At 43.1% G+C, this 281,318-nt stretch overlaps 22 protein-coding genes, 1 long non-coding RNA gene and 2 other non-coding genes across 36 annotated transcripts in view; 7 read left to right on the top strand and 18 right to left on the bottom strand.

Annotated features, from left to right (window-relative positions):
• Positions 1–7,297: 7,297 nt before the first annotated feature.
• On the top strand, positions 7,298–12,964 carry cibar1 (CBY1 interacting BAR domain containing 1). Its single transcript, XM_062410601.1, has 9 exons — positions 7,298–7,435; positions 8,126–8,360; positions 8,464–8,532; positions 9,425–9,526; positions 9,759–9,782; positions 10,366–10,494; positions 10,612–10,725; positions 12,008–12,127; positions 12,547–12,964. Exons 1-9 carry the CDS (start codon positions 7,407–7,409, stop codon positions 12,655–12,657), a joined length of 933 nt encoding a protein of 310 aa, XP_062266585.1. The 5' UTR covers positions 7,298–7,406; the 3' UTR covers positions 12,658–12,964.
• Positions 12,965–41,681: 28,717 nt separating this feature from the next.
• On the top strand, positions 41,682–49,157 carry trib1 (tribbles pseudokinase 1). Its single transcript, XM_062409931.1, has 3 exons — positions 41,682–42,353; positions 43,162–43,454; positions 46,666–49,157. Exons 1-3 carry the CDS (start codon positions 42,027–42,029, stop codon positions 47,138–47,140), a joined length of 1,095 nt encoding a protein of 364 aa, XP_062265915.1. The 5' UTR covers positions 41,682–42,026; the 3' UTR covers positions 47,141–49,157.
• A 24,723-nt stretch (positions 49,158–73,880) lies between these two features.
• Positions 73,881–76,685, bottom strand: lratd2a (LRAT domain containing 2a). Its single transcript, XM_062410657.1, has one exon. The coding sequence runs from the start codon at positions 76,041–76,043 to the stop codon at positions 75,228–75,230; it is 816 nt and encodes a 271-aa protein (XP_062266641.1). The 5' UTR covers positions 76,044–76,685; the 3' UTR covers positions 73,881–75,227.
• A 2,726-nt stretch (positions 76,686–79,411) lies between these two features.
• On the bottom strand, positions 79,412–102,775 carry fam91a1 (family with sequence similarity 91 member A1). Its single transcript, XM_062410062.1, has 24 exons — positions 102,490–102,775; positions 100,697–100,781; positions 99,822–99,973; positions 98,195–98,252; positions 95,257–95,324; positions 94,792–94,905; positions 94,198–94,288; positions 92,574–92,636; positions 92,266–92,372; positions 92,117–92,155; positions 90,224–90,336; positions 89,489–89,598; positions 88,877–88,989; positions 88,523–88,609; positions 88,220–88,349; positions 86,299–86,447; positions 85,540–85,674; positions 84,264–84,377; positions 83,997–84,069; positions 83,573–83,719; positions 83,018–83,119; positions 82,756–82,879; positions 82,566–82,635; positions 79,412–81,825 (listed from the first exon to the last, which is right to left on the bottom strand). The coding sequence occupies exons 1-24, from the start codon at positions 102,559–102,561 to the stop codon at positions 81,640–81,642; spliced, it is 2,502 nt and encodes an 833-aa protein (XP_062266046.1). The 5' UTR covers positions 102,562–102,775; the 3' UTR covers positions 79,412–81,639.
• Positions 102,776–104,627: 1,852 nt separating this feature from the next.
• klhl38a (kelch-like family member 38a) lies at positions 104,628–112,753 on the top strand. 2 transcript variants are annotated; one of them, XM_062409222.1, is made up of 4 exons: positions 104,628–104,724; positions 108,473–109,829; positions 110,294–110,399; positions 110,862–112,753. In XM_062409222.1, the coding sequence occupies exons 2-4, from the start codon at positions 108,474–108,476 to the stop codon at positions 111,149–111,151; spliced, it is 1,752 nt and encodes a 583-aa protein (XP_062265206.1). In that variant the 5' UTR covers positions 104,628–104,724; position 108,473; the 3' UTR covers positions 111,152–112,753. The 2 variants fall into 2 exon arrangements, with proteins under 2 accessions (XP_062265206.1, XP_062265207.1); XM_062409223.1 differs by lacking the exon at positions 104,628–104,724 and adding an exon at positions 104,890–105,024.
• A 1,358-nt stretch (positions 112,754–114,111) lies between these two features.
• On the bottom strand, positions 114,112–143,652 carry spire1a (spire-type actin nucleation factor 1a). 6 transcript variants are annotated; one of them, XM_062410289.1, is made up of 19 exons: positions 143,142–143,652; positions 138,915–138,946; positions 130,454–130,732; positions 127,930–128,055; positions 124,627–124,701; positions 124,333–124,506; positions 124,065–124,151; positions 123,654–123,783; positions 121,263–121,310; positions 120,694–120,851; positions 120,286–120,367; positions 120,024–120,166; positions 118,756–118,779; positions 118,298–118,327; positions 117,330–117,467; positions 117,181–117,251; positions 116,972–116,999; positions 116,663–116,823; positions 114,112–116,457 (listed from the first exon to the last, which is right to left on the bottom strand). In XM_062410289.1, the coding sequence occupies exons 1-19, from the start codon at positions 143,626–143,628 to the stop codon at positions 116,181–116,183; spliced, it is 2,550 nt and encodes an 849-aa protein (XP_062266273.1). In that variant the 5' UTR covers positions 143,629–143,652; the 3' UTR covers positions 114,112–116,180. The 6 variants fall into 6 exon arrangements, with proteins under 6 accessions (XP_062266273.1, XP_062266274.1, XP_062266275.1 ...); XM_062410290.1 differs by having other exon boundaries at positions 124,333–124,497; XM_062410291.1 differs by lacking the exon at positions 118,756–118,779.
• A 1,051-nt stretch (positions 143,653–144,703) lies between these two features.
• Positions 144,704–147,708, bottom strand: si:ch211-215i13.3 (brain and acute leukemia cytoplasmic protein). Its single transcript, XM_062410159.1, has 3 exons — positions 147,317–147,708; positions 146,927–147,051; positions 144,704–146,079 (listed from the first exon to the last, which is right to left on the bottom strand). Exons 1-3 carry the CDS (start codon positions 147,453–147,455, stop codon positions 145,954–145,956), a joined length of 390 nt encoding a protein of 129 aa, XP_062266143.1. The 5' UTR covers positions 147,456–147,708; the 3' UTR covers positions 144,704–145,953.
• A 902-nt stretch (positions 147,709–148,610) lies between these two features.
• atp6v1c1b (ATPase H+ transporting V1 subunit C1b) lies at positions 148,611–155,327 on the bottom strand. The gene is made up of 13 exons (XM_062410334.1): positions 155,166–155,327; positions 153,651–153,814; positions 153,487–153,554; positions 153,246–153,331; positions 152,904–152,998; positions 152,687–152,778; positions 152,269–152,367; positions 151,952–152,020; positions 150,877–150,969; positions 150,402–150,495; positions 150,108–150,205; positions 149,879–150,002; positions 148,611–149,492 (listed from the first exon to the last, which is right to left on the bottom strand). The coding sequence occupies exons 2-13, from the start codon at positions 153,780–153,782 to the stop codon at positions 149,394–149,396; spliced, it is 1,149 nt and encodes a 382-aa protein (XP_062266318.1). The 5' UTR covers positions 153,783–153,814; positions 155,166–155,327; the 3' UTR covers positions 148,611–149,393.
• A 3,410-nt stretch (positions 155,328–158,737) lies between these two features.
• Positions 158,738–165,764, top strand: azin1b (antizyme inhibitor 1b). Of its 2 annotated transcripts, none has more exons than XM_062409491.1 (11): positions 158,738–158,914; positions 160,221–160,364; positions 160,786–160,984; positions 161,167–161,340; positions 161,571–161,743; positions 161,846–162,059; positions 162,180–162,254; positions 162,653–162,818; positions 163,053–163,162; positions 163,922–164,133; positions 164,227–165,764. In XM_062409491.1, the coding sequence occupies exons 3-11, from the start codon at positions 160,883–160,885 to the stop codon at positions 164,300–164,302; spliced, it is 1,302 nt and encodes a 433-aa protein (XP_062265475.1). In that variant the 5' UTR covers positions 158,738–158,914; positions 160,221–160,364; positions 160,786–160,882; the 3' UTR covers positions 164,303–165,764. The 2 variants fall into 2 exon arrangements, with proteins under 2 accessions (XP_062265475.1, XP_062265476.1); XM_062409492.1 differs by having other exon boundaries at positions 160,221–160,459.
• A 2,724-nt stretch (positions 165,765–168,488) lies between these two features.
• adnp2b (ADNP homeobox 2b) lies at positions 168,489–174,414 on the top strand. Its single transcript, XM_062409843.1, has 4 exons — positions 168,489–168,577; positions 169,412–169,533; positions 170,447–170,551; positions 170,702–174,414. The coding sequence occupies exons 2-4, from the start codon at positions 169,426–169,428 to the stop codon at positions 173,402–173,404; spliced, it is 2,916 nt and encodes a 971-aa protein (XP_062265827.1). The 5' UTR covers positions 168,489–168,577; positions 169,412–169,425; the 3' UTR covers positions 173,405–174,414.
• Positions 174,415–175,011: 597 nt separating this feature from the next.
• On the bottom strand, positions 175,012–178,178 carry ggcta (gamma-glutamylcyclotransferase a). Its single transcript, XM_062409844.1, has 4 exons — positions 177,970–178,178; positions 176,555–176,700; positions 176,301–176,433; positions 175,012–175,626 (listed from the first exon to the last, which is right to left on the bottom strand). Exons 1-4 carry the CDS (start codon positions 178,078–178,080, stop codon positions 175,492–175,494), a joined length of 525 nt encoding a protein of 174 aa, XP_062265828.1. The 5' UTR covers positions 178,081–178,178; the 3' UTR covers positions 175,012–175,491.
• Positions 178,179–178,976: 798 nt separating this feature from the next.
• On the bottom strand, positions 178,977–181,877 carry snrpd1 (small nuclear ribonucleoprotein D1 polypeptide). The gene is made up of 4 exons (XM_062410522.1): positions 181,730–181,877; positions 181,062–181,138; positions 179,425–179,616; positions 178,977–179,193 (listed from the first exon to the last, which is right to left on the bottom strand). The coding sequence occupies exons 1-4, from the start codon at positions 181,741–181,743 to the stop codon at positions 179,117–179,119; spliced, it is 360 nt and encodes a 119-aa protein (XP_062266506.1). The 5' UTR covers positions 181,744–181,877; the 3' UTR covers positions 178,977–179,116.
• Positions 181,878–182,700: 823 nt separating this feature from the next.
• On the bottom strand, positions 182,701–203,281 carry LOC133972455 (ankyrin repeat and IBR domain-containing protein 1-like). 2 transcript variants are annotated; one of them, XM_062409924.1, is made up of 21 exons: positions 202,595–203,281; positions 197,950–198,294; positions 194,654–194,825; positions 194,405–194,536; positions 193,736–193,927; positions 192,821–192,938; positions 192,498–192,718; positions 191,543–191,631; positions 191,292–191,436; positions 190,967–191,127; positions 190,439–190,527; positions 190,029–190,159; positions 189,735–189,869; positions 188,973–189,059; positions 188,772–188,838; positions 188,478–188,623; positions 187,987–188,165; positions 187,793–187,844; positions 187,571–187,624; positions 187,331–187,454; positions 182,701–186,984 (listed from the first exon to the last, which is right to left on the bottom strand). In XM_062409924.1, exons 2-21 carry the CDS (start codon positions 198,135–198,137, stop codon positions 185,534–185,536), a joined length of 3,933 nt encoding a protein of 1,310 aa, XP_062265908.1. In that variant the 5' UTR covers positions 198,138–198,294; positions 202,595–203,281; the 3' UTR covers positions 182,701–185,533. The 2 variants fall into 2 exon arrangements, with proteins under 2 accessions (XP_062265908.1, XP_062265909.1); XM_062409925.1 differs by having other exon boundaries at positions 203,032–203,281.
• Positions 203,282–204,204: 923 nt separating this feature from the next.
• LOC133972806 (receptor-transporting protein 4-like) lies at positions 204,205–206,302 on the bottom strand. The gene is made up of 3 exons (XM_062410382.1): positions 206,170–206,302; positions 205,383–205,554; positions 204,205–205,069 (listed from the first exon to the last, which is right to left on the bottom strand). Exons 1-3 carry the CDS (start codon positions 206,183–206,185, stop codon positions 204,706–204,708), a joined length of 552 nt encoding a protein of 183 aa, XP_062266366.1. The 5' UTR covers positions 206,186–206,302; the 3' UTR covers positions 204,205–204,705.
• A 4,648-nt stretch (positions 206,303–210,950) lies between these two features.
• LOC133972690 (uncharacterized) lies at positions 210,951–212,879 on the bottom strand. Its single transcript, XR_009924474.1, has 3 exons — positions 212,505–212,879; positions 212,302–212,410; positions 210,951–211,244 (listed from the first exon to the last, which is right to left on the bottom strand). It is a non-coding gene; the product is annotated as an uncharacterized LOC133972690 (long non-coding RNA).
• Positions 212,880–213,070: 191 nt separating this feature from the next.
• Positions 213,071–224,861, top strand: fam83hb (family with sequence similarity 83 member Hb). Its single transcript, XM_062410253.1, has 8 exons — positions 213,071–213,210; positions 217,880–218,065; positions 218,186–218,515; positions 219,707–219,871; positions 220,007–220,131; positions 220,223–220,771; positions 220,876–223,186; positions 223,863–224,861. The coding sequence occupies exons 2-8, from the start codon at positions 217,943–217,945 to the stop codon at positions 223,881–223,883; spliced, it is 3,624 nt and encodes a 1,207-aa protein (XP_062266237.1). The 5' UTR covers positions 213,071–213,210; positions 217,880–217,942; the 3' UTR covers positions 223,884–224,861.
• Positions 224,862–225,427: 566 nt separating this feature from the next.
• On the bottom strand, positions 225,428–230,436 carry si:ch211-199g17.9 (uncharacterized protein LOC108180085 homolog). Its single transcript, XM_062410254.1, has 7 exons — positions 230,367–230,436; positions 227,627–227,701; positions 227,418–227,465; positions 227,192–227,246; positions 226,533–226,622; positions 226,373–226,436; positions 225,428–226,267 (listed from the first exon to the last, which is right to left on the bottom strand). Exons 1-7 carry the CDS (start codon positions 230,392–230,394, stop codon positions 226,160–226,162), a joined length of 468 nt encoding a protein of 155 aa, XP_062266238.1. The 5' UTR covers positions 230,395–230,436; the 3' UTR covers positions 225,428–226,159.
• LOC133973022 (U8 small nucleolar RNA) lies at positions 227,938–228,070 on the bottom strand. The gene has a single exon (XR_009924511.1). It is a non-coding gene; the product is annotated as a U8 small nucleolar RNA (small nucleolar RNA).
• LOC133973009 (U8 small nucleolar RNA) lies at positions 228,644–228,776 on the bottom strand. Its single transcript, XR_009924500.1, has one exon. It is a non-coding gene; the product is annotated as a U8 small nucleolar RNA (small nucleolar RNA).
• Positions 230,437–232,214: 1,778 nt separating the features above from the next.
• Positions 232,215–242,053, bottom strand: grinaa (glutamate receptor, ionotropic, N-methyl D-aspartate-associated protein 1a (glutamate binding)). The gene is made up of 7 exons (XM_062410149.1): positions 241,951–242,053; positions 237,204–237,527; positions 236,599–236,714; positions 236,254–236,454; positions 235,459–235,587; positions 234,981–235,124; positions 232,215–234,362 (listed from the first exon to the last, which is right to left on the bottom strand). The coding sequence occupies exons 2-7, from the start codon at positions 237,505–237,507 to the stop codon at positions 234,213–234,215; spliced, it is 1,044 nt and encodes a 347-aa protein (XP_062266133.1). The 5' UTR covers positions 237,508–237,527; positions 241,951–242,053; the 3' UTR covers positions 232,215–234,212.
• Positions 242,054–242,911: 858 nt separating this feature from the next.
• mapk15 (mitogen-activated protein kinase 15) lies at positions 242,912–251,528 on the bottom strand. 3 transcript variants are annotated; one of them, XM_062410201.1, is made up of 14 exons: positions 250,780–251,527; positions 249,335–249,433; positions 249,076–249,105; positions 248,037–248,127; positions 247,528–247,658; positions 246,859–247,022; positions 246,605–246,744; positions 246,469–246,526; positions 245,801–245,938; positions 245,500–245,605; positions 245,025–245,346; positions 244,453–244,577; positions 244,138–244,290; positions 242,912–243,989 (listed from the first exon to the last, which is right to left on the bottom strand). In XM_062410201.1, exons 1-14 carry the CDS (start codon positions 250,867–250,869, stop codon positions 243,795–243,797), a joined length of 1,842 nt encoding a protein of 613 aa, XP_062266185.1. In that variant the 5' UTR covers positions 250,870–251,527; the 3' UTR covers positions 242,912–243,794. The 3 variants fall into 3 exon arrangements, with proteins under 3 accessions (XP_062266185.1, XP_062266183.1, XP_062266184.1); XM_062410199.1 differs by having other exon boundaries at positions 245,500–245,938; positions 250,780–251,528; XM_062410200.1 differs by lacking the exon at positions 250,780–251,527 and adding an exon at positions 250,223–250,370 and having other exon boundaries at positions 245,500–245,938.
• An 876-nt stretch (positions 251,529–252,404) lies between these two features.
• vps28 (VPS28 subunit of ESCRT-I) lies at positions 252,405–256,990 on the bottom strand. 2 transcript variants are annotated; one of them, XM_062410179.1, is made up of 10 exons: positions 256,943–256,990; positions 255,715–255,776; positions 255,574–255,602; positions 255,388–255,425; positions 255,193–255,282; positions 254,983–255,088; positions 254,774–254,875; positions 254,360–254,413; positions 254,182–254,273; positions 252,405–253,523 (listed from the first exon to the last, which is right to left on the bottom strand). In XM_062410179.1, exons 2-10 carry the CDS (start codon positions 255,752–255,754, stop codon positions 253,403–253,405), a joined length of 672 nt encoding a protein of 223 aa, XP_062266163.1. In that variant the 5' UTR covers positions 255,755–255,776; positions 256,943–256,990; the 3' UTR covers positions 252,405–253,402. The 2 variants fall into 2 exon arrangements, with proteins under 2 accessions (XP_062266163.1, XP_062266162.1); XM_062410178.1 differs by lacking the exon at positions 256,943–256,990 and adding an exon at positions 256,713–256,881.
• A 216-nt stretch (positions 256,991–257,206) lies between these two features.
• Positions 257,207–259,693, top strand: LOC133972910 (aurora kinase A- and ninein-interacting protein). Its single transcript, XM_062410525.1, has 4 exons — positions 257,207–257,332; positions 257,656–257,769; positions 258,038–258,197; positions 258,336–259,693. The coding sequence occupies exons 2-4, from the start codon at positions 257,677–257,679 to the stop codon at positions 259,346–259,348; spliced, it is 1,266 nt and encodes a 421-aa protein (XP_062266509.1). The 5' UTR covers positions 257,207–257,332; positions 257,656–257,676; the 3' UTR covers positions 259,349–259,693.
• A 186-nt stretch (positions 259,694–259,879) lies between these two features.
• Positions 259,880–277,483, bottom strand: cap2 (cyclase associated actin cytoskeleton regulatory protein 2). The gene is made up of 13 exons (XM_062410524.1): positions 277,242–277,483; positions 273,255–273,383; positions 273,043–273,143; positions 271,544–271,621; positions 266,499–266,642; positions 265,780–265,865; positions 265,259–265,364; positions 262,516–262,711; positions 261,833–261,996; positions 261,611–261,734; positions 261,431–261,513; positions 260,755–260,898; positions 259,880–260,666 (listed from the first exon to the last, which is right to left on the bottom strand). Exons 2-13 carry the CDS (start codon positions 273,370–273,372, stop codon positions 260,583–260,585), a joined length of 1,428 nt encoding a protein of 475 aa, XP_062266508.1. The 5' UTR covers positions 273,373–273,383; positions 277,242–277,483; the 3' UTR covers positions 259,880–260,582.
• Positions 277,484–280,244: 2,761 nt separating this feature from the next.
• rbm24a (RNA binding motif protein 24a) overlaps positions 280,245–281,318 on the bottom strand; it is a 9,589-nt gene continuing 8,515 nt past the window's right edge. Inside the window, exon 4 of the mRNA XM_062410594.1 lies at positions 280,245–281,318. This exon is cut by the window's right edge and continues 773 nt beyond it. The gene's annotated coding sequence lies outside the window, so the exon portion shown is untranslated.

The raw sequence follows: 281,318 nt of genomic DNA, 5'->3' as shown, positions 1-281,318 counted from the left end.
ACTGCAAATTCGTCTCCTCTCGTTTAGGAGAATGTTTAAGGATTAGTCTAATATCCGCCCGGAGCGGGATGTTCAATCAGGTACATTCGGTGGGAACGACCAGTCAAGCTGCAGTTAGCATGCACGTCTCTACAGACTCATGTATGGAGTAAAAACTTTGATGGAATTTAATAAAAAGATTTTAAGGAATTAAAGGCATTAAGTCCATTTGTTTCTTTAATTAGTGTATCAATTCGTGACTTATGGCCACACACGTTAGAATCCCAAAACCCAATCCTACAAAAGGTTAATGCTCAGATTTGAAGAAAATGTCTTTCTCACTCACACATTCAGGAGACGTTTCGTGTTCTGGGGAATGAGACCGACGGACGAACAGATGCACGGATGGGAAACCCAGAAAAGATAATGCCTCCGGCCACAACTGTCGCAGACGCGGAGGAATAAAAATGGACCACAGAAACAATCCTTTCCCCACCTCTTCACATTATTCAATACACTCTGTATTGTGCACTCAACCAAGCCTCTCTCTCTCATATCAATAGTCTGAAGTCATTTTCAATTAAGGCCCTTTTTGCGGTCAGTATATGAGGAGTCCTGGAAGTGCTCCAGTTTCTCCCCCCCCCCCCAATGGACTCTGATAGACACAGTATGTTGAAGAGGAATATCGGCGAGGGCTTTTACTGCCACCAAGGTTAACATGCATTCAAGTCATCTGTTTGCAAAGATGGAGGTCTGGCAAACGCTCCCCTCTCTTTCCACCAAAATGCATTAAGGTAAATAATGCCAGACTCAGAGAGAAATCACTATGTCTGCCGCGTCTCAGTGAAGTGAAGAAGGCTATGAATATGAAATGTGCTATGAATAAGTGATGCACTGGTGGTGACACTGCAAAAAGGACTGGGTGTGAGATCAAGGCTTTTTCCCGAATGCAAAGTTGTTGCCATCCCCAGTCAATCAGATCATGAAAGTGTTGTATGAATTATACATGTTTAAAGAAGCAGCTTTGACATTTGGGAATAAAAACATTCTTATTTGCTTTCTTGGATGAGAGGATCATCCTGTAGATCAACAGCTTTTTTAAATTAGCTTTGTATAAAGACTGGAAGCAGGAGGACAAAGATGTGCCAGGGTTAAAAAATACTACACCGATGTGCACATCTAAAGCTCCTTAGATAAATATCATACTTTCTATGTACATGTTCAAAAGACCCCATAAAGATATCCTTAGTTAATTTGTGTTCATTTACTTCAACCTAAGATAACCACGTCCGGGCTCCCACTTCATATTCAGCTTTGAAACTTTTGACAGGAAAGTGTATAAGCTAAACTTGTTTACTTATCAAATGGTGAAAAACACTGAAGATTAACTTTAAATGCACAATATATGTAATGTTCTGCCATAGTAGCTGGGATAAGATCATGGAAATTACCTGTCACCACCACCGACATCAATGCCGTCAGCCTCTTGCAGTTTGGATTCATTTAGAATTCATCATCCAGGACATTTGTTCCCAAACAAATGGACCTGGGGATCAAATCTGAGTTAAGAAATACTGAGTGAAGCGGTTTCAGGACGTCTTAGAGTCCCATCATCGCAGGAACATTTGGGACAATATAGGAGCCTCACTCCAGAAAATATATACAATACATTTAATGTTGGAAAGTTGCTCAAACCTACTCCAAGAATAAACACTTTACCAGTGGAGTCAGAGAGAGTATCATACCTGGGGAAGACAAAGTTTGGACACAAATAAACTTCTCCGAACTTCCATGAGTGACGCTATCACTCGGTGGAACAGACAGACAGGGGCAGACAGGCAGTGTTGGAGGCTCCCACTAATTTGATCTGGTGACATTTTCTTCGCCAGCTCCTGAGGGGAAAAGAGCAGCAGACAGGGAGAGAGGGAGGGAGAAAAAGAGGCGTCTGAGAGAGAGTCAGAGAGGGAGAGAGAGAGATATGTGGGGAGAAGGAGAGGAGATTGGCGAAGGAGACACTAATGAACGCAGACAACAAAGACCCTAACCTGAGCTGCGAGCCCCTGGAGACACAGAGAGGTTTTTCATTGGGTCAATAAAAGCACTGGACCGTGACTGCGTCGCGCGTGCCCTTCAAGCAACCGCTTAACTGCCGAGAGACGACTTCTGCTCAAGGTTGCTGGAGTTAAAAGGGGATAGCACTGAATTTCAGATCTGGAACGTGAGATGAAAAGATCTGGAGCATCCTATTTCGGTGGGATCTCAAAATAATGTCCATCTCAATTGCATAAAAAAAAAAAAAAAACTCAGCCCAAGGCCCATTAGTCTCCTTCACACACCGCAGTTAAATTCACTAGATCTGGATTCTTATTTTAATCGGCAGCAAATTGCACACAATAAATCAGATCAGTTTTTAAAATGTGCTTTATTTATTTAATCAAGATGCAAACAGGCAAGTGTAACATTACAGTTTTTTCATCATTTTGTTTCAATACTGTGTGTGGGTAATATTCCATATTACTCACTGCAACTTTCTCCTGTTGCTCATTTCATTCTCATTTCTATTTCTGTTCTGCATTACTCTGTACACACTTAATATTTTTCTTTTAAATTACAATACATTTTAATATTTTATTTTCACCAATTTTTTTAGACTCAATAGCCTATTGTTTTATTCACTGTCTTCTATAATATTATGCATTGCTAATAACTGTAATCTTGGAGCAACCTGGCACAATCATTTCCTTCGGGATTAATTAAGTATTCTCTTATCTCAAAAACAAACGCAGACGAAAACATGACCTTCTTGGCGGAGGTAAAAACATCAGAAGAGGAGGTAGATGCTGCTCTGGCAGTGGCGTGAACCGCATATCAGGGAATTTAATTTGAAGCTGACTCTTCAGCTATAACCCGGTTTATTCGCATGCAGAAGCTGATCAGGACTGTTGTCTTGATTGACTGTCGCTGCAGATTTCAGGATTCTGTTCTCTGTTGAGAAACTCTCCAGAGAGACATTTAATTGCTTCTGAGAACAAATACATTTGTAATTTAAAGACTAGTTTAAAATCGCTGGAAACTGAGTTTGAAGTTCAGAGGAGAGGATGGATTTATTTCCCTCTGGATGTTCCAGGGTTCATTTCTGCAGGAGAGCAGCGCGGGGTCGTTCTGCCAAATCAGAGGCATGTCGCCGTTAAAAGGAAGGAGAGCGAAGGTAGCCAAAATCAGCATGAAGGGATATTGACTCTTGGCTTGTAATTTCATTTTATGCACCAAGTGGCAAACAAGATATCACACTGTTCATAATCCTCAGTGTCCCTGAGCACACACACACACCCACACACACCTCCCACAGACTCCTTCTTGTTATTAACAGGGAATCTAAAGCCCTATGTGCCTCTCTATGTGGGAGGACAGCTTCAGGTCTAGCGTGTTAACGCCAGGACTTGCACCTGAAGGGGTAGAATCAACACACACACACACACACACACACACACACACACACACACACACACACACACACACACACACACACACACACACACACACACACACACACACACACACACACACACACACACACACACACACACACACACACACACACGTACGCACGCACGCAGGGGAACACATACTTGGTTGCCCCACTAAGTCCCCCCACGTCTGACATATGTCACTCCCAATCTGTTCAGCAGGCCACACATCTCTCCAGTGTGCTGCTGCCGCTGTGGCACAGGGAGCTGCAGAGGGGGAGAGAGAGTCGGGCAGAGCGAGCCGGAGACGGAGTGAGAGGGCACAGAGGGATACAGACAGCAATAGAGAGCGAGAGAGAGAGAGAGAGAGACAGGAGAGCATGAAGGAGGCAGGGAGCTGCTGCTGCTAAATGCTACTTCGAAAACAACACCATCTGTTCTTTGAGAAAGTCAGATGCGCGGTCTAAAACGATGCCACCAATCATGAATACATTTACAGGCAGCCAATGGAAACTCGTCAACATGCCCCGGGCTTCATTTAACACAAAGATCCAGTAGGACGTCAGGTACACAGGCGTCTGTCACATGGTGAGGGACCTTGAATCTATAGTCTCTGGTAGCAGCCAGAGGAGGGCTGATGAGTAATGGGGACATGTGATGATGAAGAAGGTAAAGAGAGACGTCAGTCAGTCATATATGTCTGTGCATGAAAGGGGTATTTCAAACAGCCCAGAATCCACCTGTAGTCAGGCAAACTCAAACACACGTCTTGGGCAAACAGACAAATGGAAGTGGATTGCCATCATGTGGTTGAGTGATGCAATCACACGATAAAACTTCTCACTTCCATGTTTCATTCACAAAAACAGACGCGATGTGTCACGTCTTCAGAAACATAAACATCAATACGCTGCAGGAAACTGTGCAGAGCTGCTAGATTCTCTTTCATAGTCCTGTCCCTCCTTCAGTCAACACGATCAGACTTAAAGAACACTTAAAGGTTCAGTGTGTAACATTTAGTGACATCTAGTGGTGAAGAGTCCTGTTGCAGCTGAATACCCCTCACCTCATCCGCCCCTTCCAAACATGTCAGCCTTCAGTTGTCATAAAACTCAAAATGTGTTAAATTTTAACAATATATATTTCAATATAAAGGGAACCTTGATGGAAATTACAATTCATACAATTTAGATGATTATACAATAGTGGAAATATCACTATGATTATTCTAAACTCTAATAAACTATTCTAAATTTATGCCAATAGATCCTATATATTTACTAAGCAACAGTTCTCTCTGAAGCTACACATGGTAATTCAACTTGGCTCTTTCTCTGGGTGACATATAGAGAGAAAACAAAGCCTTTCAATCTCTCGACCCGAGCTCTGACTGTAGTTCAACTCCTTGAACTGAAACACAACTGCATGGTGTGTATTCCTCATAATCCCCCGAAGAGCTACTGCTCCTCGCTGAATATGGGCGGTAAACGCTGCTTTTTAATGATTTCTAAGTCTTTAGAAGTCTTTTACCTGATCTACAGTTCATGAACTTTCTGGACCTGATTTAAGCAATTTGAAATACAACTACCGGTCAGATACACACTGCTCACTGGGGATCGTACCCTCTCATCAAAGTGACATAGAGCAAGAACAGGCATTCAGGATGAGGGTAGGGAATGGAAGTGACATCTCTGATTTCCAAGTCAGTGAACCATCAAACTAATTTTGAAACTTCTATTTTAAGGTTAAAAAAAGGCTACACAAGGGAACACGGTGAGCACCATTATGTCTCCAGATGTGCTGATTTCAAATTAGTTTTTTTTTTTTCTATAAATGATTATAAAAAAGGAGAGAAATGAGGTGTGATAAGCAACCAGCCGCAGCAGAGGAAAGTTGCATCAGAAGCTCTTAACAAATAAATGAATCTATGCAGGCATCAGCTGTAGCAGGAAGTAGAAACCAGATCCTCTTGGGATTCCAGGCACACAGCTCGATGCTATGACCATGTTTTACATCGCCAATCTGCTACAGTGGGATCTCCCCTGCTTCAATCCCATGGATGATTAAGCGTGATAATTAAGGTTTTTGGACATTTTCCATAGAGGAGCAGACGTGGCAGCTGGTGACATTCATGCATTCCCAAACACAGAGGAGGGAATTACAATGAGGCCTCCATTCATTGCAGTGATCACAAAGTCTGCTCCTGGCACCAGTTCCAAAACAGTCAAGCTGTTGTTGAAAAGGACTATTTGCAATCCTCTTTGTTGCAATGTAGGCAATGTACCTTGATCTATTTGGGGAATTAGAGAAGCCATAGCCAAATATTTGGATTCATCCAGCAGGGGCACTCACTTCCTCGTTTTACTAACTTGGCACGGCACAACGTTAAAGACTGAACAACTGCTTTTATAGCCTGTGTTTAGTTATTGTGATGCGAGTTGAGTTAAGTCAAATAAATGAACTGTGAAATTAAAGAGTCGAAATCAGAGACAGTAACTTTTATGAGACATTAAACTAAATACCTTTGAGGTATGGGCCATACCATAAATTTAATCAAGCCACACCAAATTGCATAAAATTATAGTAGTTCCCTCAAAATGCCAGATTTAAAAAAAATCAAGTTCTATGGAAATCAGTGACGGAATGCCCTATTTTTAAAATAGCTAGATAATGATGTATAAAAATTACATAAAATCCTGTGTAGTCCCATTTATCAAGATCACACCGAAATATAATAGGTTCTCTTTGGGCTCATGTCCCATCCGTCCACCAAGATTCCTGGAAAAACCCTCTGAGGATTTTGTGTAATCCTGCTGACAAACAAAAACTGTCAGGGGCAAGAACATCACCTCCTTGGAAGAAGAGGTCATGGTTTCAGTTACATTTGAAAAACTAAGATTTCCACACATAGAAACATTCCCACAAGAGGAGGAACTTGTCTCAGTTTTTGTAATGCCTGTGTTCAGTACTTCCCTGACTACCTACATCAGGAATATTAACGATTTTAATGAATATATTTGAAGATTTTTCAAAGTAAAATCCAACATTTTCACTGTTTACAATTTTTCAAAGTAGAATAGATCATTTCAGAATACTTCAAAGTACTGTCAAAACACTTTGCTCATTAAGTTCAGAGAGATACTGATATGCCTGTGTTATATTTGGAGATTTTCATCTTTTGTGCGACATCCTCTGGCCTTAACTCTCATCAAGAGACAGGAAAACTATCAAAATATATATATATTAACGTGGACATTTTTTTTTTAAACCTCAGAGAGAGAGTCTCTGTGGAATAAAAGTGTAAAACTGCATAAAATGGAAAACAAACATCAAGCAAACTATGGCACAGCAGCGCAGCAAATTTACTCAGGATTGTCAATCTTGTAAATCAAGTTTCTTTTACTGCTTTATGAGTGAAAAATAATCACTGAGGTGAGCAACATACAGCATTCCAGCTAAACTCAAAATGTTATTCAGGAGGGCCCACATCTCTGACAAGACCAAACAATCCTACACATGATCAACAATAGTAGAAACAAATGAATCCTGCATCAGGCCTTTCATCAACATCCAAACTGAAATATAATGGATTCCTCCGCAACCCTCCATCAAGTTTGCCGAGACTTATTTTTGTAGTTTCTTGTCTAATACTTTAACAAACAAACAAACAAACAGACGGATCCGTGTAAAAACACGAGCTGCTGTCTGAGATGACAAACTTCACCGTCTTACCTGCAGCCCAGAGGCGAAAGTGAAGCGACTTCATTTCCCAGAATGCATTCCCGAAGCGGAAAAAGCGGGGGGGGGGGAGGAGGAGGAGGAGGAGGAGGAGGCGGGCTCCATGGAAACGGCAGACTGGCGTGCTAGCCTCGGGAGGAGCTGGTTAGCTGGAGGACATTCTACATGTGGATAAACATACGTGCTCGCTGACTCCGTTTGTTTCACCGCTGTCCTGCGAAGATGAGTCGGACTCCGGATGCGAGAGCGAGGTAAGAGCCGGTTCCGACCGCCCCCCCCCCCTCCATTACCCGGGAACCAGTGTGTGTTCTGTTAACGTTAGCAAAGAGAAACAGCTAGCAGGTTAGCTAGCTGCGGATCACCTTACGCTTATTTACTCTCAATAGCGATATGAGTGTGGACGAGTGGTTGTTCAGGAACTGTCCCCTTCTCTAAAGGGGATTCACGATGGCTGTGGATGAAAACAAATAGGTTTTACTGCCCTGAGCTAGATTGATGTTCATCAACACTGATAAAATCAAAACAAACGGTGCCTCACATCTGTGGTGTGGGCAGTGGAACAATATCAATAGGATCCTAGTGTTTATATCGGTATCAATACAACAAAATTCTTTATATAAGTTAATATATTTCTTGTGCATTGTGCAAGAAGTTTGGAGGATCTACCTCAGGTTTGCTAAATGTATTGATTTTTATCGAGTGTTTGTCTTTCTCTCTCCATAATAAAACATTTAAAACTACATCATTCACTCAGGAGCAAAGATGAGGATATTTGACTGATTTATTTTTATTTTATATTTTGGCCATATGTTCCAGCACTATCACACCAACACAGGTTATTTGTTTAAGATCTTATTACCCAGCACAAGCACTTCCTTGTCCTCTCACATCGGAACCGCTGTTTGATTCCTGATGTTGACGTTGTCCTCCACCCTCTACAGGGACAACCAGACCAGACAGATCCAGGAGAACATCACCAATGTGGAGAAACATTTCGGAGAGATGTGCCAGCTGTTTGCCGGTTACGTGCGTAAAACAGCCAGGCTACGGGACAAGGCCGACCTCCTGGTTCGGGAAATCAGCCTGTACGCAGACACTGAAACGCCAAATCTGAAGAGGGGCATGAAGCAGTACGCCGACCACCTGGCCAAGATCCAGGACTACCGCCAAGCGGAGGTTAGATTACATCAGCTGGCGTCCTTAATAATATCCTGCTTACAGCCACAGTCTGATTGTGTTGAGTAAGACATACACTAACATGAACTATTCTGCCTTGCAGGTGGAGAGACTTGAAGCCAAAGTCATAGAGCCACTGAAGAGTTATGGAGCTGTTGTGAAACGTAAAAGGGTAAATGTTACCGTCAGCCACGTTGACGTCTACACTGATTCCAAATGAGCCAACGCACAATAACAGAGCTGCAACCACGATCCACTTGCAACTACTGTAAAACTATATCGACTGTTGCTAACTGAGAAACTTAACTGCAACTTTATCAACTTCTGGTTTATTTCCAGAGCTTGACATTACTTTTCTGATTAGAGTTGTTGTAAAAAAACACACACTCACATTTTTAAATGATCCAAAGATGTTGAAATTGTCCACCTTCTCATGCAGTTTCCCCCATTTGTGTTACAGTTTGTTTCACTCTATTGCACGATTACACGTGTCCTGGCCTCTCAGGGTGTAGTGATAACATCAACGTATAAAGAGGATATAACGGAGGACATAGTTGGGATCACGCTGTCTTTGTCAGTACCACTGTGTGGCCACAAGAGTGCAGTGTTGTTTTAATCGTAATATCCCAATACTTCACAAACCATTCTGTATGCCACAGCCGGCATCAACCCTACTCAATGCCATGTTTCGATAGTGGTATTAAGAATATCAAGTTTCTTCGTGATATTTTGGAGTCTTTGTTACACATCGCGGCATATGCACTTGTCATATATGGATTTGTCAGACTTCATATCACATGCCCAAAATCCATATAATGCTTCTTAGCTTTTTCCTTGAAGTGCTAAATTAACTTTCCATTAAAGCCAATACTCTTTACTTTATCTTTCAATCCATTTGCTTAACATTACAATGCTTCAGATGTTTGCACAACAGGGTGCAGTTGAGGACATGATTTAGAAACTCAGAGGTCTAACCAAATACTTTTAATTAAGTCCTTGGAAATCTAAATCAGCATCGCTGTTCATTTTCATAATGACTACTGTGTCCTTGTGAATTCATGCAGGAGGATCTGAAGACGACTCAAAGTGCCAGAGAGAGAGAAGCCAAACAGATGGCTCAGCTCGAGAGGACCCGACAGAGGAACCCCTCAGACAGACAGATCATTGTATCCTTTCATCGTTCCTCTTCTCTCAAAGCCAAAAGATCAAAACGTTGATTAGATATTGATATTAGTTCATGTTTAAAAAGGGAAATAAACTTGAATATGTTTAGAATGTTTATCTTAACAAGTTTGAAAAGGCTTACATAACATTTCTTTACTTAACAATTACATGATTCAATAACAATGTGCAATTCAACAGGGAATTATTTGAATTTTTCCTTGACCTAGCCTTCAGTCTCAGGTGTGTCCCATGATATCTGTGCTTCTCATCGCTGGTGATGAATAACTACAAAGATGACACATGTTTCAGAGTTAAAGTTCAAATGGAAGAACAACAACTTCAACAGAAACTTTTGAAGAATAGTCTGCTGCAAAAATGTAGTGACGGCCACAGATCTTTTTCATTAGTCTTTATTATTAAAGTGCATCGTAGGAGTGACTTGTAACTGACTCACAGACTTGTTTTCCACAAGTGGAAGGTCTTAAGTCATTGTCCGACCAGTTCTACACGCCAACCTGCATAACCTGTAGGAAGTGAGAGTAATAACAGCAGCTCTTTTTTTTTTAAGGTCATGCTCTCTGTGTGTAGAAAATGTTGTATAATTGCAGGTGTTGGACTGGAACTGCAAGTCTAAATCTGATGGTACTAGAGTTTTACTACTGGATGATACTGGCCTGGTGTCAGTTGCTTCACACTGCACAAATCACCTTACACACCATGCACTAATTCCCTAATGAAACAAATCAATAGGTTCAAAGGGATGTTGTTGGATTCTAAAGTTTTTACATTAATTGTGACACGCTAATACTTTTGACCTTTGATGCCTTGTCGTGTTTTGAAGTTCCTTCTTTCGTTTCGCCACCAGGCTGAAAGTGAGCTCCAGAGAGCCACCATGGACGCCACGCGGACAACCAGGCAGCTGGAGGAGACCATAGATGAGTTTGAGAAGCAGAAGATCCGGGACATCAAGGTGACAGTGAAATTAAATCAGATAATGGTGATTTAAGACGTCTTAATCCTCCGTCAGTTGTTACCTCATGTCTCATTTAATACTCTAAGATTTGAATTTTCTTTCCCTTTCATATAGAAAGTCTTTGGCGAGTTTATGACAGTGGAGATGTCATTCCATGCCAAGGCCTTGGAGGTCTACACCTTGGCCTACCAGAGCATTCAGAGTGTGGATGAGGAGGCGGACCTGGAGGTAGGTTTTCCTCTGGTTTTCCCTTATGACAAAGTTTGTGTTCAGGAAAATCTGAGATAGAATTATTCCGAAAAGGGTTGTGTGTTTAGTGTGTCGCTGAACTGAAAAGGTTTTTTATACACCCTCTGCTTTGTACCCGATTAACCTCGTGGTTATATTTAACAAGATAAAGCTATCAAAGTCTCACACTCCCTTTACTCATCAACTTGTGCAGTCCACACCCTTCATCTGATGTGGTAACTTTTAAAGTAACCTGCGGCGACTGCTGCACGATTCAGACTCATGCCAGCTCCTGCACTGCTCTGTGTTTACAGCCTGGTCTGAGAGGTTTACCAAACTATTTTAAGAGATAAAGCCTGTAAAGGGGAAGCAAACCATCGATGAAATTCAGCGATATATCCTCCAGCAGATGCCCTTGTGCTATTTTCCTCCACCCCTTGCCATCTCATCTGTGTGTTTTTGCACTGAATCATCTCCCTTCCATTCATATCGAAGCGAAACTCCTCACCCAGCCAAGGCTGTTTGTCAGTGAGTCATAGCACAAAGCACGGCAGATTGAATCATCTGAAAAAGCCACAATGACAGGCATGAAGATAATCCTGATCAAGAGCCGGTGCGGATTGTATTGTCTATGTAGCGGAAACCAGTGGTGTGGTTTAAACTGCAGTTTGGCTGCGTGGTCGGAGGTGCACCCAAAGAGCTGCTTTGTTGACATGTGACAAAAGCTGATTGTCAGCCAGGTTATTGATTTCCTGGATATTCCAGACTGCAGAGTATTTCCTTTGTGTGTGTTTTCCCCTGAAACTCTCAGTTGTTTATATCTGAAACTTAAATTGCACAAATATTATCCCTGAACTGTGTCTTAATATCTGCAGGACCAACTACAAAAACAACCACTTTGTGATATTGTTTAATAGATGTTATGATTATGATTTAAAATCTTAATGGAAATAGTCTTTTTTACACTTTCCTTACATATGCAGCATATGAATTGATTTCATTATTATCTTTGATTAATTGATCATTTATGATTTATATATCACCTTTATCTAAGGCTGCTTTACTGGGGTGTTGATCCCACTATGTATATGTGCTGTTTGCTATGCTTCTGTACACCACGGCCACTTTAAAGTCCTTCCTTAAATTTAAATTCAGGGTTAACTATCTTGCATTAGAATCAGTGCCCATGTTACAATTACCCATCGGTGTGTGTGTGTAGGCATTGTTGCCATTCCTCTGTGTCTCTGTGGAAAAGTCTCGAGCCTCCTACTGTGTTTGGCAGGTGTTCAGGAGCTCACTGCACCCCCCTGAGTACCAGTCACGCTTAGACATAGTGCGAGCAAATTCCAAAACGTCCCTCGATCGGAGCGGCTCCTTCCTGAGCACATCAGGAACCTTACAGGTAAGATGATGCTGAACAGTTGACTCTAAAACTAGAGTTCCCCCAAAAGATTGAATTAGGTTTCTGTCGGGATTTGGGGTTTCTTTTGACTCTGATAGTTCCAAGTCTCATCTTAATGATAGAATATAAAAAAAAGTCTCTTCCTCTTTTGGAAACCAGTAGTTTCCTCATACCACAAGAGACTGGTTCTCGATAACAGCGAGTCTTATCAGTGCTGCCAGGGTTTGTGCTTGGCATCACCACCGCCATCTTTCACTTTGAAATTCCCTCATGTCACAGCATGCCACAATCGTCACGCATTTCCTCATGCATTCAGTGTTACCACCGCATCTTCACATCACATTCCACAGTATCAACCGTCGTGATTGGTGACTTTCTGCTGAGTGTTCCTCAGTGACGGTTTATTTTTTGTGTCACAGCAACAAAGAGCTTCCATTCAGCAGACCGGAGGTGAGGAAGAGGAAGAGGACAACGACGAGGATGAAGACGAGTCTGACGAGGACGAAGAGGACTCAGAGGACGATGATTGAACGCTCGTTAAATTGCCTTTTTTTTCTTTTAGTCATTTTTCTGTATTGGGAGAAAAAAAGGGATATCAAAAAGTGTACCTACAGTAAAAGCTGTGTCATTGCCAAAATCCCCTGCCACAGGTGGTGTGAGCAGTATTGTATTGGTGTTGTGTTGTAGCTGTGTGATGCTCTGTGAGGGAGCACGTTGTTCTTTCCACCCAGTGTTTGCTGTTTCGCTATATTTTTTTATATCTCACACATTTAGAAAACCCTGCATTGTATAGTCACGAGCCTTTTATAAATAAAAGAAAATCAGTTTGTTATGTTCCGCGATGTTCCAGTGACTTTCTGTTCTATAATAAGGACATGGTGTACGCTCAGTCACTTTGCATGAAAAAGCCAGCAGAGTGGCTGATTGTTATTTCAGAAGCTGTTCCGAGTGTGAATCAGTGGAAGTGATGGTACTTTGTCTGCAGCTGAAAGTGACTCATCTCGAGCACAGACATGTAAAAGTCAGAGACATTTAGCAGCGCGCTGTCTGTGTTTATCAGTACATGTAGTGTATATATGTGGATGTGGGTACTTTTATCTTTGGGCCTAGATCTTGCGGGCTGAGGACATATTGTTAGCTTTTGGGTTACATTTAGGTTAGGGTAAGGGCTGGGGTTAGGCATTCAGTTGTGTAAGGTTAGAGTAAGGGGCTTTAGGAATGCATATGCCAATGAGTGTCCTCACTAAAATAGAAGTAGAAGAATGTGTCTGTGTGCTCCCTCGTTTTTTTGTTACTTCTCTAAGACCCTTTCCTGCATGAACACTGACCTTATCAGGACCAGTAGACTTCATGGGGACCAGCACATCATTTCTGAGGTCCTGGTTGAGGTTACAGCTAAAGATTTGGTCGGCCTTTCCACAATGACTGGACGTCAATGCAAAGTCCTAATAAGGGTAGCTGTGCGTGTGTGAGACTGGACACACTTCTGTATTTGCTTGTGGCTCTGTATAAAACAGTTGTGTGGATGTGTGTTACAGAATGTGTTGTCTGCCACAGTGCAGGCTGCTGTCAGCTGATGGCTACTATGTCTGTCTTGCATGAGTCACGCTGCACATTTATCATTCCTCAGTTGCCCATGTCATGATGGATACATTTCTGCCCCTGGACCCACACACACACACACAGAGATACAAGCAGCACACATCACATTTCAGCTTCACACCGTTATCTGACAAACAAACGATACAAGCACATTCACACCTGCATTTAAAAAAAGAGTCATTTTGCAACCAACAAGTCTTTTTCATTATCAGATACGAGGGCTACTTCCCCCTCAGCGACTATCTTAGTGACTGTGAGATAAAAGCTGCGTAGGTGGTGTGTCATCAACTCTCTGCTCAACACCACCTCAATGCATGTAAAGGTTAATGGGTACGCAGACACACACTAACGCACGCTGGCGTACCAGTTGACGCTGTGGATCCGAATGGCCTGTGTTCCAATGAGTCATCACCTATAAAGTGTGTGTGTGTGTGTTTGTGCCAGCGAAGTGAGTCAGAGAGCGTTTCCACATGCAGATAAACCTAAAGGCTCCCCTCCCTGATCCCAGTGCAGAAGAATAGAGGAGCAAGCGTGAAAGAATCCAAAAGAAATGAACATAAAAGCAAAAGGGGTTTAAAAAAAGAAAGGGAAAAGGCCAACCCATTATGTTGGCCGAGAGCTGGAAGTATAAAGGGGAGACGGGACGTGGTGACTCATTGACTGTTAAAAACAAAAGCTGAAAAACAAACAGGGATACCCATGCGAGGAACCAGATGTGGAGGGAAACGAGGAGGAGGAGGAGGAGGAGTGTGGAGGGACAGTTGAGCGAGGTCAGTCTTAACCTCAGGTCCTTATCATTGAGTCTGACTCATTGCCCCTGAGCGTCACATGGCTCAAATCAAATGCAGCTCCCGCAGCACGAGCCAGCCTCATGCAGCCGCTTTTATATGCAGAACCTTTCCCCATGAGCACCGAGGCACCGAGCTTTGCCAGGAGCGAGCACGAAAAAAAACTTGGTGTCACAGGTTTTCAGTCTTTGAGCATCAACATAAATGTGGAAGGTTTCTTAAACTTTCACCATTCAATGGAACCCGACAGTCCCTACAGTGAATATGAATTAAAATCATGTATTTCCAAGGTTTTGCGGGCATTTTAGAAAATTTGAAAGGTCGTGGCACGGTTCATTTCCCGCAAGCCACCACCAGAGGGGGACGTTTAAGTTTTTTTTTTTTTTACCTGTACTGCATAATTTGGGAAACTGAGCTGAGGAGACATTCTGTTCTTTTCCAACCTGTGTGTGCGTGCGTGTGTGTGCACGTTGACTCTTATCATTTACCTCTCAAAAGAAGCCGTCTGCATTCCCCAAAGCCACATAACTGAGATTAGAACTGTGAGACAAAAACATCCGGATGTGTCGCTGATTTTATGCCATTTAAAACTGTCCACCTTCATAGCAGACCATATATCTGCAAAAACAACACCAAACAGGGGCCGACTGAGCCGTGCTGGGTTGGCACAGTGGTTCAGTCCTTTTAATCAATACTTGACATCCACCATACCAGTGCCTGGAAGAGCCAGTGCTCTGTGCGTCTGCTTTGCCAGTTTAACACTGTGAAACAGGTGGGGATGTTTGATACTCCACCTCAGAGGCAGACGCAGATTCAGGGCCGTGTCCTGACTTGATAATTTATGTACATACCTGTCCAGTCTTTCTTACTCCTAAAGCTCCAGAAACATTCTCCTGTGAGAACGCACAGGGAGGGTGACTCATGGGTCAAATCTAATGGAGTCAGTATCTATGGCGCTGGACCTTATGATTGGTTGGTCCATTGATCTGGCACTAAGAGGGAAGGATTCCCTCCTCTCCCCCTCTGACTCATCTGCAGTCGGTCCCAGTGACGGCCGGGCCTCTGTTTGTCTGAGTGAAGGAGAGGAGGCATGAAAGTGAGCGTGCCATTCGTATGTGTGTCAGTGTAACTCGGATTTGTGCAGGCACATTTAGCCAGAAGGGAGATATTGTGTTTGTAAACGTGTGTGCAAATGTCTATGGGAGCACATTATATACTTATGTGTATATACAGCGTGTGCATGCGTGGCACAGACTCCTACAGTACCATTGTTTGGAATATTAAATACAGTGCCGTGCTGGCGGCTGTTATAAAATCGAGAGGCAGCATAGCCGGAGTGTGACTCACCCACTGACTCACTGACAGCGCTGCCATTGCATGTGTATGTTTGTCTGTGTGTGTCTCACACTCACACTCACACTCAGAGTGATTCCTCTGGTGGACCCGCTGTGTGTTTCTGGTGTTCTAAGAACTCTGAACCCTGCCACATTCCCTGGATTTCACACCAGCAAACAAGGTTACAAGTGTATGTGTGTGTGTGTGTGTGTGTGTGTCTTGTTTGTTGCAAAAGATCCACGCAGCACCGAGAGATCCGAGCAAATGTAGTTTAACAGAGCGACGTTTTCGATCTTCACATGAAGTCTCCGAAATGAATGATCACAGAAACTACAGGTAGAGGAATAGTGATATGGAAAACAAGAAGAAAATTAAAAAGAACAAGTGGGCAAAAATGTGTAATACAAAGGGAGACACATCTCCCTAAGGATGTTAACCTTAAAGAGCCAATAAATACATTTTTCATAAAATCTGTACTTGTTTGTTTGTATAAACATTTACAACATCAACGTGTGTGTTTCCGCAAGGTTGCATGTTTTCATTTGAAACGCCACACAAGCCCTGTGTGCGCTTCCAATCACCTGTTTGCCATTACCGAGAGAGGAGACCTCGAGCTGCTGCTGAATGTCTTGCCAACATTTGTACAGTAACCGCTCGTGCTCCCATTCCTCTGATTTATGCACCGGCATGAAAGCCAGTGTATCTGCTGTCAAGGTCAGTAACAGTCGAAGTGCAGCATCTGTCCGGGACTCCGAGATCACAGGTACGAATCCTAAATCAAGGGACGGCCGTGCTTTGAACACATATACAGCATTTTAAATATACGTATAGTGGCACGTGTCAACGCTGTGCTGCTGGGCTCTGAGACAGTAAATCAGAGTGATTTCTTATTAACTTTCCAACGGCTGAAAGTGGCGTCACTTGGATATCCCCGCTCGGCATAAATCAGGTTTTGCAAAGAATAAGAGATAAGTGAGAATCCTGGTGTGTGGGTGTGTGTGTGTGTGTGTGTATTCTCCACAGACTGATTTTGATATATGGTTCTGTATCGTAAAAAACATAACACACCTGCAAGAGGTCTAGCGTACGTGCAAGAGTTTTTTTATCTAGTTATTTTGCCTTACAGTGTGTGTGTCTGCGTCATGTCCTGGACCTGATATCCAGGTTTGTCCTCATACTCTGCCTGCTAATCTATCCCGCCCTGTGGCTGTTGTTAATGATTTCGAAATCTTCTGCTTTCAAAGGAATGGGAAGGAGCGAGACAAAGGGTATGTGCTGTGTGTGTGTGTGTGTGTGTGTGTGTGTGCGTGCGAGTTGCATCTATGCATTGCGCAAGACGCTTATCAGACAGAGCTGTGCTGTGATCAGTGAGGAAGGCCTTGGCTCGGGCCTGTACGGGAGCCCCTCGTTGCCTCAGCCTTGTGTAGCTGTGTGTGTCTGTGTCCGTTCACTGACATCTGTGTGTGTGTGTGTGTGTGTGTGTGTATCCTTTTTTTCTGTCCCGTACCTCCCATCAGCCAAGAGGCCCGGGTATCACCGGGTCATTATTAGCCTGTTTGTGTATTGGATACAACTTCTCTGCCAGGTGAGCAGAGTGTGTGTTTACAGTTGACCAATCACTTCCTAGTATAACCCTGCACTGCTATCAGCCATTACCTGCAACCCATCAGTCTTATCAGTACTACGGTTCATTACAGTTTCCAGCTACCTTTTATTAACCCGGACGGCAAAAACAAACTCTCAACCTTGGCCAGACAATAATTTACCCACTGACTGAACTGAGCAGAGGATGAAAGATGTTTTAGAAAACCTCCGAGCTACCGATAGTCAGTATGGCTGCCACTTGCCACGTCTGCCACTTGCTCCATCCTTCACAGAAATGTGAATGTACCGAGAGCAGACAGGGCTGCAGACACCTGGTGCTTGTTTCCCAGTAACAGATCCTCATGTGAGTCAGGAGTGGAGGATGTCAGGCAGAATGACAAACTGCCAGGACACATGGTGTCTCCTCGGCTTTATTGTTCATTTATTGCTCGTTTTATGTTCACATTCACCAAGACTGAGGCAACAAAAGCAATAAAATAACTACAGTTTTGTGGCGTCGTGCTGTGGCTCGGGAGATAGAGCGAGTTGTCCACTGGCCGGAAGGTTAAGGGGGGTTCGATCCCCAGCTCATGAAACCCAAATTGCTCCTGACGATTGTGCCGACAGTGCAGAATGGCCTGTGCTAGAAAAAGTGTAGCAAATAGTACAACTGTGCGAGGGAGGGAATGTGGCTTGTACGTGCTTAAAAGTGGTTGATAGGACTGGAAGAGTGCAACTAAATACACTTAATTTGCCATTTATGTGAATTAATGTGCGATAGTTATATGATATGGATATGATGTGGATCATATGGATGAAGCCTCAGCCCTCATGGCACACATTACAGCATGAGTGATAGTTCTTTCTCTACAAACAGGAGGCAGAGGCTGCCATAGCCTTCATGTCTCCAGTAATTCACAGGAACGTGCTGAATGTGGGTAGATGCGTATCCCGGGTCACGAGGAGCAGAGCGGTGGGGAGTGGGGGGGGGGGGGGGGGGGTACAAATATCCGTCGTCTGCTCTTGCACAACAAAGACATCATTCTCCTTCCAGATAAAAAAAAAAAAAAAAAAACTGAACGGAGCATTTCCCCTCTGAATGGCGCGCAACACCGGAACCCCCCCCACCCCCCCCCTTATTTCATCGTGCTCTCCTCCAGTTGAGAAGAAATAAAGTGAAACCAAAGACAGAATGTGACATGAGAAGCTGTCAGGCCCAGCTCGGGTCAACAGCGGGGGGTCAAAGCTATGTCTGGAACACAGAGTCACGGAATGATGTGTTAAGTGTCTCTCAGGGACACTTTAGTACATGACAGCATGGTGACGAGTGTGTGTGTGTGTGTGTGTGTGTGTGTGTGTGTGTGTGTGTGTTTGTTATTTCTGCGAGGTTGAGACAAGTCCATCAGGAAAGCGATTCTCTTGAGTACATCTCATCCTCTTATAGACTTTACCGACACCCCCCCCTGTGCTCCCGTCACACGGCATGTCAAAACACAGGCAGGAGGCCGGCTACAGGAGTGGAACCTGCTCTCTGGAAGATCCACACAAACAGAGCATGTGACAGCAGCGTGGCAAAGTGATTCACGGAGACGACACGCAGACTTTCACAAACAGCCACAAGAGGACATGGACAGAAACTTTCGGGAACAAATACTTTCAATGACACACAACCACACGCAGACACACACACACACACACACACACACTGTGGCAGTGGCTATGAGACAGCCTGGGAACAACTAGTCCACTAATGAGGTCTATCCCATGAGGATTTAGTACTGCACAGAGGAATGTAGGCTCCCTGCTCTCATGACTGACCTGCCTTCACACACAAACATGCACACATGCACCCGCACACACACACAGCGATGGAGATACTATGCTGTCCGAGAGTTGCCCTCTTGCACATGAGCGAGAACCGAGGGCGTCCAGGAAGAGGGCGCTTGTAAATTGGAAGGTGCTGCATTAGAGACACAACCAGCCCTCTGGGGAATTTGACACTAATTTGAGACGAGAGCGAGTCGAGGCAGGAGGAACGGCGGGAAACGGGGCTGAGAAAACAGAATGAGAGGAAAAGGAATAAACAAACAAGGCCACAGGGGGGTCAGAGAGAGAAAGCGACGCGGGGAGAGTGAGACGAGGGTCTGAAGACGAGTTTTATTTGCTCTTAGCCTTTGCTCTCGAGATTGGCCGGCGTCCTGCATGTGAGAGCCAACTCGTGTGAGTTTACTAGAACAGATCTGGTGTCTGGAGCAGACAGACCCCCAGCGCCTGTGGTCTGTTGCAAGCGCCGGCTGCTCGCTGGTAGACGGACAGCATGGGTGTCCGTCTCTGTCACGACTCTCTCGGAGAGAGTTGAAAGTTTGGGATGAATAACTTTCCACGAGTGTTTTGAAACATTCTGAGATGCGAGTGCACCGGCAGTTGTGTGGCCAAACCGAACAACTTGGAGCATGAATATAGCAAAAGTCCATCCATTCATCATCTACAATGCTTAGGTGAGAGGCAGAGAAACACTGTGGACAGGTCCCCATCGTATCACAGTGACAAACAATCACTCACACTCACATCCACATGTACGCACAATAGGAACTATGGGAGGAGGCCGGAGTACCTGGAGAAACCCTCACAAAACAAGCAGAACATGCAAACTCCACACAGAACCACGTTTGAGGAATTTACTTCAATTGTATTGGATTTGGCTGCACCACTGTTCACCCCTGTGGCTGTGGCTGAGGGATAGAGTGGTCGCGATCCCCAGTCTGACCCATCTGCATGCCGAAGTGTCCTGGGGCAAGATGCTGAACCCCAAATAGCCCCCCCCCCCATAGAATGACAAAGTGCTGCGAATAGATGCACTGTATGAATGTGTGTGTGAACGGGTGAATGTAAAACTGTCCTGTAAATCGCTTTGAGTGGTCATCAAGACTTGAAAAGAGCTATATAAATACAAAACCATAACCATTTAACCCTAAAAACTCCACAAATTGTTTTGTGGACTCAAACACTTCCACCCACTCCTCCATCGGCACAGTGGGGAGTAAGATATTGAGTGGATTTTCATTTTTGGGTGAACTATCCCTTTAAGCTTCTCTGTTCCGTACAGTGGTCTGGTTATCGTTAATTACAACAGGTTTCATTAATGGTATATGGTCTGTGTGCTGCCGACGGCCCTAACAATGACAGTATGGGCACCCATTCGCTGGAGGTAAACACCGGGCCGCTGCTCATCGTCCCCGTGTCAGCCATGCGTAACACCATGTCACATTTCACCGTGCGTGCCGACCGCCTCACTGTGTTTTGGAAAATGTGGCAGGGTTGCCATGGCGCTTGTGTTTGATCTATTGTAATTAACTGAGCCCATTGATTGCACAACGCTTCCCCTTGGCTCGTCTCCACCGGCGGGTTACCCTGAGCGTCTCATCAAACAGCGCGTAGACCTACGCTCTATGCAGTCGCCTCCCTACAGTGATTTGTCCTTACATGGCCCAACAGGAATGAAAGGAGCACGGGCAGCAGACAGGAGGCAGAGCAGTCAGGATCATTGGAGGATTGAACAAAGCTGGATTTTGATTCTGAGCTGTGTCCCCCCCCCCCCCCCCAGACAATATCAGGACATTCTAGTGTGGAATTTCAAAGTAAAAGCCCCTTGGAAATATCGTATTTTCACTGCTTTGGTTGTGGTGACAGAGCACTTGACAAAGGTGACGTCACTGAAAATATGGCAGAGGGCAGTGAGTTCCTGCGCCTACTTGTTTTATAGTCTGGTAACAGTTACATCAACAAATAGGGTTTGCCTACAAGATTAAAGGTCTGGTGCTTTCTGTGAAAAGGGAAAGGAGGACTGGAAAGAGGTCAAATTCCCGGCCTGAATTATTGGCCCATTCCACCCCTGTGTGTCTGTGATTGTGTGAGTGTGTGTGTGAGTTTAGTTTTTTTATTTTACATTGCAGATAAATATAAAATCCTTTATGAATAAATTCTACTTGACTTGAGTGTCTTCAAACAACCCTTATTCGTGCGTATAAAACCATGGAATCTAATATTTGCAGTCAAAAAATGAAGGAACATCCAGCAGCCGATTAGCTAAGCTAAGCATACACTTGAAGCAGGGGGGAACAGCTAGCCTGGCTCTGCAAAGCTAATAGCCTGGCCCATAAGCCCTCGTAAAACTTGTTTTTACACTTGTGTTTTATTATGGATTAAACAAATTAGACACAGGCTCTATTTTAAAGCGCGTGGTGCAAGAGCAAGTAACATGCAATAAAACAATCAAGAGGGCCATCTCCCACTGCTTTTGAAAGTCAGACTCACTTGCACCATGACAAACTGCTGTTCCAAACGGCAGCTAAGTAAGAAAATACACTGGCCGCGAGTGAAGTAAAAGCGCGTGAACAGACCATCTGTGTTTGTCACAAGCGCAGAGTTGATAATGTCGCTTTGATTTCAGGCCAGGATTTTGTTGATCAGAAGCACAATCACTTTTCTGCTGCCTCAAGATACTAACGTGCATGATCCCCCATTTTAAGAGCTACACACTGATGAATGCACAGACAGGCGGTAGCGCAGCTGCTATAAAAGGTATAGGCCGTTATTTGAACCTTTAGCAATGCTAGGCAGATTTCCCCCTGTTTCCACTCTCATGCTGTCCTAACCTCCCCTTAATGTAGATTTGTTTGTCTAAATCCTCAGCACATCTCAATAACCTTGAAGTTAAAGAGCAAGTTATGGAAAAGTCAGTGCACGTTGATGGGCTCTGGTGGCATATATTTGATGAGAGGGCTGATGGGATGGGGCTGGATGTATCCGTTGCTTCGGTAGCCTGCCCTTGCCATCGATTCCAGGATCAACCTTTACCTAGCTTTATCAGACAAATGTTGAAACCCATTTCTTCGTTTCATATTAATGGGAATTCCTGGAGATTATATATTTATCTTCTTGCAGCCACAATGTTCAATCCTAACCTTTAATTCCTCGGAAATCCTGTTCATAATGAAGAAGTTGTACTAAATGACCACGCTCCTCTGTAATTGTCTGCTGTTCCTCAGTAGTGCAGTCACTGCGTCACTAAATGTGTCATGCAGCATGGTTTAAAGTCAATTAGTCCTGCCTCCTAACCCCAGGGGTGACAATCTGGGGCTCACATGTCCCGTCGGGGTTGACCTTCACATGAGGGACTGAGCCAACACTCACATATGGCCAAGCCCTGGGGTGGGAAACTGACTGCTCTGGCCAAGGACAGGACTGTGCATGATGGCTGGGGGGGGGGGGGGGGGGGGGGGGTGGATATGAGGGTGAGTATGCAATCTCCAGAGAACACACAAATGTGCCAACTTTTCCATAGATGTTTTAAATGAGACGTACATTTTGTATTTTCTAAGGATTTCTGTTTTTGTCGGACAATCAAAAAGAATCAGTGAAACTAGAATGGCACAGGCATACCAACAGTCCCCCTCAAATTCAACCAAGTTTCACAGACTCATAAATATTAGTTCCCTTAATGTGCTTGATTATTTTTATAGATCAAGATCCAACATTCAGAAAAAACACCCTATCTCGCAATGTATAACAGAAAGTGAAAGAATTCCGTGATCCGCCCCTTGATCCGGATCCACCCCAAAGTTGAACAAGTCCTCTCCTGAACCGGTCTGCATCATGCCACAAAGTTCTCTGGAAATCCGCTCGGTTTGTTTTATGCAATCTTCCTTATAATCAAACATATTACCAGCGAACAGACAAACAACCATAAATCGTTACCAGGAATTTAATCAGATAACTATCTCCCAGGGGATTTTCAGAAAAACAATTCTTCGGGCTTGTTTTTTTAACCTGCTCATAAAAACAATACAATAGATACATAACTACGATTGAAGCCAATGAAGGTCATACAGTGTGTGTCGACATAGTAGACCTCGTGACTTAAGTCAGGACTTTCCCACAGCCACTGTGAACGCTACTTCACTTTTCTTCATTTCTTGCTCAGTAATCCAAGGTGGATCAGGAGGGGTATCTCCCCTGAAGCAGTAACTAACATAAGCTGATACATATAAGAAAGTCCAACCAATGGAGTCAGGCTGAACCAGATGCATATTTCCCGGTAAATAACAAGAGCTAAAAGCAGCTTATCCACCAGAGGGGATTCCTGTGATGTAAGATACAAAACAAAGTTAAGATACACAACACGTCTGGAGCCATAATACAATTTCACAAGCCTTGGAGGTCAGTAAGCAGGGGGATACTTGTGAAACCAAGGTTCTCCTTGTATTACAGTTCACTAAAAGCATGGGAACGAGTATGTGAGGTGGCTCCCTGCAGTAAAACAAGGTGTTTCTAATTTAAGGCTCTTTTAAATGGGAAAGAATGGAAAAACAATGGTGTAATGTAGCGAACTGCCTCTGCAAGCTTTTCCACACAGTGCCTACCAGAGAGAGAGAGAGAGAGAAAGAAAGAGAGAGAGAGAAATAGAGCTTGCGTTTGTGTGTGTGTGTGTGTGTGTGTGTGTGTGTGTGTGTGAAGATCTGCTGTGCTAGTGGCTGTACAGTTGTGCAACTTGCCCAAAGCAAATAGCAACATTCTAAGAAAGAAAAGAAAAGGGGGGGGAAGTTTAAGGAGGTTTTATCACACATATTTTATTTTCCGCCGATGTCATTGAGTTTAATCTGTGGGTCTTGCACAATTTTTCGGTTTCATTTGATGCCGAGCAACACGGTGATAAAGGTCACAAACAGCCGCGGCAGGCCTTTCAATAACACCTCCCTGAAACACCGAATCGGGGGCAGAACCTTTTTAATAATGGTTAAGTCCACAATGACAGGCCGCTGGCGGATTTTGAGATATTTGAAAAGGTCATCTGGTTTGCGTGAAATGTGTTGGCACATAGGTGCTAGCTCTTCTTGTAAGAACCTGTATGTCAGCTTGCATTCCTGCATAACTATAACCTCTGGGAGCCACAGGTTGCCAGGTGCCGAAAGCTTCAGTCTTCTCACACTTTTGAAAAGATGGACAATATGGAACCAAAAAAATACACTGGGCACAAATATATTTATACAATATATAATTCCTGTAATATTAATGTATCAAAATCATCGAAAATCTGTTGTTGAATTGCTCAAATTTTAAAGCATTAATATGTAAGATAAAGAAACTTTGAATTAACCTGCACTAACCCCTGACTCAACAACAGCGAACAGGAAAGCGGAACATCTGTGTCAAAAGACAAATACGAAGAGTGATGAAACAGATGCTTTGGTAGCAAGGTAACCCTGTCAGCACAGAAGTCAACAATCAACTGTGTGTGTGTGTCTGTGTGTGCGCTCATGAAGTAACATCCTCCCAGCCTTCCTGGTAAACCTGTGTATACTGACAGGACCAGGAACAGACAAAGGGTCTTTACCAGAAGGTGAATGAGCAGAGGTGTATGTGTGGGTGGGGGCGCTTTTCTCTTTTTCCATTTATTACGGTGGCCCTGAGAGCTCAATGCAGTGTGAGCAAACGTGCAAAAAATAAAAAAAACAAGTGCGAAAAATAGACAACACGTTGCAAATACTCACAAGACAACCTCGAACACAACCAAATAAAACACAATGGAAGTGTATTCAGCAATAAGGGAATTGAGAAACGTCATGTTCATCATGTCAACAGGTTTTGTTTTTGTTGATCTCAAATCGATGGAGCTAGCATGTGAAAATAACCAGCTGAAAAGACGTTAGCCTATTTATCAGTTAATTGAGGGCATTTGATCTGATTTACTTGAGTTAGCTTAATAGTGAGCACACGGCTAGCACTGAGTGAACAGGCCAAAATAAAAAAACCTTCCGAACAACACTGAGGGAGAGACAACGTCAACTAATAACTTCACGATCTTCACAAACCTTGGCAGTAAGCACGTCTCTGCCATTTTCATCACTTTTGAGTGTTCCCTGGAATCCCTCCTGTTGTGTTGTGTGATTTTAATTCATCTTGTAAAAATCTGAAGGTAAGTGTCAGATCTGTGACATTTTCCTCTGGAGCCATCGTAACTGTTAATACCTCTGCTCATGGGAAGCCTGTGTTTGCTGACCACACAAACACCAGCCAGCGCCTGGTACCAAGATTGTTTACAGTCACTAAGCACACACACACTGTAGGTCGGCCTGTGAGTCAGGGCACTTTCCCATGTGGTGACATACGGATGTCCGCCCCTCCCGTAATCAGGATGTGCGTCGGTCATCTGCTCAGTGCTTCTATTCTTCCCGCTCCGATGCTGCTGGACACTCGTCTCGTTTAATCGTCACATGTCCGTAATCACTGTCCTGTGGCTTCTTGAGAGAATCACTAGGGAAATTAGCTTTCTGTGGTTTTGCAACACGATTATAAAATCGGGCTTCGAAACCAGAACAAAGCTTCCTTATGCTTTTTACTCCGCTGGTCTTGCAACACAATAAACTGAGGAAAACACAATAATCTGGTTTTCTCTACACTTTTGTCATTTTTGTAATCCGAGGAATGAATTCCTTCTTTTTTTTGAAAATCAATCAGTCATTTAAATTGTTGAGGGGAAAAAAGCTAATCGACCAACTCAACAATTTGAACGCATAATTATTACCTCGGTTAAGGAGGTTTGTTTTTCAGCATTTGTTGCCCAATAAGGACTCCTTTCAATCGGTGTCCAAATAAACTGCCAGATCCAGGATTTCTTTTTTTAACAATTTCTTTCCAGCGTTTCCAACCGAATGAATTACCACAGCCCAAGTACTCAAATGATTTTCCTTGACATTTTGTGAAGGGGTGGGGTATGACTCAACGAAGAACCAATTAACTTTTGGTGCAGATTGGGATCAGGGGGTTATATATCCAAGAAGTCTTTTTTTCTTCAACATTGCATTTTAGCTGCTTTCTTAGAGAATCATTTATGGAACTCCTCCAACCTGTCCAGGATGTATACTACTTCTCGCCCAATGTTGGCTAGGATTGAATCATTGAATGAGTGTGTGAGTGTGATCCAAATAGAAAAGTGAATCTGGTGAATTAAAGCTTGGAGTCATATTATATTATTGTGCCTGAGGCATGGTGGTATGTGTTGTATGAGGTATGCGCTCCACTGAGTGCCATCCTTGCTCAATCATATGTTTTGTAACATTGCAGAGAAGAGGTGGGTGGTGTTGTATGTACGCATGTGTGTGTGTGTGTGTGTGTGTTTGCGATTGTTTACATCATGCCCTTTTCTTGAACTTTCCTTAGCTACCTTTATTTTCATGGTATGATCATTGTTTTGCAAGTAGCTCATATCCACCCAGGGTTGAACTCAGGGTTCTCAATTATTCCACATATGATGCAAAACTTGTCTAATGTGCACCCAGCCCTGCAACCCAAGGTCACATTTTAATTGGCTGTAGTGTAGCTCTGAAACTCATACGACTTTCCAGGCAGAGCGAATTCCTAACCACCCGTTTGTCACCGGAGTCATCTGGCGCTGTGTAATCCTTTGTCTCTCAGCCCTACACATGGCATATGCCACAGACAGTGGGGGCTTTTGAAACACAGTAAATTTGAAATGTAAAAATGTCCCTGTTTTTGTTTGATTAAAGACCACACGCTGTGTGTGGGGGGGTGAAGGAATTTGCCTCTGTAATAAGCGTGTTTCAGGTTGAAACAGGCTGTTTTCCCTTTCATTCATATTCATGTTGCAGTGTCTGTGGAAACAGGCATCATCTGAATCATCAGAGCACATCACAAGACATCTGTGTGTGTGGATTGTTACCTCAAAGTGAATGACTTTTACTTCCCGACATCAAAATCACCAAAAATTGTATTTATTATCTGACTGGAGGGAGCACTCGGTTGACTGAGCCTCATTTACGCTGCCAAGTAAAATTATTCTTATTATCCTTTGGCTTTTAAAGTTCAAACAAATCTCAAAACTCACACAATTTTCTGCATGAGCACATTCCCATAAATACATGTCTTTCAACAATAAAACCGTCTGCCGTGCAGCACACTGATAAGACTTTTCTTTTTCATTTTCATTTTCTTTTCCTTCTCCTGCTCAAACACAAACACTTTTTCTTGGACAATAAATGACCAGACAAATATTAACACTGGAAAGAGCTGGTCCCTTGAATCACCCAATATCTTTTCTTGATAAATGTGTCATTTCGAACATTTTTCCTGACGACTGGAGTCTATATTAGGCATGGAATGCTGTCCTGTATACAACCGCAGAGATAGACACAGACGTGCCACATTAAACAATAGATCGTTTCAGCTGAGTTACTGCAGCAGGAGCCACAGGACTCACACAATGGCACTGGAGAGGTTTCCATTACAATAATATTTGTCTGACTCTTCCTGACTGTAATCCCTGCCTCATATTGTATGAACTGCATTTGTCTCTTTATTAATAACAGGTTTGCTCTTGTCACAGCCTTTATTTGTGTAGCTTGTAGTCGACTGGAGGAAAACAAGTTTTACAAAACAAATATTACCTGGACACAGTCAGGACACACACTCAGCACACACACCAACTAACCCTAACCCTAACCCAAGGCATTAGCTTTGTCCTACAGGTAATATTTACTAAGAGATACATTAATACATTACTACCTCATGTAATTACTCTGTATGCACCTTTTAATTGAACTATTAATGCAAATCAAGTTAAAAAAAAGAATTATATTCATAAAATCGATATTGATATTTTCAGCATACATGTTAAACATGTGAAAAACCTAATGATAAAACATCTAAATTATAAGGTATGAATAAATATTGGTTGACACACCAGTGCCAATAAATAAGATGCTTGCTCTCATTCTCTCGTTCCCTCAGATTTCTCTGTCACTTGTGACTCTCAAACCCAAAGTAGAGCCTCTACTCTACAGCCAGTTCCAGACCGAGGGGTTAGATACTTGTGAATATTTTACAGGCAATGTCCTCACACACACCTCCACAAACTTACGGTATTTTATCTTGATTAAGTTCAGCCATTACTTCATTCCAGCTCTCTACTTAATAATGGAACAGTATCCTATGCCCCTGACTCTGAGGGGAGTTTGATCCATAGCTTCTTGGAACAGGTTCAGTCGACTCAAGGTTAGATTGTTTCATTACATCCCATCAATCATTCAGTGATGTAAACATCCCCTGAGCTCAACGTTTTGCCAAATGCCCTTTACGGAGGGAGCTTACGGAAGGAAGAGAGACAGGAGGAAGGAGAAGAAATGCACAAAGGAGAGAGCAGGCAGATGATAACCAGAGAGCGAGAGATGGAGGGAGGAAGAGAGAGACACAGAGGAATATCCTGACGGAGAAGTATACAGAGATTTGCAGCGTATCCGGCTGGACAGGATACAGGGGGTACATCTGGACAAATTAATCCTAAATACATTATACAATATCTCTTCCTCAGTTGTGTGGGTTGAGGGGTTTGTCCTCCAGGGACTGACACTTTCCACCACGGCCTCCATGAGTGTACATGAATACTATCTGTATATATTGTTACTGGAATTCAAGCTAGAATTTCAGCAATTTATGCATAACTTACATTTGATTATTTTCCTTCTCATCATCAATGATAACACGTGGTCACAGGGTTCATTTCAGAGAAGTGGGATTGCACTAACTTCCCAAACAGCAAGTCTGACCAGGCAAAAAACACGAGCAGACGTTCATACATATTTTAACATCAATAACATTATTACCCAAACCGCCTGTTGTAAACATGCCTCATGGTTTACATCACTTTCCTGTGCTTGTGCACTGAGTTGTCCTCTTCAATGAGGAACTATAACAAACTTATCAGACAGACGTTTTTACAGATACTCAAAAACAAGTTGGTGTTCTTGCTGTATGTGAAAGTCTGGCAAATTTCCCAGCCACAGGAAAACAGCAGTCAATCTCGACAACATGAGCACACTGACTTACTCATCAGAGATTCAATTGAAAAGCTATATTTTTCATCTCCAGTCAGACCTGGACTACGTATCAGAACGACAAACTGAGAAAATATGATTTAGAATCCGATGTTTATTGACCTGCATAAAACCTGCAAACCTAACACACAACCACATGAGCCAAAAACACACAACAAAGACTCTTATCTTAAACCGGGTGCTCCTGGTTACGACGTGGGAAGTGGTGTGTGCTTCAAGTGGTAAAGTTGTGAAAGCACCACCTTAACAGCCCAACTATTGACCTCGTGCTGACATCATTGCAATTAGGGTGTTTACATGAGTTGCTTGGGAGAATATTCAATTCATAGTCCCATTAACACGTTGCAGAGCAAAGTCGGATTATGACTCATGTCATCATTAACCCAGGTCGTGCACCGAGCAGCTGGTACCTGCCGCTCATGTTGATGCAGAAATTGCTGTGGAAACTTAGATTAAAGATTAAAATGCAAACATGCCTACATAAGGCGACTAAAGTCAGAATACTCCATATGATTCACTCCAATTATTGCTCATTCTGAGTATCCATGTGAGGGTAATGCTACCATAACCCTAAAACCCCCCATTTAATACTGCAGTAGACCTCTTTCAGGATGTGAAAGAATACTCGACACAAGAACTAGCCGCCATAATACTGTTGAAAGGACTATAAAGAAAGATTTAGTGTAAGGTTGAGTTGAGTCACACAGGACAGGACGAGTGGAAATGCTTGTAAAACTTTGGAAAATAAGCTTGCGGAGGTAAGATGAGCGATCGCAGCTCTTCTCGAGTTTTACCATCTGTCTCGTTCTGCTATCATGTGTGTTTTATAGGTGAGAAAGTCGTTCTTATCTGCTCTTGCATTCTTATGTGCAAAGCACCTGAGGAGAAGGACGTTTCCCCAAAGCGGCTGTTTCCAGTTACCTTTCAACCCGTGAAAAATATTTACTCCCCGAAAATTAAAGAGGTGAAATGTCGATCTCCGACGCTGTTCCAGGTGCCAGCTGGCTTGTGTTAGAGGAGCTTCAGTGTGTGTGTGTGTGTGTGTGTGTGTGTGGTGGAGAGCGATAATCATAAGAAGAAGTGTATTGTTTCACTGTCTGTGTTCTCCAACAGGGGAAGTCCGCTGCAGAGAATCACCCACACAGACACACAAATACACAAGCCACATAACTACCCCAACAATAGACCTTCCTATTGTATGTGTGTGTTTCACATGTAACGATTCTTGTTTTACATCATCCTCTCATGTGACTGCACACACACACACACACACACACACACATGCAGGGAGATCCCAGATGGAAAGCTTCTCATTAATAGATTCATGGCTCACCCGAGAGGTCAAACGTAATACGTGTACAGTCTCGCTCTGACTCGCTGTGGGGAATCTTCCCTGATCCTCTCCCTGTCTGCGCACACAGCCTCTTGCACACTAAACCCAGCTAACCTTTGGACCATGAACCTGCTCGGCGTATAAACCACACGGCTGAATAAGTCATGTGAATGACAGCTTTCAAATAAACACACTGTCCGGTGCTGTTAATGATCAGGGCATCTTCTCCAAGGAATCACACCATGCGTTTATCTGTCCTGTGGCCCAGGTGCGATCTGTCCGTCTGTGTGAACAGTTCATTGTTCAAGTCAAAACTGAAAAAGATAAAGATTTTGAACTAGACATGGCCTTGCTCCATGGAGATTAGAAAGACTGTGAATATCCAAAGAGGTTTTTAAGGCTATTTAAAGATTTTAGTTAAATCTTGGAGCTTAGCCACCTTCCAAGTTCTCTGATATATGAATTAAGTTGGTAGATCAGTTGGTAGATTAAAACAATACCTGTGTCCTTATTCAGGGGGCTACCTACCACACAGGATGGGGTCCATGCTGCCCCAAACCACAAACCACTATGGGGGGGGTCCGATCTATCATTTTTCACTATAGCACAATGTATCCTGGGATAGGTCGGCCTGACAGGGATCCACCTGTTGGAGTCTTTGCTGCTCAGGGATGGAAGGACACATTTGGAGGAGGAGCCTTTCAAATGGAGCACCCTAGTCACACTGCTGCTAAGTTTGAATATGGAAGTGCATGAATTGCGACACAGTGTAAATCCGCCATTTGCAAACAATGTGGTAATGTTTTACTGCATGTTGTGTGATGCTAAAAGATAAGGTCACACCACCGCCTTTAGTAGCTGGATTAATATGGCTTTAAAAGTAGATACCATTTATTTTACTATTAATTTGTTAACTCTTGATAATGTTTGCTGAATTTCTGTGTAGTGCGTCTTAATGTGTCTCTTCAGGGTTTGAGGTTTAATTCCTGGATAATTCGTAGCTGTAGGGCTTCTCTCCTGACACTGATTCCTTCTCTTGGCTGCCTGATATTTGAAGTGGCTCCAAATGCCAACCTGTTCTGTTGGCATCAGTGCAGACACCATCTAAACTCTGGCCTTTTCAATGGGGTAACTACAGAGTTTCCTCTTTTCACGTGGCGATGACATAACAGCTGGAAATTTTGTTTGGCGATCTGGTCGGAGGAACCATTATTGACTTTTTCAAAAATGTATTGGAATTTCCCAGTAAGATACAGTAAGAAACGATAAGATCGATCTCCAGAACCTCATCAGCCTCTCGAGAGGTGGGCAAACGTGCCCGATGAGAGCAGTTCCCTCCTCCCTCCCTCCGTCCCTCCGCACGGTGAATACTTCAGCCATCTTCTCCAGGCAAAGCCTCCACGCAGGCTTTAGCAGCTCTCTCAGATGCACAGCCAGGCGCGGTGAAGAATAATAACACGTCAAAGACGCTCACAGCAGCACAGGCCACAGAAAATGGAACATGCCTCCGGGTGGAAAAACACTTCAGGATTTCTCGCAGTGCTCTTGAATTTATTGAGTGCAATGACCCCTGGCTACTGCTCAGGATCCGGGGACAAGGAGTGAACAAAAAGAAAGACAAACACGGGGGCACGAGTTTCCTGATCTATCTCACCTTGCTACAACTTAACTGGACTATAGAGTTTTATTCAAGTACTCTACTTTAGACTTTATCCCAGCATTAGTGCATCGCTCTTGTACAAAACATAGGTCGAAAGCTAACACAACAACTCTATTTATAGTGTGTGATTGACTTTGCTACTGCCAAACCACAGCAGATCTTGATTTTGCAATGATGTAGTAAACGGGGAAAGAGCAAAGCAGAGACTAACATGTTTTATGCTTCAGAATTAATTTGAAGTGAGTGAAACAAGTTCGGCGTTCTTGAAAAGCACCTTTGCTTTTATTTGAAAGCAATTAAAAGACTGATTTGTGCCTCCGGGGGTTTTGGGCCTGCTTTATGATCTGTGAAAACAACTTTCCCTAAGCCCTCACAAGGCTCTTGTATCAGTGCTCATTATACCGCAGCTCAACCTGGATTTAAAACGACCGGATCAACCTCCCCCCAACCCCCCACCCCCTTAGAATTTAACCGGAGGGAAGATAGCACAACACATAACACTGAGGGGAAAATCAACAGCAAACACTGAGTCACAGCCTGGTTACTTGCCTCACACCTAAGCCTTATCTCAACACTGTAGCATAAAAAAAAAGAAGAGAAAAGAAGCTTGGCTCCTCTTCAGCCCAACGAGTTATGAATTTCTATCCTCATTTGTGCGATGAACCCTGTCACGACTACACTCACCGAGGGTCCTCTGCAGCGCGCTTTTGTTGTGGCTTGAATGGCCAAAAAAATAACCTCATGAAACAAAAGCAAGATAATATTAGAAACAGGACGCACACTGTTCAAAGCACTCGCGCTAAAGTAGGTCACACGGGGACATGTATTTGTTTTTTCCCACTCGGGGAAACAGATAGATGCACAGGGTATCGCAGTCACAGACGAGTGCATGGAAAGAAACACATTTACTCAACATTATGTATTCTGTTGTGAGTTTTTTTTTCCCGTTTTGTTTGTTGTTTGCACAACTTGCACAGAATCCCACCAGAATCTCTCACACACACACTCACAGACGCACACACCCCGGGCTGTTACAGCAGCCAGGCATGACAGATCACGCTGCCGCTCCATTATTACGTCGTGTTGCCATTAATAATGCATGTTCCGTGACACCTTAATTACCCCCGCCCACACCCTACATACACACACACACACATACACACACACACACACATTAGCACCGGCTCTATAACATCAACACTCTTCACCCCGTGGAGGGAACACATCAACAGCATCAACAAAACTGGACACGGTGCACGAAGTGAGTGCAGCTGTCCGTCCCTGCACGTCCACCGCAGGACATGCTGTTCACTTGGCTGTCACGCACCCGCACCGATCCCCTTACACTGACTCAGCCCAAACGCAAACGTGAGGCTTTGAAGACAAAACCTATTTCCTGCAGGTCCGGCTCACTGGGTTATATCTGGCGCAATAAATCAGCATTCAACAAAATTATGCACGACTATTCATTTTGAGTCCTGACCAGCAGGCTGGGGTCTGCAGACGAGGAGCGGGAGCGGAGGAGGCGTATGATGAAGACAGTTTCCCACCTGACACCTTTCACTTCAGGTCTAGAAGTCCGGGAACCACCGGGGGGGGGGGGGGGGGGGGGGGGGGGCACGTACTCACGTTGCTAAAGAGTTCTCATGCACCTCGTCCACCTTATCTGACGGCCGTCAAGCAAAAACAGGAAGCACACATTGATAGGAGCTGCTGCTAACTTTTTCTCAGGGGTCAAATCTCATTTTTCCCACTGAACTTTGATCCCTCCTGAAAATGGATATGTATATAACTGTGTGAGTGGCAATATAATAATGTTGAGGGAAAGTGGTTAAAAGGCACTGAGGGGGTTTCGTGACCACCATGCCTCAGTCGTCATTTCCTGTGTGCCCTATCTAATAATGGCAATTGAAGAAACATAAATAAACTCATTAAAACATGCAGAACCCCCTTCTGCATGTTTTTGAACAGTGGGAGGAAGTCGGAATATCAAGAGAAAACCCACAGAGACAAGGGGAGAACATGCAAACACCGGGAAAGACCTCAGTCCTGGGCTGGAGATTCGAACCGGGAAACTTCTTGCTCTGAGGGGACTGTGGTGACCACTGCATCAGTTGGCCATCCCTGGAATACGCAATATAGATCATTTAATTGTTTGCTCTTATATGGCACAGTCCACCAATCCAAAAGACGATGCCATTTTGAGAGTCATGCAAGACAAATTTGAGCAATTTCTAAATCTGACACAAGAGGTGATTATGGCACAAGAGTCTGTTTACTGTTCTGTTTTGTGAACAACTAACTCTCTGCGAACGGAACAACAGTCTACGGCATTAGAGGCAAATGGGAACATTTTATTAGCCTGGTCCTTTCAATCAAATACATGATACACTGCGAGTTTTCCAACCTGAAATAATCTTGTAAAACATCTTTAAATATTTGAATTAGTTCTGCATCAACACTTTCAAGCATTTCAACAGTTCTGGATGTTTTTTTTTTTTTTTTTAAGTAATTCACCACACTCTGTTCTAGTATCGCCACTTAATTAGGAGGTCGCATCATCCGGAACAAACGTCTCTGAATAAATTCCTTTGAAAGATGGCGGTGCCTGTCTCAATAACATCATGTGTACTCCTTTATGATGACACTCTGCTGTTGAAACTCAAACATAAACTACATGAATTTTAACCCACATTTTTTTCAGCATCCTTCAGAACTGATGAAACGCCAAGAAACGCCGGGGCCTAATTTTCAGAAACCACGGCGTCTGCAGTTAATGGAGCGACGCGCCGCTTTCATCTCTCTCCTGTGAGTTGTAGTGCAATCATATCATTAAAAGCTCGGAGTTAGGTAATTTGTAGAGAGTGACAGGTTGTTGTTGCCGGCTGAATAGTAAGTGCGCCTGTGTACGCACAAACACTTTCTTGTCTGTTCCTCCCGCTCCTCGCTTCCTTTTCTCTCCCGCTGCCCTAGCCCTGGCTCAGGCAGTGTGTTCCAATGCATGGGAAATAATTGGCCGTCCCTTTCATCACAGGATTATGAGAATAAATCTTCTTTTGGAGTGAAGCAGCACTAACAGTCATTGAAATCCTGTTACACGGGGTATTATCCGGCAATTAATTGCTTTTTCCAAACGCTAAGCTCTTCTCTCCCTCTCGTGTTCACACACTTTGATAGATTTGGCGCTGGGTGAGTCACTTTGGAACGAGGTTGGGGGTTATGGGACTTGTAGATGGGATTTGAAACAAATAACAGTCCTTACTCCGCGAATCAGTCTCTCTTAATGATGATGCGACCTTGTTTTTGTCTGGAAGAGGCGCTTTGTGCGCGTGGTTATTGAAATGCGGTGGGACTGAGGTGTCGGCTCGTGTCAGAATATAATCTAGTGCGCAGGTATGTTAAAAAGCAGACGCCTTGTTTGGATGAGCAGCTGTAGCTCATCTGTCATCGAGCAGCGCAGAGGAGATTAATGTTGGATGACAGCTTCATGTGCCATCCTCTGAGGCACGGTTTGTAAAAATCATTTCTACAGCACCGACAAAAATAAATCACAGCGAGTCACACCTGGGAGGAACCGTGCGAAAGAGGATGTGAAAAAGGAGAAGCTCTAAATACCTGCAGAACTCATGACGTCCCTGTCCTCAGCTGTACTTTGTACAAGGGAATGTTGGCATGCTGTGAAAGTGCTAATCATTTTTGATCTGATACACGTCAGCATCAGCCACAGGAACCACCTAAAGGCCTTTTCACTCCGCCTCCCCACTTTCACACTGTCTGGCAAAGGTGAACAAGGAAACCACACTGTAACTTATTTTCTCGGCAGGACAATGAATGACAGAGTCGCTTCTCGTTTCTCAATCAGTGTTTTCTCATTCCAACCAGGGTGACATCATGGACGGGGGCCCGGCAGAGCGGAGACAGCTTGCGTAACCTCAGTGATGGGTCGGTGACAATATGGCGGTGACGTGTGTGTTGTGGCCAGCTTGCACACACACACACATACAGTAACAGACACAAACACACACACACACACAATTGCCATCCACTTCCCATTAGCAACAGGAAACCCCTTGAGTCATCCCGGAGCTGAGCGTTGAGTGTAAGGCCGACTATTTCAGTGAAATCATGTGGTGAAGGTCCAAATAAAGATGGAGTTATGAAATTTCGCTCTTTACATGTAAAGGGAAGTGAGCTGAACTTTTTAAAGTGAAATTCTGCTGATGAAGTTTTCTGGGGGATACCTGGTAAATGGACGACATTTCCAGTTCAATGGGACTATTGCACAACGCGTTGCTTAGTGCATCTTCTTTCACTTTAGGTTTCAACGGCAGAGCTGCATTTTCTTATTCTGCTGCAGGACACAGCAGACGCTCCACAAGAGGAGAGAGAGAGAGTACAGACGGCTCACAGTCTATACTGGCCAGAATGGTACTGACAATAAAATGTGGACAGCACTCTTCAGCTGCCGAGCAGGATTCAGGAGAAACTCATACATACTCTTTTCACTGTGCACTGTGGGGCGTCGTGTTACAGGTGACCATCCCTCTGGTAAAAAATAAAGAAAACAGCTACTGATTGTAATGTAATCTAATGTTTATCAATCGGATCGGGACGGATACAATCCAATACAAAGCACCACGGTATTTCTAAGTAATAAGCTTATGTGAGGAAGTGACAAGATGTCTCTCAGCTCAAAGGACAAACCTGTATAAACGGGAGGAAAAAACGACAAAGGCAGATGCTCGCGTGCACAGCGCTGTGGGGTTTGATGAGTATGAAAGTGATGTGAATCATATGCTTCACAGTCACCAGCTCTCAACCAAGCTGAATACCTATGGGAGATTATGTTACAGATCAGTGTGCGAGCGCACTTCCTCTCTGCAATAAAAGCACTAAACCAGGGGATTATCTTTTAGGAGAATGGTGTTTAATCCCTCCAGAAGAGTTTCTAAGAGTCGTCGTGTCCACGGAGCTGCTCTCAAGGTTCATGAACGCACTTCAATAAGCCCCGACCCCGAGTGATACAAGACTCTTCAATGGTGATACAAATAATGAAACAGAAGTGTGACACAACGTGAGATAAATCAAGTGTTGGTGATTTATTGCAATCCCATTGATACTTGTATTGATTGAAATGTTGATAGGAAGTTACTGCTGTTGTAATGATAAAGAGAAAATATAGAGAACTTCTCCACCCACAATAAATGTTATCAGTGTGTTGCCACACTGATTACAAAACGTTTCGCTCTTTTAGATTAAAATGAAGATTACAGCTGGTTTTGCGAAACAGACGGGGTTTTGCAAGACGGACACTTCACTTTAACACATCTTAGAAATTATATTTTCAGCCAAAGCTTTAAAACTTCTCAGAAGACCTTTGGGGAAGTCTTTGTGCTGAGTGTGTGCAAACATTTCAACACCCCTTTGTGAGAACTCGTGTTTTTCAATTAATGGGGAAGACTGTGTAGTTGGGGGTGTCAAACAATTAGTCGCCACATGTTGCCAAATCTGAGAAACGATTGAAAGAATGTACGAGAATTAAACTGGGAGTTGCACCGATATCCGTGTTGCCAAGAATCCCGTCTCTCTCTTAACCATTCCAACTGAGGCGAGCAGATCAAAGAAGCCGTGATGGACAGATTGGGATTACTAGCAAAAGGAAGGCAGCACTTTCTGGCCAGACTACAGCCTGGAGTCCGTCCACATGAAACAATCCTCCAGCTCGGCTCCTGGTTTGATTGATTGTCCTCCAGGTCGGCCGAGGTTGTGAAAATATGGATCATATTCGGTGGAGATGGTTATGATGACTAATTTTGGATGAGACCTCAACATTTGGGTTCACACAGTTCACAGAGTCTGGAAGCTTGTGTCAAAATATACGGAGGACCAGAGGCCTGTGGAATGTAGTCTTCTTTTTTTTATACTCGACGGCAGAATTTACACACTGAATAGAAATTCAGTCATTTTAATTGCAGGGATATAGTTGAATACCCACTGGCCAACTTCTATCTCCCACACTCTGACTCTACATCACAGCAAACTGTCCAGAGACACAACGTGCCGTGGCAGACAACCAAACGCTTTCAGGAAACAAGCACCAGTATGTATCAAACCAGTAGAGGAAGATAATGGACTTCTGTTGTTTACAGTAACTGAACTTCCGTCTATCGTCACGTAACTTCGATCAGATGACGAGTTCAAAAGTCAGGTGTAATTACAATACTCGTCATATTTGTCATGGTTTTGCAGGCAGGGCTCACTGTCACAGTGTCGCGGTTGATGCTGAGTCATGTTTTTAGCAATTATCAATTATAATTATTAATTATTAATTATTAAGTATTAAGTATTAATTATTAATTATTAATTATTAATGATTAATTATTAATTATTATTATCAATTATAAGCAGCCAAGTCGAATAATGTTCAACATCAGTGTCTGTATTTGTTTGGCTTATTTCATCATCACCAGACCTCTGCCAATCATCACGGTCCAATACACGCATACACAAACACACACACAAACACACACACATACACACGTCTGAAGCTGCTTGTGATGGGATCATTCAAAAGTTATTTCACCGCAGGGGTTTAACTTGATCAGCACTGATCCTGATTTTATTTTCACGTCAAGTACTGAGCCATTCAATCAAGTTGCGTCTCCCTTCGTAACTAACTGGACGTGTCTAGTTGAAGTTTCAAGTGTGTGTGTCTGTGTGTGTGTGTTTACGTGTGATGAAGAATAATTGGTGGTGATGGCTGGCTGTCAGCCAGGGCAGATTGAACTATTCTCAGAGCGGATCAATTCCCAGCCTCTCTCCACTGCCGCTGGTGGTGAGTGACTCAGCTAATTATAACAAGGGAGAGCATGCCCTAAATACTGTTTTCTCTTCTCGCTCGCTGGCGTGGGGATGCAATCACAATCCCACGGAGGCCCTGTGCACACACACATAACACACACCCACGTAACTTATGAGGTACACGCTGGAATCCACCTAAATAAACTACTCTGCCCTGGAGTAATGCACAGGCTTTGGTGTTACCTTGTGAAGCGATTCCACTGTAAACCCTCAGTTACCTTGAGACGAAATAAACACTTTGTTTCATCAAAGCTTACAAACCGAAAAAGTCCCTTTTTCCAGTGTACGTCTAAACACTGCGTCGCACAACGAAGCCACACACAAGCGTCATCACCTGGATGCACGTGCACACCAGCTCCAGGCTATCGTCAGATAACAACAAACCTCTCGGCCTCCTGACCCTCCTGCCCCCCCCCCAGTCCCCACCGTGCCTCGTCCCCCGTCCCCACAGCGACTGCCCATCCTGCTGTTTGAACTCCGGAAGGGAACCTGCTCGTGTGTCTGCTCGACAACGTGACCAACACACAGAGACACGGGCACATCAATCAGCTGCTGAGTCACATTATCTGTGGGACGACCACTGCAAAGAGAAACATATACGAGGCCTAAAAATAACGGCCATCGTTCCCGTGGAATCTGCCGCTCATCAGTGTTTGGACGGCGGCGCAGAGACAGGTCCATGTGGCCTGGTTGAGTGAGGGACCTCTCGGGGAAGGAGCTGTGCTGGAAATGGGAAGAGAAATGGTTTGGAACGACATACAAGCTTCTGTTTGGCAGGAGGGGGCTGCACAAAAGAGGGTTGATAGTGCGTACACAAACACACACACACACAGACACAGACACAGACACACACACACAGGCCAGCTGCTGCTCTGTGTTTTAGTGAACGCTCAATAAGCCTTTACTGCCGCCACTGTGCTGGTTCATCATAAAGCAGAGGAAAGGGGGGGCAAAAAGGGAAATCTTGCACAACACGCACATGGTCATGGTGTGCACACACCCTGACACACACACTCTGATACAAACACACATACACACACACACACAAACATGCACTTTCAATCACCTCATGCTGTCAGTTCATCTCGACACTCATCACAGAAATGCTTTTCCAACTGACCGGCCTGCATATTGCACGGCGCCCTTCAATTTTTGGTTCTCACATCCTTAAGTCATAGTCCATAGTTCACTGATTATATGTTTTTCAAGAATATTGCACAATTTTCACACAGATTGCCAGAGTCGGCTCGCTCCTCTCGTGCTATTTGGGCATACATGTAGTTCAAACTCCGGATCAGCGTCTCTGGGCGCCCAGCTGCTGTTGTTTACTGAGCTGCACTGGCATATTTTATGTGAATGCTTATACCCCGGCACCAATAAGGCTTTATGGGGGTGAGTCCTATCCACATAACAAACAGGCCCAGCATGGGAAAATATCATGGTGATGATAAAGCTGGAGGCTCGTACACTGAGAGTATGTGCGTTGGCCACGTTTCACACTCGAGGTCTGTGACGTTTGGAGATTTGGGAGAGACTGTTACAACTGGTGAATGGCAATAGAAGCAAGGGCGGATTCAGAGGCTTGGTCTGGGGGGGGGCACGGGCCTCAGCTGAAACCTGACCGGCCCCCGAACTGCCCCTGTCCTCAGTCGGCTTTTCAAGTCACTTAGGTGCTTTCAGACAGACACTTTACTGCTCGAAAGTTCATATTAATAAATATGACAATTACTTTACACAATGTACTTGAACAAGGAAACATTTTTCAAAATATTTGCAATGATGTGTAGCTTTGCTCAAAGCTATCGAGCTAATTATAACCTGTAAAATATCCACTTTACTGAATCTGGAGTTGTGCATGCATGTTGGACATATGATTGACCCCGCTGTGTAAATTGTGGCCCCTCTATAGGAAAGAATCCTGTAACCATTATTCATCATTGTTCAATCATGTTTGTCAAGTGAGGAGGTGGGTGGTTTAACGTTTGCATGTTTTTTCTGTGTGTTTACATCTTGGCCTTTTCTTGAACTTTCATTGCTTTCACGGTCATAGTTGGAAGTAGCTCGTATATCAGCTCAGGGTAACACACTGAATCAGGGATTGTGCATGGATGTTGTAAATATGATTGACCGCCTCCATGATTTAAATCTGAACAGAAGGAACAAGTGAGTCAGGGAAAGATTTTTTTAGAGATAGTTAATCGTCTATAAGGCGTGTGAGCTTGAAGACACAGCCCCGATAAGTGTTGGATGATTTCTTCACTTAAAACCTGGGAGGTCCAAACAGGAATCCAGACCATAATGGCAAACACAGAGAAACAATAGGATGAATGTCTGATGCACAGCGCTGGTGTGGAGTCTACAGCCTCACACAGACGGTTTCATCAGAGCTGGTCTGGAGTCGGTGCCGTTACAGGATTGCTCAATGGTTGTGTCAGCAGGCAGGAGGCTGGACTGGTCGGGAGGAGTGTTTGAGCTCAGTGCTCAACATCACCGGAGCTCGCTCACTCACTCTCTGCCTCTCTCCGAGTGTGAGGCGGTCTCCCCCTCTCTCTCTCCCTCTACCTCTCTACCTCTCTCTCTCTCTCTCTCTCTCTCTCAGTCTGGGCTCTGGGGGGATCAGGATTTCTCACCTCACCGACACAGACCTCAGAGCCGCGGGCATTCACTCTCCAGGAGGACGCGGGTTGGATTATTACGCAGAACTTTGATTTGCGTCTCAACTCTCGCACACGGAGAAGCATGGAGCGCACTGTGTGCAGTTTGATGTAACCATCCGAGGACGCCTGCTGAACCCGGTCTCTCTCTCTCTCTCTGTTCCCGTGCCGTCATGGTGAATCGGTCCATCCGGATGAACTTGCAGTGGGGTAGCCCGGCACCTTGCATCCCTGCCGTGCGGGTCGCGCACAAGCGCCTGGACTCGGACGACCAGCCGCCGGCGAAATGCGCCAGGCTGAGCTCCGAGGCGGGCGACAGCAACACGCAGGGGCTCCTCGGCACCTCGCCCGGATCCCCGGTCAGCCCCGTCCCCCACAGCCCCTCGGCCACCCACCAGGGACCCTCCCGGATAGGACCGTTCCTGCTTCTACCTCTGGCGGACCGGGAGAGCGTGCACAGCGCCATGAACACCGACACGGGCGACGAGCTGCTGTGCAAGGTATGCGCAATCCCCTCGTCGTTGTGCAATTTCTCTGAATGAATGGTGTTTCAAGACAGCGCGTTGCTCAACAGCTCCGTCTGACATGTCATCGGTATCTCATCGACTTTTTTTTTTTCCACCACATGTCGCTCTCACGCGAAATGTGTCACACTTTGCGTAATGACAAGTGTTTCTTCACGGGCTGAAATCCTGAACTGCTCGAGTCGCAGTCATTGTTTTCAATCGGTTTCATATGTGTGGCCTCTGGTAAAAACACATTAAAGACCCGAGCAGCCCAATCTGATCCGTGCTAAAACAGTCCACCTATAGCCTGTGCCAATCCGTGCCACTACCTGGACTCACACTGTCAATCCCTCTCATTTGCATACACGTCACTGCAATACGCCACGCCGTGATAGAAAAATGCAAACATGAGAGGAAAAGAGAAAACTATCCCGATAAGGATTGTTGGGAACCTCAGGGCCCTTCGCGGTTCCAGATCCGCGTGTTGACTTTGCTCGATAGACCTGCAGGCTCTGGACTGTTGTTGATTATTAAAGTTAATCGCTTCACACTTTGGTGATTCATTTATCGTGCTCCTGCAAAAGCAGAATCAAAGCACGTGAGCCTTTTCCTTTTTTTTTTTATCTTGCTGACACATTTGCAAGGTTTATTCCTTAGATGATCATTAAGCACACACTGACCCATTGCCTCCTCCTCCTCCTCCTCATTCTCCCCTCCCTCTTCTTCTCTATCTTCCTAATTTCCATCCTGCATCCCTGCCCTTCCGCTCCTTCTCCTCCTCCTCCTCCCATCGCTCTCCCAGGTCTTTGATATGTGGGTGTACCAGGAAAAGATCAGAGCCTACGGGATACTACCCGCCCACAAGAATGTGGTCGGCATCAGGGACATCATCCTCGGCGAGTGCAAGGCCTACGTGTTCCTGGACAAAGACTTTGGGGACATGCACACGTTGGTGAAGAGCTGTCGCCGGCTGGACGAGGAGCACGCCTGCAGGCTCTTCCGTCAGGTGGCCCTGGCCGTGGCGCACTGCCACCAGGCCGGGATCGTGCTGGGGGACCTCAAGCTCCGCAAGTTTGTCTTCACCGACGAGAAAAGGTGAGATGTGGGGGATGCTGGATGTCAGAGGTCACCCAGGAACCGGGAAAAAGTTTCTCACCACTCGCTTTCCACAGCACATTTCTCCAGACCGATTCCCATCCAGCCTTAATATCACTTAACTTTATTTGGATGCTGTCAGACTCGAGTAGTGGGACATGCACAGAGCCAACATGGCAGCTGATCCACCCAGGCCGTGGGTGCAGATAGAGTAGGAGGTTCTGTGCTTGTGGAGGCAGACTGCATTGCTTCCCAGATTGCCGCCCTCTCTGTCTGTCTCCTTTTCCTCACTCTGGATGTGTGTCTTTGTGTACGCGAGTTAGTGCGTTTGTTTTTTCGCGTGTGTGCATGAGTGAATGTAGTGGGTGGTGGTTTGGCCGAGCTGCTAGACGAGGCTGGTGAGACAATCGTCCCCCTTCTGCGGTCGAATATCTTGGAATATATGTATTACTCATAATTTATTAATAAATAACGTAATGACTGTGCTGCAGAAGAACTGAATTCCTCCAACAAGGATTCATTCACAACACAATTTCGTCCAGGAAGGCGAGGATCAAAGAAATATGCTTTGAACTCACACGCAAACACACACACACACACACACACACACACACACACACACACACACACACACACACACACACACACACACACACACACACGCCTTCTCTGCATCTCTGAGCACCGCATTCTGGTCAGGAAGACACACAAAACCCCTGCTTACAAAACTATTTGTCGCCTCTTTGCCCTTGCGTCACTCTTTTTCCTGTAAGCCCCCCCCCCCCCCCCCCCCCTTCTCCGGCTTTCCAATGGGCCTTTTTCATGGAGGTTGTTCAACAGCAACATTCTCCAGCCACGACCTCTTGGCTTTTAAGGGTCACGTTGGATGAACGAGTGCAGACGGCCAGTGAGAGAAGTTGAAGTTGGTTGTGTCCCTCCAATAGCCATACAGCTGCAGAGGGATGAGTCACAGTGTATATGTGCGGAGGGGAAAGGAGGAGGAGGGGGGGGGGGGGGGTTGCATAGCTCATTTTCTGTCAGCTCTTCTGTGTGTGTGTGTGTGTGTGTGTGAGAGTGTGAATGTGTGTCCCTGTACATGCATGCTCGTGCTGTTTGTGTGCTGATTGCACATTCAGAGCTTTAAAGCTGTGGTTCATTGCTCGGATGCCTGTAATTCAGTATTCTGTTGGCCCGGGGTGACGGCATTGCAACATTAACGCTGGTGGACTGACCCACAAGACCCACTCGACCCCGGGAGAGGACGTCTCACTTCTCTTTACTTCTTCGGATGGCGACACGCTGTTGTGAAGTGACTGCAAGAACCAAAGCAGCAGATTTTTGATGATAGCGTTAAACGGCTGCTTGATATCTGGGGCTTTGACTTCCCGTTTCCTGAGATTCCTGCTGTCCAATCACAACCAGGCTTTTCACCGAACATCAACATAAAAAAACACACAAGTCTCCTCGACATGTTGAGATTCTGCGTGACATCATTTATCCGGTGTCAAATTCACAATCGGGCATCTTTCAAACCAAACAATCCTGCTGTGATGCAACGTCTGGGCCAACAATGCATCGCTCAAGCCAGTAACTGATAGTCACAACAATTTGACAAATGCTATCTCCATAGACACACACACACACACACACACAAACACACACACACACACACACACCAAAGTCAGTTTAGGGAAGGTGACTAGCACCGCGAAGCATGCAGAGCTTCACTGGCAGGCCAGCCTTCCCGTGCGTCACTGATGTGGCAACAGCCATTTGAGGGTAATTATGGGATGGCTGGCGCCGCGAGTGTGGGACCCAGGTGCAGATAGCCTCGGCTCGAGAAAAAGAGAGAGAGAGAGAGAGAGAGAGAGAGAGAGAGAGGGAGGAGGAGAGAAGATATGTGCTCTCAACAGAGGGATGAGTCATTCTCTCCACCCCTCTAACTCTCTCTGTTCTGTTTCCTTTTCTGTCTCCATCTCTCTGTCTCCTCTCCTGACTTATCTCCTCTCGGTATCGCGGTGTTTGAATATCAGTCGCCTTCTATCTTGGTCCTTGGTGCTGCCGTTCTTTCCGTCGTCTCTCCGGCTGCTCTGTTTATCTCTCTGCGGCCACTCTGTCCTGATGACTGAAGCGTGTCGCGGGGGTCTGCCGGATTAGACTTGATAAAAACCTCAATCCTTGTGTCATGTCTGGGAGACAATCTAAACAGGCACAATTTATTTTTGATTAAACATTTAATATCGTCTGTGTGTTGCTGTGGGAAATTAATCACTCTCCAAATTATTCAGTATTATTCCGACTCCCATTATTCATGTTGCAAGTGTTTGAGTGCTGGATGTCTCGTTCCACCAATACACTTTCACAATCTTAATTGCTCTAGTACGGAACTAGATGTACGTCCTGTCATTAACATGGCTAAATATAGCATTGTGTGTGTGAGAGAAGGAGCGGGGGGGGGGGGGGGGGGCTTGAGTTGTATATTTATGTGTGTGTTTATGTGAGCATGTGTGTGTGCCAGGAAGTCATTGGAAAATGTGCTTAGGCAGCTCAGCGTCTCAAACAGGACTCACTGCTGTGCACTTCAGTCATGGCAAGTTCACTCTGTGTGTGTGTGTGTGTGTGTGTGTGTGTGTGTGTGTGTGTGTGTGTGTGTGTGCGTGTGTGTGTGTGTGTTTCATTTATGGGTGTTTGTCCGTCCGTCCATCTGTCTGTCCGCAGCTTAAGGATAAAGGAGATGGTTGTTTTTCCATGATGCAATCAGCGACTTACATTTAACAGATCCCTGAAATGTTTGACAGTGTTAAACAAAGTCACCGATGGAAATAGAGACATGCGCGCGCACGTGCACACACGCACAAATCGGCGGCATATTAAATCAAAGAAGGTCCTGTGTGCTTTGCAAGTTGTCTCACATGGGAACACAGGGAACATTAATTTCAGCGTGACATTCAGCAAAAGTGATCTACTTCAGAAATGCAGATTTGCACGAGGTTACGAACATGCAATGTTCTCACGTGATAAGTTGCTCGCTGTTCAAGATAACAGATGAAGTCATTGCCATGGCATCCCTCTCAGCACTCGCACACGCTGGAAGCGGCAGTTGCGTCACAGAGGGACCGAGGCTAAGAGGACAACAAGCTAGCAGACATTTCCGATGCTTTTAAAGGTCACGCCAAATCTTCTGACCTTATTGTGTCTTTTCCCTTCGCAGGACTCAGGTGAGACTCGAGAGCCTCGAGGACTGCCGCGTCCTGGAAGACCCGATCAACGACTCCATGTCAGACACCCACGGCTGCCCCGCCTACGTCAGCCCGGAGATCCTCAGCGGCTCGGCGCCTTACTCCGGCAAGATGGCTGACATGTGGAGCCTGGGGGTCATGCTGTACACCATGCTGGTTGGCCGCTACCCCTTCCACGACCCAGACCCGGCCACACTGTTTTCCAAAATCCGCAGAGGCCAGTGCTGTTTGCCAGAGGGCTTGTCACCCAAGGCCAAATGTCTGCTCCAGAGCCTTCTGAGGAAAGAACCCTGTGAGAGACTCACGGCAGCCGAGCTGCTCGCCCATCCGTGGTTCCACCAGCCGCCTTCGTCGCAGGAAGGCGTCCCGGGTGAACAGGAAGTGAGCTCGGCGGAACAGATGGTGCCGTCCATTGACGTGGAAGAGGAGGATGATCTGTTCTGCTGACGGACTTGATTCAGCAGAGCATGGCTAAGGGACCAAAACTAAATGAGGGATTCATCGTTGTTGTTTTTCTTTACATTGGCACTTTTTAGAAAGTCAGTTGTCTACTGTTGTGTGTACATACACCCTCAAACCTGCGACGAAAACTTATTGTACTGTATTTTGTTGTCGTGTATGTGTTACTTGCTAAGGGCATTGCTCACAATGATCAGTCATTGTGTTTCTATGTGTTTTTTGAAATGATTTGGTGCTAAAAGAAAAATAACAAGGACTCAAGCTTGCCAGATTATGTTAAGAAAATAATCTCTGTAGGCTACGATGGGTGAATCACAGAGATGTGACTTGTGGCCAGCAGTGGTCCCCAACGCCTGGACTCATAAGGCTCCAGAAAGCAGTAGATTAATCCTGAAGGGGGGGGCGAGGGTATCAGGATGCTGCTCCTCTCACCCTCTGACCGGGCTGGAGGGCTGCAGCGGCTGACTCACCGAGCGGCTCGAGGACGGCCTTCACACAAGCCTGACGTCTCACATCAGGCGTGGGACACAGAGTGAGAGAGACGCTCAGCAGCGGACCGATGTGTCACACTCAGCCGGACGCCACGGCAGTGTGTCGCCGCCAATCTGGCAACCTCTCGGCAAACGGAGAGCATTTACAAATCTCACACCATGCACAGAAGGTTGAGAGAGGCCGGGTGTTACTGGTGCAAGACTCATCCGAAAAAGTGGAACGAGTTTGTCACACACTCAGAAAGTGTGACACTAGGCCGACAGTTAAAACGAAAATCCTGAAGCTTTTATTCGAAAGCTTGCTCCATACTGAATACTTCAAGAGTGTCGCGTAACAGGGTTGAACATTATCAATGTCACTGTGTCTGCTCTCTGTGCAATTAGACACAAACCTTAACACTAATGCATAAGGTTTAAAAATAAAAGCTGAGAGCAGTTCTGGTATAAAGGCTCGGGTCATCTTGCCTCAGCAGACGGTGTTTTACAGCAGGAATTACACAGAGAAGGTGAAAATACAGATAATTGAAGAGGTATTTCCCACCGGTACAATCGGCCTTTTCTCTACTCATGCTATTTAAAGAAATATCCAGTTAAAGAAAAACTAAATCAAACATATTACCCCCAAAAAAACAAAGCGATATGAACCAGTTCACTTCATTTCTGTTGGAGCATTATTTCAAGCTGTGTTGCTTTAACAGGGCCGAGCTGTGCCGAGTGTTGTGCCTGTATCACTGTGTTTCATAAACTGAACGGCTCTGAATCAGGCACAGTCAGGCGATGTTTGATGTTGCTTGTCTGATGATGACTCAACGCTCCGGCGTGTCTGCAGAGAATGGCCCTGACCTTGGCAGGAAGAATCTGTTCCGACTGTTTCACCTCTTTAAATGCTACATTCTCTTTCCCTTTCCTCTTTTTTTTTTTTTTTATTTCTGCCGTTGAAAGCTGTGGATCCATGGAGACTAGTCATCGTAGTTAGTGACATGATGCACCACCTTCTAAATGATCTTTTATCTGGGATTGTGATGGACCGAGGCAGCGTTTCAGTGATGTTAAGCTTCACTGCAGGTCTGCAGCCAGCTATTTCAATCTGCTACAATAACTTTGACAATGGTACTGAATCTGGCATATCTGAGAAGCGCTGTGCAATTGGATGTTTTGGTCAAGCAGTCGGCTAATACCACGTTTCAATATTTTCTCTCATCTGCCTGAGATACCGGATTAGAACAGACTTGTGACAATTTGGGTTCTTCCTCGCAGAAAACGTAATTTATGAGGTTTAGGATTTTCATTAGTGAGTCACACGTTCATGTGACGCGTAGAGTGAACGGACACGGGTGCACAAACTTCGTATTGCACTGTGAATTGTGTATTTGTGACCGAACCTATGGGCTTTTTATTAGTCCAGACAGGTTACACACAAGAGTTATATTCATTGTATAAAAAAGATGTAAATATTTACTGTATATTTGAAACATGTGTGGAAAAGTTGAATAAAAATCAGTTTTTCATTTTCATACAGATTTTGTCTTTTATTACTGCTGCAAGTCTCCATTTCTCTCTCTCTCGCTCTCTCTCTCTCTCTCTCTCACACACACACACACAGACACACACACAGACACACACTCAAAGCCTTGCAAACACCTGCGTATTACACAGCTCGACCGCATGCCTCAGAGGTTTCCCTGCAGGAATTCTCCGCACACGGCTCTTCATCACTTTCTCATTTTCCTCTGCGCTTTCAAATCCACCCTTGCGAGTGAAAAAAAAACTCTCCCTCTCTCCATTTCCGCCTCCAACCATTTACTCCTCTCTGACCTTTGCGTAATGTAACATTTAACTCCTCAAACACACAAATGTCAATAATGGGTCAGCGTCTTTTCCTGGAATACGTGAGGGAGAGCGAGCGCTTGTTCCCTCTTTTTTCTTTAGCCTCAGCTGTAACGGATGGAACTCAAGGTCAACCCATCAAACATTGAACGCCCGCACCATTTAAACTCAAATAATAAACCTTTAATCGAGTTCTTCTTGTGAATCACAGTTTGACCTATAAGTGCTTGGCGTGTGTGCCCCTCTCTGTGTGTTATGACTACCCTTGGCATGACTGGTCGGGGCTTGCGTAAGCGCTTGGTGTGCGTGTGTACATGCAAATACCTGCCTGCATGTCTGCATTTGTGTGTGTGTGTTTATGTGCAAGAGGGAACAAAAGAGTCAGATTAGGTGTCAGCAGGGTAGCTGGAGTGCCTCAGCTGCTGGGAGGCTGCCAAGCTGACGATTGCCTAACACGTCAGAGCCGGGGGGATGACAACAGGGCCCCAAAAAAAGTAGGCTAGTAATGGGTTGAGTAAAAATATCCACGGGACGAGAGATTGATTGTGCAATATTGGTGAGGAAGTATGTACATGGGGGTTTCATGATTTAATGTAAAGAACATAGTAAAACTTTTTCTTTCCAAAAACTAATTCAAACCTTAATTGAAAACTTCCTTGTTTAAACATGTAAACATACAGCAGTGTGATAACAACTACCTACAATTTCCAGGAACCATCTTTGAGAAAAAAGGTATTTTGACGTGTACTTTCACTTTTTTAATTTGGTCGTTGTCCCATCTGCTAACATGGAGGAGGCCGAATTTATGGCTTAAACTGAAGTTCAACACCCTTTGACTTCACTTTATACAACCTATGGTGAAATCATTAGAAGCTAGTGGCCAGTTGGTTTAGTTAACTAAACAAAAACTGTCTACTTACATCTTTAAAGCAAACACACGAGCATTCACACTTTATCTATACTTTGGTCTTTTACAGTGTTGGTAGGTGACCCATCCAAAACATAAGATTAGCTGAAAGCTGAAGTGAGGATTACAGCAGAGAGTTTCGTGGTGAGCAGTAAATGGAGGTGAGGTGTTGAGAAACAGACTCTCTGTGTGATCTCATCCTGTCTCCTGCCCACAAGTATAAACTATTTCTCCTTCCTCTGTATTTTTGAAATTTCCCTGCCACGTAAGCCTTTAAATAACACACTTGACAAACTTCCTCATGACGTGGTGGCTGTTACACACACCCCAGTGTCATCACATATTTCCCTGATCCTCCGTGACCTCACTTGATAAAACAGATATGACACATGTGTTGTGCTAAAGCCGCTAATGACACAGGAAGGAATTTGAACTTCTCTGATAAAAAACAATGTTGTTGGTTTCTGATTTTCCATGTGGCCCATGCAGGGGAAAAAAATCCAAACAAGGAAGCAAAAAGGCAGAAGTGAGGTTTGACAGATTTGACACCTGCTCCCCTCTCCACTGAGACGATGTTTGGTTTTGTGCTTCTTCCTGGAACTCGCTGGCACAGCCGAGCGCTCCACTGATGCAATGGAAAACAGCCTCCTCTGTATAAATGACTCTTTGACCTGATTTATTTCAAAATACAGATCCCAGGAGAAATCCCAGTTATTGTGTTGATCATAGTTGAGTGGGGAGACTGGACGCCTGTAACGGGGTTGGTATTTTCTGCTGCTATCTTAAATCACAAAGGCATACCTGGAATTCATATGCAACAGGTCATATTCTGAGCTCTACTTCCACCTTGTGGAGGTACAGTGAACTGCAGCTTTGCATCAGATATGTGCTGCACAGAAACAGTTACATCACTGTAACAGTCATTTTTTAAGTCTGTAAAGGAAAGAGATCAACAACCGATAACCATTTCAAATAATCAAATCAAGACTGACAGACAAGACAGGTTTTTTGCTATAAACCAACCAAAGAATGGATTGAAAGTGCCCAGTTTGTTTTTTGTTTACATTCACTGTTTCTGACCCTGAGGCCTACTTTGAATTCTATATATTATATTTCAATTCCATACACTTGTGAATAATTTTTTTTAAATTATGAAACCTATATCGTTTACATCCATGATAACTGGCTTTCTTCTTTGGCTTTGTTGGCACTTCCTTATTCAGTATCTCCACCTGTCGATCACTGTTTCATCTTCATTTAACCACAGGAAAGAAGGAATGTGCATTGTGTCGTTCTACAGCTGCACATACACAAAAGTAAACAACTCCAGGATCTACTCATACCATCACTGCTCTATAGCCAGGCACGTGTACAGACATTTTGGGGGGCAGGTGCTCAAACCAAAAAAAAGGTCACCCATTGCCAAAATTATTTATATATATAATAATAATAAATAAATAAAAAACACAGTAGGATATTTTCAACTATATATATATATATATATATTTTTTAAGAAACTAACTCAAATTATCAATTTCAATAAATAAATGAATGGCCTGAATGATGGCCTGATCCAAGATAAAAGAGAGCTGCTACCCCGAGCTGCTTGCTGCAGTTCCCTGTCCTTCTGCTTTTGGAGTCTCTCTTTTCTTGGCATTATGCTGCAAATTTTGTAAATGAGATAAATCAATGTTGTGCATAATAATCAAGAGTGACTTACATAATCTCTATAAAGCTGTCAACACAGTAGAAGAGAAGAACGGAAGAACACACACACAAGCACATAATCTCCTGTGGGGGGGGGGGGGGTCACCTGTGAAGACCAGCATCATTTACCCCTGAACCAGTGCGGAGAAATTTTTTACTGTTTTCATTTTTTAATTAATTTAAATTTACAGTGTAAGATATTTTGCAATTAATAGGAGAAATACTGCCACTTTAAGAGTTCTGTAAACTGCCATCTTTCAAATGGGAAAGAGTGGGATTCGAACCCTAGCGGATGCTTTACCGACTAGGCCACACAGCCTGATGGATTTCGTGAGGAACTAAGCAGTATGCTTTTGATAAACACTTCAGAGAAAATATTTTTTACTTACTACATACATTTGACATTCTTACTTAAAATTTACTTTTATATTTTTGGCTTTTAGATACTGAATGATTTAACATACTTTAAAAACCCATTGTTAGACAATAACCTTGCCTGTCTGTAGCGCTACTGAAAAAAAACTCCCCGTGCTGCTTTAATCAAAGAAATGATCATCGAATTAATCAGCAGTGACAACAACAACCGTATTGTCATACCTAAACAAATAGATTTGATAAAAAAAGAAAAAAGAAAAGATGAGTCCTGTTTCTCGTTCCTCTGACAACGTGAGTCCCTGTTGGAGGTAGATGGCGTCTCGAGTGTTGTCTGGGTCAACAGCCCCTTGAACCGCGACAGGAGGCGAATGAGGAGCATTTCTCTGATTAGGTTATTTCGAGCAAAGTGGCCCCTGGTGGCTCTGTGTTCGCATTGATTCCTTTCCAGACGAAGGGAAAGAGGAAAACATTGTTCAGTTATTGAGGTATGATGGGTTTCTTCATCATGACTGGAACCAATTCAACTCTGCCCCTGACTCCCATGCTGAAAGCAGCTCACTCATAAATGTTTGTTGATCATCATTAAGTACTTCCAACGTTTTAAGTTCAGACCATTTCAGATTAACTTTAATCAAACACTATTTACAGTTATAACTCAGATTCAGAGTTTGGCAAAGTCCCGTTTCTGAGCCTTATATCCTGGAAACACAACAAGACATTTGATTGGTTGTGTTAACGATGTTTACAGAATTGTATTAATATTACTTCTTATCTTATTCTGAACCTGTATGTATATGAGGTGTTATACAATTTAATAGAAAATACACAACTTACATATGAGATTATCCTTCATAATAAAATGTTATTATCCCTATTTCAATTAAACCACACTTTACTGTGCTTATTTTTATTTAATTCATAAGTCTCCTGCTGTTGATATTTGACATGTTCCAAAAGGGAGCTTCATTGGTTTGTATTATACCTTTTGCTCTTTTGTTTGGAAAGCATTTAATATAAATGATTGTATTCATATACTTTTTTCTGTTCGATCTCACTCACAAGTAGATACAGAGCATGAATGTTTTAATTGAACTTGCTTGTTTCGTCAATTAATTTATAGTCATTCCAGCCCGTTGTGACAATCAATGTCCAGGAGAGGGCAGTGTTTTCCTGTTCAGATCATTTTTTATTTCTGTAATTTAACTCCCGTCAAGAAACGTGTGGATCTGAGGTTGTATAAGATGGAATGGGATCAGCTACTATTTTTTACAACTGGGGAAATCTATATAAAGCCATTTGGTTTCCATTGCAGTACTTGACAGGATCGCAAACTCACACAAAATTTTATTTGAGACAAACAACAAGAGACCAGCTCATCTTTGAGTTTCACTGGGTCCTAAACGACAGATGACCAATATTGTTGTAATTGTTTGGTTGTAAAACCGACCATCGGTGCATTAAAAGATGTCGCTAAATTAGTCAATCATGGTGAAATCCCCCTGACAGTTATTCTCCCGCTGCACACAAACCTTCAGTGGAAGTCAATAATACATTTTTTTCTCATTAGAATATTTTACCAAAAGCTCCTCACCTCAGCTTTGAAAAGGATTACAACGTCAGAACCGGAGAATTTCCTTTTTTTTTTAAATATTGGAATAGTTCAGACATGCTGTATTGTGAGTGATCTTTGCTTTGTTAAAATTCAATGTGTTTTCACCTTGACAATAAAAAAAAAAATCATATTAAGGATTAAAATGAAGTTTAAAAAGGCCAGAGGGTCTAACCTGAACTTCTGACAACTACCTGCTCGGTCTGATCTATTCCAAGTATTAAACATATACTAAGAGTCTGAAACCCCATGACATGAGCTCATCCTCTCTAACAGCAGCAGTCGAGCAGAGAGGAGGCGTCGTGTTCTTTCATCCGAGGGGAACGCTGTACGTCTCGCTACGTTTCCTAGAAATGTGTTATTCCACCGCCGGCTTCGTGCACTCAGGCTGCCATCAGAGGGTGGATGAATGAATCACAACAATACCTCAGTATTTTCTGAAAGCTTCGTGTTATTCATAGAACCTTAATGTGAGACAGTTCTGAATGCTCTGGATTTTAATTCTGACAGTCTGTACATATAGTGCTGGTTCTTATTATCAGTGGTCGGGGTCATGGGGAGCTCGGGTCCATCCGACAGGCTGATAGGACATCTCCAGCCGAGCACAGGTTGAGCATCTGGATTGGACTAACTTCGGGGCTGTGGGGGAAATGGATGCAAAGAAGAGAAAACTCCAAAACATTCAAACTCTGTGTGAGAAAAATCAAGATCAGACTTAATCTCCCTGAAAGTGAAGCTTGTTACCGCTGCAAAACCATATTTGCATATTTTCTCAAAAGAAAATAACTTCTGCACTCACTCTTTTAAGCTCTGCCTAAAATTGCAGAGGTGTAATATTGTACATTTATTTTGGTTAAAAAGACAGTGATATAAAGTCAGAAAAATCGAAATGTTGTAGTCGTCTCCTTAAACACAGTGATGTTTTTGTCTTACTCAAGTGAAGCAGCTCTCTCATCCCGTGGAGTGTTTTCAGTAAAAACACACAGCCCTTCACCTGCATGTCTCTCATGCTTCAATGAACGTTATCTGGTGCTTCCAGGGCTGCTTTGTTCAAAAAGTCACGTTGTCAACTTGCCTAACATTTAAGTTTCCCCTCACACATACACGTGCTTCAACACAATCACCAGCGATCCCTCTGCAACCGACCCAGAGAATAGAAATAAAGAGTCTGTGTTCCTGTGGACCAAACTCCAGTTCATCATCTCTTTTTGGCCACTGGTACTAGTTGTCTTGGGTTTGGTTTGCACCAGAATAGCAGGAGTCAGAGAAGTGGATTCCAAGAGCAGAGGTGTATACTGTGTGACGGGATGTCGTGAGATGCATCACTTCAGTGCAGTCAGTGCCAGAATCCTGAAAACATGGAGCTACCTGTTTTTCTACTATACCGTATAGGTTCGAAACATGTTGTCAGTACTGGAGGTGTGAATCTTCCGTGCCTGACATGAGCAGCACAAACATTTGAAGTGTAAGTGTAAGGTAAGAAAGACAACAACAACAACAACACATTGAATGTTGGTGTAGTGCAAGCATAAGGTCCACATCTTTGCATTTGTGGCGGATCATCAGAACAAGTAGATGACAACGAAAGCCGTCATGAAAGCAGGACCACATGAATGTTTTTTGGACAAAAGAAAAAAGCACCTCACAGACAGGCATCTACATCTAAATCTTAAAAAAATTCAGTGTCAAACTTTCAACTGTTTGCTTTATGTAAGCAAACAGTTGAAATGTCAAAATGTTCATATCGTGAAATGTAACCATGAGTATCTGTGATTTCTGTAACTGGAATCTGTTGTAGTAACCAACGTCTTCCTGTTTATTACGCAAAAAACTGCTTAACCCCTCACCCTGACATTTTGTGGGAGTGGTGGGACAGGGCCCGAGAAAGAACCCCTTCAATTTAGCAGCGGATCCAAATTATTAGGTGAATACAGGATTTTATTTTCACAGTTTCTTTGACATGGCGAGATAGCTCATTAGCCCTGGCGGAGGTGTGTGCTCTTGGAACAACCCAGCTAGTTTGTTTGCTTGTTATTTAGCAGGATTGAGCAAAAACAACTGGACATATTACCACCAAGCTCTGGAGACGGATGCAGGATAATATAAAGAAGAGCTCATTAAGTTTGGGTTCAAATTCTGACGAGGGGACGGATCCAGGAATTCTTAAACATTACCTGACAGGTTGTTTTTTAAGATTTCATTTGGATTTTTGTGAGTGTGTGAAATTTGGTGCAGATCCAAATCAAAATCGGGATCTAGTGAATGTACATGTGTTTTGATACGATATCGACTGTTGACATTTTTCCCACGACAGGTCTCTCATTGGTGGGATTGGTATTGAGCATTCCAAAAGGTATTGGTGCAGACGTCCATATCTCTGGTGTTAGGACGTCCCTGTGCTGCAGGAGCAGATGGTGTTCTGGTGAAAAAGAGACGGGTTCAGCTGATTCTGATATTAAACCAGTGAGAAAGACACGCGACATTTATATGGCTACACGAGGGTGAACTGTATTAATAAGCTGCTAAATTCCTAACCCCCTCTGGCTCTAAAAATAATAGATCAGCAGGCTCCCTAACTGATGGCAGAGGGAATATGGTGCATTAGCCAAACAGATTAGCTCCAAACGAAACAAAGAGCACAGTGTGAGGGGATTTGCTCTGCCACACAAGGCTGTGTCGACTAAATGCGTATACAGTGGCTTCGGGCCGTGTGGTCTTTCACTGAGCTCGGTAATGATTCTGATTCCCCAAAAAATGCCCATTAGCCAACTTCACTGCGAGCCCTTGGATTAGATGTTGAGTACATAGGTGCCATTGTGCGTCAGCGTAAACACGCAGATCAGTTGTAGCAGCAGCATTAACCCTGGTCCTGCTTGTGAACCCAGATCCCAAACTGTACACCTGAGAGTTTAATGAAGTGGTTCTGAGGTACTTGTACTGAACTGAACTCTACCTATGTTTCACTTAACTTATATTCTACTACAATTCAGAGGAAGACATCCTTACAAACTGTCTCTTCTTCATCATCCGGTTGATTTGGAACAAAGTTTAATGTTACACTCAAATTATGTGAATAATTGCCCTTGGTTAGTAGTTGTATTCTGATGCCTCAGTCACTATTGGCAGAAGAAGTGCAGCAGAATCAAGTTGTGATGAACTTGTTAACAAACTGTTGTATTTATACATCCAATGCAGAAGCAGCTTTGCCTTTGGGCTCCCACCACTCCTGAGGGAAACCTCTTGGTCTTCTGACAAAAGGCCTCACTTCACTATGTTGTTGCTCATGGTGTTTACACAGTTGCCTTTTTTCACATCCAGCAACATTAGTATCACTTTAAAGTCATGTTTCTGGCCACTTAATGGTTCTATCATGTCTAATGTTCTCCCTCATTAAATCTGTGTTCAGCTGGCGTGACACTATGTTCACCAGGTTGCCGTTAACTCAGTCTGTGGTTTAGTGTTGAGTAGATGTGTACACTGGAGTTATAGAGATGCAGAGGTTCATACCGCTGCGTAAAACGGAATCGACAGAAAAGCCCTGCAAGGAAACATCACCGACTTCAGAGCACTGCAGCCAATGGCCCTGGATATAGTGGAACGATCCCAACTAGGGCGTCAGATGCTAGAGACCCACACTCAGGTCTGATCAGCCTGTGGTGGAGCGAAACACCCGATAAGGATCAGTTACACAACGGAGATGTCACCAACATCTGCTGTTTGTTGGTAAAATATCTAAATAATGTGGAAGACCTTGAAAACGTACAAGGGATATACAAGATGGTGAATATCTCTTGTTGTCTTGTGTTCTAAAATGAAAGCAGTGAGTGAAGAGTGAAGCTGCTCAACGACACAAACAACATGAAGCTTACTATGAAGCTCTGTGAGGCTGAGAGGTTTTTCAGACTGAGGCCGTAACTTTCTGTGACCCCCTTTCACATTCAACTTGTTTTCACAACAATGCATGTATAATACATTTGTAATCATGATTACAGCTGCTTAAAATTCTAATTTAATGTGCAGGAATGGAGAATTTTGAGTGCACTTCATGATCTTGAACTTATGGCAGCATGACAAGCGGGCTATGTCTAATTGAAGTGAACACTCCTCGGAGGGGATCATCGATCCTCACAGGGGATCAATGAGGGATTAAACACACACACACGTTACCCTGACATACTGTCTCCACTCTCGTTTAATCCCCCACTGGGGCCCATTTCAATTGGCTCATCACCATCCCACGTGCATGCTCATTGGCTATCGCTGAGTGGGAGAATATTTCCCTCTTCAAGATCTTCTCATTAATCGCAGTGCCAGGGTAGACTCTTATTTTGGCTGCGGACCGCACCAAACCGAGCCAAACGCTAAAAGCTGAGTTGCCAATCCACGTACTTACACAAGGACCGACCCCCCCCACCCTCCACCCCCTTTCTCCATTTACTCTGAGCTCCCCATTGGAGAGTCAGGGGGGTTATAGACATGGGGTCAGTGAAGGGGGATAATCTTTCATTCCTTTGCATAGCACAAAGGCTTAGCTGGAGATAAGCTCACACTCTGCAGCACACATTGAAAGTAATATTAAATAGAGACCCCTCAATTTAAAGGAAAGTTGTTCACATGTCGGATAAATCTGAGAAGATGTATTACTAATCATGCAAAGATACACACGTATGCACACAAAAGCTGAATTTGATGAATTAGATGTACATGACATTTAACACTATAGCAGCACTTATTAACTAAAGAAAATAACAGCTTTATCCATCCATCATCTATGCCGCTTATAGTTAAGTGTCATGGGGGGGGGGGGGGGGGGGGGGGGCTGGAGCCAATCAGCTGACATCACAGGGACAACATGTAGAGAGAAACAACCATTCAAACCTTGGGTCAATTTTAAGTCTGCATCCATCTAACCTCATATTGGGTTTGTGGGAGGAAGTCGGTTTACCCAGCAAAAAAAACCCCAGGAACCTTCCTGCTTGCACCACCGCACCGTGCCACCCAGCTTTAGGTTAATTCAATTTAATCAAAGTTCAAAGTAATCCGCTCAGTTTTGGGATGAGCAGACTTGCGTGTGTGGCCCAGAGATGACGGATGGTGTTGTCAGTGTATTCAATGGTTCTGCGCAGGAAGCTGCCAGATTCATGAGTCACCAGGTGATGGATGGATGGATGGGGGGGGGGGGGGGGGCGACACTCTGAAGGAATGACGGACAGATGGGGAGAAAGGCATGACAGGAGTTTAGGGGAAGAAAGCCGAGGGTCTGGAGGGAGGGCGAAGGGGGAAAAAAAGCAGGATATGAGAGAGAGAGTCAAAGAAGAATGAGGAGAGCGAGAGAATAAAGGAACAGCGAGGAGCAGAGAAGGTGTGCGGTTTGCATGGCTCCACTCGGTGGGTGACTTTAATTACCTTTCAGCGTCACTGCCTCTCCCGGTCATGAGCTGCATGCTCTGGTCACCAGCCTCTCTGATTATTGGGCCTTTGTGAGGGCCTCTACCCGCTGTCAGGCCATAATTACATTTGTGCCGGAGAGCATCTCAGCACGTCAGAAAGCTTACAAAGCCATTATCCCAGTGCTCTTCCTGTCTACGGTGCCGGGGGAACTCAAAGGTTAAAATCAGAACGTACATAAAATTGCATTTAATAATGTTATTAAGAGGACTTGTGTGTGTCATTTTTGTCTTTCCGCCTGCTCTCTCAAGGTTCAGGTTAATAGCAAGTCAGTCTCTACTGCCGCTTGCTTGTCGAGGCAGAAAGAAAAACAGGAACCGACTGCAAAAATGAGTGTGATGATTCATAATGAGACGGTACAATAAAGAACCAAATCATGCAGTCGCTGAGAATCACTTAACTCAGCTTCATGCCTCCTCGAACAAAGGAGAGCGCCGCCTCACTCTCAGAACTTCCTCCACCGTGCAACGGGATGCAGCCTTGAAGGTGAGAACAAAAAGCCACATGCTGCCAGTTGAACACACCTGTCCCCATGGTCACCGCGTGTGGGCCACATGGCTGCAAGGTGTTGATCGGTCTGTCAGGCGCGGTACTGCAGCCGTTCTCTTATCCATCAGTCCTTTTTTTGGAAAAAGCTGTTTTCTGCTGCCTTTCATCCCTTCAGGTCTCTGATCTTTGTTTCTCCCTCTCTCCCCTGCAATCACTCTCCACTGAACCCAACAAGGGGGGGATCAGATGGCATAATGACAGAGCGGCAGGTGTCGAGTGAGGCGCTGTCCAGCCTGGCAGCCCACCTCCAGAGAATCCCAGGAGCCCACCATCGCCTGCACTTGTCTGAAGGTCACACCTCTCCGAGCCGTCTCACACAGCCGCCTGGGGGCCCTCAGAGCGGCGTCCTCATCCTGCCGTCCAGCGACTTCCTGCTGGGTGAAAAAAAGCTGGGACAGACCTTCAGTCGCGACAAAGTCTGGAGAGATTCTCGGCTTATTGTGCATCTGTCAAGAGCGGAGCCAGAGACCATCTCCTGATCTTAGTGTGCGTTTGCCTTTCTCTGAGATCTCTGTCACTCAATATACATGCGAGTCTATTAACGTCATGTGGAAAAGTAGGATGACAGTAGAGCATCTTTGTCCAGGCCTGACAATCCACTAATGAAACCACATTTAAATTCACTGAATTCTATTTTTAGATTTTTAGCTGGATCTGCAACAAATTGCACACTCATAAATATCAGTCCCCTAAACATGAAATAAAGATTTCATCAGGATGCATGAATTATTCTATAAAAATCTACAAAAATGACAAAAAAAGAAATCTCACAATGTAAATGAAAGTGAAAGAAATTCCCTGGATCCGACCCTGATCAGCACCAACATGGTATTGGCTCTTCCCCTCTCAAAAAAGTTCAGTAGTAGTCATGAGTAGTTCTTGTAAAGTTACACAGACAAAAACATGACCCTTCTCAGAGGTGAACATTTATGATGAATAGAAAAGCAAAATAAGAGTCATGTGAAGGTAAGACCACAGGAGGAGGCATCATCAGCAAGGTTACCTGATATTCCTGAAGTTTTGTAGTCAGTTTAGCAACTTACAGCAAATCAAGTCCATTGTTTCATATGATCATTGGGACCAAACGGGATCTGGTGTCAGTCACTGGTGCAGACAACGCGCTCAGTCGGAGAGACAGCGGGGGGGATGTGACGCCAGATGTTGACAAGACCCAGATGTCGCTCTGCAGACCAACAGGCCCCGTTACGAGAATAAGAGAGGACTGAATGTAGTTATGGCTTCAATGTTCATTCGGGACAGAAACTCCCTGTCAGTTTTTTGGTTTGTTGGTCTGTTGGTTGGTGTGTTTGTGAGCAAGTTTACACAAACGACTGATTACTTTCTTTAACCTGCTAAGAGGCGGGTGAAATTCGCCCAAAACACTGAGGAATACCAAAAGTCAATTGAAAGCTGTTCTTGAATAACTTGGAGTACATGCATGGTCTTGGTCACATTTGAAAGTAACATTCTGAATTTCCCCCCCCCCAACAGTCAGAATCACTCTAAGTGCTACTGGCATTGAGTAATAGCAGTCGGAACACACTGAAGTTGAAGGCTTTCATTTCTGAATATTTTTGGTAAACAGATTCCTGCAGATGATTCTAGCCACAGCATGAAGCCATACCTAGCCCAAGTTCAGATTTGATAACAATTACTGTGACATTTTGCCGGATTTCCAGGGGGAACAATTCTAAGGATATTGATGAAAAGACGCAGGCATTTATACTTAAATTATATCAATAAGGATCTAGTCAACAGACACTGATCACTTCAACTTTAACTTGTGGTCGATAAACTACTCCCTGTTCTATTCTGCTGACTGACAAGAGAACAGATTAAATAGGAAAAAAAACAGAGAATTAGAAGGAAGATGTTAACTATAGCTCCGTGATTTCCAGCACCCGGCTCAGCTGACATAAAGCCCGAGTGGAAATCCTCCTTACATGAAGGTCTGTATCCTGGCAACCATAGAATTGGCCTTGAAATGTGATTGGAAGTTATCCCTGGCCTGAAGCTAAAGCATCTCCACGGGGGGGATTTCTAAGACACAAGTAGTCACATTTCAAATGAAACCTCTTCAGGTGGTTTCTCAACAGCGATAACATGTCAAGCCCTGGCCTCTCTCTTAACACCGTTCATTCATTATAATGACAATTTACGTCCGCATTGTCGACTTCCTCTGCGGACTGGGCTTGTTGTATGTTGTGGTTCTATCATCTGCAGCAAAAACCAAAGAATTGGTTTACAGCCTGTGAGTGCTGCCAGGTGCGATCGCGGCCGTGTGTCTCCCTCACTCAGCTCGTGGGTTTGCTTGGCAGCACGGCGAGCCATCAGAGGAACGAGACGAGCTCCCCCAACGAACCTTCCCTGACACATGGCAAGATTTTTGTCAAGCTTCTCGGAGAAGGCAGCGGTGCTACCAATTACCCCGAGCGGAGTCGGCCAGACATCTCGGAGCGGCTTGACAGATGACTTTGACCTCGGCAAACACGAGGACCCCTCGCCTGCTTGGTCGACGCGTGGGGCTGCTGCTGAAGGGAGAGGTTGATGGGTTTGGGCGCGGGTATGAAGGATGTGAGCCTTATTTTAAGTTTACATCCGTACAGCGCCCAAGGCCACGGGCGGGCAGGCGGGCGGGGACGGGTAAGATACCTTGATGGCAGCGTTCTGCACGACTCCTGTTGATACAACCCTATGCGGTCTTTTCACAAACACACACACACAGTGACATATCTCCCCTAATGACCAGGTTCACTTCGTTCTGGGCGTGAGAGCTCGGCCAAACTGAGCCGTGTCAGGCGTGAGTGCAGCTTCCTGTGATTAGAGACCCTGAATGTGACAACTGTGGTGGAAGAATCGCCAGTGTTACAATAATAGTGCAACAATGCAGTTTATTTATAGGCCAGGGCAAAACTCGCTTCTCCTAAATCCGAATTGAGGACCAAAATACGGGAATATAAAAACAGAACAGCTCAATATCAACACATCTAACAATAACAGGACATTTGCTTTTTCCTCTGAACAATGTAGACGTCTCCCTCTACAACCCTGCGGGCTCCACTGTGTTGTCTGTTGAAGTCGACCGGGCTAACGCGCTTCAATGAGATGGAGAGTGAACACGAAAGCTGCACAACTGTTAGACCTCTGCAGTAAAAGGCCTCGTTCATTTGAATATTAACATTAATGTATGTAGTCAGTGGCAAACCCAGCGAGCTGTCTACATGAAATCATGTGAACTGTTTGCACTTGGCAGTGTAATTGGAGCACGCTTGTTTTTTTCCATCATGGCACTGCGTGACTCTTCACGCCGTTATTAACATTCCCTCTGATTTTTACATGCTGCTAAAACACCCCTGTGCTAATCAGAATAAGCCTCTCGAGCTTTACACTCCCCACGTATCTGACTTGATCCTTTGTTTTCTGTTCCGCTGTTATTATCGTAATCAAGCTACTTGAGGCACTGGAATTTCCTCGGCTCCAGCTGACCCCACCAGGCAGAGAGTGACGAAAACACGCCTCATGGGTCCGAGTTCATTATTCTTTGCTTTACACACACTGAATAAAAACGTGTCCATGAGTCTACCTGTATACTTCACCTCTGGTAAATAGGTGAGGGTAAATCCAGGTTATTCACTGGGTTGTTTACTTTTTAAACCCCCACAAGGCCAAACAGTCCAACATTGTGTTTTTGATGCTATTCTCACACAAAAAATGTTGCACATTATTTGACTTTCTTTGAAAACCTCTAAATCTGAGTATTACCTTATAATGTCCTTTCATCAAATACTTGTATTATTTCAGCGATTCCCTGCAGGTATGGCTATTTTCTTTAAGTTAAGCCTGATTGTCAGACTCATTTTTTTCCCATCATACCAGCCTTGGGTGGGTATTGTGTGTCAGGAAATGAAAGGGGCGTCTGCTCCAGCCTGGTAGCAGCTGCAGTGCAGGAGATGGACCGCCTGCTAAGCACCAGAGGCACAAATCTGAAACGGAAGTCTTTGTGAATTTAGCCTTCACCCCTCACTCTTAACATGCTTTGGTTTAGGAAATAATGGGGTTCGGCCCTCTGATGTGACATGGAGCATTGAAGCTGCAACAACAGCTTGTTGGGACACTTGAGTCGAGCGGGAAACAAGCTGAGGACACCACAAAGTTATCACCTTTCGAGTTGATGTAGTGAATTTGTTGTTAGCATTCTCCAACGTTCATTTCAACGGAGTCGTATACAAATCAAATAACAAAACGTTTAGCCCTATTTCTTCCAACAAAGAGGGCTTCTAAAAACGTTACATCTGAAAGGTTCATATCTTTGTTTACATTTGTTAGTTTGGTTTCACATTGTAATTTAGGTAACAGACTGAAGACTTTTGCATTATATATGTAGGTCCTGTCCTCAAACCTATGTTTATAGGACAATGATTGGTTTGTAGACATTTTCAATGCGGCTATTGCCTTCAGTAAATTGTTTTAATAAATTACGTGGAAAGTAAATTTCACTTTCCGCTTTTTAAGACAATTAATGAGACACTTCATTTCATGGTCACTCTTATATAGTCTTTTGTTCAGACTAAATGTTTGGCCATTGGTCCGTGGTAGAATTCAAACCTGTTATTTTGGTTCAGATTAAACAGAAAGGTCCAAAGTTTCGGACCAGGCATCATGAATGTGATTTCCTCTTTAAATTGCTAAGTGCGCGACCGTGCTAGTCATTAACCTTTTCTTATATTCTTTTTTTTATTTTACATTTTCAATGCATATACAAATCTAAATCTTCCTGTTCTAACGTTTAGTTTGTAATTTCACAAATAGTGAAAGCAGAGTGAGGTCAGAGCTCACCCACTCTTGCCACAGAGGTAACCCAGGCAGCTGCATGCTACTCGCCTCATTCTTGGCATTTGGAAATCAAACATTTATGCAAATAAGAAGCAATTAGTATGTTGACACTCATTTGGCCAAATGTGCTCCCCAGACATGACCGTTCAAATTCATGAATATTGATGTGTCATATAACACACTGCCTGACCTCTGCACATCTCTGTACCACACCAGAGGAGTCAATTCTCTCTCTTGGCAAAGCTGATTGTGACAGCACCTTGACCGCCTGTGGAGTCATTAGCCGAGGAAGCTCAGCAAACCGACACTCTCTCTGTACAACGGCCTCTCTGTAGAGACAGGTAAAGCACAGCCCTCTACTCTGCGGAGAGAAATGAGAACTCAAGCTCCTCCAGCTGATGAAGTCACAGGGGGCATCCAAGTCCTGGCTGATTATCAAGCCGAAAATTCAAATTCGCTTCTAGCTGTACGCCACCAGTCTTCACTCCTGGATCGCCTCTTGTTTCCCTGAACCCTGACCTCAGATGCTGAAGTAAGAAATTAAAAACAACCCAGGATCAGCTTCTGACAGTGATTGATCGCTGTCCTGCTCCGATTTCATAATGAAAATGACGGGGACATGGATTTGGGGCAAAACCTTGCTCCCCAGATCTCCAGACGGAAAACATGTGCCAGTTAGAGCGAGGCCTCAGCTGTCTGCAGCAGCCTGGCGGAGAAGAGCCATCGCTTAACAATCTCCCCATCTACCACACTCCAATCCGCCATCAAAATTATATGACCAATATGCTTTGTTTCTGCTGGGGCTTAGGAAAATAAGCCATTGTGGTCCATTTTCTCATCCAATCCAATAAAACAACCTCGAGAAACACACAATAAAATTACTATTTCTCCCTTATACTATAATGAGTGTAATTCAGCATATATGTATAATCTTATCAATATAGACTGATATGCATCATCACGTTTGCAAATGGCCAAAAACGTCAGCTGAGGTAACCAGAATCGCGGGATACACTCGAGCAAACTCAGAAAATTACCTTTAGTCTGAAAATAACCGTGAGCGACATTCATCACAAAGTCTCACATGCTTTCACAGCTGATATGAAAATTGCCGGTGTGGTGCGGCACGACTTTCTGTTCTTTCAAGAGCATCGAACTTTGAACGAAGCGATTGCACAGTCCCTCTCGTGGAAGATGCCGTTAATTTGTTTGTTAAGACGGAAACCGCGGCTGGCCGAGGAGCAGAGGGGCGCAATGCAAGTCGGCCCTGGAGCGCCGTCTTCCTCTGCTTGTTACCGTGTCTGGTGAGCTTTGCTTCACTCTGAATGGCCTCTGAAGAGAAAAAGCTGATTATTTTGGACAGTGGAACAGCTGGGCACCAGCAGGGATTTGGACCAACACGGGCCTGTGCAGAGGCTGCCACATAATGAGGATGTAAATACATGGATGCAGCCACGGCAGCAGAGTTCACCTGAGAGCTGGCAAACGCATAAGTGCATATTACACATTTAAATATAATCCACGCCGTGTTAAATAAGTTTAGTCCACTGGGTTCTGATGTTATAGCTTTTTATGTGTATGCAGGAGGGAGATGGCACACCTCACTTAACAGTCTGGAATTTATGCAAAACACCAGCTAATGACTTAAAGCTTTGAATCATCATAGGTGTTAATAAGCACCAGCAGCACGTACCTTTTTTGTTAAGATTTCAAGTTAAATACTGAATGCGCTCACTTTTACATGTTAGTAAGAATTACCAGTTAATAGTTGTCTGCCACAAGTTTACACATGGTTTTATAGAAGGAAGTTGACACCTGCAAATAAGGACAATAAAGACATTAGTACTGACTAAACCATAAATAGTTTATTACTCCCAGACTAGATGAATACTGAGCCAGATGTTTAGATTGAAGTTGCTAATTTAGTTGATAAAGGGACAAGGCTAGTGTCTCTTTTAAAATAAAAACACATTTAATAAAAAGCATCCTTAGATGAATTCAAACTGAGGAGTTTGTTGAAGTGGTTCTTCTGCCTTTTCAAATCTCGCCCTAAATAGTTACGTAAACAGATGAGGCAGCAATGAGAGGAAAGTGTCGGGCTGTTGTGTCCTTTGACTCACACGCTGTGCCCTTGTGTCCTCCATTTAGCAGCCTAATGTTGCGTTAACACAGAGGAGGAAAGCCTTCACCGCTGGGTTACAATATGTAAATTTGCAGCAAAGTGACTTTCAAGTTAAATAATTATGGCTGCAGCTGTAAGACAGAACACGTGCTATTGATGCATCAGACTGTGAAACATTACCTGCATAGCTGTTTGCTAAAAGGATTATTTAAACGTGCATTTGTGTTTACTTCCTCCCCCCCCTCCTCGCTGTATCATGTCAAAGTGACCAATTTACAGAACCCAGTGCCAGCGAGTGCTGTCACTGGAAAGACCGGGACAACAGCGGTAATAAAAGGCTGGGCAGACAATGCGGCCACCTGCCTCTCCTGCGTCTCAAGCCACTCAGCTGATAAAAGACCACAGCTTCAGGCGGCATCGTGGGCAACACACTTCGGGCGGCCTGCCCGGTAATTAGAGACGGAAAAAAACAGAGAGAGAGACAAACAGAATATGACAGAGTGGTTTGTTATTGTATCAGAAGGTGAACCACAGCTGAAAAATATCAAAAAACTGATTTAGAATTAAAATGTTACGATGGCTAACTTAACTCTGAGCGGGGACTTGCTTCGTACCGTATACGTCAAACCAACACAAAGGATCTGATGCAACTTATAACGTTTATTATGCAGACTCAACTCAACTCAATTGGCTGTGTCTATTCAGGACCATTTCAGATGTCTATTGCCTTTAACAAAATTTACTAAAACTTTCTCTGTGAATATTGCACTGCATTGTAATTGTTGCATTGTGCATTGTCTGAAAACTAATTAATTTGCAAGCAAGCCCTTTTCCCGACAAAGTCGAGCGCAAAATTTCCTTGTGGTCCCGGACACAGCAAGACACAATAAGACACAATATGTGACAGTCTCCTAACTTTTTCCACAAGTTGTCCCAAGCAATGAAGAGGAGAAAGTCTGCGTTTGGTCCTCAGACGATGAAGAGCAACACTGGTGGGTCTACATCAATCCTGCATCCTTTATCCCAGAACACCCTTAAACATTTAAATAACAGTTATAAGCCTTATAACACACTTTTAAGAAGTACTATTTTAATGACTTCAATCAATGTGGCTTACTTTTCATGCTCGTTAGCTAGCCTAGCACGGCAGCTACATCCTCCAATAGCATCCACTCACACTCTGTCCTCTCTCTGTTAGTCCCGCCCCTTGACCAATCACACCGTTAAAAAGAAATGGACTCTGACAGGGGACCAATCAGATGAATGAAACACACGCAGGGGCCTCAGGTGCGTTCTCCCGGTCTGGACGCAATGCAGGCTGGTTAGAGATTTCGTCCGGCTCCATCCGGCTCTGCAGAATGTAACCGTCTCACGTCACGTTAAAGCTTCGCGGGGGCGAGCCGGCTTCAGTAAAGAGCGCGCATTTGTCTCACCTGGGAGCCACCTCGGTGACGTCACTCGTCTGCTCTGATTGGCTGAAGGCTTCACCGACACTTGACGTGCACTGTGTTTTCATTCTGAGTCGATCAGATCGATTATCTGATGGTAGTTTCTCTCCAAACAGGCTGACATGGATTTGATTTCTTCCTCTCACTGAATTATTTATTTACACCTGCTCACATTACACGTGGGTTTCATTTCCAGCTCTAAAAACCTGTTCGCTCAGGAGTCTGTTGTTGTAAAATAGATGAGGTTCTTGTTGGTGTTATTTGTGTCCTTTACATTAAGATTAAGATTAAGATGCATTTATTTCTCCCAAACACATGCGCAGACATGCAAAGGCACACTCATGCAGGTAGGGAAATTTAATCTCTACCTTTGACCCATCTGGTGCAGGACACACAGAGCAGTGAGCGACCATGTACGGCGCTTGGGGAGGAGATGTTGGGGGAGTAAGGTGCCTTGCTCAGGGGCACTAGACAGGGTAGAGAGACTACTGGAGGCAAGAACAGAGAAATATTGAGTATTTCTTGTTGACAGTATCCTCAAGTCTTTGGTTCTTAACAAAGGAGAAATAAATAAACAAGTTCTCTCTCTCACAGTCTTCTCCCTCATGTATATGAACACGCCATCATGTTTGTTTTCATGAAGCAGTAGAAAGTGTGCGACTTCACGGCTGCCGTTTTCCACTCCACCCCTGCAGCCGCCTGCCGATCAAGTCGGACCACGTCCATCTTGAACGCACCTTGTGTCACCTTCTGTTGAGGGATTTATATTCAGCCAAACAATAGAAATGTTACACCCTCTTAGTAACAAACCGTTTTTAAGAAGTAACCTATATCAGAGTGACACAGCTGATAGTGTAGTAATAGTGCCGTATGGTAAACTCTGATGCTTTGACTGAGGGTTTACAAAAGTGTTTTGTGTCCACTTACCGGAGCCATGTGACTCACTCTTTAAATTGTCCTCTGGTCATCGAGGAGGTTGGTTGGCATGACTCTAACACACAGAGATGGATGTTACTCAGTTCCATCATGAAAGACCCAATCAGTCGGCCTTTTCCCATCATCCTCTTTGTTTGTCCAGACAGTTCACGCCACCGAGATATACCAAAAGCAATAACGAGTGTATATATATCGTTTTTAACGTATCTTACTTGTGAGGGCATATTTTTCATTTTATAGTGATAAAAAAATGATACTATAATTCTATGGACACTATTGACATTTTCTTGACTATTAAAGGAACTGATATTTTAGGAAATAGGCTTCTTTCCTTTCTTGTCAAAAGTAGATGAGTTTGGATTAATTTAGGTAAGTTGGTATTATCTTTTCCATTTCTTTTATATTTGTATATATCAAAGAATCTGTACAGTTTGTACTAAAATTCACATTAACTGAATCAAAATCACCCTGAGCTCAAAGAGAGAACTTCTGTTCAGGGCTGTTCCTGTGGTAACGTGAATCCACTTCTTTCCATGTACAGAATATAAAGACACATTGCACATTGTTTCCTTACTGTGAGAGTTCAAATGGGAATACAACAAACAACAAAAGGTGCACTGCCCTATGAATCACTAGGAAGTAAACGTCTTTGAGTTTTTGCACTTTAGCCACAATGGGACATGAGCTCCACTGAGCATCATTCCATCTTAAAGCCCGACTAATCTCATCAATTCATCAGCGGCCCATGGAAAGGAAACGTACGCAGCAGCAGCAGCAGCAGCAGGCCGAGCTACCTGTAGGCAGCCGCTGACAGTTGATTATAATTGGGCTGCATCTGCTACGTCCAAGCTTTCACATCCCATCAAGAGGAAGGTCCTGGCAGACAGTTTAATGTAGGACGACTGCTGCTTCACTGTAAGAGCAGTCAGCCTGTAGTGCTCTCTCTCTCTCACTCTCTCTCTCTCTCTGTATATAACAGGGGAGCTAACATCCTCAGCGATGTTAATGTGGAGGTTGTCAGGCTGATCCCGTCATATGGTTAAACAGCACAGAAACATCCAGGATGCGTCCACAACACACAAACACATGTCACTCATGTATATATAATGATTACTGGCCTGGAATAATAACACATTTCTAGTCTTGACAACCATCCCAAGCTCTGCCATTCAAACACACACAAACACACACACACACACCCATCAAGGGGCAATGTGGGGTTCAGTGTCTGGCCCAAGACTTCTGCACACGGAACGGAGGAGCAAAGAATCAAACTACCAACCTCCTTGTTAGTGGAGTCTACGTCCTGATCCACAGTTACCTAAATATACAACCAAATTAACCTGGCTCAACATGTCTAGAGGAATGTTTCTTAAGCACCTTTCTGCATAAAATGGGATCAAATAAAACCCAGCTTAAGGCACTACACAAACACACACACACACACACACACACACTTGTCAATGATAGGCCTGTCTGTAAAGGACGGTTTTCAGGTGACATTTAAAACTGTTTACACTCCTGACTGACCTTATGGGAAAGCAGCCTCTGCCAGATCCTGCACAAATACAAGGTTTTCAGTTTGAGTGATGCCTGAGCCACAGTGAGAACTGGAACAACTGTAACATCTCTGCCAAGGCCCACCAGTCTCCTTAAATGTAACCAAGCTGCACCAAATCTCACACACTCACAGATAACAGGTCCCTGGACTTGCCTGATTTATTTTTTCTCATCAAGATCCATGAAGTATTACCTGGGAAATCGTGAAAGTGTTGAAAAACACCTGGTCTTGCAATGTAAAAGAAAATGTTAAAATACCCCCCGATTCAGAGCTGCACCAGAATTTGTTGGGTTCTTCTCTGACCATTCTAAATCCTTCCACCAAGTTTTGTGGAAATCCTTGGTTGTTTTTTGTGTAATCTTGCTCACTTGGCAGATGTAGCCTAATCAAATTAAAGGTCAGAGATCAACTTTACCTTAATATAGCAGCTCCCAACCTCGGTATATAGGAAAAGTGTTGATATGAAAGTGTAAAAAACAATTGATAAAGTTGATAAATTAGATTCCTCCAGCCCTTCCAAGCCTTCAAATGAAACAATCTAACAAGGAAAATCCGCTCTGAGCTCATGTCCACACTCCAAAAGGCGATAGCCTCGCCTCATCACACCGAAACATCATTTCAAGTTCAGCTTCTGCCAAACCTCTCACAAAACCAAGACCTGTAACGGCCACTGTAGCATATTCCCACATTTAGTTACAAGAGAGAACCCCTGCAGTAACATCTGCACAGCTGCTCTCCTCTCTTTTTACGCTCCCTCTCAGGTCAATGTAAAATTGTTTAATGTGCTCAGGGAAGGCTGAGCTTGACGGGACCCTAAGTGGGCTTCACCGTGTCCTTGTTTGATTATGAGGGCGATGGGAGCGGCCGGTGGGAGAAGCAGCACATGGCATCTAAAGGAGCCAGTTATCTACCTGTGGCAGGTGTAGAGGATTTCCTTCCTAAATCAGGGGCCGTAAAGGGCCCGTAACTTACACAGAGGGGCCAATTATACGTCCAGCATCCAGGAGCGATCCCTGATTCAGGGAGGTGCACATTTACGTCATTGCTTGTTTGCTGTTTGTTCTTAAGCTTTTGAGCAAAGCCACACATCAATTAATATTTTGAAAATTGTTCCTTGTTCCAAACACATTGTGGACTCCAAAATAGCTTAGAAAATAAAATATATATATATTTTTTTTAAGTGGCTTCTCACAGCACAGGGGGCACTTCAGGGGGCAAAACAATTTCAATTTGGGCCAGTAACCCCCTGCCCTTGGTTCTGCCCCTCTAATGAGCCAAGTGAAGCAAAACCTTTTAGTCTATCGACAGATTTTGCAACCATTTGACAAATTCTCTCCAATGATTTCAAGGTAAGTATTCTGACATATGATTTGAATGTCAGAATACGTTCATCAAGTTTTAAGCTATAGATGTTCACTGTGTCCTCCTTCTGTTGTGTGGAACAGTTCTGATGAACAGCACAGTGGCTGTAAAAAAAAGCTGTAATCATTGTTTGAAAAACGACAGAGGTACAAAGCAGCAGACAAATAGATGTTGAGGATGTAAGTCTACCACACCTCAGCCGCTTGTGTGTTTGCTGAAGGTCGACTTTCTCCTCCAGAGGCCACAGCCACTCACTCTCGAGCTCGGTCTGGACACAATAAAGTCCTGTTCTTTGTAAATGAAGTGAGAATGTTTGCAGGGTTGTTACAGGTCCCAGAGACTCTAACTTAATAAGCACGTCGCTGATGTCATCGGGACACAATGAGTGTTCTTGCCACTAATGCAAAGATGTGTCATCACAAAAACAAAAAACACTTAAGTGTTTCGTTGTGGAATTGATGTGCAGCAACAAATTCAGTTTAATGATATAATGATCAAGTTACCACCTGCTGTTTGTTTCAAGTCCTGATTTAATGCTTGAGTGTGCAGATGGTGCTGCAAACAATCATCGTAGGTTCTGATATAAACAATCGAGGCGCTTCCATCCTGTCAGGGAAGTTTTGTAACCCTACACTCTGTCACTTTCAGCTGAACACAATTAATTTTTGAAACCTAATTCAATTTGTGTTTTGCCCTCTCCAGCTGTCGGCCCCTGGAATCATCTCAATCTTTCACCCAGCTCGTCACGGGAGCCGCCCGCAGGAACCGGGCCCTTCGGCTCCTGGGATGTGTGATTGATGAGGAGGCAGCTGTTACACGGGTTCTGATAGGCTGAACGTGTTCAAGGTAGATTAGCCCCGTGGCGTAGGTTGCCAAGGCGAGCCAACTTTGCGCGACCGAAACGGAGCGATTAAAACCCAAAAGTTGGTTCACAACAAGCCATTAATGAAGCATAAATCATCCGAGCAGCGACGCTTTGTAATGTGGTGACTTCATAAACAGCTTTATTGATGGGTAATCAATCATTTACTTAAGTTTTATAAATAAAGTATAGGCCGTTATATATGGTGTTTCTCCTTTCTACTTGATAACAAAGCATGGCTAAAAAAACTTTTAAGCACCTCACAAATAATCAATAACATTCTTAATAAAAAAGTTTTTGGTCCAAATCCTCTGCTGCCACTTTTCAACGCGACACACGATGCACATATCAATCACTCTGAGGGATTATTAAGGGCTTTATCATCAACAGCCTACCTGCTGTGTAATACCCTCTTTAGTAGTAATTCAATCAAAGTGTTTACCACCTGAATGTTAGATCCCATCTCTAGAAAAAGGAAAATCAGGCTCATTTTGTAAAATAAAGGAAGTAGATCCAACACGTAATAAAAAGAAATCAACACAAAGTGTTCAGCTGCAGGTGTCAGTGTTAAATAAGCTCTGATACTGAGACCAACATCAGAAAAGAGCTTCTCTGTAAGTGTTTGTGTTTCCAAGTGAGGCCAAACCACAACGATAGCAATCATCACCATAAAACAGGCTTAGGAGGATAGAGCAGTTAAAATATATTTTATTAGGGTATTGGATTGGTATTCTGCATCACGAAGGGGAAACAGCATCAGAGCAACTCTAGTCTGTGCGGTGAGTTTAACCTGTTTGTGAAACAAATAACACACCACAGAGTAAAACTTCAAAACAAAAGACTGATCTAATATCAGCTAATTATTGTCTTGTGAATCTAATCTTCTCTGTTTTGATATCTGCTTCTTCTGCAGGAAGTCAAACATTTAACCTCTCAAACCCTGCGAATGATCTTATGTCAACAGCTATTTGATATGAAGACGACAGGACATGAACTCACACAATCGACATGAACAGACACAATGACAGAAGGAGTCCTCAAAACAACAACACAAGAGGAGGCTCCGCGGTAGAAGAGACAGTGATTGGTGGTTTAACTTGAGTTTTGGGAACATTCAACACAAACTGTGAACAGACAAACACGAGGGACCGGCTCCTCCACATTGTTATTCCTTCAGGTCAAGCCTGTTGTGAGGATGAGCCTTGAAAAATAAAGTATAGGGACGACGAAGAGGATCCGCCTTCTGACAGTTCAGTGTCTGAGGTGAGCTGAGCCGGGGGGGGGATGACTTTGAACCTGCACGAGGATCAAGTAACAGGACACCCGATGAATAGAGAAACACTCTGACAGCAAGACGAGGGGAGCGTTTACAAAACTTTACATTCTGTGTCGAGCCGATCCAATCGATGCAGTAATTGAATTCATAATTGCTAAGGCCATTTAGCATCCGAGGGTGACTTGTGGCTTTAAGGCAATAAATTGTTAGAAACTAAGGAAAACATGAAGTAAAGACAGAATTCAAAACCATAAGTAGAAATGCTGCAATTCAGACTAAGGCTTTCTGTGGATTGAAGCCACACATAGTGTTTGATAATGCTACTCTATTTGCATCCCACATAGCAAAAGTGTGTTTGGCCCACATCCCACATTCAGCCCACACACCGCATGGAACGGTGGCAGCAGTCCGCTCCCGTTCACCAGGGCTGGGCCCCGAGGAAAAGCCATAGCCATGCCACATGTCAACCAAAAGGTGCCAAAAGGTGGCTCGGGTGTGTCTTGTGCTATTTGGGTAGTGTACACCAGTCACCGCATGGGCCACTCTGGTTCACATCCAGATTACACCTTTCCAAGAGCCCCCCTAGTTGCCAAAAAAGGCCCACGTTTGTTTTGGGATATCGTTTGTTATTTTACAAGTGGGCCACTTTACGTGCTCATATCCATAAGGTCTGGGCCCCAGGGAGGCCACAGAGGGGCCACATCGGTGCCAGAAGTGGCCCACGTCTGGGAAAGCAGTTGTTTTCTAAAAGCATGAGAGGCATCAGTCGGCTCCTGGCTCCCTGTTGACGGTGTTGAAGTGCGAGGCCAGCTCCTGCTGCACCGCCCTCCTGCCCAGGTAGTCGTTCCTCCTCTTCTCCATCACCACGTCCTCCAAACTCTGAAACTCCAGCACATGCGAGTGTTTGTCCGACATGAGTATTTTCAGCCTGTACGGCTGCTTGCCTATCCGGATCTCCCCACCCATCTTAAACTCCCTCTTGCCGAACCTGCACCAGGCAGCGAAGCACTCCGGGTTCCTCCAGCTCAGCTCCCGGTCCTTCAAGCCCACCTGTTCCATGGCGTTCTGCACCACCATGTCCGCGCCCAGCGCTTTGAATTTGTAGAAGTCGTTCGCGATCCGGCACCTCCTGCCCTGGCTCGCGTCCGTCAGGAAGCTGTTCTTCACCTCGGCTCTGTGCAGGTGCACCACCTGGAAGTCTCCCACGTACACGGCCCAGTGCGGGTACTGCCCCGTGGCCACGAACTCCACCAAGTCCCCCGCTTTGCATTTGTTGAGCAGGTTCTCCGGGGAGTACACCTCCAGGGTGGCGCACTTGCTGCTCTTGTCGTAGATGCACTCGTCACGGTTGTACACGGCGCACTCCACCTCGTCCCTCCGGTCGTACAGCTTCTCTTCCTGCTTCAGCTCCTTCACGGTGCCGTCGACCGCGCAGCCGTCCTCCAGCTCGTCGTCGTCGCCGGAGAATATGTAGGAGACGCCGATGCGCGGACCCTCCTCCGTGTCCACGCCGTCCCGGTCCACCGTGGGAACTTCTGCGTAACTTAAATGTGACAGCTTGTCCATCTGGTTCCCCATGCCGCCGCCGCCGCCGCCGCCGCTCACCTGCTGGCAGCCGCGTGTAATGTGATGCAGAGAGTTGTCACCGCTCGCCAAACATCACCAGTCACCATCTGCCGCAAAGCCTCCTCCTCGCAGCTTAGTCCAACTTCCTTCTCCCCCGAGCGACGCGCCGCGTGTTGTCCAAATTACGCACAAGAAACTCCCGACGGTCTCTGAGCTGCCGCCCCATCAACAAGTGGCCACAGAATGAACTGGTTCCAGCGTCCGCCCGGGTCCCGCAGGTGTCTCCTCGCTCACTCCGCGGCCGCTTCCTGCGTAAAGTTCCGTCCCTCCGCCATCAACGTAGAAAAACAGAGGAGTTCGAATCCAAACCTCCAGGATCAGAGACGTGTTCGTGTTCGCGTTCAGCTCAGAGGAAGCTGTGGCTCTGCCGGAGCAGCACAGACCTGGTGGAGTGAAGCTGTTCGTCTGATCCGAGGCTCCGCAGCCACACACACACTGAGCCGCGGGTAAAGCGGAAGTGCGCGTAATTTTCCTCGGCAGCACTTTCAACATCCTCATCGCCAAAGGAGCGAGTGTTAGAGATACTGTGTTTGTATTTACACTTCTGATGAGTCAGGGTTTCTTATCCACTGACTGGTTCATGTGCAGAAATGGAATAAGACACTTTCTTAATAGTTACATAAACTTATATGATAGTAAATCTCATAAATTACATAAAATGTATACATGATGAATGAATAAAATGAAATGATACTATAAATGTTATAATAAAATTTGACTATAATAATACATTTAATAAAATCAAAAAAATAGATAAAAATGTCCATAAACATATATAAATAAGTATATATATATATACAGAGAGAGAGAATAAATAATGACTATATAGTATTACCTTTTTTGTTTGTTTTTTTATTCTTTTGTTTTTAAGATATTTTTTATTTATTAGAAATGTATTTTTTTGTTAATTTAATTTAATTTCAATGTACTTTAAAACTTGACACAGACAAACCTCCATCGTGGCTCCTGTTGGGAATATTATTTTTTATTTCATTTCATTCTAGACTCAACTCTAGACTCAACTAAGACTTCTGTCTTAGTTACACAGAACATTGAGTAGACAAACCTCCATCCTGGGTTTGGCAGGTGACTGTGGCTCTTGTTCTTAAAGACTAATCTGCTCAGTGTGCAGGACGGTTCCTGGTTTGACATCTGCCTGTATTTTACTGTGGTGACCACCTGTCTGTCCTTGATTGAACTAAAGCCGTGCAGTCATTAGCTCTGTCTCCGCCTCCTGGAGGAACCATAACGTCTTTATTATGTTTGGACTGGCTTGTGGCCTGGCCCGGCCTCGCTCCCGGTTTTGGGCTATTTTCTAACCCTACAGGCAGGGGGAACATGCCCAGTACTGTATGTGCTCATACTGCAGCAGCAGCAGCAGCATGAAAACCTCCTGTCCTGGGGCGTGTGGGGATTTTTTAAAGGTTGAAATGTTCAAGTCTGTGAGGCAGACACAGACCTATCTCTGTTAGCTGAGCCTGAGTTTGACCCCAGTGCTGAGCCGGGTCCCCACAGGAGGGACTGATTACACCTGCAAAGTCATCCAGTGCTGCAGATATGATCGAGGACACGTCTCCACAGAAGCGGAGCTCCCTTTCTTCTCCGAGGAGTTGAAGCAGCGGGCAGAAGGGCCTCGGCTAACACACTGGACTCAGCAGATTAGTCGGGAGGCCTCTGGGCAGCACTCCTTAAGACTATCAGGTTAATTAAGAGACTGAGCTCATGGTCACACTGTGTGGAATCAACCTCGTGTAATCCACATAGAGTAGTTTCCCTGGTTTGTAACATTCAGTCGGTCACGGTCACAGAGTTCAAATTGGATCTCTTCATTCAGGTTACCAGGTCAAGATGGAATCAGTGACCTTATTTTTAGCTGAATGGTTCTTACGAACTGCGTGAGGATGGATAACATGACGGCTCTCCTAATTGTCTTGATCGGTCCCTATTGGCTGACAATATAGGTCATGAACTCTGCCTCCTCCATGGTCGCAGATGGGACATAGACAATACCAAAAAGTACAAGTCAATATTTCAATCAAAGTTATTTTTTGTCATTTTAGGTGTAGTTCTTATCTCACTGATGTATATAAGTGTTACTTTTCTAATATGTTTTGTTCTTATTAGTTTTTTGATGATATGAACATGATTGACAGCTGAGATTGACTCGTGTTTGGTCAAGTGTATGTATCGGGGGACCTCCATCCCTCAATGTGCAGACTCTGGCCCCAAATGCACAAGATGGTGGCCTCCATGTCCAGGATATTATTGAATTTCTGGATAGGTGGACGAAGAGGAGACAAGTCCATCTTCATATCCAGTCTATTGGGGTTCTGCAGATGAGGCTATAGGTGTTATTTTGTAGGGTTATCTCAGAATAAAAGTGCCAGTATAGTATCTTGGACTGATAAAAGGTGCAACACGATTCAAAGGAAATGTATCTGCTTTCAGTTTCAATAGAAATGATGTAAAAAGATAAAGATAAAGCAGCAGGAAGTAAGATGCAAGAGACCTGAATAGTTTCACCATCCACTGACCTTTCATCAGCTTTGGCACAAGTTCAAGCATGGTACTGACTGTGAGTGTGAGTGTGAGTGTGTGTGTGTGTGTGTGTGTGTGTGTGTGTGTGTGTGTGTGTGTGTGTGCCACCCTCTTTTATTCTCTCTTTCTTCTATTCCCGGCATTGCTCCTCTTTCAGCCTGAAGCCTTACAGCCGTCCCAGTTTGACAATGCAAATGGGAATCGAGTAAAAAAAAAGACAAATCTGCAGAATGAATTCATCGTTACGACTGGTTCCCAAGAGCAGATCTCATATCAGCGTTCGGTTAGAGGGTGTCGGGACAGAAACGAATGTTACAGTGGTGACGTGCAGCACATTTGACCGCTTGTTATCCTCAGGTGGTGTGACCCAGTTTATGCCCCTGTTACCCCCCCCCCACCACCACCACCACCACCTCCGCCTCTTGACACGGTGTAAATTTCAGTTGTGGGAAATTACTGGAGCACGGAGACCTGGGCCACACTGGCAATTAGGCAGGGCTCTACCTGTCCGCCGGGGGCACAGCCAGCCACAGGTCGACCCCGTAATCTTCCTCCCAAAAACGTGAATCTAAGGATAAAGGTGAAATGGAGCCAGATGGAGAGAGCACGGCGTCTTGCACACCTTCTGTTCCACCTGGCTGGGAAAACATCTAATGGCCTAATATCGTGTAATGTGATTGGCTACGACTCAGGGCCGATGGGGACGTGAATCAGTGATAAACAACAGGGAAAAAACAGTTTCCGAAGTTTCGATCAGAAAAGAACCACACTGCAAGTCAATGTCAGGGAGGAAAAAGTTTGTTCTTAATACATATTTATTTATATTTTCATATACTTTTTACATATTTATCTGTAATAATAACATGTATGTGGAGTGGGAGGGAGATGGAGGAAGAACGGAAGAGGTGGGCATGTCGAAGGAATGTCACTTTCTTTTCTTTTTTTTTTTACCCCATTTAATTACAAGAGCATCATCTCATAGTCCCATCAAACACGCTACAACTAAGATTCCTAAAATATAGAGCGACATATAAAACTAGCACTTTTTTTAATACTCTGGAGGATGTAGACCTGGGAGAGAAGGATGGACGTCTGGGTTGACCAACTAACTGCAATGAAATTACACACAGGCAGGACCGGGAGAAAACTCTTATTGTGAAAGGTGGGGCGTGTATAAAAACACACCGAGAGCGAGGTGTACAATACACACGCATACACAACACGCACACACAACAGTTTCTACACAGTCATCATGCTTCAACAGAACCTTGTGTTACGTCTTTTTTTTCTATTCAGCGTCACATTAGAAACAACAACCACAAGTGGGTCAACGACTGCAGAGGGCAGATTCTTCCATTCCCCCCCTCCGAAAAAACTCTCAACAAAATGGGTTACCATTCGAAATGAAATAATAAAAGTGTATAGTAGTGTAGGACTTCAGACAGTTTTTTCTGGGGCCGTCACATCTCCGAGAAGCCGGGCAGAGCATTAGCATTTCCCTCCCCTGGGTGTGCGACAGCCTTCACAGGGAACTTGCCTTCTCCTCTCTACACTACAAACCCCATTTTTCGAAACATGGCGTACACAGAATCCCTTGGAGAGCGCGGCGGGTCAGCCCAGAGCGCTGCACAAAGCTGGAGGCCGTCCAGCGAGAGCTACTGGCAGACAACAGGCCTGGGTCAGACACACAGACCCGACTGTTCCCGTCCTCGGAGATTAGGTGCAATTAATTAATCCGTCAAAGTTTGGTCGTTTGTGACCTGATCTTATAGATTTTATTGGTTTTAATCACTCTATGAAATGCACAAAATCATTTGAACACTGTAAAATGTAAAGAAAGCAAATAATAATGATTAAAAAAAAAGGAATCAATAAAATGGTTTCGATTCAGGAGATGGTAGTTTCTAATTGTCTGACAGTAATAAGGCAACAAAATAAAAAGAGCGACAAAACGGAAGTTAAAAAAAAATTGTACAGAGAAAAATTGGTCTTTGGTGTTCTTTTGCACTGAGAAAGTGAAATGATAACAGACAAAAAAGAGAACTAAATTATTATATAGTAATTATTGGTCATTTCTCTGATGCCCGAGTCTGAGTTCCCAAGACAAGAAAATACTTCCTGGTGGTAAACATGAGCTCTTAAAATCATGTGTGCACTACAAAGGATCAAACATAAAAAAAAGAAAGAAAATAAATGAATGTACATAACTACTTCTACAGGGTTTGAGAACTCCTGCACAGTGCAAATAAAAAAATGCCCAGTATTGATTACAAATAAAGAGTAAAGTGTTTGTTTTCATCGTACGACTTGTGCAACGGCATCATGCTTAGGATCACTTGACATGGGACGACCCAGGGAGGAAGCGACTCTCCACCCTCTCCTCCGTCCGACGAGTCTGAAGACCTGAACACTAAAATATGCATATCGTCAAAATGGTTCCTGAAGGGGTCTGTTCCAACGCTTCGTCGTTTTACTTTGTGGGTCGTTAAGAACATCTATACAATAATAACCACGTGACACTCCGCTCTCATGGGATCACAAAAACATCCATTGATTAAAGGGTGGGAGGGAGAGGTGAGGAGGGGGAGGGGGGGGGGTGTTCGGCAGAGAACGGCGCTCGTGTTTCCAGTCAAATGGTCTTCCAGGCTATATGCTGTCAACCTTCATCGTTTTTATATTCTGTGACAATAGCACCACTCCAACAGATAACACTGCCCACGAATACGAGGAATCATGGAGGGGGGAGGGGGGCTCAAACTAGTGGCCGATATGCCTAAATGGCAAAGTGCTGGCAGGGCAGATTTCCCCATGACTGATACTGATTGACAAGACGAATAAGTTCATGACTGATTGTTTCCTCGTGATCGGATGTGAAGACGAGGGGGTTGAACCTCGGGTAAGGATTTCCTCAATGAGACATGACGCTTCAAGAGAGAGGGCGGCCCTTTGCTTTTTTCCCCCCCATGGCCAAATCTGGAAGTTTTGGGAGTGGGTGCTGGAGGGGTTGGGTTTATGTGGGTTGGTCCTTCTGCAGGGCTGAGATGTCCAGAGCCGGAGGGCCCCGCCCGCTCCACTCCCTCAGCTGTCCGTCCTTGAAGAATAGATTGAGGGCGGGCAGGGGGACGCCAGACTCCGGCGGGGGTTGGCTGAGAGGGTTCGACACGCCGCTGTCCAGGTCGGAGGGCTGGCTGCCGTCCTGCCGTCACAGGGTAAAGGTCACAGGTCAGCACAACAGGTAGGAGAGGGGACGACATGTGGGACGAGGAGGAGACAATAGTCAGGAGAGGCTACGTGAACCAGCTCCCGTCTGATTTACTCAACAGTCGTCATTTGTGGGACAGACTGAAATTTTAATAATTAAAATGTTTAATAATAAAGAAAATAAATAATCTTAATTTGATGCTAAATATTTCCCCTCCCCCTTCTCTTCATCCTTACAAAACATCACAGGTTGACAGACTGCACACACACACACACACACACACACACACACACTATGACACTACATATAACATATATACACTATATTATGATAGAGATTATTTAATGGTTTCTATCTCATATTTCAATAAAATTTAACTAAATCAAGTAAACTAAAATCCCTTCAGTTTCTATGTTTATCTACATCTTAAAGACAAGTTTACTAAAATGACACCGAAATAAACTGACTGTTAAATTGACTGATACGATACAAAACAAAAGCTTTTATGATACAGCATCTGAACTGTACACATTGTTGTGTTTTAACCAGATTAAAACATCAATCTATGAAATAAATTGAGAAATTGTTTTGCCATTAATCTGGATATAATCTATCAAACTCCATTTGTACAATTGAATCCCCGAGTCCTGATATTCTCTGGAAACTGTTTCTCTCTTTTTTCTCCTGTGAGTATTCTCAAGTGGGAACCTGAAGAGGCAGCCGAGTGTTTTTACCTGGTGCGACTGAACAAAGCTCAGCACCTTCAGCGACAGCTTTCGGCTGGAGAGGAGAAGCTCTTGAAGGCTGAAAATACAACAAAGTCTGAAAGTCTCGCACAGCTCCAACAACTTCTCCTTACACTTTTCTAGGTGTTTTAAACAACAGGTGCGTTTGTTCGGTTGCCGGGTGTTCTTGTTGTTTCACCTTTCGCTGCTGCAGAGTTTGTGCGAGGCGATCTTTCGACACACTTTGCGGTTGAGCTCGGAGCTGAAGAGGGGCATGCCGAAGCACAGCTCGAGAGGGACCCACTCGTCTTCAGAGGAAACGGCTGAAAGAAAAACAAGGCCGAGGGGAGTGACATAAATCAGCGACTTGACTTGACTCCCTGGCGTAATTTACAACTGCTTTTAACTCTTAAACATCCGATACTCAATACAAATAAATGAACCAGAAAAGATAAATCTACCTTCGGGTTTTACTTTGCCTTCACCGTTGTTCTCCTCTGTCACCAGTTCAAAAGACTCAGTACTGCCATTAGTGTCCAGGCCTCCACCCAGATGTGTATCTCCTAGAAGAAAGGCAACAAATCCCATCAACACCGCGAGACTGAAATATTGTTTCACAGTTCAATTATTTCCATTTTCTTGAACAAATAGTTGCTTGATTATTGCTGAACTATACATAAATACCTAAGTTAAACAAAATCTTTGATCCCTTTTGTAAACAGGATTAAATCCGTGCACCTCCAGGTAAAAGCTGAGAGGGTTCGATCCGCACCCATTAGCGAAGGCCATCACAATAAAGAGCCACAATTATGCAGACAAGCAGCGTAATTAAACTGGACTGTGAGCAATCTTTATCCAATTTGCACCGTCAGTGCCATTGGCCATGAAAGGCAAGGTCATTGTTACTAATTCAACTATAAGTCCTGTATGTAAAAAGACCCCCCCCCCCCCCCCAAACACACACACACATGCAAACACACAGTGGAACTAAGAGTGTTTGTCTTGGCTCCCCCCACCTCTGCACTCATTGCTGTCGCTGGTCCGGCGACGGTGCCTGTTGTTGGAGTTGAGCATGGTGATGTAGCCGCACTGGTGCTTCAGGTCCACTTGCTCCTTCAGCTTCTGCAGCGCTTTGTGCACACACATGTTGGAGTAGGTGAAGTCTGCATGGGGGGGGCGAGAGAGAGAGACAACAGCGCTGAAGCACGCAACTCCACAGATGGTACCTGCTGCACTGTACAACATTTATATTTATATATTTTGTTTGAATGACACAAACTGCAAATTCAAGGTTCCATATTCAGCTGTCATTGTTTTGACTTTTTGACTTGTCTTTATTGATTGAATGATCCTATATTATAGAGCTAACGTAACATGAACACGTGTATTAGCATTACATGTGTAAGGTCAATAATCAGAGAAGTTTACAGATTTTCCTACCTCCCTTCAGATCCTCCTCATCGAAGGGGAAAGGAATGTGGACTGTTTCTCCATGGCCATGCATACCATGGCCCTGAGGGTTATACAAACAAACACTTGTTGTGTTAACAAAGCAACAATATTCAAATACACAACATGACTAAATACACATTATATGCTAGCAATTTCCCCAGGTTAAAACTAAAATAAAAACACAGAAAAACCCCTTAAAATAACTTGAGATAATAAATAATCCCCTCATAGAAAAGATTGTGTGCTTGTGTTTACCTGGATGAGAACAGCAGAGTGTGTGAGGGCGTCATTGAGCATGGTCAGCACATTAGACGTTGGGACGACTCCGGGGTCGTGACCCCAGGAAGTGATCAACAACCTGTCGTAGGACTGACCAGAGCAGGAATTTGCAATTATTACAAAACGGATTTCCACAAAACATAGTGGGAGGATGAGACATGGGTCAAGAAAGAACTTATTAAATCCTGCCGTGGATCAGGGGACAGATCCAGGAATGTTCTAAATTACTTTCTCTACCATGGCTAGATAATGTATTATTTGACATTTCCACCTATTACTCAGGGAATAATGTATGGAGCTGGATGAAAAGATGTGTGCAATGTGGTGCTGGGTTAAATTGAAGGGGATTGTTGGGTCTTGGTGGAGATATGTGCTCTGCTGAGAGCCAATCCAATTCGACATGATCATTTTCACAAATCTTACAATATAAAGTTAAAAGCAAAAGGAGGAGGACTAGTCACACAGGTATGAAAACATGGTTTTTTACCTCCCTGTTCCACAAAGATGTAAACATTTATCAAGTTCATACAAATCCTATCTACTACTTATATTAAACATTTGATTAATCTCGGGAATCACAACAGAAACAGTTCAAACATCCTCTGAATTACATGTTTGAAATCATTTTTAAATTCACTAAATTTGAAGATTTATTTGTTTATTTTTTTGTAAATAGCTGCCATGTAAGTGAGGGGGAAAGAAAGTGGTCCTTTTTTTTTTTTTACAGTCAGGGTCAAAGAATGAATAAAATTAAAGTTAGAAACAAGTCAAAAGAAAACCTGCTGCCATGTTTCCATTAAGTGACCCATTTACATGATATTACCTGTCCTACCCCGAGAATTCACCACATCTAATACACTTTTGTTCCACTTAGGAAAATTCCAAGAACACTGGTTAGGAAGAGCATGTCTGATGTTGACTCTGATGGGCCTGTTGCTTTGTTGAGGAATGGAGGTGACAAAAGGAAAAGCCTTGAGTTTTACCTACAGTGTTGTGATCACCTGTTTCTCCGACTGAAGCGGCAAGGTTAAAATTTGAATATGGCAGGAGATGAAGGGCAAAGATAATGAAAAATCTCCCTACACTCTACAGAACCAGAGTTTATCACGTGGATTGTTTTTCTTATCTGACTTCAAAGACGTTTCTTTTTCTTTTGCTGTTATCAGTTTCAGCTCACATTTACTTATTCATATGTATATCACCTACACATATTTCCAGCTACCCACCTGATTAATTATTAGTTTGTGCTTACCTGGAATATGTCTGGCAGTTTGCGGAGCCGGGAGCCTTTGGAGAGCAGTAGAGACGGGGGGCCCTGGCCGGTCACATGGTACAGATACAGCTTGAACCAGATGGAGCTCACCTCGGGGATGGCCGGGCCAATGTGCTGCAGGGAGAAAACAAACACACACACACACACAAACGTGTATTGAAGCAGAGCTAATGCTTGTACAGAATATGTTCACGTCCTCATATGAACAAAAAGCAACAATGGAAAAGAGGAATAAATACTTTTTATATACTGTTTTTCTCCTGTTTGAAAGGCAGAAATTGAAGCTGCTATTTTGAGATGTGAGCAGAAAACAAATAGGAATTCACTCAATTCCACTTCACCAAGTCCCAGCAGCGGAGAATAAACAGCAGCGTGAATGGCACAACAAGAGTTTAACTTCTTTCCCTCAGTCTCTCAGAGCTCAGCTAGAAAGCTGGAGTCTGGCCAGTTTGAGGAATTACTCATGAGCCTCGTCTCTCCCTCCCCTCCACTCCCCTCTCCTGTCTCCCACTCTCCTTTCTCCCTCTCTTTGTGTAGTTATTGTTGTTGGGACAACTGCAGGCTGAGCAATCACAAAGAACACACACACTCAGAGCCGCAAATCACTATGGACACACAAGTCTGTACACAGCGAGAGGGCAAATACAACCACACACAGAGCACTCTCATGTCTTAACACACAAACCCACACAACATTTGATTCAATATTCCAGCATGCCACATATAGCAGCGTCAAACCTGAGGCGTGCAGCTGCTGATGGGTCGGATCTCGTTGCTGAGCGGGGCCATCGACACCAGCAGCTTGTAGTTCTTGTTGAGGACCCGGCTGCAGGTGGCCTGGTCCAGACCCAGCAGACTCTCACAGCGCAACATGTCCAAGGGGAAACCTAGTGGAGTGAAATAAACAAACAGGAAGAGTCACACGGGCGATACAGAACAGGCGGAAAAGTGCAAGTTAAGTGCAGGCATAAGTGAGAGTGGTGTTATTCTTCTCATCCAACCATTGGAAAGAAAGCAAATAACCGTATTTCTCCAAATAATAAACTTATTTAACTTATTGTTTTTTAATTAATTTACATAAAGAGACACTGATGACTGATGCCAAGTGTCGATGCATCGATATCATTGGTATCTTTCTTTTTAGTCATGGTGTTGAGTGTTCTCTTCAACATGACTTGTCAAGCAAATGTCAAAGAACACTTGCTTGGAATCAATAATCATCACTTGTCTCCGATAGTGGGTAGAGACTTTAGTGGAAAAAGTGTCTGTGTATTGCTGATAGTGATAATTAAGAGATCAATTATTACCAGAGTGGAGTTTCACAGCCCTGCCAAAAAGGTCACAACAGGGGCTGTTACGTTTATTTAACAACACGGAGAGAAGCAGCCTCTGAAAAAAGGATGTGGCTGGACGGCTGCTTCATACTGATAAACCGCGGTTTAAAGGTTTAGTTTTACACAACAGTAATTTACATCCATTTCAAACATCACAGAGCATCATTAGCACTATAATAAGAGTGACGGTTTTAGAGATATGCTCTCTAGCTATGTTGTAATCTCAATTTGACTTTCTAATACGGTGGTGAAGTGTCTGATCTGATATTTAGGACTGAAAGATAAATTTTCCTTTCGTCCTAAATGAGCAATCATCCCTAGACTGTTTTTTTCATCAGGGGCTGACTTTAGCTGTGCTCCCTCCTCAGCAGAAGTCTGGAGCAGCAGCTGAGGACGATGGAGAGATAAGACAATCAGGAACGAGGCACACTGCCAAAGCAAACAAACAGCATCTGGTGCCACAATGGCGGCTACATGGCAACTCGGGCATTTGCTTTGTTGTCATTGGAGAACTCAACTCTCTGCTGCGCCCTCTAGAGACACAAAAGGAACAACACAGCTTCACTGTGGATTCATGCTATGCCTCTGCATCCAGATCGACATCCAAATACGACTGTCCAGACACATGCGAAACAGACAAAGACAAAAGACACACCTCGTCTTTGTTGTTCCCAACCTCATCCACAACATAGACACTTCATTTGTTATGATTTTTTTGTGGTTCAGAGAAACAGAGCATCAAGATAAAAAAGAAACAAGTCATAAATTAATAAATTAGTCATCTTTGCTTTGAATCATACTCACAATATTATACACATGATCATGACTTGAGCAGGACACCTACCAGTTAACTGTACTTAATATACTTTAATATTATTCATGAAGTATATCAGTTAAACTAGAAAAGCCCACTTTCACCTTAAATATCAATTTGTTAAATCTCACTTTGATTTCTTTGTGCTGACTCAAAAGTGATTTTAAAATCATCCAGAACAAGATGTTCCCTGCATTTTAATTAAAGTTCATGTTTTCCTTTGGCAGAAAACTAACCTCAGAAGAACACATAAAGCTTAAGTGAGAATTGTATGACAACAGTAGATACAAATCTGGGTTTCTATTTTGTAAGCTTGCTTTTGGAGCTCAGAGGGTGAGATCTTAAAACCAGAACCTTATCAGCAACTCCTGAAATGATACACAAAGCTCATTCTGGCCTGCAAGATGACTATTTAGTACATGTATAGACATGTACAGGTGTATGAGGTTTAGGTCTTGCATGTGGTCCCCAAATAAAGTGATTGAAAAAGAGTGTGAAACTGACTGGTTACCTATATTTGGGATATCAGGTCCCTGGTCCTGAGTGAGTTCTTTGTTGTAGCGCAGGAAGAGGATGGTGTTTTTCAGGGTCAGAGCGTGGTCAAAGTAACGCTGAGCCTCGCCCTCTGCTGTGCTCTCCACCTGGAGACATACAAACCACCAGAGACCATAGAGTGTCAGTGTGTTTACAGTTGTGTATATTATACATGAAGGACTAAATTACTTGCTAAACCAAATTTGTCAGATGTGGCTCTGACAAAAGCTTCCCTGTAAAAATGCAAATACATTTTCTTCGTTGTAAGGGATCATCTCACCTTCTCCAGCTCAGCCAGGAAGGTGTCCAGAGTCTCATCAGACAGCTTACCAACCTCAAACATGGTCACTGCATGACTCTTCAGGTTCTAATACAAAGACAAACACAAAATTAAAATAGAATGACACTCAGTAGAGCACATAGATCCACTAAGCCCAAACAGTACCCTTGAATCCAAGCCAGGGTAATTTGAACAAACTCAAAGATCATTTTATCAAGATCCATGAATTATCCTCCTGGGAAAATAAACATTTTTGCCAATTTGGAGGAAAAAATTCCTGGATCTGCCCAAAACACATCCGACATTTCAAGTTTCTGAGAGGATGTGTGTTTAAGTTCAAATCCATTTACTCACCGGTGACAGGTTGCCCATCATGAGGAAGGCTGTGAGGGTGGAGTCAAAGAGGAAGGCAATCCTCTTGGTGGGTGCGGCTGGGATGCTTAGGCTGCTAACGCTGGCTGTGTCCGCTGCAGAGACGAACACGACGCATAACAAGACTTATAACTGTGTGCAGTATAATTTGTGCATGTAATAGCATAAACTCCATGGTTTTTATCCCTCTCAGACTGAGGACATAAGCTCCTGATTTTCTGAGAATGAAATGTGTTTACAAGGACCATAGTCTGTCTCATTCTCCAATATATTACATCAAATTGATAATTAACATATATATATGTAGATGATGAACAGGACATCTTCATAACATCAGTTTAACATGCAAATTTAAATTAAACAAGAAATTTGATCTGTTTTAAACAAACACCTTTTAATGTGAGAATGGATTTCAGGAGCATGACCGGGATTTCACAGAGATTAATTAGCACGGCTGCTTCAAACTTTCTCAAACAACATTCAGAGAGGGCTTTGTGTGCAGTCATCAGCTTGTGTATTTATTTGCATACATTAGTGAATGTGCTTGGAAGACTGTGTGTGTGTGTGTGTTTGTCTCCAGGTGTGTAGTCAGACCTTGGTCTTCCAGACTGGTGGTGTCGGTGTCGGTGGCAGAGGAGCCTCCCTCTATGACAGGACTGCCCTGCTCCCAGGACAAGAGCATCTTCTGAGGGTCCATGGTGGTCCTATCACGAAGGACACAACACATCGGTATATTAAACTTTGGTTTAGTACAAGCAAGATGGTGTTCTTGTCTCTGTATGTCATCACAGCGAAGAACAGGCCACCTGCCTCATGCCCACTGTCAGCTGGGACTGGCTCCAGCCCCCCACGTCCCTCAAAGGATAAGCAGTGAATATAATTGATGCAGAGTGAATCAAATACATCAGGGATTTCTTCACCTAAATCCTCAGACCCTCACCAAAAAGTTCCTTTACATCTTTTCAATATTTGGACATAAGTATTATATTTAGATAAAGACAAGGATTTACAACATGGATGCAGAAATTCAAGTAAATTCTCAAATCCTTAGCATTAAATTGGATTGGAGTTTTTGACCAGATAACATTTTATAATCCTCACATACATCCAATTGTTCTTTCATTACAGCGACGATGACATAAAAAAGACGGTTTTCCTTTGGGGCTTTACAATTATTCCAGTGTAAACACAATTTTGTAAAACTCTGCAACCATCCCACACTCTTCAAATGAAAATGCAGCTTCCAGGTCTGGTGTAACCATGGAAGAAATGACGTCATCACATTTGCTAATGGACTGTTCTGTGGAAATGACGGGTGAATGCACATACTTGAGCCTGTTGACACAGGGAGCGTTCTTCCAGGTGGGGTTGAGCTGCTCGGGGCTGATCACGTGACCTTTCTTCACAGCGAAGCCGAGGCGACAGTACATGGACACGGCGTTCTAACCAAACACAGCAGACACACAGTCAGGAGACATTTGATGCCACAACAAACATGGGACACCATTAGCCAGGTACCTTTTCACATCATAAATCATAAACCTGGAACCATCCTGGACTTTTACCACTTGCATGAGGGTTTTTTTTTTGGGTTTGGGAATGGACAATAGTTAGAATAAAAAAAAAGAACCGGAGAAGGACGATTGCTGCACTTAAAGTGAAAGGTTGTTGTAAAAAGGGATCAATTCCATCACTCGCCTTCTTTCTACATGATTGCCACTATAACACAGACTCTAAATTGAGTGCAGCACGTTCATTCATTGAATATTAGAACAAAACCTTTAGTTATATTTCTGACATTATTCTGCTACAGAGCTCCAACCTGCTCCAGTTTATCTATCTGTATACCTGACGTTTTAGAGTGCGGCTCTGGCAGCAGTTTTCTGTCCAGACCTGACTAAGCCCAACCCAGACCCTTCAGGGACTCTGTTTTTTGGGTTTGAACCAAACCCTAACTGGATGTATTCCCTTACTAAAGGCTGTCAGGAGCGAACATCCACATTCTTATCTGGATATCTTTGTTTTCACTTTCTTAAAAACAAAGCGTTTGGGGGTTTCTGACTGAAGGTTTTATTCAACAAGAGTTTCACCAGTTCTCACTGAAAAGAAACTTCAATCCACGATCAAGACATGTTTTCAGAAAATGGTCAACACTATTTGAAAGCACTAAACTATGTAACACAATGTGAAGGATGATCGAAAGGTTGTGTAGTCAAAAGAAAAGTAACAGCTTTGCTCGGTATAAGAATATTCTTTCTGTATCACATGATGCTGATATCAAGTCTAAAAGAGACTTTAAAAAAAACCTGAAATCTCTTCTCCACTCTACTCTAGGGCTGTGCTCACTGAACCCACAGCAATAAAAACTAATCTCTCTTTTGTCTGGTGAATCAAACTGTCTAAAAAGTTAGGAGGAAGATAGCGCTGTGTACTTTCTACTTAACAGTTGGCTAAATTTTGTCATTACTGCCTTAATACTGTCTGTACATTCATTAACTTGCCTTGCTATTAAATCCCTTATTCAGACTGAAAAGGCTAATACAGTCAAGTGTGGTAGACTTGATTGCTTTCTACACCTTAGTGAAGCTAAAGTCAACTCTTAACCATCAAAAGAAGCACGGCCCGGATGCTTTTTCTAAAAGGGACTCGGACCACGAGGTAGTCTTCATATAACAGAAAGTTAAACTTGAGTAAAGATTGTAAAAGTTGGACAAAAAGGAGACATCTCCATCATCTCTAAAGGTAGAACGTTGCTACTGGATAACTGCTACCTACGCTGCCTTCGACCACTTCTGCCTCTGAAGTGCTGCTTCTCAGTGGCGGTAATGAGATGAGGCCGAGGGACAAGCTCTTCCCACTGGAGGTCCTGACACTGAGACAGAGTTTGGCTCAGAGTCTCACACAGAGTGAATAGGAAACTGGGGAAAACTGGGTCAGACTCAAGCACCAATTCAACTGGAATGGGGCTCTGACGGAGTCATGGGGAATAATAATGGATCTAATCTGAAACTCTGTGTGTTTTTATGTCTGTGTGCATGAGTGTCACAGTCTACCTCTTAGGTGTATTACAGTATATGTGAAGATGCAATCAGTATGACAGAGCCAAATCTTGCAGCTTTCAGAGAGTAAGGCCCTACTAAGTATATATACATAAGTTCAGATCAACCGTTTCACTACATACATAACGATAGGATTCATGTTCTGTAGCAAATGGTGAAATACCTTCACTAGATCCATGTCAATCTCCAACACGTTTGCCAGCTGAGAGGGAGAGAAACAAATAAGACTTGGTTGAAAGGTCGGTGAATAAAGACACAGAGTCATATCACATTCAATGTGCACAGCAAGGAAACAGGTTTCTAAGAACCCACCTCTGATACGTTTGTCTGCTCATCAATCGAAACAAAGATTTTGTAGAGAAGCGTTTCAAAGTAATCGCCTTGGACACGGTTCATGACGAAGCCTTCAAGTGGGGGCACTGAAAAAAACATGAAATTTTTTTTTTACACTTTCAATTTTTCTGTTGTATATGGTCTGTAATGACAATTTTAGTCATGTCCATTAAGAACAATGTTATCTTATGTTCCAACAGATGCAATTGAATTGCATACAGTGTTTAGTCAAGGTAATTACTCAGGAAGGATAATTAGAGCATATTAGACACACAAAGCACACGTACCTGAAATGCAACTGTCGTCAGATATGGGAACATCCAAGTAGATGTAGCCCCGGTTGTACAAGCCTGCAATAAAAGAAGAAATAAACATTAACACAGTCAAAATAATAAGTTAACACTGCTTCTTTTAATTAAGATCGTTGTTGTTGTAGAGAAAAACTAATCTTACAATGTTAAAAACTTGGATATCGTACTTTTTTCTGATCAGAAGAGAAAATTGTGAATTCATCAGCAGGGTAAAATCTAAAATCTAATTGAAACAGCTACTTGTATTGCATCTCTGGTTTTTAATTGCATTCTAACTGTGTCACCAACGCCCCAGTGGCAGACGCTCATCACTGTCAAACTGTTCACTAATTAACATTGTAACTGCACGGACACAACTTCGGTCCCTGTGCTTCATCTTTTACATTCACAGCAGCACACGGACGAAAGACCTTTCACTGCACCCTCAGTATCTGGCTGCTGGTTCTCATGTCGGCTAACAAAGACTGCTGTGTACTTATTTCAAATGTTTTGGTAGCAACGGAACTCAAGATGAATAAAGTCCTCAACTTTATTCATTTTATGATCCTCCACCCTTATTTTATTTTTTTTAAAGTAAATATATCCAATTTACCTTGTCACAGCAAACATTTGACAGTTTACTGCATAGGTCCACTGTCTTACTGAGACACTTAATAGAATGGAGGGAGCCATAGTTAATGTTACTGAACAACCCTGTGCTTTTCCTCCTATGACCAGGTAAGATATATAATATCCGAATTCATTCACACTTACGATATTAACACACTGGTCCAATCACATTTTGAAAATGGAATATTATGTGTCATGTTGTTGTTCTCATGCCTTATTAATAAATAACGAGGTTGACATCTGAGATGCATAACAATGAATTTGCTGATGTAAAGTAAGTGTAGACAGGAGTTTTTCTAGTTTACTGATGGTGTTGTACTCAGTGTTTCCAAATCATTACCAAGACTGCCATAGTCAAGTCTTTCTCACTAGTTTAATTACGATCAAAAATGTTTTCACACTCCTCTTCATAACATAAAAGAAACTAAATGTTCTGTGTTGCTGCTTCTTTGTCGAGGTGTGTGCAGTGCTCGTTGCAGCACTGTGTCCTTTTTCCAACCATTTTGCAGTCCACTGGAGGCAGCCAGAGTTCAGCCATGACATGGGTAGGCAGTGCTCTGCTGTGCACGTTGCACACCTGCCGTCAGTGTGCATGGGGTGTTCACGGCAGCATGCTGCGTGCATGTTCATACGGCATTCAACATCTCATAACCCGGCAGCTGCAGGAATTCTGTGAGCAACTGTTTGTGTGCTCAACTGTTCTAAGGTGAAAAGGCTTCAATTCCAGCCATATTTCTATGTATGGAGGTGGACAAAATGTTAGAAATACCAAATAACTGTGGCATTAAATTGTACCATTGCCTTCTTATCAATGGTGTCAAATAAAAACAAAGAATCCCAATCCAGAACTAAGAATTTGAAAACAAAATGCACTGAATTCATGTAATTCTTGCAGCAGATATTAGCATTATAAGCTAAATGTAGTCATTTGTCATATCTTTGTAGCGAGTGTATGCCAATACAGTCGTAACAACATGTGACAGACACTCACTTAACACTACGTTGAACTCCATCGACCCAGCCAGCTGAGGACCAGCATCTATCATCTTATCGATTGCTTTCTTCTCAGGTGGAGAACAGATCTGAAATAAAATAAAGACACAACGTCAGAGTAGGCCTGTGAACGTGGGCTCGTTTCTATGGAAGCCAACAATCTCCTCCAGTGAATAAATCGATTTTAATATGATAACTCTGAACGGTTTTGAATAAAAAAAAAAGAACTGATGGGAACGTGAATGGTATGTATTTTCTATCAAGTGTCACATGCAGCAGGAGTATCATGGGATGGATAGTCGGTGGATAACAGGCTAGAAATCAACAGGTTAATCATCACCGGCATAGATCAGCTACACATGTATTGCGCATAATGTAAAAGGGGAGCGAGACTAGAAATAAAACAAATTCCAAGTGGCTCGGCCATTAAATAAATAAATAGCTACACTTGAATATATGACACATCACAAACATCCTTTTCCCGGAGATTCATATTGTTATCGCTCCTTTCAACAAACAGGTATATTACAAATGTTTACCTACCAATAAAACATCCATACACATGTAAAAGTTAATACAGTTTTTAACTCACCCTGATATCATCCTCGGTGATGTAGCCCGTCTGTGCAACCCACCACGGCTCTACAGAGATCTCGACTGGTTTGGCTGGTAAGAGGTCCCGTGCCGTTTTCCTGCGGAAGAATTTCTGAGAAAAAAAGAGTAGTATTGTTATTTTTTATTACTTCAAGAATCAAGAAATAAAAGCCTTAACTATGAATCTGAACACTGACAATCTGAAAAAATAGCTTGAGGTTGATATGCTTAATATCACAATGATTATGGTATGCTTCCTACATTGAGTATTGCAGTGAAGTTTGTTGCTATAAAACTACTGGATTTATCATATACAACATTTTACACTACATGAACGATGTCTATAATGTAAGAAGAGACATGAAATGTATATGTCTGATGATGGAGGTTTGCTTCATCATCAGACATCAAATATTGATACAATTATTTGTTATTTATGTCAGTTTTAGAAAAAGTGTCTTACTTTGGACGACCTGCACTGGTTCATCAGGTCAATGTACTGGTTTCTCCCGATGCCAAGCAGCCGCAGACCTGTGAGACAACGGGAAAATAAGTTCCTCTGTAATCAGTAAAACTCAAACCTCATGCCTCAGAAACTAAAAGTGAACTTGTAATGGCTGCACATTCACCCTCCAGCCAATAAATCTGGCTGCAGCGCAACTACAAAAGTGTCTCGGGCCTTTTTCAATTAAAGCCTCTGAGGATTTACAAAAAAAAAAAGAGGGAAAGAAAATTACAAACAGAAAAAAAGTTTTGTCTGTCTGGATATTTTCAACTTTATTTCAAAGTTATCTCAGCTAACGGAGCTGTAACAGTGACTCATCCAAATTCTGCAGAGAACACAAAGACCTGCACATCTTCTCTAGGACAATGCCCTGACACACGCACACGTAAGCATCACTAATCTATTTATAACACACACACATACACACACACAGGGATCTCTTATAATCAGAGTGTGTGCATGCATATTTTGAATATGAGGAAACACTGGGCCATAGTTTTACAGTCTGTATGTGAATCCCACCTTGTCACCTCCTCCTGCCTATGCTACACGGACCAGAAGGGGGCAGAGCGAAATGTGCTGGGACGGCTGCCAGTCCAAGCTGGTACCAGTAAGGGATGTTCTCATTTCAGCCTCCTAACACAGCAGAATCTTACATGCGTATCCTGCTGTTTCACCAAGACACAGACACAACACAACACCCATATATCCGCCCACGCAACACACTCTCACACACTGCTTCGCTGCCTCCCTATCCGCCCACTTCTGCATGACACACTTCCAAAGCTCCTCCAGGGAGATTAGAGGAAAGAGGCTCCTCTGAGCACAGGCTCCGACAGCCCGCTGACAGCCTTCTGTCTCTGCGGCATGAAGGTCCTGCACCGCCAGGACGCAGACACTCAAAGACCAGCACCAAACCCTGTTTCACTGGACAGCAGAAAAATCCAACAATGGTACAGCTGCCCTCATCTTGACCTAGAGCTCGGACGCAGTTTGGATACCGTTAAGAGATATATATATGGTTTTAAAAACTCATCTTAATGCAGTTTCTATCTCCTCTGTCATGTTTCTCTCTGTGGCTGTACACCAAGTCTGTTTTCTGAGTGATGCACTGCCAGACCAACCACAGGTCAGATTGTATCCTGCCACTGTAGAATGCTAAATGATGAATTAAACTGTCAGACCTAAATGCTCTGGCTGGAATTGAAGCGGAGACATAGATCGGAGCCTCGGGCCTGGCTGTGGTGCAAACCCTTGGATCATCTGGCGGCATTGGGGTCTCCATCCTCAGCGTTGCAGGATTCTCGTCCAATGACCAAGATGAGCTCACTCTCCTTGGCTGCTACAGACCCACCGTAGGGAGCAGCACAGTGTCAGTGTGAGTCAAGGCCACGCAGCCAGAAAAATGAGTGGCTGCAGAACTTGGGTTTGTCACTAAGACGGTTGGAGAGGCAGCTGAGCATAAGTGAAATTTTGCAAATGGATTCCAACAGTCTACCTTTTCTGTCAGCGTCAGACTGTGCGTAGTTTGGAATAGGAATGAATGTGCTGCAGACGAATGACTGTTGGTGAAATGGCGGTGGCGTACATAGAGAGATAATGGCAATGGTATTAATTATCATTCCACCTTATTCTTTTTCCAGAGGATTTCTCTGTTGTCTTTCAACAGAATCCTGAAAGCCTGTGGGTCAGGGTGGAAGTGTGGCTGAGGATGTGTTTTCTTGTAAGATCACAACATTAAAATAGTCCTGACGGCACAGTTTCTGTATTTGAGCTGCGTGCATTTGTCAGTGGGTTGGGATCTTTGATATTTTCACAGCAGCACCCTGTCCTAATCAAAACACAACATGAAATCTAAATTTCGACAATATGGGATATTTAATTCGGTTTTGGAATGATTTCCGAGAAACACAGATCCTAGTTGATGGGGTTACACATCAGAAAAGTGACAGCTTTGTTGTCTTAGAAGCGATTTAGATTTTTTGCATGAAATGGGCTTCATATCAACTCATTCAAAAACCACTTGGCTTGGCTCTGTTTTGGTAATGGAAATGATTTATGTATATTAGGAATGCTAGTCAGGAGATATGAAAAACGTGAATGTCACGGAGCAACAAAACCCTTTGGGTGATTTGTTTGTTATCTAGTAAAAAATAATACTAAAACTATGAATAATTAAAAAACAAACCACCAAAACAAAAACACTTGTAACCTCATCTGCATCTGTCAAAAAAGCTATAAAAAACATTAAAAAAAATATGCTACACCTGCCAAAAGGCTGGCATCCAGGTGCCAATCGCCCATTTTCTTAAAAACAACATTCTGATGAGCTTCATTTATCTTTTAAATGTTCTGTGGTAGAAAAACTGAAAATAAATAAATAAGATAAGCTATTACTTCACCAATTATTTCTCCAATTAATGCAAGGCACAATTTCCTAAAGGTGACGCCAAGAAATGTTTTCCAGGCCATTTAATTTGCAATGAAATAAATCAGAAGCAAAAACATTGAGAAGCTGAAACTAACAAATGTTTACCAGGAAAAAATTACTAATTTACCCCTTAATTTTCTGTCACTTTATAGTTTCAGCTCTGGATAATAAGGGCCAGGGCGGAGGAAGTGATATCCACATTCTGAATAATACAGCAAAGACAAATAACTAATGAAGATATTTAAAGTTTTAAATCTCTCAATTGACCTGCAGACCCTGATTCAAACTGTTTGCAACTTTTCACAATGAACACCGACACCCTTTAAAACATGTGGAGTAGGTGGAAAACAGACCAGAGACACAGAGGCAGTTTAGAGTGGGAGGTATACAGAGCCCCAATTAATTTCAACAGTTAAGGGGAAGAAGGAGGGAAAACTGACAAAATATGAAGGAGGAGAAACTCACAGTCTGCGGCAGTGAAGTTGGGCAAGGAGTCGTAACTCTTCTCACTGTTCATAATATCCTGGAGGTGCAAAAGAAAAAGAAAGGAGACAAGGAAGAGAAGAATTAAACTCATTTTCTCCTCTCCCCTTTCCATGTCCCCTGCCTCTGATTAATAACAGGATTAGCAGATCAGCGCTGCCATACTAATTTCTGCTCCCAGTTTTTCATTAAGTGCTTAAGATGGATTATAAGAACATGACATAGCCCTTGGCAATGCGGTGGCCACAGTTAGAGCTCAGTCAAGTTGAGCAGCATGAACAGGAAACTGGGTGAATCGAAAGTGCGCTGAAGACTGAATATTTTATCTTTATTTGTTTTTGAGCAAAGACATTGAACACGGAGCATAATGGTAACATCTGTTTTTATGAAGTGGGAAGTAAAGGCAGTAAATGTGGAACATTCGATGGTGCAGACTAGAATCTGCAAACACACAGTATGTTTAAGAGGCTAACCCTAACCCGACCAATATATGGGGGGTTCAGGAGGTAGACAGGGGTCATCCACTAACCAGGTCGGTGGTTCAATCCCTGGCTTACTAAAAGTAAAAGAACAAATGACTAATCTCCAGGTGAATTACTGTGAAAATGTCGGCTCAGTCTTTGTAATGTAATTGTACAATTCAGACGTCAGAACCCAGCGGGTCCCAGTCCCTGACAGACTGGTTCTCTGCGTGGCCGAATGTGACTGAGCGTCATCAGTGAGAGTGAGTCGTCACAAAGGCAAAGCTTGAAGTGACTGCAGAGCAATTGGCAAATATTATTTTCACTGTATGTGTTTGACCTGGGATCATACTTGTGCGTCTCCCTGAGCTGGTACATGAATCATCAATAGACGCTGACTGACACCTAGTGCCTGACTCATGCCAAGACTATCATCATGGGAAAATTCAGCATTAAACACTGACACTATGGCTCGGTTTTGTGAGCCATATTACAACATTTCCCTTAAGACTGTAATTTGAATTGCATGAATCCCTCAGGCAAACAGTGGATAAAGACAAGTTCCTCTCTATACATACAGACTGTACAATTGCATAGGTGATGGTACAGCTACACAATATTTATACTTTTTCTTAAATTTATTGAGGAATGGAATAATGTGGTATTTTTTCATTGTTGATTTACCAAAGAATACATTCCACACAAAAGCAGAGAGCTGTTAAAAGCTAACATCCTTCTTATTATAATAGTTTCTTGGATTCCCTGTTTTGCCTGAAACACGTCCATCAGGTGTTTCCAGGGATTTTAAAAACTAAAGACATGTTTCGATTTAAATTAACAGAGACAGGATGTTTCAAAACCAATTAAATCTCTGCTGCTACACAAAAACTACCCCTGCTCTGCTGCTTTGAGTAGATTCGGCTCATTGTTCTGACAGCGCAGATGTAATTGTGAGAATCACCAGTGTTATTGTCAGACGAAATGAATTAGCGAGGGTTTTCACACACTGTGTACACGACGACAGATGTTCAGGTGTGTGAGAACCTGCTCACTGAGGCTACGATAAAACAAAGTGCAGAAGCATAACCGTGTGAAATGTCCCCCCCATCCCCCCGGTTCTGCTCTGCAATGCAGCATGAGCTCCTTACCTCCATGATTCCTATGTAATATGAGAACGGAGTGATTCGCAGGCCTTTGACCATGATGTCCGACAGGTGGTATGGGTACAGCATCAGGTGGTCGCGACTGTACTTCAGGAGCTCCTCGTAGTACTTGCGCTCATCCTTCCTCACGTGGCGCACTGATCATGAAATACACACAATAGTCAGTGTCACAGCCAGAGCTCAGTGTTCATACAGTAACACACATCCATACCAGATCAATTCGGGTTAAGACAGGAATATTGATCCAGAAGGTCAAACAAAACAATAGCACAATTGATTGGATAAAGTGGATATTATTGCAAATCTATTTAAAGACTATCACACACTTGTTCATGGATTTAAGTTGTAATATAACCACTTCCTAAATTAGTGAAGAAAGTGGTTAAGAATGTTGTCAATGTCAGTCAATCGGCAACTAGTGAACCAAGAGAAGAGTTAAAGGTTCAGTCTGTAGAATTTAGTGATATTTAGTGGTGAAATTGTATGTTGCAGCTGAACACCTCTTACCTCTCCCTCCCCTTACAGACAAGAAAGAGAACCTGTGGCTGCCTTCAGTTGTCATAAAAACTCAAAAGATGTTTAGCTTGTCCAGTCTGGGCTACTGCAAAAAAAAATGATGGTGGCCTCCGTAGAGAGGACCCATTGCTAATGTAAATATAAAGTATTTAAATATAAAAGGGCCAGTTTCCTATTCAATTTCTTCCAATAGATCCTGTTCACTTAAATATTACACACTGTACCTGATATGTCTTATTTGAAAGGCATACAATTCAGAAGGTTTTGTTTGATCTCACACCAAATCATAGCATGTCATAAAACAGAATAGGTTTGGCCCTGGTGTGACGGTCCCGCTTGCTTACCTAGGTTATTGCGGAATCGCAGCTGGTTGCGGATGCTGTACAGCAGCACATGCTTCTCATACTCGCGCTGAGAGTTCCCCAAACTCTGCAGAAGAAACACAGCAACACAGGATTATTATGCTAGGATGCAATTAAAGAGAGAAAACAAGCTACTGGGCCCTTTTACCTGCCACAGTGTCTGTAATGTGAACAAATTCTCTATTCAAGAATATGACCTGGTCAAGATAATTCGATTTATTACATCAATGTCAAAACAAGCAACAAACACATAACTGGTTTTACCACAAAGTTTTTTAATTCCCTTTAATATCAATATCAGCCTCCAGAACTCCATATTGGACGAGCTCAGCCAAACGTTAGTTTTTTTCACAGGAACATGACAGGGCTCAAAACAGGCCCCTTCTTAGGTTTCAGGCTGTGTCAGTTGATAGTGCTTCAGCAGTGAATGCTTCCAAACTGATTTTATAAGGACGCATCAGTCTGATAGGCTGGACTTTAGCAAATCAGGTGTCAGCAATGACATGACTGATTGACACAGTTTTTTTATGCACAATCACTGACCTACACAAGCTAATTAGTTTGTATGTTTTGATATATTTATGACTGTAATAACTGAGGTTAATGTTTAATCAAATTAATCAAGCAGCTAAAAACAAAGACACATACAGTCTTTAGTGCCGCAACAACCAGTGGCCTCATTATATCCACACAGTGAGGCGAGGTAAACAGACTTTAACACTGAAAGAATCTGTGTGGGAGAAAAACTTGGCAACATGGTGCTTTCCTTAAAATTGGAAATCAGATTAGCAAAAAACTGCTGACACAGTAATCCTGGAAGTGTCAACTTGGCTACTTGTTTTGGGGGTGGGGGTTGGTAATCCAGCAGCGGTGAGGACACAGATCTACTATGTGTACACGCCTCCTCTTCACCACATGATGGTATAACGGCACATGGTTTCACTCAAGAGACAAGGGATCAATGCAGTCTGCTATTAGTTAATCATGCTTCCCATTCATCCACATTGCAAAACAAAAGCACACACACACTGAGCACAGAGGAGTGATTGCATTATATGCATGTGACATCCACATCCTGAAATTTGTGGCGCCAGCTCACTCCCAAAAAATGGACGTTCACAATCTTTACTGGTGTCATCCTGATTGTTAAAACTTAAAATGTTGTAATTGTGATTGTGTCTATACTGTGAATATTGTCATCTTGATCGTCCATGTTGTAAAAGTGTTGTCCCCCGGATTTCTAATACTGAAAAAAGTGTAATCTTGATTGTGTACACTTTACAAATTGTTGTCATAATTGTCCGTACAGTAAATGTTGTCACCCTGATTATTCAAATTGTAAAATCTGATTTGCAGCTCTGTTGTGTATGTGGGTTCTGGAGAAGGGATCCCTCCTCTGTGGCTCCAGGGATCCGCTGAATGGAATCTTCCCAATGTTTCCCATGAAGGGTTATTTTCTGCTAAAGGAGATTCCAGGTCCAGATCCGCCTGCAGCGATTAACTCTGTTAAAGAATATAAATCACACAGCTGGACCTGGGGTGTGACGTCAGCGTGTGTTGCAGCCTGAGGGAAACAGTGATGGTGAGTTATGGCTCCGGCTGAGAAACCGCTGCAGAGGCAGGAGCGAGCGTCGTGTGACAGAGCACCGCGGTGACATTGACAGGTTCACACACACAGACACACACAGACACACACACACGCACACACACACACACACTGACACTGACACACGGACACACGCACCTGACCCCCCGTCCCCGTTACAGCCCGGTACCTGTTTGACGTTAGCTGGGAGCTTGTTCCACGGGTAGTTCTGCCTGATGTGGAATTCCACGTCCGTGTTCATCGCTAGCTAGCTAGCAGGCTGCGAGCAGCGGTCCCGGAGACGAACACACACTTGCTCCCGGGCGGGTCCACGGTGACTTTATGTCCGCTCCCTGACACCCGACGAGCGAGAGAGAAGCGAGCCCCCGGTGCGAGGACGAGACGGGTTCTCCGGGGGTTATTTTTTCTCCTCCACAATAAGAACGGTCACTTCCTTGTTGTATTTTCGAACAAGCCGTTCGTCACGCTCGTGGCCACACTCGTCACTTCCGGCCGAGGCTTGACAGTGGATGTGAATGGAGCTCGTGACGGATGAGAGGTGATTGGTCGTCGGAGCCGATCAGCGTCGTGATCGATAATATGATGAATCAATGAGTCTGGGTTTGTTGTTATGGTTGTGACCATCATTAATTTCCTGAGGTCAGGTGGTCATGGGCGAATTAACCCTCTGAGGGGCCCGGGGGGGATACATGGAGCACTGGGCCCCCACTGGCCCCCACTCAGCGTTGTGCCAGTTCACACTTAAAAATAACTAGTTCACAGTCATAGTTCATTTTTTAAGTTCTAATTTGTAAAAATTAACTTGTTCAGGTTTATCTGTTACGTTTTTTTTTATTGGAATGGGTGTGCTCTAAAGGGTTAGCATTAGGGTTAGAGTTTTGGAAGAAAAACATTAATAGAAAATACATGAATTCATCAAATAACTACAGAAAACCAACAACTTCTAACATTATTCATCAAGATTGTAGGATTTTCCGCCAGTTATTTAAAAAAATAAAGGAGAATCTTAATCTCCACTTTGCACCTTAACCTGTATCTTTTTTTGGAAACTGCTCTTTGTCAGGTTTTCAGCTTCTGCCATCCCTTGCTGACTGGAAACAGAGTTTAGGGTTTCACGGTCTGACAAAGTCCACCGAAGCTGCTGATCCTCACATGTCATGATGCCTGAGTTGCTGACAGCTCACCTTCCGCTAGATACTGTGTGTCATTCAATCTGTCCACATGTAACTCCGGTTTCTTGTCATACGCCACTAAACAAACACGACAATAACTCATCTCAGCACCCCAGGAGCAGCAGCGGGTGCAAGCGAGGGAGGGTGCAGATGTTCTCTCTTTGTGTGATTAAAATGCACATTTAAGAGATATAAACCAGGGGGGAAAGCAGTCCTAAACGATTCAGAACTATGCCTCTTTGGAATTTATTGGTGGAAACTTTTTTCTCTTCTCAAACTGTGGACGAAGGAAACCTAAAAATATAAATACAACTTTAGTAGCATAAAGCTGTTAATAATTCAATTTTTTGGTCATAAAATATAAATCATAAACAAATTATATAGCAAGAGTTTTAATTTGTTCTCAACAGAAAGCCTCTTGTGTAAAGACTTTGAGTGTCTTGAGACAAGAAAGAAGACATACAATACTTAATTATAACGAAGGATATCACAAATGTTTGGCTTCAAAATACTTAAATTGAAAAAGGAAAAAATAGAAATAGATTTAAAAAAAATCATTGACATTAAATAAAACCACATTTTTGACACAATAGTCAGTATTTTCTTACCATTAACCAAATCAGCTTTTGAACTGTTTTCTATATGTTTGCATTCAATTTTTATTTTTTAACTTGTACAGCACCTTATGACTGTGTTTTGAAAGGTGCTATATAAATTAAGTTTATTATAAAAACATTTTTTAGCTGTATATCAGTCCTCAATTCCATATTGTGTCACTTTTAACTGGGCGGTATTTCTTCTAACTTCAACTCTGATAAGAAGACAATCAGACACATAAAGGACAAACAGTAAATCTCCACCACAGGATTCAGGGGATTGGTTGACACACACAATGCCCCTGAAGACCTGGCACCTCACACAGGTGACTGGTGGCAGTAGAGCAGCAGCACACCTCGAGGTAAACTGAGCCCAGATCTTATAGCTGGTTCTCCTGATCAAGCTGCTCCATCAGCGCTGCTCTATATTTACCATCATCTTGTGTTACACACATGAGGGATGGGAGGAGGGCGGCACTTAGGCAGCCCAGGGAGATGGACAAGGGTTAGCAGCTCAGCGACACTTTGATTAAACCCCAGCCATGGTGGGCCCGATGGTTAACTCAGGAACCCTTGATGACTCTCCCTCCCCTGGCTATTATGAACACCCCCTCCGCCGGACCCTGGCAGAAGCTGGTAAGCCGGCAACTAGGTACCAAACAGCTCTGTGTCACATGAGAGGCCTGGCTGGAGTCACAGCGGCCCAGGATACTATTCTTAGGTGCAGGAATGTACACAGTCGCCTCATGGCGAGCGCCGTAGCTCCTCATTGCAGAGCCTCGTCGTTTCTGTGTGTTGTGCCCCTTCTCGCGCCAGGAGAACACGACCCACTCTCTCTTTCTGAACTATGTTTTTCACCGTGCGCTTGGAGATGATTGTTTTTCAGACCACACTAACAAGACATCTTGGATATTGTTGACTTTCTGAGGGCGGGAGGTAAGGATTCACCCAGGCACAGATGTTGCTGATGGGCTGCAGCTTCACCAGGGAGAGATTTTACTCATTTGACACAAATCCTATTTTATTGAAAATGTTCTATTTGGCGACAACAGTAAATGATAACAAACAAATATGTTAAAAGAATAAATATGTACTTCTGAGTCAGACACTTCTACTGTAACATGACTGGAAGGACTCTGTGCCACATGCTAATACTTAATAATAATAGAAATAATAATAATAATGATAAAAACATTCTGATTTTGTGATGATCTATTGATAAATCTGATTATTTTTCGGACACATTATCGTGATACAAAGGAAAAAATTGGTAGAAGTCTACCTGAGTAATGTACAATAACATTATTGATAATTCGACTTATGGTAACTTTTAAATTCAGATGCAGTTTATTAAATTAAGCTCTCAGTCTCTCAGTACCTGTAGTTTTCTTTCAAAGCTCCCTAGAGAAAACTGTTGATGGAAAAATGTCACTAACAGCCTCTGGCATTTCATTGTGTACAATAATGATTAGTGGTCCAAATATATCAGACAGGCCAGGCCCGTAAGTGGGGGTAAACAAGTAGCTGTCCTGGGAGTGATTAGAAGACCTAATTGTTGTTAATAGCCCAATGAAATTCCTGCTATTTTAACAGCAGGGTCGTCACTAACCCGACAACCAGGGAGAGAAGGACTGAGAGGAGGGGTAGGGTTCATGAAAAAGCAAACACTACATATAGAAAATAGCATAGAGAGCTCCAGAAATATAAGTGATGGAAGAACAAATACAGATAAGTGTGTTGATTTAGCTCTGATAGTGTTTTGCAGTGATGAGCAGCTAAACACGAGATCTGTCTTACTTGGATGAATCAGGGTAAATTAGAAGGTGTTAGAAATAGAAACGTGTGAGTCAGTAATTCACATTAAGAGCAGCTGCCCGGCAGGAGCTAATAAATAAATGTGTTTACCATCCCGGGGATCCACATGGTTAGTATAATGAGCCAGATAAAAGTCACATGAAACAAATAGGCCAAATAGTTCCAGAGTGTATGTTGACATCCAATTTTTTAATACTATCAAATTAAACTGGTAAACAGCACACAATATCAACTTTAACATAAAGCCCATCGGGACACAGGCAGAGGTCAATAAGATGTGTGAGGGCTTTGGTATGTGCAGCTGTAGCAGCATTAAATAAGAACTTGAGCCGACCACTAACCCGGCTATTAACTGCATGTCAGTGTTTCATGTTAATGAGATGTCCTTGTTTGTTACTGTTGTTATTGTGTAAGGATGGACATGGTTTGTAGGGGAGAACGTAAACATACAGAGCTGTGAAACAATGATAAACTTACTAATGAACCAACTTATGTAATGTAGTAATTTACTGTAATAAATTCTTCATTACTTGAGAACATAATGCATTATACACATATTTGAAATAGAAGGAAAAATACCTGTATGGAAAAAGTGTCATGCCAAGTTCACAAGCAAAGTAGCATTTCAGTAGATTTGCCATTTTCAGAGGTCTAACTATCTTCTTTTGGAATATCAATTATTATCCTTAGTATTAATATATATTCTTCATATTCTTCTCAATCAGACTCCAGAAAGTCACATTTCCTGGCACATACACGCCTCTCAAACCACAAATGAGGTTTGATATGCTAAGTTCAGGTGTTAGAGGTGCTAGTCGGTGGGTTTATTCACTTTGTGCAGAGCTAGGCTAGTCGTTTCTCCCTGTTTCTATTCTTTATGTTAAGCTAACCGTGTCCTGGCAGTAGTTTCATGGATAATGTACAGATATAAGACTGGTTTTGATGTTATCATCAAACTCTCAGAAAGACAGGACATACCTTGCATAAGTATTCACCCCCTTTGGACTTTTCTACATTTTGTCATTGTAGGTATAACCACAGATTAAAATTTATTTCATCGTGAGTTTATGTAATGGACCAACACAAAATAGTGCATCATTTGGAAGTGGGGGGAAATATTACATGGATGTCACAATTATTTACAAATAAAAATCTGAAAAGTCTTGAGTGCATATGTATTCACCCCCTTTACTGTGAAACCCCTAACAAAGATCTGGTGCGACCAATTGCATTCACAAGTCACATTTGTAGTAAATAGGGTCCACCTGTCTGCAATTTAATCTCAGTATAAATACACCTGTTCTGTGACGGACTCAGAGTTGGAGATCATTACTGAACAAACAGCATCATGAAGACCAAGGAACTCACCAAACAGGTCAGGGATAAAGTTGTGGAGAAATATGAAGCAGGGATAGGTTATAAAAAAATATCCAGAGCTTTGAACATCTCTCTGAGCACCATAAAATCCATCATAAGAAAATGGAAAGAATATGGCACAACCGCAAACCTACCAAGAGGAGGCCGTCCACCCAAACTGAAGAGTCGGACAAGGAGAAAATTACTCAGAGAAGCAACCAGGAGGCCCATGGTTACTCTGGAGGAGTTGCAGAGATCCACAGCTGAGGTGGGAGAATCTGTCCAGTGTCCACAGGACAAGAAGCCAGAAGCCATGTGGGAGACACAGCAAACATGTGGAAGAAGGTGCTCTGGTCAGATGAGACCAAAATTGAACTTTTTGGCCTCAATGCAAAACGCTATGTGTGGCGAAAACCCAACTATGCCCATCACCCTGAGCACACCATCCCAACAGTGAAACATGGTGGTGGTAGCATCATGCTGTGGGGATGCTTCTCTTCAGCAGGTACAGGGAAACTGGTCAGAATAGAGGGAAAGATGGAAGGAGCCAAATACAGGGAAATCCTTGAAGAAAATCTGATGCAGTCTGCAAAAGACTTGAGACTGGGGCGGAGGTTCACCTTTCAGCAGGACAATGACCCTAAACATACAGCCAGAGCTACAAAGAAATGTCCCAGTCAAAGCCCAGACCTCAATCCAATAGAGAATCGATGGCAAGACTTGAAGATTGCGGTTCACAGACGGTCTCCATCCAATCTGACTGAGCTTCATCTTTTTTGCCAAGAAGAATGGACAAACCTTTCCATCTCTAGATGTGCAAAGCTGGTAGAGACATACCCCAAAAGATTTGCAGCTGTAATTGCAGCGAAAGGGGGTTCTACCAAGTATTGACCCAGGGGGGTGAATACTTATGCACCCAACAGATGTCAACTTTTTTGTTCTCATTATTGTTTGTGTCACAATAAAATGTATTTTGCACCTCCAAAGTACTATGCATGTTTTGTTGATCAAACGGGAAAAGGTTTATTTAAGTCTACTTGAATTCCAGTTAGTAACAGTACATAATGGAAAAAATTCCAAGGGGGGTGAATACTTATTCACCCTCCCTTGAAATACAGTGCAAGGCACTGTATTTCCCAATAAACTCAACTTCAACAGTTTTCCTTCAATTAAAAACGTTTTTTACTAGTCTAACATTTTCCTCTGTCCACAGAATGGCCTGTGGACCATGTGAAGTTTTCTCTTTCAAAGACACCGAGCTTCCCTCCAACCTCCTCGTCCAGCTCAACATCATGCGGCAGGAGCGCATCCTGACCGACGTCCTGCTCTGCACAGAGCATCAGGAGATCCCCTGCCACAGGAACGTCCTGGTGTCCAGCAGCCCGTACTTCCGAGCAATGTTCTGCAGCAACTTCCTGGAGAGCAGCCAGACCCGCGTGAACCTGAAGGGAATCTCCTCGAGCGTCATCAGTTGCATCGTGGACTACGTCTACACGGGCTGCATCTCCATCACGATGGAGATTGTGCTGCCGCTCATGCAGGCAGCATCCATGCTTCACTACGGAGGTCTCTTCGAGGCCTGCTCACTGTTTCTCCAGGGGCAGCTGAGTCCAGAGAACTGTCTGAGCATGATCCGCCTCTCGGAGATTCTCCACTGTGAGAGCTTGAGGGAGAGGGCCAAGGAGATGGCCGTGAGGTGCTTCTCTGACGTGGCTGCCACTGAGGACTTCTGCGAGCTGTCTCTCCCTGAGCTCATGTGCTACCTCGAAGATGACCGCCTTTGTGCCGAGGAGGAGCAGGTGTTTGAGACCCTGCTGGCGTGGATCCACCATGACCCGTTCTCACGACGCGGCGCGATCCACGACCTCTTCAAGAAGGTCCGTCTGCGCTACATCCACCCAACGTACCTCTTCCAGTTCATAGCCAATGACCCCCTGGTGCAGTCGTCCACACTGTGCACCGAGATCATCGATTCTGTACGTCGCCTGATGCTTACCGTCAGCAATAAGTGTAGCCGTGAGCTCAAGCCGCTGTGGACCACACCCAGACGCTACACCTGCAGAGAAACACTGGTGGTGGTTGGAGGACGCAAGAACAACGAACAAACCTCACGTGAAGCACTGCTGTACGACGAGAGGACCCATCGTTGGCAGTGGTTGGCCAAGCTCCCCCTGCGGCTCTACAGAGCTGCATACGTGTGCATACACAGCATCCTCTATGTGCTCGGCGGCCTGAGCCTGTGCATGACGTCGGGCGACAGCTCGGTCAGCGCCACAGTGTACACACTCTCCCTCAAGACCAACCAATGGAGGACTGCCGAGCCCATGTCGGAGCCACGATACGCCCACCAGAGTGTGTCCTACCTGCACTTTATTTTTGTGCTGGGAGGCATCGGGGTAGACAAGCGGATCTCTCAGTCGGTGGAGAGGTATAACAGCATGTTTAACCAGTGGGAGGCCATGGCGCCGATGCCCACAGCCGTGCTGCATCCGGCCGTCGCAGCAAGTGATCACAGGATCTATGTTTTTGGAGGGGAGGACGCCATGCAGAACCCAGTCAGGCTGATTCAGGTAGATAAGAGCAATGGATCAACACTCAAGAGCCAGGAATGGTTGACATACAAATTCAGACATGGCATACATCATTTAATTGTCAGAATATCTGTAGTTATTCAAAGGGCTAGTTCACCGAAAAATTCAAATTCAATCATTATCAACTCAGCTCTTTGGGTTACGCTCGGATGAAATCACAGGAGCAGTATGGAGGCCTTTTTTATGTTGTTTTCTTACATTTGAAGAATTGGTTGTCATTTATATCAATTGTATTGGATTTGGCTGCAACGCTGCTCACCCTGATATTTCCACAGTGGTTTGTGGACTCAAACACTTCAACCCCCTCCCCATCGGAAAAGTGGAGAGGGATAATGAGAGAATTTTCATTTTTGAGTGAACCATCCCTTTAGGTTCTTTAGAAAGTCAGCACATGTTGAATCTAAAAAGCAGAATGAGTGTTGATTTGTGTCGTCTGTCAACAGGTTTATCACATCGCTCGCAATTCGTGGTCGAGGCTGGAGACGAGGACGGTGAAAAACGTTTGTGCCCCAGCTGCCGTCATAGAGGACAGGATCTACATCATAGGAGGTGAGTTCAGACTTAATAAGTTGTTGTCCCAAGTGTTTACAAAGTGAAAGGCCAGATATTATATTACTGACTTCTGCTGTGGAACTCCAAACTTGTTTTATGTCCGAATTCTCTGACATGCGACACCTGAACTCCTCACAACCAAAGGGGCACATCTTCCCTCATAGCACTTTGCCAATGTTAAGCAACATTCACATTATATCCATTATTTTCAGATGTGGACTGTTACACATTTGTTGTCTTGTGAGTATTTCACCACAGTGTAATCTGGGTTGACTGATACTGACAGCAGTGCCCATATTAATTGTGCTGGTGACACTCCGATGTTGTGTGTTTGATTGTTATCAAAAAACAGTGGCTCAGAGGAATCGGCTACAACCAGGCAAACAGGGTCTGTGGGTTTTTCATCTGATATTTATAAGAATCTTAACACCTGACCTCACCTGAAAATCTAATTTCCAGGGTACACCAGGCGAATGATCGCCTACGACACCAAAGCCAACAAGTTTGTCAAGTGCGAGAATCTGAAGGAGCGAAGGATGCACCACAGCGCGACGGTGATCAACAACAAGCTCTACGTCACCGGTGGACGCATCCTCAACAGCCAAGATGTCATCGAGGACTCAGACTGCTTCGAGTGTTACGACCCAAAGACGGACGTTTGGACGTCAAAAGGCTCTTTGCCGTACAAGCTCTTCGACCATGGCTCCCTGCCACTGGTCTGTGTATCCAATAGACCCAACCCACCATGACCTTTCATCCAATCTGCCGCTTTTGGTAAATATTGGCTAGAAGTTCTCCACCTCCCTCTTGTGATGATCTATCGGCCTCTAGCTTCATAAATGGGAAACCATTTTGTAACAGACTGCATTCCCTTATGCGGCTCAGTCTCTGCCGCAGCTTAGCGGGACGTTAATCCAGGCTGACTTCACGGTGTCAATCAAAGACGAGCTTGGACCGACGTGCAGAGCCGTCATGTCTGAGGCACCTGGGGGGGAACCGAACCCCGGAGATGACAAGAGGCCGTCTGCACAACAAGCAGCTGCTCTGACACAGAATCCAAAAAGCTCTTTCCGCAGACGGCTGCACGCGTTTGATGCTAACTTAACGTGTTAATGTGTTAATTTCACACAGCGGAGGACTCGCAGCTGTTCTGCAAAAACTGAACACTTGTTGAATATCTGTACGTGTTTATTAAAATGTCCGATCAGACAGTCGCACTTTGAAGAAAACACATTCCTCCATGACCCTCATGCTTCTAACCGGGTTAACATGAAAATGATGAAGTGTGACAAGCTCCCATGGCAAAGTCCCTCATGGTGGATCTTTATTGCTCTATATGGCTGACATGTAGCCAAGAAGAACAGTTTTATTGAAATGACTTTATCCTGTTTTGTTGGTTTAATCCACGACTCTGAGATCTATTCCTGTTACCCCCTAACAAAGCATGTTTTGTGTTTTATTTTTCATCTTGTGTCGTTGTTACAAGAAAATGGCTTCTCAGGCAGCTCCGATGATGTGAGGAAATGTGACACTCCTATCTTTGAATGTAAAGGGCCTGCTGGGTATGCAGTGACCTGCTACTCGCAGTAATAACTGAAAAGGGTTTTGGGGACATCAGTGATCTGACATCATCCTCCAATCTCCTGAGGAAACAACGAGACAACATAGGAAGATGCCAGATGTCCCAGAAGAAAGGAAAATTCAAAATAGAATCTCTTCTTGGTCTTTCCTTTTCCTCCTCGACATTACTGAGCTCCATTCGAGATCTACATGAGATTTAGACTTTTTTCTCATATGTTTTAAATTTAGCTCCTGAGAAATAACTCCACTCTAGTCGCAGCCTGATCCTCAGTGAAGATCTTAAAAGGCTTCCATTTCTGTCTCCAGCCGGGTTGGGAGAAACGGATCAGAATTGAGTAATATTCAAAAAATAATTTATTTATTTATCATGGGGCAAAGAAAAGACAGTGAGCCAATGAGATTGTGAAGACATATCTTACCCAGAAGCGTTTCACAGAACCTGGGAGGCCCTGCACAATTGTCTTGGCTTTGGAGTAATGTAACCAGCCGTCCTCTGGGGGGGGCCCCTCTCTGTTTGGGACCCCAAGCAAATGCCTGGCATCCGAATCCTGTTGAAACGCCCCTGGTCTTATCATCACTGCGTCTTCTTCCTGTATCGTGACCCCAGGTGATGGTTTACATGGAAAATATTTCACCTAATCATCTGATCAAATCATCTGTTTGTTTGAGTCCCTAATCCTCTGCATCGTGCACAATGTGCTGCTGTTACTTGCACAAGTGAAAGATCTTTCTTTTTTGTATTGTACGTCTATAAATGATCATGGATTTCCCTGTGTGTGTGTTTTGGAACACTGACGTAGGTTTTTCCAGAACGTGGTGACAAAACAAACACAATCCTCTTTTGAATTTATTGCTTTAGTGTCCCAACGCATCAGAACAACTGGTGGAGTCTCCGCTTACTGGTCCCCAGTCGAACTTAAATGCTCCCCCAGTTGTCTGCAGAGCGTCTGAGTCATGTTCCCTTCATACACAGGAGCACATGGTTGACACAGACACACGTACAGTGAGACTGACATGTGGCGACCTCTTGATCCCCCAGAGCACATTCCTGTCACACGGAGCGTCAGCCAGCATGTGGGAGCTCCACATGTGGCCTAAATATGTAGCTACACCCCCAACCCACACACGAACACACACACACATACATAACAACCACCAGGCTCAACATGTATACAGTCCTTCAGTGAAGCTGACTTAAGGGGAAGAGATCTAGGATCAGATTTCTGTCTTAGCATTTTGATCCCGGCCCATTAGTGGCAAAACATTGAATCTCGTCTCAGAGCAGCGGCCAGGAGGGAATTTCATAACACCCCACATTAGCAAGCTCAGACTGTCAGTGGGTTTGAGTCCCCCCTCGTTAGCCTGGTCCCTCTGAAGGCCTGACAACAGCCCTGTGTGTGTGTGTGTATATGTGTGTTCATGTTCTGGTGTCTGGACCCAAATCCTCATCAGGACAAAGCTAAGACTTTAAAAATCGGAACACTTCTGAGTCAAGTGTCATCCTCAACGTTTAGGACCAACACTGTGTGACTTTTCACTGAGCTGCTGCTGAATGCGAAGCCTATTCAGACTTTTTATTGACTGTGTGTGCGTCGCTGTGTGTCCATAGAAAACAGTGTGAGGGTCACGGCTCAGCCAGGTTATTTTCAGGGTCTGTTACTAACCCATCACGGGGTAACATTTCATTGCTAGGCTGCACAAACACACACAGGAGCAGCATGCATGAAGCAACACACACATTGTACATACAAACCAATATCTACCACTATACAAATTATGCTGTATAACAAACAGTTTCTGAAAACTCTTCAAGAAGTATTAGTCAATATTTAGTTACTTTTTTTTATATGTAGTGGCTGGTTGTGAAATCAGTTCTCATTAACAGAACAGTGGAGTTTTTTTTTTATGTAAATAGAAATGTTACAAACAGAGCAACCTTTACCATAAATTATTAAGGAGGGCACTCACTAGAGCACATACCTCCAACAAGTCCCAACCATCATTCAATCAAGCTGCACCCAATCACACACACTCATCAGTTCATCCAGATCCAGGATGTATTCTCTGAGAAATCAAGGGAAATGTTAAAACAAATCTCACCAGTGGAAATAAAAACACACACAGAACATTTAATGAAAATAAGCAACAGGTTTTATTTTATTTTCAATACCAGAGTAAAACAACATAAAAACCATGTCAACCATCATGAAACCAGGAAAATCTTCAGGCGGTGAATCTAGAGCTACTTGCAGGTGGAGGTCATACATGCATTTAAGTATTTAAGTTTGAATGGACACGTTTTAAAATGATTTCTATTTTAGTTGGTCAGCTGTCGAGATAGATTTTGAATGGCAGCATTTTACACTATCAACATTATCCAATATATCAACTCTGGAGAAGTGTTGCAATGCTGTACACAGCTTGTACCACAAGATGTCGCTAAGAAAACAGGATGAGGCGAGGAAAACAGAGAGGTTTCCCCTTCACTGCCCTCTGCTGGCGATAACTTTGAAATTCTGCAACAGGGTACGAACGATGATGATTTTATTATAATTTCTTTGATAAAAACAAATAGGTCACAGTTCAGCATGCACACATTCGTTACACAGGTCCAAAGTAGAGCTGATCGAAGGGACTAATCTACTGGAACATGGCATCAGTTGACAAGCTGGTCAGGCTTTGTGATCATTTGGTGACAACGGTCACAGAACGCAAGATGAACACCAAATGTTTTAAGTGTATACTTTATATTCAGGTTGGTCTATAATGTTCACGGAGCTCCTTCACTGACAGTTATTAACTTAAACGTTTCCTACATTCAAGTCAGTGGAGTGTTTAGTTTGAGCCATTATTCTTCCTTTGGAAACAAACCTTCAGACATTCACACACACACACACACACACACACCTTCATTCATGAGGAACCCTGGGAGATGGCACCATGGACCCAGATGTAACAAATAAAGATTAATTATTATTATCATCAATTTATTAAGACAAAATAAACCTCAACATAAACAATAAACTGGTCCAATAAAAGTGCTATTTGCGCTTTAGGAATATCTTAACACTGAGGAGTTTATGAACTATACAATAGAAATAAAAATCATACTATCAACACAAATATAAGGACACTAATAATAAAAAGGTCTGCGAGTAAAATTACATCAAATTAAAGAAACCCCGGAGGGAGGAATCCTAGAACATGGTAAAATTATATTTCTACTTCATTTGAGTTTTTGTTTATATTAAATTTTGGAATAATTAAAATATACAGCATGTACACATTCACATCCCACGTTTCTGTGCTTGATTTGCGCAGCTTGGAACATGGCAGGGTAGAGACACCAAGAACAATGCAGAACCCTCAAATGTCCCCCATTGAGTTTATATATCACACATATGTACAGTAGGTCCATGACTACAAAGGCATTCAAAGAAAAATACATTTTGGCACCAGGCACAGAATTTGAATATACATTACAACTAAAAGCTGAACCCCCCACCGTGAAAAATAAACCGACTCTTCTTAAACCCCTAGTGTGTTTGTGATAACGCATTAAATGTGACTAAAAAGTGAGTGATGATGTAACATTTGGCATACTTGTTGCTGGAAGAATAAAGGGGGGGAGGGGGAGTGGGAGGGGATCGTCCCCGGCAGACCTGACACGAGGATCAACAGTGCATTTCTGTCACAAAAGACAATCGGTTGTTCTTCCTGAGTGCTCGAAGTAAACAGGAACTGGAAAACTTATTGGGCGCTAAGATCAGGATCAGGATCAGGGTTGGGCGTCGATGCTATTTACACAAACATCACTGCAGCCTTTGGCTTTCTGTGTCGTCTAACCCTGCTCTCGAGTCACATACACATTCTCTTACCTGGTTCACAACAGTGACATCGGCAGCTCAGCGTGTCCATCACTGCTGCTGATAGACACATGGCTCTCTTTCGTGATCTGGCAGCTACTGACTAGTCAAGACCAATCAGAGCGTGCCATCTTTTCCTGAGATGGGGGGGTAAGGTATAAGAACCTTTTCTACCTTTGGGGTGGGACAGACTGGCTTCATGGCTTCATTTTTTTTCTTTTAATCACTATTTACATAAACTGTGGTAAACCAGTCCGGGTAGCGTAAGAGGAGATTTTGATTCTTCATGGAATGAATAAACTCAGCATAACAAAAGTGCACAGGAGCAGTGCTACACCTCGTTGATGGTGCGCTCCGAGGGCCGGAAGTTGACGGAGTTGGACGATGACATGTAGAAGGATTGAGTTTTGCGATTGCGATTGAGGCGGGCGCGCTTGCTGGCCACGCACAGGCTGCGCCTGCTGGACGCGATGATCTCCGTGATGAACTTCTTGCAGTCTACACACACCTCCATGGCGACCCAGTCCTCCGTCAGCTCCTTGGGCAGCTCCGGCTCGCCCTCTGGCCGCTCGTCTTTGCTGCTGCTGCCGCCGCCATGTTTGGACGACCTGAGGATGAAGGGAGAAAACGAAGACATTTGTACGTTTCCTCCTAGAATTACCACACTGCCATTGCTTGTCCCTCCCAATCATTGCAGTTTCTGTCTAAACATTTTATGAGATTACCCTGACCTTTGACCACTGAACTCTTAATTATGTAATAATCGGAACAATTCCCATAAAGGCAGACTTTGCGAGCTCCACAGTAACTTACTTGGAAACACTCCTGCGCAGGCTGTGTCGAATTTGTCCAGAACCGAACGGGTTCTTCTCAGGCTCGGCTGCAGACGCATCCCTTGCCTCGTCTTTAGCCACAGCACTGGGGCCCAGGGAGTAAATGGGCAAGGTGGAATAAGGCTTCGATGGAAGACGCATCTGAAGGTGAAGGATAGACAAAATGATTAAAACCGTTTATTCTGTATTTATAGAAAACACGCCGGTTATCATGACTCATAGTTTAAATCTTTTTTAAAGCAAAGTGATTGTGAGTGTGTTAAATATACAGACGTTGACAGCCTCCTACCTTTTTACAGCACTGGGAGCACACAGGCCTGGAAAAGATAAAAATGAACTGTTTAATTAGATATTACTGAACAGTAGCTGTCATTCAGACTAATGTAGATTTAAACAAGTTACACTAAATTGTTTTGAGCTGTGTCCAGTACGACAGATATGAAGGAATATCGGAGTCACAGAATTTTATTTCAGTGTTTCTAAAACAATTCAATGTACCTTTTGCAGAATTGGCAGGTGTAGGACCAGGTGAAGAGGGAGAACCTCTTGGTCCGACATGAGAAACAAAGCTGGAGAGGAAAATATGTGGTGAAGTAACTGACATTTGAATGCGTCCGAAAACATCAGGCTGAGTGAGGACGACCTACTTTTCCTTTCTTCAGAGCGTTGTAGATTTCTTTGTACTGCTGGAACTTCTCCAGCTCCGCCTTGACCAGAACCTGTCTGATGTGCATCACCTCCTCCACCGTCAGGGCCAGACACTCCGCCGGGTAACAGAACTCCTCCTGGAAGAAGAGACTCAACATGTCAGCAAACTGCCTCAGCGTTCACAGATCAGTGAACAGATGATATGAAACATATAGCTAAATGCAAAACTAAAGAAATACTGAGAATCCCACGAAACACAAGCACCCAGCAATCACCACTTAATCAGAAAAGCAAACATGCGGTGAGATGGTGGAGGTGAGAGCAGGCAACAATGTGAAATGATGCCTCCAGTGACACACAACACCTGCCATATTGGTGGTCCTCAGCTTTTCACAATAGGTTTCCTTTCTCTTTACTCTAGTGCTGACTAAAGCTCCATTTTAAAACAATCTAAAATAAGACTCGAGAGATCTCCTGTTCACACAGATGGTCACGACACAAGGTCTCATTTATGCGTGAGAGGGAAGAAGACAAGAGAAGAAAAGGACGTAGAAGAGAGGAGGAAGAAGAACAGGGAAGAGGAAAAGGGAAGGAGGAAGATAAAAAAGGGAAGAAGAACAGGGAAGAGGAAAAGAAAAGGAGGAAGAAGAAGAAAAAAAAGAAGAGGAAGGAGAAGATGCGATTATCCTCGACTGATTGGGATTTGATAAACTGCTGTGTGAGAGTGCACCAGAGAATAAGGTAGTGAGAGAGTTTAATAAACCCAACCAGTGGTTATCAACCCCCCGAAGAGCCTCCTTCTTTCTCTCCTGCTTGGTTACTCTACATCCTTGATTCAGCCCCTATTCACCTAACACCCAAGTCTGCTGCGTTACGTCTGTACTGTGTTCTGGATGAGTTCCCCCACACAGTGCTCTGAACGTTTGATGGTGAAATGGGATCACATGCAGTTTAAACGGTCACATACCGAGCCCTGCGCTCCACTGGCAGCTTCCACCTGACCAGAGGGAACAGGACATTCACACAGGAGCACGACCTCGGATCTTAACAAGCTAATCACTTCATGAAATTTAATACAACTCAATGAGCTCGTTAGGCTCGGTCAGTTATTTCATTATTTACAGGAAAAGATTCCAAAACATTATGTCTTATACATGATTTCTTCTCATATGTGGCATGAAGCAACAGTCAGTGAGTAACAGAGTCTCATGATTCATCATCTGACAGCGTCCATCTCACAAGGAGAACTGTTCACTAACACGGCAGCCGTCATCCTTCAGCTCCTTGTGTCATTTCTTCTGCTCTTGGACATCACACATCACAGCTGGTGTCGACTAACGTGCTGCCGACTGTTTGGACCCTGAGACTAATCCTACACAAACAATATGGATGGTGATGGGCAAGGAGGGTTTTTGACAAAGTTACCTTGGAGCTGGGATCCGCCATCAGCTGCAGCAATTTACAAGACAGAAAATAACTGCGAGTAAGTCTTTGGGACACGACAGTCGAGCAGTGTAAACACGTTATTGAGACATGAGCACCACAAGGGGGGGGGGCTGCAACAAAGATCTTAGTGTTCAACAGAAACACAACACCTGGTTTTGCTGTAAACTGTAAATGCTATTTTTAGACTAGAGCCTATCACAGACATCCATGTTTATATTTGCAGATATGACAAATTAGCAGAATAAATAATGCAGAGGAGAGATTTATTTACGTTTCTAGATTTTACCTATATATGTATATACATTTATTCTTCATTTTTTTATTCTTCATTTATTCTTCATGTCTTACATTATTTATCGATATATATATCGATAAATAATGTTTTTATTCCCCAATATTGGCATCGTGATTGGCCCCAAGAAATCGGAGGGGCTCTACTTTGGTCTGCCTAGAACTTTCAAAAGTTGAATTATTCTCCTTCTTGATGGGAGGTTGTTTTAAGTGAATCATCAGCAATATCAGACTAATAAAGTGAAAAAAAGGACATGACAAGTGGTGCTCAAGACCAACTTTCCTCTGGCTCATATTTAAAATAGCAATAGAAGAGAAACCTATTTTAAAACTTAAAGTAGGAGATACTGTGAAATTTCAATAACAGCTTGTTACAACCACGAGAACCGTCCTATTCGTGTCTTCTGATGCGACGACCTTCTGCTGCTAGGAGCTGGGGCCTCGGCCATTTAACTAACAAGTGGTGAGAACAAACCAGTTCCATCTAAATGCCCTTCGCAGCAGCCGCCTGTCCTGTGGTTTCAATTACATGCATCAACCTCAGGAGAATCATACGACCAGCACAGAGCAGCTCAGAGAACCAGTGACCTCATGCCAAACAAATGACCAGTCACAGGACGGGACCGGCTTCAACAGACATATATTGTGCGTCCGGTGTTGTTGGGAGACGTAGCCATGGTAACAGGCTGGGTTATATAATACACGATGTCCCGGTTCAGGACTAAAACCCTGCTTTTTATAAAGATATATCTTATAAGATTTGAGGATATCATAGGTACAACAGTAGAGAACGTAAAATCATATTATAGTTTAATAATGTAACAAAGTGTTTTTCCACTTGGGCAGAAAATCTGTTGTGTCTGATGAAATGTAGAAGATTAAAAACCGGTCATCGACCTGAGGGGCTTCACTCATTTATTCTTTCAGGTCTTATTATAACTTGTTGGTTAACATACCAGAGACTTGGAGCTCTGTCTGGACGGAGGCCTAAAGGGCCTGACGCTGGTGGGGGCGTCCTTCTCCAGGGTGTGCCTCCTCCGTGGAGACCGACGCTTGTCTGGCTGCGGGGTGGCGGAGATGGGCAGGAAGTTTGGAGGAGCTGGAGACATAGGGACAAAAGAAATTGATAAATAAAGATTACACGAGAGTGATTACAATGAATATTTGGCAAAAGGATGAGCATAATATGTTAAAGTATATTCAAGGTAATACTCCTACCCTTCTTCCCTGTGACAGACTCGGGTGACGTGTCCTCCATTAGAGACGTGGACATACTCGAGCTGCTCTGTGTGGTCTCCTCCTGTTACACAGAACATTTCACACAGTCAATGTCAGCTCTCAAGGACATTTCACCTTGTTTTTATAGCGTCAAATGTCGAATTAAAACAAATTAACTAAAAAATGAGTTAAGACTACGTAAAATGAAAGAAATAATCTTTGAGAGACACTTTGGCTTCACTTTTGAGGAGCAGTCATGTTTTCCATCTTTATGAACGGTTTAAGAGTTGAAAGTTTATCATTTATGTCCAGAGAGTCTTTTACTTTATAGGGTTTGATCTTCTTCTTGTAGAAACGAAAAACATTATCCAGCAGTTAGCAAAGTGTTTATTTTAGCCATCATCTTACATCGGATTCAGAGCTGTCCAGCTCGGCCAGTGTGGGCGCCTTGAGCAGCCGCTTCCTCTGGCAGAGCGGCTGCACGCCTCCACCTTGACTGGGTCCCTTGGTGCTGCCGGCCAGAGACTGGGTGCTGACAGCCAACTTCCTGGGAGCGTCGGGAGTGTCTGTGTGTCAAAGGGGGAACAGGAGAGGATTCAGGCGCCAACTTCACGAGTGAACCAGAACTGAGCTGTCTCCTTATCTGACCAGCTGGCCAGCGCAACTACGGCTTTCTTCATGATGTAAATATATGATACCACACAGAGTCAAAATACATAGACCACATGTAACAAGTTAGAGTTCTCCTAAAGCAAACAATGCTTAAAAAGTTTTGAGTACATTGGGTTACAGGGAACAAACTAGAATTTCCGCCATGTGGTTGTATGCCATCGCCAGCCAGTGCAGTTTCAGTTAAGGTGTTCTTGAGATATCGTGTTCACAAGACTGGGGCGGACAACCCGAAAGCATAATAAGTAACAATATAAAGTTAAAGCCAAAACAACAGATCACAGCGTAGATGTTCACGTGTATTTTACCTGAGCTTCGGAACAGGTCCTGAGGAGTGCTGATGCTTTTCCCTGCACCTGAAGAGGAGAAGAGAGAAGACAGTCTTCATCACGACCACACACACACACTAATTTCAAAGTCCCTAACAGCAGACTGGAACCACAGGAAGGGCACGACGACAGCAAGCATCTGTCAGAGCAGGTGGGAAGTGAGGGGCGACAGGGACACACAGGTGTTTTGTGCACAGCTGAGAATCCCAGAGGGAAGTGAAGATAAGACGATGAGCCACAACACAAAATATATATATATATTATTCTCACATGTCCGTCTGGATTAGGTGTCATGAACTGCAGAGCCACAACCAGACTCTTATCTGCTGGTCAACTGTTTATCTGAGTTGTTATGTAAGTTTTCATATTCCACAGTGAGAGCGGATTAGGGTGATGAGCAGGTCACACTGGCTGCAGACTGATGATCTGTGATTTCACTTTACTGGCTCTCACTCAACGACTCATCACCAAGACCACAGATAGTGACTGTGAGAAACTACTACACCAACAGCTTTTTAAACTCTTAATATAAACCGCTCATAACATGCTGAATATGCTGCTCTTTTGAAGCAGGGACTAAAGGGAATTTCTGATCCGAATGTGTCATCAAAAATAGCATTGGTTCTTTAGATGACGTTATCAAATCCTTATGACAGAGAAATATAACTGAGGCTTGATATTGTACAGTTCAGCCATAATACTTTATCATAAATAACTATAAATACAACCTTATATATATATATATATATAGAGCTTGAATTTATAAAATAAATATTATTTTTAATGTTGGTTATTCTGTAGTAGTATTTTTTTATCGATACATATCAGCAAATATAAACACCGCTCTAATCAGATTTGATATTTTATAGGGAGGTCATGTTTAAATTTCTGTCACACATTTAGTGTGTTTATTCTTATATTATTTTATCTGTGAAGCATTTTGTTACCATGTTTTGAGAAGTGCTACATAAATAAAAGATTTTATTAGTAGTAGTACATTTTTATCTGCCAAGCAATAAATCATTCGGGCTCTAATAAATACTATGACGACAATTTCACACAACCTGAGATAAAGTCGCACTCCCCTGACCCAGCTTTCCTTTTGGGTAGAGTATCTTTATGCATCACAGCATCTAACAAGTGACAGCAGTGTATCATACAACCAATTTCTATGACACAAGCATGAAATGAAAAGGGAGGAGTATGCGTGTTTGAATCAGGGAGGAGCAGGTGCCTTGACCTTAAAACATGAAACACAAAGGAGCGACAGTAGAGAGCACAACAGCTGATGTTCAACTTTACCTGATGAGTCAAAACTGTAAGACATGCTAAGAGGCCGCATGACTGGCACATACACCCGTGTTTGGAAAGAAAAATGGAGGAGGAGAGGAGGAAAAGAAAATCCACGAGAGTTAAAATGGATGGAAGTCAATGAGTCATCCAAGTTTACAAAACATCATTCAGAAAAGTAAAGTGTTCACCCACAGCACGTGAACTCCGACTTGCTTTCTGACAATTCCCATATTTTCTTAAAGCCAATTGCTTATGTTGGAATTGGCGATACTAGCATGAAATATAATCAAATAGAGATGAGGTTTTAATCTAATCTGCATGTAGTCATGTCTACTTCTACAACTTTTGCACCTCTCTATTGTCCAATAAAAACTGTGAATCCTTAAAAAAAAGGTAGTACTAAAGAATATACTTATATCAGCTTTTCAGACAGTATTCCGAGGGAACACATGTACCGTCTCCTACGTTTCTGATTACAAAACAACTGCTGCGTGTTTCCGTCCTTAAGCTCCCAACACAAGGCGTCTTGTGTACTGTAGAGGCACTGTACGGTACTGACTGCTGGATATTCTTGTTTTTATCTGATTAAAGTTTAAATGGTTAAACACATTATCTACATACCCACAGAGCCTCTCGTGCACTGCTGGGTTTCATCGAGAATACCACAAAGGCTGCATTACATAATGGATTCATTTTGACAAAAGGTCAACTGAGGAACTTTAGCAGAGCACATGAAGCTGTAGACACAGTCGGCCTTGTTTAAACACTGACACACCTGATTAGGTGAAGAGATCAACGTGGGGAGACAGCTGTTAGAGTAAATGTTAGAGTGTTGAAGTAAACAGAGTAATGATGGATGCAGTTAAGAGCAGTGAAGTCATGGTTAATGGGTTTCTTGCTTTGAGTGGAGCTTCCATGCAGTATGTAAACAGCCACAGTCCCATCCGAAACAACTGAGGCTTGTTTCTGATATGACAGATTAATTTGGGAGAATGAACAAAAAGAACCAGGAGAGTGTTTCCCTTCTATTCTTCAGGTTCAGGTGTGCCTGTGTGCTGGGATGTGTCGGTGTCTCACCCAGGCGAGTCCTGCGGATCATGTCCGGTGAGACGGGCCTGAGCTTCCTCTCAGCTTTGATGTCCTCCAGCAGGCGCTCGTGGAGGCTCCGGGGTCGCACCGGGTGGGGCTTCAGTTTACGGGCGGCAACCTGCCATGACAACAACACAAGTGAGTGCTCAGCGGCAATAACCAGGGACACCAAAATGAGATTTGCCCCCCCCCTCCCTCCCTCCTAACGGCCCTGAAAGACTGCATGTATTGTAACATCATGAATCAGATCAATCATTCTCTAAATGTTGCCAAACTAAAAATACACGAGATGTCAGAACTGTTGACGTAATTATAAACTTCGGTACAAAATGTTAAACTGGATGCTTGATAATTGACCAACGGGAACCGTTTAGTGGCACAGCGTGGTTTATTACTCACCGGGTTGAGAGGAGGTCTTGACCTGATGAATTCCAGAATAACCTCATGCGCGCTCTTCTTTAACCTCGGAGGGAGGTCTCCGTTCACCTGGGACGACAGTGGAAAAGAGGATATGGACAACGACTTATTAAAGAAAAAGGATCAATACATGCAACCATCTGTGATTTCAACTCCACGTGCAGGAGACGGGCTTAATTTGCATTTTGCCCCCAGCTCAAAAGAAAATCAATGTTTGTGGCGAGCCTGTGAGGGTTGATGAAATCCACACCATGACTTTCCGCAGCTTGTAACGCTGGGAGCGGATGTCGTCCATCAGCATTTCGTAGGGCGTGAGCTGGTACTCGATGGGCAGTGGGTTGTACTGGCGTTCCTGAACCTTCTTTAGCTTTACGCCGTCTCGCAGATCTCGCATCACCTGCACCCAGAACCGTGCCTGGAGGGACTTAAATAATTAATACAGTTTGCAGGAACGTGCAGCACACATGTAAGAAAATTACCAATGCATGGGTCACATAGTCAAATCCAGTGGTGTCTGGTGCAGCACTGTAGAGATCCTTCTTACCCAGTCAGCGTTTTGCAGGTCGTCGAGGTCTTTAACAGCTTCCTCCCGAGTCTCACCTTCCATTTTCCGGAGGTTCTAGAAAAGAAAAGGAACAGGAAATACATGAAAAAAAGAAATTAAAATGGTTTTCTACTGTTGTGACATGCAGTAACCACTAGCTGGAATTAAGTAAAGGTCAATGGTAAACTTCCAGCCGTCTGGTTAATTCCTCGATGGATGTTGTTTTGCAAGGGAATGTCGATATCAGTCTCATCCTATATTGACAGTTGTACCAGAGGGAAAAAGAGAAATCAATGACCAACTAATGAGTGCTATTAATGAGTCTGTCTGCCGAATCCTCAGTGTACGAGCCGGTTATTTAAAGTTCTACGACTGTTGCAGGCATCAAATCCACCTCCATGTGGACATGTGCATCCTGTTCATTATAGTCTGTAGCATGTGGTGACTCTGGACATGGTAACAAGCCCTCTGCTGTGTGTGTGTCTGTGCATGTATTTTAAAACACACTGTCACACCATCCTTTCACTTAATTTGTTTCCTACTGAAGGCACGAGTGTGTACTGACTAAGAGAGGTAGCCACTCTGACTCTATAATAGAGAAAAACTGTGTTCCTCATCTCAAACCAACTCTTCTTCATTCTTGTCTCCAGTTCAGCTCAGGTTAATCCAAAAATGTAATCAGTCATCATCTATGATATCGTCCAACGACAGACTTTCAAATCAAAATACAGAACGTCATGAGCATCTTTTCTTCTCATCATCTTTACATCTCCACACCCATGTTTCTGCTCAATCACATGATGCTGAGATGACTGATCTCTTCTGATATCTAAACATGTTGGTACAGTATTTGTCCTTCATCTTTCCATTTATTTATTTTTTTAAACCAGTAAAACTTAGCGTGGAGAACTACTGGCTTCAGTGTTTTTTCCTCAGGCAGGAAAGAAAAGGAGAAAAAACTAAACTAATCTGACAGAGGAAAGAAATGGTAAAGGACATTTACTCAGTTGAAAAAATGACACAAACTACAGGAAACACAGCTGAAAGAAAAGAGGGAGAAATGGACGTCATAGTGACAAAGAAGACTTTGAGAGCACTGAGAATTAGTTGACGACAACTAAGGGGATTGGATGGACGTATAAAAGTCTTTGTTTGTTCTATATGACTGTAGAAATTATATCAAAAAGTTAAAGAACTGTTTGATCATCCTCCTACATCCCAGCCATGTGTGATGGTGTGTACTGTTACTCATTAGCAATTATCCTGGAACATTCAGTGCTACAGGAAGAGCAGAGGGGCCCAGTCGCCTGGCAGTCCCCTCCTGTAAGCTGCTTTAACTGCTGTAATAATGTTACACTTGATCCAATAATCATATATTACATAAGAACGTTTACATGAATCATGCCTCCTGCTGTGGTCGCGGCCTGTGTGTTCATACTGTGCACTGATGCTACGACGTCTGACAAGTCATGTGGACACATCCAACACGAACCAGTCGATGCATGAGAGTTTCATATGATGTCTAGTTATAGGAAAGGTTTCCCCATCTGCTTTATGATGCACTTTTCATGGATACGCTAGCCCTAACCCTAACCCTTTTGTTGTTGTTCATTAAAATGATGTATTTTGCAAATTTGATTATAATGGAAACCTGTTTGATCACAACACATGATCATCATTGTAGCCAAAGAAAAATACCCAGAGCGGCTCAGGCTGCAGTTTTCTGCCGAACCCGACCGAGATCAAGATTAAACTAACCGAGCCCGAGGCTTTCGGATTATGAGAGAAAAGAGACTCAACGTGGTCAAAAATGATATGATTGAAGAATACGATTTACAAATGTATACAAAGATTTTTTGTCACTTTCATAAACGCATGTTTAAATCCACAAACCAATACCAAGCAATTTGTCCACATGTAGAGCAGCTTTGCAAATGTACACATCGCAAATTGAGGATATATTCATATTTTTCAAAAGGATTTTCTCAGGTGTAAAAGCTTCTTGAATGTGTTTATCTACAACATGTTAAAGGAGTGTAAACAGATCGAGCTGCTGAGCCTGGATCAGTTTTTGTGGGCTGTTGAGACACTTTACACTCTCCGCTACACACAGATTCACAAATGCACCCTGCATTTCAGCAATGGTGGAAAACTGGGTCATCTGGGCTTTCAGTGAATTTGTGTGTAATTTCAAAGTGGTGAAGATGTTTTTTCTAAAGAGACATTATAATTCGTCACGCCTCTATGAAAACTAATTTTGTGTGTCCGAACCCGACCAAAGCCTGGTGTTTTCCCCGATTACAGGGATGTGCAGAATAAAACAATAAAGTAGATGGACCAGCCAACGTGACCAAAACCCGAGCATCATTTTAAAATGTTTGAATCCAGCCCGAGTCTGTCGGGTCCCATTGGATAAACACTCCAATTCTCACACAGGTTTTTCTATTCTACGTGGTGCAACTCATTAAAATAAAGTCAAAGCAATAAGACTCTACTCTCTGTCATGTTTTTCTTCAATCTAACGATTTGAATTAATCATGTTAATTAAAAAAGCAAACTCCAACACATCTTGGTTGATTGTCTGAGACATTCTGCCTCAAGATCTCCACAGGGAGTCTCTCACTACTCATACTTCACTACTCCGGTAGCAATACTCTCATTTACAGGAATCAAATCGGCCAGCGGGCAGGCAGCGTGGTGCCAGATCATGTCTATTCGGATTTAAATCATCCCCAACAAGTCTCAGAGATGAAGAGTTCTCAGATGCCCTGAGCGGGCGGGGGGGGTCAGACAGGGACACCAACACAGTCTGGACCCTGTGGGCGTCCGCTGTTGTTATTTCTGGGCATGACTCTGGTATTTTCTTTTTCCAGCAATAAAAATCCTGTTTACCAAACAGATCCTAATTCGACAAATTTAAAAAAGAAAAAGAAAACAAGCAGACTGGTAAAATCCCAGAGACTAGGGTTTGGTCCTTCCTCAGATAATTTTTTCTCTTTCAATTTCTTTTGTATTATGACAGGTGTGTGATGTATAAACAGGTCCAACATTCTGAGTACGACTCATGGGAACTTTGGGAAGGAGAAAAAAATATTGAAAGCGAGTGTCTAAGTTTCTTTATATGTCTCAAAAAGGTGCAGATGACTCAGTGCACATGTCAGACTATAATCACTTGTCATGGCAAAAGAAAAGAAAGACTCAGATGGACAAGCAGATGGAATGGTTTGTTTTTCTGCTCGTCTGTGACGTATCTTCACCAGACTCCTCATTAACTTGCAGCGGTCAGAGGCCGGACTTTCTTACCTCTTTGGCATTCTTGATCTTTTCCAGAAAGGTGCGCAGCTCCCGGGTCTCGGCATAGAGAGCGCGGCACACGGCCTGGTAGTGACTGGGAGCGTCTGAAGGGCTGGGCAGGTGGGAAGAACATATCTGGAGGGGAAAAGAGCAGTTTGTGTGACCAACTATTTATTTACATCATAGAAAAAGAATATATACACACCAAAAACCATGCGCAAAGTTATTTTTTACAGATAAATATAATAATCCTAAAAACTTTTGTTTAATTGATTTAACAATCTGCATTTAGTCAATTTTCTGCCAAACCCAAATTGTATAAACAATAAAGTCACTACTTTAACAATTAAAGCAAAAGTTCATTCAGGGTGTGACTTAATCCACCTTTGTTTGTTTGATTGTGGAAGTAGGTGGTTCAAAATTATTTTATTTACTCTCTTTATTAAACATGGGTGTGGTTGGGCATAACATGCAATAAACCATTCTCTCATTCCATTTAATTGCCTGGTGCATCATGGTCATAATGATGATGAAAAAGATCTCTGCAGAGGAAACAGAACAATTGTATGTGTGCTCACCTTGTGCACCCGCCTCTGAAGCTGCATATTACTAATGGTGATAATAGGCCCATAGAATAATGGTGAGTATTGTTTCACGTGATACCATTTAAAAAAAAAAAAAGAATCGCCTGATTACTTCATTGAACGGTAAGTCAAATTAAAGTGGGTGTGAATCATCCAGTGAAAACGGGAAAAATGTTTGTGCCAAATTTCATGACAATGCATTCAGCAGATGTTGAAGCCCCAAGGGTCACCTGGTGGTGTCGCTAGATGGAAAGCCAGGGCGTCGACGTCGTCTCTCTTCTCCCCCCCCCATGAACATGAACACATCTAGAAAGTGTCATGGCGATCCATCGGCTTAACAATTCTACCATCCACAGATCAACACCACTCGTGCCGCTGTAACCTTTTCCTGTGTGTAGCAGAAAAACAGCCTGAACCGGATTTTCCAGTACAGCAGTACACCAGTACATGGTGTACGTGGCATCACCTGAACGCCATTTAAAAAGATCTGACCCTTATGATTTGCCTGTGATAATAAAAGGCTGCCTGCCACAGTAGTGGATGAGCAGCCAAACCAACTCCAGCGATAACGAAAGGAATAAACCGGACGAATGACATTTTTGGTGTTCCTCTGAAGGGCTTGGCGAGCCACAGGCACGTCTGACTCAGCAGAAAGTGTCTTCTTCATTGTCAATGAGAGGAAATTCCCACGTAAAACGACACCTGGGGAGTGAGAGTATTCGCCGACATGCTAATATTATATTCCTATCTGTGGTTTCTACCAAACACAATGTTATTCATCAAGCACAAAAACCTATGTATCGCCCCAAATAAATATAGGCCCAAAAGAAGTTTAACCGCAGCATGAGCTAATGTCACTACAGATGTGAGATCAAACTGATGTCTCCCTGTGCGTGACAATTTGTGAGCAATCATCAAGAACTAGATGTTTGGACAATAATCCGAACAATGAGCTGTGTTTTGACATCAACTCCAGAAGATGTTGGCACAATTGGGTCCCGACTTTCTGCAAAGTTTGCCTTTCACACATGAGCAACGCAGCAGGAGATTCTCCGCTCAACACAGAAACCTACGGAGAGTTCAGGGGAGGGGCGGCGCTCTCTTGACATCTTTGTCGATGTCTTCTTTACGTGAATGGCTCGGCTTTTTCATCCTGATATATTCGTTTTCTTTTAGTTTGTTTATTATTCTTCAGTTTTGCGTCCATTACGTGTAATAAACAACCCAATTTGGTTTCTCACATGGGCTCATTCAGACATTTTCCAGAGTTTTGCCTACGGGCTTGGTGGTAGAAACTCAGCTCCGGAGAATGTCAGGAGATTATGTGGAGTTCGGTGCACGTCTGAAACCAGCTTCAGATTGACAGCTCTGGTAAGAGGACGTTGGCCGATGGAGGCACTCCCTCAGTTTGCTCCACTTTACTAATGCACCACTCTGCACATTCACCAGCCAACTATTCCTGTCAACACCAGTCAGCTTCACGTCTCGCTGAACCCTCGTCGACCCAACCTGCCCCTGCCTGACACAACAGCAGCAGGCGAGGAAGGTCAGTCAGGAATGTCTCGTTGCCTAATCTGGCCATGTCATTATCAACATGTTGCAGACTACACTCAAAGAGAATCATTGTTGGGAGGAATTAGGGGCCAGCCCGGTGCCGCATTGGCAGCGAACAGACCAAACATTTATATCCTACACCAGGTTCATTATATGGAGGGAACACGCTGTGAAAGTTTCTGAGCCTAGCCCCCAAATACCAGCGTGTTTACACAGCTTTAATTACAAGTCTCATTCTGAAGCTACTCGGGGAATTTACAGCGTGACGGCCTCCATCAGGGAATTTTTTTTTGAGCTGGAGTGATAATGACATGTGGACGTACTGCTCTGTTTACAGACCTGACCTAAAAACATGCGGGTGGAAAAAGTGAGATCACTTTGGCAGAGCAACCTACCAAGATAATATCTCGATAGCCGCGAATGCTGCCGACTGTGCCGGTAGTGGAAGTGGAAACGAGCTCCTCTTCTTCTTCCTCCTCCTCCTCCCCTTCACACTCATCCTCCTCCTCAGTGGCCTCGTAGCCCTCGTCAGGACAGGGGTCGTTCTCCGTTTCTTCATTGTTGGTCATCATGTCGATCAGGCGCTCGAGCGGGGGGCTGAGTTCGCGCTCCTCATTTTCCTTGAGGCCGAAGTCCAGAGCTTTGTAGATCATGACGCCCAGTGAGTCGATTACCTGTAAAGAAGAAAAAAAAAAATATTGAAAATTTATTATTAAAACAGTTCCTCTGAATTGAGTTTCTAAAGTCTGTTTTTATGCGTTTTCTCTGCCCCTGCTGATCTGTAATCAATGGCACACCAGCACATTCTCATGGAGCAAACCAGACTTCACTGCAGCCCTGTTATGGTTAGATAAACAAGTCTACTGACAGTAAACTCCATTCACCTGAACAGACCGGAAGACGGGTCATGTGCCCATAGCAGATGTGAAACGAGGCCAGTGTTCCTCCAAACCGCCTGATTATTCCCATCATTTTGGGATGATTTCATTTTAATAACTGCTTCCCCTCATTAATAAGCCGGGTATGACCCATCACTTTCCGCAGCTTGATCCACCTCGTCTTAATGTCTCAAACTACCTCCGCGTCGCTGAGAGACAAAGCGGTTCTTTCACTACAGCATGTGTTCTCCGGATAGCTCCATTCAACCCATCCTCTCAAATCAAGTTTCAGATTCAGAATTCTTTCAAGTCTCTTGTCCTAAATGTACCTTTGAGCTCATCTCGCTTCAAGACATTTCGTTGGACGGGACAAATAACCCAAATTGTTCCATTATTCTGTAGACTTCAATCTGAGAACCTCGATTAAATCAACTAACCGATTAAAAGTGCTAGTATTCCTTGATGAGTGACAGCCTGGTGCTCCTTAGTACCATATTTGGCACCGCATGGCGTCACTGCAGGTCTAAATGTAGCAAAAACAAACGAAACCTTGAAGCTTTTGTGCGATGGCTTTTGTTTAAGGAAATTTAACGATCCCATCAGCGCAGCACAATGTGACTGGTTGTGTACTGTACGTTCTTATACTTAAAAAGAATGGAGCCACATTGTTGGAGAAGGGAGGCGTCTAAAAAAACAAAAACAGAGCCGATATGGGTGAAGTCGGTGTTGACGGGCACGGCTGGCTGCTCTCGGGTTTGGTGCTCGGCCGTGGGAATGCAGAGAGAGAGAGAGAGAGACAGAGGGTGTTGACTGAGCCGGTTTGGGGTTAATTACTTCAGCAACCAAGTGGTTTGTTTTCGTCATCCATAAACAACAGCTGTTCATGAGATAATAAATAAGCACAGCCTCCTTCAGGTTTGTGTTGATTGTCTTTCAGAGCATCCAGAGGGTAATTCAATGGTTCATTTATCTTTATAAAGAAAGGAAAAAAATAATTTCTTTACCTATAAAAGGAATAACAGTATCTTTTAAGAATACAAAGCTATAAATTCTGTAAATCCACTGATGTCACTCAACACTGAAGACACTTAAACAATTAAAGTTAGTCAGTCAATAATTTCATACTCATTACGAGAATCCCCATCTTTCCACTAAAACTGCTTTCAGAAAATTCGAGAGCTTTTCACTATAAGTCTTGTCCGTCCTTCTGCATGCTCTACCCAGGCACCAGCCCTTTCCTTAATGTTCTGGGCATTTTCCTGACGGCGTCTGACCCAAGGCTGCTGTAACTCATCCAATGTGAACGGCACAGGCTTGCTCTGTGTTTTTAGTGCTGTTGTCACAGTCTGACAGCGGGACAATAAAGACGATCCTGACAAACTACAAAGTTCTGCATCACCTGACTCAAAGAGCTACGTGCCGATCTTCTGCTTTGTTTGATCTAGAATGAAAAAGGTGAAACGTTATAAGTCACGTCTGAAACGGAGAGTTTGACCAGTTTCATGTCAGTACCGTTCAAGCTGCAGGGGCCTTTGAGTTGTAATGATGTATATAATCAAAAATAAACATGACATTTTAATTTATTCACAATTTTGCGTCTGGTCAGAACTGCTCAATACTAAACAGCAGTATATCATGTCTTTGGGCCAGTTGTTTCTGAGTTTGAGTCATCTTAGATTTAAACTCCACAATGTCTTCCAAAAAACAAAAAAAAAAACTTCTTTCTTAAAAATACCTAAACAATTTAAGTGACCAAACCCAACCAAATTCTCCAACTCTAATCTACTGATCCTAATCTCTTTGGGCAAAGATCAATGTTGTGGCGTTCTATGTTATCGTTTATCAACTGTCTGTGTGCGCGGCTGGTAATCCTGTTCCAGGGCTAAAATAAATATCCTATTCCTTAGTGTCTGATTATGTAACCTCATAATCCATCTGTGGGACAACATGCGCTGTGCGATAGTCGGGGAATGCTGCGGTGACAGACAATACAAGGGATCTCAGTCACATTTTCACAATAAACTATCGTCAGTGATGAAATATGGAAAATCATCAATCTATGTGCAATAAGTCAGTTGAATTAGTCTACATTTCCAAATCAGCAATATTTACTACACTAAATATTCCTGAGCATATTCAGACGCCAGTTGTTTGAATCCAGTTCTTTATAGTGAAGAATATTATTGAGACTCATTTGAGTTTATGTCTGAAGGAATGGGGAAAAACATCTGAAACAGGAAGGAGGGAAAAACAGGTTGATTTTCCAATTACACGTGATGATCTCATATGAAGACTTGTGACAGAAGAATGAGGAAAGGAGGTGAAGCAAAAGGCAGCGAGGCGGAAGAAGGCGTTGGAATGACTGTGCGGATTAAGAGTTGGGAAAGACGTCCAGAGAACCCACCGCTGGGTTTCAGGAACCGCTTGAGCCACTAATAGAAACTAGGCTCCACCTAGGTGAGGTGGAGGCTTGCCACAGAGGATGCAACACACGTACAGTGTATTTCCACCATAGGTTTCAGTCACCAACAGGTAACACAAAGTTTCCAACAGTTTTGAATGCTTCTTGTGAAATGAGGCAAGATGCATCATCTGGGTGTCGAAGCTGGAAAAACAATTTAATAAAATCAGTGATGACGCAGGTTTTTACCAGTTTACTAAATAAACGTGTAAATTCTACAAGTCCTCCTCATGAATGTGTCTCTTTCTGAATATGTCCATTCACAATATCCTCCAGCCTCCCTTCACTTTTCTCACGCTCCTCTAACACATTAAAAGATACTAGGCTCTCATACGACATCATGGCCCAGGGTCCGAAATGTGGTTTTCCCAACAGTGGCTTATATTATACTAGAGAATCTCTATTTTTCAGCCTGATGTCAGAGGGAGCGTGACAGGAATCGATGATTAAGATGAAGATACTCATGAATCACATTATTCTCCTGAAGGAACACATGAGGTCACGTTGAATCAAAATAGCTAAGTTTTGTGCCCAGTCTTAAACTGAAGTCTTGCTTTTCCTACTTCAGTGAAAAGGGGTCAAGTCTCAACACTGGACTTTTGATGACCGAACTAAAGAACGTGATGCATATAATTAAGGACATCTGTTCGGTCTGCTCTGAGGCCGAACAGATCACAGAGGCAAGCAGACGAGTTTGGTCACTGAGTATAAATTCTGACGATGGTTGTGGCTTGAGGCCCTGAGGCTGAGTGCTACTGTTGGAGGGAGGTTTTCTGTCTGTGCTTCAATCACAGCCAGAAATTATTTCGGTTCCAATGCAGCTTCACAAAATAAAGTCCAAGTAAAAAATGAAAAATGCAACAGCTCAATTTATAATTAACTAAATGTTGTGTTCGTCTCCAAGTTTAATTTAAAACTGCAACAACCAATAATCCTGAAACAATAAACTACAGATACATATGCATCTTCAGTTGTATACAATAGGTAATCAAACAGAACAAGGAGAGCACCCAGGATGGAAGAAGAACCAATGTGGCAACCAGTACACAGATGGGATAAGAATGAAGTGTTTGTGTAAAAGAGCTCAGTTTGTCAACTGTATAGCTGACATGTATACTTCCATGCTGTCAGCCAACATAACTGGTGAACTATGGGCAGCTTCAGATTTAAGGGACGGGGAGGGAGGTACAGCACTGAATTGCTGTTGTAAATATTATGAGCTCATATATTCATGCTTTGCAACCGGCCTGTTGCCTTTGGATTGTCACTGTGGCCAGCTGAGTTCACAAAGCAGTGGGATAAGCAGCCTTCAGCGTTTGATGCAGCAGTAGAGCAAAGCCACCACTCCACAGACCGTTACATAACCAGAGCTAAATCTAGAGGTTTCCACCACAATAGCAGATGCTCTGCCTCCCCCGGTCTGCAGCGTCGCCGTTTCCCTGTCTTTCGTGGACGGACAGAACACGATGCTGCTCTTTAAATATCTCCTCATGGTCACAGGCTGTGTGTTCCTTTCGTGGTCAAAAGCTGTTGAGTCGGCATCCAAGTCAATTGAAGTCAACTGGAAATGCTGAGGACTGAGAAAATGTCCCCATGGATTCAACATCCACCTATGATGTTACAGTGTCATCATTCGAAGCTATCAGTGTGATAGAGAAGGCTTTTGTTTATTTTTCTAAAAGACCCAACAGAGTCTACTTTATTTCACCACAGCCTTTAATTAATCTGCTGCAAAATAACCCAGTCCTCCCAATGGGTTTGTCTGAATTTTCGAAGTGGCTCTGAACATCACACAAATGTGATTGGCAGCTTTCATGACAAGGAGAAAATCTGTCTCCTTCAAACGAACCAATTTATCTCATTCCATTAACAACCCTTGACTTTCTAGCAGCTACTGCAAAACATCTCCAGTAAAAGATCCGATCACTCTGTAAACTTGGCCGACTAACAAAAGGAAATTCAACTCATGTCTCAGGCCTGACTGGACAAGAAGATAATGAGGAATACGTTTCTTCTGTTGTGGATATAAATAAATACCCCTGACTCAATTAGTTCAGATTACTCGATAATGTGGATTCCTTTGGGGTTCGGGCTTTCTGTGAATATGACTGTATAGACAGAAATTTAACCTCTGGGACTGTAATACGAACTGCACTGTGGATTTAAAGTAAAGCCGTCAATGTCACAAAAATCCATTGATGGATTAAGATAAAAGCAGAGTGTAACATAAAGAGGTCACTGGTACATGTCAGGCAGACAGGGATCAGATAGGGTGTCACCCCAGGGGTTGCTGTCTGAACTGAATCCACAAACAAGCAGCAAACTGACCCTGAAAAGAATCTGAGTGAAACTACATGAAAATCATCACTTTCCTCCTCTCAAAATGTGCAGTCTGACGTCAGGAAGGAGAGGAGGGAGAGCCAGTATTCGTGTAGAACGTAGACAGTACCGACCTTGTGTCCCGTTGAACAAAAGTGAAGCCAAAATATCGCAGATACGGATGCGGCCATCTTGTGATATTGGCGTCATTTGGGGCCATAGTCTGCGCAGTAGTGATAGCAATCGTGAGCCAGTCTCAGCGGTCAATCATGACATTTCACGACGTGTTTAATAGCATAATGACTTCTTACTGACCAACTCAATCAAAACTTAAGCTCCATTAGGATCCAATTCAAAATCCAAGGCTTCAACCCTGTGAATGGTGCCGGCCGACTAATTGTCTTGGAACTAAATTGCGCTACGCAGACCTGAGCAGATCTGGCAACCTGGAGAACCTGTAACAGGATACTACAGCTAATCTCACCTTAATCTTCAACTGTAGACAAACTGGGTTAATCTTGTGCTTGTGGGCTGCAGCAGAAGGTGCAAGTCTCACATGGAGTCTGGTTTCCAGTTGGAAATATTCAGCAACAATCACCAAAATAACAGCACGGCACCAAGAAGGAAAAGCTAACTCATGACCAGCCACCAGCTTTAATGTAATAAACCTAATCATAATCTTGTTGCACATCGCTGATGATTGTTCCAACACAAGTTCTTTGGTGTCAGTGAGCGGGAAAGTGGGTCAATTCCACACAAGCCAGTGATTAGCTGCCAAAGACTTGAGGGAGGCAGTGGCTGACTGGCCTGTTGGCTGACTCGCTGACACAAGAGACTGAGACACAACAAACCCTCCAGGCCAAAATGTGTGAAAGCATTGCTCTGCATTATTGCTGATGCTGATGAGCCAATATTAGCACTAAACACAGAGGTTCAACCATCAATGGGAATCTTCCACAAGGATGAACGCAAATGTCATGTCAGTTCATCAGAGATTTCCTGGTTATGCATCAGACGATCTCGCGACCCATCAGATATCCTCAGATCATGAATTAGCCTCTGGGGCAACGGCCAAGCCAATATTGTGGGACTTCCTGTGTAGACAATGGATACCCTTGATTTGCTCCTTACTGCGTTTGACAAGTTTATTTTATCACACAAGTCAAACCTTTCTCCAAAAAGAACACAAACAGCTTTTTGTAGGTGTCCGTACGACATTTTGGCCAAATTCTATTCACAGCCATCTGCATATGACTGAAGATAGATTAAAAAGCCAATAGCCAATGTATTTCAGTCAGTGGGTTCAGACTTGTTTGCTCTCCACATGGACTGTTTACCTGTGGGCAACCAATGCTCAAATGTGATTGGTCAAACTAGAAACAGATTGGGTCCTTTTCAGAGTTATGTTGATGTGGCAAGTGCAGGTTTGCACAAAGGGACTCGAGGAGGACTCTGAATTCCATCTTGACCACAACACTGGACCAACTGACAGACAGAGATTACCAGCCATATTGCCGTTGTTTGTTTTTTAGTGTGCATGGCAAACAACTGATTTAGAAACACAAGCCACTGCCTCACACCCGTGACAGGTTGTTATATCTGTACTTGAGCAACATACCAATCAATAAGACATAAAAACAAAAAAAATACTTAAAATAACCAAGGTGTGTCCATTACACAGTTGCCAAGAATTTATTTCCAAGGAACCGAACACGCCCTGTCCCGAGTTTCACAGCATGAGAACTGTTATCACGCGAGGCGCAGTCCAGCAGCAACTACCGTGGAAGACAAGGCCAATGTATGAGGTGAGAAAACACTCGTACTCAAACATTTTCATTCCAATGATTGCGTCGTCACAGTTCCGCCTTGAGATTTCACTCATGTTTCAACTGTCAGCTGACAGAGGAATTCTCTTTCCGACCGAGCCAAGCTAAAAAACACACATACTGTGCATGCCTGTGATCACAGCAAAAAGGAAAACAAACATGAAGGAGGACCAGACCACTCGGAGTTGACAGAGGACTCTGTGTAATTAGTCGGTGTACACATAAGGAAGCTTAAGAGAGCGACTTCTCCTCCCAACATTATATAGTGAACCTAGCTTTGCCTAATACACACTGGCCACATACTCCCCTCACGTGGTTTTGGTGCTGATGTTTGAGTGTGTGTTGAATTTTTTTTTTAAGTAATGCATTCATGAACTAAAAGAGGAGAAGAACAAAGATGGGCTCTCCTTTAAAGCACTCTTCTGCATTAGAGTGCAGCTCGCACAATAAGTACACAACAAAGTCGAGCGTGCCACTTGTAGTGAACTCACACATGAGCCTCCCAGGTCAGAGCTCAGTCTGTGGGTAAAAAATACGCAAAGGGATGCCCATGTACCGTGGCTAACCCCTTTGAACAGGTTAACTGATTTGTGATTGACTAAACTTTCTCTGCAGCTCCTGGAAGATGAGATTATGTTGAAGAATCGCCCCGCCCCCAACTCCAAAATTCTGTCAAGCCTCACCAAAATGGACGGACACTCATAGAAATCAGTCCATTACATTTACCAGATTTCCCCCCCAGCACCCCAACTCCCAATGTTTGAGAAAGTGAAAGTAAATTCCTGGATCTGCCCTTTTTATCTGCATCTACACAGAAATGGAATGGATTATTTCCTACAACATCCTTCCAACAAGTTTCATGGCAATCTGTTCTGTAGTCTTTGCATAATCCTGCTGACAAACAAACCAGTGAACCTAACCTGTTTATGGAGGTGAAAGTGCTTATCATGCATGTCTGTACTTAGACTGTACTGATGTGATGTACAAGCAATTCTCTATCAGTTCCTACAGATAAAATAGTCCCAACATACGAGAAAAATAATACCACCAGAATGTCTTCTTACACCAGCTCCATGCAGAGGAAACATTTTCCTCACGGCTCCTTCCAGTCTATTTGGGGTGCGAGTGCTCACTAATAGCATCAATGGTGGGAAAGCTGTGAAACTGTTTTGTCTCAGTCAGCGTGATCAGTGAACTAAATAATGCATCGACACCAAAACTTCAAGGTAATAAAAAAAAGCAGACGGCATTCTCTGTGTTGAGTGTTGCTGCTGGAATGCTGTTAATAGAAAACCGGCAAAACAGCTTCAGCAGCACTGAAACAGAAAACTCATTTTCTACCACTGATGGTTAAGTGACTGGAGGAACTCACCTCTAATGACGTGGGGGCCGATGTGTATTCATCTGTAATGACAGAACAGAGAAGGGATGATATTGACACTTATGAACAGGGATGATTATTAATTATGCATTTAGTTATGTAGTAATGGTAACAATCAACCAGGGAAACACCCAGTGAAAAAAAAAAACATGTGCTGTACAGTTGTGCGAGTCATCTTTCAATGAACAGACAGTCAACACACACACTGTTACAGAACATAAAAGATTGAACTTCTCCTGCTGCGAGTGAGAATGTAGCCACCCAGGAGCAGATGAAAAGCTGGAGCACATGATTACAGCACTACAGATGACTGTGAAACCAGGGAGTGAATAAATAATTGTGTTTTCTCTGCGAGCCGCCGCCTGAGCCAAAATGAAGTGTCAAAACCTGCCACTGGGGGCCAGTTGTATGGGACACACGTCGAAACCATTACGCGCTATCCATTATTACAACGATTACCTCATTCAAAATGGAAAGTAAAAAAATTAAGAAACAAATAACTCCATGAAAGTGACCTTTTAAGACTGAGACTGAATGTGGCCTCTTGGCTTTTACAAAAACCTAGGAACCTGTTTTTAGGTATTAATTGTTTATTACAAGGAACAAGATGGTAGTAACTAGTACTTACTTTACTTTAGTAGATATAAAACATATCAAATATAATGAAAAATCTAATATAATCAACCTGTCATGTAAGATTTTTATATAGTATAAAATGTATTGATTTTGCACACTTATTCAATTATTAAACCTCTACTAGATTTATTTTAACATTTGACGAGTTATCATGAGTAACTAACGATTTGAAGGTTGACTGTGAGAAAGAGTAACGTCAGGGGTGAAAGTACAAAGAGAGCCATAGATCTGTTTGTACTTTCACCAGTTCAAAGTGTAGAATCAGGGCATCTGGGAAGAAATGAGCTACTTTGGTCGGGTTTGGCATTTCCCTGAATGCTGAAACCATTGAGGTCTGAATTCCATCGGTTGAGGAAATGATTATGGTTTTCCAGTCCTGACAAGTTTTTTTTTTAAATGCAGAGCTTCAAAACTGAAGAAAATACAACTACAGTTTTCCTGTAGCTATTCTGTGCAGGTCTCCAGACATCAACCGTCGTGCTCCAACGCTCATCAGGGAAACACTGTGTCCTCTGTCCAAGCGCAGGAGAGATGTGGCGTGGCCAGGGCCCTCGTCTCTCATAGGAGAAAATAAATGGTAGCAGCCTATTTGGAGCAGAGCTCAGTGTCGCCCTCAGTCTGTTATTCAAAGAAAAACAAATCTAAATCTCTGCTGCTGGAAGGTTTAACAGGGAGTGTGAGCTATAGACCAAAGATAAAAATGGAAAGTTCTGACTCATCTATCAATGGCCTATAATCTAATAAACAAATAAGGACAAGAGGCTCCATCCTTACTTAAACCCTTTCAATGAGATAATTAACCACATTAACTGTACGAATATCATTTCAGTTAATATACAGCATGTTCCAAATCCACAAAAAGCCCTCCTGTAGGTATGAATCACTGAACATCTTGGGGTAAACAAGTTTCATCTTGATGCATCATTCCGGCTCCTTCCGGTCACGAGGAGTGGGAGTGAATACATTCTCTGACGGTCTTCATGTGAATTGATCTGACTGCAGCAGGAGCAGAGCATCGATAACACTGGACCTGGGCTCTGTGCTGCTTGTTTGTGGGATTCTCTGAGGTATGCACCACAAAAAGAGTGAATGCTTCCTTGTTTGCCGAGATTACTTGTAAATTGACCACAACAGCAGGGCAGAGAGGCTGCGGAGCTCGATCGCCGGTGGTCTGGGTGCCGGCCAAAGCATGATGACACATTTTCACTGAGTCATATATATGCAGGCCATACGTAGGTTGCATAAGCTTATATTTTCTGCTGGGGCAAGTAGTTTCTTTAAATCCGGCACTGAGTTGCTGGAGGCTTAATAAGACTCTGGTCTCGCTCATCGCCCAGGTTTAACAAGAATCAAGACGTGGCTAAGCTCACCCAAAACACACCAACAACTGGAGAGGCACGTTAGCTAACTTTCCCCAGTAATCTCTAAATCATCTGCAGTCAAATACTTTTAAAGCTGTGCCTCCAATCGTCACATTTGTCCTATTTTAGGCCGAGTGATGACACATGGGATGACAAGTCTGACGATTCTGTTTATACTGAAAGTGGGATTTCCACACATGGCAAACGTTTCTGGTTAGCTTGATACAGGGAGAAGAAGGAGAACCAGACTGAGACACTGGCTCGTGAGGGGAAGAAGAAAGCAGGTGGCTAATAGGTTCCAGAGAGAGAGCGAGAGCGAGAGAGAGAGAGAGAGAGAGAGAGAGAGAACGTTAACTCATGCCTGAGGCTCCACTGACTGCCAAAGTTCCTCCTCCCACACCAACCTTTATCTCTCACATATTAATGGAATGCAGTTGAAAGGGTGTGAGGCTCGGAGACATTGTGTTCACCTGGACTACACACCCAGCGCTGACGTAGAAGGTCACAGTCTTTGCTGGAGGCTCGAATAGACAATACACTTTCAATATTACATTATATTACACAAGAGCACCCTCGGTTTCGCTAATATCTGAGACTGGATTATACTAGATTTAGTAGGTTGGTCATTCTGTATCAAATAATAACACTTTTAGTGTGTTACAGATTTTAAATGAAATCTGTTTTTCTGATTAAGTCATATGAGAACCTTAAGGAACCGAAATTCCAAGCATATCGGATCACGATTAAAAGCTCAGTGTGTAAGATTTAGGTGAAAGGGATCTGTTGGCAAAAAAATTATATAAAGAAATCCTAGTGACGTTTTCACAAGTGTGTAATCATCTAAAATTGTATGAATTGTTTACTTTACCCTTGAATAGGCCCTTTATAATTGAATACTCTATATTAACATCTGGAGCGGGTTTCCTCTCCCTTTAATTGGGATCAGAGAAAGGTGGAATTTTGCTTACATATGCTTCTCATGTTACCATAACAGCAATACAAGATCTGTGACACTACCACCAAAAATGGGGTTATTTGACATGAGTTAAAGGTGCTCAGACATGTGACTTCAACTTCCACCACAGGCGTAAATCCATGCCGGGCAATTCTAAAAAGATTGATCCAAGAAAGTCACCAGAAATAAAACTGCTTTACAACATCCTCTGCGTGTTGTCAGGTTAACTAGAGCTACTTTTCTTTAGGGTCTATAATTGGCTTTGAAATGTCAGAACTCATGTTGACCCGGCAGTCCGCAAGGTAAAAGTTGTTCACCTTGCTGCCATAGAAGGTATAAAAAACTAACAAATATTCACATCTGAGAAGCTGGTACCACTGCAACTGTGCAATTTATACTCCCATTTCCTACTGATTCATTTATCTACTCAATAACTTCAGCTCTGCTGTGTATAGTTAAAGGTGGAACACAAACCATTCCTTCAGAACTTAGTGAATGAATTATATGCAGCATGAGTGCACGCTACCTTTGACCTCGAACGTGCATTTCCTCGTGTTCAACATCAGATGCTCACCCTGCTCTGAGTGTACCGGACGACTGACCCTTTACTCCACTAACAACAACAACAACCTGTGCGTCTGCATCTAAATGACACAAATAAACGGGGCTGTAAGCAGCAGTGACTCATCTGCATTTAGCATTTGTTTGGACCCCTATCGTTTCACTGCAGGCCAGTTCCTGGCTCCCGCGGTGCTCTGCGGTTCGAATGCATCACATGGTCCAATGTTTACTGAAGCTAACCGACCTGCTGCAGGAGCCGGATTTCAAACACGGGCCCAGAGCAGCCATACTGGAGCGTGTTCATCAGGCAAATATCAGATTATGTTTTGCGAACAGAGCCTGTCTGTTTTATAATGAGAAGATAACACAGCGTCCCTGGTGTTTGTTTATGCATATTATTATTCTTATGTTTCCCAGGAGCCATGTAGCGATGATCTACGATGTATTATTAACAAGCGCGTCTGTAAACACATTCACCACATGGCTGGAAGCAGACAGCCACAACAACATGGCCTCTTTGTGGGGATGCTCCACTCCTGGCCTGCGAGTGGAGGAGTCGGACGGAGAAGCGTTTCATTTAATGGCAGCCTGGAAAAGAACCGGGGGGGGGGGGGGGGGGGCGCTTTGTCTTTCAGAAAACTGCGGCTTATCGGCTCTCGTGTCGGGGTAAATAAGCGACACGTTCCCCGGGCTCGGTTCGTTTACCTGCGCTGTCTTCAAAGCGCAGCTCCACGGCGCCGTCCCTCCCGATCCTCACGTCCCCGGGTCCCTCGATCCGCCGCAGCCACCCGGCGGCCGAGGCAACCGCCGACTTGGGGCTTTTCCTCCGGTGTCTCTGCGCTAGCGTCCGGCAGCACTGGTAGCACACGGCCCACGCCTGCTCCTCGTTTATCGGCTGGCTGTACAGGCTCAGGATTTCCTCCAGCGATACCTCCTCGGCTCCGTCGCCGCAGTCCATGTTCAACAGATTCCCGGAGCTCAGGTTGGCTGCGAAGTCCCGGAGACGGGTCGGCGATGTCAGCATCCCGTCGTCGGTGCCCGGTCGCTTGGCCATGGCTGCGTCACCGTGGCCACATATCCCAAAGGAAGAGTTTCGAGTGTCCTGGTGAATGTGTCGGAGCCGCACGGCCGTGAATCGTCCAACTTGTCCCCGCGTCTCAGCTGATGTGTCCGGGCTGAAAGACAGGAGCATCAACGGTTCACAGGGAGAGACATGGAGCTGTGCTGGGTCCCAGCGCCCGCCGGATACACGCCTTATCAACCGCACCCATTAACCTCAGCCAATAGAAAACCAGAGAGCTTCAGGTGTGCTGGAATCTGATTGGTCCCCGAGGTGCCCCTCTCCTGTAAGTTGTCCTAATAAACTAGTGTTTTGCTAAAAATGCTAACTGTAGCTCTAAAATCTGAGGCCGCATCCTTCGGAGGCTTTCAGGTTGATTGATTACATCCCGACAGATGACTGTGAAACCAGAGTGTTAAATCCCGCCACTAGGGGCCATTTGTAGGGCGTTGAAACCAAAACGCGCCATCCATTATTAACACGATGACATCTTTTAAAATGGAAGGTCAGCATTTAAGAAAGCAAATGCTAAAGTGCCTCTGTCTTGTCAGTTGTCTTAAAATTTGTCTTTTACTAACAATACTTACAAAAGCTGTGTCATCCTTCAGAGACCGTATCTAATGGGATAACACTGTTATTATACTCTTATTTATTTATCTATAGCATATCATTCTTCATCAGTTTTCTAACCTCTTGGCCCCTTATCTGCTGATAATTCTCACTGAGGGACAACAGGTTCAGTGAAGTCTTATTTCCTCTTACTGTGTTTTGCAATTCTTACATTAGATAGATAGATTATTTAGTTAAATATAGTGTAGACCGATTCTAGGCTCACACAAAAATTGTAAACTATTAATCCACCGGTCCGGTCTAACAGAAAGTAAAATGCAGTGAATGAAACTAGCTCATCTCAGCCACCTGCCGCATTCAAATTATGCTTACATGTTCTGGCAAGTAATCAATTACTATAATATTAATAATTTATGATTATAATAAAAAACAATCTACTGCAATTAACGTATGTGATTGTGGAGCTTGGGAAAAAAGAAAATGAGATGGATTTATATCTTAATGTATTTAGCTAGGCCTTTAAGATATTAATAATATTAATACAAATCCATCCATCCATAATTTATAAATAGCCACTGCCTGTGGCTAATGATAAATGACAGCACATGTCAATTTTGTTGGTTCCACAACTCCAGAAGCTGACAACAATTTTAATACAAAGAGGGGAAATTGTGGAGGATTCATTTTTGATAAAGTTCATATTCTCTTTCTTTTGTAACAAAACAAAAAGTTGGCCTGTACAAATGTCATCATCATCATCTCAGTGAGCACTTGGCGAGGACACAATCATCAAATGACAAGACGTGAGCAACAGAGTGACTTTAATTAACTTTCCAGCAGAGACGAACTGAAGATCCTTAATTAAATGAAGTTCTCTTTATGAGGCTTTTGTTGTCCTCTTGTGGATCCTCCATTAGTAAGACCCCCGGCTTGTCAACAGCGCCACCTGGTGGCTGCAAAACAACCTGGCGATCCATCCTGAACTATTTTCATGTGTACTGGGTAATGTTATATTTGTGCACAGACTTATTTGTCATCAATGCAGAATCAATTTATGATCGATTGATACATGCAGATCAGTATAAGCCACACAAATTACACATTGTAACAATACACTGTGGTTAAAGAAAAAGTGTAAAATAATACCACATAAAAAGAAGACGTAAAAGAAATATACAGCACTGAACAAAGTTTGAAAAATAAATAAGTTTTCAAAGTGAACACAGGAGCGGTTCAAATTTAAAATGAATTGTAGGCACATGCGGGTGTGTTTGTTTTCTTTATCCTGCAAAGGCCGGAAAAAATCGCCTTCAGCCTTCAAGACTCTTAAACAGCACTTCAGGTTGTCCTAAATGAAAATCATTTACAGCATCGACTGAGGTTAAACATCATCGTCATCATTGGTTCCCACACTTTTGTTTTTCATTCGCAGCAGAACGGAAAACACTTGCACAAAGAACTGAAGCTAATTCTTGAGGAAGGCCCCACACAGAATACATTTGATGTGCAGATTGTGATTATCATGTGCATATGGGACGGCCCGCTCTTGTGTGTTTTTTTTCTTTCCTTTTCGTAAAACTGGCTTCACATGGTGACGCGTTCCCTGACCGGGCACCATAAGCATGGCAGAAAAGCACGGTGTGAGAGTGTTTGTGGACGACTCTCCGCTTCTCGCATGCATTCGCAATGGCACAGCAAAGATGCAGCAATCCGAGATCTTTGGATGGAGACATTATGTGGGTGCTTTTTTTGCAAATCACTGAGCTCAGCAGTCACGATCTAGCAAACGTCATCCGCACACATCGGTTAAAACCAACCCTCCCATCTTTTGGTAAACTGCTCACAGCTTGGGCCAATCTTTTCCTCTCGCAGAAGTTCGGCTCTTCTTCATCTTTCATCGCACACGTTCCCGGGTTCAGCGTCTTCGCCGCTGTTGATGTTGACAGACTGGCCATCCTTAGACAAAACGTTGGCCTCCTTTGACGCCCTCCTCTTGGAGTCACGAGCAGTTTGCTGTAAAAAAAAAGGAGAAAAGAAGTAGGATTTTGAAGGTCACGTCATTTAAATGTCACTAAACTGGACTGGACAGAGAGCGAGTGGGCGAAGTTGGACAACTCAGGCCTGAGTCACTGAACATTGAGTTGTTGAAGCCCATAAGTGGAAGGTAAAATAGACTCAATGAAACACAAATTAGTATGTTTCGGAGATTCTGGAAATTGTAATTTGTTTAGCCAAAGGAATTTATTTTACTGATCTTTTTTAATTATTACATTAGGTTCTAAAGGACAAAAGCATTTGTAACATTATCCAGAATAACAGACCCGAACTGAATCAAAGCCATAAGAGTATTTCTAGCTCTTTCGCATTAATGTGTCAAAACCCATTCAATTGTAAATAAAAGATTAGACAAACACTTGTCTACAACTTCGCTGTAGTATTTTGTGCAATGACTATAAAGCTTTCAGAATTCAGATTTGTAAATAGAATGATGGATTATTGGTGTAGTGTGTAGTGTAGTGTGTAAGTGTGTCCCTGTACATTTGGACTATAAATGTAAGAAAGTCACACATGTCAGCCATGCCATGTGCTGTGGACCTGTCCCTGGTGTACCCCACCTCTCCCCCAATGTCTGCTGGGATTGGAACAAGCTCCCACCTCCCACTCTCAAAATGATGTACATAGAATACATAAGTATAGATAATGGACAGATGCACATTTATCCCACGGAAGCCGTCTGGCGTCAAATCCCTTAGGAAAGTCGCGTCTGATCTGCAGAGCAACACCAGAGCGATGTCAAAATGCAGTGATGGAGTTAAAAGCAGAGCGGCCACATGCTGTCAGACCTGCAAGTGACACCTACATCACTCAGGGAGCGTCTGGGTCTCCTCTGGTGGTTGGAGCCGGAGGTGTTGAGGCCCTGCTTCCCACATTGGGTCCCTGTGTTCACCGTCCTCTTCTCTCTCACGCCGGCCTCCAGAGCTTTACCTTGCAGGAGCGGAGTATAGAGCAGCTGGATTATCTCAAACAACACACACACACACCTACACACATTGAAGATAAAACAAAACTGCCATGTCAGGGAGTTGACAGCTGGGCAGTTGTGTTTTGAAGGGCTCACTGGATCCTATCCGTGATGTTGTATCATACCACAGAGCAGCAGAGGTTGGGTTTTGAGTGTAATGTGGCCTGTACAGTGAAGGATAAAGAGATAAATAAAGAGGGAGAGGAGGGGGGGGGGGGGGGGTCTTACTGTTCGCCACCGGCAGAGGAGTCTCTATGTCGGTGTTGGTGAGCCACGTCGACTCCGTCTCCCTGGTCCAGCTCTCGTGGTACCTCGGCTCGATGATCGCGTCCGCCCGACTCCCTCCGCAGCCCATCGGGAAAAGCATCCACGGCAGGTGACGCCGCAGCTGGACACGGACTGAACGCGGCGCCGCTCGGGCTCGTGTCTCAGCACAGCCGCGGCATCATCCTCCTCTTCATCCTCCTCCTCCTCCTCCTCCTGCTGCTGCTGCCCGGGTCCTCTACTGCAGCCCTGCCCGTGGACCCGTCTCCATCATCGGCCTGGAGATGCTGCTGCTGCTGCTGATGGTGGTGGTGGATGATAGCGCTGTTCTCCCTCCACACACACAGCTGAGCAGCATGAACACACACCACAGCTGCCTGCGTCATCACAGGGGGGTGGGGGTTAAAACTGCATCCAGTCTGAACGCTGATTGGCCCTGAGTGAGTAAGTGTGTGTGTGGGGTGGGGGGGCGGGCATCATCCCCACCATCATCAAACAATTACAACACCAAACATTTACATTTTCAGAAGATGCTAGGCTGTTTTTATATTTATGAGAGATGTATTGTTTCCATGGGTTAGTTTTAGTAAGTGTGTTTAGACTTATAGGTCTATATTTGTTCAAGAAGAAAAAAATTGACAAAATACTTCAAAAGTCATCAAATCCACTGGGATTCAAAAAATATACAGACTTAAATTCCATGTGTTTCCTACACAAGAATGGAATTGTCATCTCAATTAAAGCGATAGTTCATGAAAATCTTCTCATTAAAGGATGTTTAAGCAATTTTGTTGATGTTATTTGAGGAAGTGGTCATCATTTAATTCAATTGTATTGGATTTGGCTGCAATGCTGTTTACCTTTGAAACTCGAAAAGTGCTGTGTGGACTCAAACTCTTCACCCACCCTCCATCGCCACAGTGGTGAGTAGATAATGAGTGAATTTTCATTTTTGGGTGAACTATCCCTTTAAGACCCTTGTAAATTGAACGTTTTCCCCATGTCTAGAGTCTCTCCAAGTTTTCTGGCTTCATCTCCCAGTTCAAATTCATGCAGGCTAGATTAATTGTGGACTTCAAACTGCCTGTGGGGTTTGAGTGTTAATTGTGTGTCTCCGCATGTCGTCTGTGTGATACGACATCTGACGTCCTGCCTCTCCCTCAGCTGGGATTGGCTCTAGCCTCAAACAATAAGCAGTATAACTTATGAATTGATGCAAAATGATAATACAAAACAAACAAAGTGAGCTGATGCCAAGTATTTTTCACACAGAGTATTTATTCTCACATTTATTTTTAGACATGTAGTTCCATCTTCAATTATACAGACAATATAGTACTTTCACACAGACCTATCATTATTATTCTTAAAATGCTTCATATACAGAAATCAAGGGAGCGAACAGGCAGCAAACATGTTGCGTCTTCATCCTGTAAAATGACTCAGTATTTCACAGGATCACAGCTGGAGGGGGAGGAAACAATGGTCAACATCTACTTGTAAACAGACAGTCCTTTACGTGGAGCTAAAAACACATCACCTACGAAAACTCAACAAACAAAAACACATTGACTGATCTTTGAATCTCTAAATAAATACTATATTGAACATATATTAGTTATTTCTTCCCGTGTTTTCCCATATTTGCTCTGCTCAGGTAACTTTTAATGAAGCAGGAAGGGGGGGGGGGGGGGGGGGCAACAAAAATGCAGCATTTGACATGACCTTTGTTGAGGGAATGTCAACCGTTTTGGTGGGTGCTGTTCACCTCCACGGGGATGGTACAAACAGGAAGGGACGACAGAGGAACCACATTCAAGTATATCAGAACCGAAGGTATGATTGGAGACCAGTTCACTCCTGGGATTTATCAGTCACTAATCAATCCTCTGGTTTCTCACAACCGGATGTGATTACACCCTGGAATGTGCCAGGAACATGAGAGAAAACACAGAGAGGTTGGGGAAATAAATTAAAGCTCATCAGATCACTGCAGCATATGACGATGATGATGACGATGAAGATGATGATGATGATGAATCTAGACTTTGAAGTCCAGCAGGTTGCAGTCGATCTTGTAGTAAACATAGGGGTAATACTCCTGCTGGCTCAAATTTAGGCCTGGAATGTCCATTGCGGCCTGCAGGCACAAAGGAGAGATATAAAAACAAATCATTAGTATATATATGTTTCACATATTGATATATTTCAATATTTTATGTATTGTCATATGTGTGACACCAGACCATCATAACGCATGAATAGAAAAAGACGAACGGCAAACTGAAGTCCAGCGAAGAAAATGTATGGTGGGATGTTTGTCCATAGCATAGCAACAACTAAAAATAATAATTTAGGAAATATGTTTTATATATATAAATATATAATCTTGGCACCTGTGGCCTTCATTGATAGGACAGAGACTAAGTGCGAAAGCAGGAGAGAGACCTGCAGCAAAGGGCCGGGTCAGAATCGACCCTGCCGACCAGATGTTTGTAAGAGTGTGTGTGTGTGAATGAGACTCACATCGATGACGGCAGCACTGCTGTCCAGATGTTTGTACAGGTCGTACAGCACCTCCCTCATCTTCTTCATGTTCTTCTTGTTGGGCTGAAGCAACATGGCCTGGAAGTTGACCGGCAGCCCGTATCTACGACACACAGCGATAGAACAGGTGCACAGATGAACACAGGAATGAAAGGAGCCGTGCACCTGCTTGTAAACATCACTCGCTTTCAGGTCTTAACTGTCTCACCTCAACACTGACTCCACAAACACCCGCAGAGCTTTTATGTGAATCCAGGCAATGAACGCTTCACTGAAATTCACCTTCAGCCATCGCACCAACGGCCCCTGGAAGAACAGCAACAGCATTTAAATCACTTCTACATGCATCTCAATGAACACATGGACATTAACACCAACATACAAATATGAACTCAATTGAGATGTGCCATGTTTCTTTCCTGTAATTTTTACATGTTTAAATACAGACCATATTTTCACAATAAAATACTGATGAAAAAAAAAAGGAAAAAAGGAGGCGTACAAACTGCTTCTTCTTGTCAGTGGACAAACGTGTCATCTCTTCTTTGTCTGCCTTCAATTCCTCCTCATTGTACTGGAAGTCACGCACTGTAAACCTGCGTCAGGACACACAGCACAGACCTGGCAATCAGCTGTCAGCAAACAGAGATTGCCACGACTACACACACAACACACACACTCAAGTGCACTCCAGAAAATTGGCTCTATATGAGCACATACTATGGGTTTATTTTAGAATTGGCTGTCTATTTTTAGCACACAACAAGGCAGTGGATGTGTTGACATATACGTAGCCCACTTCAATCCTGAGCTGTCATCAAAACTTTATCTGCGTTGGATTTCCCAAAGGGTAATCCAACCTCAATCACGGAAAGATCAGCTCCAGTTCAAAACAAATTGTTTAAAAACCAAAACCACATGTTGACCCTTTAGCACAGCTCAAATTGTGGTGACGAAAGTGAAATGGGGTCATTTACTTGTTTTCTCTGGCCTTGTGCTTGAAGTCGTCCACAGCCTTCCTGAAGAGAGTGACGCTGAACAGGCCGCTGTCGTTGTCTTCGAACAGGAGCCTGGAGGAGGAGAGGACACAGGACGACAGAGCAACGTGAGAACTGGAACACCCGTCGCACACATCACACAAATCAGCAGCGTTTGTTAAGGGGGGGAAATATCACACAGGTTGCCTGAAAGCTTCATAAACCAAATATATGTTTTGTATTAGATATTACATAAACATTAAGACTCCAAGTGACCAAGCTGTTCAAGGATTTATAAGAAGTTGTAAGGAAGGTATTATATTAGTGGAGCTTATAATAATACCTATTTTTTTTTTTTATTATAAAATTACAGAAAAAGTAATTTAGAAATGTCCTCCAGGCCTCACGACTCAAAATTTCTCTCAGGATTCATGGGAAGTTTCCGGTTTCCAGGTCGTATCTTATGATAGTGCTGGAGATACATGTTGCTAGGCTACCACATGCCACTGCCCCGTGTCCATCCGGACGTCTCTAATCACCTGCTCATGTTGGTAAAAGGTCAATTACCTTCCACAGGTCAACCACATTGTATTTCCTAGTCTAATATGAGTCAATTGCGTTTTGCAGGTCGACCGTGTAACGTATCCAATTTGCAAAGGATGAAAACCGAGCGGAGTGCGAGGGAGCGAGGGGGGGGGGGGGTCAAACCGCCTGATCTCAGGATGTTTAGAGGAATTGAGATTAAAAACTGTAAACTCAAAATATTATACAAAATATATATTTTTTGTGCATAGGGAAAACTTTATATGGATTTTTTTCTTTTACACTTGCATAAATCCTGACAACCGACCATATTGAAAGAAAAGGTAGATTAATAATAAACAGAAATGAGACGATGGAGATAATGGATTGTATAGAGAAGACAGGAATTTGCTTTATCTTTGGCAAAGTTGAGGTCAGTTAAAGAAATAAAGACAAATAAATCAAACGGGACCTTTGTCTTCTTCCCTGGTGAGGATCGACCATAAATTATATGCAAAAACAAAAAAGCACAGACTCCTCTAGTGATCCTTACTTAGTGGAGCGAGGTACAACCATCTCAGCCAGCGTTTCATACATCTTCTGCCAATCTGCGTAGGCGATCCTGATGAGGGAGGAGAGGGAGAGAAGACAGCAGCGGATTTTACATTTGAAAGTGGAATTTTAGGGCCGATAGCAGCACTGATGTTCTCAAATAAAAAACGTAAAAACAAACATCATTTTAATTTGATGCATTTCATATGCAAAATGTCGTCGGTTTGCTGCATTAATGGACATTGTGTTGTTAAAATTGTCCTTTTATTAGAATAACTTGCATATTGGATGGACACATAGGGACGTAGGTGCACTTACTTAGGGACGACTACGAGCATAGTGATCAGATACTCTGAGTCCAGTACAAAGTCCTCCTTCTTCACTATGTCAGCCAGACTCCTGGTCATCAGGCTCCCCCTGCAGGACGACAAGTGACAACACACAGGAAACATGAGAAACGTCTCTATGAACAGCCTTCAGTAACTATTTTAATATCATCTTCCGTTGTGATACAAGGAGATGTAACTGTATTTATTATGTTATAATCATTGTTAAATTGAGAAGGGGAAACAGTATTAGACTTTTGACACGTTAAGATTCAAGGCCAAGTATAAAGAAATGTTATCTTAAACCTAAGAAAAGAATGACATATTTAAGGCAATAATGTAACTGGAAAACAAACATACAAGGGACAATCCTCCATCTTGTCCTATGTTCTAAAACGTGTTGTACTTACGCGTTCTTCCTCTCCAGGTTCTGCAGATTTCCCTTCAGGTTGTTGTAGGCTGAAGCTCTGGCCTTCAGGTCATTGTCGATCTGAGTTCCTTGCTGTGAACCAAACAGGAGAAGGTGGCGCCTGTTAGAGGCCGGTTCCACTGAGGAGCATTTTTCACGTTCTGACCAGAGAACAAACTGTGTGTACAAGTCATCGGATGTTTCTTTTTAAAACAAACCTTAGCGATGATCTCAGAGATGTTTTTCAGGGACTGTTTGATCGGGTATTTAGCCATGTCCCACTGAAATCTGGTGATATAGGTGACCAGGTCAACTGCAAAGAGTAGAACATATAAATCAAAGCAATAATCACATCCACTTACATGGGTGTTATGTGCTATAATGATTGTAACGCTGCATATATAGAACCATATCAGTTGTTTTTAAGTTATGTTCACGTATATAAAAAGGGACAGTGCAGGCTAGCTTACATCTGCAGATGATAAATAAAAACAAAATGTACAATAACATATAGACACATACATAGACATGTGTAGGTGTCTATAGGTTGACGGGATTACCTCCATTAGCCAGTAGGTTCTCCTGGACTTTGTCTCGGCTGTCCTCCAGAACGTCAGCCATGTACTGAGCGACCTTCTTCACCACACTGAAGCACACGATGATGATGAGGTTGAGGGTGAGGAGGACGATTGGAGATCAACATGATGGAATCAGAGATAAGAAGAGGAGAGAGGGTCAGCAAAATGTGATGTGTGCTCATCACAACTAAACTCTTGAACAAGTGCATCTCGTTAACATTACCTTTCCACAAAGGTGTCCAGTTTAGTCAGCTCATCGGACAGACCCACTAACACGTCTAGCGTTCCGACCTGAGGGAGACAGGAGAACAAGATTATAACGAAATGCCTCACAGCCTCGTTTCCCATCCTCTCATTCACCTCCTACAGAGGACCGCTGTGTTTAACCTTGAGGTCGGGGATGTTGAACTTGTTGTTGGTGGACAGGTTGTTGTTGCGGGAGGTGGCGACCATCAGCTTGTCCCACGTCTGCTGACACGTCTTCTCCCCCGGAGCTGAGATCAACCAGAATTCTGTCATGGCTGCGGGCAGGAAGTTTGTCCACGGGTTCTCTGACGGACGGAAGGTAAGAGAAACATTGTTTATAAATCTTTTTTGTCCAGGATGCTGATCTGCTGCTGACTGACTGACTGAGAGGGAGTCTGGGTATGACACGAGGTTTTGCTTTATTTTTAGAGATGGAAGATGATGATGATACAGGGAAACTAAAACAATTGACAGCCATCAGAAATATTGCTGTTTGATTCATATGATGGCATCTAATATAGACCATTATGGGAAAGATTTTTCTTTTAAAATAGCAGGAATTTATCAGCCATTTAATTTGAAACACCAGGGATTCATGTCAGGTTTGATCAATAACCAGCATCACCACAGGTTTCTCCAAAAGCGTTATTATGACATAATATTATTACCCTATAAATTGACACAATTGATGACGAAGGTTAGAATAATTTGACAAGACCCAACAAGGGGATATTCTGCATCTTTTTTAATTAAAAACTACACATCTAATTGCAGTTGTGAGGCATTTGTACTTGAATATGTTTAATTATCGCTCCTTAAACCTTGTACTCCACTAGAATGACAAAGGAAAACCTTTTCACCAGTTACCAGTGACACTTTTTAAACATATCACTGGTCACCGACAGTAGATTTGGTAGCAGAGGCTGACTCCATCTTAACCAGGGTAGAAAGGCTCATTCTATGCTAATGCATCAATAATTATAAACCAATAGTTGAATGCAGTATATGATAGTTAAAACAAATGTCGAATGGTTATTAAAGAACAGATTTGTAGTTTTACTGAACACAAACATTGATTTACAAAATACACTTTGAGTGCCATCATTAGTAAATTTGAGTTGTACTTCCCCCAATAAAACCAGCAGTGTACTTGTCCCTCCATGAGTCAGAGTCACATTACCAAGGCCTATGTTCCTCTTTTCAGTTTTCCTTTGCGTCAGATCTCAGGACTTCCTCTCGTGTCTCAGTGCAGCTCTGACTGATTGTATCAGGAACAGAGGGAGAGACGTGTCTCCGCGTCTGCTGATTGTTTGTCATATGATCAGTGTGTGTGTGTGTGTGTGTGTGTGTGTGTGTGTGTGTGTGTGTGTGTGTGTGTGTGCTAGTGTGAGTGTGTGAGTGTGTGCGTGGTGGTGGCTAAACACTGTTCCAGCTCATCGTTTAAAACAAACACTACCAAACAGGCTGCTGTTGCTGTTCAGATGCGTTTTGTTGATCATCTTCTAAATGAAACTCAGATACAGAACGCAGGTAAATAGAGCTGCTGCTGCGTTGCTGGACCAAGTGTTAGCATCCTGCTGAGGGCACGAGCGTGTTTTTGTATCGCAGTGTGTGTCCGTCACGACGTCCCGAGTCGGTGCGTGTGGTGGCACTCACCGATGAGTTGAGCGGCTGCAGGGTTCGGTCCGCACGGTTCTGTTCAGGCGAGTGAGCTTAGCCTCGGGTTCATAGCGCGGATCGCGACAGGTTTTCAATCCTTCAACACGGATCTATCTCACCGTCAGCTGACCGGGCCGATGCTGCTGCTAGTGCGCGTGCGCACAGGCCGCCGAGCTTCTTCTGCACTGGATTCACGCGTTCGCGGACCGTCGTTATTTTCAGCATCCAGACGTCAAAGTCAAAGGTCAGAGACAGAAAATGTCCGTGTCGAGCGGGGACTTCATTAAATAAATGAATTCACACCTGGACACTATAGGTGCTTTAAAGTCATAGAGTGCGATCCCTCAAAACCATGAGCCCCTTCATTTCTCTCCAACCAAAGAAAAATCTCTGATTACGCCTTAAATAACTGCGAGTGATTTTGCACAACTTAAATCTAACATTTGATTTTAGTCATATGCCCATTCTTTACCTTTGCAAACTGCTACTGCAACTTTGCACAGATGTCTCTTATTCGTAGTTTTTCATCTCTTGTATTTAGTCTCTGGTTCTTTGCTCTATGTGCAATGCACCCAACATGCTGCTGTGAAAGAATAATTTCCCAGTCTGGGTTTAATCTATTCAATTCATTAAGTATATAGCTGTATATCAGCATCAGAATCGGGTTTTATTTCCAAGGAGGGTTGCACATGATTACTTGCTCTCCATTTGTTACAATGCTGATTACATAATTTCCGATGGTACGTAAATGCAGCGTGATCGTTTGTTTTGACAGCTCGGTCAGTCCGCCTCAACATTGACCTCCTGTGGTTAAATGTAGCTATTACATTATCTAACAGTTCCTACCACAGACTTTATATATACAGTGTAGTTACTACCGTTGTGTGGCAGTAAAGCACAGACTGTATTTAAAGCAAATACCTAGAAGTCAACTGCTCTAAACTAGTCCTGTCAATAAATCTCAAATGAAATGTGAGTTTAATTATATACATATAGTCAATCATTTTCAGTGAGGTCAGATTATTTACAGGACAAATCGTTTCTACATCTATTCAAAATGATCTGTGACATTTTCTGATATTTCTCTGCCACATTCACAGTTACTGGCTGAAACATCCGGCCGCTCTTGAATTCCTTCAATTTGATCATTTGTCCTGGTGAAGCCTTCATATCTTGGAAAATGTTTTAATTTTGGATTTGTGGGTTTCCCGGGGTTGTAGAAAATCGATTATTTATGCTGTTTGTTTATATCTGTTGCTTCTGGTTGCCAATTACATTTCGGAAACCTGAGGACAGTGGAGGCATTTAGTAAAACTAAGTGGAACTGGAGCACAAACAAAGTCTCATTAGCTCCTGTCGTCACGGACCCTGATGTGAACGATTCATTTTAAACATGAATTAAAATATAATTACAACATTAAGGTATCATTTGTTTTTTTTGCAGATTATTGCCTTGTTTTACTTGCTCTGTAATGTACTTAACCTTTCATTTTATATTGCGCAATCACTTTTCCAATAAACCTTCACTTGGCTCCCACTCGTACCAAAAATATATCCTTACAAGCCAGTTCCTGGAAATCACTTTTGGCCAAATTTGATCAGTTATTTATAGTATGCGCTTCAGGGCTTTTAGCAATAACCTCATAGAATGAATCCATACATTGAACCATGTCCCTTGCTCTCCAACAGTAATGGAGGCCAGCCAAATGAGATATTACATAATATTAATGTCAGATCGCTGCCAGAGGACTTTCCTCGTTGTGTAGACTCCAGTGTTGTGTGCACTGTCTAGTGAACACAGTGTCCTTTGGAGTGACTGTCATAAAGCCAAGATAAGAGCTATAGGACGGGCAGTCGGATACACAAACTGCACCGGCACCACAGCCACAGTCATGCGACTTAAGGAGGCTGCAGGCGCAGTTTTTTCAGCGTTTTTCCAAACTCCTGACTTCCATGCATAATCAAATACATTTTGCTCAATGAATATCTTCCCATCAAACTGGATGCTATGACACATTCAATCATCACGGTTAAAATTAGACTAGAATTGAGTGTGACAGAGACTTAGGGACTAATCAACAAAAGTATTCAATAAGCTCTTAAATCTTAGAATTCCATCAGACACAAGAAGGAACCTGGTGAGAGTCAAAAAGCAAAGTTAGACGGAGGCATACTTTTAAAAACTCTTTACGTCTTTGTGTGAATTCAGAAAAAGGGTTTACAGGCGAGTCGGCCAGTGGGGTCAGGATCACAACATGCTTATTGATTGAGGGCTGGGATTAGAAGGCTTTTGGCCCACTGACCTTCTCGCCCGTCACTTTCTCTGTCAGCTTACGAACACACGAATGGCTTCAAGGCTCATGAATGCTCTCTGAGGAAAAATCAGGCTGATCTTCTTGGTCTTTCATTCGCTGAACGTAAAGATAAAGAAAAGGACTGTTTGTTGGTGAATATCATGGTGTGTGGCTGTGTCATCATCGAGGAAACCGTTGAAACCAGCATCTAGCTTGCATTCTCAGATAGATTTAAGTAATAGGAATATCCTATTGAATTAAATTGATTTGTAAATTTAGTAATTATGTATTATAAAGTGTCAAAATCTGAGAAATCTTGAATTTAAATTATTACATTGAAATGTCATTTCTATGAGTGAAAACATTTACCGGCTGATGCAAGAGCACGACCAGTGGATGAGCTGTGACGGACCCATTAGACCAGTGTGCACAGCAGCTAGCTGAATTCTATTAGCGACTATTTGTTGCTGTTTTGTATATATCGTTTTGCGTTTAAGAGCCATTTTCACTGTATTCACATTCATGGACCAGTGAATCTGCTTTGCTTTTTAGGAAAATGCTTTGCTTAGGACCGAAACGCCGAGGCCGACGAAGCTTTCGTTTTGAAGCTGGTGCTGGAGTGACCCCTAGAGGCAAAGAATAATGCATACATAACCTTTAATGATGGAGAGTCCAAAGTTTTGCTCACAGGGTAAACAAACAAAAGCTTATCCTGTTGTTTTTTTTCTGTTGTGTTTTTACATCAGAAGAATGGGTCCCAGAGTTACTTGGACTGTATTGGATTTGGTCGCAGCACTGTTTACCCCTGAAACTCCATCGGCATAGTCATGAGTAGATAATGAGTGCATTTTCATTTTTGGGTGAACTATCCCTATAATGAATAGTGGAAATCTATTAGGTAAAACTGTATGGTCCAGTGGTTACACCGTTAAAAGAAAGAAGATATGACTCAACGTTCTGTTGACTGTGTGAAACAAGAGTCTTTCTCGTCACAGGGTTCCATCCCCTCTATCTCTCATGCGAAGCCGCAGAAGTGCATCTGTGTTGTCGGATCACAACACTGGCGGCGGAGGAGCATCAGCAGCGGAAAGTTTACGCTTCTTACGTAACATGAACAATCATCGCTGATCCTTGCATGCAGCGCCGGAAACGCATATTTGGCGTGCGCGAGGAAAAAAACCCCGCGCGCCCATTGGCTGAACCGAACACCGGGTCCCGCCCCCCGCTCGGGTCGGTTGATGAACCTCCCCACTTCCCGTGCTCGGCTCCATTCGATCTCCACCCACCAGCCCGGAGAGAAGACATCGGCCCGACCCCCTCCACCGTCCCTCCGATAGAACATATGGCCTCACCAGTCCTCGTTCTTTCTTTCACCGCTGTGCCCACTACTCTTTAAAAATTCCGCCGAAAAAGAGAAGACGATTTTCCAAAACATTCTGGCCGTTATCTCACGTAAGTACCCGAGACGCGGGGAGGGAAGGGAGGCGCTTCCCCCGGCTGAGCTCCGTGGAATCGCACGTAACATGGCGGGCTGGTCCTTCTGCCTTCCTGCCACACATGACAGACCGATTCAATGAGTTGGGTTTTTTCACGCGTCTCCCCGCTGTGTTCCTCTTCGCCGGCCATTCCCGGTGCCGTAGTGACACCCGGGTCCACTTCCTGCCCGTGTGTTGTGTCCGTGCTGCGGCTCGTCTGTGGTTTATGAGTCAAAACCCCCGGCGCTAACACGAGCTTCTTCTGTCGCCGTCCACATTAGCCGCTCTCTCGCTAGCGCCATGACGATCGCTGTGCTCGCTGTGGTTACACGTTTGTGTGTGTCCTGTGTACAAATACGCGTGTTACAGCTAATGTTTAGTGTGTTGTCGTGATGACGCGTTGTTTTTATTTGATGATAATAGTGTTCGTGGATATATCTGCTGTCAAGTTGGGACTCCATTTGCGCAGCTGGTACGCATGCGCGGGCTGTAGTTAGACAATCGCAGCAATGTGAAGTTATAGTTATTAAAAGCAAATAAATCAGAAAAAGGTGTGATCGTGAAGTTCTATTAAGAGGATTGTTTTCACATCATGCAATAATTATAATTATCACATTATGTGTTATTATAAGTTTAAAGACTGATTCTTACTCCTGAGTGAAAGTTTAAAACTCTTCTTTATTAGTGTTTTTCTTTACTATGGTGTTATAAGCACTAGAATATATTTGTTGTTGTTGTTTTTTACTTGTACCCCATTAGATTTCAAAATAACAAACAGGAATTTTAACCTCACTACTTTCACATCACATTTCGAGTTAAAGCTGGGGGATGTGGACAAAAGTTATTTAAAAAAAATGTGGATATTGATAATTGTCACGGTAGATGTCAAATGATTATTGCTTTTTGCTACTGGGTGGTTCTGCACTTGTCTTTTATGGGCAGAGAATGACAGCCACTGTAGATCAATTATGTGTCACACCTCCTCCCTGTGCTCGGATAATACACGGGTAATATAGTGACGTTTGTTGAACTTTGTTATGTTGTGATAACTGTTCGTATTGTTTCATTGCTCACACTCTAAGCAAAGAGGTTTAGGAGATACCTTAACTGAACCTGTCTAATTTTGACCACAGTGAGGACAAATGTGAATCCATGGGTGACAGACAAGCTTAGACAGAGGACCACGGTTTTCCTTTCTTGCTGTGATAAACGTTGTACAGTACATGTCCTCTCTAAACAGTGACTGTGTGTTGAGACCTAATCTTCTTGTGTTTGTCCCTCAGGGCTCCCCTGTCTCTGTACAGGTGTATGAGCGCTACCCAGAGGGCTTAGGGGCAGCTCTTTACCGGGAGCACTTTGACTTCAACGCTGAGCCACCTTGGGATCCCAGCTGATAGCGGGACAGGTCCATCTCCTGACTTGTCCATGTGAGTGACTGAGTGTGTGTGTGTGCACACATGCATACATCTCATAGCAAAGTCCAGGATCACGGTGTCCTGCGTAGAATTTGGCAAACCACAGTGTGAGTTAACAGGTTTCTTTTTGAAAATCAATAGATTTACATAAAAGCACAATGAGGGGTCTGGAGTTTACACAATTACTAATTTCACCTATAAGGATGTGGCGTTTCTTGTTTAGAGAGAAGTTCTGTGAGACTATAAATAGAAGAAGACTTTTAAAAAACTTCATACATTGTGCAATGTGTAGATGTTGTGGCTGCTAATTTTAGATAGGTGCTATGCCTGTGATAGGATGATTCAATATGTGATTCAATCTGAACTAAACATATTTATTGTGGTGATGCTAATGCTTTTTTTGTCTCTCTCTCTCTCTCTCTGTCTTTTCCAGTTTGTTGCATACCGGCAGGACCCCATTGGCTCAGTCGTGACCCCTTGACTTGTTTATCTGTTCTTTATGATTGTCGGATTAGCGGAATACGGTTGAGATGAAAGGACTCGCTGACAAACCCAGCTACATCATTGAACTTCTGGAGGCAGGAGTAACCCTCGACGATGTCATTGACGGACACATCTGCGAGCAGACTCTGGTCAGTTCAGCTTGTAGAAGAAATTCCCTGAATCCTACAGACCACTTTCTAAACACCTTCAGTCGTAGTTTAATGTGCAGCAGATTTTCCCCTGTTGAGACAATAACCCGCTCTGTTTTTAAGTAGTTTGACCAGTTGCTTTTTGAATTTGCTGCAAGCTTCAACTTCTCTTGTGTTCACAGGTGGAGAAGAGCGCGTTTGTGGTGGGCGATCTTGGTGCCCTGATGCGGCAGCATGCGTGCTGGCAGAGCACAGTGCCACAGCTGCAGCCATACTACCCAGTCAAGTGCAACAGCAGCCCTGCAGTCACCCAGGTGCTGGCTTCCTTGGGCCTGGGCTTTGTTTGCACCAACAAGGTAAAAGTCAGCTCAGATTCATTTATTTATCTTTTTCAATCTGCCCAGTGCTTTTTCCTCTTATGATGCCTCCTAAAATTTTTGGGCCATTACATTAGAAGCACCTAATTGATTACTGTTCAGCTGATGACCTTTTCAACTTGCACAACACACTTGGTTTTTGATTTTCATGTGGCTTTTAGACTTTGTGGCGTCAGTTTATCTAACATGATCATCCTCTTTCTCATCAGGCTGAAATGAACCTGGTTTTGGAGCACGGGGTGCCACCAGAACACATCATTCTGTCAGGTGTTTGCAAACAGCTGGCCCACATCAAGTACGCTGCCAGGAACAACATCCAGTACCTTGTTTGTGAGAATGAGGCAGAGTTGTCCAAGATATCCCGTCTACACCCGGGTGCAAAGTAAGTGATCAAATTCTCAGCAAACGTTATTTGTCTTGCTCGGACAGATTATTCATTCATCTGTTGATCCCTGGCTAATAAGTTTTGTTGGTGCTCTTCTAGGTTGCTGCTGCAGTTGACCACTGAGGCCCACGCGGCTGAGACCAGCATGACCATCGGCTCCTCTCTGAAGAGCTGCCGGCACCTGCTGGAGGCAGCCAAGGAGCAAGGCATCGAGGTGGTGGGCGTGACCTTCCACATCCCCAGCTCCTGCGAAGACCTACAACAGGCTTACACCCATGCACTGTCGGACGCCCGCTGTGTGTTTGACATGGGGGTGAGTACAGTCTAGAAAATATCTATACCATCATAAATATATCAATACAAGATTCTATATTGAACCTCAGTTTCTTTTTAATGAAGGATAATAACTCAGCGTTTGTCTGTTTCTGTTTAGCTGGATCTGGGCTTTAACATGAACATCCTGGACATTGGTGGTGGATTCACAGGCACAGAGTTTCAACTCAAACAGGTTTGTGTTAAACAGCTGGGACATGATTCATGATGCTTCAGTCAGACTTCACAGAGGAAAAAATAAAACATTACCTGAACTTTACATCAACTTTAGAGAAGATGCCAATTATCAAAGTAATACAATTTAAAAACCTCCTTAAAATATGTATAAATGCATATTAGTGTAAAAATTACTTTCACATGGGAAAATCTTAATTTTGTTAAACAACCATCAACAGGTGGTAGATGTTTTGACAAATTTACAATGTAAGCAACACAATGACAGATCTCGGCTTTTTTTTACAGCTCATTCATTATTTATATTACCTCCCACTAAAAAACACAAAGTCATTTCAGGTTGCTTCCTTTTTCTGGAAACACTCTGACTGTGTATTTTGTTGAACATTGTGTATGCAGGTTGAATCTGCTGTCAGGCCGCTGCTGGCTGCTTACTTCTCCCCTATGTCCGGAGTGCAAGTGTTGGCTCAACCCGGCAGCTTCTATGTGGCCTCAGCTTTCAGCCTGGCTGTCAACGTGATCGGCAAAAAAGTAGTGACCCACTGCTGGGACAGCCTTGTTCAGGGTGAGTTGCTTAATTCACTTGCTTCATTTTCCACCACAATCTGGTTAATTCTGACCTTAAGAACTCTCCACGCACCCTGGTTGTGAGAATGTTTTCATGGTTATAGGGTAGTTCTCATATTTGTGGTTTATTACACATGCTGTTACATAATAAGTCATGTCAATCAAGGTCATGTCATCAGTTTGTGGGTAGTGTTCTACTTGTCTGACATGGTGACTCTCTATTCATTCACAGGTGAGAACAATGAGGATACTGAGTTCCTGTACTACATGAATGAGGGTGTTTATGGCCCATTCAGCCGGAAGCTGGTGGGAAACTCCATCGCTGCCCCGTCAGTGCACAAGGTTAGTAGGCCTCCCAGTCAAACGCTTTCAAGAATGAATGGAGCAGCTGAAAATTGTATTGGGGAAAGTGGCTTTAATTCATTATGAGTGTTTAAACATTGGGGTCCGTGTTGTTTTAGAAAGTGATCTGTGTAGACTCAAATACTTTGAGTCTGGGTTTAAAATAGTGTTGTCCTGATGTGACATTTAGTCAAACAAACAGCCGATTGATACCTGAAGGGAAACTCCAGCCAGATCAGGACTGTCAGCGACTGTTAATAATTAATTTCCTCTAATGCGCTCTGTGAACCTCACATTCCCAAAACCACTAAAAATAACCCTTATCACACGGTGTTATGTAAACACAGGGCTGCAGTTCGAGGTAAAATAGAACGTGACGTAGAAATTGTGTTGTGATGCCTCATGGTATTAACATTTCCGTACACACTCTGACCTCTTGTACTTCTGGGCTTGCAGTTGAAGTTAGTGGTTATTGACATTGTGTTTGTCTTCTAGATAGTAAGCAGTAGACAGATAATCAATAAATCTACTTTTAGCCACCACCGGACCACAGCTAATTGTTCAGATTTCATGTGATGAAGATGTTTTTACAAAGCATAATTTCTTCGCTTGCAGACTGAAATGATTATTATGTGTATAGCTCCTCTCCTATTTTACAGGGTGTGATTTTATATGTGCAGTAGAGCGTTATAACTGTGACAGAAGTTGACTATTGCTTTCCTCATTACACATATTCATGACACCGGTTCCTCTCTGCAGCATGGGCTGTGTGCTGAGGAGACGGCCTATCCCAGCAGCCTATGGGGCCCGACCTTGGATGATCTGGACCAGGTGGTTGATCGCTGCCTGTTGCCCCTGCTCAGTGTGGGAGACTGGCTTCTCTTCTCAAACATGGGAGCGTGTAGCCTGGATGAATCCCTCTCCTGCTCTCCACAGCTGCCTGTCTACTACACTGTCTCCACCTCTGACTGGTGAGTACGTGAGTGATTCATCACTAAAGCAAGCATAGGAGGAATGTGAATCGTTTTCCAGGAATTGATCGTGATGATTTGTGTTGTTCACAGGTACGACATGCAGGAGGCTGGTGTGGCATTGGACAGCGCCATGAAGAATTTCTCCATGGTCCAGTACAGTGCGTAACTACCCTCGGCCCCTGTCCTCTATTCTATTGCTCAGACCCTCCTTTGCCTGTCCTTTCACCAAGTGAGTCAAGGGGTCAGCGTGGTATTTAGGACCAGGGGCTAAATGTGGTCAACATTCCAGCCACCTCTGAAAACGCAGTGTCCGATTCTTTCTTCCAGGAATTTGACTTTCCTAACCACCTTCAAATGGTGAACAATTGTAGTTTGATACCTCAATTGTCTAAAATGCTATCTGGAAGAATTGTGTATCTTTACTCCTCCCCCTGATGGACTCCAAAAACGTGTCCGCTAAAAGAACTCCAGCCCATACTCAAATGACTTTATGCAACAAAATGGACGACTCTCTGGAGATGGAACCCTCCAACTTGTTTGGGGTGGTTTATTTCCTAATTATAAAAAGATTCAGTTTACAAATGTATAATTGATTTCAATCCTGTTCTTTCTTGATTATCTGTTGACAGTCTTGTAAATCCTGTATCTGTCCAACACACATTTTGTCTGTAGATTGTCTGTACAAAGGATCAATGCCTTGTGTCCATTCTGTATTTCAGACCCCTCACTTTGCAGAGTTTAAATTAAATTATGACAATGATGTAACCTTTTTCTTTATTGCAGTTCACCTCAATGCATCTTTATTTATTGGATTCAGATATTACCGGGACATATTTAATGCTCCGTCTTTGTGTGTTTCGACCAGGTATTATGCTGTGGCCCATCAAAGCAGTGTTTTCCTGATAAGATATCAATGTTTTGTTTTGTTTTTTTAAACGCTACATCGATATAAGTGTGCTGTGATTGCCATGTGACCTCAGTGGTTCCCCTCTACTCAATGCGCTTGAAGGAAATGCTATGGGAGATTCTCTTTACGCTGCGCTAGAGCTTCAACACGGAGAATCTGCATACACCCAAACGCACTCCTCACCTCTAATAGAGAGATGCTAATCTGGTTTTATATGCACAAGATCTTTTTCTAGGTTAAAGAAATACTGTGACATTTAACAATGCAGCCCTGTTTTTTGTTATAAGTTTGTCATATCAGTGTCTCTTGATTGGGGATTGGTCCCCATTCTCCCAGGAACTGAAAAACCAGCAAAGGATCGTTTTCTGAAACATGCTCGAACATGTATGCAGCGGATATAGACTTACATGTCTTTATCTTTTGTAATAAGCCATGTTAGTTGTACACAAATGATGAATAAAACGCCTACATTTCCTCACGCCTCTCTAAAGATACGAGGGACATATTGCAGTCACTTGTACAGCTCAATCATGTCTAATATTAAAGATGACCTGACTCAACTGCAGTTTTTAAGGAATCCTGCCCTCATGTTAAAAATTACTAATGTATTAATTACATGCTTGTCTAAGGCACTAATGGACCATAGCCTGTTTTGACTGTAAATTGTGCTTGTTAAAGTAATGAAAGTGATTAATTTAATACATTTCTGACTGAAATCATTCATCTTGTGTTTGTGTGATCTTTGGCGTTGGGAGGTGGAGCAGTTGTGGATTGCTAATCATGCTCTGGATAAAATGAGTCACAACCATATTTTTCTGATCAGTCATGAATTTGTTCAGTCAGTTCTGAATATAAGAAACAATCAGGCCAGGTGTTTTTTGTGGGTAGGTAATGAGATCCTTCCTGCTGCACATCTTATTAATATTTAACAACTGCAGTCATTGAAAGTGCTTGAGTATATATTTTTTATTTCCAAAAAAATACATCTTATCGACTCTTACAAGTTTTTTTAGGGATTTTGACCTTTCAAATTAATTGAAAGTGCTTGAAGTTGATAGTGTTGGATACCTGTCATACGAATGGTTTAAGCTGGTTAGTGATATATATTTTTACCAGTTGACATTCTGGTTTATTGTTTGTTAGATGAACTGTGTAGTCTATTTAATTGGACTGGCCTTTGTGGTCCATTCATCCTAATAGTAATGTTTTTGATGATAGTAGTATAGAATAGTTTTGATTATCAAAGAAAAATGAAGTCTAAGCCACCGGCTCAGTCCCTTTTAAAGATGCATAAAAACTCTGGACCACAATGATTCTCACTGAATATTATTATTAAGCAACTCTCGCTAAAAATAAGTATTTTTTTGGGGGGGGGAAACTGCTTCTGTTTCAGTGGTAATGAGACTGGTCACCTATTAATGTGATTAAATTAGTTGAGTAGAATCAACTGTAGCTCTGTTCGGTCATAATAACAGAGCTGAGCATCTACCGTTGGTCATCTCCACCTTCTTGTACCTGTGCATTTGATTATCTAATAATTTATACACTGCCGAAGATTTAGTCTTGACATTAACATATTTCCAGAGTCAAACATTGCAGCAGATGTCTTTGGCCATTACTCATTCGGAACCACAAACATCATTAGAGTCTGAAATATCCAGGCAAATGTTTGCACACGTGTCTGATGTCAGCAAGATGATGCCATTGATTTCTCCATCATCTTTGTGAACTATCGCCACAGAAACCCTTCCTGTGGGTTATATGGGAGAGAGGATAACCATTGAAGGAATCACTTCCCTTAGAGGAGCTGTTATAACTCCATTTATGTGTCTCAGTCACTTTAGTCTGGCACTCACTACATGTCATCAGGGGCTGAGTGAGTGCACGGTAAGAAGTAGAGGTGGTCATTCTCTATTTGATCGAGGTGGCGGTGATGATGATGAATAAAAGGTGATTTATTAGTCTGCCAGGAACAAAGCTCTCACTCATGTCACAACACAGAGGGGATGGAGTCGCAGTTTCATGATTGAGGAGTTCTTGATTCACAGCCTGTTCAGTCTGACAGAGTAGGATTGCACTCAGAGCTCTTGATTTTGATTGGTGGCTCTCTGATTGGTTTAATTGCATAACCTTGTATTGGTCGGACAAGAGGGAATCTCGCTGTGAAAGATCTGCTTCTTCAGCACTGAGTCGACGTAACGGAACTGAGTCACCCTGACCTTTGGGAGACGACTCCTTCTGCCCAGCAAGCACATCATCCTGGTTTGCGTTGCCTGACCAGAGGGCCCAATGGCTGATTAGACCTTATCAGTCAAATGTTGAACCGAGTCGTTGCATCACTCCCAACACGGAATTGCTCCACACCATTTGATCTCGATAAACCTTTCCACACAGTCAAATTTTAAGTCGACAGACGATTGATGACATGTGCCTTGTGTGAAAGAATCGTGATAAGTTATGACACACAGAGTCGTAGGTGTGAACGTATGTGCTTGTGTCACTGTGTAATAGCTAAGAAAAGGTTTCGTAACTCAACAAATGGTCCGGTCATTTCTTAACGGGCCCGGGCTACGCACAATTTTACGAAAGTGAACAAATCTGCAAGATGTCAAGCGTGAAGGTCGAGTACAAGATTGCTTAATCAAAAGGTTTTTAATTGACTCACAAGTGGGCAATAGAATATCCGCACAATTATTTTGTAAACTTAGCCTTGATTTGGCTAAAAATGTCTATACGGCCAAAGCTAGCTCCTTCAAGTTTTTCTGATCAATAACTGTATCAAAAAGTTTTAACTTTTGACACTATGCTAGCCCAGCTACTTCTAACTGTAATTTCCACTCCCTCTCTATTCAAAATGGTGGGTCGATGCTATAGGCTAACAAAATGGCATGAGATGACATCATGATCGAGGGACCGCCCATTTAGCTCAGTTACTCGACAGCTCATTGGTTTCCCTTGGTCACATGACACGTGACATCCAGTAGGGGTCGCAGGAGCCACGCCCCCTGGCCTAGCCATTTGGTGTTAGAACCAAAATCCCAATGGACAGGTGACTTATCACATGACAGACACCCAGTGGGGGGTGAGAGGCATCACCTGGAGGACCCGGATGAGAGTGGAACGGTGGCGCTGGAGGAATACAAAAGTAATGCCGTTTTTAGGCCCAGGCGCCTCCCATTGGTCAGTTTGTGCTGTATGCAAATGAGCCCGGCTACGTCAGATCCTGAACTTGTGCGCCATATTTTTTCCTCTCAATAGAGGAAGAAAGGGACAAAAGCGGCGGCGACATTAACGTAACACCGCAGGTGCTTTGTAAACCATCGCGCATTCTCCCGGAGGCGTGCGCGCGTGTGTGTGTGACCGGAGGATGCTGCTCGGATGAGTGTGCGCGCGCGGCGGTGGCAGCGGACGCAGCTTGTCCCCCCCCCCCCCCCACACACACACACACACACACACACACACACAGGCCGGTGGAAGTGGGGATCGGTGGAACCTGTCGGATCAACGCAAACGTTCACGGGAAATAAGACGAAGGTAAATATCCGTGCTGAGGAGGAGGAGAAGGAGGAGGAGGCGCGTCCCGATCACTGACCCGCTGCTGTGGTGACCCCGATGTGTGCAACACATGCTGACACGCACAGCAGCGTTAGCACAGGGGGTTGACTGGGATCCGAACACACACCGTTAACTGGCTGCATGTTCTCATCTTATCTCAGTGAAGTGCGAGGTTTCATGTATTATTCACGTGGAGGCTCGTAGTGAAATCAGCTGTTGCACAACAACTGTTGTGTCGCTGTGATTTGAACACAGGCATGTTGTGTTCTTTATTTATACAGGAAAGTGTGGGTCCGAATGAGGATGTTAATGCTGCAGTTTGTTATTTTATTACTTAATGATGGTGACTACAATACACTGGTGATTTTACAGCATCTTGGACATTTAACAACGATATTTCAAACTATTCTTAGATGAAATCAAATTGAAGTTGCCTGGTTGGTTTATAAATACAAAGAGAAACACACACATACAACCACACACAACACATAGCATGGATTTACTGACCTCAGCTTTTGACACTGATTGTGTCTCCTTTCACCTTTTTGTTTATTTATTTATTCAGTATTTTCCAATTTCCTGTTTTATTCTAATCCTTTATTTCTAGTCCTCCCTCACCGAGCAGCTGAATCTAAGCAGAGTCACAAAGTGTTTAATTAAGTTACCACACTGAAAGAGTGGTTACCGTCCTGTGACCTCACTGCTGCATGCTTTTGAATGTAGATGCATTATTTAGTAAACATACATTTATCATAGCATGGTAATAATTGTGTATTAATGCTCTGTCCCATTACAATTTGTGTCTTTTATCAGGCCTGTGAGGTAAAATGTATCAGGTTCCGGTGGGAAACATTGAGAAGATCCGAAAGGCGCGCAAGGCGGTGAAAAACATTCTTTCTGAGATCGGCCTGGAGGATTGTCAAAACCTGCTGCAGGTATGTAGAGTGGTGTTCAGGGTCCAGTTGTTTACAGATGAATAATGGTTAAAATAATGAGTGCGGGTCAGAAATCACAGCAAATCTTAACCATCCGTATAAAAGAAAGAGGCGGATGGTCACTTATCAATTAATGGTGATTTAAGTCGATAAAATCCACCATGGGGGGAGAGCGTGGCCTAGGGGATAGAGCGGGTGCTCTGCAACAAGAAGGTTGCCGGTTTGAATCCCACTCTATCCCATCTGCATGCCTAAGTTTCCTTGGCAAGATACTGAACCCCTAAAATGGCCCCTCATGAATGCTGAGTGTTCTAAAAATGTAAGTCGCTTTGGATAAAAGCGTCAGCTAAATGACATGTAATGTAATGTAATGTTCAACCATTGCATTGATTTCCAATGACAGCTATTAATCCACTCAACTCTTATCCAATGGCAGCATCAACCACTTTACAGTTTCAAAATAATATTCAGTTTAAAGTTGATTTCTTAGGGTATTTTGAGTTTGATTGTTTAATCACAACTAGCAAACAGATTTTAAATTTGATGCATTAAAAAAAAAGATGCTCACAGGGGTTTCTATTGGGTTGTTATGGCAACAGGAGGGGGGAGCTGGGGGATATGACGTCATGTCTGTTGGCAGATTTTCCGTAGCATGCGTCTAATGTGGAGAATGTCACAAATCCATGAGCAGGACTAATCAACGGAGAGGTTGTGTTAATGTGAATATGATACTCGTCAGATAACTTCATGTATTTTGATATTTCTGCTTATTTTACATCAGGCTATGCTATATTCACCCCCCCTTCTGTTGCTTTTGATTTTCCTTTATCAACCATTTTGAATGTTTTTTTTCCCGCATCTTTTTCATTGTACTGTTTCTTACGCTGAATCATTGTTTGTGTTTACCGTGCAGAATCTTGATGAAACCCCCGAGACGAACCAAGATGAAGAGGACGTCTTCCAGGAAACGAAGTGGATCGACTTGACAGAGGGATACAGCACCAGGCTACAGAAGAAGGTGAGTGTGACACACATCAACAAAATATCACTCATACCTCGTGTTAGTGGAGTATTTATTCTGTATTGTTAAAGATATGTAGGTTAGAGAGAATGATAAAAATGTAGCTAGATACACTGCGATATTGACCGACTTCTCCTTTCTGCTCAGTGGCGTTATCGGTCCCGCTCGCTGTGCTGTAACCTCTGCAAGTACTCGTCCCAGAACATCTACAACTTCAGGAGCCACGTGTCCCGCTGCCATGGGTACGTCCAGTCCTTCTGCACGCTGGCCCCGTGCTCCCAGTGCCTCTTCATCAGCCACCCCAAGGCCGTCAAGAGGCACATGCTGCTCTTCCACGCCAAACACAGCGCCCAGGTCCAACCGGCGAGGGAGCCGTCTTTACCCACCCACCACGGGAACGAGAGGTATCAGTGTCGGAGATGTGGATTTCCGAACTCTTCGATCTTTGCGATAAAGAAGCACATCATTCTCAAGCACATGGAGAGTCTGGCGGAACAGTATATAGGTTATAGATTAAATATTCAAGCAAATACCTCTGTAAAGATCTACTGCTGCAAAGTGTGTAAGACGAACACGGGGAATCTAGACCAAATGCTGCATCACATGCTGGTGGAGCCGTCGCATTATTCGGTCAGCACGCAGGTTCAGAGCCTGATTTACGAGAACAAGAACTACACCATCAAACCGACACCCAATGGAAATGGTCTGTTTCTGACGTTCCCGAATATCTCCCCCAAAATACAGCAAGCTCAAATATTCAACAGTAAGTCCTTGGTTTTACCAGCTAATGGCCAACCCACTGGGACTGTGGTGACATTACAGCAGCTGCAAGGATCTACAAACACTGCGACTCTTTTCTGTGCCCCTGGAACAACCCAAGCTTTCCTGCCCCCTCAAGCGTCGGCCCTGGTGCAGCTAGCTAGTGCCGAGGCCAAAGGTCTTCTCCAGCCTGGTGCCACGATATCGCTTCGAGGTACTTTACCCCACGGACAGTCCATGTTCCAGCTGCCCACAATGTCTACCGTGTCTCTGAAACAGGGGCAGATGGTTCTAGCTCAGGCTTCTGCTCAACCACATCAGAATCCACAAGCACAGCAGCTCCTGCTTCCGTCAGGGATGCAGGCCCACGTGACAGCTGGAGCTGTACCCAAGGCTGCTGTGGTTGCACAAAACGCATCAACAAACCAAATCAACCTGCAAGGCACCATGCTGACTTCACAGTCCCTGCTGAATCACCTGATTCCGACCGGCAACAGGGTGAACGGCATGCCCACGTACACGTTTGCTCCGCTGCAGGGAGCGATGCCCGTCTCGCAGAGCACAAGTACCCCCCTCAAGGCCGTAGAGCAAACCAGTAACTCGGTACCACAGACTAAGAAATGGATTACCTGTCCCCTCTGTAATGAACTCTTTCCTTCCAACGTGTTTGACATTCACACAGAAGTCGCCCATCAGGCAAAATCCCCAACGTCCAAGTCAGAAAGTTTAGCAGCACGAGCGTTATTCCTTAAGAAAATGCCAGACAAAACTGTCAAATGTCTAACATGCAAAATCCTTCTCTCAGAGAAGAGCGTCTTCCAACACCTGCTGCATGGCCTGCACTGTTTGTACTGCTCGGCCTTGTTCTACTCAATCAAACAACTGGCCGAGCATGTGAAGCAGCACAATCCCGCAAGCAAAGCATACTGTGATTTCCTGAGGGAGAAGTTCAGGGTGTACTCGAAAGGTGTCGGCGGAATCCTGTTCCCTTACTTTGACGTCTACACCACTGCGCCGAAAGAGATCCTCGGGGACGTGGAGGTCAACCTTGCCCTGGTCACAAGTTCCCTGGACCTGATCTTCTTTAAGTTGCAGCCCAGCAGCCAGTCAGAACTCTGTTCAGCTCCCGTGAAAATCAACAGCATGTACTGTCCCTTCTGTGACGAAAAGTTCCCGAATGAATCCAAACACCTGCAGCATCTTAAGCAGAAACACTTTGTTGCTCCTACTATCCACGCCATCCTCAAGACGGAGGCTTTCAAGTGCATATACTGCAACGGAGTGTACACAGGGAAGGTCACCCAGCAGGCGGTGATGCTCCACATTCAGCGATGCCGGTGTTCGCCAAAACAACCACAGCCACCCAAACCTACAGCAGCACCGCCACAGCCACAGCCACAGCCGCAGCAGCCGCAGCCTCCAAAACCGGCTCAGCAGATCCTTCAGCCGTCCGGGCTCTACTTTGTCCAAATGCCACAAGGGATGACTATGACACAGGCTCCAGCAACTATAACTCCAACTCGTGCGATTCGACCTGCACCTGTGGAAACCACAGAGGAGCAGCAGTCAAAGAAGCGGCTGGAGGCTGCGCTGAAGCAGGCCACCGAGGACAACAAGCGAGAAAGAGAGGTCAGGGCGGCCATGCGCAAGAAGCGGGAGCAGGAAAGGCTGTTGCCTCCGAAGCCCCCCGAGCCCGAGGTCCAGAGTGACCCCACGGTGAAGCTGGTTCTGGAGCCGACCGCGGTTGAGCGCCGCGGCGTCGACGAGCGCAGAGACTTCATATCTAAATACTTCAACGTGAACCCGTACGCCACCCGAGCGGAGACGGAGGAGCTGTGCAGGAGGCTCTCCCTCACCAAGCCGGAGCTGTCGGCCCTCTTCGGCAAGAAGCGCAGCAAGTGCATGAAAAGCCTCAAGAGGAACACCGGGGCCATTCTCCTTGGCTTCAACATGACCGAAGTGAGGAAACTCAAGCACAACCTGCTCTTTCCCCAGCTGCGGCCCGCCGAGTCCACAGAGCACCCGCACAGCGATAGAGCGGCGCCGTCGAACAGTGCGGACGCAGCGGAACCAATGGATGTGAGCGGGTAGGAGAAAGCTGCGGAGGAGGTGGAATCGATGGAATGAGTTCAAGAAAGGGCTCAGAAGCCGACCCCTCTGATTGGACTCTGGTACTTTACCGATGGCCTTTTGTGTTGACAGTCACTGGAGGTGCTGATCCTGGTGCGGATACAGTGTATTCCCTAACGCACACCTGAGCAGTTTCTCCAAGTAGCCGTCCTTCATAGTGTTTCATTTGACTTTAGAATGTTCTCAGTGGCCCATAACATTATTTCCACATAAACACAGTCATGCTCTGATACTCCCTGATATATAATATATATACAAGCATATTGAAGATACAGGTTTATCATGGTGCAGATCGCTGAGCTGCAATATCCCATTCAATCTACTGACTTCGACATAATCACTGACTTGTGCCTGGTAGCTGCTTTTTTCACCCTTTATTTAAACCCCTTTGTATAAAGTGTGATTTCAGTTCTTATCTTCTATTATTAAAATTGAAGTGCACACCTCCATGTAGAGTTCAGTTATTTGGCTTTTCCTTTTGACCTTTTGGTAACATATTGGACCTATTTCATTCATGTGCACGGCTTTATTGTTTTTGTTTCTTCACAGTTTCCCTCTTTGTATTGAGTTTAAGGAGGAAATTTGTTTAGCTCACCAGCTCCCACAAACTGTTAAGGGGGACGTTCTCTCTCCATTCCCAGAACACTCGGTTATTACTATTATTAATCCCAATTGAATCATGTTGTCTGCATGAACTTTTCTTTTTTTTTGGGACTGTCGGGTGAAATCTTGATTTGTGCCATTGTGAAGTCCACACATTTGCATATATTATCCTGTAGATTCAACAGAACATAAATGTTATCGAGAGTGGATTCTTTCACCGTAAATCTTCTGTTCTCCTGGTTTGTTTTTTTTAACTTGTATTTTCAATAATTCCTGGAGGTTCTAAAGTGTAGGGAGAGGTCAAAATTCTCATACTGTCCAAGTCCACTGTGTTGTAAAAAAAATAAAGTGGCTCTTTTTTACATGAATCATTCATTTCTTTTGGTTTTCCACTTGTGTTTAAATATTTGTTTTACCCAGACTGTGTTAAAGCCCTCAGATGTATCTTTAACGTGAAGTTGACTCCAAATTGTTTAAGACTTCAGGCCTCTCAATGCATTTAACGACAGGAACAAAACAATACAATGAATCACTAGGGGCCACTTGAAGAGGGGGAATCTGAGTTTAAAGTCATCTGAGTAAACTAATATTTCATGGTTAATATTGTGAAATTACGAGAATAAAGTTGTAATTTCAGGAAAGTGTCATTGTAGAGGGGAAATATCAGAAGCTCACTTAATAATATTCTTCACATTCCTCATTTTAAGTTATACTGTAGGCTAGGGTTCACAAATAACAATCTATTGGCTCATCAGCAGCACATTATCATAAATTTCAGGACATTGAAAAATGAATTACAACTTTTTTCTCGTAAAATTACAGATTAATTATTACCATGACTATTTTTTGGTAATATTACTTAGTTATAAACATGTTTTTATTCTCTTTTTTTCAATATGACCATCATACCGAACAGAAAGTCAAAAATAAAGTTAGTGCAATAAGAGGCTGGCAACAGTGAGGTGTTAAGGTTCTTAGTGTGTTTAATTTCCCCCTGAAAACCTTTTTCTACATATACCTCATTCAGTTTAATCCAGTTCAATCTTCCATTATCTCAGCTCTAAAAAAAAAATGCATGTGTCACCATAAATCTCAGAAAAATTCAAAATTAGGTGTGTGTTGGGTCCAGCCAATTCTCATTTTTAGCAGCATGCATTATTATCCTCAGGCCAAAGTGCTACAGTTGGTCTTGACCTAGAATAGTAGTTTGAAGAAAAAATATCTAAAATCCAGGTCCACTTACTAGCTTTTCCCAAATTTTTATAGCCTTCATCATCACTTGTACATTTTACATCATTATTACCTCATTTGAAGTTTACGAATGTCATGATGAAGACCAGTTAGATATGGTTGAAAGCCCCAGAAACTGCTGTGAGGTGAACCTCGATACCACAAGGTCCCTTCATTAGCTCTTCTTCTTTCCCCCACAGCTGAAGAGTTTTCTTTTAAAAAGGTTCTTCCGCAGAAGTTCTGATTTCATCGAGGACCGAGGGGCCACTGTAGTTGTTGGTTTGAATCCACTCCAGGCTCTTCCTGTACTGCTCTGGGAGGCCGTTCTGCTCCGCACCCAGACACACCACCTGATCATGAAACACAGCCAGAGGGACGTTTGGTAAATAAAATGGTTAAAAAGATCAAACTGGTTAGCAAAGTTGTTTTCAGACATTGACTTTGGAAATGTCTTGACAATTGGGTGCGGACAATTTCCAGAGTTTGTCTTTCACACGTGAAGAACGCAGCAGGAGATTGTCACAGTCGGATGTGTTCACAACAGCAGGACAGTGTCCACAACATTCAGAGCAGCGGGAGGGAGGACATGATGCATAAAGTACGCAACAGAAATCACATGTTTTTGTTTGAAGCACATCTGCCCCTATCAGTGACAGCTTTCAGATCTGTCGTATTTCCAAGTTGACCTCTTTGTCTGGTTCTTCCCTCTTTCTCATCCTGAGATATTCAGTTCAGCTTTGCGTCCGTCACGTGTTGAAAACCTTAAGACACGCCCACTCAAACTTTTCCTGCTCTACTCTCACATGTTTCCGACAATATACCAGGGCACTGGAAACCAACAGTTCTGAGTAGTGTGTAGAGCAGCTGATTCGGAGATTCTGCTTTTTTAAATACAGACCTTTGGAAAAATTGTCTGGATAAAAGTCTGGACGTCAGTGCAGGTCTGAAAGCAGCTTATGTCATCTGTAACATATCATCACATACAAGTACGGTGTTTCTTAACCTGTGTTCTGTGGCCACGAACCTGTTTGTACTGAGGGGAGGGGGGGCAGGCGTGGAAATTGTTCATCTGATACGTCCTGCAGAACATCGGCCCTTTGTCTGTCTCCACTGAAACGTTGAGTGGTGAGTACATCCCCTCGCTCACTCCTTCCTGGCTGAGGTCACAGAACAAAGAAACAAGCAGCGTCACTTATTATGATAAATATCAGCCGTCGGACTGATGTAGCAGCTGTGTTTGGATGTATGTGTGTTTGGGTGTGTGAGTGTGTGTCTCACTTGTCGAGACTCCTGAGGTTTTCATCGCTCATAGACCAGATCACCCCCCACACATCGGCGCCCGGACAGAACTCGATGGTGGCCACTCCGCCGTGCCATTTGTTGTCCACGTGTTCCTCCCACAGGCCAAAGCTCAACTTGTAGTCCTGTACACACACACACACACAGGTACACAACACACACACGTTTCATAGTTAACTTACACTGTCATTCATCTCCTGGAGACTTTCTATAACCACAACCACTACTCGCCTAACTCCTATACTTCCCAAAATCAGCTTTTTCCCAATTGGGTAGAGTTTCTATCTCGAATTGGACGAGCTGCCCTCAACTGGTCTTTACTCTGACAAAGGTGACCTGTGACAAAGACAGACAGACGTCACACACACACACGGGGGACAAAAGGCTGGGATGTGTGCATTTTAGACATAATGCCTTTTATTCCGATGTAGATGTAAAGAGCTGCCATGTTTGTGTTTTCAGCCGAGTCCCAGCAGGACGGTTCTGCAGTTGGTCCCAGGCCCTGTTGTTGCAGCCGGTTTAATGGGGGGGATAACATCATCATAATAAATAAATAAGAGGCACTGTTTATTTTTCTATTCTATTATTCTGTTAATTTATTTGACAAGGTGAATTCTCATCAATCAACACACTGATACAGCCAGCTGATTGGTCAGTGCAGAGCGGGGTGGATGGTCTTGGGTAGTTAGGTTCAACCATGTCCTGGTTTGGACTGGGCCCGATCCCCTGGTAGCATGGTACACGAGTACTGGTGTCCGGAAGCGGATGCATGCAGCCACTTGTGACCAGTAGAGGGAGTGGAGGATTGCTCCCCGCTCGTGCTTCCTGATTCGTTAAGTACTGACCGTGTGTTACACGTTCTGTTCTGGCGGTCAGAGGATGTCATAGAACAATGTGACATAAAAACTAATGCAACAGTTTCAATCTTTAGACATATGACACAGACATAACAAATATATAATTATTGTATTTTTGACTATTTTGGAAAGTACATGTTATTACAGAAAGTTACATAATAGTCACAGCAAAACTCGAACTACAGCCCTGGACCTGGCTAACTATTTACAAACTATATGTATTATTGACTACAGACTATCTCGGTGCAGACAGATGACAGCAGCAGACCGTAATACACTGTGGAAAGGCGCGTGAACGTGATAGCCCATGGTCACGAAGTTTATGTCATTGTCAATGCTGCGTTCATGTCCCGTCGGTTAAACGGGTGCTGTTCCGCTGACCAGAGAATATACATTATTAATGTTAATTATTCCAACATTAACGGTTGATCTGATTTGTGCCCTATTTGTCAGGGTTTGCGGTAGAAGACGAGAACACAAGCGGAGCTCGTCGCTCCTGGAGTAAAAGGCGATTTGAACAAAGCAGCGCTCGGTTACCTTGAGTCGAGCGGTGGAGCAGAACACGGCCGAGGGGTTCTGCATCTGCAGCCTCTGCCGCAACAAGTTGCTCCCGAAAGCGAAATACATGAACTGACCGAGTGCGGCCATGTCGGCGTTTGTCCTCAGCTTGGTGACAGACAGGATGTGTTGAGTACCGTCTGTGGCTGTGTCTGTTCTGATCAGACTGGAGTTGCCGGTTCTTCTACACAAGACTACAACTCCCAGCAATCCAACGCCCACGCCATCTTTTAAGCCTGTCAGCAAATCACAGGATAGAGTCACTGCCGTCTGTAGGTGGAGCTTTAACGCCAAAGCTTCTAATACAAATTAAATATTGATATTATCATACAACTTATTATTCGCATCGTTTTTCCTTTACCTATATAACTGAACAAATTAATATTTATGTATAGTATATAAATATTTCAATTACACATTGTGTATATATCATTTTCTATATGAAGTTGGATTTGATCTTATAATTTTTACATATTACTTATTGGTTTCCCTGATACCTTACTGCTGTTACACTGGAATTGCCCAGTTTGAGATAAATAAAGTATTTAGAAGCTTGTCCTTCAGATTAAATGTTTAGATTCCTTGAAACCCAGTGAAAACCCTTGCTACCAAATATTTTCAATACAATCCGTGAATTAACCCATCTACATTTTCTATAGTCATAGGTGTCTGATAATTATGACCAAATAGACATTTAACAATGCACATATTACATTTTAGGATTCAGCCATCATTGTGGTCACAATGAAGGATGGTAAACATGTACGGTAACTCCTGATGAGTTCAGTTCATTTTTACCATCATTACACAGCTATTATTTATCCCTTTGACATTTTCTCAGTTTTTGTAGCATTACTCATGGAAAACATTTCTATTCAAAAGACACTTTATTCAATGTAATCCAAACGTTTAGAAAACAAAAGTATTTGACTGGATAACAAAACACCCAGTCAACAATGCTGCAATAACGCCCACAGTCCAGTTGATCCTCTTCATATGAAGCACTTTTAATATACAAAAAGGAAAAATAAAGAAAAGACACTGATATTCAAAAAAAGGTTTCCTCTGAGAAAAAAGATCCTGTACAAACAGCTGGGAGGTGAGAAGCAACTGTACAGCCCGGTGCTCATCTCCTTGGACCGCCTCGGCCTCGTCCCCTTCCTCTGCCGCGGCCTCGTCCTCTGCCTCGTCCACGGCCAGCCACTAGAAGACAAGCCAGTAAACAGTCAGCACACCTATCAACCTTTCACCAGAATATCCAATAAAATATCGATGTGGACCAGTCAATGTTTAGACCACAGCAATGACAAACTAGATACCAGGGCCAATGATTCTCTAAACTAACAAACATATAGCGGTGCACTGCATACAAACACCCCAGTGATGGCGGGTTCTTATGTTTTTGTTGGCCTGTGTCGTTTCTGCCACACTCACCGGCTTCCCTCTTCTTGGACTTGACCTTGGGCTCGATGTCGACCAGCAGGGTGTCCAGTGGGAGACTGTCAGGCAGGATGAAGTAGCGAATGTTGTTGCCACGGATACTAAGGGACTCGAGCTGAGTGGGCTCCCTGTTTTTCAGAGTCATTTTCACGGCCTTCAGGTGAGTGTTCATGCTAACGTCTACACCTGAATGAGAAACAGAAGAGGGTCAAACATGTGAAGATGGACAAATATGTAACATATTCTCTGCATTCACACAAGTCCTTTGATCCCAAAGTAGCTATACAATGAAGAGTGATAAAATGACTACTGTGTTCTACTTCAGTTGTTTGAGAGACCAGAGACATTATGAAGGGGGAAAACACAAAGTGTGAAACACCGGATTGTGGTTGTATGACACATATCCCGCCTCTCCTCCCAAAATGCCCTCATCTGCTTTACAACAGTCAAACCAGGAAACACCTCAAGCCAATGGTGTTATAGCACTAATTCAAATACAGTTGAGCTTTAAGCTGGACATGACCATCAATTGAAAGCAAACTAATCAAACTTGTTGATGCATAACACAAATATTGGACAGTGCATCCACTCTAGTTACATGCTCCAGTGAGTCACTGAATTGAGCTGTTAAAGATTACATGAAACATTACAAATGCATAATGAGTAATCTGGAAACAAGGTTTTTAATCTGTATTTTGGGATAGAGTCTAACTTCTTAAGGATTTTTATTAGATAGTGATTTCACATTGTAGAGACTCATTACCTGAGTATATAGTATATTACTCTTAAATACCACTACATATTGAGCATTCAGTTAGATGTGAGCCAGGTTCTCTCAGGGAGTGGACAGATAAATCAATGAGAAAAAGTATGAGTTCAGCTATATTGACTCACATTATTAACGAACGTAGTGAAGTTGTGAACATGGAACACAGCGAAGAATCTGCAGAGTAACTGAGCTGCATTTCATTACCCTTGATGCCTTAACAGAGTTTGAAAAGGGCAGGTTTGGGCGATAAAAAAAAAAAGCGTATCAAAATAATTGTTTTCACATCAGACGGTATGGATATATATTGTGATATATATCAAATCAGCTTCATCAGAAAACCGCTGAATTCATATTCATCGTTCCCGGCATTCAAATTTGACTTGAAACAAGGACATTTACATGACGCTTTTAGCCGAAGTGTCGTCTGTGATCCAAGCATGAACGCAGCTCCTCAGGAGGACATCAGAGGACATTAAGGTTCAAACATGGTGAGAATGTCCTCGTTTCAAGTCGAATTTAAATGTCGGGGATATATAGACACTTAGATGACACCACAGAAGCAGTATGGAGGGATGTTTTTGTTCAATTGTATGGGATTTGGATGCTGTTTTGTGGACTCAAACACTTCACCTTAGTGGTGAATAGAGCATGAAAGTTTTCATTTTAGGGTGAACTATCCATTTAAATCTAAACATCCCAACGAGAACATTACAACTATGCGAGCAGGATTCTCGTGTTTGCATGCATAACATTTAAGTATTGAATATGAATATCATTAAAAAAAGGACGCAATACACCCCAACTCTGAAAATAAACTTTGTAAAGACCAACACATCTTCGTGCTGCAGGAAGCTCCGCTCACCTGTGATGGTGCCGTGGACCTGGGTTCCATTCTTCAGTTCGATAGTGACTGTCTCATGGCTGAGTTTCATCAAAAACCTGCGAGGGGAATCATCGAATGAGAACACAACACAACTCTGTACTCAACTCCTGGGAGTTTAACCTGAGGGCAGCTAGTGTTAGCTGTTAGCCTCGGAGAGCTAACATCACCAAAACAATGGCGCACACAGGCGAAGCGGGGCCTAGATTTAATATAAACAAAGAGCTACAACTTCTTGAAGAACTCGCATTAATAAATAAAAAAACAAGCTCATTAAAAGTTTAAGTTGAGTTTAAAGCCAACAGGAGACTCGGCCTACAAGTGATTTAACGCTTCGTGTCGATGCTAATTGCAGCTAGTTAGCAAACATAACTGCTGAGATAAGATAGTGGCTCGGTAACTGATCAAAGCACAATGCATGTGTGAGTCTGTGTGGGTCTGCATGTGTGTAACTATGCGTTTATATTAGTGGGGTTGATGTGGAGCCTGGAGCTCAGCGGGGAGCGGCGGAGAGGAGCCCGGGACCAGCCTCCATTCATTCCGCTTCCCGCCTCACTCCATACATCCGCATCCATCCCGCGGCCTCTCGGCACTTTTGTCCATTTTTAACCCCGGAGCTGCACAGACCGAATATCCGCGTGTCCACGTACCTGACGAGTTTCATGATGGTGACGGACTGAGACAACGAATCCTCCACCGATGAGAAAAAAATTACGGCTCAGTTTTTACACTCGGGCCGCTGTCGTATTGTTCACGTTTCCGTCGCGGTGCTGTGACGTAAATACAGCGAGACGAGGAAGAGCAAGAGCAAGTAACTAGGCGTTACGTGTGGACCGACCGGACCACACTGCCGCCTAGTGGTGGGGCCGGGAACGTTCACCACAACTACTATATATTAGATTCATAACTATATTTTGCCTGTTTCAATAATTACAGATCCTGTAACTCTGCAGAAATATTCTGAAAACACACAGGATCACACTAGGTATAAGGGGTCACCTGAATCAGTTGCTGGAATGTTAATATTTCCTAGATTGTTATTCATGTTAACATGTTGTTATAAAATCACCTAAGTTTGAAATGTTTCCACTGCAGTGTTTGTTGTAAAAGGACAGATGTTAGCAAAAGACACGTTTTTTGGGTTTAATATTTAATCAAATTAATTAAAGAGCTGGTTGGAATTGATTGGCATAGAACCATTGCTAGAGGGAATGTCCAACAGCTATGCCGTGAATTAATTCTTTATAGATTTTTCTGTTAATTGACGGTCAACATTTTCAATATTTAAAAAATGATCATGTTGTCTTTGACCAACAGTGAGTTTTTTTTTTCACTTGAAATTCCCCTAGATCGACTGACCCAACTGTTTCTACTACTGCAGAGTAAATATGACTTTACAGAATATGAAACAACTTTACTGGATTTGACATGTTGATGATGGCCCGTGTCAAGTAGAACCGGACTCACAGCGCGGACAAGTCATCGATGTCCATAACAAGATGCTTGAATGATCGTGTGGATCAGGGAAAGAAGGAGAAGAAGCAGCGACATCTGAAGCAGCCTCTTCTTCCCTCCGCAGATTTCTGAAAACAGACAACTTGACACCGAACTCGTCACGACACACTTTCAGTTCTTTTTTTATTGAGAGTTAACTTTGCACTGACACTTTCATTTACAGTTTTTGGCCACACATCAAACCGCTCTCATGGACCGACTGGGAATGTATCAAGTATTATCAATGAGTGCAAATTTCATTTTATTTCATTGTTGAAGTCTGATGTTGTTCATTAATGGACCATTAAAATAGACAAATTATATATGGATTACCAAATGGCACAGGACCATTCCCCTCATGCCATCAATCCAATTCGAATAAGAAAAGGAAAAAACAAAAGAATATAATAATAATAAAAGCATCACTCATCAGTTCTCCACATCTTGCCTGTCAGCACTGGATTAGTGCAACGCATCAACAGCATGCGTGTGCAAATCAAAAAGACCCCAGACTCTCTGCTCCCTCCGTAGCACCATGCAACCCAAAATCAGTCCCGTTGATCGAGCAGTGAAACGTCGGAGGCTTCATGAAACGTCTCAATCAGAACCTACGCCCTGTTCCAGCACCTTCACAGCTTAATGTTCCACACAGAGCGAAGAACATTCTTCGCTGTAGAGGATTTCACTTAAAAATAAGCCTCAAGCACATAAGTGACACATCCAGGATTGCATGTCACGTCTGTCTGGGTAACGTAGAGCGAGGAATTTCAACCAAAGTCAGATTTCCTTCCTCTTGGACAGGATTTTCTTTTTCTTTTTCATGCCACTTGGATTATAATTAAAAACACTCCATTAATATTACTATCCCAGTCCCAAAAGCACCATATCATATCTCAACACAAAAGGCAGTGTTCAATTCTCTTGTAAACGTCAATTTGGGGCGATAATGTTTAAAGATAACATCTGAATGATCAGCCAGGAGTCAGAGTCCTACATCACGTTTGAAGAAGTAATCAGAGGGCGACTGGCAACATTCAGATAAAGTGGTTGTTAATTATCGTTGAAACTCAAAAAGGTGAATAATTAAGCAATGACTTCATTAATATAGCCTCAAAAACATTCCTCAATAAATAAATTGGTCGAAACATGAACCTGTTCTCTCTGGGGATGAAGTCGAGTCAGATCAATCAGGGCGCAAAGGACAAACAATACTAATGTGCATCAAGAACCTCAGTGTATTTGTGGCAACAGCCAGAGTGGTGTGACCTCCATTTACCTTCATTAGAAACTCCTTTCAAAAAGTAATGACACGAATAAATACAGACAAATAAAACAAATAAGATTAACAACCGAAAAGGCACACGGACCCAAAGACTCTGGTCTCAACTGAAAGAGATTTCATCTCCGTTATAAGGAATAAAAATGGATAAATTACAGTAAAATCCCAAAAGATCTGCCCATTAACAACAGCACTCTACTAGCCATCAGTGGTGGGAGAGATATGCGAGAAACAGCAAACGTCTGCAGTTAGAAACACTTGAAGTATTGTTATTTACGGTATTTCAGCAGCTTAAGCTCAGATTCAATGTGAAAGCTAACTCATACATTCTAACCTTGAACACATTGTGGGTTAATGTGACGCTTCACAGGAAAAGCGAGGAGTTTGGAAACATTCTGGTGTAAATTAAACAAATTATACGAATGCAGTTAACTGTTGTGTTAAGTCTGACTCCAGACTTCTTTATATGTATTAACAGCTATACAGAATTGTTTAATAGATACATTTTTTTGATGTAATTATTCTGACATATTTTTTAAGAAAGTTCATAGTTCCAAAATTAGTGACAGTTTTATTTTAAAGTGCAACCCTGATGAGCGTCTTTTCATTGTGTACCCACAAAGCATTTTGTCTTTTGAAAACTGAGCCAAAGCAGCTAAAATACTGAAATATTCATATGGATGAAAGCTCCTCTCTGTTAAAGACAGAAGTTTGTGGAACGAGAAGCAGGATGTTGCACCGAGCAGGAAAATAAAGGCGATTAATCCCCCCTGGAAACAAGCACCCATGATGCTGCGGTTTCCCAGAGCGACCCCTGACCCTGCAGTGCAGAGGGACAAGACAATTCAACCTCTGTGATCATCTTGAGTATAACAAAAGAACTGATACCATCACAACATACCGATGAAGCCTGTCGCGCCAGAGTGAAGTTCACCGAGCAGACGGGCGTATCGTGGTTAGTGCGAGGCCTCCCGAACAGCAAAGATCAGTAGTGTGTTGGCTCTCGTAAAGCAGGCACAGTGTGCGTGAAGGTCCAAAACTCTGAATTAGGCCCCTCTGATTGTACAGTACGCTAACAAGCTCCAAGGTTACAGGTGTCACTGTGTTTTGGCTCTTGGGGCTATGAAAAAGCTTGTGGTTCGGGTCAGTGTGTGTGTGTTTGTGTTTGTGAATGAAGTGTGTGTGTTAACAAGGCAAGTTTGGATTTTCAGCAGCACCAAGACTTCACCCTTAACAAACTGACGAGACAAATACAGTTGGTGGGGAATAAATAAAAATAAGAATATAAAAAAAACATGTGCAGCATTTTATGTCTTATGTGTGATATCAGTAGCTCTCCATTGACGTAGTCGGTTTTAAACACTCGGTTTCAAAGAATAATTTGTCTGTTTTCAAAACAGACAAAAGTACTTAAAAAATAATAATAATTCTAGATCAAATTGCGTATGACATCATCTTTACTGGACAGAGTCTGCAGGGCTTCATATCCTCTCTAGATACAGTATATTACATACAGTAAACACTCAACCTGCTAAGACCAACATCTTTCAGTACGGCCTCCCTGACCAATGTGTTTTTCCATCAGTGCTTCGCTCTCAATGATGCTTTTCTTTCCTCTTTCCCCTTCATCACTCTCTCATCTCTATCTTATTCTATTTAATTCAACTTTCTTTCTACTCCGTCACACCAGGTGCACTTGCTCCTCCCACTCCTCAGGTGATTGGTCCACCTCCAGCTGAAGAACGAGATCTAAGTCTGTCTCCGTGGCCGGGGCAGTGTGTGCGGGGCTGGTTCCATGTTGGGAGTGTGAGCATGGGTGTGTGTGCGCTTCGTCCAGCGACAGGTCCGCCACACACCCTTCATGCACACCCTCCATCCCAGCCTCCCTGTGTTCCAGCTCTAGAGTGCTGGGCCTCATTGCCTTCGGGGCCTCCGCCCCGACACCACCTAAAAATGGACTCACTGACTCTCCGTCCGCTTCTGGCTCGCCCTCCAGGGGCTGCCAGATCGGGGCCGGGGTCACGCCCCTGGAAGTCTGGCTCTCAGTCTCAGTGTGTGTGTCAGGGGAGGACTCAGTCTCTGTGGTGGGCGGGGAGGGGATGAGGGCCAGGCTCTGGGGGTTGTTCTGCGGGTTGATGTTGTTGTTGAACCAGGCCATGATGTTGTCCAGCAGCTGGGCACTGGCTGTGGGGTCCAGGGCCTCCAGACTCTGAGGATCACTGGGCGTGAAAGGGCCCCCCGGGGGGATCACTGGTGAAAGCAGCAGCTCCGGCTCAAGCTCTGGAGACGGGAGGCACAACTGGACAGTGTCATGGGGTTCTGTTTTGGATGGACGCTCAAGAACGTAGGCAGCGGGCCGCTCCTGAGTGTAAGAGCTACTGTGTTCCGGGCAGGGGTGGTAAGAGCTGTCTGGTTTCGGGGTGCTGTCGTTGGTATCTGCGCGTTCCCGGTTATATGCACAAGGGAGGGCGGGGTTTTGTGTGGGGATTTGTATGTGATCTAGTGCGCAGGAGGCAGTCTGTTCAGTGTCAGCCAAATAAGCACTGGAGTGGCAGTAACTCTGATCTTTGCCGTCATAACGAGGATTTGTGATGGTGATATGGTCTTGTCTATGGCTGCAGTCGCTGTGAGCAGGTTCAGCGGCATAAGGAGCAGTGAGAGAGCTGTGGTTGTATGTGTGGTGCGAGCAGAGCTGTTCCTGCGTGTAAGGAGTGTTTATGTTCCCCAGTTTCATAAGGCTGTCTCCCAACTCCAGCAGCTCTGCACAGAGAGAAGGAGGCGGGGGCGGGAGGGGGATGGAGGTGGGAGCCTGGGAGGTGGAGTCTGTCCTGTGTGGGGGTCGAGGAGGATCAAGGAGAGAGGCAGGGAAGGATGACCGTCTGGCTCCTATAAGACCATCGGTGTTGAGGGAGTGCAACGCAACCTCTCCCAGGTCTCCCACTGGACCCGACCTCCTCTCCTGTCCTCTGTCCAGGGCACGCTCCAGCTCCGGCCGCCCGTCCAGCGCTCCCTCCAGGCCTCGCTCTCTGCGGGAATCCTGCAGCGACAGCTGGATGGCCAGCAGGATGTTCGGGTCGTCTTCATCCAGCGAGCCCAGCACTCTCCTACGTCCCTCGCTCCTCTCTGGAGCTTCTGGAACAGAAAATGCTGCGTTAAAACAGCGCCACTGTTTTGTGGCTTGACCGCAAATTGATCCCAGTCATTAATGCTTGTGTGTGTTTGACAGACGTGATTCATGGAGCAATAAATTCAAATCCCATTAGCTGGTTGTCTGGTGCAGTGACAAGTCAGAATTTATAAATGAGGCAGGGAGTGGAGTTGGGCTGTGATGCAAGGTCCACACAAACACACTGCTCTAAAAAACCTGATGTATATGGTACCATGCATGTGTAAATTTTTCCTGTGCAGTATACTGTATATACACTTTTTAATAATAAACGTCTCTATATAAGAACATGAAACTCTCTGTTTTCCAGACCTGTGTTGTCACTTCTCCTGCTGGTCTCTGGTGTGTTACTGTTGCTTCTGAGGTTGTGCAGACTCAGCATGTCTCCTCTGCGCCGCGGCCTGTGTCTACGACGGTACTGAATGTCAGCATAATCCTGCAGGGAGGGATTCAAACTGGGTTACTACTAAAGCAGCTCCAAGCAGCTGTGTTGCAAATCAGAATTCAGTACATGCACATGCACAAAATGCCAGGAAAATGACGGTGCGTTACCTGTGACTGTCTCTCTCTTGGATCCGCTCCCAGCACAGAGTGACGACTCCCCATCTTAAAACATACGCAAAATGAGTCAGAGGCAACTGTATTCATGCATCATATGACCTCATAAAGAAATAGGTCACAAACTGTACCAGTATGTTCTTTTAAGAAAGCAGAATTATCCTAGTAAAATGTAAAGGCAGAGTTTTAGTGTGTGGTGTGAGATTATCCGTTTACCTCAGGAGAGGCAAAGCCCAGGTATTCCCAGTCCCATGATCCTCCAGGGTAGCTGAAAGAAAAGCATAAAACAAACTTTTCTTATAGGTATTGATAACCCTACTTTGTCTCCTAAATTCCTCTCTTCTGAGAATTTCTTAACCTGAGCAAAGAAAAGACACATTTTGTTTATGTATGATCATGTTTGTCCTCACTTCCTGCGGGGAAGCTCAGGAGAGTCGTTGGGGGCCACGCCACGGGCCACAGATGCCAGGAATTCCTGCCTCTTCTGCTGGACCAGCCGGGCTGCACTGATTATCTTGTGGCACGGTGTCCTGAGGTACGGCCGGTTCACCTTCTGCGCCAGATCCTCCACCACCATCTCCAGATCAGTCTGATAAGGGACAAAATATCTTCCACTTAAGCAAAAAAAAAATGTATTTGCATTTCATATTACACTGCTCTTTTGAAACGTGGCCATAAAGAAAGTTGCTCTACCCAATATGCAGTTCCTATTTGTTGGTAAATTTCAGAAAGATGCCAGTAAAGTATATCAACATCTTGTCAAACTTCTAATTATTTCTATTTGGAAATTAACTATTCCCAGAAGATGAGAAAGATGTTGTTGAAACCCTGACCTGTCGTCTACTATTTTAAAAATACATAAAGGTGCAAAAACAAATCAACAGGCGTCTTTCTAGATCACCTGCATGAGCTCAAATATCTCTTTCTGGGTGCTGCCCGGCTGCAGAAAGAAGCCGTATGGATAAGAGCACTTCAGCACGCGGCGTGTCTTCAGCAGCTCGCACACACCGTCCTCGATGAACCGCGTGTCTGGAGGAGTGCCTTCACCTGCACCAGAAAAAAGAACCACACAAACGCACACTTATCATTACGACTGGAAGCATCGTCGAGGATGAGAACAATGCAATAATAATTACATTTATTCTGACACAGCTCTTCCCAACCACAGGATGAGCTCAGTGTAGGAGACGCTTACGGCAAATGAAGGCTCTGCTCAGCTGCTCCATCTTCTCTTTAGCCGTTTTCAACAGCTTCTGTTCCAACTAATGGACAGAGAGGAGACGTCTGATATGCAGTGATCATGATATTCAGAGGTGACCATTAACAAGTGCTTTAGCAACTCCAAACAGCTCTTAACCATTATAAAATTGTGCATGTGAACTAAAGAGAGATTTACCTTATAACTGTGTTCATGGTTCTTGAAGCGAGTGTAATAGTGCATGAAACGGTCAAGCTCCTGAAAACTTTTGTGCTTCTTTTCTGCCTGTAACACAATCAAGTTAAGGTTTGTAAGTACTTGAAAGTATTAAATGTACAATACTTAACTTCGGCCATTAGTGGTCACTCAATCGGAACAATAACAAAAGACCCATTTGCTGATGCCGTGGTTGTCTTCTCCACCATTGAATACAAATATTAACCTTACGTGACACAGGGGCGGATGAGGTTATGTTTCAGTTTTATTCCTGTTACATTTAGTCACATTCACACTCATCAAGTGATACAATTCAAACAAGTAGAAGAACAGCCAACTGGTTAGCAGTGTGTTATTTTTTTTAGGGGGGACGGGAAAAGCCACGGGTAAGGCGGATATAACGCAATTAATAGGTTACCTTGAATACAATTGAGGAATTTCCCTGGGTTGGAACATTGTTGAAAACATTTTGGATAATGTGAGTAGACAATTCAACAAAAAAAAAGTAGTATGTTTATGTCTAGTTCTTCAAGAATTGTTCCGTATTAAATCTTTAAATGTTGGTAGTCAAATAATCTTATTTGTGTACGTAATGCTGTAGGGGTTATGCATATGCTCCTCATCATGTGACAGGGGATGGCAAAGATCTCGCAGGTGGAAATCTGTACGTTGATTATATTTCATGTGCATGTGAGGGATTTATGTGATCATCTGAGTCTGTTTATTCTGTGTGTGTGTTTGTACCTCAACAGTCATCTCCTTGGACTGATCCTCTAGATTTTGGATGACTTCATAGCGAGTGCAGCGATAGTAGCCTCCTGTTGACGAGCTGTGCTTCTTCCACTCCTCCAGACAGATCCAACAGAAATCATACTTACACTACAGAGCGAGTGGGAGAGAGAAGATATTGTAGTAATCGTAACCAAACACGGTGCACAGTATGATCAACTATTGGAAATTTTAAGAATCAGTGAACAGAACCATCTATACAAAATGTTCACACATGTTCCCAGCTGACAAAGAGCTCAGTGCATATACCTTGGCACACTGCATATGATTGCAGCCCTCATTCTTCTGAATGGGCGACTTGCAGTTGGCACAGGGTTTGGAGTTGGTCAACAGCCACAGACAGTTTGCAGCATCCTCATAGGCCTCGCTCACACCTGCCACTGTGGACAGTACACACAAAACACACACCGCTCCGCTCAAGCTCAATTGTCCAACACCCGCCCTGCAGATACACCCTCCGGCACACACCCACACATTTGGCAAATATCGCTGACCTGAACACCTGCCACTATGTTGTAAATATAAATCAGACGCATCCTGTTAGGCAGCTCTGACAGCTGCGGTTAACTGTGGGGCTGGCTCACCGAGAAACAGCTCAAATGATCACTGGCAACACGAACAAGTCCTGGGAAGACAAACAATAAGAAGGACAGACTCACACTCCTCGGGCTTCATCTCTGTGACTTTCTGGAGCCAGTTCCTCCACATGTGACAGTCACATGGCTCGTGGGCCTCGCCAAGGCACTCCCTGTAAACAGGAGAAGTTGTTAATAGAGAAGAAGGATAGTGTGGATGACTTGCATATTATATTTCCTTATCCTTGCACAAGGTAGACGTGTATCTGGCTTTGCTTAGTGACACATCAGCGACACTGTCATTGATATATGTTTTAAGTGTTTATATAAAGAGATGACTTTCTGGGCATCATAACTGAGAAACGTGTGTATACAGTAGGTACACCATTCGATACCAATGCAAAAAAAACAAAAAAACATTGGCTTCATTGCCTTCAAGTAATACATAAAAAGAAAAGACTAGTTACATTATGAGATTTCAGTTATCATTGAATATATATTCAAGTGCAAAAATACTGTTATGTTTTTTTAATTTTGGCATCGACATGGTACCGGAGTATCGGTTCTCGTGACATCCCTAGTATTAACTCTTAACAGCATCATAAAGCGTACCAGCAGAAGAGGTGACCCTTGCCACAATCGACAGCTGGGGAGGGAAGTAGGGGGAAGCTGTGAGGGTCACTGTCCCCGGGGCCCGGCCGGGTGAGCCTCACTGCTCGCTCACAACGCGCTGCAGGACACCAGCGGATGGCAGGATTGTTCTCCACAAATGCCTATAAAAAAGAGAAAGAGAGCAAACAGAATAATGCCATAAGAAGTGAAGGAGGACAAACAGAGGGACCGCAAGAGCAGATGTGATTGGGCAGGGAGACAAAAACTAATCTCATACAAATATGTAGCAAAAAGTTAGGTAAGAGGCAAGGGGTTGTGTTTCTACCTTGATGTCGAACTGTAGGTACCGCTGGTCCATCTCTCTGGAAACCACACTCTCTATCACATGCACGGGCACCAACTGGTAACACTCGTACGCCGGGCAGAAAATATTGTGTGCATCACCCTCCTGAATCTTAACGTTAAGGAACCTGAGAGAAAAATACACATTTATGAACTCAAAGCAAATACAGACGTACCGTATCATACTGAAGGATGCAAGAATATTCCCATGAACACAAACACAGAAGACCGTACCCCTCCCAGCAGGCTCTGCAGAACTCATGTCCACAGGACATGTCCACTGGGTCCTCAAAGACTGAGATAGAGCAGAGACAGATTCCACACTGCAGGGAGACAAGAGGGCAAATAACACGATTTACATTATATAACGGCATAATAACACCTATAAAAATGACATATATTCCATTTTGCAAAGTCACCTCCATCATTTTTCACAGGGGAAGGAGAAAATAAAACAGACTGCAACAGTACGAGACAGGATAAGGTAATTTCCATCGAGATAATACCATCTTTTATCTGAAATGTGAATGTTTTTTTTGTATTTATATAGCGCTTTTCTAGTCTTGATGACCACTCAAAGCGCTTTACAGTACAGTTTTACATTCACCCATTCACACACACATTCATACAGTGCATCTAATCGCAGCACTTTGTTATTCTATGGGATATTATGGGATTATATGGGTTATGTGAGAGTTAAACCACAGCCAGGTTTAGCAGGCAGACAAATTAACTTAGGGTGTACAAAGTTCTGGATGAGTAATTAAACCTGCGTCAATGGAAAAAGTAGACAACAGGAGGTAATGCGCAACAACAAAGAGCAGACAGAGGAATTGCCTGGAAAGATGACCGATGACCTTCTTTTGCTCTGGTAAGATTAGACATTAACTTCCTGTAAGTGAGACGCTTGGCACTCTGTCTAAACTTTAACTAGACTGAAAGACTTTTATTAGAGGTTTGTGGTGTCTTTACACTCGTCAGTCTATTCAGTCTATTCTATAACACATGGCTACCATTCAAATAAACGGGAGATTATGAGACTGAGATCTAACCACATAGTATCTTGGATTTTTAATAATTCTGTCACCACAATCTACCCCACAATCCTTAAATAATAAACTTTGAGGAGTAACCTAGAACGTAGATGCTACATAATCATTTAGCCGTTTGTCATCACTCTGTGTCTCACCGTAGCCAGTCCTTCCTCCCCAGGTGTGAGGCAGCTGTCGGTGGGAGAAGTCAAGGTGAGCGTGAGGGGCGAGCGCGGGGTCCTAGGGGTGCGGGGTGAGGGCAGGGTGTCCCAGGCGTTGTAGCCGCTTGGCGGTGGGGTGGGCATGGCCACACCAGAGCGCTGACAGCAGCCCTCGGCGTCTGACATCCAGGCCTCCAGAAGCTTTTCTCTGTCCCAGTCTGGTAAAGGTAGTTTAGACAGGGACAATTTTTTTTAATAAATATTGAAACCTCAGCGAAAGTGGTTTACTAACATCAACTTTCTCTAAAAGACAAACGCACCATGTGCTCGGAGCAGGGCCTCGGCGGTGAAGAGGGGGGCTTGCAGCATGTCTGCCGTTTCCACGATAAGCATGTCCTTCAGCCTGCGCAGGTCCTGAAGCTTGAGTCCCTCGTAAGGCTGAATGAAGAGGAGCAAGAGAGGAGAAAAACTGTCAGAATGAGGGTAATTGAGAAGAATTTAAATAACTTCAGAATAAAAAGATACCAAACAAACACAGGAAAACCAGAAGTATGAGATGTGTTTCGTGCTTTGATAGTGAAAGTGAAAACGTGAGAAAAATGAAAAGGGCCAGGTTGTGAGGCAGTGATCATGGGGGGGTGTCTTAGTCGGAATGAGTTTAAATATTAGCATAGTTTTGGCTGCAGGATGAAAACATCAAACTGCTATCAGTTGGCATCAGCCACTGCTCCACAAAAGTGCTGGTGCTATTTGTAAGAACCTGTTTTGACATGTGAGGAGAGAAGTTTATGAGCACAAACTGTTTTTTTATTGACGAATTGGTGACATATCTCTTAATCACTTGCTTACTTTGTGGATTAATTGAGTCATTGTTTAGTCTACGAAACTTCAGAATGATATTAGGAATGCCGACAACAACCAGGAACCACAGTCATGCTCCACATCCTCATATTTGAGAAGCTGGAACCAGAAAATGATCATCATTGCAGCTCTTGAGTGTGTGTCTGTGGGAAGTACATGCATGTAGCTTTTTATTCTCTTATGTTTCTTACTTACACTTTTGTGTGTGAGCTTGTTGTTGTGTTACTTTGGTGGCTATATCTAAAATATATCTAAAAACTAAATTAATTTGCTGACTGAGTAAGATTTGTGATTAAAAAGCATAGAAATAACACCTTCATTATAAAAGTCGCGCCAGCAGCCTCCCCCCCCAGATCTCGTAACGGTTGTCTCACCTCCTTGAATTGCAGCAGGTTGGTTTCACCATGTGCATCTGTGTTTGACTGCTGAGATGTAGAGGAGGAAAAAACCATCTGCGACTCCAGGCTGAGGGCCAGCTCAGTGTGGTGATGCCGCTCTGCGTGGTCACACGGCGTCAGCTTGTCCTCGTCCTCGACAAAAAGGTCTGCCTCACTCTGGATTAGCAGCTAGAGGAAGGGATAAGGAGGGAGATGAGAGAGAGAGAACAATAGACATTATACACAAATAAAAAGGAAGGGGAAGAGAGAAAGAGTAAAAAATATGTGATGGTAGAAGACAGAGAAACATAAGAGATGGGGGGAAGGGAAGAGAAACTTGTTTACTTTTTCTTTACGTTATGTGGGTTGTTTTTACCCAGACCGAGCTCGATTGTTTTTTAATTCAAGATGCAGATTTTTTCCCCAATTCAAAAGCTGTAAAATCTAAAAAAAAAAAAGCAAGTAAGCACTACTTGGGTCTGACAGTAATGCAACACAAAACAGATGCTCACAACACAAAGACAGACATAATGCTCAGCCCACTTCTTTCACTGGCTGTAAAATCTTTTGCCAAATCCAATCCTAAAGCAAACACAGACAGATCTGCCGAACAGAAACGATTACTCGTCCTAATGTGGGTTTGAATTTCAGAGCACTTCCTCTCACCTCCACACAGCTCTTCATGCCTGCAGCAGATGCGTAGTGCAGACAGGTGCTGTGGTGGTTGTCGGTGGCATTGACGTTAGCTTTCTCGTACTGGCCTCCCTCCAGCCTGGCTCCGGTCCAGCTGAGGATCATCTGACAGCGGGGGAAACCCACAAATACACATTAATTTGATGTCAACTTGAATGGAAGCAATGACGTTATAGGATAGGATACAAAGCAACATGCAAGTGTGTACGCTGGAGTTTGTACCTGCAAGCAGTCTGCACGGCGCTGCTCGTCCCTCTGTGGCCGGGCCAGTCGTGGTGACAGCGCGCCCTCTGGCAGCAGTAGGATCTGCGGCCCTTGGCACAACACATGGAGGCACGTCTCATTGTGCACGTTGCGCTTGTTGGGGTTCCCCTCTTTGCTGAACAGGAACGACCTTAAAAATGCAGGCAAGAAAGAAGGGTCGTTGAATAAAAGAGAAGATATACAAAGTGGAGGAAAAAAGTTAAGAGACTAAACGCTCTCATCACTAAACGCTCTTGCATCTTGTATTTCCTTCTTCTACGTGTACAGCACCTCTTTTTCATATTTTGTGTCTGTTGTATATTGGAAGTGTATTCTCAGAGTTCATACAAAGGGGCTGGCCAGAATAATTCTGCAGATTTGTGTTCTCACATCCTGCCCCTCCCCATAATTTCAGAAGATTATCCGGAGTTCGACGTGGGTCTAAAAAGCAGCTACACAAATATGTGGAGGAGGAAGAGGAAGATGGATAATGAAAGTGAGGTGGACTGTGAGATGAATGTTGGTGGGGAGCAAGAAAGCCAGAGAGGGGAGAGAGAAGAAAGATTGCAGAATATTGACTATTTCTGTTTAACATCTCTGAGATAATGGACATGCTGGCTGGCGGACGTGAACACACACACATACACACAAACACACTCTGATGGTGATGGATGTGCCAGTTGCACTGGGAGCCCAGCTGTGGTTGCAGTTTCCTCTCTGCTCTTTGTCTTTCAAAACCTCCATTTGCTAATTAGCTTTTCCACTTTTTATAATTTGGCCCCACCTATTCTGTTTCTCCCCCTTCAAGATCTTGTTTTCCCTTTCTTTCAATTCGATCCTTTATTTAGTTCTCCCCCTCCTCTACAATGAGCTTTTTCTTTGTCTCTGGTCTTACTCTACATCATGGCAGTTTTGTATGTTAACATGCAGAGACGTTTTTTTTTTCTATAACATGAACCAATGCAAATGACTACATAAAAGGAAACTAATAGGATGACATTGGATTTCCACTCGTTGAATCCATTACTAAATGTTGTAAATCACATTTGGAACCAGCAGCAGCCACTTGTGAAAGTGGGTCTGATTGTGGCCTCATTGTGCCGCCCTTCAGCCTATTCTTCCACCGCTGTCCTGCTCTTGCACTCATGACCTTCTTATCCTCTCTACCACAAGCCACCGCTAATTTACCCTCACAGGAATAATCACTTAACTACAACTGAACAACCCCTTCGACCCCACAAACACACGCGCACTCACACAGACCCACTCACAGAGCTGCCTGTTCAGGATGGATGGCCCTAATATCTGTCTACGAGAAACAACAGGCGAGGGGTTGTCACGTTGTGCTGCAACAGTCGAGCCCTGAAACTGTTCACACGGGGCAATGCTTTGACAATGGCAGGAAACTTCAGAGGAGAAACACAAAACATTTAAGGGGAAAATTTAAAAAGGGAAGAAGAAGCTATACAGGGTAGAATACATTTAATATCTTTGCTATTTACATGTTTTTAATACTGTGTAATCACTTGCTGTGGAGGAAGCACAACACTTCCTTAACTACACCCAGTTCCCCCAGTAATATATCTACTTCTTATTTCCCAATTTGCACATCTCATGTGATTACAAGCCAATCCAGCCCACAGAGACGACTCGAGGACAGAGAAATAAACACGGAGATAGATACATGTTAAAAATAATCTGGAAAACAAGACTGCATCCAGCAGCCCACGCCCGATCTCCGGGAGTCTTTATTTTGTCTGAGATTTCTCCGTCGTCTCTCTGCCTGCCTCTGTCCAATTGAGCGGTTGGAACAAAGGAGCATTTCCTCTTGATGCTTATCAGCGGCCGAGAGCTACATTCAGCACGTCTCTGACCCATTATAGGTTAGTGGGAAGGGACACAAATAGCACACCAATTGATTCACTGCGTTACATCCACGGACTTGGTCACATTAAGCAGATGTGGAGTCACAGTTGCCCTCTCTCCCTCCTCAGAACACATACGCACATGCAGATGCACATATAATTGACTGGCCTTTTCGAACAGCTTCCTCTGACAGCCCCCCCCCCCCCCCCTCTGATCATGGAAAGAAAGGGCAACAGAGAGGAGGAGGAGGTGAGGACGGCTATTGAGTCACTGAATCAGCTGTCTTGGTCATGGCCAGCAGCATAATTATCCCTGCAGGGGGTAAAACGACACACTGATGTCTTGCCCTCCATATGTTTTTCAGATTGACCCCTTTCCTTCGGTCATGTTACACTCCTATATAACTGCTCTCATGACATTTTCCAAGGAAGAGTATGTTGGTTTGTGTGTGTCTGTGTCATTACTCTTTAGTCTGACCTGCTCTGTTTCAAAGGTCCACGCCCACGTATGAAGACTAAAGCCCAGTTTAAGGTGACCCTGATGATATCATTAGAAAGAGCTGCAGAGGACCCCAACACAATGTTTGAACATCATGTGTTTAAAAACTGGCCAACACAGTTTATAAATGAGTGTTGAGCTCCTCATCCACTAGTCTAAAAAAAAAAAATCAACATCTGGCTTTTGTCTTCACCGGGAACGGATACAATTAGCATTCACACCCGGGTCAAATGACTCGCCAGTAGGAACGGCTTTTTAATCGTCTTATGGAAACATCCGGGTGAATGTGCCAGTTTCTTCATCACCGTTCTTATTTCTGGACACCGACGGTGCAACTTTTCCGTAGTGACACATGCATTGAATTTCTGGTTGCTGGCGCCTGAATGGCTACGAACATTTTTGTGTACTTACTGTTTTCACATTTTGGAAACAATGTGCAACAGCGATTTAGTACTGATGCAGCACTGGCAATGTTTAACATGACTCACGGGGGGGGGGGGGGGGCAGCTCTTCTACTGGCAAAGGGACAGGATTGTTTAAAAAGCCTGTGTATAGTATACCTGTTAATATTGGTGCAAAAGAGTACAGCGATGGTGCAATTGCCACTTTTCCCTGTGGCTGATAAACTATTTTTGCATTCAACATCATTTACATGAACAATAAAAGCAACCGGGCTTCTTGTGCATCTGTAAAGCAAGCTGCCTTATTTGCCCTTAAAACCCAATTACAAAAATTGTGACTCTGAAAGCTGACTTTCTGCTAAGTATTATTCAATTTAATATGACTCACTGCCTTTGTAACTCCATTAGACAACTGCATAACAGCATTATAAACCAGGGCCTCAAGAATGATTCAATTGAATTCTCAAACAAATCCAAACCCAGAAAAAATGAAAAAGCCACGAGTTTTACCTGAGCAGACGTGTCATGGCGTGGCGGCAGACATAGTGCAGCGCCGTGTTGTGCTGGTACTGCTCTCCATACGATGCGTTTGGGTCCAGGCCATCCCTGAACTGAGGGTTGCCCTCATACAGCTGCCAGGCCAGGGCCTCGTCGCCACCCACCAGGGCCTTGCGGAACTTGGTGGCTGTGTTGCCCATGGCTTCAAGCTTGCGAAAGGCCGCCTGAAAGGGAGCTGTGGCAGATGCCCGTCTGCCTGCTTGCCTGCCTGCCTACGTCTCCCTCCTCCTCCTCTTCCTCCTCCCCCGTTCACCACAGGTGACAACTTAGAGCAACATGGTTCAGCGTTATCCTGCCCTGCAAGTGAGAGAGAGAGAGGTTAAGATTGATTGGAGGAAAAGAAAGGTGGAGAGACAAAAAACGAGAAGAGGAAAGAATAGAAATAATGAGGGGAAAAAGGAAGGTATGAAAAAGGAGAAAAAATGAAAATAACAACACAGAAGATTGGAGCTGAGGAGGAAGGGAGGGAGGTGGAAGGAGAGAGAGTGGCTCAATCAATCAGTCCATCCATCGATCAGTTGATGTGCTGCAGCAAGGATGTTATCTTACCAGAAATAGAGGAGGGGGGAAACAGAGGGACAGAAGAAAGAAGCTAGAAAGACACAGAGATAATTATACAGCCGGCAGGCCACAGAGGAAGGTTAATGATATCCAAACCATCGATTGGGTAGTCAGTTGATGAAAAGCATGGTCAATATTACCTCAGCTGGCCACTGCGAGTTCAGTCCGGTTCTGAGTTAAGAGTTTAGACGTACTGTATAACTGAAGATACAAGTGTGAATGTGTGAAGCCATGCGGCACTAACACACTGGGGCCAAAACCAGTTTTACTTTGCCTCCCAGGTGCTAAACCAAAGAATCACAAGAATCTATGGTCGCTGCAGCTGAGTTTACCTGCCTAGCAACAGCTTATAACCCTCCTGTAAGTAATCACCATCTTTTCATTATCTCCCTGTGAATTTAACTCACTAAAATGACATGATAAGCATTATTTATACCCCATAACAACTCCTGCGCGCATACCTCCACCAAGGCCTAATAGTCCCCATAAATTGTATCAAACTGCACCACATTGCACACTTATAAGGGAAAATGTCAACAACAACTACTAACACCCTATCTTACTGACTTAAAGAAAGTGAAGACAAAATTCTGGATCAGCCCCCCGATAAAGAGCCGCACCAACATTTAATGAGTTCCTACTTGACCCATACCTCAACCACGAGCTTTAGTGATGATCCAAACAGTAGTTTTTGCATATTCTTCCTCACATAAAAAAAACACCAACAAACAAAAGGAAAGGGGGGGAAAACATAACCTCCTCGGCTGAGGTACTAACAAATGCAACACTAAGGTGAAAACAGTGCAGTAGAAGAAACAGGTGTTTGTCATGTATTGTCCATAATCATGTTCTGCTTCGTTTCCTTCCCTTTCCACCTCTCGGTCTTTCCATCTCTCTCACACGCACAAACATACATGCACATATGTCCCGTCTTTAAGCACACACACCATTACACCCTGTAATGAGTTGAGTCAGTGGATGTGCCTGCTTGTGTGTGTATTGGGCCGTTGAGAGTATCATTACAGTCTTCATTCTATGGCCATCTGTCTGGGCCTCACAAAGAGCCTCTTTTAGCCCTGGCTACAGTTGGCCACTGGCTGGCCGGGCTCGAGAACATTTGAATAACGCGGCTGGCTGCCTCCCCTCATCTGCCTCCCATGTCTGTGTGGTGACAGACAGGGAGAACAGACCCTGACAGAGGAAGACATACGGGTCGCACAGTAGCTGCCACCGCTGACAAATAACAGCCGATATTTTGTGAGTTGTGCTCCTGTGATGGATGCAGTGGACTGGATCTTGTGTGTGCGTGTGTTTGTGTATATCTGGAGGGGTGGTGGTGGTGGTGCTGATGGAAGTTTACTATAGTTAATAGGTCAGTCTGTCTGCTTGTTTCTCTGTTTTGGTCACACTGGTTTACTTCCAGTTCACTTCACTCTTCTGTGCATCCCTGCCTCTCTTTCTGTCTCTCATACTAAATAAGGACAGGAGGTCTGGACTGGTGTTGTGCCAGTGTAAAAATGTCCATACCGGTTTGGTTTCAAGCCAAATACCAGACTGAACCAGACGTTTTACCACAAGGCATCGCACTTGATTACCCCCCGAATGGAACACGAGTCCACGAATAGGGTGTGGCCACTCCAGTCCACTAGGTTGCAGTAATGCTACTCAAACCCGATATAAACATTAATGAAGATAAAGCGGAGAATGAAGCACGACCACGATCAGCAGGACAATTTAGTGTCATGCTGGCTAAAGACGAACATTATTTTGTGCTAAGAAAAAGAGCTTTGCTACTTCCTGTATTATTGCCTTTAGCATCACATCCATTAATATAGAAATGAGTATTGTTGAAAAAGCAATTTGCAATTTGTTGAATTTCTTGTTCACAGTATTATCAACTTATTAATTAATAGGATACATCAACGCTTCACTAACCCATGTGAACAAAAAATGTATATATTTAGCAAATTTATATGAAAGGTCATGAGTGCCATATACTCACATTACTCTGGCCTCCAGGACAATTCCTTAATTAATTCAATTATTATTTTAATGACTCGACTCCTATGTTCTTTATTAATTTAACATCATTCCAATGTCTAAAATCTTTGTATCTATTTTCTTTTTGCTTCCTTTAAGCAAATGATAATTAAATGTATCCAGTTTAAAAAGTCCAGTGGTGTGAATCTGTTTGGGACATGAAACCTGACTTGAACTGTTATCCTACAGTATTGAGTTTGTCACTGTACTTATCTTACATGCATCATAAAGAAAGTTGGTTTAGAAAGAGGCCTGGTGTGAGAACAGTCTGAGTTTCTCAGCATCGCAGCTGTCGAGTCTAAGTCCTCATAAAGTCTCCTTCACTTTCATGACATTTTCCAACAAGCTCGTGGAAAAGTCCCAACAAGGGGACATTCTTTTCAACCACAGCCACTGTGTTTTTTTTAATTTTATTTCTCACAACCACTTAACTCTTTGCACCGAACACTTAAATCCTGTCTGGCAGTCAGCCTTAAAAGTCTACAGTCAAGGCAGCTATTTCCAATGCAGACAGCAATTTACATTATGACAAGATCACTCTTCAATCATTCTTTTACAAAAAATATGGACATTTATGGTGACATTCATGTGTGACTGAGGTTCAACCAAAAGATTAGTAATGGATTAACGACCTCAATGTTTTTTCAATATTTAATTTAGTGCATGAAATAGCAGAAAATTGTGAAAAAATGGCCATCACAACTTCCTAAAGCAAAAGAGAAAATCCTGTTCTGCTTGGGAAGCCCTCTTAAACATAACCATTTCCTGTTTGCTGTGATATGAGAACAAAGAAACACTTTTGTGAAGATTGATCTTGGGAGTGTTTGGCAGTTTTTCATCAATGACCAAAATCACTAAAAGATTACATTTTACACAATTAAAACATTGTTGAAAACAGTCACTGGTTGCAGTCCTGCAATGGGAAGAGCCTGTCACACTGAGATAATAATACTATTGTACTGATAAGCATCCCTGCTCTGAGATAGGTTACAGATACAGCAATGATTGATGGCAGACTTTACTGAAAGAATTCCAAACAAGAACATAGCATTTCAGCTCCAAAGCCTATAGAGCCATATCAACAGTCACTACTCCGGTAATATCAGCACATTGGTCTGTTCTGGAAAAGCACATTTCAGTTGTTTTGATACGATGTGTGCCCGGTCATAACCTGAGCTAAGACGCCACATGCCATTCCACACTCCCGTCTGAGGACCAAAGGTGACACCGCCCTTTCTGTCAGGGCACCTGCTGTCTGAAACAATCTCCCTGAGGAGAAGTGTCAGTCAAACACCATACCATCCTTTAAATAACTCAGAAAAACACGGTTCTTAGGGTGTGCTCTCTCAGGTTTTAATCTAGTTTCGATATAACTGTCTACTTTAATCATTACCTCCACCAAGGAGGTAATGATTCAATGATTTCACCCCTGTCTGTTAGTCTGTAAGCAGCGACTGGACGGATAACTATGCAGATCCAAATAGAAATCTGGATCTATAGAATTTAAATATGTTTCACGAGGGGACTGTTGGGCCTTGGTGGATGAATGCACTACACTGAGTGCTAGTTTTGATTTTTTACTTAGAGTCTATCTAAAGAGTTTTGTAATGTTTTATTCTAACTGTTTTTTACAATAACAGTAAAACATGTGTCTGTGCTCTCAAACTGTGTGATCTTCAGACTGCCTTCGATCGTTTCCAGTTGTCTTCACTTCTACCTTGTAAAGCAGCATGTAACTGTGTTGTTTGAAAGCTGCCATATAAGTACAGTATTACTTTGAGTGCAGCCTGTCTCTGAGACAAAAGCCAGCCACTGTGCTGTCATTGTTCACATCACAACTTGCAGTCAGCTGATAAACATTAACAGCTTAACCAGCAGAATGGGTGGATGGTGCTGCTGCTGCAGGGACAAAGTCAGGTTGTCAGAAGAGACATCAAACTTCTGCGGGAGAGTTCGAGTCCGGCGAGAGGCACTCATGAACCACAGAGCAACTTACCCCTGCATTTAATTAGCTGGGTCACCGTGTGTGGGCTCAGCATCCAGGTCAGACCTCGTGTGGTTCTCCCCGTAGAAGTGTGTCAGCGTGAAATGGAGCAAAAAACAAACAGCAGCCGACTTCTCTGTGTGTTTGTGTCCATGCGGCCCCTCGGGTTAAAGCTCCTTTGTTCAACACATACTGTCAGCGCCAGTGAATGAGCAAACCAGCTGGACAGCCACCGCTGGGCGAAGCGCTGCCCACCAGGAAAAAAAGCGCTTCAACTCGGGTGTTGCCGCCGCTTCTCCTGTGCGCCCGTGGGGGAACGTTCCCACCCCGGAGAAGCACACCTTCCTGCGGGTGCCGAAGCTAGCAGCACCGCCTGTGTCAGGTTAGCGCGTCGCGTTAGCCTCAACTACCTCCGGTGGGGACAACACCGAAATCACCGTTTTACTCACACGGTCGTCTCACTCGGTCACTGGTCGTACACTCGGGAACTGGCGAACGTCGAGGGCCATCGTCCTTATCGCTGTCACTCGCAGCCTCGGTGGCTTTCCCGCTGGACCATCCTCTCTGCCACCGCCGGAGCCGGCGAGGACAACGGTGATGCTGCCGCTGGGAGTGAAGAGGAGCCGCCGATCTGCGCCGACTGTTGTTGTTGCTGCCAGAAAGGAAGGAGCTCTGCGCATGCGCGGACGGCAACTGTCACACCGAGGGCTCTCACCTGATTGGCTCCTGGTTTTGATAACAAGGAAACCAAAACTCTTTATTTCTTTTATTTGGTAAAAAATTATTATAATTAATCCAAAAAAGAAAATTAACAAAATACAAACCACTCTTCATTTAAATCTGAATTAAACATCTTTGAAGTATGTCAACACAAAAACCAGCTGTACTGATCCAAAGAAGTAAATCTACCTTACTCCATGATTAGACCTGGTTTATTGCTATGTTTTTATCTGTTCATTTGCTTTTATTTATGTATGACTAATTTAATTTATTCATTTATTTTTATAATTTTGCTATGTTGCTGAATCACAATATTGTCTAGTTATTGTTTCAATTTTCAAGTTGAATTTGGCCAGTTTTTGATTTGAAATAACGTTGCGTAAAATGGAAACCCACATTTTTGATATTAAACATATTTAAAAACATTTTGAAACAATAATGATGTCAGTTGACACAACAACATTTCAAATGAACTAACTATTAGACGATCATTTTTTTAATTTTTTTTTATTTATTATTCAAACAAGTGTAGTGTTTCTAATGTTAAATTTGATGATATAGCAAATTAGTTCTGCATTGTTTATCTTTTAGGTTAGTTCATGTCATGAGTTTAGTTTTATCATGGAGTTTTTTCTAGTGTTTTGATTACATGTCACTGTTAGCTTTGTAGTGGTATTTATTTTATATTAGTTCATGTTTTTTTTATATAGTGACTTATTTTTTATTTTAATTAATTAGATTTAATTTCATGTCACTTATCTAGCTAGTGAACCAGCTATGTAAGCGTCTTGTGCAACGTTGTTAGGATAAATTCCAATTTTGTGTATTTTGTGTATTAACAGCAGAAGAGTATAGATGCGTGTGATTTTACCACTTACTCAAACAGAAACTACAAAAATATATTAAACCAAATAAAAAAACACTTTATTTACAACTTTTTAACTGCCACTTACAATATATATGTGGCTACAAAACATGTGTACCTGCACAAAACTGTCACTGTCAGTCTCTGCACCTGTCATACTAAACCTAAGCCACTCTCTCTCTCTCTCTTTACATTACATTACATTTCATTTAGCTGATGCTGTTTTCCAAAGCGACTTACAATAAGTGCATTCAACCATGAGAGTACAAACCCAGAACAACAGGAATCAAGAATGTACAATTTTCTTCAAGAAAGCCAAACCACAGAGTGCTATAAGTAAGTGCCATTTAAGTGCTACTAAATTTATAGCGTAAACTAGTTATTTTATTTTATTTTTTATTCAAGGTATAGTCGCAAGAAATGTGGTTTTAGTTTGAGGCGGAAGATGAATAGACTTTCTGCTGTCCTGAAGTCATCGGGGAGCTCGTTCCACCATTCTGGAGCCAGGAGAGCAAACAGTCATGATTTTGTTGAGTGTTTAGTTCGCACACCTCAAAACACCCTTCTTGTCCTTATTCTGAGAGCAAATGCCCGCCATGCAGGCCTCACACAGGGCGCTCTCATGGGGTTTGGTCAGCTTTTCTTGTCTCGGTGAGTCATCTTCATCATCCGATTCTTCCCCGTAGCAATTCTTCCGGATTTTGGAAAACAGCCTATCTAAAGCCATTTCAACTTCATCCTGGGGAAAACCAGGTCGCTCAAACTGCTTGTTACCGCAGCTGCGACAGGTCTGACCGAAGGGTCGCATGATCACTGTCCCCCGATCATTCTGCAGCCGGTAACGAAACAACACCACTATCCTAGCTGAGTGCCAGATCTTGGAGCAGGATGCACACTTGAAACTGAGGGATATAAGAAGACAGGCAAAAGTCAGTCTCAGCTGTTAATCATGACCTCACCCCATTTTTATCACATCAAATAAGTGATTGAAAACAAAAAAACTTGCTGGGGAAATTATCACTTGAACACACATTGGTGTGATAGGAACAAACTGACAGAAACCATGTTTGAGAAAAATGTGTAGTCCATGCCCTATAAACTATGCTGCAGCCACCAGGGGGCATCAAGACCATTAGGGGAGCTGTCATGTTGTCCATCTTTGGTATATGATATACTGCAACGTTAAATATCTTTAGATTATAGCTGGATACATACTCTCCATGGGCCTTGTGGCAGTAGACCTTCCAGCCTCTCTTCTGTTCCTCTTTGGTGACTGTGTCGGACTGACTGTAGTTAAAGTTGAGAGTCCATTGGTCTCCATAGTCCAGCTCATTGTCATCATTCAGCATCTCGTCAAAAGTGTCCCGCCATAAGGCTGGAACCCATTCTGCAGGGATGTGAAAAAAGAAACAGGTTAAATTACAAATCAGACTCTTTATAAAGATGGACGGCAAGGCAGCTCCCAAAAACTGAAGCAAAAGCGTCTCGTACGCCACCCGGTGGCTGGATACAGTAAAAGCCATACATCTCGTCACCGTTGCGTTATTGGATGGGACATAAACAAAATATGGCATGGTTTCTAGCATTTCAGGTAGTTCTTTCTAGTTATTTGATGCTATAGTAGTGTGGTGAAATTTCCTGGTTGATTGCTCATACTGTGTTGCAATTGGTTAAACGTGTATCGATGGGTAGAGGCAGGAAGTGAAAACATGTTTATTTTCAGTCTGTGGTGGTAGCTCAATAATCATAAAAAAGATGCGTCTCTGTGCTACTGGGAAAATTAACAAACTGTACGAAAAATAAGCTTCAAATGATTCCGACAATTCAGCATTTAAAAAAAGTATCTAACACCCTTCTTCCATCTTTTTTAATCAAAAATGAACTAGATATAAAATTTAAGAAACGCTGTAGACATCGCAGCGGTGGCCCCAAAACGACCATAACAGGTTGCACCAAACGGAGAAGAATATCAAGAAAATATGCAAAAAGTATTCAGTGTTACCTGTAGATACCGGCATGGTTCCTCGTCGATGGGATATCTGAAGAGTTTCTGGTCTCGTAGATTCAAAGCTGAGGCAAAAGGACTCTTCAACGTCTGCAGCAGTGTCTGTAATGTCCTCTGCGCGCAGGCTCTATTTATTGTGTCTCATCAGCTGATACTCTGGAAACGAAACTTACCATCAGTTTCGTTTTCCTTTCCCCAATGGTGACACATTGATGCCACGTGATGTTATGATATAACTTAATTTGTGCATTCCGAAATTAACCTTTAGCAAAAAGCAAAACAAGTGAGCGCCCTTTTTTACCTTGAGTAATTGTTTTATGTGATTAAAGTTAGAGTCCTGTTGTTATTGATTGCATTCTGGAATTTTATGTATCTTTATTGTATTTTATGATTTTTTTATATTTTTGTATTTTTGTTTGTTTTTATGTTATACTGTTATATGTTAAATTACATTTTAAACATAATTTATGTCTGTCCCAACCACTTGTGTTTGGCTGCATGAATGTTGTAAAACAGGTATTGTATCAAACACCTTAAATGACAAAAGTCAATATTATGCCTGCAAAGTAACTCATCTCCAGCCCATTTACATTGTTTCAGCTGTAATGTTTCATATTCATATTTTCCCCAGACATAAAAAACATTTCTCTATTTAATATTTTCGCCCAGCAACTTAACTCATTTTCTTCAACAAAGTTTTTTCCTCACACATGTATCAAAATGTATCCTTGCAGCACATAAAAAAAAAAAAAAAAAATTCGTTTCTGTTTTGGTTTCCTTTACAGAAACTGCAGTAATCTTTCGAAATATGATGCAAGCCTTCATTCCACACAACCCAGTTCAGTGCACTAGGGAGCAGTATGACACAGCTGCTGGATTCACACAGACCAAACGCAGAGGGGAACATAATAGCAGAGCGTCTGAACACAGGGCTGGGATATTCTGGGGCTCAGGGGAAACGTTTATTTTGGGAATCTTCTAAGGTTTCCATTAAAACAAGTTGCCAGAGTGACTCAGTCCCCTTTCGAAACCACATTTAGTTCTGCTGGACCAGATGAACAACTTTGTCCTGCCAGAGGTGGTTTCCCAGCTGATTAGAAAGAGAAAAAATAATAAATAAAGATGGGTGTCTTGTATCCACCATATTGAAGTTCAGTAGGCTCTTCACAGTAATCTAAATCTACCAGCCTTCACCGATTTAAATGGCAGGTTAAATTTTTTTTCCCGAACTAATCTTTCAACACTGTGATGTGGTTGAATACAACACCTGCCCCCATAAGGCTTGGTTTTTACTGCCTCGTTAACCTGGTTTGTTTGGTGACTGATATCCATCAGCGCCCTACTGCATGTTTATGACACTCTCAGTCCTGTCGGCCTCTCTCATCCACAGCCCGCATTTCACATGCAGGGAAAAAATTATAGCAAGATTCAATGCTGCAAACACTGATCTGTGTTACATCTCCACTTTGAATGTTTCTGGTGGGCTGGTGTCTTCTATTTTTGAACCTTCAAAGTGCTTTTCACACCTTAACCTGAGAAGCATGCATTGTTTCAACCTCAATCACATTACCAACGCTTGAACTTCCTGTAAGAGGCAGGAGTGCTCGCAGTTGTGCTCCTGCACAGCCGATCCCAGTGAAAGAAAGTCCAAAGGTAAAGACCAAGCCTTCACAAGGACCTTTGTGGGTGTCTAATATTCTGTCATATACAATGGAGGATTTTCCTGTGAAGATGTTTTAAAAACAAAAATGGAAAGTCTTGTTTAAGTCTGTGGATATGTCCATGTGCTCTTTTATTGATTTACTATGCAAAGCTTCTGCTATTAAGAAGAACGGCTCATGCCAGAGTCGAGCTGGTTCGATTGATAGAACCCTTGGTTGTGCATACTGTCTGTAAAGTTATGCATAGTGTTTTCTAAATAATCATTACTGTCATTTCATGAGATGTAATTATAGATGGAAAATGACAACACCTGACACAGGTATGCAGTGACGCTGCAAATGAAAAAACTCACTCACTGTGGGGACTTTCCTTCTATAGCTGGAGCTGTTCATAGTTCATAGTGATGCTCCACCCAATAAAAGTACAACTGTGGGTAATGCATGTCGGAGTCTCCTGGTGAACACACACACACAGGCACAAACGCGCACAGGCACAAACGCGCACACACATACACACACACACACCTAAAAAAATCTAAAGTACATACAAAAATAGACACACATCATACACACATGCGTGCACAAAAACATACGCACACACATACAAACACATACACAAACACATACAAATACACATACACACACACACACACACACACACAAACATACACATACACATTCACATACACATTCACATACACATACACATACACATACACATACACATACACATACACTTACACATACACATACACGTACACACACACACACACGTATACACGTATACATACACTAACCTACAAATTATCATTTAACTATATTGGGGATTACTCATTAAGGATCACAGTTTACTCTCTGGCTTGTCACTTGACCCCACGCAGACTGGAGAAACATACCATGAAAAGACATATCATTATATGGTGGGTGGTAATGAGGGTGTAGTGTCTCATTGGCATGTGACTGTGTGCACACACACTCAACTCAAACACAGTGTAACTCTTACATATAGCCACTGTATAGTGTCCAACCGGCCCTTCTTGCGCACCTCTCCTCCAGGCAGGTTGGTGTAAAGCTGACCTCAAAGCCCCAGGCTCCAGAGAGTCACCTTATACTCGGGTGTGACATTACAGCGTGAGAAAAGCATGCTGGGAAACCGCACAAGGCCGCAGAGAAGCAGGCCCCAAACAGAGAGAAGAAAGGGAGACCACAGAAGAGCCCACTCACAGAGTAACCTCTTTGTATCTTCTTTCTATGGAGCAAATTTCTATTGATCGGAGGAAACGCTAATTAAATCTACTTGGGAACAAAAGTATCATGTGTTGTCTCTCTCGGGCGCACTGAGTTAAATGGAATGAATAAATGATTAGAAACATTATAACATGTATGACGTTAATATGTCACATTCATTCCTACCGTTATACACAGTCTATATAGTGATTGGACAATTGGGTTCATACAACATCATCATTAGACTGAAGCTTTGACTGTGCAAACCCCATACAGACTTCTTTCTCAATGTTGACATAACTACCTCACCAGATGTTCCATAACTTGCTTTCCAGTGTATGTGTGACTTTCCTCGGCTGATAGACATTAAACTGGAGGACTAATGGCTTCCGCTCCCCCAGGACCATCAAAAGAAAAGCAATAAAGATTATGGATGTATGTTTGGAAACATGAATGAATGGATGGACTAATAGACAATATGGTTGGACTGTAAACAAGACATGCACAAATTAAAAGCCTGTTGAAAATAATCACAATTCTCGAATCTTCAGTTGCGCAGACAATATATGTATTTTTACAACTCTTTTAATTCCATGCAATGTATATCTTCATATGTTTAATTGCATTATACCGGTTTTCTATATGTCTAACAATTCACTATTACCATTACAGGAATAGTTTGACACTCTTGAAAGAGCACGTGTGTTTTCTTGCTGAGAGTAACATCAGAAAATTTATACCTCTATCTTGTCTGTTCTATAAATATGAAAGGGTGGCCAGCATCCACTTAGCTTAGCTTAGCATAAAGACTGGAAACAGGGAGAAACACAGGCCATTTTTTTTTTTTGAAGTGACAGAATCCAAAAGCCAAACTATGAACGATGTGCTTTAAGATGATTATGACAGCGAAGTCAATAAAGCTAGTTTGAATTCAAATAGATCCAGATAAGACCGAGTTCTCAGCCGGAGGCATGCTGAGGTGCAGGCCAGGATTTCTCTGCTGCCCCGGACTCTGCCTGGACCTGCAAACCTGTTCAATGGCTGCCAGGTTGGGGGAGGGAGGGAGGATGGGGAGAGAGCAGCTGAGTCAGTAGGACAGATAAAGAGAGCGAGAGAGAGAGAGAGGGAATGAAAGAGAGGGAGAGAACGAAAGAGAGAGAGAGAGAAAACGAGAAAGGGAGAGAAAGAAGAAGGAGGTTGGGTGTGGTAAGATGCCTTGAGCACATTCCGTGGAGTGGCCGCGCCCTGCGTCTCAGTGCCTGTATACCTGCTACTATTTATTATCAGAGCTCGTTCACGTAAGCAGACCTTCTCTGTTGACACTCGCACTTCGGTCAAATCATTTCACACACTCAAAATACTTGCACTGTCATAGTCGCCTGCATGCAAACTCTCGCTTCATATCTCTGTCACACAGAATGTTGCACATTTGCATGAATAGAAAAACAGGCACAGAGATACCGTGGAAACATGGCCCCTAATATGTGTGTGTGTGTGGTTGTGTGTGTGTCCAACAACTCAGTATGAAATAGGTGCTCAGGCAGACATTCAAGCAGCGGGCACGCCCGTAGGAGCAGGACTGAACACAGTCACACTCCCAAGAGTGTGAGGGGGTTGTTATCAGAGGCCATGAACAAGGTGTGTTCTGTCTGATAGACACGTTTCAGGACAAAGGACAATCCAAATAAAGTGCAAACACACTGGTGTACATTTTTACCCGTATTACAGCTTGTGTTCGTGTAGGGATTGGTGGCGTATTATGAATCACACACAGTAAAGGTGATTTAGAAGACAGAAGAGAAGTTGTCAAAAGAAAATGAGGGGAAAGTTATTGCGTCTGAGAAGTTGTTTTTCTTTATATTACACAATCAATAACATCAGAGAGGAATTCACATCAAACAATCATGATTCTCTTTGGCCAAAACAGTGACAACAGTGTGCTAAATCTAGTACAAATTCTGGTTTCTACACTTGCACTGGGACAACAGTTGAACCCTGGATCTACTTGAATTGCATAGTGTGTTCATGAACATTAGCCATGGGCTTCCCAAATCCAGCCCTTATTATTAAAGGAAGGAGAAAGTGAGCGGTGCAGCCTGCAGCGAGGAGGCAGGCTTTGCAGTGGATGCATGTACAGCACAAAAGGAACTGCCAGAGTCCTGCTGATTCAGCACAAATGTTTTGCTGTGGAGAAAAAACAATTGGTGATGGATTTACACAACGTCTGAGACAGAAACGTGACCTGAAAAAGACGTTTTCAGAGACAGATTGTACAATCTGTCTCTGAAATCGTCAGGTTTTTCAGAGACAGATTGTACAGCTAATGAGGAGCAGGATCCACTGTGGGTACAATTGCTGTTTATAGTATAATGGAAACTGGCCAAATAGTTGTTGGTACAGTCATTAAGTCTGAAGAAAACTGACTCAGTATGTTCCTTATATAAGAATATCCATTTAAAAATGAGACAATATTACCAACGATAGGCTTCTTGTCTTACCTAAACAGTTATAGACAAATACTACAAACTACAATTTAAAATGTCCAGCACTGATTTGGGAAATTGTGCATATCTGCTATTGTGAATCAAATTTTGCATTTCTAAGTGACATATTTGTGTTATTTCCTCTTTCACTAATCGTGCCGTGGAGCTTGAACCTGGTGCCTGATGCTGATAATCCTCCAGGGACTCAAGACTCAACAGGATTTCAATGTCAAACAATCCATACATAAGTTCACAGCAGGGATGACCTGTTTGTCGGGGAACTACAGTGAACCCATAATCAGTGCAAACACGGCAGTCAACATAGAGAACAAATATTTCTTGGTTATGTAATTTACACCAGAAAAATGTGCAAATGGCCAGGAACAAACAGCCCTACACATGATTGTCTACCTCTTATAGTAGAAATATAGAAGAGCAAAATAAGTGATCTGATCACCTAAATGTATTTATCAATTAAATTTAATCTGTATTCCACAACCACAACAAATTGTAAAGGGCTCTTCCTTGGCCCAGGCCCCATTTGGGGGCGGCTGTGCCTCAGGAGATATAGCAGATCATTCACCGACCATGAAGGTTCGGTGGTTCAATCTCCGGCTCCTGCAGCCGACATCCAAAGTGTCCTTAGGCACGATATCAAGCCCTCAAATGGCTCCTGATCATTATGCTGACAATGAACGAATGTGCATGATAGTAAAAGCACATAGTAGCACCGAAGCTGCTTTCAGACATGCACTGACCTTCGGAGATTCTCTGCACTTTTTCTGGGGAAATGTGAGAAGCAAATGTCCAAATGAGAGGCTCCGGATCACCTGCAGACTTTCTCCACCTGGTCCCCTAGTATAACGTCTGCAGATAGATGGGGAAATCCGATGTGAGTAAACAATGAAAATAAATAAAAACAAAGCAAATATCTTTTATTATATAAAAACAGTAAATTTACCAAGTTGCCAGTCTTTTGTGTGGATATTGGTTGAGACAGTTTTTACGTAACCCTGCCGACAAATGACCCAACAAACTGACAGCATTGAACATTCAACCTTTTTGCACGAACAGGCCAAAAGTGCTGGGACAAAACAGTGTAAAGAGTCAGTGGGTCGAGGGGTAAACCTCTGATTTACTAGAACATTATTGGCTCGTAGCCCAAACTGTCACATCCAAAAGAAAGAGGTCTCCTCCAACTCCTGCTGGAGGAAACACCGAGCAGCACCCCTGACATAAAGGCCAGCACATTTGAAATATGCCACTGGGAGTGAACTTCCAATGGGTTCGTTGTTTCCAGTGATGCTTGGGAGGAGTCTCACCGGTGGGAAAGCCCTGCCTTCACAGACAGGAGCCTGCGCCCTCTTCCTCCTATTTCAGCTCCGTGCTTTTAGTGGCGGCGGCTCCCCGAGGTTCCCACACCGCCGAGTGAAGCGCTCAGCCCCGGGCCTGCAGCTCAGGAGACCCTGGTGACGGTGGAAGGCTGCACACACACTTCGGGGGGGTCAGGGCGGGAGATCCGACCCCGATCCGAGGAATGTGACGCACGGACGCAGGCGACTGAGGGAACGAGACGCGCACCGGCAGTTTCACCAGCGAAGGCGACACCGAGCTTCTCAAGACACAAACACAAAGAGTGGACGAGCTCTGCAGAGAAGTTCCGCGAGGTACGAAATGGAAGTAAAGAGGAAGTGTGCAACCTGGGATAAAGACGTTCTACCACTATCTATTCCTCTCTATACTGTTATATATTATATTATAGTTGTGTTACAAACACTATTCTATTCTATACACAGTAGACTATCCTTCTGTCCTGATCTAATCAAACAAACACTATTCTATTCTATTCAGTTCTGGTTTGTTCTGTTCTATAATTTACTTTACCCCATACATACAGACTATCGTCCTGTCCTATTCAAACAAACACTGTTCTGATCTGTTCTATTCTGTTCTGTTCTGTTCTGTTCTGTTCTGTTCTATTGTATTCTATTCTATTCTATTCAATACATGTAGACTATCCACCTGTACTGATCTATTGTGTCCTGTCTTCTTTGAGTCGCTGCTAAAACTCTGTCCTGCTCTCTTCTACTCCACTGTATTTGATCCTCTTCCAACTGTCATTATCTTGTCTGTTCCATTCTTTCTCTATCTGTCACTCCGGTAATGTGAGTGGTGAGCAGGTGACTCTCCTCATAGGCAGCCTGTTGTTTTCGGAGGACTAAGTCATCCAGGTATCTGCTGCGAAGAAAAAAAAAACCTGATCAGCATTGTTGAAACAGACTTAAACACACAGAAGGCTCCATGTTGGCTGGCTCCGACAAGCTGTGCAGCCCACTTTCCACAGTGCTCTGAAGACACTGAAGCGAGGGGGGGGGGGGGGGGGGGCAGCTGGGAAACTGCCACTTTGAGAAATAACATGGTTTGAGACTGAGGAAGGCTTTGTCTGTATTGTGCTGCAGGGGAGCCGTGGGTGGTGAATTGTGCTTGAAAAGGCAGGGACACTTTTACAAGCGTGTGCAATGGCTCGGTTGCACAATACTTTGTCACTGACATTAGGCCAACCTGAGGATAAATGGTGAAATGATATCCATCCCTGGCCTTCTACTCATACTATGCTGAACAAGGAGGAGAAGAAGAAGCTGCTGTCACCCAATAGGCTCTGATTATAACTTTACAAGGAAAAAAGATCAAACTGACTTTAGCGTCACATTTTAAAAGATGTGCGGAAATTCATTCAGTGAGTCACTGAGATGGAATAAACCAACATGTGTTTATAATTTGGAGGGAAAAGTTTTTCGTGCCAGCTGCTCTTGTGGTGCATGTGCGCTTCTTATTAGAGATTTCACCCTGTCACACCATCCATATGGGCAAGGCTGCAGCCCCGATCATTAAGGGCTCAGCATCTCTTTAGAATCCTGCAAACAATATTGAATGGAAAGCAATGTGAAAGCTATTTTGCTTTCCTTTCTGCTCGAGCTGACCACAGACATTTAGGCATTTGGAAAAAGTTACGAGGACATCAGTGGACCTGTTTTTCTTGCACTGCTGCTGGTTAGAAAAAAGGGAGGATACACTCCAGAGTGTGTTTTCCCACATGCGGCACGCATTCGCCTGACCTTGAGCTGTCATTTGTGTGGCATTCAGCGGACACACTGATGTGGCTCCTGCTCTGTTTGCTCTTATCTCAGGTTTGTGTGCGTGTTAATCTAACCTGCAGAATCAGGACACAACTGTCTCTTCCTTCCAAACCTGTTCTCAGGTATTTTAACACCGAATTATCACACAAAACGAATCGACTGAAGGGGAATGCCGGATCAATCTAAGCGTTTGTTTAGTGAGGTGTGTTCAGATATGTGTGTGACGGAGAGAGATCGGTGAAAACTGTTTTTGGAAAAGTTTGCGCCTCCTCAGGCTTAATTCTCCCGATTCACATGTCAAGACATTAAACTGTTCCTCCCTCACCTCTCCTCATGTCGGAGTTCTTGCAGAAATGCTGGGAATGAGCCGTTATCACGCTCGGTGAGCAAACCTTGGCTGCATCGGAATATTGGATTTATCAGGCTCCAGTATCTGCAGTTGGTTTGTCGCCAACCTGTCCTGAGGCGGTTTAGTGTTTCAATGCGGTTTACTGTTTATGGGCTCGTCCTTGTGCGGGCAACAGAAAGTTTCATAGCTGAAGGTGGAACGTAGAGAGAGCGAGAGGAAGATCTCCCCCGTTGTGTGTCCCTGTCTTCAGTTTGATTCAGTCGCTATAACAACAAACAAAGCAGACCTATTTGTTTGAATATCCAACCTGTCGGCCAGGTGAGATACAGAAAGTCTTGCCGGGCCTCTTGCGTTGGCCTCTCCTCCTTCATCCTACTCTGACCTACAGGTCAGCCGGCTGAATAGGACACCCCTGGGCTCTGCTTATTGCTGCTGTGCTCTTGAGGTCTCATATTCACCACAGGGCTGATCTGCGCTGGTCCCTCACTTCCTGTTAGCTTTTCCTATTTTCTAACTGAAAGACAATAGCGACATCACTAACCGCTTCATGAATGCACTCGCAGGGGTTTCTAGCTGCTTTTGACAGGCAGGTGCACATCTCTCAGTTCTCAGGTATGTGGTTCTGTACAGATAAGTCCCCAGGCGGTTTGATTACTTTAAAATAAAGAACCCAAGTGCTCGTGACTCGTAGAAACTTGGCGCGAGTCAAATAATTCCCTGCATGCGTGGCCAGCGTGGCTTCACGTCCACCATGAAACAGTGGAAAGCTGAACAGCCCACCGCAAAGAGCTAATTACGAAGGCTTGAAATGAATAAGGAAACAGGATGTCAGCCATTTTAGCCAGCAGATGAATCAGCGCAGAGCAGTATCCCCAGGCAAGGCCGGGCTGCTGGGTGACTCACAAGACCTATGACTAAACCCGGTTGTCCCAGTGATTGCAGGTCGGGACTTGGGCCCTCTGCAGATTGCCAAAGAGTGTGAGGAAGTTTAGAAAAACGTGTCATACACACACACTTTTAAAAGTATGTAATATCTTAAAAAACTGCTTGTCACCCTCCAACTCAGACCCCGGGTCACACACACACACACGTATACACACACACACAATTATGTCGTCAGTCAGCCACAGGTCCTGAGACATTCCTGTGCATTTGCCTGGTGATTTATCTAGGCAGTCAAAACAATCCTGTTTTGACAACCTGCTGCAATAGTCAAAAGATACCTAGGTAGATTCTTTGCTAAGTAACTTAACCAGCAGCATTCAACATGTCCAGTTTGGTTTGTTAACCCCTCAGATGAACCGTCCACTGTGCAGCTGTCAGGACCACATGTAATATCAGTGAAGGGTTGTCCTGGTTGGCTCAGTTGATGGTGCATAACACCTTTGTGCTGATAGGTCGGTTTCAGCACTGGGCAGCCATCTTTATTGTTATGTTCAGGATAACAAGGTCAGGCCCCTATATCCAGGCCAGCAACACCAAACAAACCTATGTTCATGCTGATGCTGTTTGCACGGCCGACTTGCCATGTTTCTTTTTGCCAAGTGATTGGCTTTTTTACGAAAAGGGGCGAGACATAGTTTTCTCTGGAGGTCGACTTGTTTTTCTAACCGGGACTTTGTTTTACTGTCGGTGATGTATCTCATGAGTTTAATCCTGACATGATATGTCACGTGCCTCACTGGAGCAGTCGTCCCTCATCTCTGCTAGGATTAGTGAATCCTACACTCACCCTGCTCTCTAATCCACACAAACAATCACACATTCATAAATTATTACGCAGCAGTGTTCCTTTCAATCCCTTAATTACGTTCAAGTGATGATGACATAACTAATAACAAACTCATCGTTCTCTCCTCAATCAAACTTTTGGCCATAACTGACATATTTTTGGCGCATGGGCCTGAGCAGCAGCTTGAAGCGTGACGCACCAGCGTGACCAGTTCTCTGATCGAAGATACGAGAGAACCTGTCTTTACAGTTCTTCGTGCCGTTCCCTCCTCTCCCTTCACGTGTCTCTATTCTCTCACTTGACTTTCTTCTTTCTCTTCCTCCCACATGTAGGGCCTATCTTTAATGTTGTTTTCTCGAAAAGCCAGACTGAATTTCAGTGAATCGCTAGCACAGGATATTTTATTGCTGATTAAAGTTGTCATCAAAATAAACTGCCTGTATGAGGCCGTGAATAAGAACTTGGTCAATTTAACGTTGAATCACAGTCTTACTATAAACTAAAAATATATATAAGATACCAAACACATTGCCTTGCTTAACAATCTCAGTTATTTTATATTCTACTTTATTGTTGTCGGATGTTATTTTTGATAGAAACAATTTCTATGATGCATTCACGTGGTAGACATGATATTGATAGAAAAAAAACACCAGCCTCCCAGTAGAATACAGAAAACAGACATGACACTGCTGGAGTGTGATCATGTGGTGTTGTTTACTGGTGAAGTTGTGTGTGATAATTATTCACCTAATGAGTATTCGTTAAACTGACTACACAGGCTTTGTGACAGAGACAATGGACACTTTGTGTATAAGGTCAGGGGTAACCTGTCTGTTTGTGTATCCTTACACACAGATAGTTTATTTCCTCTCGTTGCCTGAAAGAAATTTAGTTGGAATATGAGTGTATTTTGGAAGTATCATAGACAGAGGAATTCAGAGTATATACAGCGACTAAAGCAATATGACTCGAACATGGAAATATTTTATTGTTGTAGCTTTGACATTCAAGAATACTATATTATATTTCTCTAAACCACAAAAACGGGCTGTGCAGACGTTGGGGTCAATTCCTTGTGCATTAACCTTTTCCTGTTTTCTGTATTTTTTGCACAGGTTCAAATTCCTCTTCCCTTACCTCACCTTATCTGAATCCCCCCCCTTTGATAAATTTCAACCATGACACACCGATCTCAGTGTTCGTCCATAGGGGACAACCCCCTGGATCCGAACTTCCTGCCCCCCCACTACCGCGAGGAGTACCGCCTAGCTATCGATGCCCTAATAGAAAACGATATACAGGTAAGACTGCAGTTTCCAGATTGTGCCTTTTATTGGTCTATGATAGTCTTAAATGAAATGCCATGTTAGAATTTATGATGTGATCATTTTGGTTGTTTCTCCGGTCACCGGTCACACCAGGGGTACTATGAGTTCCTCCAGAGCGCAGATGTGGTCAGTTTCTTGGCGCAGCCAGAAATTGAATTCATCAAGTCCACAATCCAGGTGCCCAGTCAGAGCTGCTCCAGCTTACCAGAGCTGACATACCATGAGGGATCTCTTGTGCCCGATGGCTCCTCCGACACCTACTGGCCCATGCAGTCAGACCTGGCTGCCCCGGGGCTGGACCTGGGCTGGCCTCAGCCCAGCTTCGTTGGGCCCACAGAGGTCACGACTCTGGTCAACCCCTCGGACCCAGACATGCCAAGCATCAAGGAGCACGCCAGGAGACTCATCAAGAATGCACGTCAAGTGAGTAAAAGGGAGGGGTCAATTGAGACGACAGACTTGCATAACCAGTTTGCTTTGAACAGGTATTCCTGATCAGAAGATGGCATCTGAAGTCGAGATCAAAGTAGTGAGCTTAAATAAGTAGAAATCTATTTAATATGCACAAATTTAGACATGTTTCATACTGTTTGTTTTAATGTGTAGGGATATGTACACTTCTTCTAATGTCTGATCTATGCAGATGGGTGGTCAACACACAACATAGTAAATCAACACACCAGTATCCTCCATCCCTTTTTTTATCAGTAGTACACATCAGGTGTTAACTCTTCAAAAAAAAGCGATTAGATAAATGGCTGCCAGTGACTCTTTAGATGTTTTCAGACATTCACAACACAGGGGAAGGTTTTCTTTTTATTTATCGCGTGTTAGAGGCGTCATCAATCCCCCAACTCATTCACACTGAACACAGCAGGGGATCCCCTGGATTTCGGCAGAGACTGCGTTGACACATGCACCAACTCTGGAGAAAATACAGAGGAGCTGTGCAGTGCAGTGCATGTCTGAAAGCAGCTTTTGTTTGTTTAATCTTACTTTTTATCTTCCACTGCCACCACTCCCTTTCAGAGGATTTTCCTAAGTGGTTGGCCTTTGGCTAAATTAAAAATAAAATGAAGCCACAATGTATGCCAAACATCACGAGCAGTCAAACCTGTTGGTGTGGTGGGTCATGTTGCTGTCCTTCCTCCATGTCTGTCTGTGTCTGGATTTTAGGCCTGACGCTTTTACTTTGGACAAAATTTGCAAGGGTGTCACTTACATGAACAAAGTGAAGTGTTTCAAAATATACACAGAGGACAAACAGGCTCTTAGAGACAGGAGTCATTAATCCTACAAGCTTTTCTTTTCTTAACCTTTACTGTATATCGCAGTTAGCAATTTACCTTTGTACCTTTATTCACTGGACCTAAACTGCTGAAATGCCAGTAAAAACTGGAATAATTGGGGTGTTGTAAAAATGTATGACTGATACTGTGTTTTGCTACAATGTGTTACTCATTGATTATAAAGGGTTAAACAAAATTTTGTTTTACCATTGTGCAGTATGTCGTAAACCTGTATATGCTATATTGTGTAAATGTATAGCCAGAATACAAAGGACCATATTATACTGAACAAACCTTGACTAGTTTGTTTGCTCTTCTGTTTCAGGTTATTGCCGTGGTGATGGACGTTTTTACTGACATCGACATTTTTGCTGACCTCTTGGACGCAGCAGCTCGCCACGTTCCTGTTTACATTCTGCTGGATGAGCAGGAAGCCCATCACTTTTCATCTATGGTCATCAACTGCAAGGTCAACCTGGACTTAATACATGTGAGTTTGGCTTCCCGTAACAATTTGTCCAAAAATTTAACAAATACCTGGCAATCCTGTGGCCTTTATTGTTATTTTTACTAACTTGGAACACTTCATTCTTACTAAGGCTTGTATACATGATTGGATTTATAGATGATGCGTGTCAGGGTTGTGGCCGGAACGACCTATTACTCCCGGACGGGCAAATCATTTAAGGGACAAGTGAAAGACCGTTTCCTGTTGGTAGACTGTGGGGCTGTAATCACTGGGAACTACAGGTGAGTCAGATAATTGTGCTAACAATGAGTCTACTCAATTGCCAAGACTACCATGCGCTTCAATCTGTAAACACAACTTGTCCTCTGTTAGTTTCATGTGGTCCTATGAGAAGATCCACCGCTGCATTGCCCACCTCTTCCTTGGGGAGCTGGTTTCCACCTTTGATGAAGAGTTCCGCATCCTCTTTGCTCAGTCAGAGCCTATAGTCATTGACCCGTCAGATGGAGCACTTACGAAACCTGACCCCAGCAGTTACCTCGGCAGCCAGTTCGGTTTGAAGAGGACCCAGTCTTTGCGTAACCCAATAGGTTTCCGTAGGCAGCCTGAGCTTCCTTCTGCATTCCCCTATGGAGATTCTGATCGGAACCTTGCACTTCCCTTCCGGAGGAACGACCCATTTCGTCATACCGTTGAGCCTGGTGCAGGAATTACAATTGGGAAGTATTCTCAGCAACAGTTTCGTATGCAGCAGTCCTTCCTGGAGCAGGGAAGATCCATAGTTTCCAAGCAGATGGAGACGAGTGCCACTGGCTTCAAGAGGCACAGCTATGCAGAGGGAACCCAGGAAAGCTACACATCTTCAAGGCAATACATGAAGAGCAGGGTCATGAATAATCTGGATGAGACAGACTTTCACAGGTAGTCGCACTTTAATACCTGTATTTGATCAATTCAGAAGTCATTCTCTTATGTGAGCACAATTCATAATCATACAAATAACAATAACTGTAACTTTTTTACAGGGAACATACCCAAAGTAGCCATTTCTACAGTGAAGGGCCTGGGCCAGGTTCTGGCTACGGACACTACGACAGACTCCAAAGGGGTCCTTCACACCTCTCCGTTGACCAGTATTCAAACTCAAGCTATCGCTCAGATCAGGAGCCTCCACCGGGAAACTATGGCCAAGACTACTTTTCATCTGAGGACTTGATAGGATCTGAGGGTCACCAGAGGCCTCCAGTAGCTGGAAGATATGGAGGAGGCTCTGCCCATAAGAGGCCAACAATAGGTCAGGCTTATGCCTGCCAGAGCTCACCTACACAGCCCCACATACCAGAAAAGAAACAGTTTTTCAAACAATCTGATCAAGAGCAGGATCAAGATCCAAGTGTTAGGCAGGGCCTAAGGAGTTGGAGAATCCACTCCTATCTTAGTGCGTATGAGGACGGAGGAGAAGAAGGCCTGCCTCAACCACTGGGGCCTGATGCATTTGAAGATCAGCAGCCCACCGCTGCTGCGGAAAATTCAGGTCCTCGCTTTGGGATAAAGGTGCCACCTGCAGTTCCTTCAAAGCCAAGACCAGAGATCTTGAGACCACGCTTTGGAAAGCCCAAATTACCTGAGAGCAGCAATAACGACTCAACAACAAACAAGGATCCGCAAACCTCAGTCAGTGACTTGAAGCCATATGCACCGGAGGTGGGGAGAGATCCACAGAGGGCAAAGGAAGTGGGTGTGGATGTTGAGGTGAAAGAGAATCCAGATCTCTTCCTCTCCAAACACGAATCATTTCGTTCACGTGTCAATCCAATCCTTCAACGTAGCTCTCGTCTCCGTTCTTCGCTAATTTTCTCATCTTCCAAAGCTGAGATGCACAGTGGTAGCCTGGGATTAAAACCAGCCACAAAGGAAGATGAGGAGTTAGACAAAGTGCGCACCTCCTCGATTGTGGCCCAGATCCTTGAAAAGAGAAGGTCATTGTCTCGTGAGCCTTATGAATGGAGGAAGAAGGTTGAGGAAAAAGATCAGGAGAGGGAGAAAGAGAAAGAAGAAAAGAAGAAGAAAGAGGAAGAGGAAGAGGAGAAGGAGATGCGATTGAAAGCTGAGATTAAAGCAAAAGAGGAACCTCAGAAACCTAACAGGGATGTAAGGACAACGACGACCAATGAAAGATCTGAAGTGACAACATCGTCTTCGCTGAATGTTAATGACCCGGCCAGTCGACTACAGTATTTCAAAGAATTGGCTGCCAAAAGAAAAGCTCCGAAGATGGACACAGAAGCAGCACTAAAAGCCCCAGAGCCGGCTGAAAAGAAGCCAGACCTCTCTGAAAAACCTCCGATAAAAACGACAAAAATCTCAACTGTCTCTGTCAACTCAGCAGAACCTGAACCAAAGAAGCCAGACATCTCCGCGAAACTAGCAGAGCTGGCTCGCAGACCCTCATTTAGTTCCTTAAAACCTTCTATAATCTCTCCCAAGCCTTTTGTCCGCCAGACGACTCCAGAGACATCTCAAACCCAGAAAGAGGAGAACGGCTCAGAGGGTCAGAAGAAGGATTTATTCAAGTCACTAAAGCCTCTTCCTTCACCGAAGCTCTTCAAAAGGGATCAGCTGAAATTCAAAGGACTGGGCCAACGTCGCATCTCCAGTGGTGAGGAGGTTCTGACCACAGACGCCACAGATGCAGAGAAGAGTGAACTGAAAAAGATCCGCTCTCAAAGTTCTTCAACTCTAACGCACGGTGATTCCAAGGACGGTCTCCATAAATTTATGGGCTCGAATACATCCATCAATACACTCGGCGAGGGAAAGGGTGAGGGTAAAACACTGGACTTCCTCAAGAAGCAGACACAGAGGCTAAAGGGTTTCCTTGGGCCGAAGGAAAAAGATAAGAAATCCTCAGGAGATGATAAGGGCATGAGCATAGTCAAAGAGGTCACTGGAGATGCAAGCACAAAGCAGAGTTCATCAGCTCATGGCACAGCATCTACCACTACCGACCAAACTACGGCAAATCACAAGACATCGACGGGGACGTCAGGCTCGTCCCGGTACCAGGCCCCGGGCAGCTCTGTTTTGTTCAATAGCAACCTGCGAGACGACACCAAAGTCATTCTGGAGCAGATCTCGGCCAACAACCAGAAACACCGTCAAGAGCGGGAAGAAACAGAGGCAGACAGAGACAAAAATGCTGCGGAGATGGCGCTGGAGAACTCCGCAAAGAGGAATCGATTTCTGCGGCCGGCGGGTAACGTCCAGGAGCGGGAGGGATTGCTGAAGAGGATAGAGAGTATGAGGAAGGAGAAGAAGGTCTACAGCCGCTTTGAGGTACTCTATCACCGCAAGGATGATGTTTGTTGTGTTGAGGGATAGGGTAGAAAGAAATATGACAAATGCGTTAAGTGTTGTGAAAATTAGTAAATATAGTAGTCGGATTCTGGGCTTAGACTGAATCATGTTACAAAAAACCCACATAATCAAAATATAGACAAAATTCAGTTTTACTACAATCAATCTATTAGAGCAGTATAGTATTTGGTGCTATTAGAGTAAAATGTGAGAACAATGTCTATGAGCCATATATGTTTAAAATCACATTTAGTTATTCATATGAATTTTGTCATTGGAATTAATTGAATTTAAGCAAGTTTTCCAAAAGGAATGTTTATGGGAAACCTTCTCATGTTTTTTAATATACGTTTTTTATTCCCAAGTAATGGCCGACGAATGTTTGACACAGTGTCGGGTTATAAGCTGTGAAAATAGATTTTGGTGGACGAGCTAATGTTCATTGTTTAATATATGCAGATATCATTGTTATAGATTATTACATCACTTTAAATTGAGCATTGTGATTTGGTTAAAGTGTTGGTTAAACCTGAGCAGAGTTTCCTCTGACGCCCGACAATAATGTCGATAAAGAGGAGTAGGTGGAGGTAAAGAGAGACAAACGTGGGTTCATTCTCTGTGTCATTTACTGTTATACCTGTTGTTCTGTTAACAGATGGGGAACAACCTGGGTTAACGAAAGATGGAGGAGCGGCCCTTTTAAATGGAAACTATTTATGCACGATGATCAAAAAGACCCATTGTCCATTTGTGCCAGCGAGACTATCAAAGTACCTCTGCGGCTCAACACTGCAGCCTCTCCTGGATTTTCAAACTGAGTAGTAAAACTTGAAAGACTACACGCATGCACAACAATGCTGAAAACAAACTAAAGTCATTGAGTTTGAAATGTGCCCATTTGCCAAGACTGGGTACGACTTCGACCTTATTTGGTGAGAGAGAGAGCGAGAGACGAGCCACTCCACTTTCATACTGGCTGCACGGGCTGATGTTGCATCTACCAGGAAAAAAGGTTGGGCATTTTACTTGTAACTGAGCTTGTATGAACGTGACAGAGGGAGTCAGAGGGTGAGGGAAAGATAGTACATATTGTACCCTGGAAAAGAAAATAGATACTCGTCAGTCAAAAAACATCTGCAAATTACTGCAAAAGTGCGGCCCTAGTGTTGTGTGTTTCTGTATGTGTAAGCGTAACTGGGACTTGTTTAAACCTGAATGTAAGAGACTGGATTCACCATGTGCCAATAACCCACGGGGGCCATTACCATTTTTTATCCAGCCAAGAAAGTAAAGAACAGGGTATGAAGACAAATTCAGTAAGAGTTGATGAAGGGTGAACATTTAAGGGCAAGTATGTGGAATTATAAAGTGTGAGACCAAATTAGAAATTGAGAAAATATGTTTCTAATGTGTAAATCCAATGCTGAGGCAGCAGCAGTAGTCGTTTTTGATTGAAAGCCTCTGATGAACCTTCTCCTCTCATAGTGCCTTGTGTACCTTTCTATTAAGGCGTGGACCCACTTCTCAGGGTCCAAAGTTTTCCATTAACCATTTAGAGAGGGAGCCTCAGAGCTTGCATCGAGGGAGGGGGGTTAAAATAATGTTTGTGTACCAGTCTTTGTCTCATGCAATGTAAATAAAAATATTGAGTAATTACCTGTGACATGAATCTGTGTACAAAAAAATACTTTAGAGTTGGTCATCATCTCTTAGGAAAGGAAGAATAAAAGGCCAGGTACATTTGCGTACTGGAACAGGGCCATGCCTCCTTACATAAGACATTCAGCTTCTGAGAACTACGCCCTGCACAGGACTTTTAACTCCTTTGTTGGTCATACTGTTAAACCAAAGATTTACTTTTACTATGGTGCAGTTCCCAGGCTGCCCAACAGCTCATCGAACCGTGTTGCGGCGTGTTTCTCTACTGTAAATCAGAAGCTAGGAGGATCTATTTCTATATTAACACTTCAGGGGGTACATTATTTTCCATGCAGGATTATATTGTACATGCAGTATTTATATAAAAAGAGCTTGTGGATATTATGAATAACAAACTTGATTAAGATCACCATTGCTGTAACTATCAATGTGCCTTATGTCAGTTTTGAACTGTAAGCATGTGGTCTTGGCTGTAAAAAGTAATTCATTAAGGGAAATCAATTGTACAGGGTAAATGTGTTTTTAAAACCTCAGAGAGTATTACATTGTATTTGAAATACTGCAAAAAGTGTTTTATTAAATCTTTTTTAATCTGTCTAAACTGAAATTGAATGTGGCTTTGTACACATGCGCACAGTAGGCAAGTGTGTTGTATTGAATGGCTTCACTGTTGTTTATAAGATACATTACATAAGGCGATTTAAAAAAAAAAAAAATCCTCAACACTTAAAAATTGTTTCTTTTTATATATATGCATACCTGTGTATTATATCAATACCAGGATACAACAACTGGCATATATCTATCTGGAAGAACTTCTGACTGGTCACAGAATGTAATATTTCCTGTAATAAAATCCATTAACACATGAAATTCTAATATATTCCAACAACAAACTGGATCTAAAAACAAGCACATGCTTTACAGAACTGTTAACATAAAAGAAGTAACTACTATGCTAACGTCACAGGAATAAATAGAGTTAAGTAGGTAAACATGTTAATTGGAGGTCAGTGGTATGAATCCTACAGCTTTCAGTAGGTATACAACAAGTCACCATTCCCTCTGATTCACTAAATGCACCAGTGCACATGTATTCTTACTGCTCCACAGCCTCTGCAGCTGTTGCTCCTAACTGCTTCTGTTTCCTCACATCCTCAAGCTCCTCCTCGAGGTGGAACAGCTGAGCCAACTTCAGCTGCTCTATGAGAATCACAGAACAAGACATCATCAAACAGACTGGACACAGTTAATACTAGATGCATGTTCAGAAGGAAATGTTTGATTGCATGTTCACTTACAGAAGAGTGCATGGATATTGAGTTGGTACTTACCAGCTGATATCAGTTGACTTTTTGTGCTCTCGATACTCTGTATTTCATCTGGGAGCCTTTCTGGAGACTACATATCAGTTTGAAGGACAACGGAAATAAACAATTCACATTTTCGTTGTTTTATTTAAGGTATAATAAAGCAGAAGGCACTACTCATTTTACAAAAACTTACAAAGATAGAATGCAGATTCTTATGCTGCTCTATCAGCTGATGAAGTTGCTTCTCAAACTTCATCCTGCCGTGAAAAGAAAAGGTAAACTTCACATATTCCAAATTATTCAATGGAACTTTCTCAAAATAAAACAATTAGCTGCACCAGCAATTAAATTACCGCTGCTTCCGGAGTTTAAGTTTGAATTCCTGGATTTCACATCTGTACTGTTCCAGCAGTTCCTCACTTTTCTTGTTCTGATTTAACTGTCTGCAAAACACACACAATTGCAATATATAAATACAATGTGTACACTAAACTTAGCAAAGTTTTTTTTTTTTTTAACTATGATCCTCTCAACATCTTGAATGTGTTGTTTAGGGATTACAGACACACAAATACATATCTTATTTTTAATATCCAGATTGGATTGACGATATGCCACTCAATAAAGGGTTTATTATTTCAGTTGCTCAATATCAAGCTTCAACATTATGAGTATATACTTTAGCGAGATATTCAAAAGGTTGTGATAAACAGTACAATTATTAAAGAAAATACAAATCTAAAAGCTGACACACCCAATAACAGGACTGTTTTCAATAAGTCAGAATATATTAATATTTCTTCAGGAAACGTCTGACATAACGAAGCAAAAAAACAAACAGGATGCTGCCCTGACTCGTTACTGCCATCTAGTGTTATGCACCATAAATACACATTTAAGGCCTGCAAACTTGGAGAAGGATCATGTTCAGACTTCAGCAGAACACTGAACCACACTCTTCAGAGTTGAAGACATGAGATAATCATGTTAATCTGGCTGCTGCGGAGCTCACCTGGCAGAGTCCTGCTCCGACTCCTCACACTGGAACTGCAGCTTCCTGCACAACTCTGAAGAAAACATTAGTAATAAATGTGCTCATACATCTATTGTAGGTGCATCTACCAAGAGATGAACAGCTTGTTTTCCTACTCAACTTAAACCTTATCTAAAGGTATGACTTCTGAATACTTACTGGACAGTAAAGACTCAAATACACACAACCAGCTTGTAACCCGTACCTTCTTTTTCTTTATGGATTCCCTTCAGTTGGTAAGCTTCAGTTTGCACTGCAAAAACGACCAATGCCATCATACACGGCACATAACAAATTGTGTAAAGGGTCGACTTAAAGCTTCTGTCTACTTTAAAAAAACATCTCAGCAACAAAACAAGTGGGCACAATTCATATGGCTCAGACCAAAGGATTAGATGTGATCGTGTATCTTACAAGTAGCCAGTTCTTCCTGCGATGAGTCACAGACTGATTTCAGCTCCTTGAGTTCTTCTTCCAGAATTCGTTTACCTTGAACCAAAACACAATGCAAATTAAACATGGAAACTCTCATTAGAGTTAGATTGATATTGTTGTAATGAGAACTTATTGAGTGTTCAGTGGCACATCATTTCATATTGAATATTAAAACAAGCTGTTTTCAGTTAAAAATAGTGTAAATAGTGAAGTGAAATACATCAGAGTAGTATTTCACTTCTAATGAGAGTAGAACTGTTTTTTTTTCCTTTTAGATATTGTAAAAAAGGATCAGAATGGATCTTGTAGGGTGTTGCAGTTCCCTACAAGACGGAGATATTAATCATATCTCATGTTTCTCCATTCATCATGATCTGATACTCTCCTTAGAGAGTAACAGGTAAGGATGCACCTCACTGAAGATACTAGGTAGATGTCGCTTGTTCCTATATGATCTGTACGTGCAGCGACCTCACTCACGGTTCAACTCTCAGTGGGTGTGCTGAATTTGCACTGGTTACATGGGCTTCAGTGCGTTTTTGTTTACACTCAGATCCTGATAGTAAGTTTATTATGTTTTTCTTCAATATGAAACATTGCAACTCTTATTAGAGTTAGATTTATATTGTTGTAATGAGAACTTATTTAGATTTCAATGTCATATCATTTTTATATTGTTGAGTGAAGATAAGATAAAACTTTATTGATTCCCACACCAGGGAAATTTAGCAGTTTACAGCAGCAGGCAGGTCAGAATGAGGTATGTGAGAGAATACAACTATAAAAAAAGGCAATAGAAGAAAAATGTATGCTGAGTATGTAAACTGTTGTGGTTTGTACATAGATGTAAAAAGATATTGCAATGTGCAGTAGAACAAGTTATTTTCAGTTAGAAATAGTGTATGTTGTTTGAGTGAAGTGAAATACATAAGAGTAATATTTTACCTCTACTCAGAGTTTTAATGTTCTTTTTTCTTTTAGACATTGTAAAAAAGGATCAGAATGGATCTTGTAGGGTGTTGCAGTTCCCTACAAGACGGAGATATTAATCATATCTCATGTTTCTCCATTCATCATGATCTGATACTCTCCTTAGAGAGTAACAGGTAAGGATGTACCTCACTGAAGATACTGGTTTGACGTCGCTTGTTCCTATATGATCTGCACGTGCAGTGACCTCACTCACGGTTCGACTTTCAGTGGGTGTGCTGAATTTGCACTGGTTACATGGGCTTCGACGCGTTTGTCTTGACACTTAGATCGTGATAATAACTTTGTTGTGTTTTTCTTTGATATGCTGTTGTTTCGCTTAAACCGTAAACGAAAGTGCGTGTTCATTAGCATAACGGAAGCCCGACGTTCCTTGCTATTGGTGCATTTTGCCAAAGACTTCATTCGAGCTCAGACCTCCGTGTTTTATGCGATTTCACTGTGTACGATGGAGTTATATCATTAGAATATACGTGGTTAGTGTGATCGGTTTGCACAGAAATTTAACGTAATTCAAGAAAAGATAAGTCAACGCGACTGGGAAGCGGAAGCGGAAATGCAGCGTAACAAAGACGAACCAGTGACAAGATAGAAATCCCACATCCCGATCCGGTTGGGTAAAAATATCATATTTCACGAGTCTCCGCTAGTTGTGAGGAAAACTCTGGTCTTTGGCGACTCGGTCCTGAGAAACGTGAGGTTAGCGACACCAGCGACCATAGTCAATGGCATGCCAGGGGCCAGAGCAGGCGACAGCGAATCCAAATGGAAGCTACTGGCTAAAGCTAAACGTAGACACAGTAAGATCGTAATTCACGTCGGCAGCAACGACTTCCGGATTCGTATGTCGGCAGTCTCCAAACTCAATGTTGGGTCGGTCTGTGAAAAACGATGTCGGAAACTCTCCAGGAGAGTAATGTATGTGAAGACTTTCATTGGGGGTTTAGAGCCAATCACAGCACGGAGACAGCCTTGGCAAAAGTCTCTAATGACCTTCTAATAGCTTCAGATCAGGGATTTTTGTCAGTTCCTGTTCTGTTAGATCTTAGTGCAGCATTCAAAACTATTGTCCACCGCATTTTATTCCAGAGACTAGAACAGTGAATAAGCATTAAAGGAACAACTATCCGGTTTAAATCATATATTTCTGATCGATTCCAAGTTGTGCAAATTAATGATGAGTCATCTGTGCACACCGAAGTTAACCACAGTGTTCCACAGGGCTCTGTGCTCGCCCCAATTTCATTCATTATATATGCATCCCCTAGGACACATTATCAGAGCACACTCTGTAAATTTCCACTGCTATGCAGATGACACCCAGTTATACTTGTCATCCAACGAGAACAGTTTAATCAATTAACTAAGCTTCAAGCATGTCTTAAGGACATAAAAACCTGGATGACCTGCAATTCACTCTTATTAAACTGAGATAAAACAGAGGTTATAATACTTGGCCCTAAACACCTTAGAGAAACATCATATAGCTGACACTTAAAACAAATTTCGAGGACCGCCTTCATTCACTTGAATAATGTCCTTTCCCAAAAGATGCAGAAAAACTAGACCACGCCTTTGTTACATCCAGACTTGATTATTGTAATTGCTTATTATCAGGCTCCAGCAAATCCACTCTCCATGTGCACAGTTCTCTAAAGTTATATCCCCTGCCATTTAAAATATCTGATTTAATGACAATTGAATGAATCCAAATTCAGTGAAACGCTACCTTGTTGGAGCCGCCTGAGTTTACTCATCAGTTGTTCCACTTTGGGCTCCTGTGGTTCTTCACCTGACAGAGCAGGACATAAAAACCGATAAGCCTTGTTTAAATCGTTTCATGCGTAGCCTACTTCATTCAGCTGGGACTGGTTTACCTGTTTTCGGGGGTGTAACATTAACCATGTCCTCAAGGTTGAATCCTAATGGTGAAACACAAAGAAAGGTCAGAGGAGTGAAAACCTGTTAGTACTTGTAGTGGAAAACTTGTAACTAGCTAATGAGCCATTTCTTCTGTGGTCGAGAGAGCTCAACGCACTGCAAAAAAAGAAAACACATGCTAATAGAAAAAAACATTGATTTGACGACACATGCGCTACAAAAGTCACAACACACAAAAAATACAGAAACGCACTGCAAAAAGCAAAACGACAACGAAAATGTCGAAAAAGTGACGAAACGGTCTGTAGTTCAACGTTTTGTGAAGTTCCGTCAGCACTGACAAGTACCTGACTTCAATAACTTGACAAAGCATTGAACTACAACCAGGTTCATCACTCTTTTGGGTCACCTGGAAACTTTTCCATACTCGTTTCGTTCTGTATTTGCTTACGTTGTGGTGTTTTGACACACGCGTCGTTAAATTGTTGGTTTAGTTTTCTTAATTTGTAAGTGTTTTCTTAATTTGCAGCTAAACAGTTTCCTGGGCCTAAGTTAACTGACAAGCTTTTCTCCACAGCTTCGGGTTTGTCTCGGTACCGACTGAGTGACCACATGGAAACTACAGTTCATGTTCCAGCGTTAGCTTCAGGCTAACAAAGATGGAAACCCAGCTAATGCTAGCTTAGCTTTTAGCTAAAACTTCTGACTTTTTCCACCAATGTAACATACATTGTTTAATCAAAATAAGATTATAAGATACTGCCACTTACTAAAAAGCTATACTTTAGCAGTAAATATAAACTATGAAATATGATGGCCTATTCTGTCTCACTGTTACCATCATTTTGTCAAGTTCATCTTAGCAGGTGATGCTACTGAGCTGAGTTATTGAAAACTGCCTCGCCAAAGATTTCTTTATGTCATTTTAAATGGACGTGAATCAGGCACAGTCTTTGGTTTGTAGCTCAAGATAAACTGAAGACAACTAACCTGAAAACGTGCTCATGTTGATCCACCTGTTTTCCTGACCTGACTCAGCGACTTCACTTCCTACTTCACCCTGAGCTGTGGCAGAAGGGAGGCGGGCAAGAGGAAGTAACGGTTGGTGCCAATAGTTTCTAACGTGCAAAATAAACTAATATATATTTATTTAAAGTTGTAAAAGTTACTGGTTAGAGATAGAAACTCTAACTGCAGCTTATAGAGTATTAATTATTGCTTCCAAATGCGTTATAAACCGATATGAATCTAAGTCTGTATGTGATTCATCGTTACTGCTGGAAACTTAACATAGAAAATATAAAGGATGTTTCTTCTGAGTGGAAAGGATAATCGTCTGGTTCTTTCAGCTTGTACTTCTGCGTTTAATATATATTTGAGCCATTGAAGCTTCTATGTTAAAGTTTGCTTATGACATGTGCAGACGTATCCACCACAATTTAAACCTGACCAGTACAGGATTTTGCAGATTTAATCTTCATTAAAGAGAGAAAAGAAAGAAAAAGAACACTTAAGTTTAATTAATGCAGTCTAACACCAAAGTTCTCCTTTGTGAAAGAAGCGATTAATCATCTGTTTGATTGTTATGGAGGCTGTAGTTTGTGGAGTGGTTGACTGGTTGGTTGACCTAATTCAAGACTCTTGTGTTTGACTGCATTAGTTTGACCTGGGTGTTCCTAATAAACTGACAACTGAGCATAAGAAATAGACTTTAATTTAGACATGGGTTATTTGTACCTGACATCTTATGAAAAAAAGTGCAGATACTCCTGAATCAACTAAAATATATATTATTTCCAATTTATAGATGCTCCGATTAAGTCTTCTAACAATAACCATCAAAAGCACAGCCCTCAAAAGAGCTCTGGATGTTCTATGTCCTTTCACTGATGTGAACTTTCCTGTTCATCAACACAAAGTTAACACCTTTACATTGCATCTGCTGTGAGGAAAGTCCAATAGCTGTGTTGAGGAATTTGGTTCAATTTTGATTTAATGCAAATATACAATGCAACAGACCTACAGAGCCCAAAACTTACTTTTATGTATACACATCAATTCACTAAGGGGTTGTATATACACACATACACGTTAGTTAGATACAAACACAAGATTTAAAAAACAGAAAAGTCTAACAGGGCTGTCAAACAACAGTGTCTCTGTAATACCTGTACAGTGTGCATCATCAGCACATGCAAACAGGAGGAAAGAGTCATGCAATTGGTTGAAAATTCAAAACAGAAGTTACGGAATTAAAAATCTTCATGTTAAATATATCATTCAAGTTGTGTGTGTTTGTGTGTAGGAGTTGTTTGGCTTCCAGTGCATATTGATTCCTTGAGCCTGCTGCATTTTGTATGTTCTGCAACCAGAATGCTATGGTCTCACAATAAACTAAAGCACAGTCACATTTTTGTGTTTTGTTTTTCCTTAACACCACTTATAGCTACTTCAAAGCAACCCTGCCATCTATTTCAAGCTTAATAAATAGAAAAGATATAAGTACCATTTCCTACAAGCTCGGTGTCCATCGACCTCATATCAGCTGTTTTACAATATTAGAAGCGCTGAAACCTGGATTAGCTTGGTATAAAAGTGGCCAGATATTCCAACACTTCAATGTTTCACATTTGCAAGGAGAAAAAAAATAAATACAACACCAAAATGTCACTTCACACTGATGAACAAACAAAGGGGAGTTTGTGAGAACAGTAAAGAAAAAAAAACAAAAGATAAGTGAACATCTCAGCTTCGAAAGTGGAATTTTCCTTCCTTTTGAAAAGATAAAAGGGCAATTTACTTCCTTAATGTTAATTCCTGTTCATGTTTTTCGAATGCATCCAACACCGATCTTTGTTCTTATGCCATTGTTAAGTTTTAAGTGACTATAATGGGTCAGCAAAGTTCTTAGACCGGCTCACACGTTTCCCAAAAAGCAGCACATCCATATGAATCGCCCCAGAAAGCCTTTCAGTGGCAGGGGCAGAGTGGCATCACATACAGCAGAGTGGCATCACATACAGTATTACACGCAACTATTTACAGCCGTGAAAAGCAAGCTAGAGATATTCCTCTGGTCTGGTTAGAGAATCGAAACAGAGCCTTAGTTGTGTTTCCAGTGTTGCCATGCAGAGTTACTTTACACCAGCAGTTTTTGAAAAGGGAGAGATACCTTTGCGAAACAGACAAATTGAATGAAGAGGTATTTCTAGCACTAATTTCCACTCTTCAGGCAAAAACGTTTCGCATCCGTATTGAAGGTTACAAACGCCTTCCCCACTCTCTCCCCACCCGGTTTTACCTTTGTTTAATGCCGAGCACTCACAGGATAACAAGTATTCTACTGTGGTGAAGGGGTTGTGTGGGACTAACATAGACACTTTGTTGTGTTAGTGAAAGCAGTTAGTTGGAGCAAGCAGTGATCTCTAACTTGAGGAAAGACAGATCATCGCATTCTGTCATCAACGGCAATTTAATAAATAGCGTCCCGCTCATCTGCCTTTTATGACCAGCTGCATCTCCTCCACAGCCCTACTACCTCTTTCCAAGAAGTGAGTGTATGAGGGTGATTAGGAGTCAAATGCGGGGAAAAGTAAAAGGAGTCAGAGATAAAAGGGCATGTTAAAGACATTTCACAATGATGGGGAGGTGATCTCTGTCTCCCTGCTTTCTTTTCTTCTTTAAAGATGCAGCCTCATTCACGGGAGCGTCCCACAATAGCCAGGATGTAGAGGAAGATGTTGATGATGTCAGTGTAGAGGTTGAGGGCAGCAAAGATGTACTCCTCTGGACTCAGGGCCATCTTCTTGTTGCCCAGGAGAAGCTGAGTGTCAACAGCCAAAAACTGCAGAGAGGAAGGAGGATGGAATCAGTCATTTCAATAGGTTTATAAACCTTTGCTCTAAAATGAGGGACATAAAAGTTCTATATATCTGCAATTATTTTAGATGCTGTAATAACCAATACCAAATACCTATGACCATTATACACAATCAAAAGCGACACGACAAAAGTACCCTCATTATACAGTGTTATTCAAGATAATATTGTCACACAGTCCAGCATCCAGAGAATCTACAAAGTGGAAGTGCAAAAGTTTTAAGAAAGGCGTAACACATCTACAACATTAGTTTCAGCACCGTCATCCAGACCCTATATGGGTGGCACAGAACAGCATTAACAAAGACAGGCACATTTTGAACGGGTACTGCATTAGTATAGGAGAACTAGGCTAAAACCAAGCATATGACTGGACTGTGAATGGTCACTGTGTGAGATAGAGGATGTTTTTTGAAACTATTGTTGAACAGCCTTTAACAGATGTTTTCAATTGAAAGTAGCTAAAAAGTAGCTGATTGTTGCTTTCTGCTTTACTCTTCTAAAAATCTGCCGATACTATTATCCCTTATTGAGCAGATTCAACTTCCCCAAACTGACGACACATTATAAGTTTGACACGTACGCAGGTGAAGAGCAAAGCCCCCAGTGAGGAATAGACGATGTGCAGGATCCTGTGGCGGATGAAGATGCAGAGGATGGAGAAGAGCAGCAGCACGATCAGGCACACAAACAGCACACCCCGACAGGAAGTGAAGTCATACTTGCTCTGTGGGAAAGAACAACAGAGGAAAATGTGCTCAGAAAAGACCAAGGAAAGTAAGGTATTGTAAAATATGAGCTTTGATAAAACCAATAAGAGAAATCTGGATTACCAAAATAAATGCTCTTCAAATGCAGCCTTAAATATTCATAAGAATCTAAGCTAGTGGTTTGAATACTAAAGAGTGTGATTGACTGGTCTGAGCATCTCACCGTCAGAAGGATTTCTCACTCCTGCTTCCCGTTCAACTCAAGTGACAAAGAACCAGGCTGTGATGTTTTTTGGGTCAGTGTAAACATTTGAAATATATTTATTCCAGTGGCTGTCTGTGTGTACTGACCTGTAGCGAGAACAGGACCACAGTGAAGCAGACCACTGCAGTGATGCCCACAGCCATGATGACGGTCTCTGTGTCGTAGAAGCTGGCGATCATACCCACCATGTAGGAGAGGCTCAGGGTCAGGATGGACTGCAAGATACAGGGAGGATGCAAATGAACATGACTCATGATACACTTTCAATGTGTGAGACTATGTGCCAGAGAATACTGGACCAGAAAATTGTTCATATGATTACAATTAGTATATTACAATATATTTTAAGTATGAAGATTATACTTTTTCCATCTCAGGAAGACAGTCTATTCCATTGCTTACTAGAACAGTCAAAAATATGTGTTTAAAACTGAGGGCTCCCATTCTCACTTAAGATAAAAAATGTGTTCAACTGAAGGAGCAATACCCAGGAACTAGAAACCATTGGAAGGTCCACAGGGACCACAGCCTTAAGTAAGTTTGATGGAAATGTTTTTTACAATCACCAAAAAATTTCTGTTCAGGGAGTAAAGTACTTTCCAAAAAATACAAGAAGTTTAGGGCTGGGCCTTGCAGGTCTGAACATTTCTGATAATTCAAGTTCTCCAGTACTTTATTTCATTCACCACTCTTAAAAACCTGCAGCTGCATATATAGTTAAATTTGCAGAAGATAGGGGAGTACAGATGAGCCAACCCCTAAGTCCGGGCCTTAATGAGTATTTATGCTGAAGAGGAAATCAATAGGAATTGGAAAGAGTTTTATTGTTAGTATAGTCTTCTCCTTTACTGCCCCCTGCTGGAATGGTGTGAAGTTCTTACCAGTGCAATCAAGTTCCAGGGGTGCTTGCGGCGGAACTCTCCACAGCAACTGAGGACGATCAGTGACACAAAGAAGATTGCGTAGGACACATAGTATGTCCACGGATTATGTCGCACAAAGGTCTTGGCTTCATCGACAAAGGTGAACACGGCCACAAAAGAAAAAGTGACACTCAGCTGCACTGTGAGAACCATGAAGACCTGATGGGAGAAAGAAATTAGGCACATTTTAGAGAAGGAAAGTATATTTTGTTGGTATTTTGTAGTAACATCACATCACATCTGATATTAAGTCTTATATGAGATCCATTTAACCTCCAAGAAAAAAGAAGGGAAAGGACCTACCTTTCTGATGAAGGCCTGTCGGATGGTCTTATCTTCAAAGCCAGAGTTGGTGAACTCCTCGTTGTCGTAGTAGGATGGAGGCACATCACCATGGTAACCAGGGCTGCCAGCAGGTGCTGGTGAACAGTAACATGACAACAATTAGAGGTTAAAAAATGAAATAATCAACTGTTCAAATCTTGGCTAAACAAGTGGATGTTTTTTTCAGCACACTCCACGTGTGGTATTGCTCATCTCATTAATAACTTAGTCAGTTGTGTTAAGTGTGATCTAAAGTGAAGCCAGCTATTGTTATTGTTGCCTGTGCGAGCAACGCTATTTTGATATAAATGTGCATTTAATGTGCAGATCAGTCAATCAACAAAACAACTTCCAGATGGAAACTGAGACAGCTCTATAGAGCAAAGCGATTCAGTTATGGTTGAGTCCATTGATGTTTATGTCCAATCAACTGAAAGTTGGTATATCAGGCATAGCCCCACAATTTGTCCATGACAAACTATATGACTTGTGGCGTATTCATGTATCAAATAACAAAAATAGGTTGACGTTATTTGGTAAAATTCGACTCATCAATGCCTCATACCTTAAGTTGAACTACTCACCAGTGGGGTCTCCGGGAAAGCCTGGCTGTGGGGCTCCTTGCTGGTAAGGCCCCTCGGGGTAGGGTCCCTGTGGGTAGGGCATCTGAGGATAAGGCATCTGAGGGTAAGGACCTGGGGCAAAACCTGGGCCTGCCTGAGCGAAGCCGGGCTGCCCGTAGCCAGCTGCTGGTGGGTAAGGTCCCCCTGGGGCCTGGCTGTAGTTGGGAGGGGGCATGCCGAACCCTGGCTGAGGGGGTCCGTACACATTGTTATGAAGAGGGTTGGTCTCACCCATACCAGGGTATCCACTCTTGTCCTTGGACATGGTGTGGGGTAAGGCTCACCCTACAGTAAGAAAAACATGTGAAAAAAAGAGATATATTTATTCTTAAAAAGCAACATCCACAATAAATAACCATTAAACAAGCCCTGATTAATTTATTAATAATTTATTATTATTAATTCATTGATTAATCACTTCAGCTCCAATGTCTATATTAATTAGCAAGGCGAGGATGTATTTGGTAGCTTCAATGAATCAGCCCCTGAAGGTTTTAGGTGACTCCTCTAAGAATCCTTTTTAAATTACTGTGTCATTCTCAAATTTATATGACAATAACATCACCGGAGACATTCACACCAGTATAAAACTGTCAATTGAAGACATGAACTTAGCTGGAAAGAAACATGGAGCCGGGACGGATGGTGCGAGAGAAATGAGGAGACAAACGGACCAGTACAGATACCATGGACTCAGGTGGTGTCTTGGTAACCAAATGTAATATTAATCTGCTTTGTTTCAGGAAGAGACCTGACATACTGGCCATTACCACAGTGTCCCTCCCCACACTAGGCCCTAGTATAACCCAGGTTAACAGGTTTCTGTGCTATTTTCATTACAATCTATATAATGCTAATGATGCAGCTAATCACAGAATGCAAAAGTAAACAGAAACCTCTACGCAACAGATGTCAGACTCAGAAGGTTAATAAGCGTTTTCTATACTTTCTGGGCAGGTTTCATATAAAGGCTGACTTCAAGAGAACAGCTGGAGTGGGCACCGGACTGACTCTTCAGACATGCAAACACACGCCGTCCTCAAAATGCCTCTTTCAAGTGACTGCCACTGTTTGTCATATTAAACTCTATCCCTCTCCTCCCACACTGAATCACACACGGTGAGCATTATGCAACACACGTAACATACCAGCATGTGTCCTCATGATCCCTGACTGTTAATCACATGGACAGTGCAGGAAGAGACTGCAGACAAACATGGCGCGTGCTGGCTCTCCTTGATAATGACCGTCTCCATTAAGATCATAACAGATTAACAACAATTGTCTGGATGAGTCAAATCCCTCCCGGCTTTCCGGACAGCGACAGTGGTTGTATAAGCGAGAGGGGTGGTTCTAAAGGCTTTTTATTTGCTTGTGTCCCACAAGATGTCTGTAAAGTGAACAAAATTGAACCCAAGCGTCCTTAAAAGATAATGTGATATGCAACGTGGAGCATGTGATCCACTCCCTGTCCAATGTCCATGTAAAGCATTTAAAATAGTAAATCAGGAGTTGAAAGAATCTGCCATTCATGTTAGGCTGGGTCAACTGATCTGAAACCCCATGAATTGATATCACACACAAAATAAATTAACTTCCCCATATCTAACCCTAACCCTTGTTTTTCATGATCTGATTAATTGTCTAGCCTTAAGCCCAAGGTGATCGCATTAAAGTGTTTGTTTAACACAACAATTGACTGCGAATCATGGTGAATTAGTGATAAGAAAATACAAACAAAAGCAACATGATTTAAATGTAATCAATGATAAAAAATAGTAGATTCTTTAGATACTGATATTTTGAACACGGTTTATGTGATGATGTCACTGATCAATGTAGCCGTAAGCATTAAAGAAAGAAGCTGGTTTAATGAAACCAGGTGCTAAAATAAAAGTAAAAGTAAAAAAGGCTCAGGCTCATGGGTGAAAGGCACTACAAGTTACTGTCCTCTCTGCCAACCATTCATTTCTCAAGTGCACAGGGTCAATTTCACCACCACAATAGTTTCACTTCCATGTCTGACAAGCTGTGAGACTGTTTGTACAGCTTTACAGAGTTACGTGAGAGATTTCAAATCCTCTTGGGAGAGACGCCGCGACACTGTGGATAAATAAAGTGACACTATCTCTGGCTTCTGCTGATAGCTATCACTGGGAGAATTAGGTTAAAGGGAGGGATTCAGTCGACTGGCCAGAGAGCCACGTTAACACAATTAGGCTAGCACAATACCAACATGCTATATGCATGCCTGAACAACACCAGGAAACGGTGACAAAACAGAACTACCACACAATACAGGGGGCCTACACAGAGGTCAACATGTCACAATATGTGGCGCCAAAACAATCAGCAGTGATAAGTTGTATTCTTTGATGGAGGATATATGAAGAATCCCACTTGTTTCAAAGATTGAGTTTTCAACTTTTTCTAAAAGCAGCAGCATCACAGAGTGGCGTCATCAAAAATACTATTTCAAAGTCACATGATGAGAGACCCAGTTGGGAAAAGCATCACAGTTTTGCAACCTGTAGGGAGAACAGTTTCCCAAGGTTGCTTCTCTCTCACACACACACACAAACACTGCAGTAAACACAGAAACAATAATATAAGGCCAAACTCCATAAACCAGGTAGCGGGTAATAATAAACTCTTATGTCTTGATTTAAATCCGACCACCAGGCAGATAAAATCCTTCGCTCTGTAGCTGTCAGCCTATCTACTCTCCAATGCAGCAATGTGGCTGGATATTGTCATCATGCCACACCGTGTCAGAAGCATCTCCGGCTGTGTCAACCCTGCAGCCGCCTCACCTTGTGACAGCTGGCTGCACTTTGTGCAAAGTACGACAAAAACACGGCTGCCACAGTGAATGATATGAAGAAAAAAACACATTTAGGTACAGTGAGTCCTCATTGTTATTTTGTGTGTCCTTCTCTCCTCCCATGTGACAACAATATACTGCCGTAGTGAAGCCATAGCTCTAACAAATCTATTTGATCATGAGCTTAGAGCTGAAATCACGCAATCCCTACGTCAAAGCAGTTTGGCAAGATGTTGGCAAAGTAGCTCATCTTCACTGTATGGTTCTTGTCAGCCTTCTTATTTCACACACTCACACACATTTTATTCCATTTTCAGGAAAATCCTGGACTTGTGTAACTATATTATAAGGAGATAAAATTAATCTTCTCCGGATGGGAGCTGTTGGGATGAACACAGAGGTTTGTCTGAGATAATACAAGCCATGCTTGGGTATCTGGCCTTAGCCTCACTCTACAATGTTAAAAAACGTAACTTTCGACCTGTAGATACAAACCATTTATGGAAGAATTTGTAATAGTGGATCTGGACAATAAACAGCAAAAGACAGTTATGGACTAGTGAAGACCGTTTATATTTGGGTTGATTATTCCTGGGGATCCATTTAGGAATTTGCAGATTTTTTATTTGAGTAGGCTGGAAGATACGGCCAAGAATGAAAGATAAGAATTGAAATACCAAACAGTGTTAAATATTTATCATGATAAATGCATTAGCAACATATTGATACAAATATCAATTGTACTTTTGTTAAATTGCTATTGATCAAGAATGATATTGCGATATCTATTGTTACCTCTGCCAATCAGTGTTTGTGTGTTGGTGAGAAGAAATTCACAAAAAAACGACTGAACTTTTTTCCATGAAACTTGCTGGAAGGACGTGGTCTGGGTCATGGTGATACCAAATCAATTTCAGCGCGTACACAAATCAAGGGGTTGATCTGTTTTTTGTATTTTTTAAACTTACATTAGTTCTCGTTCTGTAGTGGCAACATCGGGAGTCTATCCAACTTTTTTTCGTTAATTTCTCCACAGAAAACAATCCCATGATAATAAAGAACAATAAGGCTTGTGCAGGGGATAACTTTGAGTCAATAACACCTTTTCAACCACCCGGCAAAGAATCGAGACATATCATCCACAGCATGGCGATTATCCCTTTAATATCTGAGGGCCATAGGCTAGGGCCCTCGTTAAACAATATTGCAAATCAATGACTACAACTGCTGCATGTACCTTTCATTAAACATTTATTACAAGTACAGATGAATCCCAATGTGGTTGAGAAAGCAATCCGGGCCGACATGACAGGAGCTACATTCGATGCTTGCGCAGAACATGAAACCAAAACAGAAACTCGATCCCGTTATAAACACCGAGCCCCGCTGTCATGTTGGACCGCTCCATCTCCAGTCCTCGGCGGGGCAGGGGGCCTATGCGACACCGCGATCATCTGCTCCATCACAATCACTTACATCACCGCCATTGCTGCAGAACATGGATCAACCCGACATCGATCGGGCGCTGGTGGTCCAGAAGCAGCGCGCTGGCTCGCCATGATGCTTCCACTGCGCTCAGCGGGTTTTATTTGGGACGCTGAGCACCCCTCGCGGCGCCCCCACGTTCACCCAGCTGTCATCTCCCCTCATAGCCTCACTCGTTCACTCACATGTTTACACATTGAGTAGTTTCACTGTTATATCATCGCTTTCTGTCCCACTCACGTGAGGTGACGGCTGGAGACGGGCAGATGCTGAACGTCAACGGCTAACCTAGTTAGCGCTAGTTAGCCGCGCTGCTAGCACATCAACGCAATAATAAGAACAGTTTTCCGCCAAATAACATTTCCCTGATATATTCTGTGTAAACTTGTAGACTCTCACCTTTAATGTGTTTAATGGAGAGTAGCTGTCGTCACACACCGTCTCCTCCTCCGGCCGATCTGAAAGCGAACGTAACGGGGACGACGGAGACGATGGGGCCTCTGACGTCACCGCACGACGTGACCACGTGACGTGTGGGAACCTCCGGAGGTCACATGACCCAATTTATTTAGGTAATGACTCTAGATTTTCTTGAATAACGGTGACATGTGAGAGTAACACGCGCAGTCACTTTTCGGGTGCAACATAACGATGGGAAGTTCCACTCAGACCAGTTTCACATGGCACATTCCAGTTCCAGTCATGCGGTTTGTTATCATGGGTGTAAAGTACATTACCTTGGTGTTGTAATCACCAAAACGGCAGTTTTCAGTAGACTTATCGGTATAACTTGAAAACCATTACATCATCCTGTCAGTAGTTCCAGTAACAACCTCTTCAGACCCGCTCTTAGTCTTTGAATTCCTTTAAGCATGACACAAATAAAACGTCTCATCATTATTATTAAATAGTTATGTATCCTCTAAACTCTTTGAGTCTGTCTTATAATCTTGTTATCGCCCATCAATATTTTACTATATCTAACTTAACTTTAGCTCCTTTTACAGTTGTGGTATTCTTCTGTCTTATACTCTTTTTGTCTCTTTTGGCTTATCTTATATGCCTTTCAGTTGAGCCTTTTATTTATGAGTAGGCCTCAGTGTCCCTGTGTGGACTGAGGAATAAATGTGAAAGGAGTTTATTATATCAATTGCACTGCAGCGTCTTATTCATGAAATGTATTTGCTTTGTTGTTTCAGTTATATGTTTTTTGTATGTGAAACAGTGCACATTTCAGAAAGTACATTCTAACAATAAAGGGTCATCTTATCTTATCTAAAGCATTTTGGCTGTTGTTTTCAATGTGCTGTATAAATGTATCCATCCAGTATCTCCTGTAAAGAACAATGATTATAGACACTTTTTGAAAAATAATTATAGCAAAATGTTGTATTTTTTTCCTTCCTCTCAAAGAATCACCTCCCAACACTTCAGATTGACTAAACTGCTTCTGAAGAAGCTGAACTGGCTCCATGTTGACAAACTTCATTAGTAAAAAGCTGTTGCACATTGTTGCATCAGTATTAACACTCAGGGCAGGGCCGCAGCAGGAGTCCCAGTGTTATAGTAGTAGTATAGAACATCCATACTTTTTTTTAATTAAGAGTGCAAGCACTTTGACTTCTAACAGAAGGTTATAGATGTGTATATATATATACAAAAAAAATAATATATATATATATATATATAAACACACACACACATAAATGTAATTGCTGTAATTGTATAAAAATCAATTCAAACAACAATTTGTGTATTTTACAGTTATTCTGTGTGCATCTTAAACTCACTGACTTAATGTAAATGTGAATTTTGACACATGGTCTCTTTTACAGTCAGGTAGACCAGGCAACATTTCAGCTGATAGTGTGTTAAAGTTGTGCTGGCTCATTTGTATCAATGAAATCATCATAAGACATTCAATGGAAATCATTCCCTCAGGGTCTTATTATTTATAAAACTAATGAAATTTACATAATTCAATTCACTCCTGGTACAGTTTGATAAATGTAGCCTGAAGTCACAGTGGATTGTACAAATATGTTTTCACTGTCACAGACAGAGAATGAACATTCATTTTTACACTCACAGTACACAAGATGTGTTTGACCTAATAACAGTTTCTGCTTACAACATTTCTTCCAGTTTACCTCACGCCTCTATCATCCTATTACAAGACCGACTGTGTTGTGTGTTTAGACACGTGCCCCTCAGGCTCTATTTGACCACTGGCACGACAGCAGTCACTTGTTGGAAGGACGACTTCGAAGCAGATTGTCCAGCTCAGTCTTATTGATCGTACCATAGGCCTGGGAATAACTACCAAGCTTGGCTCGAGGGTCACCGGCAGCTGCCACGTTACAGTGACTCTGGAATACTTTCTTGCTGAACCGCGCAGGAGGACGAGCCTCATGAACCTGAGGGTTGGAGCGTTGGTTCTGCATGGGAATAAAAAGAACGTTAGAATTTTTACAACAGCCATTCCATGTAAATGTTCCATGTTGAAATAAATATCTTTAAAATGTATAGTTCATGCATGCAAATAGCCTGAAACTGCATCCTGACATTGAATCATATTTTACTGACCAAACGTGCTGATGTGACAGATAGCCCGGAGGTCAAAGGTGACTCATCCTTACGCACAAGCAGGTTGTTCTGCGTTTGGTTGAGCGTCAAGGAGAAGGAACGGTTATGAGCCACAGGGGCTGAGCGACCACGCTGGAGAATCTGGTCCATGGACTAAAGAAAGAAGGGAGAAGAGACAGCGTGAGGTTCAAAGTGAGTCACAGGGGGAGCCAAGGATAAAAAATAAAAAGGGTGTAAAAATAACGTCAGCCAAGATTACATCACAGCAATCGAACACAAATATGAACAGTAAGGGAACAGCTGTCTGGTGCTTACTGCGTTAGCGCCCTCTGTTGGTGATGCTGTTGCACTCTCATTACTGGTCTGTCCCAAAGGTTTCCTACTGGCTGCTGTGGAGTGCTGGTACTGCGGAGGAGCAGCCGGACTCCTAACATAACCATCTGAATGAGGAGAAGAAGAGGTTTGTGCTTTCCACATGAGAAAATGACAGATTTATGTCAAATACATGCAGTTGCATTGGTTTTATTTTATTGTGAAGGAGTGGAACTAGGGCTGGGTATCGTTTTATGGTATTTCTTTCTTTCATTGACAGCTAAACAATACTTTTACAGTCCCTTAATTTGAGTCATAAAACCATTCATACAAGTTTATTAATTTAAAAAAGAAGCAAGATTCTCAAATGTTAAATTAAAAAAGTCTAATCATTGCTATTTAAATTAGAAACTATCTAATAAAAGAGCAAATAAACAAGATTGCATATATGAGCAATCTTGTTAAATACAAAGCTGCAGAGCTTCCAAAATGCTATATTTATATATTTTACAGTTAAAACTAAAAAAAAAAAAGCTCTACAGTTTGAAACCAAACCTATAGAGAACCAGACGTACTTGGGGCATGTGTGATGGGATTATATGTGGGTTTCCCTAAGGCTGGGCTTGATAATGGACTCTTCTCCGCAGCCGGCTGGGTGGATACATTCACAGGTTCGGGCTTGGCAACGCCCGCTTCCGAAGGCACTTGTTTTTCTTCATCAGACTTTTCATGCAGTGGTTTCCCCTCATTGTCGCCATGGCCATCTCCATTCACTGCCACCGGCCCCTTCTCCACTTTATCATTCACACCGGGCCTCTCCCTGCTACTGACACACTCTCTGTCCTTCGGCTGGATCAGTCTCAACATCCCCTGATTGGTTCTCCTCTCCACCATCATCTGCAGATAGAGACGAGGAGAACACAGACTCAGCGGGAAACAATTACTACTGACTAATGAGTTTTATTGCAGTAAACCTAATGTAATGTGATCTACTGTGTTAAAATCAGTTAAATCTTAATAATTACTGATCATTATTGATTCATGTCCTACCTCATAAAGTTTGTTGCGGTACTGAACCACAGATAATTGTACGCCATCGTCCACTGGCAGCACTACATCGTAGTAAAAAGCTGGCTCCTTAGTTGGATTATGGAACCTCAGGGACAGGAAACAGTTAATGATTAATAAAAGCACGTAATGGTAATAAAAGTGACATAGTCCTGTTACAGAACAGGCAAAATTCTTAAATAACAAATAAGAGATTAGAATAAAAGACATCTCTACAGTACTCTGGAAAACCTGACCACAGTAACTGGTCCATGAATCAGTCTGAATGCGTGCTCCTTGGTACCTGGCTACATATGGGTGTTGGAGTGCTTGCTCTGCCGTCAGTCGCTTGTCTGGGTTGAAAACTAACAAACCCCTCAGCAGGTCCAGAGCATCAGGAGGCACAGACGGCTTGAGAAGATCCTCTAGAGAAACCTGTGGTCTGGCAAAGAAAGGAGAGGTGTGATTTACATAGAAAAGTTCTAAATAAAAAAACAATTTACAATATACAAACACACCATATTATGCAAAGATCTGAAATACGGCAAAGCATGCAAGCACATGATTCGACTCTTCCTGCCATCTCAAATATCTGTTATACAACAAATAACAAACAAGATGGCCTTTTTAAGCTGCCCTTGCTTTGTTTATGATTTTGCTTTGTCACTGTTACGTCACTGCATCTCTGCACTAATCTGTTCCTGCACCGTGAGCATGTAATGAGCCCCAGCACCTCCCCAGTGGAGAGAAAGTCATCTGTTATCGTCACTCCTCCTTTAATTCCCTTTGCACCAGGAGTGACAAGGGGATTTATGTATGAATAAAAAAATAAATGTGAGCTGACTAAGTGAAATGCAATATCTTTGTTGGTTACTTACAGTAGATGAGCATATTTACACAAAGTTATGAACAAAAACATATGCTATGTACAGTAAAACATGAGCTACACAATATAAATTTATATTTTCTTACTTCAGTAACATTCTCTGAATGACAGAGGATCCATATTCAGACTTGATTGCGAGAACATCTGAAAAAGAAGTTTAGAATTAATCTAAAGTAAAAGGAAACTGTTAATCATTAGGATTAATTTAACTTTGAGGTTCACCTTCTGGGCTCGGGTGGGGTATGGCAATCATGATCTTCTCTATCTGGTTGATGGTGGATGTCCCAGGGAACAGGGCTTTCCCCAGCAGCATCTCTCCCAGGATACAGCCGAGGCTCCACATGTCCACACCTTTAGTGTACCTTTGGACGAGGCGTAATCCTGTTACAGCCTCAAAACAAGCACTGTGTTCCTCGAATCATGATGCCACGCTGAAGATGTGGTTACTGTCAGCAGATGCTCAGAACATGCGATACCTTGTGGACCCCAGCAGGATCTCAGGGGCTCTGTACCACCGCGTCGCCACGTACTCCGTCAGCGCAGGATTCCCACTGTCCTCCTGGATCTGGTTGAGTGATCTGGCCAGGCCGAAATCACACAGCTTGACCACACAGTCAGTGTCCAGCAGCACGTTGGACGGCTGTGTGGGAGACACAGGCAAGAGAAACAAGTTTCACAAGGGCAATCATAGTTTGATTTTCACATATCAATCCAAAGGTCCTTTGTGTACATGCATTATAAATGTATTTATATAAACACTGTACCTTTAATACATTAGCTTGAATATGTATCTGTATGTACAAAATAAACGTTTTATTTTAAAAAGTTTCCTCCACCAGAGACTTTCGTTGTGTGTGTCTGTTTGTTTACTGGATGAATCACCATGAAACCTGGTGGAAGGATATGTTATGGGTCAGAGAAGAACACATTCAATTTTGGTGTGGATCTGCATCATTGGGTGGATCCAGGGAATAAAAACCCTTGTCCCAGAGAATAATTTATGGATCTTTATGAAAAAAACAGGCACAGGAAGGGAACTGATATGAGTGTGAGCAATTTGGTGCAGTTTGATTGAGTTTAAGGGGACTGATGGTTAATATGCAGTATTCCTGCATAGTATCCATTTGAGAGAGGCAGTAGCAAACCTTTTGGTCTCGGTGGATGACGTTTCCTGAATGCAGGTATTTAACTCCCTTGAAGAGCTGGTACATCACATAACGTTTATGGATGTCCTTCAGGAGGCTGCCTTTCTTAATCACTGCATGCAGGTCAGAATCTGGATCAGAGCAGAGAGCACATATGATTGTTAATATGGTGGCAACGGCAATATCACCCCATGATTGGAGTGCAAGTCCACCTCAGTAATCAGTAATCACACACACAAAGGAAACAAGATGTTAGAGTGAAACAGTGGTGGTCTATGCTGTGACGCTGGCGCACGCTCATGGATTAGACTGCAGGGAGGGGGGAGGTCAATGTGTGGACTCAGCAGTAAGAGGGCGCAGAGGTCGAGGGAAGCAAGAGGCACAAACACACACACTTCTGCCTTTTTTCAGTGCCAAGTAAAACTGAAGCACCACTGCAGCCCTCACCATCAGCGCCAATTATTTGTGTCACAACTGAGCAGCTCCGCATGCCGAGCAATAATACTCACCCATATATTCAAAAATTAGGTAAATGTCTTTGTCGTTTTGCGCTCGGATGACATTTAGAAGTTTGACAATGTTGGGATGATCACCAAACTCCTGCATAAAGAAAAGAGAGTTTAAGCGAGGGAAAAAAAAGAGAAGGTCCTGTGCACCGTGGCTACTGTTTGACCTATAACAACTGGCAGGTATTGGCTCAGGGTTGGGTAAACAACAGGGACAGTTTCAACAGAGGTGACATAACAGTCACTCCGAAACCCAAAGCTGGAGTTTCACTGGAAGATGATAAATGCATCTTAATCTTAATCTTAAAATGACGGCGGCAGATTACGGGGCAGTGGCACACGTATGTAGGTCAGCAGATAAAGAGTGAGAGAGGAATATGTTACCCCCCAAAAAAAAAAGCACAGTGAGCTTCTGTGACCTGTGTCTAATAGCTGTCTGCAAAGCAAGGCTCATTCGGGATAATAACAAAGCTAAAAGTGAATGAAAAAACTGTTTTTCATGTCATTTTGAATTTTCAATACTGACGCAGCAGCGAGCAAAAGCAGCCAACGCCTTACAGGTTTTAACATTTCAGAGATATCTCCCAAGATTTCAACGAATGGACTTTGGTCTTTCTTTGCCTATTGTTCTATTCATTCTATTTTTTCTTTTTTTTCTATTTACTTATTAACAACATTATGAAACCCTCAAGGATGAATAACTGTGCTGTGTCCTAGGAGGAAGGCCAGGATACGGCTGGTACAGTATATGAGTAATAAGTACAGCAATTAACATATAAATACTGTTAATGAATAATGGGAGTATAAAGAGCATTTCCTAGTAGTTATATGGGTTTTTGGTTTGTAATTCATTCGAAGGCTTTAAGGCAAATTGCTGATGGAGCTCATTCCCTGACAATTCCTCTTTGTCATGAGAAGTTTGTCTCTCATACTTTGTGCAGTTATAACATGCAAAATAAATTATGGAGAAGGTAGAGAGTGGGACTGTTATTATTCATCTGACAGTCTTACAATAAGGAAATTATCAGATTTGTATCATTACCTGAAGGAACATGATTTCTCTGAATGTCCGCTGCAAAACAAAAATAACACATCAGTCATATTATGAATCTCACAGACGACCTGCAGCGATAATCTCGGCAGACCAAACGCTCCTGTTCCCTGTAATCATTAAGCAACCACCTCTTTTTATTGGGGCAGGTGGGTAAGCTAATTCATACAAGGTGGCTGTACAGTAAATACGATCAAAGTTTATAGATAACAATAATACAAGCTGGTCTTGTAGATCAAAGAGTACACACCTGGGCGTCAGTCCTGTTTCTGAAGGCATCAAAGATCTTTTTCACCGCCACGATCTCTCCGGTCTGTCTGTCCACTGCCTTCCATACGATGCCATAGGCCTGAGACAGACACAAAATACTGATGAACAACATGAGGTCACTTGTTCACTCTGCAGGAGGGCAAGCACTTATATTCCAAAGATCTCGAAGATGGTTTCTGTCATTTTAGGTACCTCTTTACACATTGGTGTTTTTAGTTTAGTATCAGGAATATCTTGGCTTTATTTCTGGATAGTGGGAGGAAGTTGAAACACGGCATCCATTTTTAATAAAGGCTAAGTTCTGTACCAAGTTTGACCAGGATGTAATCAGGCAAAACTAACTAAGGTCATAAGACCAGTGTATGTTTGTTATTTCAAATAATCTGTGAGGCTTTTTTGAAATGGATATATATATATATATTTATATATATACCAATATTTTTTGGGAAGAATCTTAGGATGTGACCTCTGTGTCCACAATAGAGACAGTGTGAAGTCAAGCATCAGAGCACCGGAGAATACTGTTAGTGTAACGACACAAGGAGAAGTCTGTCATCAGGGGCAGTGGATCAGATTTAGAAAACACTGGTTCCTCTCTGTCAACACCACAGAGAGGAGAAACGGGCTAGAAACAAAACAATTTAAAGAAATCGTCTCCTGTGAAACCACTTTATGACGTTTTGCAGCCGTTTGGCACCAAGCGCCTGTGTTTACCAACGCTCGGTTTCCTCAAGAATCGCTGCAGAGGATGCAACCACCCCATCAGTCAACTGTGAACAGGTCGAACAGCTGTGTAACCTGAGTCACAGTCGCCCTCAGGTACGCCTGGTGAGCCAATATGACCTGTCTACGTGGCAGCAGTTCCCACCTGCATGTTTAGAAACCCCAGCACCAATAAGTATGGTCTCTGTGGAGGAGGCGAGGCTGTGGAAAGAAAACCAGGCTGTTTTTAGCCATGCACGCCGTGATTGTGCCGGGAGAGAGGAAAACAAAAGAGGCTGGGGACTCTGTAGGGAGCAAGTGTCCTCACACACACATACACACACACACACACACACGCACACACGTCAGCTGATCTGCAGAGAGAAAAGTTTGTCCTGCCAGAGTAAATAAACCCCTTAGCTTGCAACACTGGTTTTAACTGAGGACCTTAAGTCTGGAGAATGTCAGGAATTTATTTTGGAGGCTGTAGCACAGCAGAGCATGAATGCACAGGTAGAAATAAAATGTTTGAAGCCAAATGTGGGGTTTGCAGCAGTTGATTTAAGCCTGATAACTGAAATGGAACCGAAAGTGATTGGCAACTTTAACAAACGACATCTTTTGTACGCGTATGAGAGAGATGTTCATTTTGTTAAGTTATGAATCATTTAGATCAGTGACATTCAATATTCAACGATTTAAGTAGTTATACATTTCACTCACCCCCTTGCCAAGTCTCTTCTTGATTTCATACTTCTGAGAAATGTGCTCCTCCACCTCAGACACGTTTGCTGATTCATATTTTTTACTCATTGTTCCAGCAGGTCCTACTTGTCCTCATGCAGAAGTGTCCAACATTCTCTCTGATCTACCGACAGCCTATATATAGAGATCGACAGACTTTGACTGTTCAGAAAACAAGTTTGGTCAGAGCTGCAGAAATTCAGGTCATTGATCAGTCACACGTCGTGTTTGGTCAATCAGAGTGGAGTCAGGAAGCAGCAGCTTAGTTTCCCTCTACCTGCTGGAATGAGTCCAGCTGAGATGTGAGTTTGGAGTCTTCTTCTCTGTCCAGCTGAGATGTTAGTTTGGAGTCTTCCTCTCTGTTATGAGTCCAGCTGAGATGTGAGTTTGGAGTCTTCCACTCTAAGATGTAAGTTTGGAGTTTTCCACTCTAAGATGTAAGTTTGGAGTCTTCCTCTCTGTCCAGCTGAGATGTAAGTTTGGAGTCTTCCTCTCTGTCCAGCTGAGATGTGAGTTTGGAGTCCTCGTCACTGAGATCTGAGTTTGGAGTCTTCCTCTCTGTCCAGCTGAGATGTGAGTTTGGAGTCTTCCTCACTGAGATGTGAGTTTGGAGTCTTCCTCTCTGTCCAGCTGAGATGTGAGTTTGGAGTCTTCCTCACTGAGATGTGAGTTTGGAGTCTTCCTCACTGAGATGTGAGTTTGGACTCTTCCTCACTGAGATGTGAGTTTGGACTCTTCCTCGCTGCTGCTGACAAACAAACCAGCCAGCCGAGGAGTTTTGTCCTTTTTTGTCGTCTTGGTAACGACTACGCTTGCTGCCTGCCTCTTAAAGGAGCCGCAGCACACACGCAGTCGGAAGTTATGGAGAGTACCACGGTGCTGTGAGTTCCTGGATGACAAGTCAGTGTCAGTGGATGGAGGGGTTTCTTCTCCCTATCTTTATTCAAGAGCAGACTTATGGATTTCTCCTCACACCCACGTTGTTTCTGTGGTCATGTGAAATGTCTGCTCCCGGATTTCTCCTCTTTTTTTTTTTGTGTCTGTCAAAAGTCCCCAAACTAATAGATTGCCATGTATAGTGATTACAAAATCTGAATGTGAACTCAACAAGTCCTGCGCTCAAACTAAAAAAGTACACTCTTGAATAAAGATATGGAAAGAATCTCCAGAGCAGAAACCAATATGGCTCCTCTATATCCAGAACTAAAGGAGTCGGCGCCAGGTCTGAGGCAGTTATCAAACCTTCGAACCCAATAGAGACAGGAGGTCTGTCTGGAAACCAAATCCGCCATGGCCACCCAGGGCCCCATCAGGAGGACACTGGGATTTGACACTCTCACCATGTGAAGTGTGGATTTTAGCGAAATCATTAAGATTACCCCTCAATGGGTCATGCTTTACGAGGTGAACAGATCCACACAGGCCTCTTCAAATATATGCCAGGTCCTCAGTTAAAGCTAGGACTCCCCAGATATTAATAAAAACCTCAACACTGTAAAAGATTATCTACAAAACAAGCATGTTGTGATTAAGAGTGGAGGATGTAGGTTTTCTCCATTTGGAACATTTTCATCTTATTCACACAAAACAGACAAAAAGACAGATAGACTTTTCAACTTTATTTCTAAAAAGATCTTACATGCTTTTATTTAAAAATCAAAACTATTATTTACAATGATAAATCTTAATAAATATGTTCTCCCTACTGGTATTTGAGGGTTGAAACATATTTAGTAAGCAAAATAAGGAGGGGGTGTGTCCAGCTCTCTTTTGCCCACTTCATGTGGCCAAACCCTCACTTCTAAAGGAAATATGGATTAGGCATGTTAACAGAAGACAAACTGTAGACGAATAAAGAGAAAACATTTCCTTCCACCAGTTTCAATATAAGGATTAATTTAGAGTGCAGTCTAATGTTTCCCAACAACTACTTCAGCTCCATTCGATCAGTTGAACTTTTACTCGTCAGCAATATTTTAACAATCTATTGAAGAATTTTACATTTACACAAAAATGTCCCCCAGTGATGGATAGTGGAAACATTAAGGGTACCAAAAAGAAAAATATATATATTTATCTTTCCAATAATAAAGGCTTTGGCTGTTGCAACCTTTTCTTCATCTTCGTAATTTGCCCGATATAATTGATTCATGCCTCTGTGTTGATGCTCAGCAAAACCCAAGTATAAAATTATACATTTTCTTTTTAATCTACAGTACAAAGTTAGAAGTAAACTGTTTTGTCAAAATCAGAATCATACAGCCAGTGTTAAAGGATTTATCAGACATGTTGGATAGAAAATAGGCCAATTGAGGATCTCAAAGCACCGGCAGAGTCCAGTGGTGGAGGCTGCAGGCTGCAGGCAGCGCAATGTACCACTAAACAGTGGTGGTGGTGGATATACACAACATAAATAACGACAAAGGGAACAAATGTGAAGACAAAAGGAAATAAATGGAGGATCAGACAAGAGAGAAAACCTGTTCCAAGACAAATCCTCTCCTTACCATTAACCATAAGGAGATAAAGTAGAGATTATTTTAACTTAGTGGGTTTTAAAGTCAGAATTTCAGACACATGGTTCCAGGGTGGGGAGAAATTTTTAGTTGGAGTGGAGGAAGCGGTTGAAGGCATTGTAGGCCGACTCCAGGTCAAACAGCATCTGGCGCACTTGATTATCATCCAATTCGTCTGAGGCCGACATGCTGCTGAGGGTGGTCAACCTGACGAGATTAGATCAAGAAAGATGAAAATTAAGACAAAAGGTAAATAGCATTTAACATAGTGGAGATGAATTGCGGTTTTAAAATGCAGATTTGTCGTGAAGCTGTGTAAGTCCAATGCTACTGCAGTATAGAGATCTTAGCTACTGCAAACAGCCGTCAGGTTACACTACTTTCATGATACTTTAAGTTAAAGTTATAATAATACGCTGTGCTCCAACATAAATAAATATGAATAAAGTTTTCTTTTAGTGTGATGGTTGCAGGTTTAACTCCAACTAGATATTCACAGAGGTCAGACACTGCCTAGCTGAACAATTAAAGGTGAACTCAGACTACGACTCACACTCACCTGTAAAATCAAATGGAATATTTTGGCCACTCCCCTTCCTATTGTGAAGTAAACATTTCCCAACAATGGAGTACCGATAACTATGACCTCAGCAATTAACATAAAGTCAAATAAACCCCTTCTGTAAAGTTTTGACAACAACAAGACATTATAAACTTTGCAAATTAAGAAGACGTGTCAGAGCTGTTGGACTAGTAAGTATGTGTGTGTCACAGTGACTTAATTTACATACAGTAGCATAGCACCCTGCACTGAATTTACATTGAGCTTTACAACATAAATACTTGGGTGTCCATTCTAACTGACCAGAGGCTGACTTTGTCCTTAGCCTCTGAGTCTGGAGGCATGTTGCTCATTCTGTTCATGGTTTCCATCAGCTCCCTCAGGTCTGGCTGGATCTGGTCCAAAGGAATAAGAAGTGTCAGGTATCCACTTAAGTAACCTGTATGATAAGTCTGCCAACAGTCTGAAGGTTTCCATTTACCTCATCCATGGCCCTGATCTCCAGTCTCAGCTTGTCCATCACAGTGATGAAGAGCTAAGGTTGGAGAACATGAGAGAAAGTGAGCAACAAACTCAATATAATTTCAAACTAAGACAAGAAGAAATGTTTTTTACTGTGAGCCACAAAAACAGGGCTCACAACCTTTGCGGGTACCACACTATCTGTCCCCTGTTTTTATTCTTTTGTCTGATTGTATGAGCTGAGTTAAAAGTTGGCAGTGGTAACAGCTGGCAACCGACCAAAGGATGAGCCAAATTAAATGAAATCCATTAAGCTACTCTCTGCTCAATTTGAACCCAAGAAATCATTCAACCAAAGAAACGACTGGAACAATTCATCTAAAATAAGACTCTAACAGACTGTTTAATATGATGGAAGAAAGAGACGACGTACAGAGACTATGTCTGCAATGCAGCGGTTCAGATTGCCCTTGTCATCTTTGATGGTGATTGGCCGATCCTCTTTAATCCTTTCCATGGCGAGTGGGCAGTCGAGCTAAGGAACAATATGACAAGATCTGTATTCAGGTAGCATCAGAGAAATAAAATCTATCTAACAATATTGGACAAATGGGTGAAAAGTGATCTGCACTCAGAACTCACTCTGTACTTCCTGCAGAAGTCGTCGATGGAGCCCACGTCAGATCCCTGCACTTGTTTGAACGCAGCTTTATACTGAACCAAGAGCCTGGAACAGGAAGCTGTGTACCTGAAACAGAAAAATACACACAATAATAAAACAAATTATCAAAGTCATGAGTGGTACTCTGTTTGACTTGTAAAAACACCATATTAAAAATATGTATAACTTACTCATTAGGTGTGACACAGTCTTTGATATAAGCCTTCTCCAAGGCCTGCAGGGTCTTGACGACAGCAAACAACTCTGCCATGTTATCAAACCTTTAGGAACAAGGTTAATAAAGAAGATTTACAAAACTGTCAACATGAACCCCCCGGGTAACACTGTGTTCAAACTAAATAACTGGAAATGTATTTCACACTTACTTCTCTCGTTCCCTTGCATTTTTGTATAATTTAACTTCCTGAAAAGATAAGATTTGAGGTTAAGACTTTCTCTGACTTATAAGTAGAATATCCAATGTATTTATTGAACCCAATCACACATTTATTGAAGAAATAACAACCTTATAAATGGTAGGTTTGATAAGAATAAAAAAATTATAGTTTTACCTCATATAACTCAGGTTTGTTGGCCGGAGCTGATGGAAAAAAATAATTACATGTTTTGAGAAACATTTATTGTTGAAACTTTGATGCTTCTACAATCTGATAACCTAAATTGAAGCTACCAAATTTAAGTGAATGTCTTACCTCCTCCTACAACTCCTGACACTGGTATCCCGTGGAACATGATGCTGATGAGTCAGATTTATCTGCAAAAAGAATAATGGAACTATTTGTCATATAACGGATACATTATTTTGACGAAAAACAACCAATCAAATCTGCATCAACTGCAAAACAAGTCTTCATGTAGGACGGTCAAAAACTGTATGAATGAGTTTCCAAAGTCGTTTTCCAAAGTGCTTGGTTTTACTTAGCTTGAGCTGGGGGGACCATCACTATTATGTAATGTCAACAAGATACAAGGAGAGCAGAGCTTGATGGTTTAAAGTATGTACTTGGTATCATAGATTATTTCTAACACCCATGACAAATATCATAGAAAAGGTACGGCCAGTCAATGTCACCCCCAAAAGTTAAACTTTCATTAGTCCATATCTAACTTATTTGTGATCTGAAGGAGAATTTAGGTTCCATGGGTATCTCACATAACCAAATCAGCGTAACAAAAATTCCATTAAGCTCTGTGTCGGTGTGGCACAGACGTTTGATGGTATTACATGGAATGATCCATTTCTTTCTCTGGTGAAACCCTCCACCAACAATAGTATGCACATAAAAAACATTATAAATACATAAAAAAAATCAAACAGGTCCAATAAAATGCTGATAGATGTAGTCAATCATAAGCAAACAATCAAGATATTCCCCAGTTTGTTATTTCGTTTGAGAGGATGTGCCACTGTGTTCTGTATATTACAAGCAATATAAAGAGATCATGTCGGACTTCAGAAAGTCATAATGGGCATGTTTGACAGTTTAGTTATTTAGACCACACATTAATTAATTAGTTAAGAAAGTTATAATCAGATTAATCAATAATTAAAATAGGTATCAGCATTGGCCTCATTCTCAACCCGCAGCTGTAAAGATGTAATACACATCAACTGTTATCGTTGTTATTCACCCAAATAAACAGATCCACTGAGGATTTGAGTAAAACCCACAAGCTAAAGGAAGGTTACCGGTTTCTAGTGTCCTGTTTTGTCGAACTAGCCCGAAGTTAGCTTCAGATGCTAGCTCGTAAGGATTTCCTTTGTGATTTAGAGTAGCTCGGCCCCAGAGTTATCTGCTTATTGACACCAGACTCTGTAATGGCGACTGTAAGGTCTGGATGAGCTAGTAACCCCGCTAGATATGAATGTTATTCCAGTATCAGTGATTAATAAGAGAAATAAAAAGACACTTAGCTCACCCCTTCGACAAACTGCTGTGACGCGATGTAAACACACCCTCGTGCAAGGACCCTGGCACACGTCAAAATATTAGGTGTTCCCTCTGCCTGACTAGAAAGCAACACTTTCAAAATAAATTACGTCAGGGCGTTGAAGGGAATACGTTTATTTTAAGGCATTTTGCACATCATGATTTGAAGAAGATTTTGCAGTTAATATGATTTTTTTAAAGGTTTTAACATATTTCATGGTTTTTACACAGTCAAACGTCAGAGGCAGCCCGTCGTGAAGGCGCCAGACTCAAACAGAGAGAACCGCGGACGAGATTCAGAGCGACCAGAAAAGTTCAGAGTTATAAAGAGTTATAAAGGTTCACAGGGAAGAGGGAAACCTCCACCTGCCACGTTCAGGTCAGTTCCATTGTCCCATGATTAAATTTATGTGGAAAACCGAAGTAATGGCGTAATGTTTGATCGTCGAACACCACCTAGCTACTTCTGAAGTTAGCTAACCGAGAGCTAACACCAGAACTATAATATGTTGAAAGGGTGAATTAGTAAGTTAGAGAAGTCGCTGAAATATGTTATAAAGTTAGTAACTTCAATAATGTCCAAATAGTCTCAACAGCTATAACAGAAACGTCTTAATGCTCCTGATAAATCCTGCAGTCACCGTTTTCATATAATTGTTTAGTTAATTTAATTCACTTTCTCTATTATTTAATTCACTATAGAGCTTTCATTCGCTCTCCACCATGAAGACCTCCAGGCCAGCTCTGCAGACCACTGCCCAAGAGGAGTGTGGTGTCTGGCTGGACACTGTGCAACTCAAAGGAAAAGCCAAACAGGTAAAACTGTGTGTAAGCTGCTGTAGAGATTCTGGTCAGACATGGTATTAATGTCCGGAGGGAGTATTTCATTCCCCTTCAGTAAAGCACTGAATTACTTTGTTTAACTATTTGTACACAGTATATGTTTTTAGAGCCCGAGATAGCCCTCATATAGGCTACAGTATATTACTATTTACAATTATCATTAGCAAAATTCTCTCATGCTATTGTTACTCTTCACTGTTTTAGTGAGACCATATTTCATTCTGCTCATCTTTCATTTCAGAAACGTCTCACCCGTCGTCCCATTTCTAAACTGCTGAACCCCTTTGCTGAAGGTAGTGGATATAGTTTGGCTGTGGCTCTCAACTTCACCCAGACTAAAATGGAAATGCCCAAAACCAAACAGAGCTCCATATCAGCCTTCTTCACACGTCAACCCAGAGGTAAGTCGTCCAAACTGCTGGAATCAGTCTGTGAAGAAAATTGTCAGAAGGTGGTAAAGTTGCAGTAGACTGTTGACTTGCTAATAATTTAATTTGCTTTGTGACAACTGAATGTTTGCTTATTCCATCTCCCAAAAGTTCCCGATGAGAAGTCGACCTCAGATGAACCAAACATGGATCCGGTGCAGTTCTTCTGCTCAGCATCAACCTCAACTGCTCCTGCTGTATCAGGGACAAAACGAAAACGAGGAACACATCTGGAAAACGCTGAGCCTCGTGTGGACCAGGGGTGGGAAATTGAAAATGTGACTGAGCCGCACGCAACACTGTGGCTGGAGCAAGATGAAACACCTCCTCTGAACTCGAACTGTCAGTCTGAGGAAGAGCAACCTGAGGAGTTAAACCCACCTCAGAGTAAGAGGAGGTTCCCTGACACCTCCTCATTACCAGAGGACAGTCAGCCTCTTCCACAGGCATGGAGTCAGGACCCACTGCTCACCTTTAGCCAATATTCTGACAGTGAATCTAACCTGATTAATAGGGCAAATACAACAGCAGAGAATGTTAATGACTGTTTCCTAAACAGTCTTCAAAGTGATGACGACTTTGGATTTCGGATGGATCTGAAGGGAAAAACCTCCACTCAAAAATCCTTGAAATATTTACACTCTTCTCAGTTGGAGGATGAGAAAGAAAACAGCAGGTATTTGTTTTCTAAGTCCCCATGTAAGCGCTCACCTTTCTCTCCGATTGACCCTTTTTCAAATAATGAATGGACGGAGCCAAAAACTCCGTCACCCCGAAAACACATCAAATATCAACTGTGGAATAAAGCTGAGGATGATGAGAGGGGCATCTCACAGTTCAAGTGGACAAAACCAAGTAGTGCACCCTTTAAAAAACCAGCACAAAAGCAGCGAAGCAGTGAAGCTGATGAGGACAGTCTGGCCATGTTGTTTACCCAGGATTCTGAAGGCTTCAGGGTGATAGCACACAGAGGTCTGCAAGTAAGGAGTCCGCTCAAAGATCCGAGTAACTTCAGCACCGGGGTTGTGAGAACTAGTTCTTACAAGTCTGTGGTGGAGGAGGACGAGGAAGATGAGATGCTCTTTACTCAAGACTCTCAGGGACTTAGGGTGATTAAACACTGATGAGAGCATTTGAAACACCAGGAGTCTTACTGTATGTGGATATAATACTTCAAAAAGACTTTCCATATTTGTTCCTTCTCCAATGGGTAAAACAAGAACATCTGAAAGTTTTGAGACGGTTCTTTCTGATTCTCCTCTCGTCTCATATCATCTTTAGATCTTTTGCATTTCCTTTAAGTTTTCCCCTGTTTATCATGTTGGAATTGGTTTCCGTGTGTGCTATGTATTTTATTTTTTGGTCTCCATGACACTGAGATTTAGCAATTAGAAAATACAATCTCTCAAGAAGTCGAGCTGGCACTGCTGACTTGAAGAAGAAATTAAATAAAATGTATATTTATTATATTTGGTCCTGATAAGCATATTCATTCTTGAGTTATGGAATGTGCACTGTAAGGTAAACATTTTCTATGTTGTAGCGTGTAGAAAAATCCACGAATCATCAATGGCAGAATAATTAGACTCTACAATGATAGAGAAAACAGAAGTGGGTAGAAGAACATCCAATCAATAACATAAACAAGCCAGAAGTGGGAGTTTGGATTTTATTTGAAAAATGATCCACAATTACATCAAATCGTCTCCATGTAAATTAAACATTTTGAGAATCACTAGTGGTTACAATCTTCCCTATGCTGACGCCATTTACTACGTCTTAGTACAAAATAGAGTGATGCACACATAGATAATAATAAAGTGTAAACGCTACTGTCTATTTTAAAGGCACACAAGAAATTAGAAGCCTATTATTTTGATCAGTTGAACATTTATTTCTCATTTCTGGATGTTACTCTACACCAGTGAAACCTACATGTGGCTTTAATACAAACTACACTGAACACTGTTCCATATAACTTCACTAAATGAAACTTGACTACTGTGCGTGTTATACATTTACACACTCCAGCTTATTCCTGTTGACTAACGTTATTGCTGCTGTGGTCTAATCTGTAGTTTAGCTCTTATACAATAAAACAGCCATGTGTGTGGATACAGTGCAGTCAGAATGATGGTAAATCCCAAAACAAGATATTTAAGGTATAGTGATATTGTGATGATTTCCCTAGTTTGTTATTTATCACAATCAACAGCTTCAAAGTATTTCACCAAGTAACGATTACAGCGACAGTGATTATACCGATAATTGCCAGCGAGGTTCACTAGGTTCACAGGGACGGAAAGATACGTGAACATTTATTTAATTTGATGGAGGTGAAGATGATGGCGCCTCAGATCAGCCTGCGATCTCAGTGGGCTCTGTCACCAGCTTGGAGCCGCTCCAAACGGTCTTGAACTGCTCTGGCACCGGAAACTCCCTCTGTGGAACAACCGAGAAGAACTTCAAATTAAAACACACACCCAGAGGTCAATAGTCCTGCCACTCGTTCTTTATCTCCGACACTTACATAATCGTCATCTCCTGTAGGAATCAGGATGTTCATCTCAGAGCTCTTGGCGCTGATGATTTCACAGTTCAGGGAGTCCTTGCTCAGGTACACCTGGCAGCCCTCCGTCTTGTTGATGGAAATAGTCGGGACTGTTCCCAACACCTGCAACAGAGAGATGAGTCTCAGCTGCTTACATGTACTGTATCTGGTATAAACTGTCAAATCAATTCTTTCAGTATTGAAACTGTAATAGAAGAGTTGTTATGTCAAATGTTCAGGCTCCATCTTTAATATTCACTGTCTTTTGACATCAAGGCTTTTACTTGTTACTCTGCCAAGGAGGTTACGTTTCCATTGGCCTTTATGGGTTTGTCTCTTAGCAGGATTACTCAAAAAATGAGGTGGAAGGGTCTTGGTGCAGATTCAATTAAGAATCTAAGAATAAAAAATTGCAAGATAGAGTATTTGTGTTTTTTACATATTCTGGGAATTTCTCGACAGATCTGGCACATGTATAGTTCTAATATCCCAAACAGGTGAAATCATTCAAGCAGTTTGCTTGAAAATTATGTGTACGTTGTATTTGTTTCCGATCTCAATACATGTATATGCAATATTTTGAAAAAGTAGTCCATCAGCCTTACGGCGGTACACGCTCTCCAGGCACCCTTCTCGTTATAAATGCTCCACTCACCTGTATCTGGATTGAATTGGAGTTGATGATTTCCACAATCCCAACAACATTCTCAAAAACTAGACCAAGCTTCTTGCAGTTGTCTGAGCAAACAAAACACGTGGAATAATGAGAATTGCAATGAGAGATTACGAATATAAACTCACCAACATTTTCTTGGTTTGTTTGGAGGAATCTCACCTATGATGATGGAGTTAATTTTTCCCTTAACCTGCAGGGTGGAGTTATTGCAACCGAAGACGTAGGCCACTTGTTTCAGCTCCGTCTCCTCAATCACCAGGTCGTGTTTCTGCTCAAAGTTCTCCTGCAACAACAGATTCAATCAAAAATCGGTGTGTAATATTTCAAATGTGAGAAAAGGGTATTAAAACCCCTGAAAGATGATGTCAACAGGTCACGCACCACCCTCCATTTCTTCCCCTCCAGCTCCAGGAGCGGGAGTCTTTTCTGGACGGCTGCTTTCGATGAGGCCGCAGCCCCCGAGGATTTGGTTTTGGTCGGTGCAGCTTGAGAGCGCAGATTTGGGTTCTTGTGGGTCTTCTGGTCTTCTGACACACGCTTCAGACCTACAGACATGGAGGAGATATGTATTCACATGCAGGAACATATATGGGATTTTACGAAAGTCTTACTTCCCCCAACTCTACCTCACTTATCCGAGGAATTGTCCACCAAATCAAACCATAAGATTTTCTGAATATTTGAAAAATTCTTGATTTGTTTTGGAGCCTGAAGTTTAAAGATATTTAGTCCGACACATTTCCGAATCAACAATAAAAAACTTGAATTTAAAGTTGTGTAAGTGAAACTTCAAAAGTTCCCATACATATTATCGAGGATGCGACCATTGTGTGGCTACAGCATATCGTTAAACCATATTTACTGTGTTTCTTGTTGACAAATTTATAATCATATCGAGATTTCATTTCATGATCACATTTATACCATCACTACTACATACGTTTAGTTCACCTGCACTGATACATGAGGGCTGAAAGTAGTTTTATATCAAACACTATTTAAGTTAAAAAATTGACATCCTCTGTACTTATGCCCTTAATTTCCAGTTCCTGAAGTGAACTGACCTTTGGTGATGTCCATGCCCTGGTTGAGCTGAGCAAACAGAGCCGAGTGCTGTGCCGCCCCATTGCCCACCTGAGGCTGCGGGTCCTCGGCCGTGAAGACCGGAGGTGGGCCGGGGGGAGGAGGGGGAGGTGGCAGGTGGCAGGGAGCCCCGGGGGTCTTGGGGGAGTCAAGGAGAGAGGGCGGAGCAATGGGGCCCTGGGGCATGAAGAAAAAGAAAGGTCCAACAATAATATGGTGTGTGAGCCTTTCATGCCACACACACAGAAAACACGGAGGCAACAGGTGTTCTGAGGATAACAGCTGCAGTTGTAAACATGTCCAGCAGGGGGAGTATTGCTTAGGGAATGTGGGAAAGCTGTGGTGGGCAGTAATGATGGTTTCTCACTCAGGACCTTGTGATGTTAGTGTGTGTGACTGGGAACAAGTAGAATAAGAGATGATGGGGGGGGGAACCTTTACTTTACTTGATGTTGTTGAATCTCATCTTATCCTGCCAGCAGCACACAAACTAGTTATTCAGTTATGTGATGATAACACTGAATCAAATATTTATGTATAATGGAAACTGGAAACTCAATACATTATTCCATGCACATATTTCATGGGTTTGGATCTATAGTTGATCTCAACAATGACCTGAAACCATGAATTGATCATGGATTGATTGCTTTTTTTGTCAAAAAAACTAAATATCCTCTGGATTCAGTTTCACACACACATACACACACATACACACACCCACACTATCACAGGGGAGAATTGAATTGTCACTTCAAACACTTATGATTCCATCTGAGGCTACTTGACCTCAGACACGAGGCACATGTGTGGTACACATCATGGATGAACAATGCAGACCTGTTACACTAAACAGCTCAGCACATACCACTGGATTAACTGTGTGTGTGTGTGTGTGTGTGTGTGTGTGACTGTGTGTGTGTATGTGTGTGTGTGTGTGTGTGTGGACATTTATGCCTGTAAAACATTTCTGACTGCTTCTTTGTTTTCATGAGTGCATTTATGTGCAGGTAGAAAAAGCACCAAAATAATAATTCTGTTGAGGTGTTGTCTTTAAAAAAAAATAATTGAACAGTATTTGTCAATTCTTATGTCGATCATAAATAACAACATCTTATATCGCTGGGATCTGTTTCATTTAAAATCCTTCTACATTCAAACTGTAAGAGTTAAAACTTTTCCCACGGCTTTAGTCCTGATCTGAACCGATTGATCGAATAATCAATAACGAACAAAAAACGCAGAAGTGTCTGTTTCAAATAGTTTTTGTCTGTGAATCCACATCCATATGTCAGCCTGAGCATGTCATAGTATGAGCGTGTCACTAACCCCCCCCCCCCCGAGCAGCAGATGACGGCTGCGCTTGCTGGGGATCAGCCCAGCAGTTTGGGTTACGGCGCAAACTGCGTGTGCACACAGGCTCTTTGTCGGGGGGTTCCTCTGTGAAGAAAACCTCCATTCAGGCAAACCCTGAGGACCACCTGTTAGCGCCACACACTCCCATCCTTGTACCCACATGTGCACTGTGTCGCTCAGACACACTGCAGGGGCGACAGCTGACACACACGCAGCCACTGCAGGCTCTCAAGTTTCTGCAGGAAACACACATGGGAGAACAGTTGTTCACCATTATGCACAGTTCCGGCTTCAATCATTTGATGTCGAGTTCAGCAGGTTGAACTTTTTTGGGGGGAGATGTGCAAAGATTGATTGCACTGATGTGTGTGGTGATTGTTAAGACACAGCCAGAGGACAATAAGCTGAAATCAGCATAAAGCCTGGAAAACAGCAGTCAGGCTTTAACCCAATGTGCACACCTGCAACTTTAAAGGGTCACGTTTCAATTGTTTAATCCTTTCACACTCCTTTTTCGAATTTGGGGATGCATGTGGAGCTATTTCTTCCTGAATAAGCACAAGTAGGTGTGTTTTTTATAAACATTTGGACAAAGCCTAGCGGGCGTACATGCTGCGGCCTGTAGTTTCATATTTAGTGCACGGTCATTGTGGTATCAAACTTCTCGGCTAACTCTCTGCATGAGAACAAATAAACGTTCCTAATGTGATCAACTACTCCTTTAAGAAAAAAACTGGAGCACAAGTTTCTCAGAGAGAGCTTCTACGACTTTTAGACGCCAACATGCGACACAGCCAGGTTCCCCCGAGCGAAATAAAGACAAGAGAAAGACTCTCCTAACTGCCAGGAGGAGGAGGAGGTCAAGTGTGCGCCGATGGGATTTGGTTTCGAGTCGTCCTCGTAATCTCTGGGATCCAGCGGGTGTGAGAGCAGAGACATCCATAAACAGAAGTGAGTGTGGGAGTGACAGGGGCTTCGTGAGCTCGTTCATTCATTCATGCTCTCTGCAGCGGTTTATGTAACCGCTCGCTCCATAACTAAAAATGGAAGTGCACGCAAAAAATAAAGTCCATTTGAGCTCTGATATAAAAATATCATGGCCTGTGAATGGAAACTCAATGGCAACAAAGCTAAGATAATACACAAGTGGCTTCAGGAGTGATGTCTTGTTTTCAGGCTGGTGTGTTAACATTTAGAGAAGGTGGACGCTGAAGGACCAAGTGCAAACATACATCACTTTTTCAGCCTTATTCTTTAAGAAGAATGTAGTATTAATTTGTAAAACTAATTTAGTATTAATGATAAATGTAGGTGTTTGATTTGAACAGTAAATTGAACACAAAAGAATATATACGCCTCTGTACTCACGATCTTGCTCCACTCCAGGCCTGTGGTGTGGTGCTGCTTGATGAACGACTGCATCTCGGTCCAGATCGACAGGTAGGAGCGCACCCAGTCCACATGGCGTCTGTCGCTGGGGGGAAGCCGGGGAGGGTTGATGGTGGGAGGAGGTGGGGGAGACAAATATGTGATATTCAGATGAAAACAGGAAGGAGGAAGGCGAGGGAGGCAGTAAAGCAGGAGGAAGAAATTCTGAGTGCTGGTCTGATATCTTTGAATTTGTGAAACTTTGTAAAATTTGGGAACTTTAAGGGAACTGTTGGGCCTTAGTGGAAGTGGGAACTCTCCTATTCTAGTTTTTTAATTTTTTCCACAATCTCAAACTGTGGAAAAATTGTTTCTTTTGGTTAAAATAAAAATGCTGTTTTTAATTTGTCAAGGTTTACATAGTCAGATTAGAGACTGCTCTGGTTCATCTAAAAAAAACGAACAAAACAGATATCACCCTCGTGACATGTGCATCATGGTGCCGGTGAAGATGTACTAACGTTTCTTTGTAGTCCTTCAGAACTCTGTTGGTGTAGAAGGTGGCGGCGTCGTTCATCTCCTTCACGTAGGGACCCGGCTTCTGACACTGAAGAGAGACAAGAGAGAAAGATCTTATCTCACCGTCAGTGTGACACGGACCCTGTGAGGCCCAAACTGTCCTTTGTAGACCTTTGGTGAAAAGTATCTGTTTATCATTCCACTTTGCATTTGGGGTAAAATAAACAGAGGAGCATCTCGTACTTAAAGGTCTGAGTCGGACATGTTTAATAAGACCTGTGTGGAAGAGCTCCTGACAGCGACATACACTTACCAGAGCCGGAGCTGGAGTTTTTTATTTAAGAAGAGAAGAGGAGGGATTATGTTCTTTATCTAAATGATATTCATCCCAGAAGTTAGGGGGAGAGCATTGGAGGAAAACATACTTAGTATGTTAAGGAGGTAAAAACTCCACATGTCGAGTTTATCTATAGCTCTGGCTCTTGTGTTATATGTATAATATTTGATTTTAGATTTTGCATAATTAAACGCAATGTTTCCACTTGTAGTTCTGATATATTTTTCTGATAGTCAATTTTTCACGAGTGGTTAGTTTGGTGGATAACATTTGAATTCAACTTAAATCAGGATGACTGACAGGGACATTCATGTTCTAACAACGTGTATTATACTGAATGTTCTGTCTATTTGTTCACCAGGGTGTAATTGGATTATTCCTCACCACAGCGACCCAGCCCAGCGCCGGGATGCTCTCGCTGACGGCTGACAGGTGGTTGAAGAAGCTGCTGCCGCGGTTCCGTTCCCGGAAGTTCTGGATGTCCTGGATGTGCTCTGAAATGGGCTTCATCAGGTCGTGCAGCTCCGTCTGGGAAAGAAGCAAGGAGTCAGGAAGAGGAGGATGCAGGAGACGAGGAAGAGATGCCGGTGACAGAGGATGGAACAGGTGAGGGAGGGCGGATCGAGACTGTGATAGTGAGTCCTACAAACATGTTTCATTTAAACCAAATCAGAAATAAACCAGCTGGCAAGAGAAGCACAGAATCCTTCTTTTGCCTCTTTTGAATACATAATACCCAGATGTCTGAGATAGCCTGCATCGTTTACCCCGCTCCCAGCTCCATGCAACCAGTAATTCCTAAACTAGGCTATGGGACAGTCACTAATTTTATTAGCTGGAGTCTTTTTCCACTGGATCTTCCAGATCAGTACAGCTCAGCCCCAAGCCCCCCCCCCCTCCCCCGCCATCGCTCTGTCCCTGCAAACATTCCTGGGTACATGGGGAGATCCCTCTGGCCTTGTAAGGCATACCACTCCGCCAGTGTTTACAGTTTACCTATCACACATATACTCTCACACGCACGCATGCACACGCACACGCATACACACACATACACACACACACACACACACACACACATACAATTAATGCAGGAACATGATGTTTCATTGGAGAATTGTTGCAGCAGCTTTTACAGACAATGAGCCCGTGACAAAATAGTTTCTTTATTCAAATGGAAAAATTTGTATAATATACGTAGTGTGAAAAATGCATAATACGTCTGCTTCTGTAAACATATGCTTGTTTGCAAAGACGAAGAAGAAACTTTAAATTTCAACAAATTCTTCCCTTTAATCAGATGCACATGATCTCCATAAGCTGGGATAGACGGGCCTTTCTCTGCTTGTCCAGCTGCTTCTATTATTACTAAATCCAGCTAATGTCTATGAGGCAGTGTGTGTGTATCCCCCCCGTCCAGAACAGATGTACCTCCCTACGGTCAATAGGGATGTACTGTCTGTGCTGGGTGGGAATATAGGAGCTGGGCATCGTCTTCCTCTCAGCTTTCTCTATCTTAATGACATTTTCATCTATTATTTCTGTTTTTGTGCACTTACTCAATTTATCATGCAACTATTAGTAAAATCAGTTCATCTTTGAGTCCGGGTGACTTTTGTGTATTCTGTGAGTCAGTGCCGGGGTAGAGTGTGGACTTCCCCCTCATTCAGTCGAGCTACGCAGACAGAAATAAGACAGATAATGACTGGAGGGTGCACAGGGGACCTAGCCCATATTCCCACATGCACGTTCTGGCAATTTGCAGAGTTGGTATCAAGTCAGAGCTGCAGCCGAGCATCAATTTCCCCCAGAAGACCCTTCAGTAATTTGCGAGTTCCAAGGAACTACTGACATTGATGATTTTGTTTGAGGGTGGAGAAGCAGCTACGTTCCTGAGAACAGATACGAAGAATGATGGTGTTACACTGAGCAGCTGTGAGATGGTTCATGTGCTGGTGAGACTCTCTGTCTACTTCATCAATTGTATCATCAGGACACTAAATCCAGCAGCTCCATTCCCCGACTGTTACTGCGCAGACTCTGGCCCCTAAATGCACAAGATGGCGGCGTTCATAAAAGTTCATGAACGCAGACAGAAAGAGAACGAGCCCACAAAGAGATCAAAAGTGGCGGATACGTTTTTTTTTGGATGGGCAGTGAATGAGCTCAGCGTGTGACAACAGCACATCAGTGTCTGAGGCCTTGACTTCATATACAAGCAGTGGATCAAAGTTTGAGAGAGGAGAGGACGACAATGGAGCTGCAGGAGGGGTTTTAACACAATGTGGACACACACACACACACACACACACACACACACACACAACACTGAGGTAACGGTACAATCTGAGGTCACATGAGAGTGAGAGAGCAAAAAAAGCAAGGGTCTCTTGATTTCTCTTTGTCTCACACTCTATCTAACTCTTACAGACACACACACACACACACACACACACACACACACGCAGACACTGACAACAGGCTCAAATATAGAACATGCCCATAAAAAGTCAGAGAGCACAACAGTGCTGCGCTGGAGAGAAAGGCCAGAAGTTTGAGAGCTCTGTGTGTGTGTGTGTGTGTGTGTGTGTGTGTGTGTGTGTGTATGTGTGGAGAGAGAAGGGGGGGGGGGGGTTGCACTGGCAAGAGTCAAATAAACTTTTTTCCCTCTGAACCCCGGATTGAGGATGACAGATATAGACATGAATGAGGAAGGTCAGCAGACGTGTCTGTGTGTGTGATGTTTGTACCAATGGTTTGTGTGTGTGTGTGTGTGGGGGGGGGTATTCTGTGTGTTTGTGAGTGTATGAGTGTATTCATAGGTTTGTGTGTCATGTTGACTGTGTGTGGAGGGGTGATGTCCTCAGCTTGCCTCAGACATCATATTTTCTCCGAGGTGTTTTTTTCTATCATCCGAGCTTCTACGAGAATCTGAAAAGTGACTCTGGGCTTTTTCATCCATGAACTCGTTGAAATTGCTTCACATGACTGGACTGGAAAGTATGTTGATTGTTTTGTCAGCAGCCGTTAGCGATCTGGGAATGATTCAGAATTCAACCTCATATCAAAGTTACTGTAATCAGCAGTGAACTCTTTCTGGTTCAACTTCAGCGACTGCCCAGGTGCATGCAGAGGTGAAATAGCTTTTACAGCCTGTGACTGTATCTACACCAGATCCCAAGTTGTACTTAGTAAGTGTTCACGTTAACACAGGGATGTAACCATGACTGAAAAAACACCTTTTCTGAAAGTGCTGATCAATAAAATGTTGTTGTGCAACAAAACTGCTTCTAAATATGGACATCCCACGACAGCCTCAGTTCACCCTTTATTTCAGGACTCACACCTGTTGTGTAGCTGCTTTCACACATGCACTGAACTCCGAGGGAGAGGCTCAGGATTATCGTGGGACTTTCTCCGCCTGGCCTCCTCGTGTCAAGTCCGTATAAATTCAGGAGAATTCAATGTGTGAAACACAGCAGGGGATCCCCGCTGGATTCATCGCATGCTGATGGGGGTTGTCTGCTGCACCCGGCTGCTCCACCTCTCACCTGAACAATGCGGAGGATTTGTTGCTGCTGTGAACTTGCAGAGAAACTCCCATTGTGTTGCTCATGTGTGTCCGTGAATTGGGTGAAAAGTCTGGACCCAATTCTATGAACTTTACCCTCAGCTCATGTCTGTAAGCGACCTTTGTGTTGGAGGCTTCAAATGAAACGCTGCCCATTCACATTGGATGGGCTGACGTCATGTGTTGCCGAACTGCATCGTGGGTCGGTTGCATTGCTTGCAGAGTTCCACTTTTCAGGCGGCAATGGGGGCATCAGGCAAAGTCCCATGATCCTACTGGGCTCTCCCAGCAGCCAGGCGACAGCCATTCACTACCCAACACTTTTATCAGTAATCAGAACAAACAACATGAATCCAGTCTCATATTTACACCAACACGTCTTTGCACTGTTGAAGAAAGCCAGACTGCTCAGAGGATTCGAACCAGAACCCTCGTGCCGTCAGGCTAACCGCTGTGCCGCCTGACATTGACACGTTCATGTTTTTTCCGACAGCTCTGACCCTTTGGTGAAAAGACCTACTGGTAAAATATGATTATTACTATAAGGTCTGTGGCTTTGTGATGCAAAGCTTTCATGGCACTGTCTGATCTGATCCCTGTTGTTGCAGCACTTTACAAAATCTAAACTGGAGACAAACGTGACGTAGACAAATCAAGACATTTTCCAAGTTTATCTTTTGGAATTACCCAGTTAAGGCATTTTACAGCTCCACAACTCTCACAACTCTCATGAGCCCCCCTCCTGGGCCAGCGAACCCCCCCCCCCCCTCCTCTATCTCTCTCTCTCTCTGTAAAGCCCTCACTCTTCCCTTGTTTGTATTTCTGACAATCACTGAACGCTCTTTTCACCGTTTCTCCACCAATGACCTGACAGACAGGGAGTAATCAATTCCTGGTAGGCTCTCTGGGCCCGGTAACACACACACACACACACACACACACACACATATGCACACACACGCACACACACAAACAGAAGGCCAATGGGATGATATCATATCAGCGCTCCTTTCTCTCTTTCTCTCTCTCACACACACACACATCCACGCACACAGCTCTCTCTCTCTCCCACCCTCTTTTCTCTCTATACGTGAACATGTTGGGAATGTGTTGTATTAGCGTTTTCTTAGTCAAAGAGCAGAGTAATCCCTCTGTGAACAGGCCGGCCTGCTGGGGAACACAGGAGGGGAGGACACACACTGACCCACCGGACCCTGATACTGTTCTTCTCGCTACTGAGCTGCTGTTACTTGTGCAACATCTGATGCACTTTGTGTTTGAATTCCACAAGAATCACACATGCTGTTCATCCACTTCAACCGACTGTAATGGTTTGTTTGTTGCCATGTTTCTCAGTCAGCCCAAACAGCGGCAGCCAGTGATGCTGTAAAAGTTAAACTCTTAATAACCCTTAACTGTTGCCTGCAACTGGCAACCCAGGTCACCTACCGCGTCGTTCTGTGCTTTTAGTAAAGAGAGACTACACTCAAGAGAGATAACAGGAAATGACAACAGAGACAGTTGGCGAATGAAATGTATCAGAGGTCTCCACCCAGCCCCAGACCATGGATGCTGCCGTTCATGGTCAGCTCCTCCAAACATATTGTCACCAGGGTGTTAACTCTATTGTTTTACAGTCCAGACTTTCAGAGTTAAAGGAATAACAGGCCCATTGGCATGAGATTAGGGAAATGGCTCCAAGATCCTTTTGTAAATCCCAAATTCCTTAAAAAGTAGCTGGTTGCTCTTCAGCGTTTTACTTTCATGAATCAATACATTTAAATACTGTAAATGTTTTGCAATGATTATCTCAAGGTCACAGCGTACCTAACCATCGATGGGTTTCCATGGCAATTACCTTTGCAGGTTGCTGGTGTGTTGCAGCCATTTTGAGGAAAGTTTTCTGAGTCTGCAGGGCATCGTGCACCATCTCCGCCTGTCAATCATCAAGAGTCAGACACAGATAGATTAGGATGATAATACACACGTAGCATCACACATTTCATGGGTGTTATATGGTGCCTGCTGAATTTGGCTGCAGTTCCCTTAAAAGAAAATATTTCCTTCTTTTACCAGTTTATTATTTTCCTATAAAACTACAGCCGGTAAATCTGTCTGTGCTGCACATACAAAAGCGAGTATACAAAACAAACACACACAGAGTGTTTGGGTTAGACCCAGCCAGCCGTGTCCTGTGCATGCTTCTGTGTCTGTGTGTGTGTGTGTGTGTGTGTGTGTGTGTGTGTGTGTGTGTGTGAGAGACCTCCAGTTGTGGGCCAAGGGAACCACCAGGGAGGCTTTGTCCATAAAAGGAGCTCTAAAAACTTAAAGAAACCACCTCTGGCTCTCACTCACATACTCGTGCAGTGATGGGACACAGGCATAGAAAGAGAACTATAAGCTTTCTGTCTTTTCTTTTTTTCACATTTCGGGAGGGAATTTCTGTCCGTCTGTCTTTACCCCTCGGTTTTCAAGCCCTCCCTGTTGTGTTGGATTTATTCCAACGATATAAAACAGCTATATTTGCCAGCTGGCTTAACACAAAACACAAAACACACAATCCCTCTGGGAGTGCGGGTCATTACCAAATAGAAAAAAAGGTGCTCGACTAGCAACTTGATAGATGAACGTAAAGTCAAAGTTCAGTCATACTCCCATCCTTGGCTTTGTAGAGGACAGGAAACCTTTGCTATCACACACAGACACACACTCACTCACACACACAAACACACACGCACACACACTCACTGCCTTGTTTCTACGTTTACATCACCGTCCTTGATATCTTTCCAAAGCTGAACATATCTAAGTAAGATCCTGTTTTGTTTAAAAATCTACGTCTGCACAAAAAAATGCACAAGCGCGCTCTCCCTTTACAGAGGAGATCAAATGAGAGCAGATCCTTACAAACCTGAGTTCGTTTAGAAATTAGAATAAGAATATGCACAATACTTAATGGATTCTAAGAGTCTTGCAAAATCTGGACTATCACAAGGGCTCCATGAAGCAGAAATGAGAGCAACCAGACACTTTCATCTTGCGCTGTGTTTGCCTGCATGTATCTGGAACGCATGTCTCGAGAATCATTCGTCCTATTGGTTCCACACTTGGCATGGGTATTGCCAAGGGCCCAGTGCCGACCCCCCCGCTGCTGCACTGTAACTGCAGATCACTCCGACAGCAGCTGTGGCGACATCTGTCTCCGACAGCCGCTGCAGCATCTGTGTGTAAGTGTGTGTTTCTTTATGAAGTGTGTGTGGACAGGTGTGTGTCTACAAGGGATTCGTCCATCACCAAGATGACAGTTGTGTGGCAAGGAAAGCGATTATTATACAAACATTAAAAAAAATCACTCACATGTTTCTCCACCTCGCTCCCTATGGCTCGGCTCTTGCTCAGGTAGTCTGACACTGGACCGCTGAGCAGCAGGTTGAAGGCGTCCACACTCTGAGACGGGCCTAAGAACACAGAGATATCACTGCTTATTTGATTGTTTTTTGCCTGTGTGTGTGTGTGCCCCCCCCCTCCCCCCTTCAACCCTCTGAGTCAATGGTAAGTTTCAGACTTGCCTTCGTCAATGCCGTTGACGCAGTCCCCATTCGCCATGCCAGCAGTCGGGTGCATGTTGACGGACATCTTCTCCAGACGAGTCACAGCTCGCTCCAGCCGCAGCATCAAACCTTCCATAGTGGCAAACACTTGAAAAACAAAAAGGGTTTTTAGTTTTGTGATTTTGATTAAATCATTTGGTCCTAAAAGATCACCACTGAATCCGGAGGAGGGGGAACGTGGTATTCACTTTGAAGCGTTCTCACTCTGCTGCTTCTTGTTTTCATAAAGCTGGGCCACATCAGCAGCAGAGTGAAACTGAATATACAACTAAGTATCCAGAGTGGGGAGGTTTTTATGAACACTGTCTCCGTGTGAGCCGTCTGCCACAGTCACAACATCTGTACCAATCACACTATTGGATTAGAAGAGGTAGAGACTGGGGCCGGGATGAGAGGAATGTCAGAGAGTTATTTAAAACAATAATACAAAAGTGTGAAAGTATCCTGGGAAAATACTTTATGTAGAACACAGTAACTTTATCGACTGTGTAGATGAGATACAGACATTAGGGAGCAGTTTTCTGTGTTGTACATCAACCAGGAGATCCACTGATTTAAAACAGTTTCCTTACATTTAGGAGCATTTTAAAGGACTTTGTTAACGCCATTGTAAAAGGGACCTGAGTGGGGGGGGGGGGGGGGGCGCTACATCGAACCAACCCCCCAAAGAAGTACATGATACATGAAGGACGTTCTAATCCTCATCCAAACCTTTTTAACAGAAGGTTGTGACATGGGGCCTAATCAGTGAGTTATTGAACTCTGCTACTCGTCCTTAGTGATGGAACTTCACAAAGCATTGAACTACGTCGGCCACCGCACAAAACTAACTGTATAACATCCACGAACACACACACAGTCCTAGTTTAGTTGATATGTGGAACAAGTCTAGAAGTGTAACCTAAAGCCAGTGGAATACATTGAAGGAAACAGCACAGAGCACACCGATTTAACACTGACCAGCCATACGCCTCACCATGAGCCAACACAGGCCTGTTTCCAATGTTAATTAGTCAGCCGAGTGGAATTCAAGCCAGAGAGCTGCTGCATGATTACACAAACTACTGCTAGGTAACACACTCTTCCTATTCGGACACCTGCTACCTGTGTATCCAACACACACCCCAAATGCTCTGGATTAAAGATTTTGACAGGATGGTGTTTAAAAAACCCACCAGGAAGCTCTGCACCTCTGTGGCTGTGAGTAAACTCCGTAGCTTGGATGGTGTCTCCTGTCTGTAATCTTTTTTAAATTATGCCCAGTAATAACATGCTCCGAGCAGCCAACATGTCCTGATGGGCGTCAGCGGCTCATCCCTCTGGAGAAATCTCTCAGCAGTGCCAGATGCCTATCCCACCACTAAGCTGCTATTTCTGATCTCGTGCTCGCAGCAGCTCTTAAAGGCGAGACCTGGAACCTGCAGGGCTGCGAGTGCGCTGATAACAAGAGACCAGAGATGGACCAACAATGTCAACTCTGCCACAAGAAATGTACGAGGACTGAGTGGAGTCCCAGTTTATTATGATGAGTTGTTTGTAATAACATCTTTCATACAGGATTTATAGCTCCTTTGTTTAATACCTCTATGTCAAATGTTTCAGCTGCTTCGTTTTGAAATACAAGACATAAAAACACGACAGAATCTCTTCTTATAACTCATAGACAAAAGAACCAAAATAAAACAATTAATGTAAGAACCTTTGACAAACAACTGAGGACCATATATATGAGATGGCTTATAAACTACAGAGTGAAAAGCCTGTGAGTTTGACATTTATCACAACAGGCTGCCTTAAATGGCTCATAATCGTCTTTATTTCTGATCTGATCTAAAATATATATACTTTTTACAATTGAGGGTTTCTTAATAGAGAGTGATACTCTATGGTGCTTTGTGGTACTTTGAAAATTTTATTTTGTCAGAGTTGGAAAAGTTTAGTTGATCAATCGATAAGTTGAACCACAGAAAAGTAATCTGCGAACGAGAACCTCACTTAATCACTCTCTCGCTCAATAACAAACTTAATCTTTGTTTAAAATCCATGACACAGAAGCAGCCGCATCAGCTGCACTAATTTATTATGAAGCAGCCAAAATCGATGGCGATGTCTTTGTATTGCCATGGAGATTTCCATATTCATATAGACTTGATTCATCCACCATAGGAACTGAAGGGGCAGCAGCTGGTGTGAGTTAAGGCCCACTTCTTGCATCAGAAATACATTGTCGCGTTAAAGTCTCAGAAATATTTCATCTTTTTAAAAATGTCTTCAGTACTGTTTGTTCTCCACGACTTGAGAACATTCCTCAGTCTGTTCCTCCAGACAGGTGGGCCACAGCATCTGCCACATAAAGACCCCCGACCAACAGCTGAGAGGACCCACATGTCGCGGCAGAGTGGAAAGATATTACTGACTTCATCCTGACCTGCACATGTCTCCCGAACCCTGTGGCCTGGTATCTGATCTTTGGGGCTATATTGGGCCACAGCCCAGAGTCGGCTGCTGTGGGCCGACTGTACTGTACGATATCCAAACACAGATCTCCATGTGCTGCACTGTAATCCAGGAGCTTGGAAAAAGGACGATTTAATGGTAAATTAACTGTATTTCTATAGAGATTTTCAAGTCTTGATGACCTATTTAAGTGCTTTACATTACAGTTTTTGCCATTCATCCATTCATACAGTGCATCTATGTGCAGCACTCTCTCTACCACCTTAACCTACTTGGGACACAGCTGTCAGTATCTTGCCCAAGGGCACTGGGATTGAACCGCCAACCTTCTTACCTGCTCTAACTCCTGAGCCACAGATGTGTCTTCTCTATGGCCACTAAAACCTTATAGTGTTGGTAATGATCTCATAAACATGGTGTGGGATTGTTGGTTTTGATTTTAATATCTTAAAATGAAGAAAATAAAGCGTTATTGTTTTGTAGGTGTGTTGTTACTGATTATGGTTAATATTCAATAAAGAAAAGTTAGGAAATCAGTTATTAGGACAGCATTTACTTTTCAGGTATGAGAAGCTTTTTGGGGACTTTTGATCATATCACATGATCTTCCTCAGCAAATTGGTTCATTTAAACATATCTTGGAGCACTTGAGGACTTCCTGTCCATTTTGTTTTAACGTTTATTAGAAAGTAAAAGCCGATTGGATCTGCTAAGCCAATGTGGGACAGCAAAAAGCTCCATAAGCTACTAAATGGACCTTGAGGTGTAAGATCGTTTTGTAAACTGGTGTTTGGTTCATAAATTGACTTTGAAACCCCAAAAAGAGCCCACAATCAATAGTATATAACATTACATGTCATTTAGCTGACGCTTTTGTCCAAAGCAACTTACATTTATAGTACACTCAATATTTATGAGGGGCCATTTAGGGGTTCAGTATCTTGCCAAGGACACTTAGGCGTGCAGATGGGAAAGAGTGGGATTCAAACCGGCAACCTTCTTGATGCAGAACATACGCTCTATCCCCTAGGCCACGCTCTCCTGTATAACACCAATGGGCTGTTAGAATGTCATGATGGGTTATTACAGGTGTCTCATCCCACAGGGGGTCTTCAGGCCAAAGACGTTCACGCTCCATGACATTGCACTGGCACGCGCACAGTAACTTCACCTGCCCTCCTCAAATCTGATGCTTCAGTGTGAGAAGCCACAAGCACCGTTACTCCAGAGAGAATGTAGAGGCAAAAGAAAAACAGCGTCAAATCAATACAGTGCGTCCTCGCGGTGCGTAAAGCTCGTGCCAGACCTGTCAGAAGAACGCATGTGACGCACAAGCAGGAAGCAGGTGAAGATGACTTTGTTTGGACATTTTCTGCGCACAAACCTGGCACAGCTCTGTGACACAGCACTACCGCAGCAGCGTACCCCTCCGCCCCCAAGAAACACAACATTCACCAGAAAAAGAACAGCACGGTACAGGACACTTACCTCCCTCTCCTCCTGGTCCGCAGTTAATTTTGTGTGTGTGTGTGCGCGTCAATATCCCGGGAATGGATTTGAGTCGGTGTTCCGTCGCGCCTGCAGTCCTCTCCTGCCGCCCTGCCCCGTCACTCAGCTGCGCACAGCACCGGCACAGTTCCGGGATGTGTCCTAAAAAAGCAACACGGTGAACCTGAGAGCCGCAGCGCGCACGGATCAGGAGCGTGACTCAGTGCCGCAGTGGCTCCTCCGGGGCGCACGGACGGTTTACTCCGCAGGCAACATGGCTGCTTTACAGAGCCCCACTAAAAATAGACGAGTGATGGACGCCGGGGCAAAAGACATGTGCACATGTTCCTTCTGAGGAAAAATAGACCTTGACATGCACCTTCATCATCATCTTCATCATCATCATCACCATCATTAGGCCAAGTGTGGGCCATTTAAATCTGACACCACTTGCCCTGAAGGGAATTTACACCTGACTCAATACCAAATGCTGATGCACTGTAAGTGTAACACCCTGAAGCCTTAATGAGTCAACACTAATCAATATCAATCAATAGATTTTTAAAGTTTGGTCCAAACTGCTGCAGAGACCAACATATTATGACATAAATCCTTATGTAGGCCAAGCTCCAAAAACATGAGATCCTTTCCATGATGTAACTTGATTGTGTCCTGTTACACACACACACACACACACACACACACACACACACACACACACACACACACACACACACACACACACTAATGCAAAATTGTGAGCCAAAGGTAAACAAAGTTTAACTCCACTTGCGATGATTAGCTAGATTTATCTTAATTTACACTGGACAAATGTCTCCCAAAATGAGCAAGTTAGATTAATTATTAACTTATAATTAATTAGTAGAACGGCGTAAGAAATTATACATTTATATGAATACAAATTTAAACTGCTTGTCGGGTCTTAAAATCTTATTTTACAGTGGCAGTATTAATGTGTTATAGTTTTTCTGGCCTGCATCCCTATGATGATCAAGTTAATAATAAATTCATATATTTCAGTAACATTCACATGTGCCTAAAAGTTCATATACCTACTGTCATTCACTTTGGAAAGTGGGGACATGGAAAACCCTTCATATCTCCAACTTGGATTTTCAGCTCAAACGTCCATGAGGGTTTTTCCCCTTGATTAGTTTTTATTTGCAATCAGACACATGTAACTTGGAAATACCATTAGACCACACACATCCAGTGGGTTAGGCTTCAGGTTTTTATTTTATAAATGTGTAGTCTTCATAAATAAGCTGCATCCTGAATCCTCTTCCAGAGCTCGAGAAGACATCATACACATGCTTTCACAGGCGGAGCGATGCTCCTCATGACACATTAACTGATGTTGATGTGTAAAAGTGGTGGAGTTCTCCTTTTATACGTTTTTACAGTGTTTAATCACTAATTTAATTTTTTTTAACTCTTTATCAACTTAAAGGTATTTTGTACAACCTGGCAACCCAAAAGTTGATCTTATTATCTTATGATCCAATAATCGCATAAATCAACTCGTTAAAATCAACTCAAAATATTGACTTTCAAAGAGGAGACATATGTCAGGCTGACGACTGAGCTGAGAACTTGAGTCAACTAATCAAGTTTTATCACAACAGTGTCCCAGGCCTGTGTCAATGTCACAATTAAAAAAAAATCACTTCCCGTTTTCTTATGTCATGAGTTTGGATGGGTGCTGACTTCACCCATAAGGCCTTGCTGCCTCCGTGCTGTGTCATGGTCACCTAGCTACAGTGTCACGTTCTACCTGGGACCAAAAATAGTCCCTGGAACTGAGCAGAAGAAAACAGACCCACTGGGGCATACTCATTTAAACATGACTTATTGATTAGAGAGGTTGAATGATTGATAGACATTGAGTCCTGAGAGACTTAATCATGCATTATTGGGACCCATGAAAACTGTCACAGGGCGTGACTGTCATGTGAGAACTAGTTTTCAAGTAACGACCCCTGAAAGATGAGAGGAGGAGCACCCACTGTGTGATGTGTTTGACACCTTGCATCCATGGCCAAAGACAAATACTGATGCACATAGACACAAAGGAAAGGACGTGTGTATGAGGTGTGTTTAAATTCAAGTAACTTTCATCATTGACTTCAAGGAAAAGAACTGTCACCACGCTTTGTTAAATATAGAACATTTTATTCAGATGTTTGACTAAATGGTGTTGAAATTCTGAATTCTTAATATCAACAGGACCGTTGCATTTAAATAGTAAAACTTGACATGCCTTCATCCAGTGACAATGAAAAGCTTTCTTAAAAAGTTTTTTTGTCATTTATTTTTTCATATTTCCCTTGTAAGAAATAGTTCAAGTATAAAAATTCCCAACAGTGTAAAATAGCCCATCTCTATGAATATTAAGGCAAAAAGAAGCACGGCTACTGGAACCTTGACGACGTCTATACATTCTAGTGGAGAAAGCAGCATTTTCGCTTGTTTTTGTCAAAATTATAATTTGTTTTTCCTTTCGTCTAAACACAGAAGAGTACAGTGTGCATGCAAACAGGCCTGCATTTTAAATAAAGTTCTTCCATACAAAAGGCATTAAGCTAATATTTAATGTCATGTTCTAAAGAATCAGAAAAAGATAGAAATTAAAAGTACAGTGCACATAACAGTATCTTAAATAAGTCCTACATCAACGTTTCTGGTTGAGTATGTTAATAATAATTATAATAATAATAATATTACTAAAACTAATCAATAACTTATATATGCCTTGAGATGAGTACATGATCATATTATTAATACAGTACTGCCACTAAGTGTCTACTCTCAGAGTGTCAACATCGTCAACCCTCAAAAATAAATATCTTAAATAGTAGATTTATCGCTTCTTTTTCAGTTTTTCTTTTCTCTTAAATAGCAGAAGAAGAAAAAAAAACGTAAGGCACACAGACTAACATAACATCCAAGAGTAATCCCCCCCCCCCCCCCCCCCCCCCCCGTCCTCTCCTTCTCCACCTGGTTGATCTTTACAATAAGGCAGGCCAGTTGTTGTTGGGGTTTTGGTGAAAAGTGTGTGGGTTTTGTGAGTTTGTACCTGACACCGGGCGGTGGCAGCACAGAGGTGGATGTGCTGACGGCTGCAGGGCTGAATGGCAGGGGGGGGCGAGGGGGGGCTCTGCTGTGGGGTTCTGTGTCGGGTGGAGGGGTGGAGGGGTGTAGAGTTGGTTCCCAAATGGGCTCCGGCCGGGGGATTAAAATGTGACAGCTCAACAAACGAGCACAAGTGATGCGTTCTTTCCAGAGTGATCCGTCTGTGTGGCGCTGGAGCGGCGGCTCTGTCCACCCCCACCAGCAGCTGCTCGCTCTCCCTCTTCCTTTCTTTCCTTTCTTTCTCTTTTTCTTTCTCTCCATCCATCCCGGAGCCAGAGAGAAACACCACTGTGCCGCCTTTGTCTTTTTCGACTGCTATGTGTGCAACTCCCGGAGTACGTGTGAGTGAAACATGTGGAAAAAGCGACTGATTTTGTGTTTCCCATTGTCCGAAGCCGCTGTCGACCTCTCTCTCCTGTTGTCAGTGCCTTTGTTTGGTTTGCCAGGTCCCCTGTTAGTCCAAGAGTCAAGTCAGAGTTGATGACTTTTTCAGTTTTTTTGTGTCTTTTCTTTGTTTTTTTGGTCTCCTGGTGATTTGTTTGCTTTGCATAGATCAGGAGGTCGAGACACAGAGTAAAAAAAAGGGACATTCAGCATCAGGAAGATAAAAAGATAGTTCTTCAAATGTGTGACACAACATGTTACGACTCCTAGACTTCCTGACAGAGGTCATCGCATAATAATAGCTAACACGCTGGAAACGGTTCCATTTCCCTGATTATCAGAAAATATTAACTCCAAAAAATACACTTGAAAAGACAAAAAGAACAAGAAGCCCTCAATGTGTAATAATAACAGTAATAAATATAAATGTTATGAGGGCGTCAAATATCCAAGAGAACAGTTTCCTACACTCACGTTAAAGACAGCAATAGGACTTTAGGCTTAGTTGAACACCTATACCAACCACAGGGATTAGTTCCT

Source organism: Platichthys flesus, chromosome 17 (genome assembly GCF_949316205.1).
Source record: "Platichthys flesus chromosome 17, fPlaFle2.1, whole genome shotgun sequence".
In the NCBI taxonomy this organism is placed as follows: Eukaryota; Metazoa; Chordata; class Actinopteri; order Pleuronectiformes; family Pleuronectidae; genus Platichthys; species Platichthys flesus.
This window is presented reverse-complemented; position numbering and strand designations above follow the sequence as displayed.

What these genes read in the sequence shown, in the direction of transcription:
- cibar1 (XM_062410601.1), top strand. Translation starts at nt 7,407, where the DNA reads ATGAGTCGGACTCCGGATGCGAGAGCGAG. An exon ending in ACTCCGGATGCGAGAGCGAG is followed by an intron (nt 7,436 to 8,125) that starts GTAAGAGCCGGT and finishes CACCCTCTACAG; the next exon opens with GGACAACCAGACCAGACAGA. An exon ending in CTGTTGTGAAACGTAAAAGG is followed by an intron (nt 8,533 to 9,424) that starts GTAAATGTTACC and finishes GAATTCATGCAG; the next exon opens with GAGGATCTGAAGACGACTCA.
- trib1 (XM_062409931.1), top strand. Translation starts at nt 42,027, where the DNA reads ATGGTGAATCGGTCCATCCGGATGAACTTGCAGTGGGGTAGCCCGGCA. An exon ending in GCGACGAGCTGCTGTGCAAG is followed by an intron (nt 42,354 to 43,161) that starts GTATGCGCAATC and finishes TCGCTCTCCCAG; the next exon opens with GTCTTTGATATGTGGGTGTA. An exon ending in GTCTTCACCGACGAGAAAAG is followed by an intron (nt 43,455 to 46,665) that starts GTGAGATGTGGG and finishes TTCCCTTCGCAG; the next exon opens with GACTCAGGTGAGACTCGAGA.
- lratd2a (XM_062410657.1), bottom strand. Translation starts at nt 76,043, where the DNA reads ATGGGGAACCAGATGGACAAGCTGTCACATTTAAGTTACGCAGAAGTT.
- fam91a1 (XM_062410062.1), bottom strand. Translation starts at nt 102,561, where the DNA reads ATGAACACGGACGTGGAATTCCACATCAGGCAGAACTACCCGTGGAAC. An exon ending in GGAGTTCAACGTAGTGTTAA is followed by an intron (nt 92,637 to 94,197) that starts GTGAGTGTCTGT and finishes CTTTTATTGCAG; the next exon opens with GCTTGTACAACCGGGGCTAC. An exon ending in AGCAGACAAACGTATCAGAG is followed by an intron (nt 92,156 to 92,265) that starts GTGGGTTCTTAG and finishes TCTCCCTCTCAG; the next exon opens with CTGGCAAACGTGTTGGAGAT.
- klhl38a (XM_062409222.1), top strand. Translation starts at nt 108,474, where the DNA reads ATGGCCTGTGGACCATGTGAAGTTTTCTCTTTCAAAGACACCGAGCTT. An exon ending in ACCCAGTCAGGCTGATTCAG is followed by an intron (nt 109,830 to 110,293) that starts GTAGATAAGAGC and finishes GTCTGTCAACAG; the next exon opens with GTTTATCACATCGCTCGCAA. An exon ending in CAGGATCTACATCATAGGAG is followed by an intron (nt 110,400 to 110,861) that starts GTGAGTTCAGAC and finishes TCTAATTTCCAG; the next exon opens with GGTACACCAGGCGAATGATC.
- spire1a (XM_062410289.1), bottom strand. Translation starts at nt 143,628, where the DNA reads ATGCTCCTGTCTTTCAGCCCGGACACATCAGCTGAGACGCGGGGACAA. An exon ending in CAAGACCTCCTCTCAACCCG is followed by an intron (nt 123,784 to 124,064) that starts GTGAGTAATAAA and finishes TTGTCATGGCAG; the next exon opens with GTTGCCGCCCGTAAACTGAA. An exon ending in GATCCGCAGGACTCGCCTGG is followed by an intron (nt 121,311 to 123,653) that starts GTGAGACACCGA and finishes TCTCCTCTTCAG; the next exon opens with GTGCAGGGAAAAGCATCAGC.
- si:ch211-215i13.3 (XM_062410159.1), bottom strand. Translation starts at nt 147,455, where the DNA reads ATGCTTTTCCCGATGGGCTGCGGAGGGAGTCGGGCGGACGCGATCATC. An exon ending in TCCTCTGCCGGTGGCGAACA is followed by an intron (nt 147,052 to 147,316) that starts GTAAGACCCCCC and finishes CGCTCCTGCAAG; the next exon opens with GTAAAGCTCTGGAGGCCGGC. An exon ending in CCAGACGCTCCCTGAGTGAT is followed by an intron (nt 146,080 to 146,926) that starts GTAGGTGTCACT and finishes TTTTTTTTACAG; the next exon opens with CAAACTGCTCGTGACTCCAA.
- atp6v1c1b (XM_062410334.1), bottom strand. Translation starts at nt 153,782, where the DNA reads ATGACAGAATTCTGGTTGATCTCAGCTCCGGGGGAGAAGACGTGTCAG. An exon ending in GTTGTACCTCGCTCCACTAA is followed by an intron (nt 150,970 to 151,951) that starts GTAAGGATCACT and finishes CTCCTCCTCCAG; the next exon opens with GCTCCTGTTCGAAGACAACG. An exon ending in TTTGTGGAGTCAGTGTTGAG is followed by an intron (nt 150,003 to 150,107) that starts GTGAGACAGTTA and finishes TGTGTGTCGTAG; the next exon opens with ATACGGGCTGCCGGTCAACT.
- azin1b (XM_062409491.1), top strand. Translation starts at nt 160,883, where the DNA reads ATGAAAGGACTCGCTGACAAACCCAGCTACATCATTGAACTTCTGGAG. An exon ending in GCTTTGTTTGCACCAACAAG is followed by an intron (nt 161,341 to 161,570) that starts GTAAAAGTCAGC and finishes CTTTCTCATCAG; the next exon opens with GCTGAAATGAACCTGGTTTT. An exon ending in CTGGGACAGCCTTGTTCAGG is followed by an intron (nt 162,819 to 163,052) that starts GTGAGTTGCTTA and finishes ATTCATTCACAG; the next exon opens with GTGAGAACAATGAGGATACT.
- adnp2b (XM_062409843.1), top strand. Translation starts at nt 169,426, where the DNA reads ATGTATCAGGTTCCGGTGGGAAACATTGAGAAGATCCGAAAGGCGCGC. An exon ending in ATTGTCAAAACCTGCTGCAG is followed by an intron (nt 169,534 to 170,446) that starts GTATGTAGAGTG and finishes TTTACCGTGCAG; the next exon opens with AATCTTGATGAAACCCCCGA. An exon ending in GCACCAGGCTACAGAAGAAG is followed by an intron (nt 170,552 to 170,701) that starts GTGAGTGTGACA and finishes CTTTCTGCTCAG; the next exon opens with TGGCGTTATCGGTCCCGCTC.
- ggcta (XM_062409844.1), bottom strand. Translation starts at nt 178,080, where the DNA reads ATGGCCGCACTCGGTCAGTTCATGTATTTCGCTTTCGGGAGCAACTTG. An exon ending in GCTCCACCGCTCGACTCAAG is followed by an intron (nt 176,701 to 177,969) that starts GTAACCGAGCGC and finishes GTGTGTGTACAG; the next exon opens with GACTACAAGTTGAGCTTTGG. An exon ending in CCTCCCCTCAGTACAAACAG is followed by an intron (nt 175,627 to 176,300) that starts GTTCGTGGCCAC and finishes TTTCATGATCAG; the next exon opens with GTGGTGTGTCTGGGTGCGGA.
- snrpd1 (XM_062410522.1), bottom strand. An exon ending in GGTCCACGGCACCATCACAG is followed by an intron (nt 179,617 to 181,061) that starts GTGAGCGGAGCT and finishes TTTCTCATTCAG; the next exon opens with GTGTAGACGTTAGCATGAAC. An exon ending in GTCCAAGAAGAGGGAAGCCG is followed by an intron (nt 179,194 to 179,424) that starts GTGAGTGTGGCA and finishes CTTGTCTTCTAG; the next exon opens with TGGCTGGCCGTGGACGAGGC.
- LOC133972455 (XM_062409924.1), bottom strand. Translation starts at nt 198,137, where the DNA reads ATGGGCAACACAGCCACCAAGTTCCGCAAGGCCCTGGTGGGTGGCGAC. An exon ending in CCTGAGCTTCCCCGCAGGAA is followed by an intron (nt 187,845 to 187,986) that starts GTGAGGACAAAC and finishes CTTTTCTTTCAG; the next exon opens with CTACCCTGGAGGATCATGGG. An exon ending in CAAGAGAGAGACAGTCACAG is followed by an intron (nt 187,455 to 187,570) that starts GTAACGCACCGT and finishes CCCTCCCTGCAG; the next exon opens with GATTATGCTGACATTCAGTA.
- LOC133972806 (XM_062410382.1), bottom strand. An exon ending in TGCCACAAGGCCCATGGAGA is followed by an intron (nt 205,070 to 205,382) that starts GTATGTATCCAG and finishes TATATCCCTCAG; the next exon opens with TTTCAAGTGTGCATCCTGCT.
- fam83hb (XM_062410253.1), top strand. Translation starts at nt 217,943, where the DNA reads ATGACACACCGATCTCAGTGTTCGTCCATAGGGGACAACCCCCTGGAT. An exon ending in TCATCAAGAATGCACGTCAA is followed by an intron (nt 218,516 to 219,706) that starts GTGAGTAAAAGG and finishes CTTCTGTTTCAG; the next exon opens with GTTATTGCCGTGGTGATGGA. An exon ending in AGGTCTACAGCCGCTTTGAG is followed by an intron (nt 223,187 to 223,862) that starts GTACTCTATCAC and finishes TTCTGTTAACAG; the next exon opens with ATGGGGAACAACCTGGGTTA.
- si:ch211-199g17.9 (XM_062410254.1), bottom strand. Translation starts at nt 230,394, where the DNA reads ATGAGTAAACTCAGGCGGCTCCAACAAG. An exon ending in TCGGAGCAGGACTCTGCCAG is followed by an intron (nt 226,623 to 227,191) that starts GTGAGCTCCGCA and finishes TGTGTTTTGCAG; the next exon opens with ACAGTTAAATCAGAACAAGA. An exon ending in AGAATCTGCATTCTATCTTT is followed by an intron (nt 226,268 to 226,372) that starts GTAAGTTTTTGT and finishes ACTGATATGTAG; the next exon opens with TCTCCAGAAAGGCTCCCAGA.
- grinaa (XM_062410149.1), bottom strand. Translation starts at nt 237,507, where the DNA reads ATGTCCAAGGACAAGAGTGGATACCCTGGTATGGGTGAGACCAACCCT. An exon ending in CCTGGAACTTGATTGCACTG is followed by an intron (nt 235,588 to 236,253) that starts GTAAGAACTTCA and finishes TGTATCTTGCAG; the next exon opens with TCCATCCTGACCCTGAGCCT. An exon ending in TGGTCCTGTTCTCGCTACAG is followed by an intron (nt 235,125 to 235,458) that starts GTCAGTACACAC and finishes TCTTTCCCACAG; the next exon opens with AGCAAGTATGACTTCACTTC.
- mapk15 (XM_062410199.1), bottom strand. Translation starts at nt 250,869, where the DNA reads ATGAGTAAAAAATATGAATCAGCAAACGTGTCTGAGGTGGAGGAGCAC. An exon ending in TCCCATCACACATGCCCCAA is followed by an intron (nt 244,578 to 245,024) that starts GTACGTCTGGTT and finishes CTCCTCATTCAG; the next exon opens with ATGGTTATGTTAGGAGTCCG. An exon ending in CTGTCACATCAGCACGTTTG is followed by an intron (nt 243,990 to 244,137) that starts GTCAGTAAAATA and finishes ATTCCCATGCAG; the next exon opens with AACCAACGCTCCAACCCTCA.
- vps28 (XM_062410179.1), bottom strand. Translation starts at nt 255,754, where the DNA reads ATGTTCCACGGGATACCAGTGTCAGGAGTTGTAGGAGGAG. An exon ending in AATGCAAGGGAACGAGAGAA is followed by an intron (nt 255,283 to 255,387) that starts GTAAGTGTGAAA and finishes TTGTTCCTAAAG; the next exon opens with GTTTGATAACATGGCAGAGT. An exon ending in AAGGACAAAGTCAGCCTCTG is followed by an intron (nt 253,524 to 254,181) that starts GTCAGTTAGAAT and finishes TAATCTCGTCAG; the next exon opens with GTTGACCACCCTCAGCAGCA.
- LOC133972910 (XM_062410525.1), top strand. Translation starts at nt 257,677, where the DNA reads ATGAAGACCTCCAGGCCAGCTCTGCAGACCACTGCCCAAGAGGAGTGT. An exon ending in TCAAAGGAAAAGCCAAACAG is followed by an intron (nt 257,770 to 258,037) that starts GTAAAACTGTGT and finishes CTTTCATTTCAG; the next exon opens with AAACGTCTCACCCGTCGTCC. An exon ending in CTTCACACGTCAACCCAGAG is followed by an intron (nt 258,198 to 258,335) that starts GTAAGTCGTCCA and finishes ATCTCCCAAAAG; the next exon opens with TTCCCGATGAGAAGTCGACC.
- cap2 (XM_062410524.1), bottom strand. Translation starts at nt 273,372, where the DNA reads ATGGAAGGTTTGATGCTGCGGCTGGAGCGAGCTGTGACTCGTCTGGAG. An exon ending in CACACCAGCAACCTGCAAAG is followed by an intron (nt 266,643 to 271,543) that starts GTAATTGCCATG and finishes CTTCTTTCCCAG; the next exon opens with ACGGAGCTGCACGACCTGAT. An exon ending in GGGCATGGACATCACCAAAG is followed by an intron (nt 261,997 to 262,515) that starts GTCAGTTCACTT and finishes CCATGTCTGTAG; the next exon opens with GTCTGAAGCGTGTGTCAGAA.